We start from the raw sequence: 288,013 nt of genomic DNA on the forward strand, positions 1-288,013 counted from the left end.
TAGGGATGAAATATTAAAATAGATGAAATTGGTTTGAGCTTGGTATTATCACTCCAAGCATTTGAGCCATGGCTTGGCCTCAGACTGCCTGGTTTCATCACTTAACATCTAGCATTAACAGGAAACGAAGAACAGAATAAATAGAGGTCCTGTACGCTCCTTGTAGTGGCTGTTTTTCCAATTTAAAATATGAGCTAAAGATCTTTCCCTTAGCATGTGCATTTTCTGTCAGTCTGCAACTCAGAAATAACTGTTTATTGAAGAAAATTTGCCTTGAAGCTGAATGTCTGAAGTTGGCAATATACTAAATTCCTGAAAGCAGAGAGAAATTTTTTTTTAATATGAATCCCCATACAGTAGGCATGCTGGAATATAATCATAGCTAAGTATATGGCACATGTGACAATTTTCTTTCCTTTTTATCTCTAAGTGCCATCATAATGATAGCTGTAGCACTGAAGCTAAATTGCTGCCTGTACATTTTCCTTATTTTAACAACATAATAAAATCTTTAGAAAGCAATTGTCATTGCCTGTCTGCTTAGATACTTACTATTACATTTAAACTAATATTTCTATCTGAGTTTTGCAGAATGTGAAATACCACTGATGATTTTTATATTGCTTTTCATGTATGGCTTGCTGCATTTCTGCATCGTTTTTGCTCACAGATGCATTTAGTGCTTGTTTTGAAAACCATTATGAAAAGAACATTTGATACGGGATTCATTGAGAGAGTTTGTCAAGGTGGTTTAATCTGAAATGTGCTCCACCTTCTTTGCAAAGTCCGTGGACCATAGTTGTTTATGTGCATATTGTTTTCAAAATACCTTGGACTCTCATCTGTTAAAATAAGGATAATCACGTGTCTAGTATGAACATCATAACATGCAGATCAGCAGTAATAAACTGTATTTCATAAAGGGGAAATGCATTCTGAGAAGAAATTGGTCTTCAGATTTCCTGGGGAATGGTTATATATAGTATTTTGATGACTAATGTAGTGTCCTGTTTTGGGCTGATATTTGACCTTTTGGCATCAGTTCAAGATTTCAAAGCTGCTCTTACATTTTTGTCTAGAAAATGGTTTGCTATGTACTATGGCAGTGGTGCAGATGTATCTTTCACAGGTACTTCTCAGGGTCCCACTGCAGAAATATTTGGATATTCTCGTAGGTATCCACAATGTACTTACAGCAGCATTGTGGTTTTATTCCAATTTACAGGCAGCGAGGACTGTACAGTTTGTGCCCTATTCAGTGTTAGAGAGGAAGAATGTAAGAGCAGAAAGCAACCACCCATGATCAGACCGTTAGTCCATGTAGTCCAGTCCTTGGTTTGAAACAAGGCAGAGAAAGCAAGCTCTCCTTCAGGCTTCTGACAGTGGTGCAGTTATTGGGCTTGTTTTGTGTGCAAGTGTGGTTCGTCTGAGACACATTTGGAAACAGTATTGGAAATCTAGTTCTCACAGGACTGGCCAAAAGCAGATAGCTAGAGAACAGGAGAGGAACAGAGCAAGCATAGTTGATAATTCCCAGGGTACTCTTGGGGAATGAATCATTTAAGGACTTAAGGACTTCAAAATTGGGTACTGTTTCCTGTCATTCATCCATTTTCCTGAAACTGTTTCTCTTCATGAACATCCCTGGTCTTCTGTAGAACTTCCATACCTAACAGTGTCTGTGTTATAAACCTCTGTCGTAGTCCTTCCCATGTCATCTCTTTTCTGGTCTGAGAAGGCCTGTTAATTGTTCCTTATAGGTCGTTCATGTCCCTGATCATGCCTGGCTTCTTTGAACCTTTTCTTGTGCTGTATAGTTTTTTTAAGGAGAGGGGGGTATGTGAAGAGATCAGAATTGTATATGCAATGCGCAGAGCTGAAGCAGCAGACAAACCGTGGCTTTAACAGGTGGGAAAAGGGTGTTCTCTGATTTGTTCAGAAACTGAAGCCCAGATTTTCGTACTGCCAAGTAGGCATCCTAAGCACTTAAGCAGTGAGTGCTAATTAGTCAGAAAAGGAAGCAACAGAACAGGTGGCCACATTGCCTAATGACATGTGCATTTCTACTAGTTCGTAATGAGTAAAAAAAGCAATGAGGCCAGGATTGTCTACCGCACCATCATCTTTGTGTTGGCAACAGAGCTGTTTGAAATGCACACAAAATATAGCCACAGAAAGCAAGGCCAAAATGAAGTTAATAAAATCTGGGATCTGGACAGGCCACTGAATGCATTCTGTGTCTGGTTTTGACTACTTCAGTTTCTGAGGACGATCTTCCATACAGGAGAAAAATACTAAGAGAAACACTGAAAATGTGTTGTTGTGTGTAGCTCTGATACTTCTGGAAATATTCCCTAAGATATTTCTTCTGTGGCAGATTATGACACGGAATAGAAAAGTTCCTTCTCTATATTTTAGTAGCAAGAAGTATCATGAGAGGTGGACAGTGCTTTTTCTAACAAAAACTGCACCACAATATTAAACAAAAGAGTTGGAAGTATGCCTGTGGCTTGAACTGAACCTGGAAACAATATAAACTTTACATTTGTTTTGTGTTAGGACCACCTTCATTATCTTAGTTATCACCCAGACACCTGTGTCTTTCTGCACACATTTAGATCAGAGATGCTACTGTGGTTGACAGCACTATGAAAGGCATTAGATTGCTTAACTGTACCACGGAATCATAAAAATGAATTATTATCAAAAAAGCTAACATAAAAAATGTCTTTTAAACCTTACTAGGTATACTCTTTAACCCTTGTTGTTTTCGTTATTTTTTTTCTGAGCTAGGGAGGGGGTGTTACATTTGTGGACGTTGTTTATATAGCTCTCCACTTTATGAAAACAACTTAAAAACATATTTAAAACTCTGTTTTCAGGAAATATTACCTTCCTTTCTGATGTCTAAGAAGCATAATGAAGTTACACCTGGCAGTCAGGAGGAGGGAAAGAATAGTAATAGCTAGAAAAAGAGAAATCACAGCTGCCCTCCTGATCTTGGCTTACATCTATGGAAGAGAAATTACATTCTGAACCCCTGTCCTTTGTACAAAACAACAACATTGAACTCAGCACTTTTTCCAAACCGTTTTGAAGCAGAGAGCTTAAAGATTTTATAGACAAAATGTTTTGAACTTCCTCCCATTCCCTCCACGTTTGTATTTTTATGCAAAACAGGGCTGGAATGAACTACAGAATTGATTTTACTTTCCCAAAAATTTTCTTTTCTCATTTTCGTTGGTTTTTTCTTCTTACTTTTCCTATTCCCCCTTTCTTCTTTTTTCCATTCCCAGGCTACTGGCTTTACACGGACATATCCCATTTCTACAGAAATGAAACATTGTGTACTAGATACCCTTATGGCCTCAGTAAGAGCTTATATTGCACAGTAGTAGCATTTCTCACAAAATTTCTTTCAGTGTCCCGAGTGTGCTTTCCTAAAACCAGCGTAACCCCTGATCAACATTTCAGATTGAAAAGAAGGTACAGGGATTATGTTAGGTGAGCTGTGACAGCAAGCCTCAGACAATATTGTGAATTACTGCCCAAGTTAGACATGTACTAGCAAATATGAATAATGAAAAGAGAACACTCCTTTCTATGCTCATTGCATATTGACATTAGTGCCTGAAGGCACTAAAAAATAAATGTGATGTTTCTTATGCATGTCTTTTTAATATGGTTGTAAGTTATTTTCAGAAGTGAGAAAGGAGTTCCTGTATGCTTGCATTCATCCCTGTAGGCACACTGTGATTTTTAGATAGGATAACCTTTCCAGCATAGCACTAAATGCAACCAACTTTTTTTGCGGGGAATGTTTTCCTTATTTCTCTTTAAAAGTAACCTCCATTTTCTTTGCTACTTTTCTGGATACTTTCTTTTTTAAACTTCTTGAGCAGAGAAAAAGGCAAGAGAAAGAGAGAAAGCAAGCTATTTCTCTTTTAGGTTAAATGGGTTCGTTCATATTCAAAGCGAGCAGTGTGTACTACCCAAAAGCCAAGCATTGATCTTTTTTCAGGATAAAGCTTTGAAGGCAAGCTGTATGAGAAGAAAGCATCTACTGCTTAAAAGTACACCAGATTAATGGTGTACTTTTGCTAACTTCCAATTAAGTTGGCAAAACAACTCAGATCTCTAAAAGTAACTGGTCCTTTAATGGGCAACTATTGATTGCCTATTATTCAGACTTTTGATACCATTTAGCCAAATCTGTTGGTTTGGGCGTTTCAGGTTTTTTTTTCTATTGGAAAAAGAAATTTCAAGCTTTATATATCTATCCTGATTTTAGAAAGCTTACTGTACATGGGGGGAAGTATCCCTGTCACCCTGTTCAAGATGTGCTGTCATTCTGAGAGGTCATCTGGTTTGAGACAAATTTATTTCTGTCTTGTTAAAAAGAAAATTTTAAAAAATCTCTGCAGTATTTGAGAAATGACCTTGTATTTCAAACTAATGAATACTCTGATGAGCTCTGTCATTTTGGTCAGAATTTTTCTGTCAAGCAGATTTTATGACTTCACTGTTTAAAATCAGTGGTGCATATCTCATAAAAATATAAAATAAAGCTTACAAAGAACATGCGGTTCATATTGATTCATGTCATCTCGTCTTAAGCGGTTATAATAAAACACCACATCTCTTAAGACCTTCCACTTCAGTAAAACACTATGACATGAGAATAACATTAAGATTAGACCCACTTGAAACTCCCTTTTGAAACACTTCTCCATCTCATAGTATAAGACTGTTTTCCGTAGAACTCTGCTGTCCCTAAAAGTAACTTTTCAAAGGGACCTGGTGCAAAACCAGCCTTCCAATACCTTTTTGCACTCTGGTTTTGCCATTGCAAATACTTCGCTGCTTATTTAAAAGATAAAATAACACTATTGGCACACTTTGTAATTAAAACAAATAAGCAGGATCTTTTTTTGAAAAAAAAAAAAAAAAATAGGTATTAGTTCTAACTGTTGGCTATTTCTACATTGAAAAAGGTTTACATGAGCTAAAACTCAAATCTCTGCAAGTTGAGGAGTAGGAAGGATATTAAGTATTTTAAATGTATTTTCCTTATGTGGTCACATTTACCAGTTCTTCATTAATAAAGCTGAAGCTCACAAATTCATATGCTTAAAATGGCACTGAGTTCTTGTACATTTAGAGTTGGATTGTGGTTTATTTGCTTTTAGGTAAAACTCGAAGGACCTGTCTTCTGCCCTCAAAATCAGCAAGCGAGCATAGCTTTAAGGACTTCAGCAGAAACCAGCTATCAAATTATCCAACTCTTCCACTGACCAAGTCAATAGAAACTATACAGCAAGGGGAAAAAGAAGGCCGGTTGAGTTGTGCACATCATGCTCTGAAGAGCTCTGTAAAACCTCCAGCTGCTACGGGTCTGAAAAAGAACCGTAGAAGTCTCCCAGTTGCCGTCTGTCGGAGCTATGAAACTCTGGATGGCCCCCAGGGTGTAGACACGTGGCCAAGATCTCACTCTCTGGATGATCTCCAGGGAGAATCCAATACTAATCTACCGGCCGCTAGCAAGGAAGTAGGTTCTTTTCCTCAGGATTCACTGGATATAGCAAAAAAGGCAACTGGCTCTGCCCTGCCACCTCAGTCGCGGGGAGGCAGCTGTATGGTGGATGACTTGATGGCTAAGCAGGGTAAAGGAGCTGCTAGTTCTCAGAAGGGAAGGGCTAAGGAATTGGACTGCTCTGTAATGGAGACTGCAGGTGGAAAGCCTGCTCCGTTCCCCTTGAAAAACTGTGAAGCTCAGCCTGCCTTAGTGATGCATCTTGCAACAAGGACGCCTCTGGAAATACAAAGTAAAGGCTTTCATGACCTCGCACGGGCTGATTATGCTCCAGTCCTCAAGGGAGGTCTAGAAGCTGAGCAGAAAGGCACAAATGAGGCAAGAATGCAACCAAAAAATCCTTCTCAGCCGCCACCTGTCCCTGCCAAAAAATGCCGAGAACGCCTTTCTAATGGATTATATCATCCTCCCGTGTCTGCAAGTGGGAACCACTCAAGTCTAGAAGCACCATGTTTGCCAGTAAAAAAGACCAGCTCATCCACTCCCATTGATTGTCACGGAGTACCTGTCCATAGGACATCTTCTGAACAGGAGCCCAGTACCCCTTCTAGCCCTCTGCCACCCTGGCTGTCAGAGCTCCCAGAGACTGCTAGTGTTCAGCAGCACGTGGTAAAGCTAGGTCCTGCTTCAGCCAGGAAAGTCTCTTGTAGCAGGGGAATGGATCTGGAAATGGTAATAGAAAACAAGTTGCTGTCTGAAGACATTGATCTCACTGAAGAACCATACTCTGACAAGGTCAGTGGAGGACATTGCTTCAAGATTTTTATTCCAGTAGCATTCCAATTCTTTCCAGTGGTAGTCTTGCATTTATTCTATCTGTTGTATTTTTGTGGGTAACTAGCCTAGATAAACCATAAATTGTTGGGACATTGGACATGCTGTAACTATGTTTGTCTTGGCTATCAAGCCTTACGCCTAAAGTAACTCTTGGGTTGTGGGGGGACTGAGAAATCCCGGACTTATTCTGAACCTTCATCTTTTCAGGCCACTCGTACCTGGGTATTACTGGGGATGGAAATGTCTCTTTCTCTGTTTGTGTGGGGAATTAGAGCTGAAAAAGGAAGTCGTGATTAGATTTTGTGCTTCCAAGAAAATCTGAGGTGATGATATTGTGATTAGGACATCTTTTGGGGGAGGAAGGAGTCCTAAGGTCCAGTCCTTCCTTTTTAGGGATTGTTTTCTCAGTTTTCATGGAATCTCAAGGAAAGCTCTTTTTTGTTCCTATCCTGCTTCTCTTTATCTTTGCATTGATTGGTCTGTATTGATACACTTTCTTCATCTATTCTCTCTCCTTTGTGTCTGGCTGGGAACATTCAGCATGGTCGCTGTGGCATTCCTGAGGCTTTGGTGCGGAGGTACTCTGAAGACTTAGACCAGCCTGAAAAGGATGTTGCCACAAACATGGACCAAATCCGGGTAAAACAGCTGAGGAAGCAGCATCGCATGGCAGTGAGTATTTCCATAAACCAGACTTTCTTATTTATGAGCAGACTTTTTAAAAGGACTGACTACTGGTAAAGAAAGATACCTGCAAAGTCCAAGTGCAAAAGTGCTCCCTGCGTTCACCCAGCAGGTACAACGTAGGTAGGGGTACTACAGGGGCAGGAGGCACCTCCTCCTGTCCCAAAGGAGGACAGTTAGTAGTTGAAAGGAAAGCGGATAGCCCTCTCTCTTGACTCAAAAATAGTCTTGACAGTCTAAGCAGACTGCAGGCAGTGGTAACAGAGACTTGCTTACTAAAGGTGGCATGTATTAAATGCTTCTGTACTGAAATCTGAAAGGGTTTACACTCCTTTTTCATTTCTCAAACTATACGATTGTCCACTCCTCCTTAGCAAATGCAGGAGGGAGAAACAGTCAAAAGCTTTCATGGCTTTTTATGTGAGAACTTGGTCTGTCTGAGCAGCTAGTAGGCAAAATTAATATTTGCTTGCCTTACTGAGAAATTAAACAGATCACCATGGAAAGTCTTGTAACTGGGTATTTTTTGCTGATCTCAAACTAACTCAGACTGGCACATGATGGTCACCCAAGCAGCTGGATACTGCCCACTGCATCTGCATTGCCAAAACCGTTGCTCCTGTGCCAAGTGGTCTTAGCCTTTCAACCCACACCACTCTCGTACTGATAAATGTGACGTGAGAGAAGTTGAAACAGCTGCTATGAAATTCTACCAGTTTGGAAGAAAAAACAAAAGAAGACTTGCTGTAAAACAAGCAGTTATGTTTAACATTAAGGGTTCTTTTCTTTTCTCTTTTTTTTTTCCATTACTGTCCAGATTCCAAGTGGAGGGCTGACTGAAATTTGCCGAAAACCTGTATCCCCGGGACTTATCACCTCTGTATCTGACTGGCTGATTTCCATTGGTCTACCTATGTATTCCAGCCTGCTCACAGAAGCAGGATTCAACACACTGAGCAAAGTGCCTTCTCTGTCACAAACTTGCCTTCAAGAAGCTGGCATCACAGAGGAAAGGCACATAAGCAAGCTCCTGGCAGCAGCAAGACTCTTCAAACCTCTTGATCCAGAGGCAATTTAACATGCTCCACAGTGTGGCATTGCCTGGTCGAGAGTTCACTGCTTCTTCCTGCACCAATATTGTTCTAATTACTTCACATAGCTAAAGGGATCAAGGAACCGGCTCCCAAGGACAGGCAGATATCTTCATCAAAGGATATAAAATGTTCCTATTGCTGTCTTTGGCAACTGAAGGAGAAGAGAAGCAACCACCAGGTAACACAGATGTGGTAGTTCCCTCCCCCCTCACTCCCTTGTAAAGTACTCTTATTTCATAAAGTGCACAGGGTTGGCCTGAGAATCGGACAGCTTCACAGAATTAAGGGACCCTTGCACATTTTCCACAAGTTTGTGAAAGTAATACTAATAAATAGGCCCCGTTTCTATGGAGAGCTCCTTAGGTTGGGGGTCTTCTGTACATCTAGGTTCCAAGTACCTGGAGTCAGTCCTAAAGACCAGGTACAAGCCAAGGTGCAAATTTGGAAATGCCTTTTGGTTATTTTAGCAGTCAAGAGCTGAACACAAACCCCCCCGGTCACCTTTGCTGTTGCTTGGTATAGGTCCCCATACGCCACAAAGCCTTTAGCTAGGCCAAAGTCAATGGACTGGAATTAGGTTTCAGTATGGGCCATCTCTGTCACTCCAATGCAACTAACCCACGGAGAGTCAGAAAGCTTCTTTTTATTTGTACAGAGCTGAGGTCATTTTTATAACTGCTTTCTAGCAATCAGCTTTTTATTTGCCTTAAAATAAGCTTTTAAGCAGTTACTTAGTGTTCACTTGCCTGTATTCATGTTTCCCAAGCCTCGTTTCAACCTGTCACCCTTCAGCTGCACTTAGGGCGATTTCCAGCTGAAGTAGCTTCTATAAAATGCCTCATCATAACACCTTCTGTGTTGTAGAGATGTTTTTACAAATGCAGGGTTATGCTAGGTTTCGGTTGTCAGGCTTAACTTCTTGTTCACTACAGTCTGCATTTACTGTTGTTACTAAACTGTTCCAAGATATACTGCCTTGTATATATGTAACTGCTTTTCATTTAATCATATTCTGTGTACTGTGTTATATTGTCAATCATTATGCTGCAGCTTTGACTTGGTATCCTGACCATATCGATTCCAAACAGTGGGTTTCTGCAAATGAAAATTCACTTGTGGGAGATAAAAAGCATCGGAAAAGCAAATTGTGTCCCATAGACATCATCATCAGATCCAGTAATTCCATTGCATGGGTGAAAAAAAAAATCCAATATAGTCTTATCAATTACACTGTGGTTTTACAACAGTTGGTATCCCTTATGACTGTGTTAATGTTACCTCTCACTGGAAGAGAGCGTTGTTCTGGCATATGTGATGAACCATTTTTCCATGATGTAATGATATTTTTCTGACTAAATCCATGTAAAACGTTCCATTCGCATATGTGGCTAATGACAGATTTTATTTTTCTATATGGGTACACGTTTTATATACCAAATACAGATTATCATGAATAGCACATAACTAGCTTTTTGTTTGGGGTCTATATATGTTGTGTCCTTCGGCTTCTTATAGCGCAAATGCTCCATGGAAGACAGAGCAAGCTTACTCTGGCAGATAAAGGGAGATAGTATAGAAACCTGGGCACAGGCCAGGACGTGTGGCTGTTTCCAGTATCAGTTCTGACATCAGCTTACTGTATAAAACCAGACAAGGCACTTGACTTGTTTGGTGCCTCAGTTATCCCAGCCTCATATCAGGCTAATAACACTTTTTCCTGATAAATTGCTCTCAGATTGATGAATAAAAAATTGTGGTTATTCCATGATTCCGTAGTATATATAGTCCTTTCATGGTCACGTTTTAAGTCAGATGAACTATGCATTTTACTACAGATGATAATCCATTTGGCTCCTGGTAGAATTGATAGGTGCTAGGTTTACTTCCCTTGTTTCGTATTTCACCACTGTCTGCTGCACACTGTCATGTGAAGGCAGCTTAGCCACTGACCTGTAACTTGAAATTGTTCTCAAGCAAAGCTCCTCTGGATCTGTTTCTGTAATGTTCTCCTTGGTGTGTGGATGATCAGCATGTTTAATATGACAGCATCAGGAAACATACAGCATAAGTGGTTTGCACAGCTGCTGAATATCTAAAAAGAGGGGGGGGAAAAATTAAGTGTCTTTATAATGACGATGATTTGTCTGTTGTTCCTCTCTGAGGCTTACATGGCGACTATCAGTAAGCAGGAGGTGGAAAGAGTATTGAGACTTCCTGGGATTGCTGGCAGGGGCCGGAACTGAGTAGAAGTAGACAGCAGCTATATTGGAGCAAGGAAAAAGTCCAAGCTGGCTATATGCAATAACAAAGGAAACAAATTTCCTCGTGTTGCAGGGAAGGCAAGTCACATAATAAAGCTCTCCCATATTAACTACTTTCCCTCTCTAACAGAAGGAGAATTATGGGAATAAGCTGAACCTGTGTGCCAAAAACTCTTTGTAAATCCATAATTCTTAAATGATTACGTAGCCCAGGGAAACCAAATCACACCCATCAGGACTAGAGTGAGCAGTTTGGGATTTGTGAGTTTTAAGAGTTGCTTTCTTTTTCTTTTTAAGACTGTGCTCTGTGGTCTTACTTGAATTACAATTTTAGTTTATATTTTAATCTAAAAAAGCCTTAAGCTTCTCAGTGTTTGAGCTTCCCTGCTGTGGTTTCAGTGACCTGTGGCGTCCCCCGAGCAGGTGAGGCGGTGCGGTATGAGAGCCATAACCTCTTACATTTTCTTGCAACCGTTCAGTGCTCTAAGCAAAAGTTTGCTCGTTAATTCTTGGGAAGCACGAAAGAAACCTGCTGCTGGAATCCTAATCTGCTCTGCTCAGGCTAACGATGTTAAGTATCTATCCATTGTACCGTTGTAACTCAAACAGCTATTTAACGATAGAAGCAGCAAGCCCATAATATTACCAAATCCCATCATAACCGTAAGCTTCGATCAATAACCCTCTATTACTACCCAGGTGGCAGTGACGCCCGGAGTTCCCTGTGCTCTCTTATGAGCCTGGCTTTGAATGGAGACTGGGAGCATGATCCGAAGCACTAAACGTTGCATTATTCAAACAGGTCATCATCTCTGAGAGCAGCAATAGTGGTCGATTCACCAAGTCACAGCTGTGCAGTTGTACTGTATTATTTTTAGAATAAATAATACTTTTGGTCCAAGATACTTTTATCTTTAATTGACGCCCTTTGGGGAATCAAAACTGTCAAGCAAGTTATGTAACAACTAACAAAGTTGCACTTTCTGTATATGAAATCAATATTTAAATAACTTATTTTTCTCCATTTGCTGTTCTTAAATGATGTAAGTAGCTGTAATATACCAGTACTCAATATGTCCTGCAGTTTGCTTCAACCCAAGAAAGCTGTGTATTATAAAGAAAAAAAAAAAGGAAAAACAAAATATGAATGTGTAAAGATTATTGTGCTGTTACATTTAGCAAAAAAAAAAAAAATGGTTGACAAAAGGGTTTTCCTGTGTATCAAAACTTGTCTATAATTATATGTCATACTGTTCATAGATAAAAAGTAAATAAATTTCCTTGGTCTCTCTCTCTTTTTTTGGTTGTTTTTAATTTAGCTAACGTATATTCTATTTACTGGTCTGGTAGCAGTGTCCAGCTATTTAATTTCTTTGCTTGTTTCCCAGCCTCTGTCCCTCCAGTTTATCCAGACTGTAGTTCCTCACCTTGTAAGCACTCTCAACACATACCCACAGCAGGAGAAAAAGGTTAAAAAATAAAAAGATTAAAAGCCCTGATAATCCAGGACTAGAAGCAGCCCTCAAAATGTGATTGTGTGGGATGTGAATCATCACTGTCCAAACGTTGTCTCTTACCTCCCATGAATGCCCAGCTGCTGGGCACAGGGGCATGTGTGCGAGAGGTCTCCCAGGTCTCCCCTTGGGGGATTTCCTCTTTGCAATGGGATAATTAAAAATTGATGGAACCAGAGAAAGAGTATATGAGCATAATGCTCTGGAGTTGTAGTTACAGCTCTTGCCTGCAAGAAGGGATTTCAAACCTGGTTTTCAAACGCAGCTCTGCTTTGTTGGGCTGGCGAGGTTCTCCCCTCATTCTGGAGAGGGCGGCTGTGGCTCCCGAGCAGTCAGGTAGTCTCTGCAGTCTGTGATAAGATGCCAGCGTCCAGGTTTTAGGGCAAAGGAGCCTCAGGACATGACTCTTGGCACTTCCTTCGGGCTCACTTGAGTGACTTCTCGCGTAGTGTTGGTCTAGTTAAATTTGCTGTGTAATTAATGGGTATGCTTAGCGTCCTACCAGAGTGCTGGCAGGTCCACGTGGCGGCAGTGCACCATAACTGGAAATTAATCCTGTGTGGATTTAGCCCTAAGTAACAAGGGTGGGCTGTGCCTGCATTAGCTGTTGTTAACCGGAAGCTTAACTCTGGAAATGACATAAAGAGAAAGCAAACAAAAGATCTGTCGTTTGGGTTGGATCCAGACAGCTGAATCTCCGGTTCCGCTCAGGCAACGCTCCCATCAGAACTGTACAACGTGGCAAATGCTTCGTGGGAATGAGGGAGCGTGTCAGATGTGAACTTTTAATTTTTTTTCTTCTATTAATATCTCTGGGTTCAGCTGAGGACCGGGCTGCTGCTGTGGTGTGCAGCAGAGGGCACTGCTCTGCTGGCCGGAGCGGGGCGCTCAGCTCATCCCCGGGGACTGCAGCTGGCTCAAATGCAGGCCGTTTCCAAGAGTCTCTCAAGTAACAAAACAGAAATAAAAACAAAACAAACACTGCACAACATGAAAAAGCCCGAGCGCCTGCCATTTCTGCAGCTGGAAGGGGTATTGCTTCCCTTCCAAGGCTGCTGTGGTCCAGGATTGCTTTGGGAGCAGCTGTAACACAAAGCCCCTGTCTCTTGCTCTCAGCGTTTTGCTGGTGCGTTTGATCCCAGTGTGTGCTAACCACCACGGCCACTGCCAAAACCAAACACCGTCACCCCCCCCACACACATACGTATCCTTACTCTAAAAGTTCTCTTTCCACTGTGAAGTGTTTGCAGCAGAAAAAGAGACGTGGGAGAAACGTGTTAAAATTCTTGCTACTAATACTTACAAAAAGAAACTTCATGCCTGAGCAGAAGGTTCACATGTAAGCCCATGGAGACTTAAAATCTGTGAATGTAACATTACACGTACCGCCAGCGCTACCTCATCAGACTACTAAAGGGTAATCATTTAACATTCAGGAAGTAATATAAAGCAAAAGTCTTATTTGCTCTTAAGCTTGCCTTTCGCAGGCACTGCAGTCTTTCATTGCATGAATGGACATCATTATTTTTTTCCTTCAATGCTGCAACGCAATGAGTTTATGCTGAATTTATGCCTGTGTGACTGTGCTTACAGATGTAAGTGTACTAGCCATGTTCAAGCCCTGACCCCAAAGCTCTGCTGTTACTGAGATTCTGTCATTTCCAGTGGGTTTCAGCCCAGATCCATGCAGGAGAAGAATTTTTACACAGGTAAATGAACTTATAATATTCCACACCAAAAAAAAAAAAAACAAACCAAAACAAAAACCCCCACAAACAAACAAAAAAAGAAACCACTTTAAAAACTTTTCTGGACATTTATGGAATTAGAATGCTTCCAAAAAAGAGTCAGACTAGAACAAAGCCATAGGTCTTATTTCAAGGGAACCTTGTTGCTTAGACAGCTGTGGTTGGAGTTCATAAAAACTCTGGGTGCCTAAGGTCAAACAGAAAGACGCCTGGTGGGATTAGTTGCTTCCAAGACCAGACAGGTTTGAGTAGGAGACAAAGGTGAGTTGAGATTGCAATTTTGCACTTCAAACACCTTTGTTGTTTATTGAATCCAGCCTTTTAACTTCACCATCTCTGAGATGAGTCCTGCATAGCCTTGGAAGTTCTACACTTGGCTCTTCTGAGGCGGATCCCATCCCAGATAGGCAGAGCGCTTTGCATCCCTGGCAACTTGTGCATTCATTATATTGGCATATGATATTCTGAAAGTCCCACGAGTTGTATTTCTCCATTTAGCCACAAAACACATATACAGCTGTGCAAGTTTACAAAAACAAGATCTGTGTTTATGTCCACAAATCCTGCCTTAAAGAGGACACACTTGAGAATTAGACTGTCGATCTGCTACTATTTCTTTTGTTCTTTGGCTCCACCGACTCTTATGATACTGAATATATACTCACCAGGTACTAAAAATGGAAGTTACAATTTTTTTATGTTTTACTGAAGCATGGGTAAGCTGTTACCTAATACTAGTATTCACTAGTTCTGATTTAAGTGGCTCATTTGCAGTTAGCCAAACAAAAAGCCCACCGCCAATTCTCTGCCTCGAAGCGTGAAACTGAATTGCCTCTCTCGCAGGTTCAACCTTGGTTAAAAACAAGACGGAATGCCACCTCAACCATACGGTGAGCCATTCCCGTGCAGCGCTAGCAGTGTTACCATAACCCGCCTTTCGCTCCGGCGGCCGTACACCAGAGTGCCCCCTGGAACTAGCTTGGTACCAAGAGGTGAGGTTAGCTCAGCTTCCAGGTCTGTTCAGGTCTTAGCAACTCTACAGAGCCAAAAAAAGAGAAGAACATGGAAATATTGTGGGCCACCCTACTACACCTTGAGGTGTGAGCAATTTTAATAGGTTACAGTGGCTCCCTGAAAGCAAGATTAGCAATGCTGCTGAGCACACTAAAACGATAGGCAAACACTATATACCTTATTGTTTTAGCAGCCCCTGCCATCCACAGGAGCTGCTGGATGAGGAAGACGGCATTTGCCGATAGTGACGAGCAGGACTGCTCCTCTCCTGCCTCCCACTTCAGGTCTGCTGCTGTTACAGAGCGGCACAGGCTGCACTTCCTTATGAGCATCAAACTATCAGCGTCACAGAAGGTGCTTTGGGTATGGAGCAGTGCAGCTTCTGAAGAGAAGAAGAATGGCTTAGATTAATTCAATTACACAAATAAGCCCTTATGTGCTTAATGAAGTCATCTAACGAAACGAGATGAGAGGCTCTCTCAATTCATTAAACCACTTCCCTTTGAGAGAGACTTTTTTTATCCCCCAAGGGCTGAATTTAGAACATGCCTTGGGACCAATTGCTGCCTCCTCAGTTTTCTTCTCCACAACCTGAAGACAAAGCAGGAGAGGGCTTCAGGCTGCTTTCTAATACACATGCGAGCATGAGTCAAAACTTTGCCTTTTGACACGTAGCAAAACCTCTGGAAGGTGTTCAAAAACTTACTTTTTTTCTTTCTCTTGTATGTATTTTAACAACTTGGTCAGTTGTGTCTTGCTTCAGGAATATGGGAGGCTTCTACCTGGGTCCGTGAGGATTCGCGGCAGTTAACATTAAAAGCAATGGCCCAAGCTCCCATGCAATACCTGTCAGTGTGGAGATTTGTCTGCCCTGGAGCAGACAAGTGTCTGCAACACACAGTGTTTAACTTTGCAGGCAAACTTCCCAACTATAGATGGTTCATGCCTCCAAACACATAAAAGAAACACATCTGTCCATGCTTGTCTGCATAGATAGTAGGCTGAGATTCAGCCTCGCTCCTTGCATCTTTGCAAGCTGCATCCTTCTATGTCCTACTATCATGTTAGTTGTTTGGTCTGTGAGAAGACCAAAACCGAGGTTTTGTCAAGTTCTGGTCTCCAGTGTATCCTTCGGTGCTCACTTAGGTGTGTGCATGAACAAAAGTGGCTCTGTGACCCCTTGTGCAAGCAGCACCAGAGGTGTGAAGTGTCACGGGGAAAATGCAGCTACCACCACACTCATTTGGTAAATACCTCGTCAGGGCCTTACAAAAATCCCACATTCAAATGGGAAACAGAGGTGCAAAAACAAACCAACCAGCTGGAGGCCCTCCAAGCTGGCAACTATTTCTGCTCATTTTTCCAGGTGTGTCTACTTTGCTGAGCACTTGTGTAGAGTTCAGTGAAGTCAACATGCTGTTTGGAGAAGAGAAATTCAGTTCAATCGGGTAATTGAGAGAAGCGCCCAGGCCAGATGCAGTCTTTAATTCTGAGTAACGTTGCTTTTGCCAGGAGCGTTGGTTCCTGAGGCACAAGAAATGAGCGGCCCAGGAGAGCAGGAAGGTAGGGTGGATAACAGCGAGACCCCCACAGACGCCATCTTCTTGATATCAGTGAAGTAAATCTAGATAAATCCTATTTAGAACAAACTGCAAAGGTCTGCCAGGTTGCAACCTGAGGCTTGTGCAAGGCTTGTGCAGTGACAGGGTAGGAAACACTTGATTTCTGTTATTTGTTTTCTACTATTTCCAATGCCATCCCCAATAGCGCTCCTTACCTCAGTTCGATCCTGTGTGTGCAGTGGGAGTAACATTTACGGGCTGTGCCTCTCTTCCTCCTTGGTGCCTGTCAAGGTGTGCCTGAGCCGCCCAAGCACGGCAGTCCCTCCGAGCAGCCCAGCCGAAAAAAAGGGCTTGGGAGGGTTTCTGGCATGTATTTTCTCTGGCTGCATTAGGGGCACAGGGGGAGGGAAAACGGATCAACCAGCTCATGGAACAGCTGAGGTGGTAGTGAGGATTACTGGGAGAGAGGAGGGAAAGAAGGAAGGAAGGGCTGGATGAAGAAACTAGTGGAAAGCCGATGACTGTCATAAAAATAAGAGCAGCATTTCTACCTTCTGGGAACACGGAGGTCTTGCATCTCAGATGAATATTTGGTGTGTATTAGACACGGCTGTGCCATGCATTTAATGAGTTAGTTAAAGATGTTTTTCAAAGAGGAACTACCTAAAAATGTAGAAAGAGAAGGAAAAGAAGAAAGTTCTCATTTATTTCTAAACACTTGTGGGACCTACATGCTGTTTTCCCCCAGAAGAGGCATCTCGTGGCTCAGGACAATTACTACCGGACAAGGCGAGACATCAGGCTCTCAGCATGGGCTCTGTTTTTATGTTGTTCTGAGCAGGCTTTCGCTAACTCCAAATCACAACAGCGTCTGATTCATCCTTTCTCACACAGAGCAGCGGGAACATAAAACAGATTGTTAGTTTTCCCAGACATACAGTTTCTGCTCACTGGCTTGCCATACAAAGAAAGTAGCAGCTACAAGGTTTGTCATCACCATTGAGTCAACTACCTCTAAAACCCAAGGGCTTTTTACAAACCAACCAACCAAAATCCAAATGATGAGAGCGCACTAAATCAGCAACTCCACACTTGTTGCTAATGAGCCAATTAGACAAAAAACAGTGTGAGCGTCTCTGAACCTGCATCCCAAGGCCATTTTTTACCTCTATCAATCCATACTTTTTGAAATCACAAAACTTCAAAAGAAATGGATGAATGAAATAATGAATAAAACCTATGAGGACTTAGAGATGGGAAAGGTTATTTAATATTAGCAAAATATACTTGAATCTCTGTTGATTTGCTGCTTTCCCTTCACTTTGTTGCTTACTGACTTGTCACCCTTTTACACAGAAGGACATGTCCTACCTCTCTTCAGGTAGCCTCGCTGGACTATGGCTTTTCCTGCCTGGAGAGCCCTGGGGTGGGACACAGCTGTGGGATGACGAGGAGCACTTCAGCCATCACTGTGTCACAGTGGCACAGCTAGTGCCAACACCCCCAACCTCCCTTCTGGCACCCCTAAATCCATACCTCCCCCAGCTCCCTGCTCTTGGAGGGAAATATCACCGCCCTCACCCACCCCAAACACTGCTGAAGGCTCTGGTGACCTGAGCAGGTGGGAAAGGTGGGATAGGTGAATAGTGAAGCTATCAACTGAGGGAGCGTCCGCACCAAATCTGATGTGTTCTGTGCGTCTGATGTTGCACTGGCAATCCCAGAAATGGCCCTGGAGCAATGCAAATAAGGGTAAGAGGCACAGACACTCATACAGCTCACAGTCACTGTCTGGAGAGAAGGTCAAACGGAAGGGAGAGGATTCAGGAAGTTCAGTGCAATTTTTTTCTTAAACATAAGAAATGGCTTTACAGCACTCCAAGAGCAACTAAAATTCCAAATGAGTAGACAGCAAAACTTATGTTTTTACCTCCCAAGTCTTCTAAAAATGTCAATGTAGGAGACTATCACAGAATCACAGAATCATAGGGTTGGAAGGGACCTCTGGAGATCATCTAGTCCAACCCCCCTGCCAGAGCAGGGTCACCTAGAGCAGGCTGCACAGGAACGTGTCCAGGCGGGTTTTGAATGTCTCCAGAGACGGAGACTCCACCATCTCTCTGGGCAGCCTGTGCCAGTGCTCTGCCACCCTCAAAGGAAAGAAGTTCCTCCTCCTGTTTAGGTGGAACTTCCTATGCTCAAGTTTGTGCCCATTACCTCTTGTCCTGTCCCCGGGCACCACTGAAAAGATCCTGGCCCCATCCTCCTGACACCCACCCTTTACGTATTTATAAGCATTGGCAAGACCACCTGCCCAGTCATCTTTTTTCCAGACTGAAGAGACCCAAATCCCTCAGCTTTTCTTCATAAGAGAGGTGTTCCAGTCCCCTAATCATGTAACCTATCTTCACTTCTTTGCTAAAACAACCGGCGGCCTTTAAAGACATAAAAATCTTCCCCTTTGCTGAAAGGCACTGCCATTTCCACACACACTTCTCAAATCGTATTTGTTCTGGCGTTGTCTCATGCTGGCCAGCGTTTTAATAAAACACCAGTCAAATGATTCACTTGCATAACGTTCGCAGTCCAAATTTGCACTTAGAATATATAACTAAAGCCCCCACGGACTTGTATACAGAGAAGGCTCTTCACATTATTGACCAAGTACTGGATTGCCATCTACTGGAGAGTAAAGAAATAAAAGCCAATAAACAGAGGGTGCGTAGTAAAGGAACTATGTTGCCTGTGTGGTTTTGCTTTTAACCTTCCCTGCTTCTATACAATTAATCAAAGTCTGCGATGGCCTATAAAATTGTTTCTCTGTTATGGTAAATAACTTCTGGTCTTCACTGTCTTCAAAGTTAGACCGCATAAATACTACTTTTACAGTGAGGCACTTCAAAAATTTTAAAAAAAATTGTCTTCAAAATGAGCATTTGCAGTCCATTTAGAGCTGGAACTACTAGGTACGCAGCCAGAAAAAAAATGTTGCTAAGGACTAAACCTTTCTTAGTCCTGGACTTCTGAATGTACGTGAACTTTGTGGTCTAACAGTTGTAAGAATGGCTACTGGATAGCTAAATAATATTACTACTGAGTGATAAAATTGCTACCAGCAGAATTTATGCCAAAGGCAAATTAAAACAAAATATCTAAAGCTTTCTCCCTCTGCCCATCTCCTTTTGCCTGTGTAATGAATCTGCGTATTTAAGCCTATTAATATACAGTAATCTCTTGCTGCCTTCCAATTATTATTTTTTTTTAAAAAAAGACCATAAAGTCAAATGCTCTTAGAAGATGATAGGAAGCAGAAGAATTAAAGTTGGTGGTACAGCCTCAGCTTACCCTACCAAGAGCTCTACAACTGCCTTTGATGAGCTGCACGTGTTTCCCACAGGATGCTCCTCTCAACCTCTGCAGAACCTGGCTCTGCATTAGGAGACCGTCCAGGTAGCAGATGTAAAAGAAGGGGGAAAAATAATAATCTGTAGGACTGTGGACTGCATTACTGAGCAAGTTTGGAGCAGATATCAGGTAAGGCAGGTATCTACAGTAACAGAAAGGGAGGGTTTGTAGCTGTGTCAGTTGAGGCTGGTTTGAGGCATGCCTGTAACACAGAAAATATGAAAAAAACAGATACCTTTTTAAAAAAAGACAGATGAAGATTATTGAAAGGTTGCCTGTGTTTCAAGAAGAACGTGCTTCAGCCACCACAGCTCTTGAGTCCTTCTGCTCACCTGCGCCCCTGCCTCCTCCCCATCTTTCTTTACGTCCATTTTGTGCCAGCCCCGTATTTTCACTCCCCCTTTTCTCCTCATCACCTCTTCTTGCTTACCCTGCTTACAGGTCATTAGATCACCTGTTGGGATACTTGTTCCAGCCCATTTCTTGCTGCTGACTACCACAGCCTTCAATATTTCTTGCAGGACAACTTTTTCACTCCTTGCTGCCGAGGCTCAGCTGGTGCAGCAGGAGAAGGGATTTTTGGGGAACGTCCCATTCAGATGCTGCAGTGTCATGGCAAATCTGCCGAACAGATTTGCGTGGTGCCCAGTGCGGCCAGCATTAAGACTCGCTTTGAGCTGGACCATTTTCACTGCAAAATAAAATTAAAAAAAAATCTTCTCATCATTTAACTGTTATGTTTTAGCAAGTAAACAAAAATCACAGAGGCGATACGAGATCCAGACTTTGCCAATGTCTGTGATCATAAACCAATGAGGCAGCAAGTGCTCGATAACAAAAGAGGAATAAGTACATTTGAGGTGTTGTTTTTCTATTATTATTATTATTATTATTATTATTATTATTATTATTATTATTATTATTTCTTTCCCCCTTTTTTTTTTCTTTTCTTAAATGTTTGAACTATTTTTCTTAGAGGAGAAAACAAATCAGTCTGCAGCATAGCCAGGGGAGTCCAGCCTCCCAGGGCTGGACACTAATACCTATTAGAATAGTGTTTATCACGTTAATTTAGGTTTCCCTTTTCGGAAGAAAGTACATTTCTATTCATCTCATTTATCCTGAAAACAAAGCACATTGGTTTTCTCTGCCTCTCACACAGGGCGTGCTGTATCTCTCCGAAGAAAATCTACCACACCATCTGACTCTGACCATATTGCACTCTGTAGCAACCCTTAAGACAGAGGCAAATCTCAGTGCTAAGGGTTGTGTCACTGGGAGAAAATAAAAAACAAAAAACCACTTTGCTATTGGTACAGTTATCCTCCAAGCTCCAAGTCAGGAGATCAGTCTATTGGTTCAATTTTCTGTGCAGCAGTTTGGATATTTTTCCATTTTGATGAGACTGTATTTCTCGAAAACAAAGAGCAGAAGCCAACCAGGGTGGGGAGCTGGGGAAGTTTCCAAGCAGAGCTCCGAGAGACGGTGTGCAAGAGGAAGAAACTTCAGAAATAATATTATGTATCTTTTGTCCAATAGATTTTCTGAATGGCATCAAAAGAAAAAAAAAATCCCTGTGGTTTGCTGTCATTCAATAACACTTCATGTAGCTTTTTTCTTTGCATCTTGTAGCTCCTACAAGAACCGATACCTCCATGTTGGCCAGCCATGTACCTCCGAAGTCCCTTGGCCTGTGCCATCTGGGTGCCACTGTGACCCCCCTCCTGCCCGGGTGTCCAGGGGAGGGCAGTGCCACAGCCGGCAGCTCTCCCCCTGCCCACCAGTGCTCGTGGCTCAGCTGGAGCCCTTTTAGCACCCAGGTCTGATGTGCAGATACAGGTTTGGGGAAAGCCCCATGTCTGCTTGAACGCTTCCCTGTGTCCTCGGATCTAGAGATCTGGGCTTAACAGCAAACTATTACTGTCTTGATTTTGCACCTTGCTGCCAGTGGCTACTTTATATTTGCCTGAAAATGGGTGTTCATGTTGTCCTTGCCTCGTCCTTGGCCAGCTCATACCACCACCTGTGGCACAGACAGCAAAGCCTGGAAAGCCAGCTATGTCTTGTAGAAGCTGAAGCCTTTTAGAGAGGCAGTGGAAGAATGAAGAGCCCGTGCACTATTTTTTGCAAAGCCTTTTAATAATCTTATTCAGAGACTGTAGCCAACTTACATGTTATTTCTTTAAGTTCTGTTGCTTTCACTTTATAACAACAAAAAATAGTCCATAATATTCTGCAATATACTTCTAGGGGCTGCCCCGAACTAAGGTCCTTACTTCTGCCCATCTTGATTCATCAAAATGATAAACCAACCTATTGCTGGCCCTGGTGCCATAATGAAATCTAGCATACAGCTTGATATAATCACCCAGGCATGATTTTGTGTATTTATTTATTTATTCTGTGCATCCTTTGCCTTCAATGGTGTGTCTTGAGGACAAAATGCAGACTTTTCCAACCCAAAATATGCATATTCAGCCTTCCTTATCCACAAACATGGTACTTCCCATACGCTGTCCTTGTCTAATTCTTCCAGGGGCTCTAATGACCCTAGCCACTTTCTTTTCTGCTACTATCATTACCCCCTACCTCAGTACTTTCCTTTCACAATATTAACCCTATTTTAGCCTCCACTGTCTTAAAAATTAACCGCCTGAAATTCCTGCCCCTGATGACTGCCCCTCTTCTTCCCCCTCCGTAGCCCTGGTCCTATCAAGCAGGCTGCCCCTGTCTGCCTTGTGCTCTTTAGGGTGGCACGTGTTTTGGGCAAACCTTGCTCTGGGCTAGGGCAAGTCTAGGTGTGCCTTGGCACAGTCGGAAGAGTCCAAGAGGACACTTCTGGACTTGCTGTAAGGCAAATGTGGGTCCCAGTGAAGCAGTGGGGGAACTCTGTTCTTCCAGTGCAGTTATCTGAATTAGTAACCTTTAATTTAATAACTTCCTTCCTAACTGAATAGCTGAGGAGTTTATGTGTTTATCTGTATCTTAACTACTGGATGTCGTTAAGGTCACTTCCAGCTCAGAAAATGGTGTGTTATAGTTATATGCGGTACAGGATGAGGACAGGGATGTTCAGTGCAGCACGGCTTTCATACGAAGAGAGACTAAACAGCTCTGAGGTCTGAAGGTAGAGACCGAGGCAGGAGAGGATGAAGGCCAATGAAATGATGATGGTCAGGGAAATTGTGAGAGGAGAACAGTTTACTCAGGGTCTTCACAACACAGTGAACCATTGATATTAAATCAGCAGGAGAAAATAATTGTTCATGACCGTGTAGTTAAATTGTGGCGTTCCGTACAGTAAGCTGCTTCGGGGGCCACAAGAATTAAGGAACTGGAGAGATTGTGGAACATAGATTCATTTATGGCTGCTAAAAAGCTTATGGTGTGAATGCAGGCTTCACATCAGGGCACACTTAAACAACAGGGAGCTGGGAGAGTGTACGGGGGAAATGGTCTCATACTGCTTCCAGAAGCATAGTTTAGGATGCATCTGAAGAAAAGGTACCAACACGAACAAACCCTTAGTCTGACCTAACACAACTGTTCTTACGTTAACGCATTTGGGAGAATTACTGGTAGACTGGAAGGTGCAGCTTGTGCTTTTCTCCTTGTATCTCATTTTTTCCATGGTCCAGACTAGCGGTAACAACATGGATTTAGCCAGAGTGGTCCAATATGAGATCACTTTTCTTTTGCCTAAGAGCCATCTGCAGTACCTCAACCCCCAGTTTAATTGCCCAGAAGCCTGTGAGAATTAAAATGAAATAGGAAAGGGCCTTCTCATTAAAAACTGAGTAGCTCACTACTGTGTTACTCCACAGGACTTCTCAAACTTCAACTGATGCCAAGAGCAGCAGCAGGGAAATCATCTCTTCTGGCTGACGCTCCATTTTTGTACACAATTTATGGAGCTTAGTGTTAATATATGGCCTTAAACAGATGCTGCTTTTCTCCTTCCATGTGATAATGAATCTTGTGACAAAGCCAGGAGTATCTGATGAGAAGGAAAGGAAGCAGAAGTGATTTCATTGCAAGGGTCACCATGGGGAGACTTTGGTGAATTAAGCAGCTGTGCAGTGGGTGACATAAATGTGGCACGGACACTATCTTTGCCTCTCATCCAGTCCTTACAGCTTTCCATTAACGCCTCGCAAAGTGGGAAGCAGAGAAGCTATCCATCCCATTTAGTCCAGAAAAATTCCAGACATCTACTTTCTCACTGTTATTCCAATTACTAATCTTTCAGGGTCGAAGTGACCACACAAACCAGAAAAGCAACCACTGCCAGACCTCCAGCACCGGTCTTTGGGAGAAGCTGGGGGCTGCCATGGCTGGGGGGTGCCCGGCAGAGCATCCCTGGTGCCGGCAATCACTTCCAGGTGCTCGCTGGCCTGTGCTCCAGCGAGTACTCCCGGCCCACGTTCTTCTGGGCTCCACTTTACTGCTGCTCCCAACAAGTAAACGGCTCTTTGTGACCCACAAAGCTCACGTTCACCACCACGCGTTGAAGTCTGCTCCCTGCCATTGTTTTTCTCCAGGCAAGTGGCTAAAAACCCCTCCGTCGGTGCCATGTTTTTCCACGAATAGGGCCTGTCGTGATTAAGTATGTGCGCATGAGGGAGCTTTCCAAGCTTGAGCAATCCATCTGGCAGCAGTACACAATACTATAAGATTTGTTTCTGCGGGACGGGACCGAGAGCTGATTTAATTGCATTAGTCACCAGCAGCAGAACCGCTGATCTTGGACCCAGGGTGCTGGCTGGCCAGCAAGTCTCATGGTTATTTTAACTTTGTTTGTTTGACCTTTTCAGTGGTCTGGACCCCTCGAGGAGCTGAAGAATGCTTCATCCCCCTGCTGTCGCCTCTGAAGCGCCGAGCGGCGAGGGCCAAGCGTTAGGCTAAGTATCAGGATGCACAGGCTGAGTAATGGTTCATCTTCACGGGGGAAAAGTCTGCCTCTTACTGATTGACTTTAAAGAAACCAGTTTTTAAAAAGTGACTGAATTCGATAGGAAAGAAGGAAATGGAGCTGGCCGCTGTTTATTGCTCTGAGGATCATTAAACATTTCTTTCTTTTATTTATTAGCTGTGAGATTTCTTTATAGGCAAATAAATTCGAAGATCCGTAGAACAGAACCAAAACCTGACATTTAGACCCAAACTCAAGTTTTCCCAAAGTTTGTGGGTGTTTGAATCATGTTATCCACTGATTCAAGCAGGATAAAAAGAAAGAAGCTGAAAAGGTTATGTCCTAAGAGAAAGTTTTCAAAGTCCAGCAGAACTCTCTCTTTCAGGCAGATCATTTAAAGATACGTATTGTGTACATAATACCATTATTTGCTGCAATTCCTATTACTGTCGACAAAACATTGCACAAGTTTAAGTAAGTCTCCAAATGATATTTCTAAAAGGCTGTTTACTGCCAGACTGTTATTTTTTTAACCTCTTGAGCCAAACTCTCTCGCACTGCACAGCATCTGGGGAGGAAATTATTGCTCAAACTGCCAGTGCCAGGACAGCTGCCAGACAAACTCGGTTCCCTAGCAGTGATATCTCGCTCATTGCTGCCTGAACAACACACTCATGTCTTGGAGTCCTGCACTCTCCAGCTTTCAGGAGAGCACTTGTCAAAGTTGAGCTGACGCAGGAATTTGTACATAAGGAACCAAAACACAACTTGCCTTTGACTCCTTTCATCAGCTGGATTGCTTCTCCATGGCTGGTTCAGAAGGAAGGGAAAAGCTAAAAGGAATTTTGCACCAAATAATTTGTAAAACTGTGTGATACTAACAGACAAGTCATATAGGAATAAGGATGAAATATATACAATTTATTATATGATGCCTGATATTATGGAACTCCCTACCCCATGGAGTTTGAAAGACCTCCAGAAAAACCATAAACTTGATAGCCCGAAACAGTCGAATCATAACAAGCTACCACAAGAATCAGATCTCTGTTTGAATAACCTTTACCTCACAAGATCTTGGTAGAATTTGACAATGTATTCTTTTTAAAAGGGCCCACACCACTGAGTTTTGAGGATGACAAAGATGGTGCGTTAATGGGTTATTTGTACTCCAACACTGAGCTTGCAGGTTGATGCTCCCAACGTCAGAATAGTTACTCCTCAGGGCAAGGCTCCGTTTGGCTGGAAATACTTTACTATTTGAAACTTCCTGATTCACACTTCTTGGGATTCTGCAAATAGCTGGGGAGGAAGGCATCTGTGTCCAGATAAAAGACATCCGTGGATTTGCTGTCGGAGGCATGCTGTTCCCAGAGCAGCATTACCAGCCATCCCCAGGAGCCAGAGGAGATGACTGTGAAAACAACACCTATGGTGACACGGAGCGTGAGAGGGACAAATGGACAGCCACAGGCAGGTGCTGGCTCTGGAGGTCAGTTAGGACTCTGGTAGATTAGCCAGTGAAAATATTCACTAGGAAGAAAGATAACATTTAAATTCCTCCAGATATATTTTCGCTCGGTTTTACCCTGACAGGGAGTCAGGCCAAGCAGCTGTGTTTTCAAAATTCACCTTTATGGTGTGAAATTGCTTTACAATCTAAGGAGAGGGGAGGGAGCTGAGGCTTGGTTTTAGCCGAAAGTTAGCATTTCAGACTAAACTTCTTTCAGCCAAGTAAAACATGATAAGCTTTCTTCCTGTACTGCCACATAAACATATATGGTATGGCTCCATCCCAGCTTCTGAGGTTAAGAGCTCCAACTCCAGCTCTACTCTGAAAAGATACTCTGTAAAAAAAAAAAACACGTCTGTATTTATTGGTTCTCAGTCACTCAAACCTCAGATCTGCTCATTTAAAAATAAAAAAGATGTTTTTTCTTGCTGCCGGTGCTTAAGCTGCACCTGGCTCACAAATCATCTCTCATAGACTTCAGCTGCACCTTAACTGCGCCTGCGAGGCATCTCGCTGGGCTGGGGTTGTGGACAAGGCGGTCAGTGCCAGGAAGAACACAGCTTGTCTTTCACAGCCCTCAGAGGGTGTGCGGCGCTGGCAGCCTTATAAAACATCTTTTTTTGCTTATAAGCTGAACACGTTCAATCCGCTGGTCAGCTGAAGCGTTCCAGAAATCACCTGAGGTTGTGCTGAATACCCCGAAAGCAGAGGTGAGAGGCACGTTCATCATGTAGTTAATGGAAAAGGTCACTGTTCTTCCTTTAATGAGGTGGGCCGGCTTCCTCACAACACTTCTGGCTTTCTCTCCAACGCGCCTCTCAGGAGGGACAGTGCAGTTATGTTACATGGACTGCAAAATCCTACCGGAGGGAAGAAATGTTCTGCATGGGTAATTTAAGTGTATTTATTTTATTTTAATGTGGTTTCATAGACTTGTAATTGAGAGTCATCTCAGGAGACAAATTCCTCATAGCTTCCTAGAGGACCAGGAAAGCGCGAGGACCCCGCAGGGCAGCGCGGATCCTGGGGGATCTGCCGAGCCCACGGCTGCGGAGAGGGAGCGAGGGAGGATGGGCTATCGAGGGAGCCACCAGCCCAGCCAAGCCCAAACGCTGCCAACCGCCAGGCCTATCTGCAGGAAACGCTCGGGCTCTGCTGGCAGAGAGGTTGGGGCTGGGGAGACTCTAAAACATCCGTGGGGAACACCAAGCCCCTGCTGGAAGCAGAGGCAGGAGCAGGGAGGGTGATGGCTGAAGCAAGCCCCAGGTGCCAAGCAGAGGGGCAGAAGTACCACTGCACCTGTAGCTAGGCTGGCGAGAAGAAAGGTGGGGGGGGAGGGGGAGAAAAGGAGGGGGATGGCTCATCTGATAATTGCTAATTAGCTCTTGCTGTCAGGGAACTCGGAGGTTCTGTCAGAAGTAGGGAGGGAGCCCTAAGCTGGTTTTGCTAAGGTAAGCTCTGCGCGGGTGTTCCAACCTGCAGCCGAGGGGGGGGTGTCTCTGCTCGGAGGCAGGGGGAGCACTGTAAGGGGGGAAGGCACCTGATGTGACTCAAAAGCAGCCAGGTCTGCGTCATGCTTAATCTTCTTTCCCCAACCAAATGTTCCCCAGGTGTTCACCAACTGCTGTGGCCACAGAAGCAATGGTTATCCGTGCTCAGTTGTATTTCTTGCAGAAACTTTTGTATTTTACCCTTGGCAAAAATGAAATTGTGTTTCGTCAGGAAGCAAAGGGTGAGCTGAGGGAGTGTGTGGGCTGTTGTTTTCTTAATGCACTTGATGTAAGGTGCGCAGCAAGGGGTAACTGATTGCTGGCCCTCCTGCCTGGGGGTGAGTCCTCAACCTGGGTCTCCAGAAGGAGCATTCCTTCCCTTTTTCTCTCTCTTTTATTTTTATAGGTTTCCCTCCCTCCCTGTCCTTTGACTCCTTAATATAATGTACTATCATTCAACTTTAAAGTTTTTTTAGCTTTAGCTAGAATCTTTCGTTGCAATTTAACTCCTTCTGGTTGTCCGAGCAGTGGTGGAGAGCTCTCAGCATGTTTTCCTCTCCCTTTGCAACTTGTTTATCTTTCTCTTGTGTAATTTTTTGAACGACCTCTTCCTCTTGTCTGTGCTTTCTCCTACTAAGTTTCTACCTTCCAGATCTGCTTTCGTCCTTCAGTGGCAGTTTTTCTTTCTCATCTATGTACGTGTGGGCCCGCATATACTAATGATAGGCTTCAGTGCTTTGCAACACAAGGTAATGTTTCTTGCATTACAAACACGCATAAATGTTCCTATTTTGAAGCGGTTTGATCTGTGCTCTTGCTTAGCAGAATGATAAGAAACTATTTTTCTGAGTAACTGCCCATCTATTTTCAAGCACTTCACTTTAAAGAGGAAAAAGGTTGGCAACTGATTCATTTATTAAATCAATGTCAGTACAGCTATGCTTTTAAATGGATGAAGTCTTTTATTGGAGGGGGTGAAATCTGCCTAGTATAGGCCATCAGAGCGTTGTCACAAATTCTTTTTAAGTGGCAAAGCCAACGTAAAGAATTGCTATGTGACTAATAAATGCATTATCATCTTTAAGCTATAAAAACTAAACCATTCCCTCCTCCCATAGGAAAGAAGGTATCATTTATCAACTGCTACAGCGTTAGGGTGTAAGAGTTCAAGATGGTCTACGATGATGTAAGCATACTTTTTGCATAATGTTGAACCTGTAGGGAGTTATCTCATTTTTATTTTGAGGCTAAGAGGCAACTGAACCTTTATCATGGGTCTAAGGAATACATATATATATATTGTTTCTAGTTCACTTAAATCTCAGTAAACAGGGTTATGCTTACACCAATAAAAATAATTTTGGCAGCTATGGCAGAAGGCAAGAGAGACTAGGATAGCTCACAGCACTGAGAAAAAGATAATGCCTTCAAATTAGGACATAGCAGGCAATTAGGATGCAGCTGTGAGGTGGGACCAGCCTCTCAATTACCCTCGACAACAACGGCACAAGGGGAGAAGAGGTTTTGCTCCCACTGACTGCCAGTAGCTAATTCTCTCCTTGATGTGGAAATCAGAGAGAGGGTTTTTTCAAAGGAGAGGGAGGAAATGAATGTCACAAAATGGATGAAGACTACACTACTCATTGGTTTTGCTTTGTGACTGCCGTGGCTCCAGGGAGCACAAGACCATGGGCTTCAGCCGAGCCTGAGCGAGTGGTGGCTGTAATTTCTGCCATCCCTTATCTTAGGAAGATTTACCAGAGCACCATTTCTCTAAGTCACTGCACAGAAGTGGCAGCACTTCTAAACAGATGATGATGAACTACCTGTGGGAATTATTCCTCCTACGTACAGTGCTGTTGGAGGGTAATATCTGCCTGGTAGCAGACAACTGCAGGAATCCAGTGAGAGCAGAGGGACCAGAGAGGTTAATCTTCATCCCGCTCTTCCTGCCCTGCAACAGCTTGACTTTTGGTGGGATAGCTTTGGGGATAGTATAGTAAACATGTGCTGTTTGCACTGGCCATTCCGTGACGTGATTAAATGCCACGCTTGCTGAAACAAGAGGCTGGGACTTAAGAAGGGAATGAAAAGGGGTGGGAGCTCTTGCTCTCTCCTATGCAGAAGTATTGGTGCCGCACGCTCACCCTGTTCCTCTCTGCAACACTGACTGTTATCTCCAAATCTCTCCAGCAAATACGTTCCTCCAATGCTGTCTACGTTTACCTTTTCACAAGAGCATCTGTCACGGTCTGATTAAAACCAGAATATGCTGCTTGACAAGACCTGGTCTAGGATATCAAAGGATCAGTCTGGTAGAGCCAGGATGCTCTCTGGAGATGGTACAGTCCTCTGGGGGTGGAGCTCCATCCAGATTTGACTTCTGCCAGCACCCACAGATGCCATCCCCACCAACAGTCACACCTCACATGTGGTACCGGCTACCTGTGTACATACCTGTGTAGAGAGCACTTCAGCTGCCCCAGAGACAACCCCCTCTCATAGAGTACCGCGTGCCCCATCCTGCCTGCCAGCCCTCTTCAGGATGTGCTCAACAGCGTCAAAGCTGGGAACTCATTTAACGTGTTTAAAGATGATAGTTTTAAAAATAGAAAGGAAAACAGGTTTCCTTTTTTTTATTTTTTTATTTTTTTTTTTATAAAAAAAGTCCCGTCTCCCATATGGGCATGTAAAGAACTGTGCAAAAATGATGCTCTCTTCTTGCCTTGCTTTCAACTCTAACAGACTTGTTCAGAGTATAAGCTGGTCCAAAAAAAGCATATCAAAGGTTTCTTTTCCCACTTCAGGAGAGCACAGTCTCTACTGACAACCACCAAGATCACTCATCTGTCACTTATCATCATGTTTCATGAACTTTTTGACATTTCAAGCGCCTCTTTTTATGGAATGAGGAACAGATCGAATGAATTTTCTGTATCATTCACTGAAGATTTCAGACACACACACTCAGTAAGCCAACACACAGCAGCTTTCACTTATTATTTCTATGAAAGGGTATTGTATTAATTTTCTGTACTGTGAAAAAATGCTTTCATAAGAATACAGAAGACATACTAAGATATGAAATGTACGTGTCTTGGCTTGGATTTTACTGAACTTTATCATATGACTCATGCTTGGTGGGGTTTTGGGGTTGGGGTTTTTTTTTGTTTTTTAAGTGCACACACTAGTAACAAAGGGCATAACACCAAAAAGGACAGACTCCTGTAATATATGTGAGCTAGTCCATATCCATTTGAATAATTAGGTGTTTTCTAGTTCACTTCATGGTCCTCTCCTTCCACCAGGGCCTGACAGAAAAGTGCAAGATGCTGTGCTTGTGCACCATTACGTTACATGTACTATTTCTTAGTGATCTACGAACACAGTTACCTCTACTGCACCCCGAGTAAGAGAGACTGGCATGATGAAAAAGCATGGATAATAGCCTTTTGCACAGGCAGGCATCCAGGAGGCTTTGTTAGGAAGATGGCTGCCACTGAAGTGCAGGTGATGAGCCCTATGGGTAGGCACCCCAGTGCTTAGCCTGGCCCACGGTTGGGGTGCAGAGCTGCAGGGTCTGACCTGAGCTACTGAGTTGTCTCTGTGTCATGCTCCCAAGCCTCTGTGCTGTGCTGGTGAAGTTGCCCAGGACTCTTGCCCAGCGCCTTTCCGAAGCAGAGCAGTGCTGTGGTTGTGGGACAATTGGAGGGAATGACACCATCCACAATTTAGATACGGAAAACCACAGGAATTCAGTCTTTAGGGTGTTGACTGCTACTCTTCTAAAAGTACTGAACTGTCTGTTATGATCACACCAACTTTTCGCCTCGATACCAGACTCATGCCCTCTGGGAATTTATGAATTTTTTAATATATAGGTCAACATATATATACACTAAATAGTGCTGTCATGACCTGTTGCCCAGATTTCACAGGGTAGAACTCAAGCAATGAAATGTCTGCAAGTTACTCGATTTGCACGTCTAATGCATAGTTTCCGTAACGCTTATAGTTGTGCGCTGGATATAATAGAGTTTGATGAATCATATTCACAAGTTAACGACATGTGCAAGATACCATACAGTAGAGCAAACTGAAAAAGAGATTTAATCCGTGATCTTTATCATGTGGTGTACCTGAGCACATGAGTCTAAATGTAGAGACTGAAATGTTAATAGTGATATTTTCAGGCTGATGTTTGCAAGTGTCCACCTTGACCTTTCTCGACCACCAGTTCGACGTTGTAAATGCTGCAAGAATTCCCTTGGGATTCCCACGTGATCCAACATTTGCTGGAGGCCAGTCCTCTCTCCCCCTTACTTGAGTAAATGCTTTACACACTCTGCGAAAGGAGAGGTTCAGAAACAGACTCCCAGCTCAGGGAAAATCCCATATTCGGGTCCCCTGAGAAGAGGTCCTTCATTCCCAGCACTGCTGTATCTAGATAAAGAAAGAATATGGAGCAAATATTGCAATGCAAATCCAGATCACCAGATCCAATATTTGAAAATTAACCTACTCAGATATATTGTTGATTAAGCATGCCCTGGTAAAAAGGCAAAACATCTGCAGAGGATATATCTTTTGGATCAATTAAGGTGAATACCACTGATGTTGCACTGTTTAGTATGCTCTGTCGAAGTAAAGCCAGATTCAAAGCCAAGTTCAGGAGGCCTTCAGTAAAACCAACACAAAACTTGATTGTTGGGTTTGTTTTTCTCCCAGTGTAAAAGCAGATAATGTTTCAGGATAATTAGCAGCGTGCTAGATTTAAGGAAAATAATGCAGGAAAATCTACAAAGTAGGATGACAAATAGAGGTGCTCTGAGTACTGTCTGTCGGCCTGGTTTACATTTAGATCCTTTTCTGAAAAGAATCTGTTTTACTGTGGATGAGCGTTTCTCCCATGCCCATTTAAAACTTGAGGCAGACCTTAAAAAAGAAATAAAAAAAAAAAACCAATGACACATGCAAACAAAAAGCTCACATAAGTGTCGAGCACACTTGTAACTCTAGCAGTTTTTTTCATTAGAAAGGAGATGGTATAATCCAGTATAGAATACGCATATACTATATGCACGCTATACATACGCATTCTTCCACGTAGTTTCGCACACTAAGTTTGGATAACTTTCCATTAGTGACCCAGGCAATTTATCTAAGCTCCACCTCCCCTGTACGCCTTACTGCTTCTTGGTATGTCTTTACATTTTCTTCGTTACTGAAGCTCACAGTATATACTAAAAACATCTGTTGCCAAGAGAAGTAACATTCCTCATGGTGTTTTTAGCAATGAAAATGGTTTTTTAAGACTTAAGTGCTAATGCCAAACTCATTTACAGTTACTTTTGGCATTGTAAGCAACAGGGCTGTGCGCTCCGTTCAGAAAGCATTGACAACTTAGGTTAAGTAAACAAAAAATGCTTTTGCATGCTTTTTTATTAAACCTTCTACATAGGAAGGAGGTAGCCTGCAGAGAAAGTGTTGGACATTAATTTCAAAGGCAGGTTATAGATTTTTGAGGAGAGATCTAGTAAAATCTGGGATGAACGATCTGTCCCAAAGCCAAAACAATTTGAAGGAAAAAAACAGTTGGAAGAAAACGGCAGCTGATTTTGTCAGCTTGAATCAAGCAGAAGAGTGAAACCCAATTTCCTGGGAATTCATGAAAAGAGGTATTTCAAAAAAAGAAATAAAGTAAGGATGCTGTATCCAGATGGTCAAAAATCACACAGTGAAAAACTGTCTTCAGCAGGTGGAGACTGCCAGCCTTTTTAACTGGTGATGTCAACTCTCATCAGCTAAAGAACTGCCCATGCAAGCAGTAGGTGGGCAGGAGGCATCAGTAAAACATGGAAGCACCGTGTTTCTCCCAGTGACTCACTCGATGTCATTTCCCACTCAGGACAGTGCACATGCTCTGTCTCGGGGTTGAAAGGTGCCATTTCCAGAGTGAAACGCTAAAACTGAGCTGCTGACCTCCACAGCAATTCAAGAGAGGTTACTGCCATCTTTGCATAGCTAAGAGTGATGACTTCACTCCCAGCCTTTTTTTTTTTTTTGGTCTTTTTTTTTTTCCTTACGTTTCCAGGAGGACAAAATGCCTTAGAAATTTTGAAAATAATATGGATGTAAATGTCAGCACTGAGAACTCTCTGAGGGTGTCAGAGATTTCTGCCATTTCTGGAACAGGCTGCCCAGAGAGGTGGTGGAGTCTCCGTCTCTGGAGACATTCAAAACCCGCCCGGACACGTTCCTGTGAAATCTGCTCTGGGTGACCCTGCTCTGGCAGGGGGGTTGGACTAGATGATCTCCAGAGGTCCTTTCCAACCCTACCATTCTGTGATTCTGTGAGAGAACAGCAGAGCTAGCTCAGGAGTCCTGTTTCCAACCTTTTCAGGTTCTGGATGCTCTCTGGAGAAAACTGCATGTGGTGCTGCTGTGGGATGAAGCATTGGGAGCCTGGCAGCCAAGGAAGAGGGAATGCTGGCCACAAAATTTCTGGCCATCTAAAGCTTTCCTTCCCTAAAAAGTAAAGGTTTAAGTACAGCTTTTATGGCTGCATTACTGGGTCTTCAGGTATTGGTCTTGACCACTCACGCTGCTGCTGCTGGTTTAAAATTTCAGGTGGCAAATTTTCACTTCTGCATTCTCTCCTTAATCTCCCATCTGGCCCTCTCTTGTATCAATGTGGGGTTTTTTCACATAAAACCTAAACATTTAGCTAGCGTTCTATATTTGTAATTCTGGGTCAATGGCAACAAGATCTTACGCTTGCACTCATCTGCCTAGACTGTTGATGTGAAGACTGAAGTACTTCACCCAGGTGAAGTACTCTGGATGTGGGGTTTTGGTTTCGTAGGGTTTTTCTGCTGTTTTCAAGGGCAAAGTCTGCTTTCTGTCTTCTGTGCATACCATCGTAATTTGGAAAGGAGAGGCACAGCCACAGGGAAGCAATGGGTTAGAGGCTATTTTGACTGATATTGGCTGTATTGAAACCATGGACCAGCTGATTCACGCAAGAGTACTGACTAAATAAACCCTTTTTTAAAAAAATCACCTTTCATTTTGGGGTAGGTGAATTGACTTTCAGCTCCTGACTCTAGAATTTTTTTTCTAGATGGCCTTGAAAAATCGTTGAGCTCGTCACAAATATTCAGAAAAGACTAATTTATGAACATACTTTTGTGAGATTTACTTCTGTTCAGACATACCAAGTACCATCAGTTTGATTGTACAATCAGGCTGATTCAGTGCTCTGAGTGGAACATAAACATATTCTTGTCTTTAAGTATATTTTCTATATTAGCTAACTTAGTGCTAGAATGATCAGCAGTGAAAGAGTTAACAATGTTAACATTTAGTCTGTCATCTTCAGATTTCAGAGTCAGTATTGTATAGGGATGAACAGTTCAGACCAGTTGAAAATTATTCTTTTGATTGTCTTTGGTCTCTTGAAGATAAGACTGCGTCAGTTCTGTTTGATTCGTGTCTTCAAGGATTTCTTCACAGCCATGACTCTCAGGAGCATAATTTTATTTTAAATGGGATGTGAGACTTCAGAGCACCAGCTGATAACAAATTTAATAATGACATAAAGTCGTGTGTGAATGCAGCAAAAGAAATTTCAGAAGCACGAGAATTCAATTGAACATGCCTTCCTTCCTTCCTTCCACCTTCTTGCTTTTTCCGTGTCGTATTTAAGCTCAGATTGGTATTTGTTTACATAGCATGCAGTAAGCTAACGCCAGCTATCATCTCTCCGCTCCTCCTGCCTGATTATTTCCATCTCTGTGAAATATTTATTGCTGTTTCTTAGATTCTTATATCCTGAGGGGTATGGCTTTTGTTTACATCTTAATGGAATTAAGTAGCAGAATGTGTTTGCACAAGCCTTACAGGCATGCTCCTGCTTGGTCCGTTCAGGTATGAATTAAAGCTGCTTGTAAGCGACCTGCAAACTGAAGTTTTGTAAGTAAAGGTCTATGTTTATGGTAAAACAGAAAGTGTTTTACATTACACAACAAGAGAAACGGTGCAGTTTTGGGACCGTTCACCCAGCTGAGCAGTTTATTTCCCTGCAGTAATAAATGTATTTTGTATCTTTCTACTCTTGATGTGATTCATAATTCTGTATGTTTATCCGTGACAAGGCATGGATACAACCGAGTCATTTGGCAGAAGGTTTGCCAGTTTAAAAGCTGTTTGCCTGTCCTTAAATCTACTGCGTAACAATTTCTCATTTGTAGTCAAATTTACAAAAGGACATAGTGGTCTTAACACTGCAACACTTGATTTCGGGCGAGCATGGCCCTCCCATGCAAGGTATAGGAGATGAGTGTTGAGTCTTCCACTTGCCTCAATTTAAACGCGGATCTGACACTTTTCTGCAAATCTCTCTGCTTCGGAGGCTGCTGGTCTCCGCTCCTGGGTCCAGGGAGCTTCAAGTCTTTATGCAAAGTGGAGCACCTTTAAAGAGGGCCAACGTGGGACTGTCGCCCTTGCCCCGTAGGTCCCCGGGTAGGACGCTTACTGGAGGATGAGAGCCCTCGCATCCCATTTTCTCTGTGTGCTGAACAGGCTGATAGAAATCATTAGCGGGAACAAAACCTCTTTGCACGTCTATCTGGCACCTGAGAGCTCTGAGGAAGTTATTGTCAGTCCACTTTTGTGGCAAGAAAATGGCTATTTATTACAATCCAGTTTAAACCGCACCCACAAACTGTGCATACTGTGACATACTTTTCCCCTAGAAGTATTGGGAGGATTATGTGTGTGAAATTGTATTTGCAAGTAAATAACGCTCCTCAGCTGCTTCTGAGCAAGCCTCATGGGGTATGTCTGTACTGCTAAATAAACCATGGCAGGAAGCGATACCTGGCCGAGTGGTGCAAGACGGGTCCTGTGGGTCCTCCCAGTGCCTGGCTCCCCTTTCGCAAGCGGGAAACACGTTGTAGTACAAAGCCTGCTAGAATACTGTCAGGGAGGGAAACAAACTTTGGGCAGCCGTGTCCATATTGCCCTTCGGGAGCAATCCATGCAGTGAAATATTTCCAAAAATGCTCCCAGTCTTTCTCCTGGAGAAGGTTATCAGGTGTAGCCCACGAAACAGGGAACTGGCTAGCAACTGGGCAATAGAACTCACCTGAGCTGTGGTGCTAAGGCTTGCTGCGTGGCCTTTTTTTTTTTTATTTTAATTTAGTGGTAGGGGTATGCTCAATGAATCTCAGCAGAGGCCAGGAGCTACGATTTCTATCCTTGCAGAGGTGAACTGTAATGAAGGAAAACAGACTGCAGGAGGAATTTTGCTTCCCAGCTTCTGTCAGGGATGTTTACTTGAGCCATAGGATGCTATTGGGTTGGGAAAAGAGAAACAGAGATGACTCTTGCAACTTTTAAAAAATATGTACATTTAATATGGTTTTAATGGTGAAGAGAATAAAATACATCTGGGGAATATCTGCCTCAAAAAATCAATTAATAAAACCAAAACAAATTGTAACTGGAGCAGGACATACAAAGAAGGATTAGGAAGTAAACGTACATAAAATATGTAAACATACATTAAAAATAAAACTTTTCTTTCTGCTTTTACATTGTCATTTAGGTCTGGGCCACATTTTCAAAAGCATATTTCAAAAAACTAATCTAATTTCTTCATAGATAACGAAGCTCCTAAATCACTCAGATGTTGCAGAAAGTACTCCGCCCCCCTCCCATTTTCAAATTAACTAATTAGCATTCTGAGAAAAGAAAAGCTTAGTTAAAGAACAGCTTAAGCTAAAGGTTTGCACAGTCTGTCATTTCTTGTAGGGAATAAGAAAGGTTTCCAAAGAAGTGAGAACTATGATTAATAACACTGTATCTGTAAGAGAAAAGAATTTAGAATTCTTTTGTTACATTTCAGGGAAAATGCTAGATGAAAGATTATTGGTTGGTGTCCAACTTTTAGAGATAATTCTCTTAATTAGGACTCTCGCTTCATCGCTTTGCCATTCCCATTGTCTGTGAAAATGAGAAGTTTGGGTCCCAGAGAGCGAAAGGTAGAACCACCTGCCCTGGTCCGAGATCAAACCATTGCACTTACTTACTTTTCAGCAGTACACATAAATATATATGCATACACATATATATGTATACATATATACACACACATACACATTTATATGTACATATACGTATATACGTATAAAAAGGGAATTGAACAACTGAAGAGTCATGGACAGCAGCAGCAGTGAGCGGAGCTTGAGGAAACATGTGACCAGTGACAAAAGTCACAGGAATTTGGTTTGTTTAGCTTGGAGAAAAGGTGACTTAGAAAAATGGTAATAACAATCCCCCAGAAATGCTGAAGACCGCCAGGAAAAAAAGAGAATAAAACTGTTCTCCCTGGCCTCTGTGAATAGGACAAACAACAATGATCTCAAACTGCATCAAGTGAGATGTAGCTGAGACATCACCGCTCAGAATAGCGAAGGACTGGGGTGAGCTGAGGCGGTAGGCTCTTTGTTGTCAGAGGTTTTAAGAACACCTCTTCAGATTTTTAAGTACAAACATCTGTCAGGGTGGTCTAGGCACAGCCAGTTCTACCTTGGGAGAGGTGGATGTCCTAAATGACCTTCCTTGTTGACCTACTCCGATCATTCTACTGCTCTTCAAACAAATCACAGCAGTCTTTAGCTGTACTTTAAAAAAAAAATCCCTTTTTTGTTTTCTAATGCTGTTCTCCCCTGAGGTCACAAATGATATAGAGATCCTCATGCTGTAAGAGTTCCAAGCAATGCTTTAGCCAAATGTTGTCTGAATGCATCATTTCTACCCCTTCCCACTCTCTACGTAGTCCTAGAAAATTGCTTTACATTTGAGGGGGGCAAAAATATTTTGACACTCAATCTTGACCACAGTAACTTGGAAAGAAAGATGTTTTACATGAGCAAAAACATGACTTCCTTTTTGGAAAGTGTTTTTCACGTTTATGATCTTGGCCACAGAAGCAAAAAGTGAATGATATATAGCTGTACCTGCTGCATGCAGGTTTTTTTCACTGAAGGTAATGGCAGAAACCACAACTACAGCACAGCCTTTTTCTGTTACGTCCTTCAGATTCCATAATTGGCTGGGATTGTTTCTGGAGTCAGTCCATGCCACCTTGAAGCTTACTCAAAGGGACGAAAACTTTTCCTACCCCTATAATTAAAGCCATTTGGCCTTTTACGTTGAAGTATATGCGAGAGAAGTTTTTAAAGTAATGAGATGGATATCTAGTCAGCAAAATGTGTACACATGTTTTTTGGAATCCATTTAGTTCTTGATACCTGAGCACACTCAAGTGTGGGCCTTGCTGAATCATAACTATGATGCTGTTAGACTTTGCGGGTTCCAAACTATGGAGCTGAGAAGCGTAGTGCTCCCTGACAAAACTTGAATACCTCCTAAACGTAGAAAAAAATGTGAAAATGCACAGTACAGAGAACAGCAGCTTTATTTTCTTCCAATCTACTTACATGTCTGTAGTCTACACTCTTCTCTCTTTCTAATCCTGCTATGCTTCTTGCAGACTGCCTGCTCCAGCTGACTCAGTCGTTTACTTTTGAAGATCTTCTATTAACCGCTGGTGACTTTCAAATCATCATTCAGCACATCATCTCCTCTGCCATACTGTCCCCTGCTTAATTTTGGTGTCCTTGATTTCCCTCCTTGATTCTATGATTCCTTTTCATTTCAGATCATCTTAGATTAAGATCAAAGCTTTTAAATGTCCTCTCTATCTATCTTAGTCCATAACATATCTACAGCTTGCTTCTGTCCCTTGAAATATCTATCCTGTAGGAAGTGTGCAGATAAGCATCCTTTTTACTTTTGTTATTGTTGCTGGTTTTCACTTATGCCTTTGCTGATCAATTTCTTCATTAATATATATCAGATTCACTCATCTTCTCACACTGTTATACTCTCCAGGGTTTTAAATTTGAAGGTTCAGTAGGATCAGAAAACCCCATGCTGAGGGCAAAAGGACATTTAAAAATGTACCGACTCAGATCTTGGCTACAAAAAGGCATAGATCTCCCAGATGCTCTGCTTGGAAGGTGTGACCAGGAAAGATCAACAGCATTATGCACAAGAGTTCTGGCCAGGGTTAAAAACAGTAAATGGGCCATGAAGCTTGTGAGATGAGCCAACTGTAGTCCACCTGAGCGTTTCATTAGGACTGCTTAATGTTGATGGGACCCTGGGTCTTCACATGGAGCTCTAGCCAAGCAAAGGGAAGTCTCTTGGGGCAGAGTTCTGCTTGCACTATGACTAAAAGTCTAAATATTTTGCTTTAATAGATTTGATTTCTTGTCTTCTTTCCAAAAGTCCTTTCTTTCCTTGTCTCCCACTAGTTTATATTTCCAAAGGGACAAAATGGACTTAACTCCACAGTTAGTGCCCCATTCCATGTTCTGCTTAAGCTGTGATCAGAGAAGGACAGAAAAATAAATATTACCAAAACTGAGATCCAAAATAAGTGCCAGAGCAGTCTAAGCTGAATGAATGGGTAGGCAGAGTAGGTTACAGTGAATTGGGAATGTTTAGATACAGCCTGGTTTGTTGAACCCGGAGGTAACACACAGATGTCAGGGCTGAGAGGTTGGCAGGATGGACAAATCCATGAAGAAGAAAACAGAAACAGAACATGTAGAGCAAGATTGAGTTCTTTTGTTCTTTTTCTACTACTATATTAACAGCTAAAGATCCATGAAGTGAAAGGGAGATGGGCTGCAACATTAGCTTGGGCAGGAGATGGATCTGAAGTCAACCTGCAAGACGGCAAACTGACAATAACTGTGTTTATGTTCATAGTTCATATTGCCCAGAAACAAGGTATGGAGGGAGAAGAGAATGACAGTACCACGGAAAGCTGGGGGCACAGCAAGGCTTCTCCGAAGGAATGGGCAGGAGGGAGAGGAAGGAAGCACAGACGGCTGTGGAAGCCGGGGAGGACCTGGCTTTAGGCAGAGTCAGCAAAGCCCACAGCACCTGACAGGTCGCTGAGGAGGAAGTTCTGCACCCAGCTTTGGATCAAGGAAACGGGCATCTGGACCCTGCCAAGAGCAGCCTGCTTGTTCCGTAAGAAAGAACCTAGGTTTTCTAAACTTTTAAAGGAAGAGTTAGTGTTTCTAAATCACTTTTAACCCCCACAGGAAAGGCCCTATGTCAAAGCTAAGTATTACAGTTTAATCTGCATCCCTGACTAATGTACAAGACAAGTTTGGCTTATCACCTATTAATTTATTCTTTCTTCCTATGTTCAGAAACCTTTTATGTGAGAGGGGTATCTGTAACATCAAAACACCATAGGAACTGTACTCCTGTAAACTGATACATCTTTAATCAGCTGGATTATATTCAACTATCTATGTATTATCTGAAAGATATCTGATTATCTGAAAGATTATCTGAAAGATCTGAAAGAACTGATAATCTAAAAGGGGATAAACAAGCTACCTTTTTGTAGTGTAGAGGGAATTAAAATGCAATGCATAATATTTATATGTCCATCGTGTATAAAACTGGTCTGCTTCCAAAACACTAACTCTGCAACTTGAGTTAGAAAAATCCATCCAGTCATTCAGCTACATTAATATTATACAATGAATAGATGACATAAAACACTATTGTCTTTTCTCTTTGCTTTTTGCTTCTATTACTAATAACAGTAAGAAGTAAGAAAAACTTGTTATGCAAGGTAAGTTGTTTAGTAAGCTAGTTATAATTCATATGGAAAGAGAGTATTGATTTTTACAGAAAGGCTGAAATGAGAAGATATAAAGCATCCTTTTGTCAGATAGGTTTCAGGGGCTAACCACTTCAACCACATTCAGAAACAAAAATGGCGCTTCTAAAAAGAGAAATCTCTTGATAACCAGACTGCAAGACCGTGACACATTTATCTAAGTAAAAAAATTTCTCTGATGGAAATGACAATGGATTAAAAAAAGGAACATTTAAAGCAGGCAGAATGATCCACTGGCAGAAAATAATAGATGCAAGTTTCTAACTTATGTTTTTTCAATGGAAAAATCAATGACCTATGGTGTATAGTAAATTAGTTACTTGTGTAAGATGTCAAACTCTGTAAATGATGTAAGATTTGATTTTTTACAAATCAGTTCTGCCTGTGAGAAGTTTTGCAATAGTAACTACTAGTGATTAAAATGTCAGCATGAGGGACCGCTGCAGATTCTACCCCGTAATAACAGAATGTAATAAAGACATGCTTAGAAAGTCCACATAATAACAAAGTTCAAATTATTTTAAAAAGTGGTTTCAACTGAAAATTAAAAAGCAGCACTGAGGTACAGCAAGGTGGTCTCCATATGTGTCCCTTTTTTTAATCAGAACACACTCTACAGCTGGCTTTGCAGCACATTTACCACCCTGCCAGCCATGTTCGGGGACAGTGTCAGATTGTCTGTGCCTGGCTTTTGCAAAAATTGCACATATTCTGAACACGATGCATTAGCAATTTCTTAAAACACTCTCCTATTCTCAGTTATTTGCATTCTTCATTTCCCAGCGAGCCAAATCCCAACAGGACTTGACAGTTTCAATGACAGCGGTTTCTTCTCACTTACTAGAGCATAACATAAAGAAAACACAACAGGATTCCTATAGGCTTTACCTTACCTCTTAACGTATGACTTGCTTTCAATATAAGATCCAGTCCTTCATTCCTGACAAGTCTAGTACTACTATTTTTAAGTGCAAAAGGAACGTGTGGCTTCACACAGTAGTCAGCTCAAAACTGAACTTTGCAGTGGCAGTTTAGGTTTATCTGATAGGGAACGTCTTCTGTAAAAGATAAAGCGACATTATGTGTATTCCACATTTACCAGAATGCAGACTGTTGGAAAATAGTGGCAATGGAAAATTTTCTGGGGCTTTGAATGTGGCAATTGTCTTACTGTATTTTTGGTTTTGCATTTTTTTCCTTCCTATAGTTTGCTTTCATTCAGCTAGAACTATATCTGCTTGCAAAAATACGGCTTGTCCCATTTTGTTGCTGTGACAGATGTGTTCTGCACACTTCAAGACTTCTGATATTTTTTGCATCTTAACTTCCTTGAAAACTTTTTTTTGAAGCATTGCTGTCCCTAAAGCAACTTCTTTAACAATTCCTTCCAGCTGGACGCACTGCCAAAGCAGGTATGCGATTATTCCTTTTGGAGACCAGGTTATGACGCGTGCTCACAGTGCAAACATCTGGCAGCCTCTCTGAAGCAAAGAGCTGAGTTGTACACGGTATGTTCAGCCTCCCATCACAGCTCCTCGCCACAGACATCCCCAAAGCATTAGCACGTTTTCATATTCACCCAGTAAAGGACAGTTGGAGTTCAAATTAGGAGACACTGGACAAACTTTGGGAATGCTCACCTTGCTATCATCAGCTAATCCTTGCCTTAGCGTGCGGTGCCGCGGGAGGGAGTAGATTTCTGCTCACAGTAGAAGTCACACTATGAGTAATTTCCCTTGAAAAACATAAGACAATGATGTAAATGCTATAAAATGTTTCACAGTCACTCTGCCAAACTTCTTTGGGATCTTCCAGCCCTGCTTTAATTTACAAAAGTTTTGAGCTATGCAGAAAAACAGCACGTGGGGTACTCACGTGCCTTCACCGTTTTCCTTTTAGTAGGTCCCACCATTAAGCAATGTTGTCCAAGCTTTTCTGAAATTATATTGATTTTTTTTTTGCTTCTTAGAGTTTTCCCAGACACAAAACTCCAGTAAATGACTACCTTCACCCCCTCCTAGTTTTTGTTTCTTAGTTATAGGCTTGCTAGAGCAAATCTATTCCGTCTATTAGATGGAAAAGACCTTTAAAGCAGAGCTTGGGGATGAGGAGTAGAGGCATCCTAGGGATTGCAGGTAGCGTGGGGGAATTATTTGGATTTTCATTTTGCCACCTTTCATCTATTGAACAAAACCCAGTGGAAGGAACGTCCACCACAGGAAATATGTGGGACTGTCTTCAGGTGAGGTGTGGCTCTGCCCCAACAGCAAACGGGTTCCCCAAGGAAAGGAAAAGACTGGGGAGAGCAGCCTATAAAGCTCGTAAGCCAGGTTTCATTTTTCTATCGAGTTGTAGGAAGCGGATATCCCTTCAAATATATGCAAACAAAGCAAAGACCTGGAGGCTCATACTATGTGGGCATTTGGTAGCTATTTTTGCAGAGGTTGGACAGACATTTACGTGGGAGTATTAATTAATTAATTGTGCCACCCAAGATTTTGGCTTTCTGTGTATCACCAGGAGACAGGTGTGGTAATTAGGAGAGGAAGGCATGTTGCTTCCTTCCAACCTGAGGGCAACAGGGGTCCTGACTCTCAGTATGCAGGGCAATAAATCTGGGCTTCAGAAGGCAAAAGATACAGGAGCAGGGAGGGATACTGTAAGCTGGAAATATTCCAAAAAGGACCTTTAAAGAGCAAGGAGATCACCAGACCAAATCTCTTACTTAATTGACTCATGCTGTAGATGGCACACTAAACTCATGCACCGAATCCTCAGTATTCCTGGTCTTAGATATATAAAAAGTGATATATAAATAATAATACTTACAGCCTGCTGTTTCAACACTATGGGAAATATCTGGGCTTGTAGTTCTCATGCATCCAAACTGCATGGAAAATGGATTTAGACTTCCATGTCCAGAAGCCCAGAGAAGCTGAAATGTCTCAGCTGTAATATAAGAAGAGTTGCAGTTCCAAGAACCTCAGCTGCCTATTAGTATTAGAAAATTCAAATGATAATGAATAGGTAATAACAGTCTTTTACTCATCTTATATTCCCTTAAGAATTCAGAGAACATCAATGAAAAGCCTTTTTAAAAAGAGAAAATACAGTGAGTTGCAAAAGCGATATAGGAGAGAATGTATCCTCTGTAGTAAGAAATGAATGTTTGTCATTAGTTTAATGAAGGGGCCCCAGAAACCTCCTGCAGCCCCCCATTAGTCTAACAGTTAGTCCATTGTATACATATACAATACACACTCACTTGTCCTTGTGGGGGATCATGTCCGGGGTAAGTCTAAAGGCTAAAAATGAAGCCATTTCCACATTTCCGATGCTTAGACTTAAAGTGTCAGGAATTTTTAAAAAAAAAAAAAAAAGGCAACAAACTTTAGATGTCCCTATTTTTCTAAAATAATATCTCATCACTACAACAAACTTTCTCCTTTGGTTTTGGCTGAGGGCTTGGTCTAATAATGATTTCTTTCCATCTAATATCTATGTTTCCGGTTAAAAGGAGATGAATTTTCAAAGCATTACTGTTTGGTTTTGCACCTACCTCCCCTGGCTTGAACAAGCATAGCAGATTTGTGAAGATAGAGACATTTTGGCCACTTGTGCGAGCAATGCATGCAGTAATGAAGAGTAGGAAAATTTTAGCTTTCCCTCTTGAGAAAAGTTAGAGGTACAAGGCTGTCACTTGGAAGGGGAGTTTTAATGAGGATAAAAGGTGCAGTTTATCCTCTATGTGCTCTGATACATAACTATATGGATGCTGATGGTATAACTCTCAAACAAATAACAATTAAAGTAATTGTTAAAATATCCTCTTGGGGTAAAATTCAACTCTTGCGGAGATCAACAAGCCAATCAAGTCTCTGAATTCAGCAGGAGAATCACACTTTTGACCCTGTATCATAATTTCTTCCGCAGCACTTGCATTTCACACATTTGCAGTACAGTGCTGTAGTTTTTTCCTGACCTGGGATCAGACACATGATCGTAAGAGGAATAATTCTTCATCACGCCACGCTTGGCACGAGGAACCTAGGCTGAGGTCCAGAGGAGTGGAGATGCAGCTGGTGCAATGTGCAGATTTTGGAGAGAAAGCCTTGTCCTGCCACCCTTCTCTTGCTATCTGTCCTCAAGGAAAGAGGGATTTGCATACCACGTGACCTCCGTATGTATTTGGGGGTTTCCATTACGCAATTCGGGGTGAGATTTCCTACCCAGATGCACATCTGTCATCTCCCATCCTTCAGCCAAGATAAGACTCTACAAATGTAAGAAGTCTGTAACTCATCTGAGGGTGTAAGCAGGGACTGTCATACGCAGTCCTTGCAACAGCCTTCTGTCCGTGGATAAATGTGGTTGTGAAATAAAAAGGCAAGGCTGGGGAGAAGGCAATATCACCTTTCTTTTACAGTAAATTAACAAAATTTTTTCATAAAGTTACAAACATACAGCCTTTTTGCTTCATGCTGTTTGAATATGAAAAGGCGACAACACTTTAAGCAGATCTTCAAAAGACATGGTGTAATGTTCTCTTAAATGCAAATGGCATATGGTTGAGCCTGCTTGTGTTAATTTGAGATAAAAAGAGAGGGAAAAAAAGGTGTCATCTTTTGAAAGAGCCTCCCATAAGGGCAATAGGAGCTGCCTTTACAAGGTGTGGTGTTGAAGTCTGGTTTAGCTCAATCAGCAGCACTTGCACAGTCCCGCTGAAACAGTGAAGGTCGCTGTAGCAAGAGGCAGGGAAGTAAAATATAGCAGAGACAAAATAGTGTCAGCAGCAGTAATAGAGTCGATTCTTATTTCATCAAGCAACAGAAATCAGACCAGTTGATTGTAATTGTTGCTCTGGTTTTTAAACTGAAGTCTCTCAATCAGGTTACTCAGTTGAAGGCCCAGTATAATGAGAATACATGCTTTCTTTTTCCACAAGAATTGGAAATAGTATGATCTAAGACTGACAACCCCGGCATCTGGGAGTGCTTAAAGCAATTCATAGTTTTGCTCCAGTCACGTGTCTCTGGACAAAGACTGCAGAAAAATCAAATTGGTCCAGAGGAAGCCTTGATGTTGGGCAAAACTCAATAAATTGAGCAAGGAGCCTTTGATTTATTCGCCTTAATTCATTATAAATGAATGACATTCTTTCTCCTCTTGGAGATGCTTGGCTGCTATTTTTGTGTAAACACTCATGACTATGTTAACCGTGTTGCATCTTTTTATATTTGTTTTATAGATTTTATTACTCTACTTTAGAGGTCCTAAATAAGTGATATATATAGTCCACTTTTTCAACAGACATTTTTGTAGGCATTATCTTCCAGATGTATTTTGTATAGGTTTAAAAGAAACGCTTACTGTATTCCAGAAATACTGTTGCCAAAGAATCTAATTTAAAAGTGGAGGAGAAATAGTTTATGATATGCAGATCTGCTTGCTGCTTTGTGTACTTCACATTTTAATAGCAACATGAAACTGCAAGAGTAACAAGAATGAATTATTTAAATGACAGATACTCTTATTGAATTACAAAATTAAAAGGTTCCATATTTACCACAGTTGTTCTGCAAGCTGACACTGAATAAAACTCCTAATCTGACTGTATAGAATCAAAATGAAATTTGACATACAACTTAGAAACTTTCAGATTTATATGTGCATGTGTCAAGGAAATGATGGGAAGCCAAGGTTATATATGTAGCTGTCTGGGAAATGAGTCAAAACTAAGTTAGAAAAAAAACTCTCTGAGCTGTTGCAGTAAGTTGCCTGAACTAGTGTAAGTCAGCATTTTGCACCTATAGCTACTCGTATATGTGTGTGCATACTTGTATACAGGACAGCGTCTTCATCTTTGGTGCATCACTTTTTTCCGGTCCCTCAGATGAGGGGAGAATTATTGGATATCGTTCTAGCAATTTATTGCTAGGATATTACTCTGTTGGCTTGAGGTTTTTAAATTTTGACCTTCCATTTCAGTTCTCAGAGATGTGTCACCACTCTACAGTTAAAAGTTTGCTGATAAAACCGAGTGCCTAGAAGACCAAGTTACCTACACAGCAAAGGCAAACAGTTCTGAAGGACATTCCCTTTGCTGTAGCTCATGATCAAAGTTTGTATCATCTGAAAAACTGTTTACTTCTAGTTTAGGGTTGGAAGTATCAGGGCACTGGTAGCTGCAGGAAGAGCAAAGGCAATTTCATGCAGCACATGCACTGAGGGGCCACCATTCATGTGGGAGGTTAGGAAATGAAGTGGCCTGATTTATAGACTTTACAGTAAATTTTATCTTGTGGGTCAGTCCCTTTTTTGTACATTGCTTTTTCCAAAATTTGACCTAACAGATGTAATGACATCCCTGTGGCAGATTATACAAAAGGAGCCAACGCATAACTCGTTTTTTGGCTAATACCACTTTGCCAAGTGAGGGATCCATGCTAAAGAGCTTGACATTTGCTGGCTTTTTGATATGTGAACAAACAGTTTTTCTGAAATGCTTCGATTACATGCAATCTGTCTGTGAATAATTCAGTACAGTAACTTTGCCCTTGTGAATTGTTTAATGTATAAGGTCTGAGAAGACCTGAAGAAACATAGGCCCAAATTTACTGAGGGATTTGGACCCCCTGTTGTTCATACAGTTGCTTTTGAAAATCCCACCTGGAGTCTGAGACTGCTAAGGGTTAAATGCACCATATCAGGTGCTGTTTTCCCCACCCCACTAGGAAGGAATTTCCTTCTTCTCCCCTGTAAGTACAAATCACCTCTCTACCTTGCACGCCACACTAAGGTGTAGGATCTTCTCTGTCTTCACCTTTGGTGCACCACTCTTTTCCAGTCCCTCATAGGAATCTGCTTTGCGCTTCTTTTTTTAACTTCTTTTCACTTTCGCTTTGCGCCTTCCTTCTCTTTCACCATCTCCCCTGCAAAAACCCTAAAACCAAAAATCAAACAAGTTGGAGAGTCTTCTCCCACTGGTTGGAGCCCTCAACATGTGGGAAAGAGAGACCGCCGTTGTAGGTCTGTCTTATTTTTTGATAAGACAGCAGTGGTGGCATTACTATTAGAATATTAGGAGTTAGAATATTAATGTTAGGAGGGGTTTCAGAGATGTGGATTAAGTTTTCTTATAGGCTAGACTAGATGGCTTTGTCTGACAAGGTCTGTTTCATCCTCCCATGACATCCCCAGCTGCAACATCAACACACCTCTTGGTGTGTTAGCTTACAAAGTTTTTCTCTATGCTACAGAATGTGATGCACTACGGGGAGCTGTAAAATGGCTCTGGGACTGGCTGGAATAAACCAGTGCCAGGATGGCTCTCTGCCCACCCTGGCTAATCCTGCTGAGAGCCCTGCGCTAACCCGGCTCTGCTGCTCCCTGGTATTACAAGGGCATAGCTCTGCATGGGGCTGCATGCACACACCAGCTACTTTGGAGGTAGCTACATGTTTTTAACATATTTTTGCATTTCCTGGATTTAGACATAAGTGCCTAACTGTCTACTTTAATTAATGCCTAATTAGCACCAGTACTGTATTTTCCCCATGTGACTGTCTCCATCTTTACATGTCTAAATCTGTCCGGTACATCATATGGTGTTACTCAGTTAATTGTCTAAACAAATGTAGCTTTTAATGGGTCTGCTGTCTGAAAACTCATGTTTACACATTGCAACTTCTGCCTTTCTATTAGTAGTTTCTGCAGACAAATGCAGGAATTAGACTGTTATTGGAAAATCAATACAAAGAGGACACAAAGTCAAAGGGAACTCAGTTGGGTGTTTCTGAGTGGATATTTATGAGAGAAAAGGATTGATCATCAAGACTATACATTATATAACATCTTATTGCCCCTTCTGAATGATATGCATGCTGATTAAAAAGGAAAGTGTCCTGGTTGAATTCTCATGTTACCCATTTTCTGAGAAAATTAAGCAAACAAATAAAAACAGCGGTATCAGGAGTTTGGATAGCCCTGTGGGTAGCACTTTGCTGGAGATAGCCAGCAATGCCAAGCAATTAATATAAATACCTTTTGATAAATCCATCACACATAGAACACGTTCATGTAATTCCAAATACCATTTCAATTGCAAATTATAAATACCTCTTCTGAAGTGAACCTGCTCCATCAGAGTGTCACTAAGTTGTATCCATCTGGCACACAAGCTCAGTTCCCTGTCTTCAGATATTTACTGTCATATTTTTCCCAGCAATATATTCCTGAACTTTCCACGAAGGACAGAAATGAATACAACCAGCCAGCACAGGGCTGCAATACCGGTCAGTCAAGGCAGATGAAACTTGCAAGCATTCCATATGCATGAAATGAAAGGGTAAGGTGCAGCCTTATTTGATCTCCATCAAATTATCAACTGTTGCTGAATCAAGCAAAATAAAGTCTGTGCAGTTGCCATCAATTACTCTGTTACAGTCTCAATCCCTTCTGAATCAGAGGCTGCTGGAGGAAACCAAAGCTGCGATCTTTCATGGTTGCTTCTCAGATGACATTACATTTTGTTATTCTGTTATACAAGTGAACCTTTGCTCAGTGAAGCCTTGCATCTAAATTTTTTCTGTCCTTACTGTCTTATGAAAATTAGGGTGCAGGCTATATCTTATCCCTTTCTAGTAGCTTATACCTTTGCAAAGTGTCTATTCTGAAATATCCCCAGCTGGGGAATTTTGCTTAATGAGTATTTATTTAGAGAATTTATTGAGAAAATTTCATCAAATAATGTTCAGATGTTTCTAGGAATAAGGGAAAGATGTTTTGCCTATGTTAGAAACAAAATCCTACCACTGCAAAAATGCGAAACCGTAGTGCGTCTGTTCCTTGGAGCGTTGGCATTTTGTTTTTTAGGTGTGTGGTTTTGCTATTCCCATGGAAGACTAGAGATCCCTGCGTAACCTCAGTTTATGTGGGCTCATTAAGAGAGAGCTGCAGCACCCCAGCAGCCTGGTGCAGACATTCCCAAACTAAATACTAGCGACGTAGACTCAGAATCATGAGTGCACAGCTCAGTTGGCAAGACGTTACACCCAGACTGGCTGAGCAGCAGAACCGACTAACCAGGGGGTGACCCATGCCAACGTGGCCAAACGAGTATCTCTAATGAGAACTGCCAGACGCACAACCTCCACGCGCTTTTTATCTCCCTCACTGAACTTGTTTCTGAATCCATTCATTTGGAGTTGTGAATCAGCTCCGGAATCTCTACCACAGCATCATTATGGACCTGCTTTGAAATTTTCAGCAGCTCTGTTCTCCGCTCCGTTGATTGTACGGAGCATCCTCTTCTAGCCCTGGGGAAAGGCCTCTGTGCTCGCAACGTCCTTCTTGCTGGAAGGAGGGGAAGGGGATTCAGCCTGAGCAAAAGCTGGACCTAGGCTGGGTAGCTTCCTTCATGGAAGGAAACAGATTTGAGCAAAGATCCTGGAGCTGAAACTGGATCTAGGAGAGAAGGAAAAAAAAAAAAGGAGTAGGACAAGGTCAAGGCAGAGGCAGAGGCTGAGGACTGCCGCAGTGAATAGCGCTCTGAAAATGATTGATTCTATGTCTGCTAGCACCACGGCACTCCCGTATGATGTCAAGCAGATTACTTGAACTACAGGTGGCCACCGAGTGCTCTTTTTATGCTGGGTGTTCGGTTTGAGAGCCTGGGGTCTGATTTGTAGAAGTAGTTAGCATTCACGACCGCATCTGAAGTCAAAGGGAGCTATGCTTTGAACATACAAAGTGCTGCATAATGCTAACTATTTCACCAATGCAAACCCCAGTCATCTGAAGGCTGGCAACCAAAATTAATAGATGCATTTAACCTTAATCTCTCTGTGTCTCATTTCGCAATCAGTAAAATGGTGACATGAGCTACATCTCATGAAAGTAATTCATAAGCATTCATCATATGCTCAAGATACTGTAACAATGAATGCTGTAGAAAAGCCTGCTATGACGTTAATAATTCCACACTACAAGCAGGATTTGAATAGCTTTAAATAAAGCCTGAGGACATATGTTGAACAAAGAGATTAAAAATAAACTGAAAAGCTGCACATACAGTGAAGAGAGTCTGTCCCATGCACTGTACGAGGCAGCGGTCCTCTGAGCAAAACAGTATCATCACACAATTAAAGGCTAAATTGTAAGTCATACCCTCTACAAGTCAAACAAGTTTATCGGAAAAAATCTTACCTTTGGATTATCCTAAAGTGTCAACACTTGACGTTTCAACCGTAATATTCCTTTAATGTGGGGTTTGTGTTTTGGATTCTTTGGGGCTTTGTTGTATGAATGGGAATGTAGTAAGTCAAGGATGTATATATGTTTTAAATGCTTTATGCTATGCATGCAAAATCATACTGTTTTCATTAAAGTAGATGAGTAACAGGGGAATTAAAAATAGGAAAACTCTCGTGCTGTATCAAGCTATAGCACAAAGTAAATAGTATTAATTTTCCTGCTTGTTGTCCTAGTCTGATTTTTGGCATTTAAATTGATAGCATAATGTAGGTATGACAGTTCATATATGTGAAAGTAATTAATTTTACAGCTAATTTATACATTTAAGTATATGTTCCAGCAACAAAAATTTCTATTTCTTCTTCCTCCCAAGAGAATTTTTTACCTGTCGATGCTTAGAAATATGACAAGAACTCTCTCAATGGTAGAGTCTTCCCACTTAAATTTTACTCCATTGATTGGCCTGTTTTTCCATCTTTTATTTAAAAAAAAACCAAAACAAATCCTCTTCCTGGAGATCAAAGGCATTCTTTGCAACCAGAAAAATAAAGATTTATTGATTCACCTTACAGGTGTTGTCTGTCTTCTCATCAAAGCATCCATTTTTCTCAAATGTCCAGTGTAAGTGCTTACCTGTTTCTCATGTGCACAGAAACCAGCATCACTAAACAAATCTGCCGTGTGGTCATTACAAACAAGCCAGTGGATATGGAAGTATTCAAAAGAATATAAAACAATGTAAAACATCCATGGCAGCAGTGCAAGACAAAACGTCCATGGCAGCAGCACACGTTAAATAAGCCCCCGATACTTCCTAGGCAACATTAATGAGAATTAAGAAGCGGTAGTTTAACTGTGCAATTACAGCTAGGACTTTATCTGGTGAAAGCTGTTGGATATTTCTGTTTAAAGTGAACTGTAGTCCTAAAGGTTTACCTTTTGCTGTGACTTTTTTTGGTGCTTAAACACTAGCCCGAAGGGGAATTATTTTTTTTGTATCATATTACTTTTCTGTTTTTCACAAGTGAGGTGTCATTCCTAACTTTGTCTTTGCTCCAGGTTCTGTGTAAGATTGCGAAGGATACATGCAGTGATGCTGTAGAACTCTGTGAAACTAAAACCCGAGGGATTCCTCTCCAAACTATCATAGAAGGTCTGCTCTTTCAGCCAGTGTGTGGGTATTTTTTATGAAGGAATGCAGTGGGATTGGTTACTTATTGTCAGATTCTGGCTTTGTGCTCTTGTCCACACCAGCAAGATTAATTTCCATATTTCAGCAGATGCCCTTTGCTGCTGGACGCCAGCAACAAAACGAAGCCAGTAAGTGTAGGTAAGACTCAGGCATTCACCCAAGTCTTTCAGTAAGTGTCAAAACCATCTGAATTCAGTCTCCTGAGCAAAATTTCCAGCTGCAAATGCGCAAAGATTATGAGTCAGCCCCCCTAAATCATGATGCATTTTTTGAAGCCTCAAAAGGAAAAGGGTAATTGCTTTTTAATTTCTGACCTGGCGAGTTGCACTTAGGTCATGATTTCCTACTTTTCTCCCAAACCACGGTGGACAGAACTTGCTATTGCTTAGAAACTAAGAGCCTCGTGTGGCGCCGTGAGCAGGATCTTGGGGAAGCCCCCACCCCACTTCCATCCAGGTCCATAAAACCACACCATGAACTGGCAGAACCACCCCGAGCCCTCCTCCCTCCACTGCTGCGCTGGCAATGCAGCTCCACCAGGGAAGGAAATGTATTTTCTACTCCAGACAATGCCCAAGGACAAGAATGGCTCCAAATAAGCCATAAGGACATATTGGGGACATATGTTGTGTAAAGAGGATGAAGCTATTAAACAGCTCAGTGCGGAGGGAACGCCATTCACCCTCCACACGGTGGGAAGCGGTTCTCTAGGAAAAAACAGCATGATCGAGTAATTAGAGGCTGTATCATAAGCCATATGTGCAAGGGGGTCAAATTAAGGTTGCCTGAGCAATCTTAATTTTGCAATTTCCGTACTTGTCTAAAGCCATGTCCCCAACAGACAACAACCCCCGCTTTAATCATCCCAGCAAAGCCGTGAGGTGAAGAGCCACCCCGCTCTTCCCGCACCAACGAGCATAAAGGTGCGGGGACCTTCATGCTGCCTTAGACTGGTCTAAATCACCATCATATTAAACCTTCCTACTGCCGTCATCCCTGCATGGGGAAAGGAAGGGCAGTCGTGTGTGGGCCATTGGAGCACTGGCGAGATGACCCCCCAGGTCTGGCTCCCGGGGGGGTGTCCCGAGGCCTGCCCCGGGGCCGTGCCCGGTTTTGGGGCAACTCAGCCCCGACGGCTGCTGCCCGTGGCCGGGCACAGCGAGAAGCCCCGTCCCAGCCCCCGCCCCACGGGCACCGGGCCCCGCACCCCGCGCAGCCCCTCACGGCGGTAGGGGCGGGCCGGGGCAGGTGGGTCGGCTCGGCCGGGGCGGGCCGGGCTCCGCCGCAGCCAGGGGGATGGGGCGGCGGCGCCCGGCGGCGCCCGCAGGGGTCGCTGGCGGGGAGGCAACGGGCGCGTCGCGGGGACCGTGGGCCGGGGCGGGCCGGGGCGGGCCGGGGGCGGTGGGGCCGGGCCGGGCGGGGGGTGGCGGGGCCAGGCGGCGCGCACAAGTCGGCCGCGAGTTGCAGGCGGCGGAGCGCTGGCTGTAACTTGACACCGGAGCGAGAGGCCGAGCGGAGAGAGGGAGCGGAGAGCGGCGGAGGAGGAGAGGAGCCCCAGGGAGCGGGATGGTGACCACCTCCTTCCCCTCCCCTTAGCGGCGCTCCGCAGCAGCAGCCGCCGCAGCGCCGGGGACTCTCGCCTTGCCGCGGGGCCGGGGGCAGCCGGCGATGGGGACGGGACGGGTCCCCTGAGCTCCCGGGAACTTTCCCCGCCGCGGGCAGCCGGAGCCGAGCAGGCGGATGGAGGATGCGCTTTCCCGGGCGGGCTGCGTGACCCGGCGGCGGCGAAGGGGAGGATGAAGAAGAAGCAGCAGCACGGCGGCGGGGACTGCCCGGCGCCCCGGCCCCCCGCGACGGCGGCGGCGGCGACGGGAGGGGGCCCGGGCCCGGGCCAGGGCGGGGGCTGGAAGAGGCGGCGGCCCCTCTCGCTGCTGCCCTTCCTCTCGCTGCGCGACTACGGCTTCTGCATGGCCGCCCTGCTGCTCTTCTGCCTGGGCTCCCTCTTCTATCAGCTCAACGGGGGGCCCCCGCACTTTCTGCTGGACCTGCGGCACTATCTGGGTAAGGGCGGCCGGCGGCGGCGACTTGTTGCGGCTCCTCGTCGCCCCCCGTGGCGGCTGGGCTGGGGCCTGCCTCCGCCGCCGGGGGTGGGGGGCGGCCGCGGGGCCCCCCGGCTTCCCGGGCGGCGGGAGCGGGGCCGGGGGCGGTGGGAGGCCGGGGCTGCCCGGCAGGCGTGGGCAGGCGGGCCGGTGAGGTGTGACAGGGAGGCCGGGAAGGGCCGGGGAGCGGAGCGGGGCGGTGGGGGTGCGGCCCTCCCCGAAGTTAATTTGGGCGAAAGGTGGAGCTCCCCCTTGGAGGCTCTTTCTCAGAGCCCAGACGGAGCGGTGGCCGGGGGCGGCTCTTTGTCTGCCCGGTGACCGTGGGGGGAGCGCGGTCGCCCCGCCGCCCCCGGCCAGCAGGTGGGGTGGGGGGGGGAGTGGCGGGGCCGGGGGGCAGCGGTCCTGTCAGCGCCGCCCCGGTGCTCCCGGGACGGAGGGAGGGAGGGAAGGAGGGTGCTGTGCCCGGTGAGGAGGAACGGGGTGACCGGTGGCTCACGGCAAAAGGTGCTGTTGTGAAGAAGAACAAACAACAACAAAAAAACCCAAAGAAACACCCCCAAGCAAACAAAAAACCCGAACACGTGTAACTGGCGAACCAAGCATCCATCCGTGTGCAGCTGGTTGGCTTCTGGGGAGGAAGGTGTGCTGGGAGCAGCGGCGCTCGAAGGCTCGGTCGAGCTCGCTGCGGTGCACTGCCACAGCCTCCGTGAGCCCCAGGGAGGTGTCCCGCTGGAGCGGGTACGAGCTGTGGCCCGTAGCCCTCATCCGCATGATAACCACAAGTTCGCACATGGTTTTTCTTTGTGCCCAGTTTCGACATCGCTGAATGTCGCTTCCCTGCTTTAACAGAGAAGTTGTGAAAACCAGAGTGTATCGTGAGGTCACATAAGTACGTCAAACTGGCAGGACTGTTCAAACGGGGAACAAAAACTAAGGGTTTCTCCCTGTAGGAGGATTACTAGAGAATAATTTGAGGTGTGAGTTTTTACCGTATTAGTTACTCAGCATTACGTGTCTGCGGAGGTAAGCTTGTGGTGGTACACACTGCAGAAGGGCAATCCATAAGAGACAGCGTTAAGTTGCAAAAAAAAAAAAATAAAATACAGTACTTGTATTTCAGAAAAATAAGCCAAAAATCCATATCTCTATGTGCTTATTTGGTGAACATCTTGGGAATACAACTCTGTGTATGTCTGTTGCTTTTCTTTATGGGAAAATTATCCCATGTCTTTAGGTAACTGGTGAGAGCGTATGGAGAAGATACAGCCAGGCTCTTCTGGGAGGTGTGCGGCGGTAGGACAAGAGGCAACAGACAAAAGTGGCAACAAGGAAAATTCCGATGAGATATTGGGGAGAAAATTTTCAGCGTGAGGGTGGTCAAATGTTGGAACAGGCTACCCAGGGAGGTTGGGATGTCCTTGCAGGTATCCAGGACACAACTGGGCATGGCCCTGAGCACCCCAATTCAATTTTTCCCTGCTTTGGGGGAGGCTGGGGGGAATAGGGGATAGGCAGGTGAGCAGAAGTCCTTTCCGGTTCATGTTGTTCTGTGATTCTCCTGTAACTGGAGAAAAACATAAGTGAAAATTCAAGTGAGAACAGGAGAACATATTGCCTTTTAGGCTGGAATTTTAATGACTTTTTTTTTCTTCTTCTTTAATGTTACAGTTAGGAAGGAATTTCTCCATTGAAGAGGAAAAGGACAAATTTCCCACCAAGGTGGATGCAGATTTTGTTACAATTGTTTGACTCCTTAATTGGATCAAGCACAGATCTCTATTTTTCAAAGCAAAGTTGATGTCAATTTTTTTTTTTTTAATTTTAAACTTCATCGGGGGTGAACGTTGCTTGGTTTGTGTGGGAATAGACTGTGAGAAACACTAGGTTATGCAGCCTCTCGCTTTGTGGCCTTTTGACTGTGTTTGAGGGATCTGAGAAATAAAACTAGGATCTGCTACACTAACCGCTCTAGCCAGTAGTTGTGTGTCTGCTGGAAAATCATCTGAGGCCTGCAGATGAAAGGCTTGGAAACCACGGCGTTTTGGTGAACGGGTCGTGATCATTTTTGTGCAAGTGCAGAAGAGCCTTTATTGTGTGTGTCTGAACGTGATGAGCCTCTGGGGAAGGAGTGCAGTCGTCTTTGAAAGTGGTTTGGGGTTTTTTTGAAGTGTTGGCTCCTCTCAGGAGAAAGTAGACAGATCTATTAATATCCGTCCATTAACGAAATTCTGCACTTGTTATATCAATTAGTATAGGAATTTCCTCTCTGTGCCTGGGTCACCTGGGATGTTGAGGGCTTGTCTAGCATCCTGCAGCAGGCCAGTGGCTGAGAGGGAAGCAGAGTCCTTGCGGCTGGAGTCCTAGTACCCACTAAGCAAGTTGGGCCGCTGCCTCTGCAGGGAAGTGGAACCTATTTTGTCTGGATGCTAAGGTGCATGCTTGCATGCTACTTTCTAAAGTTATTTTACATTTCCTTGGTGTACAGTTGCACTTGAGCTGTCAAAGGAGATGCATGTGGGTGACATTGCTAAGGGCTTTTTTTTTTTTTTTTGATACTGAGCGTAGGTTTTGCAAGAATGGTGCTCACTCCTTGGGGTACTCAATTGGCAAGGTTTGCAAACTCAGAACATTTTTTTTGTAAGCAGGTAGTCTGCTTGTTTTCTAGGGGACTAACAGCTATTGGACATCCGGTCCAGTGAACTACCAAAGCCCTACATATTTGCATGTGTGTTCCATACAACAGTTGGACTAGTCAAGTCTCATGACAGTAAAAAAAATAAAACTACTTTTTTCCTCCCCTGAAGCCACAGATCCAGTGTACAAGCAAACTCTTTCCTTCTGGTCCTTCCAACCCACAATTTATGGTGCTAAAATTTAAATCCCCAAGCAGAGAGGAGCAGTTCATTTGCAAACCATGTTTGCAACGTGTGAATTTTGCAACCGCTCTTACTGCATTTAAATTTACAACAACCAAGAAGGACTAGACCAAAGGGAAAATTGATTTCTCTGTTTAATTACTTTGTGGCCTCCACAGTGTGGGGAGGGGTCATCTTCTCTGGCTTTGAGTTTTTTATGTGCAAGTTTCAGTGCATTGCTCGTGGTTAGTTACGTTACTCTGGAGGGAATGCTTGGATGTTTTTTACTTCAGAACTTGAAAGGATTTTCCTAAGTAACAACACAAAACTTCAATAGCGATCAGGCTAGAAATCACACCTGCATCAGGCAGGTGTGCGCATAAAAGAAAATCTAGGCAGAGTGAAAACACTGGGGCTGAGAGACTTTCATTTTTTTCTTAGGCCTGCATCATACAATGTGGAGGAGGAATAAGTTTATTTTCAAAGGAATTAAGTGTGAAGATTTGCTAATTCTATGAACTTTCCTTTGGCGGTGGTGGGGATGAGTGTAATTTTCAGAATATTCAGACTATTAGTAAATTTTTTTTCTCCTGGACTAGTTTCTCTGGTGTCTTGGGCCAGTTTCTGTGGTGTCCTGTGCATATGCGTCTCCCTTTTTGTTTGATTGGCATGCTGATGGGGGACAATCTATTGGAAAAACATGGCAGCTTGTAGGGAAGAAGGTAGCTATATTCAGTATTTCCATTTTGCATTTCCTTCTCTTGTAAAACTCTAGCAGAGTCATATGGAGGAAATGAGTGTAGGTTAGTAGATATGAGGCTGTGCTTTGGTTTTTATCCCATCCTGACTTCAAGTTTATAATAGTTTGGAGGACAGAAAGGTCTGTGGAAAGCTAATGGTTTCTGCTGCCTGTTCTGGCTGTGATTCACAGGGATGCGGCTCAGGTTCCACACTGTGGCTGTCCCATCAGGATAGATCTAGTGCCCTGGTTTTCAGCATGCAATCAGTGGGGGGCATGGGCATTAGTGGGTTATTTCTAAAGAATCTGTGGAAGATACTTAAAAGCACGACTGTTGCCAGTAGGTTTAAATTTGCTGTATGGGGATGCATACCAGTCCTGGACCATCCGTGCGCTCCAAAAAACCAGAAAGTTTAAAAACTGCCAGGCTTTCCAGTAATAAACTGGAGTATTGGGACTTGCACAACATCTATGAGGTCTTGCTTGTTGATTCTGCCAAGGTAATCCTGGCTTGCTAATCAAAACCCAACTCCAGCAGTGGGAGGAAGTGAGAAGAGTCTTCCCTTAGATGAGTAAGACAGAAATCGTAAATCTTGGACAGCTCTGTGGCTTTTGGGGAACACACTGGGGACTCCATTCCCCTGCAACTGCGGTGGTTTTGCATTGCTTTATTCTTCCCTGCTTTGGCTTGTGATGTATACATGCTTCAAAATACAGAAATAAGTATTTCCAAGGGCTGGTAGCAACCCTCTAATGGCCAATAAAAAAAATAATCTTTTGATCTTCAGTATTTGCAGTGCAAACGTGTTGTTGTTCATGTCAATTAAAGCATTTCCCCTATTGGACTTCCCAGAAGCCTGCCAACAACTACCGCTGGTTTGATTTCATGTGGAAGTTGCCTGTGCTGTGGCTTCCTGTGCAAGACAAAAGACTTAAGTGGCCAGTTGTGTTCTTCAGACATCCCTATGCTGCCCCCTACTCTCACTCTTCATGCCACTGGAAGCTCTCAGGTGTTTTGGCCCGATGTGCTCGGTCGTCTCGAAGTCGTCACAACAACAGTTATGTTTATTTTGGACACACAGAGGAATACAACCATAATGTTGTCAAATAGAAGAAGCAGAAAAATTTGAGTATTTGGGGAGGCTGTAACAAAAATCTCCAAAATATTTAAAACTAAACACAAAGTGATTTTTTTTTTTTTTTTTTTTAATTGAGGTAATATGAATTGACTTTATTTCAGTTGGGTGTTTTAGTTTTGTGGCTGGTTGGTTTTTTTTTTTTTTTCCCCCCTTCCCTGAAATGTCTGGCTTTTTCCTCTTAACATGTTAAGAGAGGGACAAAAAAGAGAAACTGGCTATCAAAAGCAAACAATGAAAGTGACTGTCAGTGTTTTGTACACAAACTTTATTCCTGATCTGTAGGAGTGTGTGTGGGGGGAGCAACAGTTATGGGGGGGTTGGGAGGTTGGTTTGGGTGGTTTTTATTCTGGTAATATTGCATTTATATCTAAAGTGATGGAAAGCACAGAATTCCTCAGGGCAAGCTTTTCTAAACAATAAAGGCACCTAGCATGCTGCATTGTAGGTAGACAGTATGCTGCTTTTGTGTCCAAAAAGAGTTGTCTCATCCAGTTTTGTTTTGCCCGTGGATCATGAATCCTTTACGGTTTTGAAGGCCCTCCAGGTGTGTGAGTAGGAGAAACGCAGGCAAGGAAAGACAGTCTGGCCTATGGATGAGGTTTACTGTGTAGTGACACAATACCTGTGTGTATTGAAATGGATATGCTTTTAATAAGGCCCTGGTTATTGACAATTTTTTTCTTATTGTTTTCAAGAACATGTAGTGCTCTCAAAAGAGCTCTTCTGTACTCTAAAGCATTTTGATTTTTCTCTGTCTTTTCAGTGGATTGTTAATTCCATTGCACTTGGAATTTATTACATTTTAAAATTCATTAACATTGTAAAGAAATTAAAGGTCAGTTTAGAAGCTGCTTCCTAAAGCCTTGAAAAGAGATGGTCTGAACCAAAATGAGAAGTCTGTAGCTATATCTTTCTTAATTAACTTTTTTGTCCTCTTTGGACTCCTCATTTTGCTATTGTGAATGTGATATGTGTTATCATTTAAATAAAATACGTTTGGACTACTTCTGTTGCTAAGCTTGCAAGTTATAAGTGAGCTTTTCTGGAAGACAAAACACGTGCCTCATCTCCAAGAAGCTTTTGTTAAAAGCCTGCTTGCTCATCACTCACAGCTTGTCCAATTGTAAGATTAACAAAGCTCTACCTAATGCATGATGCTGTCAAGGAATACTCTATGGAGAAACAGAATACCTCGTTTTATGACCGACTTGAGCCTTTTCCTTTCAAAAAGATGAAGTGGTCACGGGATTACATTATCTTGGCTGGCCGTAAACCACTGTCTACAGTGAAGTCATAGCAAAAAATGTTGAAGACGGTGTGAATGTGTTGTGATGATATTCTAAATATATTTGGAAAATTGGACAGCATTTATTCAGAGATGTATTTTCTGCTTTCAAAATCAGGCGCCAGTCCGGGAATCAGGTATTGCATATGTACAATGTGTACATTTTTCTGTTTCATATTGTCAGCTTTGTTGGGTGTGCTGGTGGACGGCCAGCTTAACATGAGCCAGCAGTGTGCCCAGGCGGCCAAGAAGGCCAACAGCATTCTGGCTTATATCAGGAATAGCGTGGCCAGCAGGAGCAGGGAAGTGATGGTGCCTCTGTACTCGGCACTGGTGAGGCCTCACCTCGAGTACTGTGTTCAGTTCTGGGCCCCTCTGTACAAGAGGGACACTGAAGTGCTGGAGCGTGTCCAGAGGAGAGCTACCAGGCTGGTGAGGGGTCTGGAGACCAGGTCATATGAGGAGAGGCTGAGGGAGCTGGGCATGTTTAGCTTGGAGAAGAGGAGGCTGAGGGGAGACCTCATTGCCCTCTACAACTCCCTGAAAGGAGGTTGGAGAGAGGTGGGTGTTGGCCTCTTCTCCCAAGTGAACAATGACAGGACCAGAGGAAAGGGTCTGAAGTTGCGGCAGGGGAGGTTTAGATTAGATATCAGGAAGAATTACTTTACTGAAAGAGTGGTCAGGCACTGGAACAGCCTGCCCAGGGAGGTGGTTGAGTCACCATCCCTAGAGGTATTTAAGAAATGTCTAGATGTGGCACTTCAGGGCATGTTCTAGTGGCAGAGATTGTAGGGGTTTTTTTGTTGTTGTGTGGGGGGTTTTTTTGTGTGTGTATGGTTGGACTTGATGATCTCAAAGGTCCTTTCCAACCATGAAGATTCCATGATTCTATGACAAGGGATTTAAAGGATTAATTCAGTTCCTGATGAGAGGGAATATTACTACAGCTTTTTCAAAAATTTATGTGGTTTTGGTTTACTTTCAGGTTATGTGACAGTGGGGTGTATAGACATGTGAGAGGACAAGTTTACTGGCTAAATGGGTTGCTCCTCTTGGGCTTGGGGAGATAAGGGGGGCTTCAGTTCCCTGCCCTGACAGACTTCATGTGACGTTGGACAAGTTGTATGTTAATTCTGTCTGCATTTAATCCCCTTTTGTCCAAAGGGCAATTTCAAGATAAATGTACAACAGAATATGATATTCTCAGATATTACAGTAATCATAGCCGTAGAAATCCTTAAAGGAAAAAGATACTTGTGATAACATGAAGGGATTTTGGCCATGTCAAAGAGGTAAGACGGATAGAGAGTGTTAGAAGGGAGCTCCTGCATAGGCTGAGACAAAGTCAGTGGTCCAGCTACTTTTCTTTCAAGGATATTGCCACCGGTCATTAACACAGTCTCTGTGCAGTTTTACTTCAGGAGTTATTGCTATAACACGTTTCTAGAGTGTCATCAAAGGGCATCAATTTTTATGTGTGTCCTCATGTAGAAGACTTTATGTCCAGGGGAATGTAACCAGGTCAGTTATTTCTTGTTTCCGGTGGTGCTGCGTAGACTTGATTTGCAAAAATGAAAGTAAAAATACAGTTTCTTGAAGTGAATGGCAAGTACCTTGTCCTCTATCAGAGAATATTCAACCAAAATGAACTGTGGCTGTCATGGGAAGAAAAAAGTGTTTGATGCGTAGGTTCTCATATTTTCATACGGAATTAGGGAGGAGGAAGATCGCTTTTGCTTAGGGCCTGACAAAGAATGATAAGCATTAAAGGCTGCCAGAAAGGGAGACTCTCTAGCAAAAGTAACTCATACAAACGCTTCAACACTTAATGCTCTGTGGGGAAAATAAAGGCTGTGTAATACTTTTTTTTTTTTTTTTTTTCCTTAACTCGAGTAAAGGATCTGAGACTAACATCTATGCTAGCTCTACTGTACTGATTCATGATAAAACTATTTTGAAATCAATAGCGTGTGTGTCAAAATCAGCAGTGACAATAAGTGGAAGGTTTGCTTTTGTTACTGAAGTGTAGGTCTATATTGTCCAAATTTGTAGAACATATGATGAAGGTGTAATGGAGGGACTTGATTTTGTTGTTATCTTTTGGTGGGAACACTCTGTAAAATGGTCGAACAGGTCAAATAAGATCCTAGGACTGTTCTGACGCAAAAGCTTGAAACAGTAAATAAAATGGGATAAAAAGAACAACACATTTATTTTTCATATATGTTTCCAGTATCCTTTTCTACCCCCTGTGTCTAGCTGGTAACTGATGCTTTCTCCCCCATCCTGTTCTGATCCCATCATTTAAATTCATGTATTAATAACAAGAGAGAATTTCTGATGTCTTTTGCGTCTAGCAAGAAACTGGAATTACTGAAATTGCTTGAGTCTGTTTTGTATGATAATCACCCCATTTTTTTGGACATAAATTTTGGGCACTTAAGAGATCCCTTCTTTCTGGGTTGTTGTCTTAGCCTTGTGTGAAAATACTTGCACATTGTTAGCTTCTGGCTCCTGCAACACATTCAAGCAGAGCACTTATTTCGGTCTCGTAGCTGTCCCTCTGTGCAAAGGCAAGTTTGTAGGTGAGATGTAAGAGTATGTTTTCATCTTGGACCGGAGAAAAAAGTCTGTTTATTGGTTTTGTTGGAAGTTGTGACTTTGCACCTGCTGCTGACCCCCTGCGAGCGCTGTTTTAAATTGCAGCGCTGTGAAAGGAAGCCCTGTGTGCTTCCGCTGTTATGAGTACAGCCAAGGGGGTGAATAGCCACTCTGTGTGCTCATGCGAGTGTGTATCAACACACTTTCCAAAATAAACTACCGCATTGTGATGCAGGGCAGATAGTTTTAAAGGATGCGCGTATAGCCCTTTCTAATTGGATTGTCTTTCCTGAAGAATTGGGTGGATGGGGGAAGTCCCCCTGCCCCGCTTCTGTGCCGTGGTGCTTTTGGAGCAGTAAGTTTTGGAGCCAGGGCTTGCAAGGGTGCAGGGGCTGCTTATTCTTACCATGGGAGCAAGAAAGGGATGAGAATCCTTTTGAAATTGGTGAGAATTAGGTTGCTCTTTGGATCTCACTGTAAGATTCATATCACTCTCAGCTATCTGTCTGTATTTCCTGTCTGATCGCTGGGGGGGGGAGCCACTTCCAGGTAATTACAGTTTATGGTAGATGTATGATGCAAGTAGGATTTGTCCTTTTCGGAGATGTCAGTTGTCCGTATCCTGTTGCCATTAACTTGGAAGGGGACACCAGGCTTGAGTACGCTGCCGCAGCCACTGCTGCCTTTCCCTGGGCAGTGGAGGTACTTGCCCATAAAACCTAATCTGATTGGTGCAGCAGTGGCTCAAAAGCATAAGCTAAAAGCCGGTGTGTTGTTTTGTTTTGTTAACTTTCAGAAGTTAAAAAATGATGGAAAATGATGACACATGACTTTTCGCCAAGGAAAGTTTCCCCATTGTTATTGGTGAGCAGGCAAGTAGATTTTCAAACACAGCTTATGTTTATATAATGAGGCATTTGTTTTTCTTTGTTTTAGAATCTGGGATAGAGGATGTTTGGAGACTGAAGGGGTGGATGGGAAGTGGAAAGCAATTATTTGACTGAAATTTATTTTACTCTCTTACTCTTTAGAGCTGTACAGAGGGAAGAGACCCTCTTTTGTGGAAAATACACCTATGGTTTTGTTTGTAAGCATGGAAGCACAATGATTAGGTTTGTATTACAGTTTCTGAGTGCTAATGCTTTAGAAAAAGACATTTGGATGCTTGCCAAAGCTTTCTTCTTATCACGCTTCATGATTCAGGGTAGAAGTCATTGAGAGACTGGGATGGAGATCATGAAGCCCATGGCAGTTTGAATAAAGAAGCAGTGCATCTCTGCCATACATAAGCAGTATCTTTTAGCACCCCAGAGAATGTTTATTTTAAAAGTCCCTACTGGTCAAGGGCATGGTTGATTCAGTTTAATGTATCTGCCCCAGAGAGAGGATGCCAACATAACCTTGTACCCATACAAGGTCACCAAACTGCTAGCAAGTGACAGATCTGTGAGATAACCTGCCAGCGGCTGGATTAAAAGCTGCTAGTCAAGGGGATTTGACTCATTGTTTCCTTTTTTTTTTTTTTTTTTTCAACTTAGAAAGTTCTGGACATTTGAGGGGAGAAGGTGCTTCCTACAGCTGTGTTTGTAGTTTAATGTTACATGTTTCTAAAATACATACAGCAAATTTGTAATGAAAAAGTGAATGTTTGGTGCCTTTTGCCTCATTGCTGCTAGGGTCTCTTGTGAAGTCTCTGTTGGTGCTCGGCATCGGATCAGAGTGGCTGGTTACTTTGGAAGAAACTGATGATCTCAAAGATTTTTACATGATATTTCAGCCCAAAATTGAAAGCTTACTCATTAAATCTGAATTCCAGCTCTGTGTCTTTTTACCTTGTAAGATCTCTTAAACTTTCTTTGGGAATTCTTGTGCAGATTAGAATTTGCATTGTTTTTCTGAATAGATTGTTGGGGTTTTTTTAATTGTTTATTCAGAATATGGAGTTGTACACTTTTTGGTCCATGGCAGTGACTTGTGTTGAAACAGGCATAAGACCTGAAGGCTTTGAGGCAGATGGGGGGGTGTAAGAAGAAGCCTTATGACGCTTCAGAAAGCGTTTGAAAATTTGTCTCACAGTATACCAGTTTCAGCTTCAATTTCAGATGACACAGTAATTTTGTGAATGCCTGCAGTAATTGATTAGTGTTATTATGACTTTATTTATCTCAAAGCAGTTAGCAGGAGATAATATCAAATATGGCCACTTTTTCCTTTTTTTTTTTTTGGTATCAGAAAGGAGTTAAATACAGTACTGATGCAGTCTGTTTCTTCAGTCTCATCTTCTCTCATCTTATTGCCTTCTAAGATGTGAGCACATGCTTTTCCTTCCACTCGTCTTGTATTTGCAGGTAGTTGCTGAGTCCTCTTGTTAATTTGTTCCTGTACAACACCAGACCATGTTTAGCAGCCGGTGGTTTCCAAACCATGTCTTGCTGGTGGTTCTAATTCCTTCAGCCAGATTCTCTTTCCTCAGCAGCTTGCATTATAAAGCAGGTAGTCTTGTCTCTTTTGTCTGACCTGCATCTAGAGAAGAGCCATCTGAATCTGTGCATTGAAAATCAGAAGTAAGTGGGATCTTAGCAGAAGCGTCCCATGAGTAGCCCACGCTTTTGCATTCTTAAAAGGTAAGGAAAAATGCTAATGAGGTACTTTGAAATACACAGAAAGATCTTGGAGCTGGGAAGTTGGCAGACCAAGTTTGTATAAGTTTGATGAGATTACAGGTAGAAATTGCATTCAGATTCGGTATTACAGTGCCAAGGAGAGATTTTTAAGTGGGAACGAACTAGTGGGGGGAACAGGGGACAGACAGGTGTCTTGATGATCAGAAAAAGTTACGTGATATTTAGACTGTCTGCGTTCCCTCTGAAGTCAGCTGGGAGAGACAGAGGTATCTCCAAAGAGCAACTCAGGCCACTTGTGTCTTTATGGCAGCTGAGCCCCTGACTTGTGAACAGAGAAATGCTTGAAGTTTGGTGAGAAGAACCTGAGTCATCATGGTATTTATTCTTAGAAACATTGGTTGATGACCTGTGTAAGGCTTCCAAAGAGGTGGAGGAGGAGAGGGGAGAGGAGCCTGAAAGTTACACTATCAAGACTTTAGATGGAAAGGTCACTTCATGTCAGTGGGTCTTTGAAACCTGAGTGCTTAGGATGCCTCAAAATAAAGACTACATAAAGTGCTGGAAAAATATCACTGCAGGGAGTATCTATCCCTGCTTGATGAATGGATTTGATGCCATGTTTGTTTCTCCCTAAGTCTTGCAGTTCCATGAGAAGGGTGTGGGACAACAGCTTTGATATAATCTGAAACGTTGCAGTAGGTATTGTAAGGCAAAGGCTGTGAAATTGCTGACTTCTCACTTCCTTTCATATTTACAGCTGATTGTTCTTTCCTAGCAGAACTCCCCATTGAAATGTACAGATTTCTTTTGTGTTGCCTGTTGGGAGATATCACAATAAGTAAATTAGGATGAAAAACAAAATAGCAGGGCCAAAGCCCTACCACCTGTGGTTGAGTTTGGGTTTTTTGTTGTTGTTGTGTTTTCTTTTCTTCTCTTTTTTTTTTCCAGTTGTGTCATTTTGGTTATCATAGCACACAGCATCTGTACAACAGGCAAAGAGAGGTAGCTGTATATATAAGTGAATAGTAGCAAATGTATTGGCTACCATTAGGAACAGGCATGGAGAGACTGAGAGCCGCAATCTGAGGAAGCGTTGCCGCTTACTGTCTGAGGAAATGTTGAAAACGGAAGCAATTTGGGAGGAAAGAGAAGTCTGATGTTTTATGTAAGTCAAAGAGTAGCTGCTGTAGATAAACATCTCCTGATTGTTAAGTATTTCCCAACCAATTTAATTTTCTGGCAGAACTAAATGATTTTCAGCCACCCTCAGAGAATCACAGAGTGGTTGAGCTTGGAAGTGACCTGTGGAGGTCATCTGGTCACAACCCCCTATGCTCAAGCAGGGCCACCTAGGGCTGGTTGCCCAAGACCATGCCCAGATAGCTTTTGAATATTTCAAGGGATGGAGATCCCATAACCTCCATGGGCAATCTGTGCCAGTGCTTGGTCACCCTCACAGTAAAATAGTGTTTCCTGATGTTCAGAGGGAACCTCTGTGTTTCAGTTTGTGCCCATTGCCGCTGGCCCCGTCAGAGGGCACCACTGAAAGGAACCCAGCTCCATCATTTTCTCCCTTCAGGTATTTTTATTCATTGATAAGATCCCTCTGAGCCTTCTCATCTCCAGGCTGAACAGTCCCAGCTCTCTCAGCTTTTCCTCATGTGACGTGCTCCAGTCCCTTTATCATCTTTGCGGCCCTTCACTGGACTATCTCCAGTATGTGCATGTCTCTTGTACTGAGGAGCTCAGAACTGGACACAGAGTACTGCAGGTGCGGCCTCACTTTCTGTACAAGGGAACGTGATTTGAGAATGTGAGAGGGAAGCCCTTTGCAAAGTAGGGGCTTCTTTGGAGGTCTTTCTCAGCACATATATGAAGGGGAGAGGAATCCAAGTAACCCACATACTTGCATATTGTGTTCAGTTGCAGATTTATTTCTTAAATCACTTTTGAGCTGATAGAAGTTCGGGTTAAGAACTGGATAACGTTACTGATGTTACCACTGTCTCGCATGTAAAGTAGCCATTCTCAGAAGTGTGACTAAATGAAAGCTGAAGTAGTAACTACTTCTTTCTCTGAGAGCTCTCTACATTGCCTCGCTAAAAATGAGCAAAACCAATCACTTAATTTCATCCATTCAAAAATATTTTTCTGGCGAATCAGTCAAATTTAGTGTAAGTTATTCAGTCTTCTGATAAACAGCCTTACCCTATTAAGCCTGTTGCATTTCCCCCCCTCCTCTAGTTTTGAATCTGATACTTGTCTCATCAATGAGGCAAGTTTTGGCAGAGCTCTGGGATTCTTTATAGCTCAGCGGTCGTCTGTTTTTTGCACTGTGCTACATGGAAACAGCTGACAGCTTCAATTTTTTTTTTCCCCTGGAACATTTTGGCTATGAATGTTAGAAGCTGAAAGATTTTTAAATATAATGTAGCGTCTTTCACCATCTGACCCCAGCTCAAATACAGCTGAGGTTGACAGTCGCTGGATCGTATTACTATGCTGAGGTGTTCAGTGACTCATGTGCTGTAAGTTCATTGTGTAAGTTGTTGTGATGCCATTGCTGGCACTGCCACTCTCCTCTTCACTCTGCTGGCTCAAGGATATGGCACGTCAGGCCAGCGTGGGAACATGTAGTGGCAGTGGAGGATCCAATGGGTTTGATCTGGTGGGGATCCCAATGGGCTGGTGTTCTTCCCTCCCCGTTTCTGCATGCTGTGGTGCTGGCGCATGCGCTGTCCGTGCTTAGTGCAAGAGGGAAATGCAATTCAGAAAGATGTTACTGTGGGTTATAAAGCTTATGGGGGGCATGGAACCAACTGTACCCAAGGTAAGAGCTGTGCCTGTATAGTGGATTACTTTGTACTACCCTGCTCCATAGTTAGAGGTGTTTGTTTGGAGCTATTGTATCAATGATAAATTTATTCCTTACCAAAAAAAAAACCCAAACCCAAACAAAAAATCCCAAACCCGAGCTTAGAGTTTCCTGCTTAGGTGTCACAGAACAAGAAATCTCAGTCTTCTGCAAAAGAACCTGCTAAGTGTCTTCTTCGCCTCCTCTTCTCTCTCTGTCACTACTGACTGTAGCGTACGACTTCCTGGTTTTTATCCTCATACAGCAATTTCTGTCTAGCAGGTCAAAGAGGAAGGTAAATATTAAAAGGTTGGCTTTTTTTATTTAAAGGGCACAGAGAGGCCACGTGCCTTTCTTGGTGTCATTTAACTGATCAATAGCAGTATCAAGAATAAGGCCATGATTCCCTGCACCCTTAGAAGGGCAGTGGTTTCCCTGGAAACGTGTGCAGTGTGTCCAGCAAAACACTGATGCTCAGCAACACAGAAGCTGCTGCTTGCCCTTATCCCAGCACTTTCCTGCCTCTCCTGGCTGGGGTGATTTGAATTTGTACAGTCTGTGGGGCTCATATCTGTGCAACGTTCCTGAAGAGTAGTGAGGTTATTTTTCTGATGGGGCTTCTGAAGCACAAGATGGTTCAGGGAAGTGTGAAAGCAGGTCTACCAAGCTGTGGAACAGCTTTTACCCAGCAGAGCCTCTGTCCAGCATAGGTAAGGGAAACTCGCATTTTCCTGTCTGTGAGTGGCAACTTTTTAGAGTCTTTCCTCACCTGGTTCCCGTTGGAAGGGAAGTCTGCTACTGCAGAGCTGTACGTCAGGCTTGGGACTCTCAAAATGACAGGGAAGCGTGTGGGAGGGAGTGATAGCTGGGAGAGGAAAAAGTGGGGTGAGAGAAGGACAGGTTGCTGGGTAAAACTTTTCCCATTTAAGCTAGAACAGCATACCTTTTAATGTATTCTGCTTAAAATGAGCCTGCAAGAGACAAGAATAGTACTGGGGGAGCAGATAAGTGATAAACGACATGTTAAGGAGCCTATTCCCACTGAAAAGTATTTCTTGCTTTCTGCAGCTGTCTTCAACACCTCTCTGGAATTTGCTCACCAAAGCCTCTACTGTGGGTGGAAAAAGTTGTATTTGTGACACGAGTAGATGTTAAAACAGCTGCTTTATGTAGCCAACAGAGCGCTTAAAAGCTGTATAGTCAGCTTCAGAAGTGTTTGCTTAACTTATTTATTCTGAAGACAGAAGTGTTTTTAATGCAAAGAGGTTCATAATGTGAGGGAGTCGATGAGAGGCTCGTGCAAATTTTTATCCATCTCTTGGGCCCTCTGGCTATTTTTGGCTAAAATTTTACACCCACAAATTTCCTTAATTCTGAGATAACGGTTGCACTGTATGAGAAAAATGACCAGATAACTCGTTTTCTCATTCTAACAGAATAATTACCGTGTCATGAACACAATATAATTATAAAACTGTAAGGCAGATCAGTTGAACAGCTCTAGCTCTTCACTCTTGCGGCATGATTGTGTTTTGGCTCACGAAATATGAAATTTTTTTCTTTTCAGGCAGAGTACTCTGTATCCTCATTCAGGCTTGAATTTTCATTTCTGTAAGCAATAAATGTGGTAGTCTCAGACTATTCCTTTGTGAATGTGGCCAACATCAAAGAAAATAAGAAGCCCACAGTGATTCAATATATAGTTGAGTTCAAGTTAAAAATGACAGGTTTGGCTATTCAGTCTTAATGTGGCCCTGGTTAAAAATATTTCCTTACTCATACTCTATAAATAACATCAGAAGTATGGTTTACACTTTTTTTTTTTTCTCTGAACACCCATGCTTTGCTTCTGTTCTAGGCCGTTTGCGGTCCTGATCTCTGACTGTGCTGGTCCTGCTCACTGGCCAGGCATCTCTTATTTTCAGTAAATCTCTTTTATTTGTTTTAGTGGCATCCTAGTGCAGGGAATGGTTCATGGATTGCAGAAACAAGGACTTTTAGTTCCTGATGCCGCATGACTAGATTTCTCAGTACATACCTGTATATTGCATTTGGTCATATGGCACAGTGCTGGTCACACTTGTAGTTTGGAAAATGCTCCTGCTCAACTGTGAAAGAAGGTTGGAGGAAAGAACAAGGAAGAGGAAAATTTTAAGCATTCTTTCTCTTTCCTTCATTCGCTGTGCTTTTGGACACTTAGAACAAATTGATGTTAGCACTAATGTGAGACTTAATGTGTTCTGACTCCTACAGCTGTACTTCTTTGTGAAGCACAAAGAACAGTGTATAGAAAGTATAAACTTGTGAAATGTTCTTTTGTGTGCTTTTGAACACATTGCAATTTCTTGGGGGGGGGGGAAGCCTTATCACCTTAAAAGTCCTGGAAAGAAAAGGAGTTTAGAATTGGAAAAGCTTGTATGAGACAACTAAAAAGTCAGAGTTTGCATTAATGGTTATGTGAGTTTTTCCAGCTTCAGTCTGTCTGTGACACAAAAGGTAGGTTCCTGCTGAGAATTACAGTTCAGAAGGGCCTGATGTTTATTTTCTTTAACTAGAAATAACATAGAGTGTGTGACCAAAGTAGGTTTATTATACTGTCATATATTGAAATTTCTTAGAATTTACATTTCATTATTTAATATTATTTTATTTATGCAACTCTATCTTCAGTTTGTTTTATTTGGAGTTCAGTCTGTAGTGCCATATTTTCTTTTTTAGGAGGAAGGTCTGCTAGATCTGTTTCTTCAATAGTACTTTTTTTTTCCCTGCGTGTGTTCTAGTGTAGAGTTGGTGCAAAGCTTAAATGCTGGGTTACAGGACTTTTTCCATTATAGAAATAGGATATAATCTGCTGCTGGAAAAAACAAGGTCAATAATACATGTGTGTGGATATATGTTTGAAAATAGAAAACGTGTTCTAGGTTACACAGAGTTTAATCAACATGAAAAGGATGCTGCTGTTCATGCACAACATAAAGCTGAAGCATGTGAAATATATTGTTTAAACACGTGTTTTCTGCCTTGCCTTGCTACTTGTCAGTATTTGTGTCCTCCCTCTGCATTAAAAAAGAGTAAGGAATGGATATAAAGAATGAAAACATTTACTTGGATGTCCTTTATCCCTGATGTTCAGGTGAGAAATGTTTGATGATGTATCTCCTACATCTGTGGTAATAGATCGCTGGTATTAAGCAAGGATTGAAGTGGTTAGTAAGTTTTGTGTATAAGTAAGTTTTTGTGTATAAGTAGATGGATCCTAAGTACTCTATATTTATCCATTTCATACAAATTCTCAGGATTAAAATGGCCAGGTTGCCTGCAGACGTAGATACCAATGTGCCTATGAAGAAATTGGTCTGAGGTGCAGTTGAAAGTAACTTTGGTTTGTCTGGGTGCTCTCCTCTTGGAATTCAGGAGCTTAGACAGCAATGACTATGTCTTGCTCCTGTAAAAAGTTGGTTTATACTTCAAACTTCTTAAATATTTTCATCAGTTGCTGCACGTGAACTCACTGATGACTTTCTGAGGAGATCCTAAGAGAAGTATAGAGAAACTGTTTGAGCATGCGGGGATGGGGTTGGGAAAGCCAAAGCCCACCTGCAGGTCAGTCTAGCTAAGGATGAGAAGGGGAACAAGAAGGGCTCCTACAGGCATATCAGCAGCAAAAGCAAGAGCAGGGAAAATGGCAGCCTGCTGCTGAATGAGGGTAAATTTAGACTAGATATAAGGAAGAAATTTTACACACCATGCCGCGAGACTGTGCACCTGGAATCTAACCGTGTGTGCTGTCCTTTCAGAAGCTTGGTTGGGAGTAGGATGGAAAAGTCAGCTCTAGGGTGAAGTGCAGAGAAAATGCTTCCTCTCTGGAACTGGGAAATGAAAGGGCACAGAAAAAGCATTCATCATACTAATCTGTATTTCTTGCTGTAGATGAGATCTTGTAAAATTAAGATTTTGAACACTATGAGAAGAGAGTCCGGTCCATGTAACCAGTTTTCACTATGGTATTGTACCTTATGTAGAGTTGTTTAGACTCTATAATGTACGCATGTGGACAAGATAGATATGTTGCTGATAAGTCGCAGGTCTAGGAACAGAGCTTGGGTCCTAGTATCAGCCTCAACCTAAAGGAAATTGATATGTCAAAATTCATTGATACGTCAACATTCATGAATTGCTTTTATGACTTGATTTTTTTTTTTCAAGACTTGTGAAAATTATTTTCTAGGAATTGATTAAATGAACATGAAAGAATGTAATTTTTCTGCTGCAAAGGGAAGGACAGAACTACTTGACTGCTAACTGCTTAACTTTGGACACTGAATCTTACTTACTCATTCTTTTCAGTTGGAAGGTGGAATATGCTACTGCAGACTTTTCTTAGTCATGGTGTTCCTTGCATGGGTTTCTTCTAGTAGTTGTGTGAAATCTATCTGTCGTCTTGCATTGTGTCATTCTCAAAGGTTATAGCTACTGGTTAAAGAGAAGTATAAGTAGTGACTTTGGTAATAAACTTGCATTTATGTTTTACAGGCAGTTAAATATCCAGTTGGGCTTGAGCCTTGGAATCAAAATAAAATAATTTAGACCTACAATTTATTGTAGCTGAAAAAATTTTGGAAGTATTGTTCGATTAGCTTCTGTATGTATTCTACAAAATTAAGTTTTTTCCAGAAAAGAGTCTTAGATAATGTGTGTGTCTGAGAGGGAGGGAGAGAGAATTTATAGGAAATCCAAGAGAGGGTATATGTAAATGATCATGTTGTGAATGGAATGGCCTTAGTGATTCCAGCTATCTTTTACTACTCCTAGTGCAATCGCTCTTTTCCCCTTTTCTTCTTACTTTGTGTGTTTTTCCTCTTGGGTCAGTAGGAGAGCAATTTCTTAGAACAGGGAGGTAGTACAGTAAATCCATTGTGCCTCTAGGACATATTAACTTCAAAAGATGGTGCTTCAGTCTCCTCGCTAAAGTCAGGCAAAATCTAGCCTGCTTGTTTTTGTTTCTCTGACTCCAGTGTGATTCTGTCTTGCAAAGGCATGGTCTGATTTCTTTAAAGTGAAAAATATTGAAGCAGATTTGTTTCAATGAAATTGATACCTCTGGCAAGTTGGATCTAATTCAGATGGCTGTGCCAAGGATGGGAGTTTCAAAGTTTAAGGAGACAAAAGAAAACAAAGAATTTTTTCAATTATAGTTTAATTTTAAAAAAATTATAGCAAGCTTAGCTTAAAATTACATGTGGATTGAGAGTGGAATTGCTGTTGTGTTAATTTATTTACCGAGATGAGCAGTAATATTCTGAGATTTTCCTTCACACACATGACATTCATATTTGGCACTGATAAGCATTCCTATCTGAAAGAATTTTTCTTGTTTGTTGCAGCACTTTTTCTGCTTCTTGGAGTGAAGGAAGAGCAACTTGAGTACTTCTGCATCCCTTTTCCTACAGTCCCCCTGTAATTATGTATGTTAACTAGATCTAGGTAACTGGTTAAGAAATTCTGAGCAAGTTTTAAAGGAAATCTTTAAAGGGTCAAGACAGGAAGGATCAGTGCTGTTTCATCAGGGCAGGCGCTGATATCTTTGCAGAGGTTTGACAAACGCAGTGATCTTGCAAGTTGACGGAGAATTCATTTGAATAATTCAAGCGATAGAATTGAGGTGTATAATTGCATTTCACTGATGCTTTCTTCCTTTTTTTTCCCCACTTTCTTTCCCTCAAATGTCTTAATGCATCATAGAAGTCTCTCTTCTGATGTTCTCTGTTTAAACAGATACCAAGTACTTCCCCCTTTTAAAAGGCTTTGCTTTCTTTATTCTCTGTAGCTCTCCCCACTGGGTTGCCCACAGATTGCCTGAAACTCTGGACGTCTGAGTGAGAGTAGCAGGAAAAGGACAAACCAGCTAACAGTGACATCTCAGCCTTTAACGTGGAGCCTGCTACTGAATCACCCTTGGGTGAGAGGTGAAGGATACTTCCAAAAAAAAAAACCCCAACACCTCAAAACTAGGAAACAAAGGAAAATAAAAAGGATTAAATACTTAAATGATGACTTGTGACCTTTGTGGAAAGGTACCTGTCTGTTAAAATTTTAATTACTCAAGTAGGTAAAACAAGAAGGCAGCAATTCTCAGATAATAGGCCTGTGTAATTGTCCTTTAAAATTGGCAAAGGCTTTGTTACTCTGGGAGTGGGCACGTGCCCTGTTAGTTGCAGGCCATGCAAAGGATCGGTTTCCTTTAGTGTGGTGGGTTGGCTTGTTTAAGAAAGAAATGAAAAGCTTTTCTGCGGTTTCATTGTCAGTTCAGCTGACTCTGGTGTAAACTGGGCTCCGTGACGTTGTTGGTGGGCATGAGCACACAGACTGCAAGCAAGAGCCAGGCGAGAGGGCCTTCTTGAGAGGGAAGGGCGACTGTGGTACTGCACCGCTGACCAGTGCTCGTTTAAAGCTGATGGTTCTCTGCTCTGAGAAAGAAACAGTGGCAATAACGAGAGTTGGGAATACAGATAAGCATTGATACTCTAAAGTGAATATTCAGTCTTGCTTTATTTTGGTAGACTCGTATGCCGTTTTTACAAAGCTACACTTTGTTGCTCTGTGGAACCGTACGTGCTGTTTGTTGCAAGGAACGGGAATTTTCCCTTAAGTGACCTTTGGGGAAGAGTGGTTTCTCATCCCTTTGTGAGATGGCAACTTGAAGGTACGCTGACAGCCAGCATTCCCTCATCCACGGTGTTTGCTCTTCCAGTCTACCTTTTCTTGGAATTGAAGGAGTGTAAGCAATAGCACAGAGAATTTTTTCTGAAGTGGCACTGGAAATAAAAATTTATCTCTTTAAAATACATATAATACTTTACACTTTGACGTAATTCTACTGTTTGGAAAAATGATTATGTGATTTCTTGTTCTTACATGTAGGAGTTTCAAGTTTTTTTTAATTTATTTTTTTTAAGTTGTGCCCCAGTTGGATTGTAATTTCCTTACAAACTGAAGGGAGAACGTTTGAAGTTAAATGTAGGTAATCAGAGAGCGGCTGTAGAAACAGTGCCTATCAGAAACCAACACTAAAAACACAGAATAAATATCTTAAGAATGTTTGAGAGCAGAAAGAGGAAACAGTCGAGGAGACCATGTTCATTATTATTAAATACGAAGTAAACTTCACAAAAACCAAACTTTGACAGACAAGAACTTACAAAGAAGGAACCTTTTATAGCTATAGAGAGGAATGAGAAGTTACTTGAGTTTTAAGCTGTTCTCCGCACCACGTGAACAAATATCTAGAAACAATCAGGAATCAGATGATATTCCAGAAAGTTAACAGTGTTTTAAACTTCAAGGAGGAATGTTTGAAACTGCAGGAATTTCTGTATATCTCTTTTGCTTTTCTCTTAAAGAAAGAATTTGGACATGCATTTGAATCTGGCTTTCTGAAAGTGACTATCAGTATATATTTAGAAATGCATTGTAATTGTCCTCACATAGCTAACATTTACTACTAACATTTAAGAAAACCCCATGATCTAGAGAGAACGAATAACCACTGCTTACTGTTGGACATGCATCAAAACCCTTCTCTCTCTCTCAGAAAAATGCAGCCGGCTGTAGCTGCCAGCTAATGTACAAACAGAACCGAGAGAGGGAACAGCTGCGCTCTGAAAAATAGCATAGCTCAAAGGCAGCAGTGCCCAACTCGGCTCCTCTGGTGTTTGGTTTCAGGCTAGAATTATATATTTTGGGGTAATTTTACATATGGAAGTAGGCTTTTCTAGGTGATCTGTAGGGTTACTGATTTTTTCGACTGGCCGGGGGGGAAATAGTAATGACATGTTGGTTTTAAGACTAACTTCATCCCATTCTTTTCTACCTTTGTGCTTCTGGCATTTCTTATACACTTGTGTGATAGTCACTGTTTGTCGGATAGGGATTGTAGGTCCAGTATTCTGCAATCAGCATCTCTGAAGCTAATTGTTCAGCGCGTGTTGGCCAAAAAGGCCTTATGCCTGGTTCACCTGCATTACGAGGAATATCATCTAGAAATAGGTGGCAGTGGCCTAATAAAATATTCCTACTTGATGGGCTTCTGCATTGCAGGACCCCTTTGTTAAGGAGCAAATAGTGCGTGTCACGTTTCAGTTAAGACTGTAGCTGAATCTGCCCATGGTAGACTTAAAACACGAGAGTAAGTTGTGACTAAAATTAGGGAAACTACACTATCAGAAAAAATTAAAGTGGTGAGTATAAAAAGTGATAACTATGAAGATGTGCGTTCATGCAGCTTTTTGTGTGTATCGTGGTGTGCCAAATATCACTCTGTATCTCACTGAAAAGTATGCAGAGCTTGTCGTATAGAAGGAAGTTTTTTACAAACTAGAAACCCTTGACTAACCATCTTCTAGTGAATATAAATTCAATACAGCCATAAAATCTGACTTGCAAGGACTCCTTTAAGTGATTCCAATTTTTTATATAGTATTATGTACCTCAGTTATTACTGAGAACTGACAGCATTTTGTCTCCATTGCAATTGTGTTTTGTTCCAGATGCCACAGGACACAGTATTTTATTTTCGAACTCCACAAAAATAAGCTTAACGCTTTATTTGCTCCAAGCCAAAAGAGCACATATGTCCTGTTTGTTATATTTTAGCTGATGTGCTGTATTTTAGAAAGGGTGTAACACTGGCATTTTCTAGGTAGCATGAATATAATTTGTCATACAGGAAAAAAATTTTGTAGATTGTCTTAATTTCTGCGGTGGTGACTTGTTTCTGGGTTTGTGTTACAAAGCACTGGTTTACTGAGGGAGTAGGGTTTACTCCTCCCAGGAGCATATGGTGTTTTGTTTTCTGCATATAACCTGGTAATTTTCAAGGGCAAGACAATTGCAACTTGTTTGCTGTTTTTAGAAACCTGGGTGCTGCAGTTGCCAAGCATACAAAGTAATGTTTTACATTGGTTTTTGAATGGACACTACCATGCAGCCAGGATCTGTCTGTCTGCACCTTCCCTGACACTGTGATCCTGGAAAGTCTTTCGTCACTGGGAGGGTGGCAGGCAGAATCTGTCCCCAGCCTCGCTGCCCTGGGGTCTGTCACCTCATCTGGTCACGGGGCACCCTCTGGTCAGAATAGTGGCCCTCATCACTGTGGGTAGTTTTGAGCACAATTTGTCTGACGTACTAATGTAAATGATCCCCAGTAGATGGAGAAATAGTGCTGACATGGCCCTTGGTAACAAATCTTTTAAAGGACATGGCAAGGTAGGCATCTGAATTTAGCATTGGCTTCTGTGAGCACTATGATACATTAATGCACTTAATTAAAAGTGTGTTTCGCCTGATAGTGTCCTAAGTGATTTGTGTGGGGTCACATTAAGTAGTTTGGGACAAAATGAATACTCAAAGTAAACTTATTTTTAATTAACACCATCTTTGGTGGTTGCAATAACGTTTTTGCAGCATCTCACAGTTAAAGAAGAGAGGGGAAAAAAAGCAATAATGGAAGGCATGAAACTATTAATTTGGGTTTAGTTTTATAGCTCATGTGAGATTTGTTCCATAAATACAGAATATGCTTCTCTGAAGAAAGGTGAGTCACTTTTTTCTTCTTTTCTTTTTATTCTGGTCTCCAGGGGGAAAAAAAGAAAAAAGCCTGATGCTGGCCACTTTTAGTTTGTTTTCTGTGAGAAGCATTTAAAAATGTTATAATGGCAAGTGTGATGTTGGTAGTACCCAAGAAAGATTGAAGAAAAGAGAAGAACATTGGCAGTAGAAAGATAAAGCTTTGAAGGTTTTTCAGGAATTGTAGCATTTTAGCTTTATTCATATTTTAGTTCACAGATTTTTATTTTTTTTGTGTTGCTTCAGAGTTCTGGAACTGTAGTAATTTATGCATTTTGTCTGTGCTCGGGTTTTAGCATACACTCAGTTGTTTTCTTCTGACATTCTGGAAGTCTAATGCATCCTGGGATAGGCACATCTTTGACAAATTAAAAAGCTCTTCAGTTTTGTGAAATGGTATCAAGAATGTAATACAGATTTTTGTATTAAAGCTTCTAGTAATACTGAACAGCTGGAAAAAATTACAGATGTTTAAAAACCAAAATAAACAGAGCAGATGCAGGAGGATATTGTTTTGGACATGCCGTAGCTATGTCTTCTCTCAGTTGCAGGCCATGTCCTGGTCATGTTGGCTGGTGAACATCTCCTGTAGAGCTGGAAGGTGGAGTGAAGGGTGCAAAGGAAAGCCAGCTTCCCTCCGGGTATGCCAATGGTGTGTGTTGGGCTGGGGAGGTTGCCCTGCCGGAGACGTGATATTCTGGTAGTGCCAATGACTTACTTAGGAATAGTGTAGTAAGTATTATCTATTAAAATATTGAATTATATTAGCTGAGAAATACTAGTTGGATGAATGCCGAATCATCCATGCTGACCATTGCAGAGTGACAGGAAATGCCATTGTAGGCTGTGTGTAGCTCTTATGCTGTAGAACACTAACATCAACATTGAAAATGGCTTGAAGGTTGTGGGCATAAACACACAAGGCCTTTGTGGCATATTGACCAAAGGGTGTTGATTCAGTCTTACCATCAGGAGACCTGATGGACGTACAAAATCCTTGCCTCCCTCCAGAAAGCATGAGCCCTGCTCTGCAAGGTTCCCAGTCTGCTCTGGGGTCTGACTGAGGGGCTAGGTGGCTAGCCACTACCTTTCGCAATGGCACGGACTGCGTTTGGACCAGTACCCCATAGCTCTAGGTTAGCTTTTTTTGGGGTGTGTTAGAATAAGTTGTCGTGTATTGCAGTGGATCTAGAAGCTGTGGACAAGGCTGTGGGGGTGCGGAGGCTGAAGGAGGTGCTGTCTTGTGCAACACCTGGATGCCTGCACTGGTCCCAAAACACACCCGTGGCGTGTGTCCTCTCCTCCCATCCCAAGCCATGGAGTTACCACTGGTGAACTGATAAACAAACTGAACAAATTCACTGGCTTACTTTGTGAGATATGGAAATAAACTGTGTATTGCCTAAATGAAGAATATGTAAACTATATTTGCTTATGTTTATCCTTAACTTTGTCTTTGGATTTAGATGTAAATGTTGGGAGGCTGCACTTGTGAATTTTCTAAGCAATTAATCACCTGCCTGTCAAAAGGGACACTCTGGCCTTGATTATGATACCAGATCCCATCTGTCTAGCGGATTTCATCATGCTGCTTCAAATTGTGTTAACACTTGAATGGGGAAAGTAAATGTTTGCTTTTTGTGATGGTAATAAAACTGGCAATTGGAAATTCAGGAAATTAGTTGCGTTAAATGACTGAGCCCAGTCTGCAGATCTTGGAGAATGGTATTTACAAAAGCTGGAGCTGATAAACTGGGTTAGATTTTGGAGTAGCAGTAGCTTTGTGGAAACATTTGTAATATAAAGCTAAGACTGAAAACACTGCTCTGTCATGTGCATCTTCCCCAGATGATGAGAACCTTTGCAATACTGTGGTTAAGATGTTTTGTTTCAATATTTTCCTGTATGTTAGAGCTGTTGACATTTTAGGAATTTTTGTGGCAACAGTTCAGCAGAGGAAAACAGATTAGAGGCTTGGGACAGGGGAGGCAACCCACATTCTGTATATGCCTCTACTACTGGATATCTTTGGAATGTTGTTTAAAATAGCTTACCTTTATTTTCCCTTTCGATAAGCATATGGGCTAAGCTGTTTGTTTTTGAATAGTAAGCCACACTGTGGTCGTTCTGGATGTGTAATTACTGGAAAGACTCTGAATATAATCAAACCTACTCTTTTGGCATTGTGTGACCAAAATAAGCAGCTTTTAATAGCACATATCAGCAAACCTGCCTGTTTCAGAGTTGTTGACTTTATCTCTTACACTTCAATTTTAAAATTCAACTGAAACTTCAAGATGATGTGGCATAATTTGCTGAAAACATGAGGGTGGATTTTTTTTCTGTTTGTTAGCTCTTGTTGCGTTGTCAAGAATGGAAAGTTGTAAATAAGCCAAAAAGAAAAAAAAAAATCTGATTTGTATGTTCAGCAGCATAAATGAGGCACCGTGTTTGAAGGGACATTCCACCTTTCTCGTGGGGATGCTGGCCATCAGCAACAGAGTGCGGAAGCTGCTGTTTGCCAGAAGTCCACAGTGAAGAAATTCAGTTCCCCTGTTGAGTGTTTGTGGATTAAGCCCAATTACTAGAAGTGTTCTCTTGTTACAAGTGATTATTTTCTTTTAATGCAGATGACCATACATCATTTGCTACAGATTGAAAAGAACAAAGAGGAAGTGCAAGTTAAAGAGACAAAAAATTGATGGTAAATGTTTTGGAAGTATCTGAAGTAGGTTTTGTTGAAATAAAGACGAGTGTCTCTGGTAGCTGTGGCTCCGCAGTGCATTTCAAAGCGATTGATGCCTCTGTGTATTGATTGAGCTGTAAGGTGAGGGACTGGATTTGTGTGGGGGATGATGTGTGCTGAATCCCCGCTCTGTATGTTTAGACATGTTGCTGGAGCAGTAAGCTGTGAACACAAGTGGCAACAGTAATAGTATTGAAACTTTTGGGTGCAGGTGTTTCATCTTCGATGGTTAGCTGAGGTGAGAACTCTCCCCTCCTTCTTAGCAAGTATTTTTTTTCTAATCATGGATCACTAATTTTTTTTGATGACTGAGCTTACAAATAGGTTTGAAACTGCAGAGGGATGTTTTTAAGGTAATGTACTGAGGCATCCTTAAAGATCCAGCCTTAGGAATGTGAGCTAAGGGATGAGTACCACTCTCGAACATCCTGCTTCAGTGCACTTTCTCCTTCATGTTTTCTGTGTCTCCAGGGTCACTCTGAAAGCTTACCTCCTTTTGGAGAGTTCTCGATCCCAACGTGCATACTCTGGCAACAAAATGAGATTATGGAGGACGTTGGAGGGGATGGGTGTTGCTCAGCAGCTGAAATCCCTGCCCTTGTGTTTTCTTCTAAGAATATGCATTAATCCATAAACAAATAAAGGTTACAGGTTTGTTCATAAATGGCTGTGTTCGAGGACACTTTTATGGACGCCAGCTGTACTGGGGAAAAAACAACCGATAGTATCAGCTAGGTTGTCAGGCTGCCAAACTACGAGGAAAAAATTGTAGACTGCTACCTGAAGAAATCTCTAGTGCTCTTTTCTTTCTCTTGAGCAGAGCTAGAGACTTGTGAGCTATGTAATACAGATATTAGGAAGGACCCTACAATCCAATCCCCTGCCATTGTAAGCAACTACCTCCTAGAATCCATTTAAAAAAATGTTTTAAAACTAGTTAGGTTTGTTTACTTTTGCATTCCTTCTGAAAGCTTGTTACCAAACAACACTGCTCTGATGTTTAGAAAATTCCTCTCATTTCCAGCTGAAACTTTTCACTCTGGCATCTTTATTCATCTTTGTTCTTGTGCCGCAATCTTTTTATAGTTTAAATAGCTCCGGTTCCTCTGAGCCTGCAAAAGCTAATGTAGCCCTTTCACGTGAACAAAAACAGCACTTCTAGTTCCTGGCAGGACTCCCTCCTTTCCTGATGGTGCTAATAACACTTCTTGCACCTGTTACAGGGTGAATTACTCTTTCTGGAACAAAATGGGCAAGAATGGTACTCAGTGTTTTATGTATAGTTTCATGAAAGACTTTGTTGATTGGTGTTACTACTTCCTTTCCTCCACTGAGCATAACTTTCCTGGTGCACACTGCATTCTTGTTTGCCTTTCCTAACATTCACTGTCATCTTTTTGTAGATATGGACATGGTAATCAATATCTGTTGTTTCCAGGTGAAAAGCTCCTGTCCTGTTAGGGACTGTCCTTCAGTGTGTTGTTTTGTACTAGTTTCATCTCATTTCTGTTATTCTAATCCTCAGCATCACTACGGTTCTCCGTAGATCCAAGTTGTAATCCTCCACTGCTGACAGTTTCTTCCAACTTCATGTCACCAGGAAGCTTCATTGTAGCTGTCCTAACCTTTGTCCCAGAGTAATTACCAAAATTATGCCATTCTGATTATAGATTGCAACATGTCCAAAGTCAGGTTTGTGCAACTTTTGGTTCTTATTATACAGTTGCAAACTTACTTTCTCTCTTTCTCGGGTAGAAATAATTAAGTTCAGAGCAGAGGGCCAAATTGTTGTGTTATGGTTTGGTGTTGATCTACAGTCATTATGTGAAACTAACAATTCTGCATTTCTTCAAGTATCGGACTAAGATCAAACAAGCCTTCTCTCTGAATGTGCTATTTCAGTTCCTTATAACTTCAAATGTATTTGTAAAATGTAAACACAATTGGAAATTATGTAAGCCTGAGAAGGATGGTAGCAGGAAACACTCTAAGATTAATTATTAGAACTGGAATACTGTTAGTCTTACTTTTCCCCACTATTTTGTGTGTGTGTTCTGAAGATGCTCTGTGGCAGCATACATGTGAAGTCCAGTGCATTCCTTCCACAACTCTGGCAGAGCTTGCAGGAGACCGAATTCAAGATAAAAGGGTGATATTCATGCATGGGTGATTGTTCTGACTGGATCTTAAAAGACTTGTCAAGTCATTAGTTATTTATTTCTTGAGTAGTAACGTCAAATATTTGGAAATTCCCAACATTGTTATTTTTTTATTGGAAAAATCTAATAAATCACTGAACTACAGGTATTTAATATTTTATCTTATTCAATTTAAAAAATACTAAGGTGATATTTTTGACAAATCTCTGTTGAAGGGAGCTTAGTTTTGTAGTCCGCATTCTTACAATATCATGATAAAGAATAAGATTGCAAAACTAACTTAATGTAAGTAATTCTTTTCTGTCATGGCAGTTTCTGTGTATGTGGTTTGGATTTAGAGTTAGGATTCAAAAGTTTTGTACCGTAGTGTGCTGAAAAGTCATCTTGGTGGTATGGAGCCATTTCAACAGTTGCTATAAGATCTGTGAACTTGTTGATTTATTTTATGAATAAATACCACAAGTAAAATCTTAGTGTGTTAGGTGTGAGCTGCTTACCTTTCCCTTTCCATGTGGCAGATATAATGCATCTGACTGCGTATTATTGGCTGCCTTCAGAAGACTTCATTTTCAGAAAAACATGTGGAGTCGTTTATGTGAGATATCAAAGTATCTTCCTTTCCGTCATTTAAAAATGTGATATACTTCTAACTGTTGACCTATGTCTCCTCCTATATTTTTTGTATGTCTGCTAAAGTAAATGAACTGTCACAATGAGGATAGATGTTTCTACCCTGTAAAACCTGTGAGATCTGTTCTACTGAGCGGAAGAAGGACTGCACAGCTGCAAGAGAAACTTTGTGTAGAGCTTTAACGTATGGGTCGTCTGTTTTCCCTCTTGAAGTTTTCCAAGGTACTTGAGCATTTTCTTGCAAAGGAAAGATTTCTGATGTTTTCTTGTGCTGGAAATAGGTAGCGTTTGCCCCCGAATTTGGAGGTAGAGGGAGAACTATGATAAGTTTCATGCTGGAGCACGACAGCCCTGCTAAAAAGACTTGCAAATAGGTTAGGCAGGACTGGCCTAAATCTCCCTAATCGGGATGTAGCCCTCGAGTGGCTGTATCTGCTCTTACTCCTTCTGTTGAATCAGGCAATTGATAACATGGCAATGGCCTGCTTGGAAGGTAACATCTGCTGTTTGAAAACTTTTTAAAATGCCTTAAGTATATTGGTTTTGCTTTCTTAGAGCAGTTATTTATATCCATTAGACAATAAAAAGGTTGTCTGGATGCTGAGAAGTGCGCTAAGGCTTTTGAAGTACTCAAGCAGTCTGCTCAGTACTGCTGAAACTGAGCTGCAGGTTTGTCTGATCAGGTGCTCCCGCTCTCAGTCCTGAATAGGCGGTTAAACCAGCTGGTAGTGTCTTACCTGATGCAGGGAATTTTGTTAGGAAGGCAGTTTAGGCCATTTTGAAAGTAGTAGCTTACATGAACAATTGGTATTCCTAATGTGATCATGGATATGTAGGAAAGTGAATGTTAGACAGATGTTTTTTGGCAGATACAGAATTCAAGAAGCAACTTCTTTGTGAGACTCTAATTGCAATGGAACCTGTACATACATCCAGTGTGATGGATGGCGCTTGGTGTATTTAGTCCCTGGAAATCCAGTCCTCATTTGCCAGGAGTTTCAGTGAGTGCATTCCTACTGCAGTTCTGTACTGTTCCCCCTCACTGATGAGGGCTGGAGGGGATTTGGGTTTGGTTTTCCTCTGATGCTCTGGGTTTTGATTATGTTGCCTTTGTGTTCTGCCGCTGCCATGCCAGAACTCCCTCTAAGAGGCTGAGTGAAATAAAGCAAGTCCACAAAGTAAAGGGAGGATAGCGTGTATTAATACCATGGCCTGTTTGTTCTCTCTGGTCATCTTCTCAGCTGTCGGTGTATGTGGATAGCCATTGGGCGCCTGCCTTGAACGGAAAGGGTGGCAGATCAAGACTCAAGGTGGAATAGAAATTGGAAGAGTGACACTGCCCTACAGTGAGTTTCCTTAGCATTGGTGGGTTTTGCTGAAACTCATGGGTAGATGTATTTTCAGCTAAAATGGCTTAATATGTAGTTGTCTTTGCTAAGCAATGCAGGAGAGGCCAGCCATCTTGTATCTGAAATTCTTCATTTTATTCGAGCCTGAAACTGATAGAGCCAAGCAAACTGTGAAAAATGACACTGTGCCATACTTCAGACTATTTAATTTGAAGTTGCAGTGAAGTGGAATTGCAATAACTTTCATGATACTTCTCAAAGCTCGGAGCTGAGGGGAGTAAAACTGTTACAGTTCTTCACTAAGAAACCCCACTGACATTTTTGCCGCTCAGTACAGCACTGGAGGACAAGTCAGCTTCTTGCCTCTTCTCCTAACCTTATGAAAAGTATAGTTTATTCCCCAAAAATGTACCTGAGTAATTGGTCTGTTCAGGATTAAGATGCAGTGGGATATCAAGAAATTAAACAGAGGCAGCCCTTTCTCGGGGAGAGTCATGAGGATGCATTGCTCAAAATGTGTGGTAAGGTTAATAGAAAATGGTAACTGGAAAAATATTTGGAAAATTTTTCCTCAGCTAAGTTGGTAAAAACAATGAAGAACCCTGTATTTTCCTTTGTATTTAAATTCTGCTTTGGGGGTTTAAAGGGGAGTGATATGAACCAATTTGTGTTACACAACAGAACTTCAGGACTACGAGACAGTGGAGATGGCTTAAACCATAAGAACCAGGGAGAGTCACTGCTGTACTAATTAACTGGCAGGACAGATGGACGAAAATAGTGGTTTTATTGCATTTAGTTTTGTATCCCAACCCAGAAGTAAGAATGCTAAACTGAAAAAGGTTAGAGAGCAGACAACCCTGTTTGTATGTATCTTTCAGGATGCATCTGAACCTGTTGATCTTTAATGCTTAAGGTTAACAAAAATGACTGAAACAGTAGGAAATTCAGGATAGGATCTTCTGGTTTTTTAGATCTCGTATTATCATGTGTATGCCATAAGATTCAGGTGATTAGATACATCTCAAACTCAACATGTATGGATGGATTTTGAGGAATTGCCAAGACGCCCTTCCTTAGGCAGTGGTGACTGCAGTTTTAGCTCATGGGGAAATGGATAATTTTGTTTTGATTGATGAAGCTGGATGGAAGACTTTTTCCGGTATTTGCAGGTACTGTGGTGTCTAAACTTGCAAGTTCAGACAGAAATATTGTAAAGCTGTGTGGTTCATACCATGTTGCAAGGAAGACTTAGGCATGCAGTGAAAGTGAGAAAAAGTAATAACAAGATCTTGGGTTTTAAGGGTCTCCAAGGGGATCCACTGTTATTCAGGAAAGGGAAAAAACATGGCTGTACTATGGGCAAGTACATTTGTCGTACAAAAAGCTTACTAAAGTGGCAGAATGCTACAATTCTACTGAAGATGAGAAGAATCAGAGAATAATCTGTAGTCTCCTTAAGCTTTCTTTAGTTAATTTAGTAATTCGTGTACTAATCAGGCTAATGAACTCGAACAGAGTACACTGCTAGTGGAATGAGACTGATGCAATATCAGTGTGGCTCGTTTCCAGGACTAGCTGGATGTCTCCTGCAGGACTTCGCTGGGCGGTACAAATGTGACCTAAGAGCTTTCTGCTCGTCTGGCCAGGCTACATCTCAGTTCTGGTGAATGCAGCAATCACCGTGTAGGGAAAAACACTCTTGTGTTTGGTTTGTCCTAGGTACAGTCTGCCTTTCTTTGGCTGTATGTTTGATTTTGCTGGAACGAGCAATATCTTTATCATGGCCATAGTCTGCAAATCCAGCCTTCATGATGGGTAATGGGAGTGGCTCTTTGGGTCTCTCTGACTAATTCATTCGATAAAGGGAATGGTGGAAAGCAGTTGAGTTCTTTTAGCATTTATCCACTGCTTGTCCTTGGAAAGAGCCTTCTCCCTCCCATCAAATAGTTCTCCCTCAGACCAGATAGCACTTCTTGTGCAAAAAAACTTGAAAGGTTTCCATATCTGTATTCATGACATGTACAAATTAATGTTTATCAATTAGTATAGTGGAGTTACTCATATTTGCACGAATTGGTACTCCAGTAGGTAGAGAGCACAGTAGAGATTTAGTCCTCTTTGTAACAATCTTTAAAGTGTCTGAGCGTATGCAACTGCTGCTTTTGCATTCTTGCTTCCTTACATGCGGGGAGAAGGATTTCAACAGCAGGGAATCTGCGTCAGAGGTGTGATGCTTCTGTCAAACAGGTGGAGGCCTCCTCTCTTGAAACAAGATACGTTCTTTTTGAGAGTTGTTATTTCTTCATAATTAGTTTTTCTTGTTTCAAGTGACATGTTTATACCAGAAAATGGGTGGGCTTTGAGTGCAATTACCTTTACTGCTGTTTCTCTGGAAATTATTACTGTATGAAGCAGCAGAAAGCTTTTCTGCTGTTAGCATGGTGGTTGCAGTTGTTTGTGAAGTAGGTCAAAGGGGTTTGAAGATATGCAAAAAGATGAGACACATATGTTGGGCTTTTCATAGTTAGGTGGTTGAGTAAGACAGTTACAATAGCAACAAAGAAGCAATAAACTGTGCTGCATGCTGGAATCTCCAGGCTGCAGGATTTCATGCATGTGCTTGGAGATCTTACTGTTGATTCAAATAACTTGCCTAAAACATCCTTCGTTATTATACAATCCCTATATTACTTCAGTTAATGTTTCCTAGAAGGAAAAATAATTTGGATCCTTTATTTAGGGAATGCCTGTCTCAATAATAACGCTGTCAAACTCTTGTATTCAGGAGGCGGAGGGAAGAAGGGGTTGAATTGGCTTTTGGGGGAGAGAGCTCACACAGATGTGGAAGGAGATGCCAGGAGACCGAGCAGTGGAGAATGTGATACTTGCAGTTGTGGCAGGCCCTCCTGGGGGGTGTAATACCTTCCTTCCCTTCCCACACCTCCTGCCTACGCTCTGTTTACACAAGTAATTTTATTCACAGTGACAGAGTTTGAGGGCTGCGGTGGTGGTTATCTCATGGCCACTGCTCTGCTAGAGGTACTTGCTGGGGAAGCATGGGAGTGTTTTTAGCCATTGGAAATGGTTAGGAATAGTTATAAAACAGGGACTTTCTGTTTGGAGGGATCGAAAAGGAGATGGTAGTTAATAACCTGAGAAACAGAGAGGGAAGAGAAGCCTTTATGCTTGTCCCGTCCTTTCTTGTATAAACCAAAAGACGAGAGAAGAGAAATGATCAGTTGAAGTCAAGAAATAAATGACCTTTTGAACTTTATTATTTTGCCATCTTCACAAATGAAAAAAAAAATCTTGGAAAAGTGATTGGTAGGTTTGCAAATGAAGACAAGTTGAGCCTTTTGATATTTTCACCATAGGTATCTCAAGTCTCTTGTCTGGGGGATGCTGAGAGTTTTCTGCGTGCACTCCAGTCAGCTCTGCAGGCAGTGAGAGCCTCTCGATGCAGGCTGGAAAATGCTGTGGTGAGCAAGAGCTGGGTACGTTTTTCACCCTGGCTTCTGGTTACGGCCTTTGAGTTGCTTGTCTTGTTAAAGATATGCCTTTGCAGTTTCTTTAAAAGGATACGCATGTTTGTAACAGTTAGAAAAGGGTGCTCGGGGTTGTAACACAGATTTAGATACTGCTTGGTTTTAAGTTTTACTTTATGTGCTAGATGCTTCATGTGTACACACGTTCTTGTTAGACTTCAGAGATGGAATGCTTATATTAAAAAATAAAAATGCAAATGCGTAAGTATTGACTTTATTATTGTTTGCAAATCCAAAAAGTTAGTGTGTCTCATGTCTTGTACTGTCTTAACTGTGGATGCTGTATCAGAGAGGGTCGCCCTGAAAATGAAAGGGGTGAAATCCATAGTGCTCTACTGAGTATTGATGTCAGGTAGAAGCCATGTGTTTGTGCATCGGTGGCACTTCTGCCATGTTCAGGCAGAAGTACTGGAACTGTTCTGGGTTCAAGTGGTGAAAAATGTGTTCCATTTCTGCCATAGGACTGATGAAGCTGAGCATTATGGAAAGAGGGCTAAGGTTTGTTCTTATTTAGACAACGGGTACAACTTCGGGGGGGCGGGAAATGAACTTCTGTGTTTAAAAAAAAAAAAAAAAAACAACCCCAACCCAAAACCAACGAAACAAAAAAACCCCAAAATAACCCAAACCAAAAAAACAGTGTTTGCTAGCTGAGATGACTAGTTTGTGAGAGCAGGATTTCTTATTAGCTCTTCAGATGTACTCAATATTTCTCTTCTCCAGTATCTCAAACATCCTGTTTTCTTTTCTGTGCAGCTTGTACATACCCCCCTGCTATTTAACCCACAGGGTCAGTAGGGTACCACACTAAACAGTATTTTCTGGCTTGCTCTCATGAAGTGTGCGTACACCTCAGTAAGGTTTATGCCACCTACCACTGGCAGTTCTTCACAACGAGATAAAACAAGTACTTTCTCCCTCAGGTAGTCATTAATTGCTATTGCTTGGGTATTTGGTAAGAGAAGACTTCCTTTTTGCATGTGTCAGGTGTTACTTCCTGAAAGCCTACAGCACAAGACAAAGGTTTGATATGTAAAATGCCAGTCGACATGATCAAAGATCTTTCAGTTTCTAAGCAAGTGGGAATGGGACCTGAGGACAGGAGGTGAGTGCTGCCGTTGGTCGTAGGTGCAGTTCACCACCTGTCCCCAGCTGCTGTCACTGCGAGGCTGAGGGAGACCAGCTGAAGGCCATGTGGCAGCCTCCTCCGGTCAGACCCAAGCGGTGGTACAAGGCCACACCTGCAGTGCTGGGACACCACGGAGCACACAGAGATGTCCATGTCTGGCAAGGGCAGGTATTGCCCGCATGTGGGACCGTGGCAGCAGGAACGTGTCACTGGACAAGGCTGTCGCATTGGCAATGCAGCACGCCCTGGTGCACTCCAGCTCTATAGCGTTTTAGTGCCAGTGCCCGCCTGCCGTTGAGGTGATATGCTCTATCTGTTCCCAGGTGTGGCTTTGCTGTCTGTACCACCCACTGTGGGTCACAGAGGTGTCCTCAGTTTCCTGCTTTCATATTGTCATCAGTGCGTATTTTGGCAAAATCTAGAAATGAATATGTTTAAGTGTTTTCTTGCTTTCCACCAGCTTTATGGCCAGCTCTAATGATGCTCATCATTTGTTATGAGAGCAACGTGTCAACAAGAGGGTGGTTCAACAGATGCAGGAAAAAAATGCTGTTCTAGAGGAAGAACTTCTAATGGAAATGGAATGTGAAAAAGAACTAATGGAAACCTCTGGAAAAAATGTTTTTCTTGTTTCTGGTTGAAGCAGAGCTGCAAGATTTAAAGGTCTGCCAGCAGATCAGTGAGGAATTGGTGCTTGCAGAGGCATATGCTAATATTTGGGGAGATGTAGATGTGAAATTGCTAGTTCAGTCCACTTGATCTGTATTTAAGAATAATCCGAAATATAAAATCTGTGATACTTAAATACAAAGGGGGAACCCAAAGACCTAAAAACCTTCTAAAAATTCTCTGGGCATCGTCTTTGTTGTTTATGTGTTGAAAGGGCAGATGCTAAGTATTTGTATTTCTTGCATCGTTTTAAAGGCTAAGTCCAGGCAGGAAGTGCCTGTGCACTTCTGTGTACATCTGTCTAAATCATCACGATAGCATAGGAAATTGACTCTACTTATGGAAAAAAACAGGGGAAAAATCTACAGAATGCTCAAAAAAAATTAAAGACAACAAAGAATGTCTTTTTGGCAATGTCCAGTCAAATATTTCTTCCACGAGAAAGGAAGACTCTTCAAAAATAGTGAAAATATATTCTGCAGAAACATATGTATGTATATACACACACACACATATATATGGATGAGGAGGGAAGACACATTGTCATCCAGTCCTTCTGTAAAATATTGTTTTCATGTAAAACGTGACCAAAGATAACGGATTTCATTACAAAGACACACTTTGACTTCTGCTCCTGTAGACTTAATTTTTGGAATGCAAGATGTGCTATTTGGCTTTGGAAATACTTAATGACAGGGACCGACATTTGGTATGGTTCAATGGCTATTGACAAAATAGCAGTTTTAAGTTATAGCTATTATTAACTTGCTACAGACATACGTTGCTGGTGTCTATTTAGAATCAGTCAGTACTTGCTGTCTTTTTGACTAAAATATTTGATGTACTGTGTCTGTCACCAAATGGAAGTTAGTCCCAATCCATAGGTCGAAGGCAGAATTTTTAAAGACTAATTCTGAAAATGAGTTGGACAAGTAATACTTGTAAACTCTAATAAACGGTGTTGTCCTCGCTGCTGTTCTAGTTTTTCTTGGCTATTAGTATTGCCGGTATCTAGTCATTTTAGGAGTAAAACTTGTTTTAGTTGTTAAAATCTGAAAAGTCCTCTCAGTCTTGCAGAGATAGGCTGGTATTTTATATATTTAAATACCTGTTCGTTTTGGCCTAAGCAGCAGTCGCTACATCACTAGTATAGTGTTTGTGCCATCCAGATTTAGAATCCTTGCAAATACTTAAATACATAAAATTACTCACTTGTGTAGGTCAATATTCAAGTTTAAGCTTGTGTTATATGTAATTTTCTGTTTCCTATATATCAATATGCCCTTCAGACTGAAGCTGTGGTAATAAAGGAATAGAACAGTGAGATGACACTTATCTCATAGTCTTGTAGTATAGTCTTGAACAGCCATGTTTTTTAGGAGGAAAAAATAAACTGGAGAGTGTACCAGAAAAAAACAGAAAACAAAAAACCACCGACAACAAAAACCAAAGAAAACGCCACAAAAATTATTTGAGGGCTGGAAAAAATACCTTGCAGGTGAAACTTGGTATAGGTTTAGCATAAAGAAGTCTGGGGCATAACTTGATCACAGTGGTCAAGTACCTTTGCAGGGAGAAAATATCAAGGAAATTACAGTACGTGAGAAAGTCATAACAGGAAGCAATAGCTGGAAGCTGCAGTCAGATAAATTTGAACTGGAAATAGCAACAATAATGAGATTATGTGGAGAACTGGGACAATCATAAGATATGTGAAGAGAAAAATCTGTTGTAGAGAATCTGTCTGTAACAAGGTCAGTATCAGTAGCAAGTTCTTCATTAAAAGTTACATTATGAGAAACATTTTGGCTTTCCTGTGCTGTTTGTGTAGAAGCTATGTAAAAAAACCCCACATTTTTTAATTAGGGGAGGAGAAAAATGTTCTGGGAGGTTATAAAAAACATAGGACAAAAACATTTCTTGTGGCAAGGACTCAAAGATATGTCTTTTCTGGAAAAAAAAATAAAAAATGTCCTGCTGATTTCTTCAGTGAATGCTAGAGTTGTAATACTCAGCACTCCAAAAATAAGTTAGTGTTTTACAACTTCATTGTGGCACTTCAGTTCTGAAATAAAACTGGCTGTAACAGTCTTTGACAAAGTGGACTGTTGAGCTGTTTTGAGTGGTATCAACTGCTTTGCTTCTGCCTTCAAAAATGGCAGCTCTCACTGAAAGCAGGCAAACTCTGTAAATACTTTGCAAATACTCTACGGATGGAAGAACTGGGCAGTAATTGAGGGGTACAGGACCATGACATGAGAATAACCTCTCCTGGCCTTTGGGAGGGGAGAGAAGGAAGATGCTTTCTGATTTCAGGAAAGAATCTGAACTTTATGTGGGATTTTTGGCTGTGTTTGTTCACTATACGTACTTTGCCCAAGGGTTAAATTCTCTGTGCTTGAGCTGGGTACTTGTCCCTTTACAAAATGCAGGCGCTGCAACGCTTGATATTATAAACAACTGTGGATAATAGTTTACTCGTGACATGGCCTTGAAAAAGCAGCTTGTGTGGGAGCCAGAGAGAGGAGAACTCCTGGGTCACCAGCAGACCTACAAAGCTGTCATGGAAAGGAGTTCCCCGTGAGCTCTCTGAACAAGCTCTGTAAGTTTTCACCGAGCAAGTGTTTCAACAAGAACGGTTTCCTATCTGTTTTTTCTCCCACGTGATCCCCCTTTAGGATCATCATCCGTTTTGACTGCAAGGGAAGAAGAGAGGTTGCGGGCGCAACGTGGCTTGGGAGACACGGGGGCAAGGGAGAATGCTTCATTGAGACACAACCTGATGGAGCCGGGTTGCGTTTTGCAGATACAGGCAGAGAGAAGGGAACAGGGGAGGAGGCAAGGAGAGCCAGGGAGGCTGGCAGAGGCGCTGCAGAGCACGGCCAGCAAGTGAGGGCTGCCTTCAGCCACACCAGCCGGCCAGGTCTCGCAGCTGACAGCGGCAATGGAGCAGGACTGTCCCAGAAGCAGAGCCAAGCGACCAGTGAAACAATCGTAGCTGCTCCTGGGAAGTTTTCCTACATGCCAGGAGAATGCTGTGCTTGTGCTTTTCTTGGATCTCTGTCTTGAGCTTTTCGTAGAAAACAGCAAGAGGGTTAGCATCAGACTGAATTTGGAGTTTGACCTCCTGGAAAAGTGTAGTTGGAAATCAAAAAGCAAAGCATGTGAATTCTTGTGGTTTAAGAGCAGATGTCCAGTTTAATATTATATACCTCCCCAAAACACTGCATGTTTCCAGACGGTTCTAAACCAGTGCCAGATATCAACATCAGTGTTAGTACCCTGTATCTGCATTGGCCTTGCAATACTTCTGATCTCTTCAAATGGATGGCAGCCAGTCTTTTCTCCTAATGTTAGCTGAGCCTTTTATACTGCCGTTCTTAATGTTTTGAACCTCAGGACTAAAAATGCTGAGTCTTTCCACCTATATTCCTTAGTGTAACATAGCAGGAAAAGTAGGAGACTAGCCCCCTGTTGTAACTGAATAATCCCAGCTGTTCTTCCTCGGTGTTGCCGTTAGTCCTGGGCTTTCACATGTCAGGAGTACCGGTGTTAGCTGTGAGCTGGTAATTTGCTTGAAGGCAGACTAGAAGAGTGCTTTTGCTTGGGATCACCACCAAAATGTCACTAAACAAGCTAATTGTGTATGTAGAATGGTTTTAGAAAAACAAACATACTTGTTCTTGTGAATGTGCTCTTAGGTCAGATGTGTTAGGTAACAATTTGGAAATAAATGTTTTGTCATTGGAAACCATGTGACCTGAGGCACAGAAATTATTTTTATGAACTTAGAGATGACAGTTGCTTCTCACCAAACGTCCCAAAAGACATGGTATTGCGTCTCTTCTCAGCTTTACATGGAAGTTAATGATGTTCTGTAGTGCTCGATCGTCTCATTCGAATGTGCATGCCTTTGTTACAGAGCATGAGCTAGTTTCTCAAATTTTGAATCTGCTTATTTTGAAACCAACATTTGCTACTTTGGAGAAAAAATAACGCCCTAAAATTAGGGTTGGGTTTACCATGGCTGATGGGTATTGTGATATTGTGTGGTTTGAGTATTTTTTTTTTTTTTGTAGGCTTTGTGATACGTTTACAACTTCACAGAGGATTCACAGGTCACAAGATACGCATCCCCACCCTTGTAATAAGCCAGCCTTTTGTTGCCATAAAGCTGGAGATCTAATAGGACGACCAGTTTATTAATCCAGGGAAACTTGCCATGTTAAAGCTGGAGGAGAGGCGTAAATGCCTGCATTTAAATAATGGGTACTACAAATGAGGCTGGATTTAGTTACTTTTATTGGACAGTGTAGAGACAACAAAAGAAGCTAATGGGCTCAAGCTGTGCAAAGGAAAGTATTCACGTGGACAGTGCTGGAAGGCTTCTTGCTCTCACCCTCTGCTTGCTGAGATCTGTACTTCAGTCTCAGCTCTTGTTTTTGAACAAACGTTTCTGGAAAAGATGTTGGATCTGGTGCAAACATCTTTTGGTATATTTTTGTCAGAAAGGAGAATGGTGATTTTCTTAATTATTTTTTTTCCTTTTTGTAAGAAAAGTAAAGTCATGGCTCCTGTGCAAGGAACAACAGCCCGAGGTATCTCAGAATGTACAGCCTCTGGAAAAGGAAAGATTTCATGATGCAAAATCTTAAGTACCACGTCAGCCAGGGTAGCACCCCTAAAGAGGCTGGGAAAATAGTCTGTTGTCATCTGTTAGCAAACTAATCAGTGTCGGAAAACGTCTGAAATGGATATTTTATCTGTATTGGATGGCTTGACTGTGTCAGCAGCTAAAATCCCCCCCTCTGCCCTCCCCAAACTACTTCTCTCTCTCAGTGGTAGTAGCAGCCTGCCTCCATTTTAATATCTTTTAGCAAGACTGTTCCATCACCCTCCCATGTGCTGTATCTAATACTACTGTGGCTTTTTGTGGGTGTTCAGCATTTCATGGCTTTCAGTGCATGTTCTCGCAGGCCTCATAGACCACTCTGCTCCTCAGCGTCTTTTAACAGCAACACTCTGTCCCAGGTGGGATTGGGATCCCTCGGGATCGTGGCAGGTTTTGGAGGGGGAGTTGTGTAACTTTTGGTGGTCATTCACACCTTTTAAAGGAAGGCAGGGTCCTTTGGTCTTTGTTCCTGTTGGTCAAGTCCATCCTATAGGTTGCTCATGAGACATACTTCAAATAAAAATAGAGGAGTTGATGCCAGGGCTGTGCTTCCAGAGAAATCCAAATTGTTCATCAGTGACAGCAGAAAGAAGCTACTGACTATTTTTGTGTTGTTGCATCAGAACTTTGTGTATCAATCTCCACCTATCAGGTGCAAAACAATATCTGGAAATGTTAGGCAAAAAAAAATTCTTAATTACATGCATTTTTCAAGTTTATTGATTTGAGTGGCCTTTATATTACCAGGACTAAAAAGAACCTTAATCTATCTTCTGAAGAAAAGTCATTAAAATGAGACAGTTGGGAACAAATTAGCACATCATCTGCATGCTCAAGACTTTGAGGATAAACAACTACCGAAATTCAGAATGTATGAATTAGTAATGGCATGACTGTTGCATATATCACTGCAGTATTTCAATGAGATCACATTCCATGTTTATTGTGCACACAACTTTTCCTAAGGAGCTATTCAAAACTTGGATTACACTTTTACCGTCCCGTGATCCTGACATTCGGCAATAATGAGTTCACATAGTTAAATTTTCAGTACTTAAAATAACAAAACAAAACCACTAAAAAAAAAAAATATGCAACCCCCAAAACAAAACTTCTGTGAATTGAATTCAGATGTCTTGTCTGGAGAACACTCAATTAAACACAAAAATAGGATACTTTTTGGTTCAGCAAAAAGGGGGTTTTTTTATGTTTTGTTTCTTGTTTTATAATTTTGTTTCTTACATGTACTGAAAACTGGGTATCTCAGTATCAAGCTTTTGTCTTGCTTTCCTTTTTTCCTGCTCAGTAAAAAAAAAAAGAGGTGGTGTTTCCAGCTGTAATTTCTGTGTCTAGCTTGAGAGTCTGTTTCAAAATAGATGTTCACTGTTTTTATGAGTCTTTGTAAATTATAAGACTTCAGAAGGAAAACGTTTAAAGTTGTTCACACATTCTGCAGTCTTTAGATTGCAGAAAATCACGTCATCTTTAAAAATTCACATTAACCTTGTTTTCAACATGACTTGATGCCAGAAATTATATCATATTATGAAAATAATGATTTGGCTGGGGGAAGAAGGCAAGTAAAAGTGAACATGTTTAGTTGTAACAGTGCCATGTGAAGCTGCAGACATCTGATAGTTAAAATATTGGTGATGTTTCCCTCACCATTTTCATGAAAAGTAGTTACCCTTCTTAATTAGTTCTTCTGTTGTCAACCTGGGAAGGTCAACAAGAGCAGGAGATCTCCTGTGGCCACCAGGCAGTCACTGGGCAGCGTGGTGTGCCGTCAGGACCGCTGCCAAGGACGGAAAATCGGGTGGCAGCATATATTGAAAGTGTCGGTGATAGGTGCCAAGGAGCATAAGTAGAGAAGCCGGAGAATAGGTGCAGGACTCTGTGTTGCGTCAGTGATGCAGGGAGGCAGGCTGCCCTCGGCTTCATCAGGTGCCAGCGTAAGACTGGTCCCAAATGAGGCAGAAAATGGCAGCGTGGGAGAGGAAAACCTCCCACTAGAGGCTGGCATTTGTTGTCTCTGCAGCGGGTGCTCCAGTGGCCAGCTCGGTTTGGTGAACATGTTTGCAGGTGATTGCAAACTGAGTATTCCTTGTCTTCTGGACACCAAGAGGAAAATGTTTCAGTCAGATTTCTGGAAGCTTTAGGTGTGTGAATGGTACGGCTGCGGTTCAGGCAGGATGATTCTCTGCCCTGTGCGTGGGGAGATTGTTTAATGGACTGCTCCACAGCTCCAGCAGCTGCTGTGTACACGTGTACAAGCATTACATGCTTGCGAGTGCTCTTCAGTGGCATGTGTAGCTTGGCCTGTCCTACTAGCAAGAGGGCTTTTTGCCCTGAAGAGCCTTCCTCAGATTAATTACTCCTGTGGCTGCCCTGTGTGGCCGTGTCAAACTCACCGTGGCCACAGGTCTGAGAGTTACTGTAGGACTGCGGTGCCTCTGTGTGAGGCAGAAATTCCTGCCGGGTGCCTGTGGGCGTGGGGAACATGAGGTTTTCCATGGTGGCCTTGCACACGGGTCCCTCACGGCCAAGCTTGCAAAACGCTGCTGTGGGGCTGAGAGATGGGGCCCTGCGGGGTTTGGCTCTCCCAGGAGCCGGTGGGGAAGCTGTAACAGGCCCTTGGGAGGAGAGAGAGCGTGATGGCTTGGCTCAGCCGAGGACTTCAGGTTGCAGTCTCAGCCGAGTCCCCTCAACTCAGCCGGGTACTCAGCACAGTTTGTGTTGAGCAGGGTGGCAGCCGAAGTGCTGGTGGGACTGTAAGGCTGAATCCATGCCCACCTGGCTTGGCCTGTACGCTTGCCATGACTTGTGGCAAGAGGCTGTCAGGAGGTTTAGTTTGATTCATATCGCAAGTGAAGGGCATCTGTAGCGCTTGAGCAAAAGCTGTCATTCTTGTATGCTTGGGGTTGTGGTTCAGGGCCTGCCTTTGTTGTCGTTGCCTTAAAACAGCATTCCTAGCAGTTGAAGAAGGTGCAGGATTGTCATGGTTAAAATGTTTACAGGAAATGTAAACATATGATGGAGTATATTGGAAGAGTAATTTAGCTGGCCTTCTGTTTAATTTGGCAAAATCTCAAATATCATTGAGTGGTAGTGGGTTATTCAGCCGTGGCTTTGAATGCTTTTTTTCTCTGTACTTTTTTGCCCTGTTGTTGCTGATCAGATGAATGACCAAATCGGGAGGAGTTCAGGAAGAAGCGGATCAGCAGCAGTAGCACAGCTTTCCCACTGTTCCATACGGGATGCTCTCGTTGCACCAGAAGTAATTTTTATTTTTTAAGTATTTTGGAGAGTGGGGATTTTTGCTAAAGTAAAAGCAAGAGATTAAAAGAAAGTGTCAATGTACTTGAGTTTTTTCTAAAAGCAGCAATAGGAAGATAAAGCAAACAGGTTTCAGTTTCCATAGAAACAGAGGAATATCTCAAAACAGCTTGTAATTCTTGTGTCTCCTTTGTTGCTTTAACACTTAACCAGAAGTCTCCAAAGTAACCAGCACGTTGGGAGTCCTACTTCCAAAATATGTGGTTTCAATTAAGGGCTGCTAGGAATGAAAATAGAGTAAAGAATTGTATCTCAATGAATAATTTCACATGTGCCACATTGTAGTTTTGGAGCAAAGCTGCATTTGCAGATTCAGTCATAAACTAATTCAAAACACCATCGTGTGTAGTGTCACACAGTTTGCTATCAGCCAGAAGAATGTTGCTGTTCAAGCGCTTTACACAATACCTGGAGAAGCCGGAGGGCGGCTGCTGCGTGGTGGGAGCAACAGTCTCACCGCAGTGGTTCAGCGCTTGGAGGTCGTGTTGAAAGCCTCTCACGGAGTGGGTGGTGTCACACTTCCCGGTCCCCCTCGGAAGGGACAGTGGCACCACAGAGGTGCAGCTCGGGTCTGGCCACCACGGCTGGGTGAGGTGGAGGGAGGCTGACGCCGGAGGGCACTGGGGGCTCAGTGATGCAGGTGCCACATTTGTGCCCAGGTACAGCTCAGGGTAGGTTTGCAGAAGGCAGAGGGATGAACATGTGCTGGTCGCCACAGTCTCTTGCAGTGCTGAGGGTGCTGCTGGTTTGGAATAAGGTCTGGTTGCTACATGTGGTTGTGTATCATTTAGGGTGTCCTATAGTGCAACACTGCAATTATAATCAGAAACCTGATAATATTTTATAGAAGCAAATTTTCTTTACTTCACTTAACCTGCATTCTCCATTAGCACATACTCTTTATTGATGAGAATAATAGTAATGAGTAAAATATATTTCATATACCATGGTGCTAGGCTATAATGGCAGGTACATATTTAAGGAAGGCGTCTACTAAGGATCGGTACTCTGGTTTTGTGCAACGTCTGCTTTAATGCTTAGGAAGTGGGGAGTTAACATTTTGATTATATTTGCAGATGATTCTGCAATAAAGATATTGTAAAAGCCAGTAAGGGCAGAGATACATTTCAGAACAATCTAGAAAAATTATGTTGACAGTAAATAACAGGTCAGTTGTGGAAAAATATGGAACGGGCATAATTGCAGAAAAACAGTTAAAATGCCAAAATTGCATAATGTTCTAAGTACTAAATAGCGTACTAACAACGGAAGTCAAGTTAAAAACAAGTTGCATGCCAGATTGCAAAGAAATAACTATAATTTCAGCTGTGTGAAGACAGTGTTATGTTAGATGTGAAGATATTCTTCCATTTGTAATGGCAGAATTTTTCTAATCATCGAAGACATAGTAATTGGGTTTCTGACATTTCTGTGCTGCCTTTATGAGTTTCCTGAAAAGTGTGAACTGCCTTTGCTTATTTCAGTGCTGAAAACAAATTCTGAAACTGTGAAGTGCCTGTTCCTGTGTGATCGTTTTAACAGAAACCATAGCTCCTCCAGGATATTGGTCAGCGTCTGGGAGAAGTAGAACTGCTTTCCCCTTTGTGATCTTTGAATGACTAAATTATTCCTAGATCTTAGGTATACTATGCAATCGCATTTCCCAACCTATCCGAACTACTTCTGACATACAGTGCTGTCCTGTTCTGTCTGGGTGAAGCCGTTGCTGACTAGCAATGTGTCATATAGAGTAATATAAACATGTTAAAGTTCTTGAAGCTTCAGAGTCGCTTTTTATTTGCGTGTTGTGCGCTTATGGATGCATGTATGCTTTCGAAAAGGGTGCCTTGACTGTCTGGTATTTTTATGTTAATATTGTCAGAATATTGCATGGAAAGTGAAGTGTCAGAAATGTCCACCTTATAACAGCTCAGGCCTGTGCAGGAAATCCCTCTTTCCTTCAGGGGAGAAACCATTCTGTGTAACCAAAACTTAGGTAGCTGGAAGTTTTTCCACTGACTTCAGCACGGGCTTCCAACAGAAATAATTTTAAAAATTCATTTGGGTTCTCATGACCCAACTATGTGTTCTGCAAAATGGTTGAGAAATGAACATTGGGAGTCTTTACGTAAATGGTGGATTTGTTTTGTTTTGTCTTTTTAGGTTTTTTCTTGTCATTTGTGGCTAGAGCACCATTATCTAATGTGAAGATATAACCTGTGTGCTTCTCGTGCATCATCTGCCTTAGCCCCAGCAATGGTCCTCATCTCAGTCAATGTGTATAGTCGGCTCTGTTGAATCCTCAAATTGGAGAAACAACTACATAAGTCCAAAAACTCCTTAACAACTGTTCAGCTTACTAATATTTGTTTTCCAGTTCATTTTTGGTAAAAGAGGAGAGGAATCCACCTGATGCTGTAATGTTTCACTCCACGTTTCTTGGGACTCATCCACACTGCCCTTTTTCTGTGTTTGCTACCACAGTAACTTTGAATGTGTTTACATTCAAATGTGTCCAAATTACATGTCCAAAGAAGAGCAATGAAGCTGGTGAAGGGTCTACGGAACAAATCTTATGAGGAGTGGCTGAAGGAACTGGTGTTGTTTAGCCTAGAAAAAGGAGACTGAGGGGAGACCTTATCACAGTCTACAACTACCTGAAAGGAGGCTGTAACGAGGTGGCTGTCAGTCTCTTCTCCCATATAACAAGCATTAGGACAAGAAGAAGTTGCCTCGGTTTACACCAGGGAATATTTAGATTGGACATTAGGAAAAAATTCTTCACTGAAAGGGTTGTCAAGCCCTGGAACAGGCTGCCCAGGGAAGTGGTTGAGTCACCATCCCTGGAGGTTTTTAAAAGACATGTAGATGTGGCATTTAGGGACATGGTTTAGTGGTGGTTTTGTCAGTGTTAGGTTAACGGTTGGACTTGATGATCTTAAAGGTCTTTTCCAACCTAACAGATTGTATAATTCTACAGTATAAACCAAGACTTGTGATTCCCAGGAGCTGTGGATGTTGGCAGTTGTGAACATTGTCTCTCAGACTCTGTAGAATTTTAACTTAAAAGAAGTGGTCCCGCTGTTGCTGGTAGCGCTCCCAGATTCAGCAGTGATGATGGAGGAGGTTGAGGACACGGCCCAATCCCCTGAAGCAAGGCTGTCATTTGGCAGTGGGGTCTGGGCTTCTCCTTGGGTCCGTGTACCTGCAGCAGCCCAGCTGCCAGAGCAGCCCAGGAGGCTGCAGCATGGGGCTGAGGCTTTGCAATGTCAGTGACAAGGTGCTGATATCCGTGTTTCTGTTTGTTTGTTTTTTTCTTTTCCCGGGGAATTCATAAGGGATGACTTCTCATAGTTAATAGCTTTCAGTCGTAGTACTTAAAATTTGACTAAACATTCAGCAAGTGCCATGAGAATAAGTGGTGAAATTGTATCCTGTCATTCGGCTGCATTATGAAAAAGGAGAATATCATCAGAGCTACGGTTTGTTGAGTGCTAGAAAGAAGCAGTAGGCCTTGAAATCTTTTCCTTGATGGAAGGTAGTGGAAGAGGGTATGCTGAGCCTGCTGGCATCCTTCCCAGCGCAAGCAGAAATATAGTAGCTTAATATGACATGATAAATTGAGTGCAAAGTTGCTTTTCTTCCGATGGAGATTATATGTAGAATAATCTACGATTGCATTACAATAAAGACACGCTTCTAAAATAGTGTGTGAAGGGGGAAGAGAGAAGCAATAAACAAATCAAAACTAAAAAAGATACATGAGGGCAAAGCTGGCCTTCCTGGTTCTGCTGTCAAGCTTTAGGCTTTTTGGTTTTATTTTGGGGGGTGGGGAGATGAGTGCACTGGTTTCCTGCTGTGATTCATGTTGTAGGCCATTTGTTTTAAAAAAAAAAAAATACAAAAGCAATTCAACTACCCTGGTTTCCACCTAGGGTGGTATATGGGAGTCTCTGTCTTGCTGTAAAAATTGGTAATTTTTTATGAGCCTCATATAGCTGCCTGCGCAAAATCCTGTTAATGCTCATTGGCTGCATGTTCCAGCTGATGACATCGTATTTATGCCTCTTCCTTTAAGTTTCCATGAACTAAAATGGCAGTGTATGTCAGGGTTTCTTAGCAGCTAAATGCAAAACTTGTTTACATTTAAGAGTAAGATGCTAAGACAGAGTACACTAAGACAGAGTACAAAGTGTAAGAGAGTGTAAAATCATAAATGAATAAGAAACTCTTGGGGGCGTTGGAAACTTGATGTGTTTTAGTTAATTGTGAGGTTAGTGAGTGCTGGGCCCTACATGAGCATGTCAGAAGGCTGCATCCTCTTTCCAAAGCGGTGCTAATCTGAAGGCTCAATCCTGCAAGCATTACTGGTGTAAAATTTATTTCATCAGTTGCTCTTATGGGTTTCCAATAACTGCCGTACTAAAGTAACCCTTTGCAGGGCTTTTAGATCTGTTTATTTCTGTAACGTCTCTTACAAAATATATCAAACAATGATTTGGATTTTAAGATGAATCTGAAGGAAAAAATATTTGTGATGTTTGAGGTGACACTGTTTTGTCTTACTTTAAGGAAGAATTGGAAAGCAGTGAGGAGAACTGCCTGGCATGGGAGTAGGAGTTCTAGGCCCTGTTGAGTCATTTGAAGCACTTTATTGCTTGTGCCTTGGCTGCGACCTCACATCTCAGCCTGAATAAATACACTGGTGTCTTCTGAAATACGAGTATTGGTAATCCCAGTGCCATGGCATTTTGTCAAAGTTTCTACCCCAGTTTTACCTCCCTAAGGTCCCATTTTCAGCTTCCTAATTTTCAGCAGGTTGGGCTGGTATATTTTCAGTGCCAGAAGTCTGTTTCAGGCTGACTTTTTTTTTTTTTTTTTTCTTAACTAGTTGTTGTACTATTTTTGAGAAGGCAACTAGGGGAATTACATTGTTTCTTAGTGTTTGACAAAAATAAGATCTGGAGGGCTCTTGATTGGTAAATAATGTAATACAGTGGAAACTGCTGTGGGAAACGAGAAGAAAACAGTGGAGACCTCTTAAACAGCTTGTGTGAAGTTGCAGTGGCAGCAGAGAGGAGGTATTTTCACAGCTGTATTTTGTTTGGAGTTAGGGGAGCTGAGGAGCTGACACTCTGGCTGACCATAGCATGAGAGCTGCTCATAGTGGATCCATAAGGATGTCAAGATCTGTAACAAAATGACTTGTGGTAGGAAGTCTGAGATGAATTTTTGAGGGCTAGAGAGGAAAATAACATCACAGAAGTCCTGACGTGTCCCAAAGCCTAGAGTCCTGCAGGGTAAAGACACTGAAGCCCTGAGCAATCTGCTATAACCATTGCCGAAAGGTTATTTCCCCTTCATCACAGGGTAGCAAATTGAGCATGCCTGCTGTGTAGTGCAGTCGAATGCACTCCCTTAAAATGTGAAGGCTGCATTCAGATTGAAACAAACTTGGTGTTGGCATTATATGGATTTTTGGATATTGTTTGAAATAGAATCCCTTTCCCACAAGAGTCCATTTGAAGGACAGTTCGGTATTCATCAGAGAGTACCCCTCTGTCTTTGGATCAGAGGTCAGGACAATCCACGGAAGTGGTAAATTCTCCATGAGTAACTTACATCGGTACTGCAGGCACCATCCATGTAATTGTCTGTCTGTCCTGATGATTTTTACACTGCAGGCCATTGTTTCTGTGTCTGAAGATGTTAGGTTCCTTAATTTTTAGGTACCTGGCTTCAGAAAAATTGGAGCATTTAACCTCTGAAAATGGATTCTTTCAAGATGCGAGGTATCTAGTCTGTTAGATGGCTTTAAAACATAAGCATCCAGAAAAAAAAAAAAGGCAACACCAAAAACAAAGCAAAACGTGTGAGCAGTGAACACTTCTGTACATGGAATGAGATTTGATTTTTTGTTTCTGTGATGCTTGTATGAACACATCATTACACGTCTCCTGAGTAAAGACTGCCAGTCATGCTAAATGGGGCTCACGTAGGAAAAGTGTGTTTTGCAATACGTTGCTGACTGGAGAACTCAATAATTTAACTTCAAAATTACTGTACTTAGAGAACCTCTGCTGTGAACGGACAGAAATCCAACATGAAGAAAGACAAAGCCATAAGAAAATCAATGAGCGACATCTGGGTGGTCTTGCCTTGTAAGAATGTTTTCACTTAAGGAAGCATATAGCGCATAAAAGTAAACCGAGCTATAATTGTATGTAAGTTAGTATTTAAGCTTCCAGTACACAGAAAACCACAGCGGTACACACTTTTTAATATTCTTGCTTTCTCAGGTATAAGAAAATGAGAAGGACCCATGTTTAGTAGTTAATCATGAACTTTTCATAAAATTCTATTAACAAGTGCTACTGTTGGCAGTTAGATAACATTAAACAGTAGTCTGGCTTAGCTCTAGAGAGTCTTCAGGCTTTCTTTTACGTAAAATAATAAATAATTATCTAGATTAGATTTCTTTAGGTAGATTTCTCTATCACGATTGGTGACCAAATGTCATCTTTCTGAGAAACGTAGAATCTAATACAGAATAAAGAACGAAGAATTGCATTTTTCGTGTATCTGAACGTTGATTTCAGTATGCTGCAATTTCTTTACTCTGTATCTCAGCCAAGCTCAATGGAAATTTGTAGAAATGAAATACTGTCGCTGAAATGACCCTGTGAAATGTTGTAGTATTACACCACTCTGCCTGCTATACGATTAGAACAAAAAGCCTATTCTTGCCTTTCAGCAAAAGTTTAAAAGTACTGCCATAAAGCCGTGGCATTAAAGAAGCATTATTACTCTTACAAAGAAGGCTGACAGTCACGTCGTAAAAATAATACACCACCTAGTAGTATAATGCAATAATACATCTAAGTTATACTGTCCTGTAGTATGTGCCAATATGAATTGCTTTGTTTTAACTTTTTTAAACAACTAATTTCATATTGGTTAGGAGTCTCACAGCCATTCAGGTAAAGCAGAGATTGTTGCTGATATATATTTAGAGTAAAAAAATTCTCTTAATGCATGTGTACACTGAGAAGCTGAATTTAGACAATGGCTACTATATTGCGATAGTCTACAAGGCACAGATGTTTTTCATATATTTTAAGATGTCTCTTGTAAGAAGCATGGTCTGCAGGAGGGCTGGTGAGTGGCAGTTAGAGACATATTAAACTACCGCATCTTGGTGGGGACATCCTGATGTGGTTCTCCAAGCTAAATAAAACACAGGAAAATGATATAAAAAGAAAGAGCACGCCTAGGTAATTGTTACCAGTAGTGAGTGTTTGCATCTCAGAGTTCATAAGTGCGGTCAAAGCACCCAAGAGCAGTCCTAAATAAACAGTTATCCAAATGAGTCGAAATGCATTTTAGACCTTCTTGGTAACTTCATTGAGTTGAATTCTTCGCCAGTTAGTTAGATTAGTAGTATATATAAAAATGCAAATCTTTCTGGGACAGGCAGAGAGCATGAGAGAAATAATGCCAATTTGAAGACTTCTGCTAAGGTTGATGAAACTTGGACTGCTTGTGTGGTTGTATGACACTGCATCCAGTCTATTTACCTTTTTATCATAAAGATGTTAATGCCGAGCCTGTCATTGCTGACGTTTTTGAGACACTCTTTTAGTCGTTGGAGAGAGCTTAAGGTTGCAAGAAGTAATCAATACAGCTGAAGACTCTTCATGTGTCTGTTGCCTTCCAAATGTTTTTATTCAAACTGTTGAAAATTGAAAGCATACTAAATGCCTGCTAATTGATATCCCGATCTTCGCTGTTTACAATCTGGGAAAAACTGTCAGTACGTATTTGTATTTACTGCTGGATAAATTTATGAGTTGATGAAAGTCACGAGGGTTGTGTTGTCTCTTTTGTACAGGGAAGCCTTGTGTATGTGTTGTGGGTCTTGGGCTTCAGTAATAAGGACAGCATTAGATTTTGAACAGCAAAAGTTTTTATAACAATACGTTCAGTTATTTTTTCATAGGGCATCCAATGTTTACGAATCAATCTAACAAATCATGCGGTCATACAAAAATGGGGTACGAATCTTGTTCAAAATCGTGAGAAATGAGGCAGAAGGCAGGAAAAGTCATCTTTCTAGAAATTACAGTGTTTGTGCTGGGCACTTGCAGTGCGTTGTAGAAGATGATTCTTTTAGAAACATTGGATTTTAAGTTACCTATTCCATGTACTAAAATTAATCTTTTCTCAGTAAAGGCTGAAATCTGAAGTAGAAGATATGTATTGCAAGGGGTCGGAATGACAGGAACGGGGTTAATCGCATCCTTTTCCCATTGCAGGAGATACAAAGGTACTGAAATGGAAAGGCAGGTTTAAGCCAAGTCCCAACACTCCGTGGTTGCTAAATCTTGCCTCTTATTTTTAAACATGCTATTTCTATATAGGCGTTCCTAAAATACAGAATGCTTGCACTGAGGAGTCTTTTCATCGCTCAAATGCATCTGCTTAAGACAGGGCAGAAAGGAGTTAAAAGGAGTTCATGAACAGAAGCCAGTAGCTGGATAGTGTGAAAATTGAGCAGTTTGGCCAAAGCATTTATAGTAATGGAAAATATTTGTATTAAATCATATTGAAGTCTAGAAAACCATCTCAAGCTTTAGTATTTTTTTGTAATAGAGATTAATAAAACTATGTTAATGTGTCATAAAGAAGAAATAGCTCATTTAGGTACAGTATGTTCCTTATCTGACCTACTTAATATATTCTGTTTTGCAGTTACCGGCTTCTAACTTAGCTTGGCAAGAAATGCTACTTCCAATTTTGTGCCTGTTAAGCCTTTTGAGGATTGGAAGCTAATAATGGTTAAAGAATTTGTAATTTTTTTAAAATTTTATCTTCAGAAAAGAAAGCAATACAAAGATAGCCACTTCTTACATATACTGCTCTTGCTTTTCAAAGGTATATAAATATATGGAAGAGTTTAACAATGATTCCCGTGTGGCACAAAAACGGTAGAGGGGAGGAAAAGGAGACAGACTTGTAAAAAGGCTCTGTTTTTGTTTTCAGTCATACTTTTTGAGATCAGATAGAAAGAGAACCTGAGCTGTGAAGAAAGTGGAAACTGTACAGACATACAGCTTGATCCTGCAGGCTACCTTGTATGGGGGGTCCATTATCCTAAACGCAGCTGCCTTTGTAAAGAAGTGTGACAAAATCATAGCAACCCTATGACTCGAGAGATGTAGTGAAAAGCACACGCAAGGAAAACTCATTTGGCTTTAGCACGATAAAAATATGAATAATTCTTTCGAGCTTTATGTAACCAATTGTCTGGGAAGCGTGTTCTTTTCTTCTCCGCTAGGAAGGTGGCGCTGGGGTCAGACCACAGACCTATGCAGCTTCTCGGAAATGTGCCTCCAGGGACACAAACTTCAAACTAAACGCCCAACAAACAAGCCATTCTGGACAGCATTTGGAGTGTAGTACTTAATAATACCAATAATAGTAATAAAAGTCTTCCTTGAATAACTGGGGACTTGCCAGCTGGGTGTTTTCCAAAATTCATTGACTTGCTGTTCTCCAAGATTGCCTGTGCAGGGGGAAGAGAGGTATATTTGAAAATATCTGCATAAATGTAATGGACAGGAATAAAGCTTGCAAGTTGGGTGTTAAGTTTAAATAATAAAATCCTTGTCTCTGGAAAAACGTCACGCGAAAGAACAGAGCTGATGTCTGGCATTGGTGTAATAGGAAACTCCTGAGACTGGTATCATCTGAGAAGGTATCTGGTTAGATACAGAGTCCCTGGAGCTTCTAGCCTGAATGGCAGAGTGAAGTGAGACTAAGAGGCCTCACACGTGACAGGGTCTTCATTGAAGCCTCATCATTATGTCCTTTGTCCAGCCCTCAACCCCACCTTTAAATTGTCGTCACTTTGGTAAGGGGAGCCTTGGAGAGAAAAGGTTTGTCTGTGGAGTTGCAGTCCTGTACTTCAGATGTGCAGGGGGAAGTCTCCTGTGTTTGGTGGGCTGCTCTCCATGCAGGGGAGAGCGTGCGTGTTGAGAGGGGGAGTGCCACCGCCCTGCCACCATCTTTTGTCCCACAGAGCTTCTTCCTATGCGTCACGCATTCTGCAGGGGAGAGGTAAAAAAGTTTTCTCTGATGAAGGCAAATGGCCTGCAAATATTCTTGCACCTGTCTATCACTCAGGAGGAAAAGGAGGAAATGGAGTAACCTTAACTTCTTCATATGACAATCAATTAAACAGGCTTCTTGCTATACTAGTGAAACTATCACTGAACATTCAGCTGGAGTGGAAAGATCTTCCTGAAAAATTATCATGGAGTGCTCAAAGAGATCCAAAGGAAGTGAATTGGTATTCACATCCCATCATCTCTCCCCATGCTCTTTTCTGCAATTTCACCTTTGTTTCCATTCTGCTTTTATGAAGATGTTGCTCTTATGCAAGTTGAAATTTTTATGCTTTTTTTTTTTACTGAATTGCATCTTGTGTTTTCAGACCATTTCTTTAACTGATCAGTATCTTTCTGTGTTCGCCCCGGAGTTTCAGCAGAGGTCAAATCCCTTCATTTGGTATTGTTACCAAATTTAATACCAGTGCTCTTTAATGCATTTTTTCAAGTCATTAATGAGTGATAAGATCAAGAGGGGGAAGTTTGCTTGATTTAAAAAAAAAAACCCCAACAAAAACCAAAACAACCACCAAAACAAAACCAAACAAACCAAAACCAACTATTAAACAGAAATAGGGCTGGAATTGGAGCTGGTTTAATTTGCCTGTCAGTTCTAAAGCAGTGTGGCAACACCTGGGTCGTTCCTGGCAGATGTCTGCCTAATCTGCTCTTGGAGACCTCCAGTGGTGGCCAGTCTGCCTCCCCCTCGCTTACTGCAGAATTTTTCTATTTCCAATCTAAGAGTGTTGGGTTTTGATAAATACTTTCAGAGTATGGTCTTTCAGACAGATTTTAACTCATTCATTCTCTGTTAATTCTCGAAGATAGTTGTTAATGCAGCCTGCCACAGGCAGTTTCCTAGGTATGCTACCTGAGTGTCATTAATTCTAGCTCATGTCCAAATGTCACATGTTTCTAACTACTCTCTAACTTGCTAGTGTCTGTGCTGCACTGATCCTTTTTGTATGCAGCCATAGTAATTTGACAGTTTCCACTATTCTTCTCATGTTAGCCAGTTAGGAAATGAAGTAGGAGACGAGTCTTTGTGTGATTTCAGTGGGTGGCAGTTTAGCTGACAAACTGTGACCTTTTCCCAACTTGTCCCTTAAATTTTGAACAGCTTTGTTTGTAGTTGCCTAGCTTTAAGTATTGCTTGACCACATGTTTTGGGAGGAGAATTTTTCCCAGGGATACCCCAAAAGGCACCAAGAAACATAGTACTGTGTATATTTATAGAACTGACTCTGCATTTTTGTTAAGGAAATTAAGAAAAGAAGAAAAGAATGCAAGTCATTATAAAATATCTGGCACACTTTGTGACAGCAGGTCGGATAAAAATCTTCTTTGGGGGAAAACAAAAAAAAGGCTCCATATTTAATCAGTGTCTACTTGCTATGTGATACCGGAACAGAATTTGAGAACCAGCGGAAAAGTAGAGTGAAGATGAAGAACAGATTAATGAGGCTTTGAAGTGCTTTTAGTAAAGAACTATCTGGCCGCAGAGATAGGTCACAGTCTTTGTTCTCATAGCAAAATGCATTCAAATAAAATTGAAATTGTTTAGCTTAATTACACCTTACTTTTTTGGTCATTAGTTTTTTTTCCTGCACTGTCTTGATAGAGAGCTACATATCTGCTTTTCCTTTGAGTGCAGGAAAATACCTGTTGGGACTGGGTTTATTACCTGATTTGATTTTATTTTTCCCTCTCCCTGCCCCCAGTAGTAATAAAGCAGTTTATTGACAAAACAAACAATAAAATGAACGCTTGTCTGTACATCATGAAAAGCTTGTTACCTTTCCGTATTAGGTGTGCTGAAGCAAGGCTTAACCACACAGTTCGGAGGGGAGTTGTGATTTTGGAGTAGCTTTGCCTTCTGGGGTCTCCTCTTTGCAGGAGGAGGGCCATGCCTGACACGCACCGTCCCCTGTCCCGCCCGCATCTCTACTGCATATGCTGAAGCCAGGAGGACATCAGTCTCAGCCTCTCAACTAGGGGTAGCTGGACAGGTGGTGCACTGCTGTCAGGTGCAAAAAGGATGATTGAACCTGCAGAGATCTCAGAGAAGGCTCCTCAGAGGAGTAGAAAGGGGCTGAGAACCAGCAATGCAGAGGATGAGACTGCTGTTTGTAGGTATTTTGGGCTGGGGCAGGTATATGCTGGGCTATGAAGTCTCCTGGGTGCTAAAGGCCAGTACAAGGAAAAAGTTGGTGTGAAATGGTCATATAAGACTTCCAGAGTGAAGATTAGGTACAGGTGTCTAACAGCTGGGGGTTAGGAAAATCTCCCAGTAAGAGTCTTGGAGCAGAATACTCAACTGTTTGATATTTATATAGGACAAATACACAATGTGGGTGCTTGTAGTAGGAAACTTAAGAACTTTCTGATGTTGGAAAGTCTGTCTTTGTGAGTTTGTAAGATGGAGGGATTTTTCTCCTTGTTTGAGAGCAGTTTTAGCCAAGAATTTTCATTATTGAATATTCAGATTCAGTTTCATCTTGCCAACGTTTCTAAACGTTCATTGAAATGGGTCTTTCATCTTGCAGAGTTATAGGCTGGAAAGTCTGTCATTAGAGGGTAGAAGCGAAAGCAAAAAGCACCAGGAAATACCACCAATAAACGCAATGTCTGCGATATTTCCATCGTAGTGCTTGCTGTAGATCACATAATTTGGATAGATGGGGTCATATCATAACTTTGACTATTATTTTTTTTATTTGAGCTTAACCACTGAAAGTTTTGAATTTCTTATTGATGAATTATAATTATACATTTTAGTAAGTCTGAATGTAACAAATACAGTTAATGTGGACATTGTTCCATAGATCAGTTTCTTAGGAAAAAGTTATCACTGTAGTTTTGAGTATGTTAAAAGGCAAGTGTATTAATGTAAACACTAATAGATTTGGACAAACTGATGCGTATACAGGAAGTCAGTATTCTTTGTTTTCGTAAAGGTATTTTTCGTCATTTAGAATCTTTCTCTGATGTATACTCTGCATTGGTTTAGAACCTGTTATCCAAACCTGTATCTGTGTTCCAGTGATACTTTTATACATACATTACACATGCAGAATTACCAGTAAGTTTTCAGAAACTGTGCTTATGTGTGTCAGTTTCTCTCCTAATTGTGTTAGAAGTATAAAACTGGTAGGTAAACAAATCTGAATTATATCTTAACGAAGTTTCCCAGGTTCAGTTGACTGGGTAATAAAGCCAAATAGGTTTTCTTTTACCGTGTTCCAGGTTCTTTGCTTCATTGCGTGCAGCGATGTAGACTGAATTAAATGTATGGGTTTGGGGTTGGGATTTTTTGTTATTTATAATTCTAAAAATGAGGAATAACCAAAATGTTTTGAAAGGCAAGAAAGGAAGCAGAAAAATCCATTTCAGAATGTTTTTTAAAAAAATAATGCTTACTCTACATTTTTTTTCATGGTCAAAATGAAAATTTCAACAGGATGTTAGTCTTGCACAGAGGAAACCAATTGTAGGTACAGAGCCTTTTACGTATGATGGAAGAAATTGCAATAAGTCATTTTGTATTCCAGTGCAGACTGGTCAGTGGGGTTTTGCTGTTTTGCTATGTTAATCTTCTCTGCACACCTCTGAAAAAGTTCCCTCTGTTAAAGCTGGTATGGCTCTGCTGACCTCAGCAATAGCAGAGTTTTCCTTTTAGGTTGGATTTGACCTGGGCAACATCGTCCTGCTGAGCTGGTGGTTTTCAAGTTGTAGTCCCTAGCCCCCTTCCTTCAGGGGCTCCATGACACGATGACTAAGAATATCTTATTATGTCGGATGTGTAAAAATCTATGAGATTTCTAAGGATGTCTACTGCTCCATTAAGAAGAAAAAAAAAATAAGGAAGAAAAAAAAAAGACACCTATAAAACGTAGGAGGTTGAGAATAAACCGCAGAAACTAGCCCCCATCTATTGTTTCTGGCAGTTCTGTCTGGCCTGGGTGTGTGCTGCTGGCCATGGGCATCCTGTTCGAGTTAACGCTCCGGCTGGTGGAGCCTACCCAGTATTTTCTCTACCGGGAAATTTTTCATGGTGGAAAGAAAAGAGCGAGGAAATTTCATAGAATAGAATGATAACTGGGACTGGGGATTTTACTCACTGTCACTCTTCATTTATTTTGAAGGTGCAGTTCCTAATGATTAGGAGTGCCTGGGGGGGGAGTTGTTCTTCAAAGTCTTGATTTCCAGACCAGAAGACTCATCAGGCAACTATTAAACAGTTCCTTTCCTTTAGATGTCAGATGATCTAAGGGATGGTATGCCAGTAAAGGTTGTATTGGCGCCTGGAATTTTGAGACGGTGACCAAGTGAAAAGAACAAAGCAGGATTTTCACAAGACACGTTAAATTTGGCGGTAGCTGGATCCCAGCTCCCTTAGACTGCTGCTTGTGATTCCCAACAAGGGAAAACCCTGCTCCAAGAAAATAGTCAAAACTCCACATTTTCCATGTTGGCTTTCTCCCTTCATCTCTACTCAATTCTTTCCGCATGATATCTAAGTTGTTCAAATTGTCCTGTTTCAGTTGTTATCGAAGGGTCTTCAGTTCATACATAAGCCCATTCACTGCCTCTTCCCTTACTCCCCGGTCATTTTTTTGAAAGGTTTTTTCCAGGGTTGCAGTTATTCTTGTTTTCTGTTATTCTGGGCTGGACACAGTAATATTTGACCTTAATCCTGGTGACTGACCATCTTTCTCTGTATAAACTTGGCTTGCTTCAAGCAAAACCCCCACACTTCGGTGATTCCAAGAAAAAAGGAACATAACCACAAGGTTTCCCTGTAGATTTTGCATACGCTGATTCACTTAACCTCAAAGATAATAAATTATGGAAAAATTTGGACTGCTTCTGCATATTCACCATGTTCTGTAATAAAGCCGAGGTTTTTTTATTTTTTTTTTTTCTGACGGACACTGGAGGAGACTGTGTTCCATCAGCTCAAGCGTGCTGTTGAGCATATTTGTGGAATGCATAATCCCACTGTTTTGAGACTTGATTATTCTGTCTGACTTGTTTCTAATGCCTTATACTTTCACGCTATTACAGGAAGGCAGAATATATTGTAAGGCAGAAAAAATTGGTTTTGAAGAAGACTCTTCTCCAGGCAAAAAAAAATTTCTACAAATGTCTCATTGGGCAACAGACAAGAGCAATGATGTTTTTAGTAAAGCTTTATTAAAGGACTTCAGAGAAGTCATCCTAATAATTTAGTGACATGGGTTGCTTTGGGACAATGGACTAGATTCTTAATGAGGAAAGATGACCTCCTCTTTTATCACTCTGTCATTTCCACCATAGAAAGTCTCTTCTCTTCTTGTTGCACTTAACGCATGCTGTCTCTGCTAGAGCATATAAAAGCTGCATAATAATGTTCTCCATGTTAGATAAGCTTGTCGTGTTGATGTAGTTACAGTAAACACTTGAGATTATGAACAGTGGTTTCAGTGTTGATGGTATTCATTACCATGTCCCTGATTTTTACTGTGCAGTTCTCCTTTTTGTACTACTTTGTCGGCTCTTAGTAGAAGATATGTCATAGATCGGCTTTACTTGGTATTTCTCCATTGTTGCAATATTTATAATGCTGAATTTTTCTTTTGTTTTTAAGCTAACCTGGTCTGATGTGTATTCTCTGAAAAGCGGCCATACATATGAAAGCAGCATCCTGTCTTAAGTTCATAAAATTTGTAAATATCCAACTCTGGAGTCATGCTTAATATGCTTTTCATGGCCTCTTCTCATGTTAGAAAGTCATCGTCTTTCCTGCAGGTTTTCTGCAGAAATACTCTGATCTAGGTGCGTATTTTTCAGGATATTTCTGCCAGCATCAAGGCTCCTGTAGTGTGGCCCCTGTTTGGCAAGCAGAATGGCAGCAAGCCCAATTCTATGATAGGATGATCAATTGAGAGCACGTGCAGGGCTTTGCGGGGTTAACAAACTGGCTGGTGAACCCCAGAGCCTGCCCGCTCCACTCCCCTGCGGCTGGATTTGTGGCATTATTTTAGTGCTTTTTACTTAGGCTATGGTATGAATCATACAGCAAAAGGTTTCGCTTTTATTACTGAAAACAAATACTCGTTTTAAACTCGAACCCAAAAGAATTCAGACTATTGAATTGCTGTCGCATGCTGTGGATGCTGAGGTTGGCTCTGGTTCATGTGCCTGAGGAGCAGAAACAGGAGATGGGGCAGGGGAAGGGAACTGGCTCAGCACGTGGCGCTTGGGGCAGCATGAGGGAGTGGGGAACGTCTACAGTTTTCCTTTCTCTGCTCTTCGTTTGTAAGCTATTCCAACAAGGTTTCAGATCAGTACTGTTAATTTCCTTGATCATTTATGTTTGTCTGGCAATTAGTTTCTATTGCTGTTCGTTGCTTCTAGATTTGAGCAAGCAACTGCCATGAAAAAGACCTTTATAAAATGGGCCAAAATTGCACTGTCGTCTTTTAAGTGGATATAGTAGTAGCTAGACTGTGCTGTAAAAAAAAAATAAAAAATCATTAAAATTACAAAGAAAGGTAAATGCAGCATGCACACTAAGAACATAGATTACTGACACAGAAAGGTGAAATTAGTTGCTATTGGCGCCTTAATTTTAAAGAATATATCAAAAAGATTTCCATAATATAGCTCAGACACTCTTGACACTACTTCATAAGATACTGTATAAACTATGGCTGTAATGATCTGTTCTCTCAAGAGAAGGTGGTAATTCAAATCCTTCCCTACAGCAAAATGGGCCGTGATAGGGGATTGCTGAAGATATAGTTAATATATATGTCGTTAATATTCCTTTTTATTTGGGTAAGCATAGACTGCCTATGTTTTGTGGAGACAAGAAATATATATGTCTATTGATGTGTCTTTCCTAATATCAATTATAAAACTCAAAGTTTTGTTACTCTTTTTAAAAAATCAGTAGTTTTCATATGTTTGTGGCATTTCTAATGTGTTAACTTGTTTAGAGAACAAAAATGCTTTTTAGCAAACAACACTTGTTTTAGCATGGATCAAGACGAAACGATTTTCCTGACACAATGAGAAAAACATAAGTTATTTTTGTCCACAGTGTCAGTCTTTCAGGTTAATTCATTGCGAAGAGGAGAAGGTTGGTATGACCTACATGGTAACAGCCTGATCCTATAGAAAACTTAAATCCTGAATGAGTGTGAAAGAGAGGCACTAACAGAGCTTTGTTTGCTCCCCTTCCAGGGGGATTTCCCTGAAATGCTTCTTCTCAAGTCCATCCCTCTGTGTATGGAGTAGCTATTTTATTGGAAAACCATATACACCTCTGTTAGCAGTCTGCGAACTGAATTACTTCCCTGGCAATTAGAATTGTATCGGAGGACTGGATAGTAGAAATTATCCCAAATATAGGGAATCAGCCATATTATCTATGGCATTAAAATAATCAGTTGGGTTGTTTGAAGGATGTGTATTTGTGTCACATGTATAGAAAGATGAATTTCTGATATGGTTCAGAAGATGATTCATGATTTCAGATGACCATCAAAAAGTTACTGTTCAGGCTTTAGTAGTTGTGTGAATTCTTGTAAGATCAAGGTACATACATCTGTAAAAGAAAGAGTTTGGGGTATTGGGACTTACCTTTAGATGAGTTGGAGCCTTTTGACTCAAGTTTTCATTACTTCATAACCTGTGCTAGAAAAGCATAGAAGAAACAGGAAGCAAAATACTTCTGCAAAGTAATCCTGACTTTTTATTGTACGTGGAAATTCATCACACTCACTCACACACAAACAACTTCTTCCTGCCTGTGGGTGTCTGTGGGAGGGTATATTTTATATATCAGTATATTTGTAAGTAATGGTAAAACGTCTGAAATTGTTGCTTTTTATTGTTGCTAACTAAGAAAGGAACACTTAAAAATCTTAGAAGTTGAGGGTTTTTTTCTGAAGCTTTTAATCTGAATTGAAAGAGCATCTTGAAAGGGCAGGTGTAATTACATCAGAATACAGTTGCCATTCAATCGATACTGTTCAGGAACAAAAAAAGTAGCTTGGAGGTTGGGGAAAATCCCTGTTAGAATAGAGATAGTGCATGCTTGTCAACTCCGTCAGACCAAAGTCTGATGAAGGCCTTTGATACTTTATTATGTAAGAAATCTTTTTGAGGTTAACTGTGCTCACTTGCTTAAAATGTACAAGGGTGCATCTGACAGTTTTTATCATGCAAATAATTGAATGCTGTGATTATTTAATTAAAGCTACCTTGGCCTATTTAGTTTTTTCCTAAAATGACAATATGCATCTAATCTTTTATCACAGATGTAGCCAAAAGAAACTAGTTTTGGGTTTATTTCTTGTTAATCAAAAATTAAGGCAGAGGGTATTTATTTTCCTTTAATTATTTGACGCCACAGAACCAGTGGGATAGAACCGTTGGTTCCGTGAATTGGCAAGTTTTGAAGTTGCGTTGGATGACTTTTGTTTATCTTCATCCTTCTTCTTTTTGTAGGAAATTCCACTTATTTGGATGACCACGGACCACCCCCTCAAAAGGTGAGCTGCTGTTATTTTTCATTTGCTTTCTTCTTGCTTTTTTGGTTTTGGGTTTTAACTAATTGTATATTTACTTGTGTGCAAAGCAACTCTGCTGAGTTTACGTCAACAACACTTCCCCCCCCCCCCCCCCCAAGTGTTTTCAGGCATTTGTAAGTAACTTGTGTTAAGTCTCTGTGTGAGTAAACTAACAGACTTTTTCTCAGTGAATAAAGGGGAGGCAGGGTTTCAGTGGTGTTTTGTCCGTCAGCACATTCATGCGAAAACAAGGCACTGCAGTTGGAGCTAATAAGGCAAGTGAGGATGGCTTTTTGCTGGCAGCAGTTCCTAGAACATGAGCTCTGCTGCAGGTGCAATGTTTTCAAGCGGAGCAGTAGGATACATTTAATGAATGTGTAATGAGTCCTTTTATAGGGATAGGGTACACTGTTCCCGTCACACATAACTGTGCAGCATTGAGTTTTTCCCTGTGACATCATGGTGCCCTGTGACGTTTCAGGTAAGGACCAGCATTGTGATGGTTTCTTGAAGAGGAAAAAGTGGAAGCAGGCATTTAGGGTCTCTTGTTTTCTTTTCTTTTTTTTTACCCTGTGTTGGTTTATTCTCTAAAATGCATTTTGGGTACTGTCTTCTGTCTGTCTTTCGAGACAAGAAGGCTATTATAACTCCTTTTCTATAGTAGCTATTAAAAAAAAAAAGTTAACAGTTCTCTTGCCAAGTTCTAATTTCTCCAGATTCACTTTATTTCGGTAGGTACAGTGTTGTATATTATTGAGGTAAAGGCAGAGAGGGGGTGGAGGTAAAGAGCCACTAATCTCTGATAGTAGTCCTCACTCCTCCCTGTTCAAACTGACCATGAAATCACATCCTGAGCCACCAGGCTTTGAGTTTAAATGCTCAGCCACATGAGTGCATCAGTGTGGTGAAACAGTTTTTAGTCAGTGGAAGGAGGGTAATGTGGAAGGCAATTTGACTTAGTTATCAGTGAAAGCAAACTCCAGTAATCTGCGTTTCTTCACCTTTTTGCTGCAAACTCTGTGGGCAGATAGGATCTGGAATTTTCAGCTGATGTGTGGAAATTTGTTACACTCTTAAAGTTCAGACAGCTCACTTAGAGGGATGATGTGCATCTGATTTTCTTCCTCTCAACAAAAATTACGCAGTTTTTCTGCATGCACAGTTACAAAAACAAATGGATGTAGACAGAAGTGACAAAATCAACTGTTAAGTTCATCATCGCTAACTGAGATGGAATGGGGGGAATCTAAGGCTAAACAAATGTTTCACACTTAAAATTTATTTATTACCCTCTTGTGCTCTTGAAAGATTTATTTGATTTTATTTTTTTAATTTGGGTACCATCTGCTTCTCTTGCCCAGAAGTACAGCAGCTTGCATGGGTAAAGCATTATGCTTTCAGGTCTCCACAGAGAGCACTGAGCTCAGCAGGGTAAAGCAATGCTTATTCTGGACCTGTATTTTCCATGCTTGCGTTAGCATTCAGAAATGTCTTGCTGTGCCAGTATGGAAAAGGCTGTAATCTAGGTAAGAGCTTTATTCAGATTTTGGTCCTTTCACTTCAGGAATTTTGCATTACTAATTAATGGTGCTGTGGGTGGGAACTATACTCCAGTGGGCAGTAGCAGTTGGACAGATTTATCCAACCCAGACCCTTTCCTGTTTACATCATGAAAATTACTTTTTCCTATCTAAACATGTAATTTTGGGCTGTGTTCAGACAGCTTCATCCAGCTGCAGCTCAGCCGTCTGTAGAAAGGCCAGCCGATTAGATACCTACACAATGGACTGATTGGTTGGGTAGGTACTCTTTGATTAGCTGCTTACAATCGGTAAAGTTTTTGGGCTTCCTCTGTAATCATCCTCACTCCCAAAAGCTTGTTGAATAGCTCAGTGGAATAACAGGCTCTGTAGCCTTCTGTAAGTTACAGGTATTTTGCTTTTTGAAGTACCTGCCTGTGTTTAGAAACATTGATGAGTGGACACATTTTGATCATCCCTTGAACAACACGTGGGCAAGCCTCCTTGTTCTTGGGTGGATTTTTGTTTTGTTTTTCATTCTTCTAATCAAAACATGGAGGGGGATTGGTAGATAATTCCTGGTATTTGCTTAGGGTCATGTTTTGCACGAAGATGCTCTTGCTTTGTAAGTCTCATGCATTGCATTATTGGCTAAGTGCAATTATTTACTGTCCTACAGCTTCAGCTCTGAATTCTGAACTCTGCCTGCGTGAGTGAAACTAAATTCACTGTAATCGTCATTATCTTTCAGGTAGCCTCTATTCATATGACATTTAAACAAATAGATGATTAAGGTCAATGAATGGTTTAATTTGACATTTAAAAAGGTGTCAGAAGACGTTAATCCTGAATCCAACACTGAAAATATTTCATTACAAATAGTATTTTCAGTTGTGGTCCTCACAAAGCAGAGATAACATGAGGCATCTTTCTTTAGTAGCACGTGTAATGCACAGATGAAAAAGCCCTCGATTTGTTTCTTTCAATCCTGGGAGTCACTTAACCCTGGAAAGCGTACTTGTGTCCTGCTGCATTTAACCGTGGCCAGTCCTTCATGGCACTACTACGTGAAGCTCTCTGGCGTTTTCCTAATGCCTGCCGTATTCATCAGAGGGAATTACAGCATGCCCTGGATGAAATGAAAACATGAGAGGGGGATTTGGTAGGTTTAGGAAGTAAGTTTTGGAGTCAAAAGGATTCTAATTTTATATGTTTGCTTAAAAACGCTCAAAACCTAGAAATTGAGATAATGAACAACAGTCCGTTGCCGGGGGTTGAAATGAGTGATAGCTAATATCAGCAGTATATAGTTAGCTGTAGTGGAAGGCCACCAACAGTTGATATGCACCGGACTGTAGCTATTTTGCAGAGTACATTCCAGTGTTTCGTTGGAAATTGTATTAGTTTTGGCTTTTCGTCATGGCTAGGTGCCAAAAGTTTGGGTTTTTTAAATACTATGTGGAGTTTTTTTTCCCAGTGGAAGAACTGAAAATAGCACTTTGTTCTCTGAATAAGGAATAACATCATCATGTTTCAGGAGATCGGGGTACTGGGCTGTTTTTTCAAATGAAGGTGGCAGCGGCAATTTTCTCAGCACAAGCAGAGAAGGAAAGCTTTGCTTACTGCTGTACATGAACATTGCTGGTGTGGTTCTGGTTCTCCCTTTAAGGCCAGTTCGGCCAGCTTTTCAAGTCTTCCCGCTGTAAAGGGTTTACTTGACTGTTAAAGATTAGCAGTGGTTACCCTTAGCAGTGGTATGCATGTTACCATGTCAGTGGTATGAAGGTAATGTGTCTGGCATAGGTCACTCTTCTTTGGTCCTTAGACACCAAAGACTTGACCAGAGATTGACTAATCCTAGATTTTCACGAGTTCTGTGTGTGCTTCTCTGCAGGTAGGTGCAACCCCCAGAAGTGCTAGCACACCTCTGGTCTTGCTGGTGTTAGTATGTGACACATAAAAAGGGAATGTAGTTGAGCCAAATGTGACGTCCTACTCTGTCAGTAAAAATTAACTCTTCGAGTTAAAGTACTTGAATTTCCTAGTTCAAATCTCTGTCTTGCTACCTCCTGGGGTTCTTTATATGCATCTGAAAACTCAATTTTAAAGTTTTTGCAAAGTGAACATTTGTTTATCCTTTCTCTGTAGGTTGTAGTCTGTGATGCCTATAGATGATGCTAGCTTTTTAAAAAAACACCTGTGAAATTGGTGTTCATTAGTGACTGATGGTGTTCAGTTGATATATTTCATGTCTGAGCATTTTAGTGAATAAACCGGGTGTATTTTGTTCCAGTATTTGGGTTAGCCATTTCCTTAGCAAAACTTCCTGAGATTTTTTTCCTCCATCCAAGGTGGTGAAGCTGACCTTTGAGGGCAAATGATGTGATCTTTATCAAACCTATTGTTGTTATTGATTGAAAGCTTTTCCCCTGAGAACTTGGCAAGAGCATCAGGATATGTCCCTCTTTTGGTGCAACCGATATATATGGGTAAAGGACCTTTGCACATAGATGACAGATAAATTACATTCAAATACTCTATTCTCCTTTTCTTGATGGTTTTCCCATGGGATGCCTGTCATGGACCCAGTGTCTTTTGGCAGCTGTTTAGGTGTCAGCAAAGCCCTATGCTTAGCACACGTGTGACAGTGCTTCAAAGCTTTTAAGTGAAGCAAAAATGCATGTGGGTCAGGATGAGGTCAAAATGAAAAGAAAGAAAATGCATACGCAAAATAAGTTTGAACTGATTTTATTGGTTTGAAGCTGGAAAGTGGTTAAATTCCCTTTTCACCATTCTTTCAGTTGTTACCTAGTACTTATGTGATAATCGTTCATGTTTTCCTTATGGATCAAGACTATGGGAAAATACAGCAGAAACAATGAGTGGCCTGTGGTATGTATGTACTGTACATAGTCCTTGTCACCCTCCATTGTCAAGTAGATTTTTTTTTTTATTTTATTTGACTTTAGATCTTACTAAAAGTTGATGTCAGCATTTCCCCAGTTATATTGAGTTTTTGTGTTCATCCAGTTTGTGTCAGATTTATTTTTTCCAACTCTTTTGATAACAGTACTAAGATAACAGCCAAGAACTATGCATTTTTCTTTTAGTTTTGATTATTATTGTTTTTTTAGTGGATACTTCCTGTTTCATTTGAACTTGTGTTTTTTAGTTCTAGCCATCTTTTTTGAGAACATTGTTATACCCCTTCAGCGCTCTACAGTCTTAAGTAATCGATTTGTTAGGGATGAAGTACTTGATTAAAAAAAAAACAAAACAGAACAAACAAAAAAAAACCACAAACCAATAAGCAAGCAAAATTTGTTTCCTTTTAGGTATATGCCTATAAGGGATTTTAGGAGCATGAATAGTAGTAGTGTGTATGTTTTTGATAGAGCTGAAATTCTGTTTAGCTGTTCTAAAAGAAACGGTGGGTAATCTTTGAAGCAATCCATCCAGGGCGGGGTGGGAGGAGATTTCAGTGATCAAAAAAGCCTTATCCTGCTCTAATGAAGAGTTATTTATGAGATGATTGTGCAGTGTGAAAGTTTTCAGTTAGCAAAAATTGTCAGAATTTAGAAATGCTAGAATAGAGTAATTAACTTCCTGTGGTTACCAGACTCGATACCTGGCTGATAAAATCAAAATATTAAGAGAGAATTCAGTAAGTGCCTTAACCACAAAGATCCCCTTTATAGTCTGAAGTACTGTTTTGCTGTATAACTGAACTTTTGAGCCTAACACAGTAATAGAATACTGCAATTTTCAAAAACATAAAATATTTCTCCACTTCCCTCAGTTCATTAAAGACAGTGTAAAATAACTGTAGAAATATTGGGAATATTTATTTTATGTTCTTTTTAAATTGTGTTCTCCTTTCTTATAAATTACAGTATCTCAAGGGAAGAAAAATACGATTTTTCCAGATTTCCACATTGTCTGTTATTTATAATTGGTTGGAATCCTGCTAAAGTTACAGGTGGTGAATGATATAGCACATTAGTATTACGGAGATATTGCCAAAAGGTAGAATTGAATATGTACTATTAAGTGTGAATTGGGTCATAAAAATATTTGAATAGTACTGGCGTACTAATTTCTGTTTGTTTTGTTCATATTCATTTATTGATCAAGAGTCTTCAGGACAAGAAATTATTTTATTCTTTTATTTACCAAAATAGAGAAGATGATTCCTTATTTTTGAATACTTCCGTTTATAATATATCAGAAAGGTGCTAATATGGGGAGGCTGACTGATAGTAAATGGACAGTACAAAGAGACTTGGGAAATGAAAGCCAGTTTGCCTGTCACAAGAAGATATATCCATGAGGGATACTGTGTGTGCTGACATCCTGCAAAAGTTTCAGCAGCAGTGAATTGGCTTTTTACTAAACCTGACATTTTCAGCCTTTCAATTTTGAAGGACTTTGAGAGACAACAGGGATGCAGGTTTTGTGAATGACGGTAGTCCATAGTTTTCATCCATCTAATTTCAATGATGCTTGGGAATTATTTCATCTTTTGGTTTCCTCTCTCATTGTCAGGCTGTGTGCATAGTTAAAGGTGAATTTTGCTTGCTTCTGGCATTAACGCAGCAGCCTACCGACTGTTACACAAAACAGAGAAATTCTGATATCACCAATTTTGCAACCTGGAGCTTTTATTCTACGTCACATACCATAGCTAAAGAACTACCCAAGGCATTAGCGTCCCCACATCTGAAGCTAGCAGAGCTCTGTTTTCCCTAAAATTTAGTGCGTAATCCATACTGAGTTGATTTTTGTTCACCTGCAAAGCATCTGTGCAGATTATTTCACAGTATATAAATATCTTTTACAGATTACGGTTTTAAATTTCCTGCTGTCCAATACATTCCCCTCTTCTTCCCCTTCTTTCTGTGATAGGAAGGTATTCATAAACTAACATAGCACAGGAGGAGGCCATAACCACTCATTCATATCCATTCAGTCATGGCCACCTTGTTTATCTTTCCATTAGGAAGTGCTTTATTATAATACTGAAGTCCAGTTACAGCTGTGTCTTGGTGACCTAAACCTTCAGTGGAAAAATAAAAATCTGCCATTCTGGATAGAGGTAGCACGACAGGGTGTCTTTTGAAAGTGACAAACTGATTTGGTTGATGTTGCTAAGCCTTGTGACTCAGTTGAGTAACGCTCGTGGTTTTACCACAAGTCTTGTGTTTGTTGATGCTGTTCTTAAATCCTAAACTGCTACCTTTAAATAGTTATGAAAGAATCTCAATTGGCTTGCAAAAAAGGGGGTGTTTTCTAGCTACGATGTTTGGAAAAAAAAAAAAAAAAAAAAGCACACCAAGTTTAAAACCTGGAACTTGGGATGCTGTGAAGGCTTGCAAAACTGAAAAAAAACTCCATCACCCAAAAAAACCAAATAAGAATTCTAGTATTATTGTGAAAGCCTCATGATTTTGAAGATGAGGGGGTAGGTCCTGGCAGTCTTCTACTTGGGCTTTACAAAACTATAAAGTATAGTTCAGGAAATAGTAAATAGTTAATAAGGGCCATGAGCTTTAATGAAAAATGAGATTGTGAACTCGCCTAGTGGTCAACAGTAGAATCAAGACATCAGGCAAAGAGGACAGCGTGTCTTGACTGCACCGAAGGGCTCTGTGTGAGAGTGGCGGTATCGTTGTAATTCAGGGGAAGGAGGAGTTTGGGCGAGTAATCTAAGGACAGGGCAGGTGAGTATGAATAGGTAGTTCTTAGGACAGCACCCATGACACCCCCCCCATGACACCCCGGTGCCCTAGGGGAGTGTGGAGGCCTTTGCTGCTGGCACTTGGGGATTTTGAGTAGCTGCAGGGAGAAGCTCCCTCCATTGAAATGGAAGAGTCCCTCCATTGAAATGGAAATAGAATTGGTCAGCAAGAATGACGTTTCATTTGCCTGAGCAAACCAGATTAATCATTTCAGATTGCAGAAGGGTGAAATGGGAGTGCTTGATGCTGGGCCTTGTCCATTATTGCCTCCAGCATGTGGCATCTCCGACACCACAGGATCCCCTTGTGCCTCAGACATGGACCGTGATCAGCTGGGGAAGGTATTCTGGGTCTTTGGGTAATTTTAGGTGACACTGGGATTTCTGCTATGTTCTGGCTCTGCTGGAAGAGTTGGCCAGCAGCGTGTTGACCTTCCTGTAGTTGCTTCTTGGTGTTGCTCCTTTCAGGTGGTGACATTGTCATAAACTAGATTTGAATCTGTTGCCTGCAGAAGCTATGTTGGAAATACAGTCCCTTTGAGTTCCTCTGAGCATGCAGAGCGAGAGCACCTCGGAGCCAGCTCATCAGTAACGAGCGTGTGGGTTACAGTCCAGCAGAACTGGCCTGTTTTACAAATTAAAATCCAGTTACGGCTATAAACAACCTTTATTTCATACTGCAATTGACTTATAAAGTGCCTGCGCAAAGTGCAGTGGAAAAGACAAGCATGCTGGAGACATTAAAATAAAATGTGAAACTGCTGAAGGGAGCCTAAAGTAAAGTGCAGGAGGGCAAACTGAAACACAGTGTGACAGATCCTTGGCAATGGTGAAACTGTAAGTTGTTGCACTGGCTGCAGCAGAATAGATAGGCAACCACAACAGGTACAAAAGGGTTAAACCTTAATGTGCGGAAAGACAAGTTGCATACAGAGGAATAAATTATTTAGTCTACCTCTCGCCACATTCAAATCCAATATTATTGGTTCCCGGGGTGAATTCGTGAATATTGCATTGGAAGGATAGAAACTACTATAAGGTTACTTAAGGGAACACCAGTGCCGTGATGTAGTATAAAAAGTTTTAAAACCAGGCTTAGCTACTTAATATCTCTCATTTTCTGAGTATCCAATATAAACATGTGGGATGGATGTGATAGGATTTATTACTTAAACAGAGAATAACTGTGCCAGTGTGTTCTGAGCACATCCCAGTGTACAAACCCCTGGGCTCAGGAGGAAAACCAGCAGTTTTAAACTTTGCTGTTTCAAGATACATAGACATATAATGTGAAGCTGCTCTGGAGTTAAATCTGGCTTGCACAAATTCTGCAGCTTAAGGGGTTTTTGGTATTACGTGGAAAACCTTCCAGTGGAAAACTGTGTAATTAAAGTGACACCAGAATTCTTAATCTACCTGAACTCATGCTAGTTCACTCAACAAGTACCAGCGTCAGTGAACCACATCCTTGCATCATTTATCTCCTTTATCTTGTTATGAGGTAGGTGCATACCAGTAAAACGATTTCCACAATGTGATGAACTTTAGAAGTAAGAGATGAAAATACTTCTTTTTGCAAGAAAACTAATGAGGGTCTTCCTGTTTTTTTCCTGTTGTGATCTGCATGCGCTTATATAGGGTAAAGAAGAAAAAGAATGATTGGCTTTACGTTCTGCACCCCTCTCTATACCAGCGACCATATGCTTTGATTCTTCTAAATGTCATCCTGAGATGTTTTAAAAAGGGATGTCTGCAAGGTATGAAGGATAACTGTTCAGTTCTCTCTGGCACTAGGGTGATGATACAGCACTATATCTAATTTTGGTTCCAGAAGAGGTGAACAAGTTGCAAACTGCAGAGGAAAGGAAGAAGAATGAAGAGGAGGTTGAAAAGCATGCTATGTTAAGAAAAGGTGTGGGGGGGAAGATTTGGTTAATCTAGCAGGTGTTGGTTGTGCCCCGTCCCTAAGCAATTATCTGTTTGGTAGGGTGGTTCCCTCTCACCTCCTTCATCCCTGAGAGGAGCCAGAGCTGCCATCGCTGGCGTACAGCGAGTGTTGCTGAATTATTAGAGCCAGGAGTCCTGCTTTCAGCTCCAGAGGCTGCCTAACATCAGTGACCACCTGAAACCACTAGGTGAACAGAGCATCTGCTCTTTACCAACCAGTTTGACTCTTTGTATACATGTGCTGAATTTGAACGTTGTTGTAACTTCACATACCTAAAATAAACCTGGTTCTGGGCTCTCTTTTGCAGGGAATCCTGTGCAGCAGATTGCAGAAGTAGAGGCTTTGCTCACCTGTGAGCTGCCGTTGTAGGAAGGTAAATCAGGTATACAATATAAAAGGAGCAAAATGAAATGTGTTGACAGGACGCAACCAAAACTTTGAAAACCTGAGCTTTGACCTTTTCTTTGTAATTTTCCCAGGTTGCTATTCATGTTATCATAGTTTCATTTTATAGCCATAGTATCATGTAATAGGACATGATCTGAGACTCAACACAGAGATTTTACTATGCTTTGGACTGAGCTCTTTTTAGATTTGTAAGGTGCAGTACTTCGTAGAAAAATTATTGGAAGTTTTGATATTGGTTATACAGATCAGTTTTGGGGACACATCAGGAACCATGAGCTTTGGCAGACATTTAATAGTTATGCTTTTCTTAAGTCTTTGTAAGTTTGAGGACTGTGTCTACACCAGTCCCCTTTTGCTACTTGTGCTCCATGCTTATGTTTTCAATTTATTTTGGTACTTAGGGATGTTGAATCATTAGAGAACACATTTTAACTTATTCTTCCAAATACGTCAGCTGCAAAACAGATGAAATGCATTGCTTAGGGCCGGGGCAGGGGGGGGAAGTCAAGTCATCTTTTTTCAATTAAATTAGTTGCTTCATGAAAATGCAACAGAAGAATCTTCTCTTTCTTCTTCTGCCTTATTTTCAGTGCTCTACTACAGCTATGTGACTTTCAAACTTCAAAACCAAACAAACTTCACCCTTACCTTTCTTGTGGTTTCTAGTGTGTTTTCGGTGACCCATAGAGAGGATGATGCTGTCTGCTCTGCTTTAGAGTTGGTTAATTCCAAAAGCTTGTCTCAGTCCAGAGGCATTACACTCTACAGGTGGATCTTGACATAACTGGATCTGTGTGGTTTAGCTGGGGAAGAAGGAGGCTAGCTAGTAATTTATTTATTTTTTCTCTTTTTCATCTTTCAGTCATGTTTTCTGCTGACATATCTTTGTATTAGCAATTCTTTGTTGTAATTGCTTTAAAAGTGAGTAAGAATAAGTTGATACTTGTTTGGAATGAGATTTTGTGCAGCAATTAATGAAGTTAGGTTTGGAACATGTTGTCTCTTAGTGGCCTTAGAGTTTGTCTTTAAATAGGCCGTGTCAGGCTTGTGACAAACCTCAATTAAAAGTAGAGGCATCCAGTGGATCTAAGAAGATCTCAAAGCTGGTGACTGAATACCTGATCTATCTTCGTGAAACTCACAGTGTGAGAATGGATATTCTCTGGAAATGGTAGAAGATGAGATAAAAATTAAATGCACGACAAGTAACAAAATTCTGGAATTTGTTGGTATAGCAGGTGGTGTAAGAAATTCTTCAGGCAACAGGCAAGGATGTGCCTTCTAACATCCCATGTGCAATCTTTGGGAGCACTGAAGGAGGAGAGACACCGGAGGGAAGTGGACTGTTGACAGTGCTGAGGTTTGCAGGTGCCTAACGAGCATCTTCCAGCACTAACGAGCCAAACGGGCCATTGCTTTGACCCAGTAAGCCATTTTTTAAATTCTTATAATTCTGTGTGAGTTGGACAGGGGAAAAATGAAGAAGTTGCACTGGGAAGACGTGATGCTATATAGAGATGTGTGACATCAGCAAATGTTTCATTGCTTTCACAATCTTACCAGTTTTGTCTGTTGGTTGGCCTCATTCATGTGATAAACATGGAGCGCTACGTGACCACAGGTTAGTGTCTGCTCAGAAAGGAGAAGCCAGTTCTGGCACCCACTTCTGGTCCCTCTCATGAGTAAGGACAGGGATCACTTACTTGCAGAGTTGTGAAGATAATGGATTGCTTCCTGGGAATGTGTATTTCTGACATGAGTTATTAGTCTGGGCAAATTGTACCTGGGCTGGGAAATTTTTGGCAAGTGGGCAAAATTATACTGGATCTGGCTTAGTAAAAGTAGAGTAATTCAGGTCTTTGAGTGGATCCCTAAATTGCTGACACTGCAAGTAATTATCCAGCCTAATCCTTTTTAAATGGTGCAAAGGTTTACCTGGAGACAAAGCCACCACTGAAGATGGAAGCCTGGGCTTTTGTCAGACTATCTGAACGTTTGCTCTCCTCCTGAGACTGGCAGACCTAGCCTGCAGAGCTGCTTGAGAGTCCTCATCTGTAATGCAAATTCATTTTGGGTTAAACTTGCTTTTCCTTCTCCTCGGTTTCATTCGCAATGGTTCTTGACATCTTATTTAACTGTGGAACAAAAGAAAAAAAACCCTCAGTTTGAACTGACAAGTAAATTGTTATAAAAGTTTCCAAACCCTTGGAGAGAGCTATTTTAATTATACTGTGGGTTTTACTTTTTTTGTAGTCCTAAGTACTAATTAATATAAATCCAAAATGAATTACATGTTTGAATTGTTTATATTACCTCTGGGCTTTGATGCAGTGCTCAATAAAGTCACTCTGTAATTATTTTTAAGTTGCGTATATTGTTACATGAATATCATGTTGCCAGAGCATCACCTCAGCAGTTAGTCAGTCTACATGATACATACTCTCATTGTAAAATAACATGTAATCCAATTAGCATTTTGTAAACCTCCAACTGCTGTTTTCCAGCTTGTTTCTGCTAATATAATAGGAGCCTTCTTTTCAAGTGCCGTCTCTGCCACCATCTCTTACAGTGTTGGAGTCTGTTGTGAGTATCGTGAGGGGGGAAAAGAAAGAAGTTCCTCTCTGGAAAAAGTTTTCAATTTCTTGCATTTCTAGATCTGCCTGGTAGAAACTCAGGTTCCTGGAAGAAGTATTTCTTCTTCTAAGAAATTCATCATTTTCTAAAATGCAGAAAGCAGATTTGCAGTGTCCTAAGGGAAGTGGTCACATCAAACAAATACTTGCTTATATACCAAAAGCCTGTGTATTGCATGTCTTCGTGTACTGGGCACACCTTCTGGTGCATTTAGGTGTGGGAGTGCAGTGGTGACGTAAACAGATGAAACGCGAGCAAAGCTTCAGCAGTGAATCCCTAAAGCTGGCCACGTTCAGCAGTGCTGCAAGTCAAGTTTCGATTACTGGTAAGGACTGTGCTCTTTTGAAGTGAGCTTTGAGCTGTAGCACTTATCTTGAATCTTGTCTGATTTTACCCAAGTGTATTCAGATTTTACTGAATCAAGGCATTGATATATCGGCCTCCTCTAACCCAAACAGTTGTCTGAAAATAATAGCCCTTTATTTCAGTTTTCTCTATCTGCAGTGAGTATTTGCTTATGTTTTCTTTTTGGGGGTTGCCGTGGTTATCGTCTGTGTGCAGAACAGAATTGTGCTACGTAGGAAGGTGAGTTTCAGAAACAATGGTGAGAACTGGCCGAACTTGGTAGCAGCTGTCACTTTTTTAGCTCGTAAAGTTGTTTGCACTTAGAATAGAGACTTTACAAAGGCCTGCTTTAATTTTACTTCATTTTTAAAGGATGCTATTAATAAGATTCACACAAAGTTACTGGCTAATCATCAGGGATTTAGTTATAACTTGAATGTAATCTGGGTGCAGCAAAATTCCGCTTGAAATGAGTGAAGTACTAATGAAGAAAAAATTTTGCTCGCTATGTTGCAAAGTGCAACTCTGCTATGAAAATCAAAGCAGTAAATAATTATGAAGCATTTTTAACTGTTTCCATAGGCCTAGAAACTCATCATTTCTCACATTTCCAGGACGCTAGGCAAGCACACGCTGCATGTGCTCTTGCTACTTCACTGGCACTTGTCAGCATCTACTTAACATTTCTCTTGAAGACTTTCACATACTTGCACAGCAAAGTGTGCCAAAAGTGTAGGTCTGAGCAGAGGAGAAACTCCCATTCCACAAGTTAGAGTGGTGGCGTGTGGATAGTGCTGCGGGGCAGTGGCAAATACCTATGCTGGCTTTTGTTACGCAAATAAATGAATCAAAAAGGGGACAATCCCAGAATATGGTTCCTGTTCTTGCATAAGAAAAACTTGCATTGTGGTGACCCTGGTGTTACAATCAACATAATAAAATGTGTTCAAATGTTAACCTTTCTGACATCATTAGCAGTTGTTTTGTAAAAGTTTAGCTACGGCTGTAACATAGAGATGTTAAATTCATCACCTTTGGAGTTCCCTCATCATTGAGGCTGGGATTTTGCATTTCACAGGAAGCAAGGCTTCTAAGGAGTAAGGGGCTAGGTTTCTCATTGAAAACTTTAGATAAACATTACAAAATAGTAAGGTTTGGCATGTTATGTGGGTTTTATATGAGCCTCGGGAGGCCCATGTTTACTTGCTGAATTGGCGGATGCGATGTCCTGGAACTTGGAAAGCTTAACTGAGGCCATGAATACCAAATACCTACCCCTTCCCCAGGTAAAGTGGAGAATGACAGCTTCCATATTTATGTTGCAGTGAAGGATATCCTAAACATTGCAACCAGTAAAAACAGTTATGTTCTTTTGGTCATGGAGTGTAATGTTGATAGCAAAGTGCCAGTGTGTTCCCATTGTGTATAAGGGAATCCAGATTTTTTTCTTTCATTTTTTTGTTCCAGTTTGCAGTCCTTTTTGAAAGTAATCTGAAGGGTTGCCTGAGGAATCATTTTGCTTCCCTGATGAAGATCTATTAGCTGTTCAGATACTGAGAGAAGTGCCAGAAGTCCATATGCCTCATCTGACTGCTTTTATGTTAGAAATACTCCTCCTGGGAGAACATGATTGCATCAGCAGCATAAGTAACTATAGGTTGAGATACACCATCACTTTGGCACGTGAGCCATTCCTTGTGCTGAACACATGTCACCTGGAACCAGGGTGCAGACCCCATGTCGGGAAACATTTTGTGCAGTCATTTTAATAGAAAAATGAGCTTTTCATAAGTGAGTGCCATATATGCACTGCTGTGGATAGAACTGTGAGCTCCTGACTATGTTAGGCAATTTAAAAGGCTTGAAAACAGATGCTTCTTGGCCTGTATTATCAGATGTTGCTGCTATATGCTATACGCCAAATGCTGTCTATGGCAATAGTGTGACTTCAGAATGCCTTTTACTGAAAGAATTGCCCTTGGACATCATCCAGGAACAGAACAAGCCTGCATCCAGTGTACTTCAGGACAGTGAGTTACTACTCGTTTGTTCTGGTTTCCTGAGAAGGAGAGCATGGTGCAAGAATTCGTGTGGGATGGAGACTGTTCCCAGTGGGCAGGTTGCATGTGACTGTTCTGTTTTGAGGTTTAGTGAATGTTACCTGTACACTGGTGATTAGATTATGCCAGTTGGCCTCCAGGTCACCTGTGGCTGCAGCGTAGTTTATTCCACAAGTACATACCTAGCCAGTGACATGATTTCTTCTCTGAGTCTCTTTGGAAGATTCATGTTTATATATGAAATTGAAACAGTTGGTTAATTTTAGCTCTATACAACTGGTGGTTGGTTGGGTTTTTTTTTCTTTTCAAGCTGAAGTTTTGCAATTCCAGCATTCCTCTTGTGTTATGTCAACTTCATTTTGAGTTGCCAAACTGTTGTGCAAATTCACTTCTGTTCTTTGTATGGGAGGCAGTCAACTAAAGCTGACTATTTGCAATGAGGTTACAAGCAGCAAGCTTAAGTCCATCATCATCTTCACTAGAAGACATCAGCAGTGGCTAAGTGTTTCTGGACTAGCTACCAATCTGCACTTTTACATTAAACTGGATCACGAGGGGAAAATCTTGGCTTGCCACCTCCTGAGCCATGCGTTTCTATTCTAAATCGCTTCTAGCTTGCTCATGGAAGTGAATGCTTCTGACCTGGGCAGGGCCCTAGAAATTCTCCTGTATGTATCTGTTGGCTTACAGTCAAAACATGGTGTGATTCAGAGGTACACAGAAACAAAAATACTGACTCCATTTTTTTTTTCAATCTTTATTTAGGTACTTCCTTTCCCCAGCCAGGTGGTCTACAACAGAGTTGGAAAGTGTGGGAGTCGAACTGTGGTTTTACTTTTGAGAATTTTATCAGAGAAACATGGATTCAACCTGGTTACTTCTGACATCCATAACAAAACAAGACTGACCAAAAATGAACAGGTAAGTTACTCCTGTTCATCTTAGATCCTGTTTTCGTATTATGTTCGTGAAACTGAGAAACGAAGGCATATGCTAGCAAGAATCGTATTGAAAAGGTGTACTACTACTTTGACCTGAGTAATCAGCCAGAATTCATCATCCCCTGAGTGGCTTCAGTTAATAGGAGAAATGGGTAGTAGAGCCAAGAGCAACATGATGTGGAAGCTAACCAGAAAAACTGACTTACAGTGAGCCAGCTGTTGAATTCAGTCAGCACAGCAGTTAGCACGGCAGTGAGAAGGGTTAGTACAAATGAAGTTAGGTGCTAACAGCTTCTGGGACCTGTATTAATGTATCTGCAGGGCACAGCCATTTATCGTGTAAGCAGGCCAGCTTGTTCAAACCTAGCTTGGGTCTCCTTAAGCAGAGCAGGAGTACTTAATAGGCAACGGGGAGGGGGGGATTGCTCACTTTCTTAATTCACTTCTAGTGATCACTTGCTTCAGAAAGTTGTTTCCCAGGACCGTATTAACCCATGTTGCTATGATCTGACATGTCCTTGATCCTATCTCAGCCTCTTGCTCATACGTCTTTTTCACGGTATTGCATAACCCTCACTAAGGCAAGTGAAAATACCACATGAAACTTTTTTACCCGGACGCCCCTTTTCATGTTCCCTTAAAGTTATAGAGGGCATCGTTTTGCAGCTTTGATTCCACAAAAGAACCAGTTATTTAAATTCCCTTGTATGTAGGGTAACCATGTGCCCTCTGTGAGTATCACTGCCATCACTAGATACTGATGCAAGTAATACAAAAAACCTCAGACTCCCAAGCGTACAGATGTAGTCAGATGCTGTACACACGACTGTTGCACACACTGCCCACAGCTGCTATTTTGATCTGCTGATCAGGTAAATGCTGCAATAACTGCCTGCGTCACTCCTAGGAATAGCAGCCTGCAAACCACAAAAGGATGTGCACGATGATCAAAATACGCATGTGGGCCTGCCAGTGGCATTGTGCTGTGATTGGGGATAACTTATTTGTAGTCTGTTTATGAGCATAAGTTTGTGATTTTTAGATACAGCAGTTCATTCCAAATGGAAATTTGGGAGCAGATGTTGCTCCCGCAGGTCCCACCTTCCTCCCTTCCAAGGTGGCCGTCGGGGTCCCACCAGCAGCTGGCTTACCTAACCCCACATGGTGCTCAAACCAGCCCAAGGTGGGGACCAGCTTGCCAGGGCTGCAGCAAAGCCCAAAGGCTTCTGTGCATGGCTGGGTGCAAACCCCCAGTGGAAGGCTGTGCGGGAGGCCAGTGTACCCACTCCCACTGCCCCCGCCTGTGGTCGGGGGAAGGGGCAGAGCCCCGGGCTGCAGCTACTGCAGCATTCTTGTCTGTATCCCACCAGCAGCACCACAGAGCCTGGGGAGTTCGCAAAACGGTCCCATCAGGTCAGGGTCAAACTATTCTATGCTACAGAGCCTGCCTGGGTAGTTTTTCTGCTTAACTGTAGGACATGGGATAGGGGATTTCCATGGGTATGACTGCTTTTGTGTTTTGGGTTGTTTGGGTTTTGTTTTGACTATGTACTTCATTGAGTTTCATCGCTGATTGGAAGATGCATCATAAAACCTAAAAACCTTTCAGGTATTAATAATAACCAGCTTTCACCCTCACCAGCTACTTGGTTTAAGTTCTCTTCTGCCTTTCTCTGGTAGGCGGATTGTCCTTTGTTAAACGTGATGGAAGATCACATCTCAACAGTCTTCTGTGCTTTAGTCCAGCATGTGGAGATTCCAGAGAGGTGCACGCTAATTTTTGATGCAACCAATACACAGCCAGAAGATAGATACCTGCATTGCTTCTTGCACTCCAGAGGCTGTTAGGTTACTAGACAGCGAATGTACTGGAACACCGATGGTGCTGGATGTATTGCTACAGAGCTGATGATTTACTCTATGGATTGCTCTACTATAACTTGAGTCTCTTTATTTTAATTTATGGCTTATTTACATAGTTACAATAGGTTCATAATTTAATGAGTACTTTTGCTGAAAAGTACCTTAGATGGCCAGGAAACATGCCTGGAGACAGTAACTGTTCTGTTGTTCAGGGTATTTTTAGTTGTCTTCTAATTTTTTTATGAGCAGAATATGAAAACATAAATTATTTCTCCCACCTTTAATGTGGTGTACACAAGAGGAAGTTAAGAGAATGGATGGTCTCAGGCTCCAGGCATTGGAACAAGAGAAAAGACGGCTGGGCTGTAGGCTCCCAGCGTGAGCATGGGCTTCTCGCTGGAGATGATACATCTCTCTTCCTTCTGTCATTTGTCTGTCCTGTGTTTGGTTAAAGCCCTGATCCAGCTAAGACTTTTCTGTAAATATTTAGCTTATGCAGTCTGCTGTTGTTAAATAAATTTAAGCACGTAGGTGTTCTTAATGACTGTGGAGATTGCATGTAACTGGAATCCATATTCTCATTGCCTCTTCCAGTTTCCTTCCTACTAAGAAATTTTCCCAAATTATGTGTGCCTGCCAGCAATTAGAAGTGTAGCCTTTGAACATCTATGGGCATAAGGGAGTGAGTTCTGGAAACAGATGAGTTAATCTGTGCCTTACCATTTGCTATAATGTTTCCAAGTAAATTAAATACAGAAAATAACATGTAGTATTCATGTATACAAAATCAATCTAATTGATGTGGCTTCAAAATGACACAAGAACTGTTGCTAAATGAATTCTTCCCCTTCCCTGGCTTCTTCCCCCACCCCCATTTTTTTGCATTTGGAAAAGTAAGAATGAGTATGCTTGTAGATATACAAATACCAATCAATCACACGCAAGAGTAATTGATAGTTTGCCCTCACGTTGTTTCCTTCTGCCACCTATCCTTTTGGCCGTGCAGCCAGCCTTATATATAATTCCACACTAAAAATCCATCACTAGCTTTTCTTAAATGCTTTTAAAGACAGAAAATTGGTCATAGCAGCTCGGGGAGATGAAGAAATTCTTGAAACCAATCCAAATTTTTGAGAGTTGAAAATGAAGATCTAGTCTCATTCCTGTGAGTTGTTTATGGAAATGAATACCGAGATGAAAGTGATATACCAAATACCTGTAGATACTTGTGCTTCCTGGACCCTATCTGCCTTCAATAGAGACTGAAAACAGTAGAAGAAGGTAAAGAACTCACAAGAAAGACAGATACACAGAGATATTTTTTTTTTTTTGTCCTATTTGGTAGTGGAGACCATAGTGTTACCCAGCTGACCCCACCTGGAAAATCCCAATTGCCTCAGCATACATTTTGACCTTGGATTCTCCCAGTGAAATTCATCAGCTTAAAAAAAGTAATAACATTTTGGCTGTTGCCTGGGCAGGATTATTATCTGATTATTTCTTCTTGTTCCCAGTAGAATTTACCTATTGCAAATCTAGAACTAAATGGGACTGCTCTGAGCAGCCAGTGCATGGAGATGGCCATTTCCAGAAGAAGGAAAAAAGGTGTCCTCTCTCGCAAGCCTGAGTTGAGTTTTTGTGTGGGAACAATGCTGTGGCTGGAGCAAAGCCATCCTCCACGTTTCTCCCCTTTCCGGGAGGGCCCCATCCAGTCTCTCCAGTGTCATTTCACTGTGCCATCTGCTGGATTGTTATTTACAATGCAGCAACAGCTGAGTACAAATACACGGATGATGCTGAGCCACTGCGGTTTGATTGGTTCAGTATGGCCAACTAAGATCCTACAGTGGTAGTGTAGGACAGTAGACAAGGAAAAACCTTTCCCCTTGGAGTATTGCCTCTTGGTGTTCTTACTCAGATGGGCTTTAAGATTCAAAAATAGCTTGAGATTTACAGGATTGCCTCTGTTTCTGGGTCTGCTCTTCTTTAAAGATCCTGTTTAAAAGTCAGTGCAGAAAATGAGTTTTGGAGAAAAATTTTGAGTAGAAGCCTAAGCAAGGAGTCACAGTGGTAGAGAGCAAATCAGCATTTAGGCTAAAGACTCCTTCCAATTAATTGGAGTTTGTGGCAGAGGGGTGGAATTGACAGCAAATGTGTGTTGACCACACCACAGGGGTCTTTGCAAGTGCTTCCTGTGGTTTAGCATCTCTGCGGACTCCTGCCGTGCGGTGTGCATGCTCCCTTCTGCTGGGGGAGCACAGAGCACCCAGTGCTTTTGGTTCGCTTTTGCCCAGCAGTCGAGCTGCGCTGATGAGGCTGGGCCGTGCCGTGGGCTCTGCTGGAGGATGTGAGCACAGGGCACGGCGTGCCACCACCTGCCTCTGCCCACACACTCATCGTGTCCTGGCACTTCCCTCCCCCTGGGTCCTTGTTCAGCAGCAGTATCTCTGGTGCGATTTACTTAATTTCAAAAGCAAATTACTATCTTTTCAGCACTGTTTCACTGAAACAGCCTAACCCCTGCAGAACTCGGGGCAGCAGCACGCAAAAGGAATGGCTCTTTATGGGCCCTTATCCTAGCAGGCATGTGCTCCTTTCAGGCTTCCTCCGGGTATTTTTACAGTTTCTCCCTCCAAACATGGATGTATTCTGGTTCATCTCTCCCCTAACGGTGTTTGCCAGTGAGGTTTATCTTCTGCTGCTTGTGCCTTTTAATCTCTTTTCAAACTTAGGTCGGTTGAAGACAATCTCCTAGATCATCTGTGCATGTATGTCTCTCTCTCCTTCATCACTCATTCCATCCAAAGGTACTTGCTTTCCTCACCTCTCATCCTCTGCTCACTTTTACTCTCTGCCTGCCCTCTACACTAACCATCTTATACCAAAACAAAACAAAACAAAAAAATACACTAGAGACCTTACTCTTCTGGGAGACATTGGAAGATTTTGCTTTGCTTTGCTTTTTTTTTTCCTGTAACATCCTCTTAAAAGGAAGAGCGGATCACTAGGTATTCCTGAGCAACACGTTTGGTTTGTTAGACTGAAATCAGTTCAGCACAGTGGGATCAGAGAGGCCCAAGAGAAATATGGCCACAATTTGCATGTGGCCATGAGCCATTACAGTTATTTATTTTTCCCTCCTGACATCTGCATGTTGTTTCTGTTGAGCTTTGCTTACCCTTTTGGCTGGGTTTTTGAAAGAATGTTTTTTGCTTGTTTGTTCATATGCACATTGCAGCTTTATCCACATCTGCTTACATGTCCAGTGGATCATTAAGCATCTAGATATGAAGGTACTTTAAGTCAAAACAAAATTCTCCATCTCCTTTGGAGTAAGCTATTATCATAGCTCAAGAGACTGAGTTTGGTAGCAAGAGATTTTAAAAAAAAAAAAAAAAAAAAAAAAAAAAAAGCCGGGAGCCAGATGCTGTCCTGCTCCCTGTGCATCTTTCCAGACTCCCTTTGCTCCTGAGGCAGACGTGCCTCCGCTAGTCCAGCAGCAGGTCGACACCAGCCTGACACTGACATGGAGCGAAGCGCAATGGGAAACGCAGGGGTGGTGGTGTGTGAACCCACCCGGCACTAGCAAATTGGTACCAACCCCAGGGGTCGTACTTTGTAACACTGACATATGCAGCCCCCTGCCCATGTTTATCTAGCGGTATTGGATTAAAGCTGCCTGTCTTTTTGAACTTCGTGGGATTACTTTGTATGGGTATACTATCTTTACATCTCCATATTTATACTCTAATGATGGTGTTTCGTTTATTCTAAAATGGAATTACAGTGGTGACAGCAGTGGCATGAATCAAGTTTTTATCCCGTATCAGTAACTTCCTTCTGCCATCTTCCTTCCGTCATTTATGCAGCTAAAGTAACGCAGGTAAAATGCCAATATATCATAAAGCTTCATACAGTTCTGAGAAATTCACTTCTCCTGTAACTTCTAACAAAAATAGAAGCCAATTGAGACATTGGATACCCAGCCTCTAGAGTATCCCTTTGTTTCATACTGCAAGGTGAATTAATATAATTTTTTGGCAGAGTTACTGGTCCTGTAGAAATGTCAGCTTGGTTTGCGAGGAAAGCCTTTGTCTCTTCAGAGCATTAACAAACAATACTCAATTACTTTGTGCCAATTATTGCAAAGTTTTCTGGGCTTTCTAATTCTGGTCTGGGCAAGCTCTGCTCTTCAGGTTTATTAATTTCTTGCTCATAGCATTTATATTGTACTGAAGGAGCTATATGAAGACCTGTTTGTACTTGAATCAAACAGTCCAGAGTCCAGATATGACTAATTAAAGCAGGGGGGCTATTCCCTTCCGCTGCTTTTTTCTTTTTTTCTGCTTTTTACACACACCTCTGTTTTCTCTTGTTTCTCTTTTCCTTTCATATTGTCTTTCTTTTGGTGGTCTCCTCTTCTTTTTGTTCCGTTCCCTTGGGTTTACAGCCTTTCTCAGACCTAGTATACCTTGATATACAAGGTCTGTACCTACTATGCCTTCATGTACTCAGACTAGTTTGACAGGAAAAGGCCCGTCCTGAGGTGATGGACAAACTGAACTGTCTGCTTCAGTGCTCATCGTACATGTATGCGTATAAAAGTGTTAAGTGTTGAAGGCAGAGCAAAAGTAGGGAAAAGCGCATTAGTGTGTGCACTTCTGTATTTGGTCCTGGAAGTTAAAGTGCATATGAACAAACAGCTTGTGTTGTCTGAAAGAAGGCAGGTTATGTGTCCTAGTTAAAAATGGAGAATGAAAGATGGATGAGAAGCAGTACAATGTGACACACAGTGTAAAAAACCATGGCAAAATATCAGTATATCAAAACTGGGATATAGAAGGAAAAAAACTGACAATTGCTGTCCCTTAAATGTAGTTCCATATTTGTTATGTCATAGACATGATTTTCTGCCATGCTTTTGGGGCTTTTAGTGCCTCATACCTATAATTTCAAATGCATTTGTGTTCAGTGTCCATTATATAGCCTGCATTTGAGCACAGAACAGAAAATCTGAAAATAAATCCTAGGAAATTAATAGTAAGGAGGCAAAATATGCGAGGATGTCTCGACTCTCTAGCATGATGCTCCACTAGACATTTTCAGTTTCCTCTAGATCATAGCTAGAGCTCAGTTTACACAGCATTGATATTATATCTGTGGTGTGCGGTCTTCAATATATGCTGGTTATATTATTCCATTTTAATGATCTGAAAATTTAAATAATTTCTTTTTTTAAAAAAAATTAAAATGTTGTGAACATGCCTGAACTAGAACTTAGCCTCATCTTTCTAAAAGTTCCCGTTTAATTTGTACTCTTAATTTGCTATAATAGTAAAAGGAACAGCAAGTGCTGATTTCTGTATTGAAACAGGTGAATCAATCAGTGTTTCGGCAACGTTGGTGGGTTTTATTGTTACATGAAAATGGTCATTGGCTCAGCTCTCACTTTCTGTGACAGTTTCAGGCGTTTTCCATTTTGGCATTCTGGTGAATAGAGCCAGTGTCTTCAGAGGGCAGCTGCCACTTGCAAAGCTCTGGTGCAAATTTAGGCAGGGTTTAGATTTTTCCTTTAGTTTACGCCTTTCCTTAAACTGATACTCCCTTTTGGATAAGCTGCATAATAGCAGGATGGTGTCGGCAGCTTAACCTCTCTTGCTTGGACGTGATATAGTAGCCGTGCTATCTTGATGACAGTGTTCGGGAGGGATAGTGGGGAAGGAGTTCCTGAGTAATTCACACTTGAAAATTACATCATCATATGTTGTTTGAGAGTTAGATTTGTCTCAAAACATGCATTGATGTAACATGGAAAATTTGATTTGTTAATTCTTTTTAGATGGAATTGATTAAAAACATAAGCACTGCGGAGCAGCCCTATTTATTCACTAGACATGTTCATTTCCTCAACTTCTCAAGGTAAGGCATTTTTTCAGTTAAAAGTCTTTTGCATTGATTTCTATTAATTGTAATACATAAACCATTTTCGCCTCCTTTTTTACATATAAACAATATGATGTACTCTTTTTTTCCCCCCTCCTTTCTGGCGCTGGAAGTCACATTCAGAAGTTGAGGGTTTTTTTTTTCCTGCGCTCTCCTTGCTACAGAATAGTTCTGTACGGCATGTTTGTGAAAAGCCAGGATGTTATTGCATGCCTTTACCTCCGAGATGATCTTGATTTACAATGTTCCCAGCCGACACGCATGAGGTGGTAATTTGGGTCTTCAAACTGTGCACTGATGTTTTAAAAGTGGCGGCACACTGTTGTGAATGTTTCATCTCTGTGTAGCCAGATACTCATACAAGACTGAAAACTCCACTGAGTTCATTAATTTGGTACCTGGAATGACCCTTCGCCAATTTAACCGATTTAATTTTGTTCTGACAAAATAGTTCCAGTTCCACAAGATAGGGAAGTATTTATGAACCATGGCAGAGAGATTATGCTCTGTATCATGGGAGTGCAGTCCCTTCTGGCAGCCATTTAAAAGCATGCAGCAAGACTTTAGAGACATTTATAGTATGGAATGTGAAGAAAATTGAATTTGGATGAAACTTCTGAGGAATTTTTGGAAGGATGCGAATGAGTGATGCCAGTGAGCATTTAGCCAGGACACAGAGGTTGAAGCTGACTGCAGATGGTTATTGCCCAGGCTGTAAATTTAATTTGGAAATTATATTGGGGAATCATGCCATCTGTGCCACTAGGTTGGACTTCGCACATTTAGATAGAACAAATTTGTAAAGTGTGAGTTTTCTGCAGATCTTTGCAAGATCTTGCCTAACTTCACAGCGTTTTCTTTACATGGTAATGTTCAATGCATGTCCTTTGAATGTATGGCTTCAGGCGTGGGTAGAAAGTGTAGTAAGAAATTACACAATTGGAGGGAGGCAGGGGCTGTTGTTTTGGTTTGTTTTTTTAGAAAATAAAACATTCTGAGCAATTGGAAATTCACTTGCTATATAACTTAACTATGGCCATGATTTTGTTACGTGAAAACAGCAGGCGTTAAAGAAAATTTTGATCTGTGTTCTCTATTCTGATTACATGAGAGTTCCATTTCTAATGTATTATTTTTAAAGAATAAAACTCATTAGAATAGGACTTCACATATTTCATAAATGATCTCTTCTCTCTGCTGAAATGCAAGATAAAACAAGTAGCAACTCCTGACAGTCAGAGATGTTTCTTATTTAAATTGATTTTTCAGAGATGGTACACAACGTTAGGTAAATGAGAAAAAGGTGAACATGGTAACCTCTTCCTCCTCCCAAGATCCCATTTTCTATACATACGGTTTATCCTTGACACATAGGTAACATCTTTCTTCTGTAGTGTATCCTTGAGATAAAATCTCCCTACATTTTTCTTCCAATACAAATTTGTGAAAATATATAAAAATTATATAAGATGTATAAAAGTATTTGCAGCTTCCTTTTTGGCTGTTTCTTGCAAACACGAAAAATTTATTTTTTGATTTATTGAAGGACACTTGGTTTAACTAGTAGCTGTAGAGTAGTGAATAGGCCGATGAGTCTTTAAAGAGAGACACCATTGAAGTGCATCAACATTGCTTACTATTGGTTTAGCATTTCCTAGTGTTTTCTGATAAATAAAACGTTTTTGAGAGTTTGTCTTTTGTTTCAAAATTTATTGGCGGTGTTATGACTGACAGTGAAGTACCATGTTGAATATTTTCTCTGTTCCTTAATTCTAGGGTGATTTTTTTAAAAAATGAATTTCATTGGGAACTGGAGTGTCAAGTACCTGATTTTGCAGAAATTTCAAGAGTGTGATTTAAATACACATTATAAATATTACAATATTGTGAAAGCATTTTAGTTTTGCTTGATTTTTTTTTTTTTGCAACTGTTCCTTTGTAGACCATCTCTAGATGATTAGCTGAACTCAAATTGTGTATGGAATACGGTTCTTCTCGTTTGCCCCAGCTTTTCTGCCAACTCCACATAAAAGTCATGTTATACCCCAGAAACTAAAAGAATGAGGGTCAAAGTATCGATGCGGTGTTTCCTGGCTGACAGCTGAAGACCTTAGACAGCAGCTCACCGTGAGCAGCCAGCACAGTGGGGTGCAGGATGGATGCACAGGGACGGGTAGGAGACAGCCGACTCCTGGCCGCAGGCTTAGGGCAGCTTCAGATCTGTGAAAGGCTCAAAAAACAGCTTGAAGATTGAAGTACCCTGCTTTGGTGAAACCCCTTGCTCCTTCCCAAGGAAAGGGATGAGGTTTTCTACATGCCATTGTAGCAGAGCTGTTACTGGAAATCATGAATTTTTGCAAGGGCAGCTATCCTGGGCATTATTAGTCCAGTGACCAAACTTGCTTCTCGTTTGGCGTTTTATACCTTTTGAAACCAAGCTTTTGTTTGCAGGAAGGGATAAGGAAGGCTTTATTCTCCTTCCTCCTGCATGTATCGAGCTGGCAGACAGGTAGGAGATAGAAGGCATGTTATCTTTGCTGCCCTTTTGGTAAGCTCGAAGGTCACCGTTGGGAAAAAAGGACTCTCTTCCACTTGCCCGGCACTTCTCTGCTTGAGGGCTTTCAAGATCTGTAGGGATTGCATTAAGCCGTTTAAAGCATATCAACCAAGGTACTAGGGAAACAGAGAAAATGTAAGCAGAGTCATGCAAAATGTGAGTCTGCTTTGCTTTTGCTTATTGGTACTTCTCAGCTTCCCAAACAGTAGTAAGAAAAATAAACTTGACTTTTGTTTAACATCACTGATGTGAATAGCCGCAAGGACAAATCACTTGGATTTTTACCCTTTGCACCCCGCACCTGCTTATAAACCTGTCAGCACTTAAAGCTCTCTGATGATTCAGAAAAGCATCACGGGATTTACTTATGATGGTTTCCAACTGAAAAAAAAGGGGCTATATCTTCTTTCCAGAAGAAATCTCTAGTGGAAGTGAGCTAAGCCTTCAGTGGTGAATTTGAGCTCATGCATGTTTCTGAGGCACCATTAGTTTTGCTGAACAAAGTTCTGAAAACTTGAAAACCTCATCCTGACCTCAGTGCTTGCCAGGGACATTTTCCCCTCATTTTTGAACAGTGTTTTGGGAGTGCCTGCTGGTTCAGCTGAGTAAATGAATCCTCATTTTACTCTCCTACATCTTTATCTTTTAGTTCAGTACCATCTTTTCTCAATCCAAACTAGTGCAAAGAGGTAGACAAAAAGGCAAATCTTAAAAGGATGCATTAAATCTTCTCTGAATTTTTACAGACATAAATCTAATTAATTGCAGCTTCAAAGAGAAGATAAAAAACTAAGTTTCTCGCTCTTCTTTGATGTGAGTGAATTTCTACATAGCGCTTGTCACAGGAGAAGCTTTGTTTCCAGTGGTTTGCAGGTTCTATTCCCAGTCTCTCCAGTGCAGCTAGGGCTAGCTTTAGGAGATGGCCCAGTGCGCTGGGAGGTTGGCTACTCCATCCAGTTCATCTTGGGACTGTTTCTTGTGGTGCTGTTTATTGAATTCTGCTTTACTTGTGGGTGAGGCTTTTCATTATGACTCTGGGGTCATTGTCCTGCTCATTTCATCCGAAATGCTGGACTGACCTCTCCATACCTGGCTTTCTTTTAATAACCCCACTTGGAAATGTTCTTATATGCAGAGGTAAATGTTTCGGTGCTTTTTCATTTCATACTGGCTGTTGCTACTGGGGCTAGCCCAGCATGGGATTTTCTTGCTCTTGATTGGAAAAAGAATGTATTTCTCAGAAGTATTCCATGAAAGCGTCCAGGCTGCATTTGAGGGCATTGAGTTACACCGCTTCTGACACTTCCTCGGGCACTTGGTTCCAGTTGTCTATCAACTTTGCTGTCAAATTATTGTGGCTAATTTCTAATGTGAACTTCTCTGGCTTTTGCTGCTTATTGCATGAAATGCTTTTTTTGTTTCCTGATGTTTCTCCCCATGAATCTATCTGCTGCTGCTGTCTCCACACACCTTTCGCTCTTCCAGCAGGTGTTTTCCTCATCCATTTAATAACTCTGTGACTCTTCTCTGAAATTTCTCCAGTAGCTCCATAGTCTTTATTAAGTGGAAGCATCAGAACTGTACTCTGGACCTGGATCAGCTTCACTAATGCTTTATATGGTAGACTAAAACCCCACTTTGTAGTCACCATGCAAAAGCTGTGGTTGCGCCAGAGCAATCTGGGCTTCCAGGGCAAATTGTTTTTCCAGTGTCTTTCCTAGATCCTTTCCTAGTCACTGTTTACCAGGCTGCCATTTCCCATTCTGTAGGAAAGGCCTTTATTCCTTATTCTTAAGTGTATTAACCAAGGGGAAAGAAATGGGTGACATGAAGTGTGCAAAATTACCAGCTGCTGTCCTGCTGCAGTGTATGTCGTGAAGCAGAAAATACTTTGAATAAAAAAAGGAAATCTCACTTGATATGTATGTGTTTTCTCAGAACGCTGAGATCTGTTGTCCTATGTTAAAAAAAAGAAAAAGCAACTTTTTTCTCACATGCCCAAGGAGCTCTAGAAGTTGTCAATCATAACTGCACTGTGGTCTGTAGCGCATGGGGCAGAGGCACCCACCTCCACTTGTGCAGAACTCAGGAATTCAGGAGTTTGCCTCCACGCAGGGATGTGCGCCCGAAAAGGGCGCATTGCAGGACCAGGATGACAGCTATCATTTACCTCTGTCATATTCCATTTACTTTTCAAAGTCAATGTGCATGTATTTAAAAAGATTTGTAGGAGCCATTAAATTAGTAAAAATAGTGATAAATTTTTTTGTCTCTTTCTGAATTGAAGTTTATATATTAATGTTGGTGGGAAAAGCATCCAAAACGTTAATCAGAAGTAAATATTAAAGAATGTCTCTACTCTAAACAGGTAAAGAATTACATGCTGATACATTTGCTGAGACTGCAAGTCTTGTTGGTAGATCCAAGCAGTACAGTGAATAACCTGCAGAGAGACAAAAAGCTATTTCAGGGTAGCTGCAGGTTTTTTGCTGTGTTTCATCATATATGCCACTTGTCATCTATTTATTTAGCCTGAGAAAAAATGAAGCAGGAAGAAGCTTCACGTTCATGGAAAAGCCCCACTTGACCTCCTAGTAATCTACTGCTGAATTAAGTGACTGTAACGTTCTTTGGGCAGCTACTCAAGATGCTCAGCGTGTGCTCCAAGTGTAAAAGGTTTCAGAGAGGCAGAAAGAATGTTTGCAGGAACGCACTGGGGGTGGTGGGGCCATGGGTTTGGGTCAGGATGAGTCAGGGATGGGGAGAATTGTGCAACTCCTGTTTTGGACACAGGAAGGCAGCTTTCCTCCCTCCCCAAACTGTTCTCTTCAGAGCATGCGCTCGTGGACACCAGTTTGGGCAGAGCAGAAAGCTTGGTCACTCCCTTCTGTCTTGGGGTAAAAGAATGTTACTGGGGAATGCGTAAAAGCCTAAAGATGCGCCTCTGTCATTGACTGGTAAGTGGCTTTTGCTTGTTTAAAGGCTGGCTGATTAGGTCAGGGTAAATTCATACGAGGGAGAAGCATTAAAAAGACCACCCAGAGAGAGAAACAGGCTCTTTCATGTCTCACTGGAGCCATGAATTCTTTCATTTCTGCAGTAGTCATAGGCCACTGGGGAATGATCTCCTTTAAAATTTCCTATGATGTGGTAGGGAGATGCAGAGATAAAGCATGGACTCAATTTAATCTTACATTTTAATTAGCCCTTATAATTCAGTTCATTATATCTTATTTGTTTGAAGCCAGGATGAATTATCACCCAGCATTAGCATGTGAGGAGTCGCGGTGCTGTCGGGCTGCTGCCCTCTTCTTCCTTGCAGCTGCAGTTTAATATCTGCGGTGTGTATTTAGGATGTGCTCGAGGGGAGGGGACAACGCTTTCCTTTTAGCATAATTTTCTAAGGAAGTAAGACTCGTACAGCAGCTCCAGCTGTTCCGTGTGTCTTTCCAGTTTCCTCTCACACCTAACTCCTAAATAATTTCTGAACCTGTGGGCCAGTTTCAAACCAAATTTGGAAGGCTGGTAGGAGACCCGGAGGCAACCACAGTGCTGCAGGTACATCTGCTGAGGAGAAAGCCAAGCAAAACAGAGCTGCTGGACCTTCTGCTGGGCCACAGCCAGCAGCCACCTCCCTGTGCCCTGCTTGGGTGCCAGCCCCAGCTCTGCCGTGTTCCTCCTGCTTGGTGCATTGAGGGATGTGGGAGGACAGGTTTTGGGGGAGGAGGGAAAGATATGTTGGGTCTTCTGCTTGGGAAGGTCCTTGCCTTTAGTCCCTGGAATCAACAGAAGAAATATTTCTGGTTTTCTGTTATTCATTAGCAGAGTTAATGTGTAAAGTTCTTGTTTTTCTTGAAAAACGTTTTTGGTAGACAGTCTGTATCAGCATTACTGATTTTTATTTTTTTTTAATATTACTTTTTTAAACAGACACAATGGCCAACATTAGCTAATAAAAATAAGTAAATCGGGCTGCGATAGCAGCAGACAGTGTCACATGCTGTAGTGCTGATCAGTTTGGACGCTTTCCTTCAACTCTGATCTGAATTCTGATTTACGGGTAGCAGTAAATCACATGCTTTATGAAGGCAGAGATAGACAGAGATTCAGTCTGGATAAGCCCAAAACTAAACTTAGTTTCTGAATATTGTTCAGGGCTTTTTGTTACTTCTCAGTTTTGTGTTTTTTCTGATGCAGAGGCAGCTCTAAAAATTACAGTTTAACACAGTACTTTGACATTACAGCATTCCCTGTTCTTAGGCTCTGTAAAATGTGTCCAACAAACAAAAAGGAGGTAAATCTTTAAGATTGTGAATAAGCTGCGTATTTGAAAGCAGAAGCACATTCTGTGCTGACAGTATGGTGTTTGAAAGCCGTGCATGTTAGCTTGTTGATCGTTTGTAAGGGTTGGATGATAAATTTGCAATTTTTTATGGAAAATAAATATCTTGCTTTACCATGACTTAACCTGTGTATGCGTCTTTGGTCCATTGATTTGGAAATAGAATTTCACTTTTAATTTTTTTTTATAGACTGGGAAGAGGTCAGTAAAACCAGGGTGATTCTGTGATGCTGTTTTTATTGACTTAAAACACAGTCATGGGATATTTGTCACAACACTCAGATTTATTAATAACTTGAGCATTCTTGTTTCTCCCTTTCTCTGGAACAAGTAATACCACACAGAGTGTAGATGTTTTGCAGGACGTGCCTATTATGTGTTTTAACCGTGCTCCACTAGCTTTTGAAAATAGTGTGCTGGGCAAATGCGTGGAGCTGGGATAACAAGATGCTGAATGCCCATGACCCTTTGAATGCAGAGTCAAGTGTACTTTGTATGGCAGTGGTTCAGTCATCGCGCACTGATTCTGTACAGCTCAGCTGTGGGAGGGATTGGGCTCTTTGAATGCCTTCTTGAATCAACATCTTGAAACAATGATCACAGCCTCAGATTATCTACTAAAGTAGTTTCATGTTGTGGATTTTTTCTCCTTAAAAAAAACCAAAAAAACAAACCCTACACACCTAGGAAATGTCATTGAAAATATGGTAACAAGAAAATTATTACGTTCTGGGTAAGCTCTTAAAAGTAGGGAAATGTCAGCTAAACTTATGTGCATGGCCTTAACACTGTGTCTTTATGTGTGTTCATTATAATCTATATTTTTTGCTAACACATCATGAAACACTTTCTACCATCATGTGAGGTCTGCCTTGTAAAGTACACATTTCATGAATGGCCACATGGTGCTGTAATCCCTCCTACATCTTTTTTCCTTTTTTATACTACATTTTTTTAATGATGTGAGTGTGTAATGATGTTTTTTAACTGTGACTTGAGGAAAGGCTAAGCACAAATCTAACGTGCAGTTTGACCTTTGTATGGTCTAAGGATTTTTTTCGCGTTTATTTTTTTAAAAAACATTGCTCTATGGTGATTTTTTCCACAGTTTTTAAGATTATCTTATTTAAAATCTATTTCTCAAGATTTCCCATGTTCTTTGCATGATAAACTTTTTAGCTTTCATTCAGCTGGTAATACGATATTCTCAGAATGGACATCATTGACTGAAATTTAATTACCGAAGATGGGATCAGGCATAACACCTAAATTATCCTATTTTTACTGTTGTTTGGTTTCTGTGCACACGTTCACACTGTAGATTATGTTACCAGTTCAGGAATAACTTAATTTAAGAAAGGTGTTGATTACTCTGAAAGAGTCCAGAAGAGAATAAAGAGAATGATCAGAGATATAAAAAATTGACCTGTGGGGAAAGACTGAAAGGGCAGAGAAAAGAAAAAAAATAGAGAAGACTGGGAAAGGGGGGATTGTGATAACACTTTAGAATTTTATATTAAAAGGTTCTGCAGAGATAAAGGGACTATATGGCTCTTTATGAGTAACGGTAGCAGAAGTGGTGGTCTTAAATTGCATTAACAGAGTTCTAGATCAGATATTTAGGAAAAGGCTTGAAAAACAAGGGCAATGAAGCAACAGAATAGATTATACTTGAGTATTTTGGAGCTGGTAGTGGCAATTGCGTAGCTGATCCTGCCTTCAGGCAAAAAGATGGATTGTGGCAGTCCCAAGTCATTTCTTGTCTTTCTCACCCTTGTGTAATGCACAATACAGACTATTTAGGTTTGAACCCAAAACCTTCATCTTTCAAGAAGGAAATTTTAAGTCTTGATTCCAAATCACCAGTAATGGAACATTTGCTGCCTTTGGCAAATTCTTCCAATACTGCATTGTTCTCTCGGGTTGTAAATAGTGACAAATAGTGAGATTTTTCTGAGAAATCCAATTGACTCCTTTTCCTTGGAACTCAAAGTACATTTTTGCCCACTATGTAAAGATTCCTTCTATCAATTTTTTTTTCCCTATGTAAATTCTAATGGGTAATTTCTTACACACTGTGGTGTAGTCACCTCTCGGTCTTCTCTGTGTTTTTCTTCCCTTCTCATTTTCTTTTCAAGCTGAAGATTTTCAGCTTCTTGACATTTTTCCATTGCAAGGCATTTGTCTTCATCCTTGTGACTCTGCAGCGAACTTTGTGCGTGCTTTGCTTAAAATGGACTCTCTTCGTGGTCACATCAGTGCTGTGACGGGTGTTTGCTCTTCTCTGCTCCCGCTTCTCGGCAAAAAGGGAAACTAGGGCTATTCTGGCCTGTAAGGTCTCACACGCTGCTGATAATCTGTAGAGGCGTGCAAGCCCTTGCCAGATGTTGTGGTTTAGGCAACAGGATACCTCAAACCAGGACACCAGAACTGCTCCTTCCCTGTGAGCATCCTCTGCTTTTGGTTCTAGATGCGTTGGGGTTTATTTGCCGTGCTGCAGTGCATGATGTTTGCTTGTCTGTCTTGCCCTGTGGCTCAAGTGGCTCCCTATCAGCAAACCACTCCTTTCATTATTCTCACCTTTTGCAACTTTGTTATCTGAAAATGTTATCGGTAGTTTTGCACTTATCTTCTGAATCATGCATTATCGTGTACGTTCAAAGCCTCAAGCATGATGATATCCACAGTTCCCTCTATTTTGTGGTGATTATGTAGAATTTCACACCTGCGACAGGGCAGCCATATTTTCACTTTCAGTTACATTGATTTTTATATTCTATACATTTTATACATGATATATACCACCAAGTTACAGTGATTTTTTTATTATACCGAATTTACTGTATTTTGTTTTCCTTACAGCCATTTCTAGCATTATCTTGAGTAGCTCTCTGTGACAGCCATTTGCATAGGGCAGCTGGAATCATTTGTGACACTCTTGATAAATGTATTCGTAAAAGAAGTTGAATATGCAGTACCGAGTGCACTGCAACATCCTTTGCATTATAACTTTCCTAAGAAGTCGAGCCCCAAGACTTTATGTGAGCATAACTATCTCAGACAAATCTGTGGTTTCATCCAATTTTGATGATATATCTTTTCTACATACCATGTTTGTTGATGTAATACTTTCCAAAGAACTGTATCAGCTGTTCTGCTATTGCTGGGAATTTATTGTAATCATTTGTAATTAGTTTTTCTGCTCCTCTACATAATGTGCAACATTTGCATCTCTGAATTATAATGAAATGTTAATCAGAGGTCCAGAGAGATCCTGAGCCAGACATTTGGGAAGTCTTGAATACAAGGTATCTGGAATTAAGTGATTTTTAAATAATGCAGAGTTTGACTATAGCTGCTGTGGAGACTTAATGTTTTCTCTCTTACTTGTTTCTAGCTGTAACTTTGCATTACATAAATGAAAACGCAATTAGTATTTCCTTCTCAAGTGTTGTCTTTACTTGGGTTGGGCAACACAGACCCAGACAGGATTTGTATCAGCGTTGGTGCTGTTCATTATGAATTTATATATTAAACTACTTTGATATCCTCAGCATAATGAAAGGCGTAGGAAAAAAAAAACCCTCATTGTTTAGCATGCGTGAATGTAAAAAGCTGACAGAAATACAACATTATATCCTCTAGGATATTTACAGGATAGTGAAATAGAGAAATAGAAGGCTTTCTAGTGTAATCTTTTAGCTATTCACTGGTCTGATGCAGTTTACTAAGCAATTCCCAGAGGACTCAGTTGTGACTTTTACAATGACATTATCCAGACACATCACTTCAGAAGCTGAAATTTTTACTATTGAAATCACAGCTCCAGAAAAGGTAATTAACGAGTGGAGTGTTGCCAGTTTGCACTATTTTACTGTTAACCTTGAGCCACTGGGAATTTTGGATCCCCGCACACGTGTCTCATTCAAGGCCAGGCCAGCCGAAGGTGCAGTTTTGAAACGAAAAGATTTGTCTCAACTCACTTTCCTCTTTCCCCCCCTCCTAATTCCAAAGAAAAGCTTGAAAACGTGGCCACAGCATAGAGTGAAGGCGCAAAAGCTGTAAGCAAGGCACTACAGACAATAGCAAGAAGATAAATTCCTTGATTTTGTAGGCTGACGATACTATGTAGTCCTAGGGAGGCAGAACTTCAGCCCGCTCCTCTGGGAATCTTTGCAGAAAGCGTAGCAGCTAGTCGTTGTCAATGATTCTTGGAGCATCCGAGATGTTCCTGCTGCCTTGTGTGCAGAATAGGGTTGTTTTGCCACAAGTGCATGCTAATATAAGACTTTTTAATAACTTTTGATTTCAAGATACCTTTTTCAGAAGATAGATTTTGATGTAACTGCATCATATTTTAAGTCCTAAAAAGGTGAAAGTTGTACATTAGTGTTTTTACGTGATGTCCCCGCAAAGCCATATGAAGCCATAAGAATTGATGTGTAAAGCTTGCTGGGCCGTTCTGCCCGCAGCCTGTGATTCTCAGTTCCATGAAGCTGTAAAAGGAAACCGTGCTTCCTTTCTAAGAAGGACACAGTATGCCTGTCCCTATTAATATTAGGTGACTGTGTGTTCTTGATTACCTCCGTGATATTGAACTTCTAGCAACCAACTCATTTGTTTAAGGGGAGACATTTTACATTAGAAGAGTAAGAGGCAGCCAAAGTCCTTACGGAGAATAAGTAGGGAGTCTTCTTTTCCTGGAGGAATGTGGTTTGCCTGCAGGGATGAAGCAGCCTGCTTCTGCTTGTGCAGAGAGTTTTGTGCTGAACGGAAACGCAGCTGCCTTCTGAAGTGAAGTGACAGGACTACCTTTATATTTTACGTTTCTTAAAAGTAATTGAAATGAAAAATAATAGGTGCTGAGAGATCCTCCATTTTACAGCCAAGCAAATCACTTTGGCAGATTTTTTTTTTAATTTCTTGTATTGTTTGGGGTTTTTTTAACTCATCTTATAAAGGGTTTGTAAACGGTTTTGAACAAAGATTTTGCTCTTGTAAATAATAAAATTGGAATTCATCAGAAACATTCTTCTAAGGGGCAGACTTGCAACACCTGGCATACCTCTCAGGCCTTTTTTTTCCCTTTTATTAAAAAAAGGATGGGGGAAAATATTATTAATGAACCTAAATATCATTGATTGAAGCCTGCAAATATGCCAGTTATTTTGATGAGGACTCCAAAAACATACCTGTCACAACACAGCAGTTAAAACTAATGGGATTTAATAATAGACACTAAATAAATCAGGAAGAGCACTGCAGAGGATCGGTGTGTACATTTTCAGCGCGCTGCTGGAGTGGTGGTGTCGTGGCCCACTCCACCCAGTTGCAGTGGTGTGCTGGACATGAGAATGATCAAGTACCTTTATCCTGCAGGATCCAATCTTGATCACGCTCAGAGAAAGCAAGCCTTCTGCTCAGGCCTACAAAAATATGACTGTGTCCCTTTTTGCATCTTTCACAATAGATACTTGAGTATAAATAAGATGACATGATGTATAATGAGAGCACAATGTGTTATTGTTTGCAAGAGCATTTTCATGTGGGTGTTGTTAATTTGAAAAGTTTCACTCTGAAGAGCTAAGCAATATTTAATATGTAGTGATTGATGGGTACCTAAAAATATGCAGCGCATACTTGAACAAATGGAGTATTGATTTCCCTTCTTTTCCTCTAAATAGCTTAAGGTTATTGATTTTTAACCAGTAGGATTTTTTGTGTGATGTTGAGTGCTGCATAGCTTCTGTAAAAGAGTCTCAGTATGGACCATAGAAACAAATGGTTGGAATTTGAAGCATTATGAACTATGTTTAAAAAAAAAATGCAGATTTGAATAAGAGCCAGAACAGACTTAATTTTTCTAAAAGTTCTCTGCTTGTTGCCTGGTGGAGCAAGTGCAGCTGGGTGTAGACCAGGCTGGTTACGGTGTGTAGGAAAGCAGAAATTTGAGCTGTTGTGTATTTGGGGGGGAGTGAGGGGGACACAGTCTCCATTTCAGAAATGAGAAGTTCCTCTGGAGGTCTTTGTGAAAGAGTGACCTCCCATCTCAGCTGTCCTCTTGGGACAGACAAGTTTGCATGCGCCTCTTCTCCCAGAGCTATTGGTACTAAATTTACAGTTCACGTGTTCAGGGAGATGACCTTACCAGCAAAAGGATGGGCTTTGACACTTTGGTGGATTAGTTACGCAATCCGGCCCCTCCTTTTACTTCAGAAAAGATAATATGTGTTGAATATTTCCATCTAGATAACTAATAGCTGCCTGCTTTTGATTTTTCTCTCTTCTGTGGGGCGTTTCAGTTTAGCGTCCTCTACAAAACCCGGGCAGGATAACCCTGCTCTCTTGCTTCTTGGAATCTTGTAATCTTTCTGTCTCTATCTTAAGACAACTTGCTGCTGCTGTCATTGCTTCTTGCTGTCTTCATTGCTTCCCCTTTTCTTTGATCTTCTCCGTTCCCTTCTGTCTTTAGATTGCTGCTGATCTGCATCACGGAGCAGGAAAATAACGTGTTCAGTAATTTGGGTGCAACCTCCTCTTGCCAGCAATTTTGTTTGAAAAATGTAGTTTTCATGGCCACCAGCCATTGCATTCACCAAAAGCTTTCTGTTTGAATAAATATTGTCAAAGCTTAATGCTCTCCTTGTCCTATGGTATTTGCAGGAATGCCTTTTTTTAATGTAGGTTTTATTTCTGTGTAAGGACAAGCTCAGAGAAGAATTCAGGATACTGAATTTGGGATACTTCCCTTGCATACCCATGTCCAAACTGGGCTGTGCACTAATCAGGAAGCAAGGAGCATCTGCCTTTTAATTGGACTGTTTTAAAATTTTATGCTGTCTGTGCAATTTCAAATTATGGCAGTGATCCTACAACACTGAGGTCAATGAGATTACTGATATGCATAGTTATTCATGAGACAAGCCTTTGCAGACTGTATTTAGTGGTCTGGGGAATCATGCAGAATAAAAATCAGGTTGAAATTGTATGGGATTTTTCTCTTGTCCTTTACTAGAATTCATATTTTTAAACAATTTGGCTGGCTATTTAATATTTATGAGGAGCCCTGATCTTTTATTATACATAGTCAATTATTCATCTGACTTAAAATATGAAGAGAAGCTGACATGATTTTTTTTTTTAATCTAAAGGGTGTCTTCAGTTTTCTCTCTTCTAATCTAATATTTTACATTTTAAAAGAAAATATATAAATTGTGACTCATAAAATCATCAGAACGGCATTTAAATACTTAAATATGGCTATATCATCAAGCTCCCAAAAATAAAACATAAGCTAGTGCTTCAGTAAGAGTTGTTCTCCTAAATTGTGGAAACAGAAGGGAGAAAGACAATTTGTGTTCTTAGATCACGTAAATTCCCAGTTGAATTTATCCTATGAACTTCTCAATCCAAAAAGGTTTTATTTTATTCTTTATCTCACAGCATTTGTAGACGGTAAGTCTGTTCTGTAGCATAAATGTCCATTCTTCAATTTTGTCCACAGAAGAGTGTAAACTACTTTAGTTTTTACATTCTTCCAGTTAGGCCTGTTCTCCTGATGCAGTGTATTGATGTAAAATGGCCAGTCAATACTGTGAAAATAATCACAGACCCCTCAAGCTCCCTTTTCCCCTTTACTCTTTTCGTATCCCACCTATTAAACTGAGGATGTTTGTTGTTAACACCAGGCGGAGGCATACAAGAGGGTAAATTGGAGCTGACGAGGCTATTCTGGTTTATCTGCTTGTCTTTAAGTTGCAGGTACCTGTGATGCATTTTGGTTTTGTGCAGGGCCTGGTCACAGCTGGTGTTACCCTTTCCTTTTCCTTGGGCTTGTGTGTACTTGAAATTGATACTTAATTTCCTTTTTGAAGCTGCTTTTTTTGAAAAGATCTTCATGAAGTGCAGTACAAGGATAAGGCATTGCATAACCACGAAATAACCTCAGATGCAGCCGGAGCCAGCGGTGCAGGCTGAGGGTGAGGGAGGAAGATCTGCACAAGTTCCGGCAAATATAAAGGTGGAAATACCATTCATATCTGTTCATCCAAAGGAAAGAGTTTGAAAAATGCTTGAATGTTGCAAAATCCTGTGCAGGCTACTACGCTTACTGTACAGGTGAAGGTGGTGCAAGGTGCAGTTAGTGTTAGGTGGTGCCTGCTCTCACATGACTTCCCTAGGTGGGAAATGTGTGTTGAGAAGAAGAAAATGCTCATCCTCGGATTCAGCTGCAGAAGGTTCTTCATCTGAAAACAGCAAGGACAAATCTCAAGAAGCAAAACTACTGACACAGTGGAAAAAAATGGTCTTAAACTAAAATGTTTGTAGTACGCGTGTAGCTTTTAACGAGATACCATATTTACCATTCAGCCTACAGAGATCTTACATGCTTTTACAAAGTTTTGGGAACTACTTGTGAGCTTCTTAGTTTCACTCTTAACCTTGTAAAAGCTCTGAACTTCTGTAGAGGGTAATTTGAAAACATTCAAATGAAAGATGTGCCTGTGTGGAACCTTCTGATGAGATTCACCCATTTTTCTTCCCACCAGGTTTGGAGGAGACCAGCCAGTGTACATCAATATTATTAGAGATCCTGTCAATCGATTTTTATCCAATTATTTTTTTCGACGTTTTGGAGACTGGAGAGGAGAACAGAATCACATGATCCGTACCCCCAGCATGAGGCAGGAGGAAAGATATCTGGTATGTTTAAATAAAAGGCTCTGGTTACCTACTTCCCAGCATGAGTAGGTAATGCTGATGTTCGAACTGGATGCTTGAAAAGTGGGAGACTGAGGCGTCTTCTGTCTTGTGTTTTTTCCTCTGTCTTTGTCTTGCCTGGTCCTTACTTCGGTCAGCTTTAGTATGTAGAGTGTTGCTGATGAATTCAGTGATCCAGTTTGATCTTGTATAAGATGACAGAAAGTCCCCGATCGCCACCGTTGAATTATGGTCCTTTCCCTGAGTTAGATTTGCAGTGTATAGTGGTTAGGCATAATAATTTTGCCTGTATTTATCACTGTGAATATTCAGACAGATTTTTAGGTTGGAACTATGTCTATAACTGCGCAGCCCCAGAGGAAAATTGGGAAACGGAGCAATTCAGTGAGTGCAAGCCCCTAATGTTCTTGCTGGTAAGTTGTGCAGAGTGTTCTTTATACCAGGGCTCTGATCTCAGTTCTTGGTTTGGTGTTGTTGCCTTCTTTTGGATTAAGAAGGTGGCAATAATGCTGGATAAGCTGTAATAATTTTTAATTTTGCACAACTGCTGAACTGTCATAACGCCTGTCAGCCTTGCTCACAGACCAAGGTCCCATGGCAGTAGTTGTTCTATGAGAATGAGAAATACAGGAGCTAGGAAGGTGGTCGGTTTGCTTCTTAGTGATCTCTGCATGCACACTGGCACCTCCGTAAGAAGACAAAAAGGTCAAATTAATTCTTACTCTCTCTATAAAGGAGATAGAGTTTGATTGGACTCCGCCTTCAGCCACACTTGAACCTGAAGAAGGTTCAGTGACACGGTGGTGACAGGACAGCTTGATAGTGTTCTATGAGAAGTAGCAGGCCAGACCTAACTTCAAAACAAGAGAGGGCTGTGGCTTCTGGAGAGCAGAGAGGATGTTTTGTGGATGTTTTGGAGGGGCAGTGGAGTACAGGATGTGGAGGAGCCATGAAGAGCATGGCTCTGAATGACTGCCACACAACACGTTTCAGTCCTAGCTGATGTCAGGTGGATTCAAGAAGGGCCAGAGTTTTTTCTGGATGACAGGGCTGTGCTGATTTCTTTTGTACTTTACTACTATTGTTTGTCATGTAAAGCCCTGTGAACAGATAAGCCTATAAATTATGAATGAACGAAGGGGGGGGGAGTATCAATGTAACCATGTATAGCCTTAAACTTCAGTGACATCTGCTGTACAGATGTAAACTCATTTCAGTAACGTTGCAAAGAGTTTCCTGTTTGCTATATGGCTAGAGATACCAAAGAGGTCCCTGCATCATCTGAGCAGGTTTTGGCCTCCTGGTGTGCAGAGCTGGAAGGCAGTCCCAACAGCTTTGCATGCTGCGCGCATGGAGTTTTCCTGGGTCCCCGCCGGCGAATGGGAAGGGGCGTTTGCAGAAATGAATGAGGGGTGGGTTTTTTAATACATTATTATTTTCTTAGCGCTGTCGTGTTTTCTTTTCTGAAAATGTTAAAAATGAGCGGTACAGTCTGTACTTCACTCTGAGTGCCTAGGCTTCTCATTTGAAGTGGAACATGCAAGGATTGGCACCTCTCATGACTGACTGACTGACTCTGTAAAAGCTGGTATTAATTCAGTACTGCCTGTGCAGTTTAAGATGTGATATGTACAGCCAGTGAAAGTTTACTTCAAGCAGAACTGAAATGAATAGATCTAATTCCTGTTGTTTGTGTTGGTTTAAAAGCTAATAGAAAGAAATCACCTTGCATTTTCGTTTGTGTTGGGATGTTCTTTGAGAAATTAATTATTTATGAGCACACGCACATGAGTACACATATACAGATCAGTACAAAAGCTGTAATGAAAAGGAAATAAAAAATGGCCATCTGAGGTCAGTAGTCATTTTTTTCAAAAGGCAGTTTGTCGGTCTGAGGCACCATCAGCATCCTTCATAACAACTATTCATGCTTTTTTGTTTTGATCTTCTCTGTTGGTAATTCAGTGTTAGAAGCCTGGAAACATTTTTGGAGTCTGTCCTCCATCCCTCCTTGGCAGACTTTGGCTGTCACTTGCGCCGCTCTAAGAGGACGGTTGCTCCTGTCACAGTAACATATAGGCCACCCGCCAGTGAAATTCATTTTAACAAAAGCCACTCATTCAGAATGTTAAGCATTTTTAAGACTTGGGCTATCCAACCACATAATATATTGCATGACTGCATTTTAATCTTTTCCTCAGTGGTGCAAGGAAATCTGCTGGCATATGTTTTAAAACTCAGGTTGATGGATTTTGTGGAATGGTAGCTTCAGAAGTCTGCTAAATCAATTGCCTGATCTAGCTGTGAAGAAAGCGAGCAGCCGGTTTTACCTCTGAGCATGAGCCGGTGTGGCCCTTTAGCTGATGGCTGGCAGGATTGCTGGCCTCAGACCTTTTGCAATTCTTCCCTCATATTTTTTTCTTTTATTTTAATTGAAAACTCATCATAAAGCATTGCTTTTTTACAGGGGACTATTTGAAGGATAAGCTTAGATGTAGCATACAAAATAGTTTCTCTATTGATGACAGTATTAAACCCAAGTCATTTGGGATGAGGTGTGCCTGACTGCGAGCAGATACGTGAAAGTGGAGGGGAGGATACGAGAAGCTTTTATTTTTCTTCTTCCATCATGCCTCAGATCATAAGCTAGGAAAACACAAAACTGCTGAATGCTCCACAAGGTTGAGCTCATTGCTGAAGAGTGTGAGAAAGCTTTGGGTTGACAGTAGTTATAGATTTACGAAATGGACTAGAAAAGCTGTAAATGTAACTCCTCTCTCTTACCAGGAGAGACAGGTTTGCCTGAGGAAAGGTGTCTTTTGAAACTGGGGTATTAGGGGCTAATTGTGCTTTTCTCAACCATGATGTTCCTGGCTTCCTATCTCTTGGAAAGTGTTGCGGGCTACTGGGAACCTTTCCAGGCCATCCTGGCATCTTGGTCAATAGCTGCCAGCACTGACCTCCTCCCTTGAAAAGCTGAAGGCAGTGTGCGTTTTCTCTTAGAAACTGCTGTGTAAAAGAGTGGGAGCTCCGCACCTCTATACAGCGGGCTCTGAAGGGAGAAAGAGCATTTTAAAATCATGTTTTGTATCTGATGAAGTCCTGCTTGGCCATCGGGTTGTAATATCCTTAGTGGAGGCATTCCCCCCCCCCCAGTTCTGATCCTTAAGAAAAAAAGGGGGGTGAAGTCTCTGGGTGCTGTTTTTTTTAACTTTGAAAATCTGAACTGCTGACATCGCAAAGATGAGAAACGGAGACAGAAATTTTCACCGTTCGCTGATCATTTGAAATTTTCTCTGAAGGGAGCTTCAGGCTTTGACTCTTGTTCCAGAGAAAACAACCATTCATTCAGGAGTCAGGTAAATTGTTTTAAATGTCCGTGTTTGCCAAAATTTAGTTGAAAGCCAGGATGGAAAACAAGCCCTTTATTCAGGAGTCAGATATGGCAGAGCTGCTGCAATGTGAGGCTTTCCACCCACATCAGCTACCTCCTGGCCCTGGCCCACCGCTTTCTCTGCTGGCGTGAGTTACTGTCAGTGACCTGCAGAGATCAGTGCCAAGCTTCCCCAAAATAAATAGTGGCAACGCGTTAGTGTGGAATATGTCAGAGAGGTAATGGTCTGAAATGGCGGCGAGCACCTTGGGTCGAGTCTCAAGCACACACTCATGTGAGAGTCACCCTACCCTATGGTCCTGTCAGATGAGATAAATTCACAAAAGTGAACTTAAATCCAACATAGCGAATGTGTTTCAGGGTGAACTAGAGTTCTTAGAGTCAGTACGCTTCAATAAAGCAAGTAACCCCTTATCGGTGCAGCCGTGAGTGCTGCTGGTACCAAGCAAAAGAAGAATATGCACCAGATGATTTAGTTTAAGGCCTGAGAGTGCAGAAGGTAGGAAGCGTACCTGATAAAGAGAGAGGACGACCATAAATATTTCAAAGCTTTGTATTAAAATTGTCATTTCTAGAAGGTTTGTTAGTAATTACCTGGTATTTATTACAACTGCAACGTGAGACATCAAATATGAAAGGTACGTATGGGTCTTCCATCTTTCCTTAATACTTGCTAAAACAAGTATTGCTTGTTTTAGCAACAAAACTTGCTAAACAAATACTTCCTAAGACAGCTACGGCCAAAATGAGTGTGTGAAGCAGTCCAGGCTGTGTATTGTTGACTAAATTGCAGGAAATCTGGTTATATGCAATTCTGATCCCTGTTAGGCTCACAAATAGCATGGCTCCTAACTCACTCAAGTACAAGACCTAAACACCTTTGAGCTAATTTTTCAGAAGAGAGAGGTTTTGTGTAAAAAAGATTGTTTCAGTAAATTAAGAACTTGTCACCTTCCTATAGGGTGTTTCAGATTTTCATTATAATTAGCGGTTAAGTTTGCACCGCATCTCTGTCAGCCTCAGCATAGTCTTTCAACTTCATCTCTGAAAATAAATACGCTTTTCTCAGCAAAAAGTAAAAATATTCTAACAATATTCAGCCTCAGTTATGCTAAAGATTACTCATGCAAGTAATCCCATAAAGGAGCATCTGTCTCTTTGTGTTTTAAATTAAATGTTTAAGTATTTGTAAGAAGTATGTTAGGATTACTGCAAAGGAGGGAAGTAAAATTCAGAGGAAGTCAGGAAACTTCAAAGTCAGATTTCTTAAAATAGGGACCTCTCCTGTGACAAAGATTGGCTTTTCTTGCCAAATATTTAAATCAATGTTGTTTAGGTTATTTCATAAAGTTCTGACAAAATTATAGAAAAAGCTGAACAGTTAAACTCCATAGAATAATTTTTTGTATTCATGAATTTTGAGAATTTCCTGTTATGACTATGTAGTTTTTCATTAACGTAAGAATATTTGCCAAATACATTTAGCCAGTTTTATTATTTATATCCCCAAATCTCTATCTACAATGAAAAATATTCTTTTACCAGTTGCCTTGGTTTTCTGACAGCAGCTAGCTGTTTTAGTTACTGTCTTTATCTGGATAATAGAAGTATTTAGCCATGGCTAGTTGTATTGTGGATTGTCAGCAGTAGTAACACATGGAACTTTCTCCTTCGTGACTTTAGATATGTTTCTTGAAGCTTTTCAGTCTGGCAGGGACATGGCCACAAAGGAGAGACCACGGTGTGGAGCCCATGCCTCCACCTTCTGACTGTCACTCTCATGAGTGTGTTTCTGTATAAAAAAGGCAGTGGGAGAGTTGCCTGTCTGCAGGTTTGGTGGAGGGGGGTTAATTTCTATATGGGATTTTTCTGCTGAGGACCTCATAAGGGGCTACACCTCTCCGCTGATGGAACCTTGGAACTTTTGGGGAGGGTCTGGTGAACTTGGTTAACGTTGTTTAGGTTGGAAATCTGAGGCATGCAGGGGTTAAAATGATTTGCCCAAGTCTGTCCGGTGCATATCAGGCGTTAGGGAGTTTAATATATAAATAAAAAAGTACACTTTTCAGTTACTGGGTTCTGAGCTGTAGTTAAGTGACTAAACGTTTTAAGCACCTTCAGTGTTTTCCCTAACCTACCCCCATACGTACAGTAGTCATTTTTGCTCCTGTGTCACATATCGGTGCTGAGATGGTTTGAATCGGTCATTGGAGGTCCTGAGCTGCAGCGCAGCTTTGCAGCTGTAGGTCTGGTTCCAGGATCACACAGTAGCATCAATCTCTGCGGCTGGGACTGGGCTGCCGGGAGGGCTCTGCTGAAGCGCGGCCACCTGTCAGCTGACCCAATTAGAACAGTTTGCTGCTTCTTCCCTCTAATGAGTGCTTTTAATAGTCTCCAGCTGTTCCCTTTTACTGCATTAACTCTTCACAGCGAAATTTCTAGACCGTTTTTGTAACTCTTCGTCTGTTGTGTATGCTCTAAAGCACCATCTTTCCCTTAGATTCTCCCATTTTGTATTAATAATTCATTGAACCACGAAGTTAATGATAATTCAGGCGTCAGATGGATGATGGACTGGTGAAACAATTTATAAAATGGAATATTAAAGGAAATGTTTTCACGGATGACATCTACTTTTCAGTGACTTTAATTTACAAACCAATATTTTTTAATGTTCCCCTGCGGAGTTTGCATTCCAAACATTGCAGCATTATGCAATTATACGAGAGCAGGAAAATGTGCCGCCTTAATCTGTTTTCATTTACTACTCTGAGTCAATTGCATGTAGTAAATAAGCAGTATACTATTGATTAGGATTGCAGCACTAAAATATTTTATGTAATTCATAGTACATACTTACATTAACAGCAAAAGTAAAAAGATTTGAATTTTATTAGTACCATGCTTTTATTTTAATGATACCATTCTGTATTGTGTTCCTTTTTGTGGAGGCAGGATATAGGATAACCACAATATTTTGCTTCAGAATGTAAAAACGTGAGGTATTTTTTTCATGCATTGTTGTACTAGTCTGAAAATTTCTGGCTGTTGCTCATGTTAAGAAACTACACAAGAAACAAGAAGCCAAGTAGCAGAAGAGTCCCAAGTGCTAAGTACCCACAATCTTGTTTAAACTTAACATTATTACAGGGTCTAAGCATCACCAATAAGCAGTATATGGTATTTAAGACACTTGTATATATAGTAATTTATGTTCTTTTATTTAAGGACCTAGCTGTATTAAGTTGAGAATGACAAATCTTTATTTTTATGGCGATTTTGACAAGTTTGTTATGTGTGCCTTTCTGAACATGACCACCAGATAGCTCTTGATGTTCTCTTTTGTGTTCTTTTTTGGGTTTTGTGTCTTGTTGTAGCCTGGGGAACTAGTTTTCTACAGCTTCTCTATAGGAAGCTATTGTTTGTAGAGTGGAAAATCCCAAACACAGAATAAGGAGTCTAATGTATTGATGCTGGCCTTCTACAGCCGTATAAACTGTATAAGAGAAGAGGGTATGTCCCTGTTGTATTTTCAGGAGATGTATTTTTGGTGGTTGAAACAGAAAGGAGCATTCTTGTGTAGCCCGGGGATAAAAGCCAGACTTGCCTTCAGCGAAGGCAGAAAGGCAGTTTGCTGGGGATAATCCTTATTTCACATAGAAAACACTGGATTCTCAACGGACTGTTACCAGTCAGAAATGAGATTGTGTGGTGGATCGTTCTACTATAGCATCAGCTCGGTTCTCAGTAGCAGTCAAAAAAAGGCAAATCAAAAGCAACAGAGAATAAAACAGAGAACTTCATTGTGTATAAATCTGTAGTATGGTTGCATTCGACTTCCTTCATTTGACATTTGTGACCACCAGTTCCCAAAATGGGTTTGGAAGAACTAGAAAATACTCAGAAATGGGTAGGAGCAATGATGAAAGGATGGAATAATTTCCAGACGAGTAATGATGAAGATTAGGACTCTTCAGGTGAGGAAGTAGTAGACAAGTGGAAAGATATGAGAAGACAAATTTGCAGGAGGCATGGAAAAGTTGTGTCAAGGATGATTGCTTGTGGGCTGTTTCAGTGTGATACCTAGAAGATCCCAGCTGGAAAGGGCAGTTGCCAGATCCAGTTGTGGATCTGGCAAAGAGCAGACGGATGTGATGGTTTGCACAACATACGATTAAGCCATGGAAGTCGTTGCTGGACATTGTTGTGGATAACAGAAGATTATATGTGTTTAAAAAGGAAACATTTTAGGAAACATTTCTTTACAGAGGGGGTGCTAAAACACTGGAACAAGCTTCCTAGAGCGATAGTCGATGCCTCAAACGTGTCAGTGTTTAAGAGGCATTTGGACAATGCCTTTAATAACGTGCTTTAACTTGGTCAGCCCTGAATTGTTCAGGCAGTTGTAGATGATCGTCGTAGGTTCATTCCAACTGAAATAGTCTCTTCTACCCCACTCTGTTCTATCCTACTCTACTCTATTCTGTTCAGTTTAAAAAGAGTAAATATGTAGCCCTCAAGGGCTATTAATTACCAAGGCAAGATCTCTTCATCAGAAAATCTCTGATAAGTACATAGCCAGAAACTCAGGGGTACCCAGAAAAGGGTCCTGGGCATACTGTAGATGTTCCTCATAGCCTATACTGATTTTCTGAAATTAGTGACTGCTCTGGGTAACTCAAAAGCAAATTTCGTAATTACATGCTTGCAAATGAATTCTACTACTAGGTGATTTATGTAAGATAGTTGCCATTATAGGCATCTCCAGTTAAATATGTTGTATCTTGACTTCAAGGCGATTGAGTGTTCTTGGGTTTATGCCACAGTGGTTAAGGTTTTGTTGTCTTACAGCTCTGCCGATCAAATGAATTTTTGTAATTTCCAAACTGGCACTGAAGCTCTTAATTGTTAACGCTCTCATGACTATTTTTAAATTTATCTTAAAAAGCTAAGATACGAATACATTTAAAGTATGAAATGCATCCATAACCATTATACATTGTCATTAGTAAGGGTACCAAACCAGAAGATGTGAAAATCATGAAGATAGTGGGTATAAACATGTTTTTTTCAGTGCATGCATTCCAGAAAGTAGAAGTCTCTTAGTTTTGATGTGCAGTAATTTTATGATGGAGTAGTTTCAGGTGTTTTGATAATTTTTGTAAGTCTCGATTTGAGTATTCATGTTTTCAGTTCTCATGTATTTTGTTAATGTGAAAGCACCAGGAAGATTCATCTAAGGAGGCAACGCTTAAACGGTTCCCAGTAAGTGATGACTTGGCAATAATTAGCTGCAAGTAACCATTGCAGGTGAATGGAAAACAAGAGAATCTCTGTGTGTTATGAATGTTATGTTCAGTGCATAGTCTCACATTTTGTGCATTGTGAAGGTGAAGAGTAGTCTTTAGTAGTCATCAATTAAAGCTAATTATTGATTGATATTTTGTTTGAACTTGGAACAGAAGGATTTTTAGAACTGCAGTGTTTTATCATCCAGAAGAAAAGAGTGCGTCCAATTTCCATTTCTGTTAGTATAGATTTTAAAATTAATCCTTTTAAAGGATTATACATGGCCTAAGTAACAGAGATGGGGCACTGACCACCAAATAGTCTGTTCTTTAAAAGACGATGTAATCATATATATGTGTGTGTGTGTATTTAGAAGTCTGACTTTTTTAAATGTTTGGTACTATATTCATGTTTAATTAAAAAATGTTTTGAAGTCTTGTCTAATGAAATCATGGTAGCCTTCCCTAGAAAAACTACTAAATACTCTCCTAAGTACGCTCCTTGCTTGGAGTAGACCTGTTGCCTTTTTCTGGTTGCTTTACACTCTCACCACCTTAAATGAAAACTGTTTTATTGGCAGTGTGGTGGGGAAGGAAACTGCAGAACCTCTTAGTCCTCTTGATAGAGGAAAGGCAGAGAGAGACAGCCCTCCCCTTACTGCCAATGCATTGAACGTGTTCAGGCTGTGGTGTGATAATGTAATTTCAAGCAGTCAGATATTCACTTCACTCTGTAGGTGTCAAAACCTGCAGGAACTGACAACCCCTGAGAATAAAACTGAATTTATTAGCCCATTTTATTCCTTGTCTGTCATTCTCCTTCCTCTTTCCTTTTTGTGGTTCATACATAAGTTTTCTGGCTGTCAGCACTGCCAGCGAAGTGAAATAAACTGAAATCCGGATCTCTAAAACTTATTAGCTAAAGCAAAGCTGAAGCTCTGAGGTGGTGGATGGCAGGGAGAATTCCCGGTGGTGGGGTTACGAGCAGTGCCTGGCTGTGGTTCGTGGCTGACGTGGTGAGGGATAGCGGTGTTTTTATAAAAGCATCCAAGTCTGTCCTGGGCTTAGGTGTCGTCAACAAAATATTTTCCTATCATGTAATTTTGTTGTTGGTGGTGTGGACTCTTCTGTTGACTGCAGAATGACTGGGTCACACTTGTGAATTCTGTATTTTTAAGACTCTGAAGTAGTTTATGCTGAAACCACATGGAAGCAGAGATGGCATGTTGCAGGAAAAAAAGGGGAATTCAGTGCCCAGGCATACTCAAGACTTAGTTTATCCTAGTTCTTCTGAAGTCTGTAGGGTTCATTCTAGGCTACAGACTAAAATCCTGTGCCTGCCCGCATGGACCCCGGGGCCTGTTGGAGCACAGGGTGCTCCTTTCTGGTCAGCATCCAGGCTCACGTCCCTGGAGCTGGGGCGCACGTGGGGTCCCTGAATGTCTCTTGGGACACAGCTGGGGTGAATGTCCACGCCGAGGGTGAATGTCCACTGGGCAGAGCCTGATGAACCTCCACAGCTTCTTGCCTTGCTGCCTTCCCCAGTGACTGCTCAGTGTCTCAGCTGCCTCCGCACACAACCTCACAGCAAGTACTGGTGCTGAAGGGTCACTGCTGAGTTTTCTTTCAGGTGGTAAAGCATCTGAAAGTTAACGATATTGTGGACTCAATATTGTGTCAAATGCTAAAGCATCTAAAGTTCACAATACTGTCAACACAACGCGTTGCATGCTGGGTAGTGTCTCTTTTTTCTTTCCATTTAAAAATGAAAATGACTGTAATTCTTCACCAACCAAACACACATAAATAAAGGAAAGAGCCTTTCACAGAATGAACAGGTACAAACTGGGGAATAGTTTTCCCAAAAAAATAGGTGTTGGCTGTTTAGTCTTGCTATGTTTGCTTCAGTATGCTCCTGTGAAGTAGAAATATGCATTTGTGTCTCTACAAAACAGCAACCAAATGCCATAGGTTTTTGTTGGCAACTGGATTGGGATGTTCTCTCCGGTTGCTTGGCCCTGCCTGGCAAGTGGCTGGTGTGCTTTCCCACAGGATTGCTCTTCAGGTGTAAGATATTCCAGAAATTAGATTTTCCATCTTGGCATAAAAGGTATTGCTGCAGATGCTTTTCATTTTGGTTTTTTTTTTTTAGAGAGTTTTTTTTTCCAAGAGTATAAGTTGTGTTATGAGATTATCAGCACACTAGTAGCTTCAGTTAAATGAACTTTTTAGTATGGAGGCTACAGACTCATATTAGGTGTCCTCCCTTCTCATTTTTTTTCCCCAAAGGGATATGAAAGGATGAGGGGCTTCAGACGGTGAGGATGAGGAGACAGATTGATGACTTTGCTGGACTGATAAGCAATTGCAATCAGAAGAGCAGTTGGCAAGTTTTGCTGCTTACTGCAGTAATTTTGGGAAGACTAATGGTTTCTGTGCCCTGATACGAGGACTGATTCAAACCACATGCTCTAAGGCACCTTGGCACCATAATGAAATGGAAACTCAATGGAAATAAACCCAGGCACCTGAAGGATACTGATGGTTACAGGGAGTCCTTCAGAAAGCTATGCGCACCCTGATTCCTTCAGCCTTTTTGTTGTGAATTTTACCTGAATTCAAAAGAAAAAATAAAAGCAGTTGTTCATAACGTGGTGAGATGATGTTGTCAGAAGAAAACGTGAGGGAACAGACCGTGACAAACTGCAAACCTGTATTTGTTGACGTTGAGTTGGGGTTTGGGGCATTGGTCATTGTTTTCTTATAGTCAGTCAAGTAAGGCAGGGTATGGGACTGCCAGGAAATCGTTCATTTATTTTTTTTCTTTCTTATAATTCCACCTTATTTAAAGAAAGAAATCAGAAAACAAGAATGAGGTGTCAGCTGTTTCAAATGAGCTTTTTTTTGTTTTCCTAAGATGACTATTTAATGTCAAATAACCTTATTCAGAAATTCACGTGTCCCTCACCAGTTGGCTGATGATGTTGCATGGTCGTGAGCTATCCCAGGGATGGTGGGGGCCTGTCTGGAATGAAAAGGTAATTCCATCTTTCAGAATAAGCAGCGGACCTTCCATGTTAGTTGAGAAAATATGTTGCCCATGAACAAGGCAGGGAAATGCGCCTTTGAAATAAAAGCAGGGTTCGCTTTTTCTGTTCTTTATTTTAAGTGTTCTTTTCTTTTTTTTTTTCTTGTTGACTAGTATTTTCAAAGCTCCTCTATCCCTTGTAACTATAGTTGCTTTACGTAAAATCAAAACCAAGACACCAAAGAATCCCCAGCAGAGGGGTGTTTAGCTGATTATATGTTGTTCCGGGCTCTGGAAAATGGAGTGCCATTGTTTCAGCAAAGCTGCCTACTGCACAGTGAATTATTGCAATGCAGTCTAGTCAGGTTGCCTTGAACACAGCTTTTTCCTACGAACTCTGATCCAAGCAAAGCCAGCCACTATTCATAACTGAGCTTGTCAAAAGTAATTTCCTTTTTCTTGGGGAAAAATCCACTAACTGGTGGCAAATAGGAAACTTTCCGTGGTGAATATGGGTTGCTAAATGAGATAAATTTTTTTTTAGAAATTAATTTTCTGTTCTCTTTAAAAAGAAAAAACAAAAATAAACTACCCATCAATGGTTGAAGGAAAAAAAAAAATTTTCTTCAGAATGTAATCCAAAGAGATGTTGTCTTTGACAAATGGGAAGAAAAAAAAAGCAAATTTTACACTTTTCCCCTCCTTCCAACAGACATCTTAACCTCTGTGATTTTAGAGTTGATCTTGTTACTTGCTTTACATTTTGCAGCCGTAGCACCTGAAATGAGGGATTGAGAGTTTCTGGGTTTCCATGTGGGGCGGAGGGAAGCATGGTTTTGTTTTTCATAGTTGTAGTAAAGAGCTTCAGCAGATGACTCAAGGTTCAAAAATAAAAAGGGGGCAAATAGGAACATTTATTATGCCTCCAAATCTTGTAATTTTAGGAGCTTTAAAATACTTGGTGTTATCAATACAGTGAATAGTCTTGTCAAACTGAGAAGTGGAATCAATATGTTTGTTCTGGTTTGTGGCTGCAGTTCGAAATGGCAGTGCTACGAATGATGCAACGTATTAGTAATTTTCCAGTAAAGCATTAAAGCTGTTCAGCAGGGGGAAGATTATTAATAGGGAAATGAGATAGGGGCAGCAGAGCAGACACCACCCCCAGTTGCAGCAGCAGGGAAGCCAGATGCAGCAGCAGCGTGTTATTCGTCCCTCCTCTGCAGCTCCTTTTGCACCTCAGCCCTGAGAGATGAAGGGAGAGTTTCAAAGTCAGTCAACGCTGGGCAGAAGACTGATAAGAAAGCAGAATTAGCGCACAACTCACACTTCTAGTGCTTTTCTCACCATTCGGGAGGCTTGCGGGAGAGTGCCACCACAGGTGTGGTAGGTCCAGGGGACATTAAAGACATTTAGACCTTGGTGCTATGAGGAACCTGGTTATTTTTTCTTAGAAGTCAGTACTGTGCTGTTAAGATTTATCATCTAGCTTAAGAAAATGGGCAAAAAAAATCTGTAATCTGTACTGTATGATGATCATCATATATTTTCTCTTTTTTAATGGAGAGGTCAGCAACAGGATTGTGGTTTGTTTTTTTTCTTTTTTGCTAGGCAGTGTACTTGATGTGACTGGATTATTTCAGGTGCACATCATGAGCTGTTGGATGCAGTCCCTCTCCCTTTAGCATCAGTGAAAGGGAATTGTATCGCTGGAATTCACAACAGCAGATAGTCTAAGCTGTAACTGAGTAGTGTGCTGAAATAAAACTTTTAAGATGCATCAGCTAGCCAGGGAAAATTTTGCTACATCTGCAGATGAAAGAAACTTAATTAAAAGAAATACTGCTTTCCTGAAGCCTTCAATAGTTTTCTTAAATATATTGTGGCATGTCTTTCCTTCTCCATGTATACACTCTTTTATTTTGGAGATATATATTGAAGAAAGCAAGCATTTTCCTCCCTAATTCTTGTCACGTGAAGTTCTGTAAAAAATATATGGTAATGGAATAATCTCTCTTGCTTGTTCTGCCTCTGTCTTGATGGGATGTACGAAATCAATAATATTCAATGCTCATTATCAGTGAAATTAATTTCCTTTTGGCTTGTGGATTGCTTCTCTTTGATAAAATCTTTAACATTTGGAACTCTGATGTTTATTTTAATAAGCCTCTTTTAAACTTTCATACTTTTAAAACTATTTTTGTGGGCCTCTACTAAAAACAGTGTAATGCTAGCTTCAAGATGTTGTGACATTCATAGAACTTAAATGTGTTTCTGTTAATATATGCGTTTTTGAGATTTGGGCTAAAATCTGCTAAGCGTAATTTCTGTGCATGCAGTCATGCTTTAAAGGAATGAGAACATTTGAGCTGGGAAAGAAGGCATGGGAAAAAATGTGAAACTCTAGAAATGTCTCGCTATTAAAATAGATTTTCCTGTATTGTAGCAAGGAAGCAATATTTTGAAACATGTAAATTGCGTGGTATCTGTCTAAGCGATACTGTGTCATATGTAAAGGTGTGGACTTTCTGCATTAAGGCCTTCTTGAGACGTGAGCACCATCCAGCCCAGCCAAGGAAGACAGTACAAGCTGGGGAGAGGCTAAAGAGTTGCTTCACCTCCGATGTCTTCCCAGCCTCTGATGTTCTTCAGCTTACCAATATCCTGAGCCAGACATTGCTTCCATATCTGTGTTTACTAGCCCTTGATAGACCTTTCTTCTTTGAATATATATATTATTATTATTTGTTTCTTGGTTTTTTTTAAACCCAGTTACATCTTTGTCTTCCAGAGTATCCTGTTGCAAGGACCTGTGCATTTACCAGCACTGAATTTATCCCAGCATTTTATTGCCTAATCAGCGTTATGGGCTCCTTCTATAACTCCTTGAGGTTGGCGTTCTTACCTGCTTTCATTAGTATTCCCTGAAAAATGTGCTACTTTGCTGTTAACCGTTCTTTGCTATGCACGAGAGATGTCTCAGCGCAGATGCTGCGCGGCCCTACTCTGTGTCTTGTTTCACTAAGAAAACTAGTCATTTTATTCCTGTCCTTAGCGTCCTGTCCTTTATCAGCTCCTTTTCTATGTTTTTTTTTCCCCTGAGAACTTAGGAACACAGGACTGCCTTTATCATGTCTTTAGTGACTGAATCAAAGACCTGTTACAAGTTGGAGAGGCACAGCTTTCTCTGCTGATGTTGATTCTTCCCCTTGCTGGTTGTGTTCTTCGTTATACTGTCTTCTAATACTAGCTGGTTCTGGCAATCTTCTGTTCATTTTATCTATTTTTTTTTAAAGCATCTTTGACTGTCACTTCAGTTTGAGACTGTTTTTTTTTTTCCTGACTTACGCCCTCTCTAGAGGGCCCTTTTCTGTGTGTGAAAGCATCCCAGATCTCCTATGGTATTTTTTGTGACACGATTTTTCATTCTGAGCAATCTGTAACGCATATCGCTGCTCAGTTGTGGACAGGACTTGCTCTCAATCCAGGACACACTGAGTCTTAAAGTTATAATGTGCTTGGCTGGACAGCAAGGCTTTTGACATTAACAGAGTGGTATGTTGGAGAGGTGATGATGTGCAGCGTATACAATGATTTTCTCCGTATCTTCTCCAATTAGTTTTTTAAAAAATATGTTGCACGAATGGTTTCTAGAATCCAGCATTTCAAGTCAAACAGAAGATGTTGGGTTCCAGGAGCCAGAGACATGAAATTATTCATTAATTTTCTCCCTGGCGCTCTCTAGTTCAGATAGGAATTCACGTAAGGTACCAGCAGGGTCTTTTCTGGTTTACTTGGAGCTGAAAAAGCCCAAGTTAAAAGTGTTCTGGTTTAGGACTTCTAAGAAATTGAAGAGAGTCCAGAAGTTGGGCTTAAAAAGGAGATACTGTAGGAAAATATAAATCTTCAGATGAATAAAAATGTGCTGTGAAGCCGATATCCTGCTGTTACTCCTTGTGTTCATCAAGATCAAGACAAAAAGGAGTTTCCCTAAATTACATTGCGGTGTTTTCGTATCAGATGCCAGTAAAGGTTTTCTGACAGTAGGAGCAGTAAAGCACTGTTATGAGTTAGAGTGGATGTGAACATATTTATGAACAGATTGGACAAATGACAGCCCTAGTTCAGATAAACTTGGTTTTGCCTTAGCAAAGGATGGAGTGAAATGCTTCTCAACACCTTGGGTCTTCTGTAGCAGCCTTTCTTGCTGGGACGGGCAGCAGCCAGGGCTGCGCTGCATCCCCAGGTACGGTGAGACCTGGCCAGGAGGACCCTCACCCACCAGCTGCATCTCTGTCTGCTTGCAGCCCACTGACTTCAGCCCTGCAGTCAGCTCCAGGCTGAGGCTGTCGTCTATCAAAAAATAACTTTGTCTGTGCTCCGGAACTACCTTTTGTGAGCGTAAATTGCTGGAGGTATCTGTTGACTTGCTGCTTTTCTCACAGGCATCTGTTGGGTAGGGTCCAGCAGCGCTGCATTAGGGAGGGCTGAGAAATCCTTGAGTTGGGGGGTATTTCCTGCTCAGCCTTTGCAGAATTGAATATATGCCCTCCCTAATTGACTTTATTAAGGGTCATCATCTGAGCAGGCTAATTTTCCAGGTTCTTTTATGAAGAGGTGTTAGTAAACAGAATTAACAGATGTACTGTCTCCCTGCTGTTAGTTGCCACTGGGATTCATTCTTGATTGCAGTATAATGGTCTGTATTTTTGGTCTTCCCTGGATCTGTGCCCTCTGTAACAGGGTGGTTATTTAATGCTTATACACTTCTTCCAGCTGGCAGGCGCTCTCCCATTTTTTGCCATATTTTTTTCTATTTTTTTTTCACGTATTTCCCTTACTAAGACAGTTTGAAGTGAAAAATACAAAAGCAATGGAAAAAAAAGATATGAGAAGGTGCCTACTTACAACTATGAAGTGATGCCATTCTAATTGGTAAAACTGGTCTTTGACAAATTGTTAATGTGGTTTCTGATAACAGGAAAGAGAGAAATATATCCACCTACATATTTTCTAAATGTTGTACGTCATTATGAGGTAGAAAATTGGCATCTGCAAATGTGTTTAATGTTTGTTACATCTAAATAGTAGCGTTGTGGGCATCGTTCATCGGCTCTGCTATGTTAATGCCAGCAAAAGTTTGTATGTGATAGAATAATTTATGCCTGCACTAAATGAAAATATAGAGGGCTAGCAGAAGACACTGTTTTGTTAGCTGCTGCTTCACTTGCTAAGATGTCAGGAAGAAGAGCTGAATACATTGTTGGCAGAAAAGACAGGCAAATTAGGCCAGCCAAGAGTCCATAAAACAAAAAAAAAAGGTGGGAATTAAACTTGGCAGCCTATTTGCTTATGTGGTCTGGGGGAGAAAATGAAAAACACGTATTTTGCCAGAAAAAAGTGGAAAGTCAATTCAAAGAAAATCCAGAGTCATCCAAAAAAGAAGAAAATCAAGGAAATCTATGCTGATGTAATGACAGCACAAATTGAATCTAAGCAAGCCATAGGTTACCCTAGGCTAGCTTTAAAAAGTCACGTTTCCTCATTAGAGCACAATTAAAAGAAGACTTCACTGAATCAGCCTTCATATCCTAACATTTGAAAATACTTCTGTCTTTTTCTCTAGATTTTCATAGTAGAATTTTCTCTTGAATAATTGTGCTCTTACAGTACAGGTGTTTTTAATTAAAGTAAAATATCTCATACTATGAAACAAAATGAAGTTTCATTAACTTGCAAGTATAAATGTCTAGCCTGCCGATGCAGTTACTCAGGAAAAGTATCAAGCTTTGAGGAGAGGAATAGAAGATGTATATATTCTTTGCTATATTATCGCTTGCTGATATTTAGGTTTGATCTCAAGTCATCAATAGTTGCCAAGGGTTCTGTAAGCTTCCCATGCCCTCTCGCAAATGCAGCATTAAAGTGCTACCTGGGAGCGTGTGAAATAGAAATATTTAGTGTAAGTCTGTAAGCTGTCCTTGGAACCATAGGTGAAGAAGGCTTAGCAGAAAGCTCTAGGGAGTTAACGGCGTTGCTGGGCTCAGTGGTGCAGTGCGCTGGTGTGCTTTGCACGTCCCAAAGAAATGGGGCAGCGAGGAGGTGGCCATACGTGTTGTCTAGATTAAAGCCATTTTTGTCTGTGAGAACAGCGGAATACTACACATAGATAACAGCAGACATATCCACTCAGACCTTTAAGTTTGGATGCTGCTTTGGGTATGGAGGTAAGTTCAGTTTCGATCTATACATGTCAATTAGTAAAAACTCATTCCCTGGATATGAAACTGCAAAAAGAAACAAAACAAAAAAACAGCTGTTCCCAGGCTTTCCAGGGTTTTATCACAAGTACCAGAAATACTTTTAAATTTTATTTTCTCAAGTCAACTAAGCACTTGCAGGCAGCTCCCTCCACCCAAGATGGCTGGTGGACTTCCGCCTGCCTGGAGGGAAGGAGAACTGTCTGGCCTGTCTTCTCCAGCCATCAGGTCTCTGAGCTGGAGACTCAGAAGAGGAAAGTGTAGCAGTCCTGATCATGAGAGAGTGTGCCATGCTAGAGAAAGAACAAAAATGCTTCTTTTCCTTTAATTTTATTTAGGTTAGATGTTGGAGAACTACGGATTATTTTTTTCAAGTTTCTAAAGTGCATTGTTCTTTAAAGAAAGATTTTTCAAAGCAGAGACCTTTATGTTCCCCACTTTTTAAAATTTTTTTTTTTTTTTTTTTAATACATGGTTGACTGGCTTCAAGCCAACATATTGGTGTGACTTACTACCCAAACCAGTAGTGCCAGAGAGGGAGCTCGTTCTCAGAGAGGGAGCAAAATGTCTTTGGAGCCCTTTGGCTTGCAGTAGCCCAGCTAGACGGCTGATACGGAGAAGAGCTGAAGTGGGGGCACTTGAAGACTGCCTCTGTCCGTAGCTGTCTGTTGTTTCACCAGGACAACTGTGTATGTGGTAATGTTTCGTAAGAGTCCTTTCAGAACCACCCCAGTGAATAATCAGGAGAACCTAGCAGGGTCCAGTCCTCCCAGTTGTCCTCATTGTTTCCCGGAGACTCTCCGGGGGCTTTCTGCAAGAGGCTGGGTTGGCCTTGGTAGCCCCTGGCTACTGACAGCATGCTGCCACCGCCCCTCTTTCCCCGGGACTTCTGTCTGCCTGTTGGAAAGCCAGTCATCTGCAAGAGAGAGACTTTCTTGTAGCTCTTAGGTAAACACCCCCACGTGTCAAAGCGAGTGGTTGACTAATGACGTGCTGACAGAAGTGTTGGTTATAGGAAGCATCTGAAGAACTGGAAAAGAGGAGAAGGGAAGAGAGCCTGTTTCCAGATAATAATAAGTGAAAAATTATTTGGTGGGGAGAACCCAATACGTTTGTAAGAGCACATCACTTTGTTTTACAGGACAGCCTCTGTGTTGAACTAACCTTTAAACAAGATGGCTGGAGGACAGCAGCTTGAAACAAATGAGCTGGCTCTATGGGGTGCTTTTTCTCATCCAACACACTGCTGCTAGGAGTCCTTGAGACTTTCTAAAGGATATTCTTCTGATCTCCTGCGCAGGCTGTTGCACTGCCTCCTTCTCTAGCAGCGCACTGGGCCTTACAGAAGTACAGGTGATAAGAGGGCTTTTTTCTTTTCTTCATTCTCCAGTTGCTTTTGCTGCTGCTTTTTATCAAATATATGATTTAGCTAAAGGCAAAAGCAGTTTGTTGAAGAAATGATAATGAGGGTTTTCTGGGAATTAAAGAGATCAAGGATTATTTTTAAAAAAAAAACAAACGTATTTCAACTCCTGACAAATATGTGGAGGAAAGGAACCTGAATACCTGCAAAGGTGTGAAATGTCTGTGAAGCCTTTCAAGTACTGTACAAAAGCATTCAGAAGTGTATGTCTTCAAAACCAGATGTGCCAAGCAAGAGTTGAAAGGAATGTTATCCGTGACTGAAGACTAGTTTTAAAATGCAAACCGTAGCTCAGCTTTCAAATGTACTATTTGTCAAAGATAAAGTGACATACATCTTGAACTTTAAGCAGGAAAGCGGTGGTTAAAGCCAACGAGAAGTCGTCTTTGGGGATTACAGCCCAAGCTGTTTGGTACCCTGGGCCCTTAGCATAGACAAGGAACGATGCCTTCAGAATCTGAAAGAAACAGGTCATCTTTCTGCTGTGTGGCTCTAGTTATCCAAATACTTGGTTGAGATTGAATAGCAACATGAAATATCACCCAATGAAGTAAAAACCTCTCTAATTAGGGTTAAAAATGTGTTGCATTGTAATTTATTTTCTATTAAAATCTGTAAATAACTTGTGCTCCTAAATAAGATTTAGTAAGTCATGTGACATTTATATTTGAAAACCTTCATGCCAACTATACCTTGACTTTTCACTGTCGTTCTGCAGCCTTACAAAGTAGGAAGTTGTGCTTTTCCTTCTTTCGTTTCATGGTTATACTCACGAGCCCTTTTCTGAGCTGTCATGTTCACATTTTTTTTCACCATCACTCTGCAGCCACCCAGACCTCCCTAGCTGGGGTCAGAGAAAGCAGCAGATTATTTATTTATTTATTTATTTTTTAGCGTGGTTGTACTTCGTTCGTATGATGCAACATTGTCCTCAGGATGGAACGGTCAGTTTGACCTCTTTATAAACACCAAGCAAATGTGTGAGAGAATGTTTTACAAGCCGCAAGAGGATTCTTGGGGGCTCTCAGCAGAGCAGAACAATTTTCCTTGGCCGGCCATGGTGAGGACTCGACTGCACCGCTGACTGCAGCGGCGTATGAAGAACAAACAACCTTGTAAGCAGGAGAGGTCACCGTAGACTGGGCTCACTCACTGGTTTTCCACATCGTTCTATTTCGCTTCCTTTTATGGAAACTTGAAAGGTATTTATTTAGGTCACTGCTTCCTCTGTAGTCTTCGTGACACACCTCAACTTCACATCGGCAACCTTCAGACTTCAGTAAGGAGCGTGCACTGGGGCTGGGCTGTAAGCAGGGCCTCCTGCTTTCACAGAAGTTGCCGTATCCCACAAGGGCAGGGCATGGAAAGACCATCATATTTTTTGTTTTGATTTTGAGAAAAGGAAAGGCCATTTCTTTGGCTTCCCATAGATTAATGGATGATTAATGGGAAAATATTTGCAAGGCATGTGTGTATTTTAGTTATGATTCCTCATTTAATATTCTTAGGGATACTAAGAATTGCTGTACATCCATGGCAGAATCTCGTGTTTCTGTAATTTTTGGTTGAGACACTGAGGATCAAGTAAAAGGGAATGCTTTGAAGCCCACTAATTATTTATTTAAAGAAAAAACAAAAACGTAGGTGTTCCTTCTACTGGACAAAAAAAGTTATTATTTCCCCCAGTACTCTTAGGATTTTATATTAGAAGGAAAAAAAAAATCAAACTCTCGAATCTACAGTCACATCTTTTTGTATCTAGTACAGTATTTGCAATGAGTTAAAGACATTAAGTAAATTCTTAATTGTTCTAAAAAAAAAAAACTTTAAAGTTTGCTCTTTTGTGATAGCATTAAAATGCCCAAAGGAATTTTGTATCCTTGAAATACTTTTAATCATGTGCTGACTTGTTCCTATGACCTGTATGAACTCACTATGGCAAATAAAACAGTTTGTTTATTATTAAATTCAAAAATACATTAATAACACAGCTTCGATATATTTCTGATAGATCAGTGGTCGAGGTCATTGACTGATTAGGTCGCAGTGTGATTTTCATACGAAAGACAATTTTACAGAAGAAGGAAGTAGACATTACCAATTTACCATTTCAGCCAAAATTGTAACAATAGAGAAATATGGTACTATTAAAAAGAAAGATGGTTTCTGTTGTTACTTGCAGCCCCAGGGCTGGTTCCTGGGCGTCCCCCTGCCCTGCTGGAGACAGAAGCCCAGCGGGACATGAGCAGTGTGGATTGTAGCCAGGAGCTGAGGAATAAAATAAAATTCCTCTTTCTTTATTGTGGAGGTGTGTGATCAAAGTAGCTCTGTTTTTCTTTCTATATCTTTCTTGGCTGTGTTTGAATAATTTTATTTACAAGGCTCCTCCAGTGATTTAAATGAGCAAGGCTGTCATCTGTCACCTTGCCATTTTTTGTCTCACATAAAAACCTTTCTGCCCTGAAAGATCTGTGTCCTGCTGGGAGAACATGCTCGCACTGGGAAATGTGGCATTAATGTTGCTTGGGCTAACAGAGTAACATTGCCTAGAATAATGTAATTTCACCTTAGCTTTTGTGCTCAGAAAAAAAATAGAAATGCCTGTAAGTCCTGCCAGCAACCGAGGAGCAGCTTCCTTCAGCTGTGTTGAACTTTCATACTGACTAGCACACCTCAGGCCAAGCTTTTTTTTGCCCCACCTCTTTCTTAAAAACTCTGATTTCACATCTCATGGAGCTGCATAATTATCATCAAGTAAAATCTCCTTTGAGGGGACGGATGGTGGCTGGTGATTTATTTCCCAAATGGCGAATACATTAAAATAGGAAAGGCGAGCAGGTGTTGCAAATGCGGCGGGACGCTCCAGGAGCTGTATTGCTGAGCACAGAGCTGGTGGTAAACAGAGACTGGAAAGGGGCAATGCTCTTATCATGGAGTAAACCAGATGCTTCCGATGTCAGGAAAGCGAAATGTGTGCCGTTGTGTGGCAAAAATATAGTAGGTTCCTATGAAAGCATGCCTGGCCTTTATCTTAAACCTTGAGTGCATCAATGAGGAGGGGGAAGATTTTTCTCTCTCATCCTTTTGCATTCCTTCCACAAATCAAATTTGAAGGGAATTGCCCTCGATAGTGCAGGATTTTCCACATGAATTTACATTGCTTTTATTTTCTGGATGTTTCTCCAGCCATATTAATCAAATATTGCTTTCAGAAGGACAAGAAGGTCCCTGTTACACTTCTGGATCAGGGTATTGATACTTATTTATCTCACAATCTCACTGTGTTCCTTGTTCTTGCAAAGAAACAATAAGGTTCTTTGTTGTGAGTTAATGTCCCTTCACCTTTGTATGGGAGCGAGAAAGGAGGAATAGTTCTTGGTTGAGTGATACTAATGGTTTTTAAATCTTACCTAATAATGCAAACACATAATCTTTTTCTGTCTTATAGTTAATCGATTAATTGAGTGGAAGCCAGCTTGGATAAAATTTCAAGTATTGTCAGGATAGTATTTCCAATTTTTTAAATCCAAGCAATTCATGAATTCGTTGCAGATCTCTGCAGGTTCTTAGGAAAACTGAAAATATGTATCCCTGAAAACATCTCTGGTTGTGTCTGGTGGAGCACAGTAAACCTTTTAAGAACTGCAATTTTTAATTCATGTTAAAAACAACCAACTATTGGGATGATAGGAGGGACACACTGTCTGTGCCGTCACTAGATTTCTTAGTAATATTTGTAGCATTGAGAATGGGGGGCTGATTAGCTTCAGCTCGGAGCCTTGAATGTCAAAATTCAGGTCTTGACCATAAATCTTCTGGTTAAATCTTGCCTTATGAAAGGCAAGCCCTTCTCAGTATGCTTGAATACACTGCGGGGAGCAGGGGAGACGGGTTGTTTGTATTCCAATTGGGAATTTTTATGTTGTTTTATTTGATGGTTCCTCACCCTGTGATTTACTTCCCAGCCCAGCATCTTCTGATGTGCCTATAAAGTCAGATTTACATAAACGTAAGACAGAGGAGAAAACAGGAATGTACTTTAAAAATCTTACGGACCCAAATATGACACTAACAAAGTTATGCATGAGGGCTGAAGTTCTGGGAAGAGCTTTTCTGCGCTGAGGTGCCAGAAGCAGATGCTGCAGCCAGAGGCCTGTACCCCACGCTGCCTCGGGAGATCAGGGGATGGTCTCCATGTCTCCCACGCTGCTGAGCACTTCTGTCTTGCAGAGGACACATTGCCCACTGAAGCGTTTTCTATCGCATTTTATTTACTTGACGAAGTATGGATTCGATTAGTCATTGGTTTGATATTGATGTGTATCAAGTCTATTGCATTATAAAAGCACGTGTGTTTAAAGACGAATGAAGATTGAGTTTGCAAAGATGAGATCCTTTCGTCTTTGCTTGTGTTGTCTTGCACTAGGGTTTTTTTGCCCTGTACACCTCTTTGGAGTCAGTGGGTCTGCTTGCAGAATAAGGGTCTATTAGACTACATAAGGATAGTGGAATTCAATCGCACTTGCAGGTGTGTTTATTATTGCACTACAGTAAAGCTAGAAATGGAATACTGTTCCTCAGGGTTCAGTAGCTATCCCTAGTCTTTAAAAAATGGTAAACAGCTCCTAATTAGATGAACAATAAATCAGGAAAATTATAAATATTTTCCAATAAGCCCTTTACTCAGTGAAAGTTTACACAAGAGGCTCAGTTCCGAACAAATGAGGAACGTACAGAATTGTAATCAAAAGTGATGTATGTTTTTATATCAAGAGGAAGCTGTGCGAGTTACAGCTTACGTTTATTCATTCCAGTTATTAAATGAAGCAGAATAAAAAAAATAATAAAGAAAATAATTGTTGTCTCAATTTGATTTATTCTGACTACTTCAGGTTTCCCCCCAGGGTGTATTTAGAAGAAAGAAGAGTCTGAAAATAATCTCCTGAATATTTTAAATATAACTCAATATGAAAGTTGATCCACGTGTCCCGCTTTGAATCATGCAGTAATCTTAATATAATAATTGTGTTATTTGCAGCAAGAAGAAGAATGTGAGTTTTGCATTCTAGAACAAAATCACTTTTTTTTTCCCCCTCCTGAAACTTTCTCATGCTATTTAGAATTAGATAAATTGACCGGTCGATGACTTTTATGGTATTTGGTATAGCCTCAGCACAATTCTTTGACTCTGAAATGACCATATAAAGTGTGACATAAAGAAAACGCTTGTTAATAGAGAAAGGAAAATGTAGTGTTTAACCCTTTTCTTGTCTTTCCTCCCCCACAGGACATTAATGTATGTATCCTTGAAAACTACCCTGAATGTTCCAATCCCAGGTTATTTTACATCATACCGTATTTCTGTGGACAACATCCAAGATGCAGGTAAATATATGCAAGGTATCCCAATTTGGTCAGCAATAGCTATTGCCAACGTTTTGTCAGAAGCTGCTAATAACGAGGCAACAGGTATTTGAAATACAAGAGAAAAGCGTTAAGTACAGTGTGGTGCCGTTCATGGTAACCATGCACATATCTTTTGGAGGGTAATAAAAATGGACTACTACTCTTCTTTCTTGATGTAATACTTGAATAATTCATCAAATCTGGATGTATTTGTGTGGATTTTTCTTTTCTGGTTTGGCAAGGTGATAATAGCAGTGACCGGATGTGCTCTTTACTCATTTTACCTGCGCTGTAATTTTGTAATACGTATTTTAGCTCTGCTCAGGTGCTCATATTAGGTCTATATCTCAGGTTTCTGTGTCCATGTAAGAAATAGTAATCATGCTTAAAACTATGTAAAGTACAGCCTTCTACTGTTCTCATTGAGCTAGCTCATTTTTAGTGTGTCTATTTATGTTATTCTCATATTGCTGTATAATTGATACTGCTTAGTAAACTTTTATGCAATAATATATGAACAATTTTAAATACCTTCTTGTTTTCAAATACTTTTGTATTGTTGGTCACAGCATGTTCTTTATTTGTGTTTTTTTCAACTTCAAGGTATTCCGTTTATGTATTGTCACCGCTTCTCCATAATGGAACAACTGCACAAGTCATCAAAAATGTCTTTCAAAAGCCGTACCTTTTTGTAGCAGTAATAACAAGTGAAAGTGTGTTAATTTTTATGTCTCAGTTTTTAAGTATCTTTGCTGTAAAATATTGCTTTAGTTTTTTGGCATAATCAAAGGTATGATTAACAAACAAAACAATTCATGACTTAATTTTCATTACGCCTCTTTTTTTTTTTTATTGAATTTATTTCGGCCTCATTTGCAAATGCTTATCTTTGCACACTTAACTTGTACATATGAGTAATCCCATGAGCAACAGTGATATGCCTGAATACTTTCACAGCATATCTCTATGAGATTCCCAGGTAGTATATTGAAATACTGCTTTGTAGCTTATTATAGATCTGTCTCCTATCGTCCTCGTGCACTTCCTTCAGCTACTTCCTAGTCTCACAAGGAGCTGCAAGAAGGAGGATAGTAGTATTTATTAGGACACTCTGCTCTTCCAGAACACGGACCAATGCGAAGAAGGTGGTAGGGAATGAAAAACCTTCTCCAGGTCTGCTCTAGTGGGAATGTAGTGCAATGAGCTTTTCTGTGTGTCATGAGGAGAGCTTCTGACAAATGTTGGAAGTTCGCTATTACATAGAATGTGCACTAGGCTAATGGACTCGGGGAAGAGGTGTGATCTCCAGCCCCTGTGAGGTAGCCTGTGTGACTCAAGATGTTCATCATACTGTCTGGACCCTGGGAAAAAGCTGATTTCCTTTAGTTTAGGACACTGGCATTATATCCCTAATCAATATGAATGCTGACTGCTGTTCCCAGGATATAAATTAATACGAGTTCATCCAAGGGACTTAAGTTTCCTATGCTTATCGAACCTAACTGTGCTTCCATGAAGCTATGAGACAAGCTACTGGTGCCCTGCCAGCTTCTCCCGGTGGGGAAAAAGATAGGGTAACCCTAAAGTGATCTTCAAAACCAGTATCAGTCAGAGCAAACAAAAGCAAATTCTGTGACAGAGCTGCGGGGCAGTCGGGGATAATGGCAGGGAAAGGGAAGCTCCTGGAGCCTTTGGCAGGAGTTAAAATGAAGGACAGGGTGTGAAACAGGCCGGTGGCCTCCTGTGCAGTATTCACTGGGTAACAGCAGGCAGTGGTCACTCACAGCCGTTCTCCTGATGTGGCTTAGGGACCCCGCCACACCTTAGCACCCTTCGTCACCCAGGGAAGTCGTTCTTCTTGTGAGATGGACCATGATTCTGAGTCAAAATATTGAAATATTCAGAAGTGTGAGCTTTTAAACAACTTGGTGAAAGATGTCTATTGAACCAAGTACTTCCATGGAGTGATTAACCTCCTTTTAACGTGATCGTGTTTTTACATGCCAAACAAAGTCTAGCTGTTGTGCAGAAAGGCTCGGTAAACCGCTCAAGTTTGATGGGGTTTTTTTTAATGCTCTGTTGGAAGTACAACACTGAATATTTTTTTTAATTCAGTTGTGTTCTTGGCTTGAATTTCTGAAGTAAATGCATATTTAAACTCTTTTTTTTTTTTTTTTTTTTTCCCCCCTCTCCTCTTTTTCCCTGCTTAATTTCATACAGGGAGCCTGGTGAATGGGCCCTTGAAAGAGCAAAGCTGAATGTTAATGAAAATTTTCTGCTTGTGGGCATTCTGGAGGAGTTGGAGGATGTGCTGCTTTTATTAGAAAGATTCTTACCTCATTATTTCAAGGATGTGCTTAGCATCTACAAAAACCCAGGTAACTTTTTCCATTAAAAAGCTATTCGTATAGAAACTTTGGCAAAACCTGCATGGCTGCTGAAAGGTAAGTGTTTATGTCTTACCGAGTCAATAAAGAGATTTATCTCCCTTTTAGGGAGCAGATTTGATTGATGGGAAAGGGTACATATTCTGCTTTTATTCTTAGTGTTACTGTGTGGTTTTCATTCCTGGGCAAGCACTTGGTGCGCCAGTGATCTTGCCACATGCCAGAAAGCTTCCCGTTTACCACTGGAGTGGCTTTTTCTTCTTTTAGTTCTGTCGTGCTCAGCTCTCAAATAATATTGTCAAAATACTCTCAAAATGGTGTCAGCAATATCTACCTAAGTAAACTTTCAAGAAATGGTTTGGGGTGCTGTACACTTTGGGGGATTCTCCAGTACCAGGATATTTATTTTCCCTCAACCTTGACTAAGAGTTCCTGTGAATATTAACAAATTACAATGAAATGAATCCTCCAGTTAAAGTGAGTTTAGGTAAAGTACAAATAAGAACGCGTATTTATAGCACTTAAAGTACAAAGCGTGCTCAGGAGAAAGACTTAGGTGGACTTGAGTAGAGAAGTTAAAACAGAGAGCACTTAATCTAGGCCTTAATTTGCAGCCCCCAGTCACTCTGAAAGGGTTCTCTCTTCTCTGTGTCAGTCCATCCCTCACAATGCTTATATATTGCTGACCTCTTTAGAAGACAGTCTCGCGTGCTATGCCTAAACCAAGAAATACGATGCTTCTGTGGGGCTGTGCATGTCGTTCCAGCAGAACTGATTTCCTGCTTACATTTGGCTGGGCCATCAATATCGTATCAACCAAGGAGGGGTAAAACTTCCCTTCTTGCTTGTTGACTCGTTTGCATTCGTGTCAGTGTGAAATGCCTACAGTCACTGAAATGAGTGTTTTATACCAAGTTGTATATCAAAAACACATGGGTCAAAGATCCAATTTTGTTTGTAATCCATGCAGCTGATGACTGGCTTTTGACTGGGAGCAGCTATCACAGTAATCAGTCACTTTGGAGAAATTATGGGTTTCTGTCCATAACCAGGAATTATGGGTGACTGTCCACCAATCCCTGTTTCCAGGATGCATCTTTGAAAATTTTGTATTTAGCAATGATACAGCTATTGCAAGGAAAGTGTGGCATTCCTCCTCTGAACGTGATTTCAGTGGGTCTTTATCTGTTTGCAGCCGTAGAGTTATTTTGCTCAATAACAGACATAAAGAGAGCATGGTATGGTATTGACATGAAAGCAGTGCCCAGTTTTGGACCAGTTATTTCTCTTTTCTTTGTAAATTAAAAAATAAAAAGATCTATGTTTGTAGTATGTGGAAATCTTCTTAAAGGTTTGCACACTTCAGTCTCCAAGGTTTTCCCATGGGGATGTTAGACAAGAGGGGGGCGGAGGATCAATAGAAGGATGCTCTCTTTGCAATGATCAGACTTTTCTTTGGGAATCGATAGGATTTCCTCAGCTGTTCTGAGCACCACAGATTTTCACTTCTCTTACAATGGGGGAAGCTAACAAAGAGCGCACAGGGTCTCGATTTTCATCAGGGTGCCTTAGAAATCGTCACATGTGAAATAAGCAATCTCCCAGAATCATTAAGTGCTGGATAAACTTTCTCTTCTCTGTGTATATTCCAGTATCTGGGGGAGATTTGATCCCCTATTTCAGGACAGTGATTTCCTTTGGGATTTCATGCATAAGACTGGTTTTGTGTCATGTCTGATGTTTCATTTCTTCAGTATTCCCCATGCAGATTACACTTTTGGCTTATTTTTCCCATTCTCTTACTGACAAGGAACAATAGAAAGGAAACAGTTTCCTTGTGTTAACTCTCTCTTCCTCTTTTCATACATGCATGTGTTTGGGGTTTTTTTCCAGTCATAATTATTTTCAGGTTATTTCTGAGTTGGTGCTAATGCTTACAAGAAACTTAACAGAATCAGCCAGAAAGGAAGAAAGGAAAAAATAATAATAATAATAAAAAAAAATAATCTAAGTGCTATGTAAGAAATCCTACATCGTTCTCCTCAGGGCACCTTAGACCTGATCTGCAACACCCTCTGCTGTTGCATCATGAAGTCCTGGGAAGAAGAGATGTTATTCTGCCTGGCTGTGTGGTGATCCCACAAAGCAGCAGATACTCTGGGCCAAAAGTGACTTTTTTGTTGCATCTAACACTTATGCAATTTATAGTTTTCTGTGCTCACCTGCTGCTCCACCTGAGATACTCTTATGGCAGTCTTTCCTCTTTTTTGTATAAAGAAAGTAAAGCTTTTCCAGAACTTATCTTTTGTCAGTTGAATATATTGAGACAAGAAAAACACAGTGAAGGACCATGTACAGAAAGGTGATTCGCTTCCAGGTCAGTGAATCTCTGCACCAGAGTCCACTGCAATAAGTGGTTCTGGATTAGACACAATTCAAAAATTGGATTTGTAGAGCTGCTTGGAAGCAGAAAGTAACTGAAGGAAAGCAATTTCCATCCAACACTAAAGCATTGCTTTAGTGGATTACATAGATTGGAAAGCAGAGTAGGAAATTGGTGATTGCTGTCCCACCAACATCATAATATAAACCAAATTAAAAGCACCTAAACTCTTCCTGTAGGAAGCAAACTGTTGGATGTTATCAAACCCATAAAGTCACGTGTGCATTTAAGATATGTCTGCGAGAGTTCTGGGTTAAAACCCTTATTCTTCCCAAAGTTGGGACCCTCCTCCCTTGTTACAGATGCTTTGAGCAGGCACCAGTTCACTACAGCTCCCATCCAAGCAACCAGCTTCTTATCGGGAACCTTCAGTGTACATTGATGCTAACAGAAATCAGGAAATCTGGAAACTTTTCCTCACCTCTATTTCTTGGAACCATGCAAGCCATATTCAAGCTTCTTTGTTTCTTCTGTGTCTGTAGTAAAATTTCTCATCAGAGACACTGTGTAACAACATTTATTAAGGAACTGTCACTCAGTGTCTTTCTCCTAGGTGGACAACAAAGCCTGTAGCCGTTTTACCTTCAAAAATACTTTGCTGCTGTTGCTCTGAAGCGGAAGATCAGTAAAACTTTGGCTCTACTGATCAGATAGATAGTGGGTCGTTTACATCAGAGAGCACAGAAGCGTGAGTGCGGGTGTCTGTCTCTATATGTAATGACACGGATAACTGCTTAATGCAGTATGACTTGAGTGCTGTTGTCGGTGATCCTAATGATCTGCTTCACATAAGCTGGCAGAATGAAACTGCGAAGAAAGGAAAAATATAAAAAATTTAAATGAATTAAATGCAGTTGACTTGTTCAGACGTTATCGCTAATAGTTGGTTATTGAGATTTTTAATATCTTTTGCTTGCCAGCTGCTGTGTATTTGTTCTGCGCTGACTTCTCTTTTTGACAATGTCACATTTTGAAGTGCGCACGAATTTTTCTCAAATTTTGTGAGTTTAAAAAAGTTGGCAATTCTGCATTACAGGAAATTATAGTGTCAGAGGACAGTAGGAGGATAATTTTTTCTCATTAAACTTTATTTTTATTCATAAAAAATGTTGCCTTCAGCTAATCCATACGTCAGATATTTTGACTTACTTGTTTCATAGCAATGTGCAACAAAATGTGAAAGCTTGTTGTGGTGCTAAAGTTTTCATTGGAACCAGTCTGGTTTTATCATGTAGAATACTTTAGAGCTGCAGGCTTCCTGTTTTTCTCCTTTTCCACTCTCTCCTTGAAATTAAGTGTTTTCTTAATGTTGGTATCAAGTCAAGAATTGCGAAAGGGCTCTCTTTTTTGCTGCCTGTCTTGTCCAAATGACAAACTCTTCCTGCCTTGACAGCCAGAACTGCCTTTGACAAGAGATCGGGGCAGAAGGGGTGGAGGCTGGGGCAGATTATTGGATAGACAGATGGATTAATAGATGGGTAGAATAAATAAATAAATAAATAAATAAATAAATAAATAGTGCGTTTATTAGATTTCTTTGCTAACACAGTAAAATTTGCTCAGAATTTTGTCTTTCTTTTTTCCCCCAGCATTGAAGCAGATAGGGTCCAGTTGCAGAGCCTTGGATTATATTTACTTCAAAACTTGGAAGTATTCCTTAACTCTTTGAAAGGCCTGAAATAGTTACAGCATAACTTTACGTGTAAAATCTGTCCTCACTCTCGGGAGCTCAACTGAAGGAAAAACAATTGGTCAGTGCTGTTCATTTTTGCTGGCTGTACCTCACTTGCCTAGCCTGGCTGGTAGCCAGAAAGTGGAAAATAATTACCGTTTCTTTTGAAATGGGCACGTGTGGGTTTTGTATCTTTGGCGTTTTTAAGAGGCAGAAAACAGACGCTATACACAGCAAAACATAGAATTTTCTTCTGCCCTGTCAACTTCTGTGACATGGGGTAGAAGTTAACAGCATCTAATGTAAAAGAATAGGCAATAAAATAGTTTTTATCACCTCAGAAATAGCCCGTATCCTCTCACCTTTCTGCAGGAGTTCATAAATTTTCTTTGGCACCAGAAGCCGTATAAAAACACTTCTTCCCAATACCAAAAAAACCCCGTTGTTTCTTGAATATTATATTTTGCATGGAGAATGTATAGATCTTACTCTAAAGCAAGTACTTACTCAAGACTGACTTAAGCTTTTCAAACAGTGAATTTTATTAAGTGCAATGAAATCACTCATGCTGTCAGCTGGAAGAAAATATATTGTTCAGGTAAACTGTAAAATGTGGTTTTTTTGAAAAAGCAATACAAATGTGATTCTCCTTAAGAATCGCATTTTCAGGGGGTGTTTTTAACAGTAGTGGTAGTATTATCCAGGGTAATATAAACTTGCTGATTTTCTAAATCCATCTTGTTCATGAATACTGGTGACACAGTCTTGACACTTTCTATTTATGAGCTTCCCCTTCTCTTTAAACCCAGTAAGGAGGGAGATGCTGCCATTTGTCGTTATTGCAAGGCTGGGGTCTTGTAAGGCAGACGATAAAGCCGCCTTTGATGGAGTTAGGAAAAGGGTGGGAAACCTTTGCACCGTGTTGAAGATTGCTCCTGTGCAAGGGCAGCACTGAAGGTGGCGTATGCCTTCAGATGATTCCTGCGATGGAAGCGGAAAAGAGCATTTTCCCGCTCCTTGTCAAAATGAAACTCTTTGCAAGTGGAGAAGGTTGGGAGAGGTTTTTCTTTCTTTACTTATTCCCCCTTCCCAGCCCATCACTTTCTTCGCAGTGCTCCCCATAGTCTGACTGATACCTTTAGTACCAAATTCTTGTGGCAGCCTTTCTCCCACCCTGTTCTTGGGCTGCTCTGGCAAGACGTGGATGCTATGCATTGGGAAATGTTCAGGAACTGAGAGCCATTGCTGGAAAAGTTGCTGTGATATGAAGAAAGCAAAGGGAGGACGGGAAGATCCTACTGTTCTTTTTTCGCTCTGAGAAACTGGAATGGAAGTCTTTGCAGGCACAATCTCCAAGAGCAAACACTCTGGGTAAGAAATGTTGAAAGAAGTCTGATGGAAGGAGACAGCGCGTTTTGTGCAGTGTCCTTAAATAGCGATCATCTTGTATTCTGCCTTTGTTCAGCACAAAATGAAAGGAAAGAAAAAATATTAGGATGAGTGATCAGCAGCTTCTAATAGTCTGCCTGCTTCGCCTGAGCTCTGCTTTCCGGAGAGGGTTGTGACTGATCTGTGGAAAGGGAATATCTTGGCTCATCTCTGGTGCACAAATGTACAACCTTTCGCATTCCTACAAGCATCTGCACTCTTGATGTGAGAATAAAAGCAGCTTGGATTAGATTCAGTTTAAATGCTGGGACTTTTTTGCATCACTTCTTTGCATCTGTTACTTTCTTAAAACAGAATTTGGGAAACCTTTGAACACATTCAAATGTTCAAAAACTTTGGGGACTCCAAACATGCTATCTTTTTTTTTTTTTTTTTGCCTCACACTCTAAAAACAGCTTTGTGCTTTCCCTAGATAATACTCTCAAGAGAAATCACTGTTTATGAAAGTCTTCTACAGAAGAGGAAAATTCAAAATTTCATGTGGAGGTAAAACATGAGGCTGGACTTGGGAAGTAACTTAACTGCATAACACTTTCCATGGCACGTTCCCATCCGTTATGTGAAGCGAGCTGTATGTGCGACTTAAAAATTTGTCCAGAAGGTGGTGTAATCTCCCTGCTTTTTCAGGGCTTTCAGAGGACTTGAACATCGTGCCAGTGGTAATAGCACATGTGAATTTACATTCTGCCTGGGTGGCGTTTTCTTCTTTATCACCCAACATCCTGTTCTGAAAATAGAAAATAAAAATAGGAAATGTGAACAAACCATTCCTTTCTTCTCTCTCTGAAGTCTAAACTTCCAAAATTACATAGAAGAATGCTCTAAAAGAATGTGTATGCTAAAATAGGCAGTTGAAGCTCTAGGAAGAGTGTTAATTGTGGTTTTGTTTCTTGTAAAACAAATTCCCAGTTCTCTGTGTGCAAGAAAGGCAGGGAAAGAGGGAGAGCCACAGCGCGTATCCCCGAAGACATTTGTTCCCAATTAGGTTGAAAGCATCTGGGACATTCTGCACAACTTATCTGCTCCTTAGTTTGTTTTATAAAGCTAAAGGTAGCGTCAAAAGCTGTAGATACGTTATTTAGCTTTTCAGCCATGAAAGTACAAGGTTTGGAGAGCAGGGACAAAACCGGACTCCTGATCTGGGATGCCTTGAAGTTAATGGATGCAGCAATCAGTGATAAGCACAATCAGTGGAAATACCCTGTCTTTATCCAATTTCGTAAAAGGAAAATATGCTGTTTTCTGTCTTTCAGAGTTTTCAAATCCCATTGTGACTAAACTAAGCAGTTTTAAGAATAGGAGCTCTTGGAAGGATTTGAGCACTTCTGGACTTTCTCATGACTCTGTGTTTTTCAAAAGGTCCGCTAGGTCTTTGGAAGATTTGTCTCAGAAGCTGAACTTCTCTGTGGCCGCAAAGATTGGCAGCTCGTAACAGCTGCAGTTCTTGTTCTGCTGAGGAAGGTGAAACCACTCCAGACTACGAGTGTGTTGCATGAGAGACATTAACTGTGGCACCAAAAGATTTATCCAAGATAGTATCAGTCTCATTGCTAAAATTCAAGCAACAGTAAAGGTGCGGCAAGAGAGTTTGGCTTGGCTTTCCAAGCCCACATGGAGCTTGTATGCATCCAGGCTCAAGGCTGCTGTATTTAGTGTTCCCTGCTAGCGTGTAGGTGTTAGATGGGAGTTAGCACGTACGTGCGTGGTTACACAGCAGAGCGTTTGCCTATAAATACATCTTGTGGCCCAAAGTGAATGGCACATTTTGAGACACAAAGCGAGGTAGCTGACAGCCTGACATGACAATGATATTCACTCCAGGCAAACCTGCTCCCTGAGCTTACGGTGCAGGGAAATGCGATTTACAGGTCCATCTGACAAACGTATCACTATGATTCTGCTTTCTCCCAGAGTCAAGATGAGTGGTTGACTTTGTAAGTACAGCAGCACCAACTGTAGTCACTTAGATCAGGTGAGAAATCGATGCATTTCATATCGGCAGGTTGGGATGGTGGGCATGGTTCATCAGCTGGAGGAATGAGGAGGGACAGTGTGGATCCACAGCACCCCTGCCCAGAGCTTATGGCATTCGAGGCGGTTGGCTGCCTTCCAGGTCTCACCAGTGAATATGGCAAAGAAGAATATGGTTTCTCTGCTTGCCACTTACAGTGCAGATCTTTAAATCCGCATTTTAGGCTTGGATTTCCGTGGGAGTTGAATTTGTAAAGGCTCTGCTCAGAATGAGCTGTAGAGGAAGGTGAAGTCCATGTTCCCTTAAGTCATCCTTTGAAAAACCTAAATCAAATGTTTCTCTTCTACTGAAGTTTCTGGACATGTGAGCTCATAGACCAGCTCTAACAGCCTACAATGTATTGTAGAGATAGGCTAAGTATTTTTTCTGATTACTGAATTTTCTGATTACTGAATCTTTCCTTTTTTTGTGCTAAAATGCACGTATATACAGAGCGTGTGTTCTGCAGTCTGCCACTTTTTCCTGTTCTTCTCCACCACCTTTTTCATATTGCTCTTTCCCATCATCTGGCAAGGTCTTTACCTGAAGCCAACACACACTTTATTATTTGCATGCTCTTGTCTGAACCTCTCTGTCACGAGCAGAGTTTCTCGTCCCTAAACTTTCTGTATAATGTGTTTATACCTATAGGGTTATGAAGGCTGAGACCACCTACAGCATCATCTTTGTCTTTTAGTGCAGTTCCAAAGACTTCAGCTTCCAGATTTTGCATTTCATCCCACAGCTTCACGATGCTTGCATTGTTTCAATTTCCTTTCATCACATCTATTGATGGGCTGTCTGGTTTTGGACTAAACCCACACAGATGTAATTTCATACTTTGTTGCAGTAAAAACAAAACTTATTTGTGGTCTAAATCCCGAGGGGTCAGTCAGCCAAACCCTTGCATCCCACGTATCAAGAATTCATGCGTATTTTTTGTGTGTGTCGCAAGATCATTTTGAAGGGTTGGTGCTGGTATCTTTCAAGCAACTGTCGTGTTTATCTAATGAGCATATCAGTCACTAGAGATGTTATGGTTTATAACAGTGCTCCTGCTCTTTATCTGAGTTTGATTCCCTGATGCATCTTTTGAACGTTTCCTGTTCCTAGGATTACAAACTGAAAAACCCAGGGACAAGCAGCTTCGTTAAAGCTCTGGCACAGAGACAAAGCTGCATTCAGATATAGCATTAGCGATATCTCATAAATAATCCGGGGTCACTGATGACAAAACACCACAAACTTTTTAACGACTGACAATTAAAGCTTGCAACAACAGTTCATTCCTTCTTGACTAACTTACTAAATAAAATCGTAATGCTATTTTAATCAGTAACATTCCAGCTAAACCTCTTGTTACTGCTTCTGCTTTATAAATAGCATTTGAATAAGAAGTATAGCAGTAACAGGTTATGCAAATTGCTTCTTTGACAACTTTGACCTCTGATTCAGGCGACAGAAGGCATAGAGGAGGAGGCGGACGGCCATTAAATCCCATTTAATCTGCCTACTTCTGTTCCCAGCTGCAGCTCCAGTGCATTTGCATAGGTCTTCATTTCACCTATATGGAAACAAGCAAGTTGCATGAGGTGTCTGAGGCTGGAATTTGAAAAACTTTTATTAATAAAATAGGACAAAAGAAACTGAGAATTTCGCTCGATTATCATTGTGTCCCATGGTATGTTTTCAGGGTCAGTGTTTGGGGAAAAACATCTTTTAACCGAGCATATTTGGCATTGAAGGCACAGGAACACTATGGAGCAGATCTCAGAGCTGACTATTCACTTTGCTTTTATAATCGTATTTTCAGTCTTCAAAGAAGGCTACTTCGTTTTTCCCTAGACCAATGGTAAGTCCTGCCCATTGTATCAGTGATAGAATAGGCTACAGGTTAAACTGATCATGCTTACCCCTGAGGCATCTTTCAGGAGCCATGCGAGTACCATGAGACAGTATCTTCAGTGGCTCAGAAATGTTTTGAAAAATATTAAAGGTAAAATAATGACAGAAATGAAATTTAATTATAAAAAAGCTCTTACCTGTAATTTTTGTACAGTAGAGACAAGCAGCCATTCCTAAGGAATCACTTGGGTTTTCACATAAACATTGCAATTTGAAATCAAGTTTTTACAGTGATACAAATGAGCTGCTATAATAATTAAAATGCTGTAATAATTAAAATAAGGAAAACGTGAAAGAGTATAAAGTCTGACAAGTTAGGTGTGGAATTACAGCAAGGCGCTTTCTGGCATGCAGCTTGCTAAAGGCATTAAAGTTAATACCGAAAGGTTTTTTTCGACCACGTCAGAACTAGGTGGCCCACCAGAGAGTTGGGGAGAGGGAGAGAGTGGTGGGTGGTGGCACGGAGGCAGTCTCAGGGAAGAGACATCCCCAGAGTACATCTGTAAATAGACCGGTGACTCCCAGAGAACACAATGCATTGTGCTCTCAGTCATCTTGAGACCACTGTTATTATTATTAGAAAAGAAGGGGAAAAATTAGTAGAATAAATTCCAGCAAAGTGCAAGAGTTGGCCCTTGATTACAAAGTTATAAGAATTAAAACGAAGGAAATAGATTAGCAGTGTAGCTCTCAGCTGCTACATAGGAGTCCTTCTGGTACGTCTCCCAGCCATCACTCCCGAGGGGAAACCTGCTCACTTGATGCACAGCCTCACACCATGCCTGTGCTCCTTCTGATGAGCCCCTTTGCTTTACCTGCCCTGGGGGCAGTTTGTGGTGCTGGAGGGCTGACCCCTTGCTCTTCCAAGAGTGAGTCTTTCTTGGAGTTTATGTTCCGTACTTCCTTTCCCAGTTGGAATTTCCCAGCCTTTTTATCTGTCCCTCATGAAAGCTTGCTCTCCAAGAAGCTATAGCAAGAGAAGAGGTTTTTGACTAAATATGGCTAGGAAGATTCCTTTTTTCTTGTTTTTTTTCTGTTCTTGGAGTGGAATCACAAATTTACAAATGTAGTAAGAAAGAGCATCCTCCCCTCCGCTGCTCTCTAGGCTCATCTTCCATCTCCTCCCTTTCTTACAAATTGCATTCCCATTGTGTTCTTTAATTAGTATCTTCTTTCCAGTTGGGCTGCTTTTTCTATCTCCAACATTTGCACAATTGTTACTGCACTTTATGAATCTCCTCTTTTGAGTTGTGCTTGTGCTGTTTGGACTCAATTTGAATAATTTTTCAGTTACTTGCAGATGCCATCTATAATACAGATAGCAGATTTGGTGTTAGGGTGTGGCCTTTTTTTCTCCTCAGCTACCTTTCCTCCTTGGCAGTGTCAGAGGAGTGCTGCTGTCAGAGCTAGTACTCACCAAGGATCTTTTTGGATCTGAAATTGCCAACTCTGCTGTTCAATCAGCAGCTGTTTTGGAAGAACGGAAGGCAGTTAACGTGACCCCAAGCTTTTAAAGGGGTGCATTGGTCACCTGGACAGCAGCAGATGAAAGAATCCAATTTACGTACCGATAGGAACTATAATAAAGAATGGGTTTAATAGACACTTGGGAAAAGTCAGTTTGTAGAGCCTCACAAATCAACCAGTTCCTTGAAGGAGTCAGCAAGCACAGGGATGTGAGATGGTACAGGTGTGATTTTCAGCGGGATCTCTGTCCAAAAGCTCTTCAAGAAAGTAAGTTGTCAGGATATGAGAGAACATTCTCCTGCAGGATAAAATTGGTTAAAGAGGTATGCATTAATTGTTTGGTAGTCTCCCCTTACTTCAAACAAGCCGGAGAGTCCCGCAGGGACTGTGCACCAGCCTGGGATAATTGTTCTTTTAAAAAGATGAGACTGAGGTGAGAGAGGGCACTGCCGATATGAAATTGCCAGGAAGCAACAAGAACAGCACTGAAGTGTTTTAGTAATCGTAACAAAGCAATGCATTAAAATGCAGCTTACGTGCAGTTCAGGAGGTCTGTCCTCAGCACTCAGGACTGCAGTCTGCTGATGCTCCGGGTCCTGGTCTGTGTCCAGGTTGGTAGGAAAGTGCACAGATTGTCAGATGGGTGGGTATTTTTTTAATGCGTGGGAAAGCAGATCGCCCTCACCACTGGGCAGCAGCATTTCTATGGCAAAGACATTTTTATGCAAAGCTAGATCAAGCCATGGCTCCGTTTTTCCAGATGGCAGAAAATGATGACGCAGGACAGAAAGGCTAAATCCTGGCTAAATCTCAAGAGCAGCTGAAGGAAAGACATTCACATTTGAGGTGCTGCCCCTGCTACAAAGCAGGGAGTTCATACAGCTGTGGTTCTGATCTACATTTAGTTGTAGGGTGGTATGGAGCATCGGCCCCTGCTCTTGCTCTGATTGATCCTTTCTCTTTCAAATCCATGTTCTGGGTAGCCAAAGGTGGCAAGGATGATAGTGAAGCCAAACAAAGGTAATTTTTCTGTAGAAACAGCAGGCCTCATTTGCCAGCTAGACTTACCAGAAGAAGAAAGAAACTGTTGAGTTGGTCTCTGGTTTTGTAGCAGCGAGCAGCAGCTGTTTTGGTAGCAGTAGCAGCAGCTCATATAACAAATGTTTCATGATGAATGCAAACAAAAGCCAGCCCTGAAATTCCAGCTCCACTATGTACGCATAAAATATAAACCCAGTTCAAAATAACATAACTACTCAACTTAAGGGATTTTTCCCCCCTCTAAATAAATTCCATATGAGCATTAGTGTTTGGTCTGCTTGGTTCTCCAGGGCTCACCCAGAAAACATTTTTATTGAGGGCAAAAAGTAAACATAAAAACAGACCAAGAAAAAAATATTTTTAAAAAAAGTGCACTTGCAAAGAGGTGTGTGGTTTGGGGGAAGGTTTTGAGAATACTGGATTGAAATTACTGCTGATGTTTGTGAGTTGGCTGAATTCACTTGCTTCCAAAATAGGTCTTGGAGGAATTCTTCGTGCACCTCTGTGCAATTTGGTTTCTGAAGATGACTTGTGGTTGTCAAGGCATCTACATGTTAGGAGAGTGTTATGCCCTCTAGCATGAATCTCTTCCCAGATAGCTAGTGGGAGGACTTTTGGGGAATCCAAGTTGCTGATGAGTGCATACTCGGGGGAAATGAGGGTATTGAAGAGAAAGAAAAAAATCATAAATGGAGACTCGGGAGAAATAGCAGCACTATCCAGGGGGCAGTGCCTTAAATTGTCATCTTCCTCCAATTGCTCAAGTTAAAACAACAAGTAAACCCCAGCATTTACCCGTCCCTCCCTGCTTTGCTGCTTGCTGAAAGCCTGGAGCAGCATCTGTTGTCTGCCCACGCAAGTGCTCCCGCTCTGTTCTCAGGCCCTGAAATACTCTCTCTCCACAACCCATTTGCTTCCCCGTGGCTTTCTTTGACTCCTCTGGTCTGGCTTCCCTGTAGCTATGGGATTAATCAGTTCTGGGCACCCACCATAGGAAGAAGCCTTATTTCTTGTGTTCTGCCATATCAATGATAAAACAGTATACCCTATTCTGGTGCCTTTTGCAGCATGATTCCATCTAATACTTTTTCTGTGGTGAAAATCTTAAATGAGGTAATTGTAGTGGTCTGTCTTCTTCCATAGTGTTTCTTTCAATTGAGTTTCGGAGGGTCTGTGCAGTTGTGTTGCTGTGCGATGTATTGCTGTGCTGAGGGTACATGCGTACCTGTAAGTCATTATGAGCGTTACATTTTTGGTATTACAAAGCATGCAAACACAGGGCTTAGAACGAAATCTGTATACTTGTTTTGGTCTTTGCGCCTTCTGCTGCTTGACTGCTTTGATTCGTTTCCAGTCAGCCAGCTACGTTATTTGATTTCTTGCTTTCTGTGGAGCGGAAGGGAGAAAAGGAGATGGATAAAGTGCACCGTCGGACCTAGCAAAAAAAGAGGGGGCTGGGGGTGTTTCATTGTTTGCTTGTTTCTAGTCATAAAGAAGTGCAACACAAGTTACTGGGAGAGCCCGGTGGTGGGTTGTGTTGAGGGAAGACGTGGAGCGCGCTGGTTTTGCTGCAGCAGAGCATTTGGTGCTTGCCTGCCTTGCAAGGAGCACCTGTGGGCCAGAGCCTCCAGCGCTTTGCGGAGCTGCACTCTCGGGGCTTTTGGGATGTTAGGAAGTTTGGAGGTTTACTGCTTGGGCAAGAACATGTGCTTTTTCTGTTACATAAAATGAGAGTGTGGGATTAATGTGTGGCTGTTATATAATATACATCTCCTAAAAGCTGGTGGAAATTGGACATGACAGGAATGAGAGCGTAGCCAAAGCAAATGTATTTAAAATGTTGAATGAAAATATTCACAGAAAACTCTGTTTTAACCTAAAGACCACTAAATATTTTGCTGGGCATTGAAGTCTTATTTTTATTTTTCAAGTTTTCTTCCGCTCTCCACTGTCCTTGTAAGAGCTCTGCCAATTTCACAGTAGCTGTGACTGATCTTTGAAGGGTCTTCAGGCAGCTGACAAACCTGGTTTACTTCGCTGGGTATTGACATTACTTAATGTCAGGTGCTTAAATTATGTACCAGGGAAACTGAACTCTCAGCATGATCAGCAAAGAGAGGTGAATGGCTGTTTATCTCTCTCGGGGTTGGTTTGGTGCCCTGAGCAGCTGCCTGGAGTTCAGCAGCAGGAATATTTCTCACTCGTGCTGTATACTGGTGTACAGTTGGGTAGAGATGGATGTTGGCAAGGAGTTGGCACGCAATAGCGTTTGTAGGAGCAAGGATGAAGTATGCATATAAAAACAAAGTTTATATCATGCCGCCTTAGTGCTCTCCTTGTCTATCTAGTAGATAGATCTGTGCATCATTGAGTGCTATTTGAGCTAAGCTTTTGGTGGAATTGTTGGGGTGGTTTTGTGGGGTTCATTTGGGTTTTTTAGCACCCTTGGTAGTATCTTTTCCTGCAGTGTTTCCAGGAGCAATGTCTGTGACCTGGTTCCCTGTGGGGCAAAGAAACACAGCAGAAGCCCAGGACTTCCTTGCCAAGAGCAAAGGAGATGAATGAAGCAGAAGATCTATTCTAGTCAACTCTCGAGAAACCCCTGTGTGGTGACCAAAGCAGCTGCCAGGAAGAGTGCTTAGCATGAATGAACTGCAGAAGACAGGGAACCTGGGGAAGGAGTTTGGATAGTAAAACTATGAAGGCATCTTGAAGAGGGTGAAGCATGGCAGGATCAGCTGGATTAAGGGACGATGGTCAAACCAAGCTGCTCAGGTACTTGGCAGCGAGATAATTTCACTGTTTGCTTCCTCCATGTTCTCTCCAAGGTTTTTTGGATGCAGCACATGTGAGATGTGTCTCTGGTCTTGCACTGTCCACAGCTTATGTTTCAGTGTTTGAGAAGTCCTCGATCTGTTTTTCTGCACTGAATCCTGGTTCACAGGGACTAGTGTTTGTCCAGTTTCACCATAGAGGTATCAGGTAATAATGTTTTCCATGTCTTCCTTAGGGTTATTATTTCAATATTTGTGGATCCTTCAGGTGTGGGGGTTTCTTCCCTCTAGATTCTTATCCTGTCCATTCCCATTCTTAATTTAGTTTAGTAAGTTGTAAATTCAGTGGTAAATTTTGAGTGCCTGTGATGGCAATTAAAAGGCATTAGGGACAGGGTGTAATCTGGGAATCCTGGATGCTAGATAGCACTTTGAAGAGGTCATGGGCTTTCCTGGTTTTGGGTGCTTAGTTTAGCCCATGATTTTGTGTGTTAAACCAGTCAATTTTCTTTAACAACCAGGTGAGATGCTTAGTGTGGAGGATGTATATCCTTTTTAAGAACAATGAAACAGATTTCTGTTGTTAAGATTATTTTGGTCTGTTTGCAAATGGCAAGTTTTCTTTCCAGTCGTCATGGCGAAAAAGGGTGAGATGAGTGCTGTTGGTGTCCAGACCCTTGGGAAAAAGACATTATCCTGATAGGCATATAGATGTATGCACATATGTACAGACATCCTGATATATGTATATATTCTGATATACCAAGAATAGCTCCCATGGGACTGCAAACCCTTTTCAAAATCAACCATTTTCAGCTCTTAGTAGCTGAAAATAAGAGGAACAAATTGCAGCTCATACAACTTCGCCTGTTTGGTGCAGCTATACCAATGCAGGTGGCTAATAGCAAGAAACCTCAGTCTGTTGTCATACTTTAGCCAACAGCTTACCAAAAACGTCAGTCTGGTTCATCTAGAACTCTTACTAACAGAAGAGCGGTGAAGTTACAAAGCATGTTTGTGTGTATATTGAATTTCAGCATTTACTTGTTTCAGCATTTACTTATTTTAGAAGCGCTGTCTTCTGCTGCTGGTGCAATATGGCATCTGGTCCCTGGTAGGCTCCGGTCCTTTGTGCAGTTGTGGAACACACTATTTAGCCTATTTTAAGGGCAGACTCACCACTTAGCCGAAGGTTCTGCTTTGAATTGCTGAAAATAATTTTCCTTGGTGCATGTTTTTGCAAGCTACTTGTAGAAATCAATGGTTTGAGTTCCTGCTTAATTCAGCTATTCAGTTCACAGGCTGCTTCTGTTATCCTTCCAGACCACATCTTGGTGTACATCCCACTTGTTCAACAGGTTTTGTTTTAACAGAAATAAAGTTAGTGCATAGACATTTTGTATCTCATGTGCAGAAAGGGAAAAATTCCAAGTCCCACACATCTTTTCATATTGTATACACATGTGTGAGTAATTTTGTGAAGAAATGGCATATGATACATTGGTATATTTTATTAGCAATTGGCAATGCCAGACCAACATTTTGATTTCAAAGTAGTGGCAGAACTTACATAGATTGCCACTAAAATCAAAGGCTGAATCTTGCATCGCATCCCTGTTTCTAAGTCTTAGCAGACGGACTGGATAATCAAAGGCAAAAGAGATACAACAAAAGTATTTTAATAAACAGATGTCACCCACTTTAAAGTGTTGAATCTCAGTTTAATTTTTCCCATGCTACATAAATAGTCCCTTCACTTCCTTCAGCCTTGTGGTTTTTCATTTCCCACTGTTATTCAGACCAAATGAAAAAAATTTTAAAAAAAGCAGTTATATTTATGAAGACTCTATATTTGCTCAGTTTAGGGGCTTTCGTTTCTTCATTAAATGTACTTAAGAAAATTAAATGCTCTGTGAATGTGCCAGAAATGCTGTCAAGCAGTGTGGCAAGCAGAGGGATGAAGCGTCAGCTGAACGTGATGTGCCGGGGTTACCGTGTTTGTTTAGAAACTGATGACCATAGTCACTGGCCACACCAGAGTAGCCTGTGAGGAACGTATTTTTAAAGAGCTCAGAGTCACAATTTCGTATTCCCAGCACCCGCGGGCTTACAGGAGAACTTGGCCTCCATCTAGACGCTGAACTGGGTTCTGTGACCCATATACTCAGCACTAAGACCAAACCTGGTTACATGCGTTGGTCTCCCAATGAGCGCTGAGCCTAGGACAAAACATGTGCCGTGTGCAAGTGCATATACACATCCAACGTGATAAGTGTCCCTTCTATGAAAACGTACGCCAAGCCTCCCAGAGATGAATTTTTTATTTTTTTGGACAGGCCTTTGCGAAGCTCCCTTGACTTTAACTTTTTTTTTCTCGTTGTTTTTGTTACTATGGAAACCCTGAATGTACCATTCTCTCAGATAACTTTTTCATCACGTTTTCCACAGAACTTTGTTAAAATATTCTGTTTAAAAATATATATACATATTCAGTGGTGCATTCTGTCTGTAGATTTTAAAAAGCTGAACATTTATGGTTTCAGGATTTCTTTGAAGTGTTGGGCAGGAGTGAAATGTAAGCATTTATTCTTCTGGTAAGCTAGGCAAATTGAATAGGATTTCATAGATTCAGAATCAGATTTGTTGTTTTGAGGAATTTCTGTTGAAATTGGGCACTAAAATTTTAACTCTTGGTTCTTAATGATATTTTCTGTTACTTTACCATGCAAGTTAAATTTACGTATAGGTTTCCCTCGTGCTCTTAGAATTAGCCTATGAAGTTGAAGAAATCTCTTGCCCTTTTTTTTGTTAAAGAAGTATTCTCAACCTGTTCTTTGGAACAAGCAACATTTCAAATCTGTGGTAAAGGCACATAGGGTATAATTTACTTCTGATTCTTAAATATGAAAAAGTTAAAATTAGTTATGTTTTATGGCTTTTTAACCACAAATTGCAGTGTTTTCCATTAATTATTTGTATTTCTAATTACACCACCTCAAAAAGGATCTAACAGATTTAGAAAAGGTACAAAGCAGGAGCGAGGGAGATGGTCAGGGACATGGCATGGCTTTCACAGGAAAACAAATTTAATAGACAGACCTCTGAGTTTGGAAAAGGGACAACCGAAGTGGGAAGTGCTAGAAACAAAAAATGAACTGTGCAAAGAGATTGAATGCAGAATGATTAGTCTTGATTTCTTAGGGAGAATCAGTTTTTAAAAGTTTAAAACAGATATGGAATCACTTAGGTTGGAAAAGACCTTTAAGGTCATCAAGTCCAACCATTAACCTAACACTGCCAAGTCCACCACTAAACCATGTCCCTAAATGCCACATCTACACGTCTTTTAAAAACCTCCAGGCATGGTGATTCAACCACTTCCCTGGGCAGCCTGTTCCAATGTTTGATAACCCTTTCAGTGAAGAAATTTTTCCTAAGATCCATTCTAAACCTCCCTGGTGCAACTTGAGGCCATTTCCTCTCGTCCTATCGCTTGTTACTTGGGAGAAGAGACCAACCCTCACCTCACAGGTAGTCCAGAGAGCGACAAGATCTCCCCTCAGCTTCCTTTTCTCCAGGCTGAACAAGCCAGCAGCAGAAGCTGCGAGACAGCACTGGGGGAAGACACGGTCTGTGCCTCTGCCACTCGTCCTGCAAGCATCCACTGCTAGTCACCACTCATTTGAATTAATTTGAACTCACTATAGTGACTAAGTGGGTACTTCAGCTGATCCGTTGTGCCTGCTATATGCATTAGGTATGTATTTTGTGTGTATTTTAAATTTCCTCAGTGTGCCAGGTTTGCCCACACCTGACAGCAGCCATTTTTACTCTGCTGGCTCTGAATGGGTTCGAGCTAACTTTCTTGATAGCAGCCCAGATAGTGCTGTGCTTTGGATCTGTGGTATTTTGGCTGCTGTTGAGCAGAGCTCACACGGCGTCAAGGCCTGCTCTGCTTCTCGCTCTGCCCCCTCGGTCAGTAGGCTGGGGGTGGGCAAGAGGCTGGGAGGGGAAGACAGCCAGGACAACTGACCCAAATTGGTCAAAGGGCTAGTCCATAACATATAATGCCATGCTCAGCAATAAAAGCAGGGGCGGAGGAGGAAGAAGGGGAGGTTTTGGCTTCCAAGGTGGCCATTGCTCAGAGACTGGCTGGGCATTGGTCTGTCTGTGGGAGGTGGTGAGGGATTTCCTTTGCATCGCTTTTTTTTTTCCCCGCCTGTTAAACTGTCCTTATCTCTACCCACAAGTTTGCTCGCTTTCATTCTTCCTGTTCTCTTCCTCATCCCATTGTAGGGATGGTGGGGGTTGGAGCAAGTGGCCACGTGGGTTCTTGGGGGCTGGCTGGGGTCAACCCACCACAACAGGGTTTCTCTCTTTATCTTGATACAACTCTTAACGCATGTCTCGTGAATAATGTTGGGGGCCTTTATTTTGCCACTCCTGATGATCACAATGTATAAAATGTCAATATTCTTCAACAAAAGCCTGGTTTGTTGCAGGTTTAGGGCTCTTTTTAGTAACCTTGCTTCCTTCCAAAATTGCTTTTTCTTGAAGAGTTCTTCCTAATTCCTGTTCCATTTTATCCTCATTCAGAGGTGTTAATGTTTACATGTGCCCATAAATACCAGAACGGAAAAAGACAGCAGGTCATTTTATCTCCTGTTTTCTTAAGCACAAGGGAAAGTTTTGTGCAGTATAACCTTGAAGCGCGGTAGTCATTAAGTCAGGGCTAGTATTGTCATTAAATCAAAACAGTGCAGCCATCCTGAAAACTTTGATACTAGCCAGTCTCTCTAAGACTGGAATGAAATTACTGATTGAAACACTGCAGACATAAGACAATTTACAGGACCAAGTGCAGGAGTAGTGGATTTTCGTACCCTGTAAATCTCCTGTTCTGATTCATAGTTGTTTTCACAGTACTCAGCTAATTCCTTTAACCTGCAATAGAGTTAAGGCTACTGGGAATATATGTCCTGTAAACAAGGTGATAGATGGCAGAATGATGTCTCTCTTCCCTGTCAGCACAGTAATGCTAAATGTGAGTTGAATTAAAAAGGATCGTTGAGCAAATACTGTTTCCTCAATGGGTTGCTCTTGGCACTGACACACGAGCGGGAACAGTCAAGGTGTGCTGGAGCTGGTCACATAAATCATTGAAGACAGATGAGAGGTACTCCAGGGGGGCTGTCTTTGCTACTGGCTGGTGCAGATGCACAGGGTGCGAAGGGAGGCCTTCATCTGCAAAGATCTCGGTCTTATGTGTCAGAAATGCCATTTCCCCCCTTCTTCAGGAGGAAAATCTATTGCCTGGACTACAGAGCGAGCACGTGCAGGTGTACATGTCTGTGGTATTTGAACAGCATCTAAATACGTCCTGTATTCATTTATATTAACCCGAGCAGATTGAAATCACACTTCTCCTTGAATTGGGGCCTGCTTCTGAAAACTCTCAGACATATAAATAATTGCTAGGGGAAGTCTGCCACAGCTCATGTGAGTCACTACGTCCTGTGATACAGCCTCTGAGGTAGCTCACCCACCCAGGCGCCCTGGCCCTCAGAATCAAATGGGTCACGCCAGACCTAGGGATTTTCTGCTACCTTTTTCAAGTCCTCGTCCCTCACCTGTGGCTGCACTGATAAAGAAGTGCTGAGATTGGCACGAAGAGCCACCACGTGCGTCTCTGTGTAACTTCTGCAACAGCATCTGCCTGGGAGGTTTCAGGGAGGGCCACAACCTCTCGACTTGCAGCGAACTCCAAGTGTTCCAAGCTCCCCATCTCAGAGCAGAGCTGCAGGCTCTCTTACAGAGACGGCAAAAAGCCCAGGTGTGAATTCACCTTGACTTGGCTTTAATGACTTTGTGAAATCCAGAGGAGCATCAGTCACTGTGAAGTCCTGAGATGGCTAAACGTTTGGCTTATTTATCTGTCTTCAAGGTCTGCAAGGTCTTTTTATGAGTGAGGACACTCACCCTTCACGTGAGCTTATTAGTGCAGGCATGGAGGGGAGCAGTGCATCGCCTGGGGGTTCCTGGAAGGAGGGAAAGATGCATTCTTGTTTCTGGTTCATTGTAACCTTGGGGGACGTGAAGACCCTGGCAGCCTTAGAGCTTTAGCCCTGTTGAGACATTTTACTTTGCCTTCTAGCCTGAACGGTAGAGGATCAAGACATTCCCTCTGCAGGAAAAGCATGGGGTGGGAATTGCATTAGCCACACCAGGAGATTACTCTCCTCTCCCAGGACTTCCAGTTAATATAATTCCCTTTCTTTTTAGTTTTTTTTTTCTCTTGCTGAAACAAGTCTGCCTGTGTTAAACAACGGACCCTTTTCCTCGGTTTTGGCCAGAGGAGGAAGCCTTTGTCCTGATAGCCTGGCGGCTGGCCAAGGCAGTCGGGCTGTGGGCCAGGAGGGGGTGAACTTGAAAGGAACAGTGTGTTGTTTCTGCTCTGGTAGCATTCTTCCTTCTTCACCAGTGCCTCAGCCCCTGGCTGCCTTCAGTCGCTCATTATACACAAAAGAACCTAAGGGCAAAAGAGAGAATTTTCTCTTGACCGCCTGTAACTTGCAATAATAAGAAATAGAGCAATTTCGGGGCTTTCAGCTGTCTGTGTACAGACATAGTTGGGAGAAAATCTTCTTAGAACTGGCAACTTTCTCACAAGGGAGAAGAGAACTGATATCTTTTTCTTTTTTCCTCCATTTTAATAGCAGCTTTAAAAGCGTTAATTTTGTACAGTAATGTGCATCTTCCAGTCCTGTATACCTTATCAGTAGTGGGTTTACCTTGGCAGTGCATAAATTTTATTATTGGCCATTACTTTAGTCCTAGTTAGTATTTTTGCTTTTGTTTCTCATTTCAGTAGTTATTGTTATATAAAGCAATAAGCAGTCATATGTATGCTCTAGGAAGACAGGAAGAGGCAGCACTTAGAAATAATAATTTTAAGGCCGTATTCTCAAACTTTTTTAAAAAAAAATGTAGTGTTAATTCACATTCCTGCAAGGCCTGATGCTGCAGGGTGGTGACCGCTAGGTTTGAACAGCCAGCGACTGGAAAAGGTAGCAAATTAGGTGTTCAGACATCTTCCAAAAATGACATTCACAGTGAGGTATCTCAAAGGCACTGACAAAAAGGTTTCCACAGGTGATGCTCCAGACTTGGAAGCTGACACGTGCAAGACGTTCGGAACTTGCATCTCTGAAAGACTTAAATGGACCATGGGGTTGTTCAATTTGGCTTCCTGTGTGCTACAAGTCATGTAGTTTCTCTTCCTTCTGCACAGAGATCAGTAACTGGAGTTGGTTAAGTTATCCAGCGTTGATGTAAAAATATCAAGTGATAGCAAAACAACTTTTTTTGGTTTGTTCTTGTGATTAATCACCTTCACCGCTTTAAAAAGCTGTGCCTTGCTTCCAGTCCACATTTCTCCGGTTTCTGCTTCCAACCCTTCAGTATCCATAGTTCTCGCCATGAAAATATGCAGATGCTGTAAACAAGTCACCTCTCCATCTTCTTTTTTTTGGTAAGCTGACCAGAATGAATTTATCATCTTTCTCTAAAGTGTCCCTTCCAACCCCAGTATTCATTCTGAGGCTGTTTTCATACCCTATCTGATTTAGGATGTGGTTACCAAACTGGATGCTGTATGCCAGTGTTGCACTTGTCAATACTATATATGGAAATAAAGGCACCTCCACCTCCTTCCATCCCTCTTAGACATCTTAAGCTTGCACAGCACGTCTCTTCTATTGCTTCCTTTTTGTGGACAAAAATCACAGATAGCAGCCTACTGTGACTCAAAGCACAAAGGCAAGATGCCTGCTCTAGGTTCTTAAGTCCCAGGCTATACCTCTGCAGATTTTCTGCATAACATACCTGTGGTGAAGCTTTTCCTGCTCGTGACCACTGCTGAAATTCATCTCAATCACTGCAACTTTCTCTGGAAAAAGAAGTCATAATGCTGGTATCTGCATAACCTACTATGCAACACTGTTCACAAGCGATCTGTAAGAACCTATTTTTAAATTGTGGTTTTGTCAGATCCAGATTTGACTGAATCCATTCAATAATACTTACACGGCTATAAAAGATACATTAGGAATTGCGTATGAACTGCAAACATAGCAATTCTTTCAGGAACTCGAACTAGAGAATCCTGGCATTTCCTCTGCAGATGACTTTGGTTTTGGCACCTCCGATTCTGTCTAGTTAAACTTAGAAGTTGCTTAACAGCAATAAAAGTACCTGACCACATTATCATAAGAATCTGCCTTTTCGCTCTACCAGTGGGCGTTAATTTTCAGCTTTTTTTTTTCCTTCTGTGTTAACTTACCTTAACTGGGAATGCAACATTAAAGTGCACCAAATAAAGGTGTCTCTTAGAAGATCCTGTTGAGATCTGTTATCTGATCATGTGTGAGATACAGCACATTTCCAGGCCAGGGCAGCAGCAGTGGTAGTGTGTGGTACAGGAGGGTTGGCTGAGGTGTCCCATGCAGCTGGAAATGTGCATTGTTGGATCCCCAGCTCTGAACTGGTAGGAGCAAAGGCATAATACCGTGAAGTTTCCAAGAGGAGAGTTGGAGATTTCATGGTAAATACTTTGTGGCTGGAGAAGAGAGCTCAGAGAGTGGTAGCTGTTTACAAAGTATGGAGGAAGTTATATGTTTGCACTGCTGAGTGTGTTGTAAGGCAAGTGTTTCATAATGGTGATATAATGCGTTTAATAGCTTAAGTAGTATTTCAGAGCACTGTTGGATGCATATCACTCTTACAGTTGACAGCCAGACCAGTGCACTGATGACCTCTGCGCTATATTCCCAATATGTGTTACTTGCATACAGTAGGACGGTGTTTCTTTTGTTATTTTCAGCCTTATTGGCCCGCAGTACCTTTTGCATTTATCACTAACATTTTTCTTTCTTTTTTTTTTTTTCTTTTTTTTTCATGCTTCTTCCTTGTTCTGATTTTGTGCCATGCCTCCTCAGCATTTACATCCTGGAGCATTAGTAGTTGTTTGATTATGTGTCTTTTGGATTATCTTTGTGAGCTCTTCCTGGCTAATCTCTGTTTTGGCATCCCTCTGTTTTCCTCTGCCAGGTTATCATTCTCTGAGCTCCCTGCATTTTGTCCATGGTAATGTCAATAATGAAATTGTATTAGGTTAAAAGTGACGTTATTCTTCCCTCTGGTTTCCTTATTCATTATAGTGGTAAGAAAGAAGAAAGCATTGCTGTAACTGTCTCACGCATTTCAGTCTTTGTCATTGGCAGCCATCGTTTTGCAGTGTCTGTGCTAATTACAGTCTGGTGTATTTGCTCCCAAGATCCCTGTTTGATAAATAGGACATCCAATTTGCCTAGGATTTGTCTCTGGAATTCTGGGTGTTTCTGTGCCCCCTGGAAGGCTGTCCTTTCAGAGAGATCCATATCTGACCTTTAGGAGATGGGACATTGCTCTGTGCCAGTGGGCTAGAGTTCTCCTAATCCCCTAGGGTTAGGAGTTGTTCCATGTCATCAAAGCAACACAATAATTCAGGACAGAAACGCTAAAACAAAGCAAACATTGCTAGTGAGCCTAGCTTAACTGTCCTCAGTATGCACGAGTGTCTCATCTTTATTTACATGTTGTTAAAAATTACACCTTATTTTGTTGATGTGAATAACTGAGAAGACAGTAAACTAGCAGTAAGGAGGTTAATAATTGGGATTTGTAGTATTTCAGACAAAGCTAGTAGATGCTATGGGAAAAATTACAGCCTACTTTTTCATCAGCTTTGGGTTTTAATACACTTCTTCCTGGTTGGTGACTCTGTTAGGTTTTCTCCACCATCCCTGCTTTCCTTTAGCTAACATGAGCCTACACAAGGCGCTTGGTCACACAGTATGGCCGTGGTGCACCACATCCCTCCTCCAGACCTGGGATCTGGGACCGGCCCGTGAGCCAAGCACATCGGCGTCTCATCTGTTCTCCCAAAACCACCTTTTCCCAGATATCCGGCAAGAGCCCAGCTAAAAATTTCGAGTTTGAAAAGTGGATGAGTTGTGACAGAAAATTTTCTGCTGAGCTGCAGTTAGATATTCCAGGGGAGAGATCATTTCTAGCATAGCCATCAGAGCCCTGTTTTAGCGCCGCAGCGATCGTTTGAGTGGCATATCAAGCAGAGGCCCTCGCCGATCCATACGTCACATCTAACCACAGTGACATACATGTATTTCCATTTAAAACTGTGGAAAAGTAGGTATGTGCCGCAGCTCAGCTGCGTACGATTGAAACGCGGGGCCTCCCCGTGTAGTTGCAGGAAATGAATTTACTCTCTCTGTGACAGCCGTCGTGTTCCCACAGCCTTACAGCAGCACAGCTCGGCGTGGGGTTTTTCCACCACAAATGTTAGCCAGGCGAGTCGCCTGCAGCCCTCCTGCGCTGGCTCCAGCCTGGCTCAGCTCCAGCCTGGCTCACCTCTCCCCGACAGGTCCCCCAGGGCCCTGGGCTCCCTGCGGCTTCACCCAGGAGCAGCGCCGGGGGACAAGCTTCTGCCCTCACACCCGCCGAAATGATGGGGGGCTGGAGAGAGCATCACCCTGAAATTCTCTTTTGAGGTGGAGAATGCCTTCAGGATCATTTTGCCTAAATATGGCAATCCAAGGGGTTTTGAGCCACAAAGTATAAAAAACCACTTTTCCCTATGGTGTGGATCGCTGCAGTGCCTAACGCTGATTTCTTAGTTTAAAAAAAAAAAAATGAGAGTGGGGCAAGTAATAGTAAATATTCATCACCTGTAACCCAAAAGAGTTTAATTTTCTTCCTCCGTATCTACATACCAATTTAGTCTTAGTTCAAGGCATGAGCAGGCTGCAGTGGGAGGCTGGGTTACTGCATAGTACATTCTTTTTAGTAATTTAAAAGAATGCCAAAGTAAACACAGTTTAAAAAAAATAACCCTAAAAAGTAAATGGTGTAGTTTGTTGCCCTCCATATGGTTAGCTGTCTCAAAGGTCATAAAATAGGGGTCCTTTGGTGGGACAGCTGGGTTTATGCAGCATATGCAGATTGTTATTTTGGCTTTAAGCCAGATCTGCCTAATTTTTCCATTTTGCTTCTATGATGAGGAAAGGTGGTTAAGGTGACTTCAAGGGGCAGTTCTGTGATTTCATTCATGTTTGTATTAAAGAGCCTTTTAAGAGTATTTAAGATTAGAAACCAGTCTAAATAAAATTCAAGTGCAAAAAAAAAGAGAAAAAAAAAAAAGCGAAGTTCACTTGTTTTATCAAAAGGCTGAGCCTGGAGCCAGGCACAGCCCCAACTTTCGCCATCTGACAACCAGCACCTCACAGCTATTTATGCACTGCAGTTACTGATGATTATACTGTGAAGCAAACCAGCAGAAGCCAGAAAAACTACCAGAAAAGCCTTCCAGAGTGCAAGTGTTTCTATCAGAACGTATGTATGCATCTATAGACGTAGGTGCGTGCACAGAGCAAAGAATAATTGCATGCATCCAGGAGTCCTCTCTGCCGTGACTACTGCAAATTCAGAGGAGGGGTGTATTTTGCTGCGAGGGTGGGATGCAGCACCTGGCTGCTTCAGCAGAGCGGGTGCCGACGGGCTGCTCCCTGCCTAGCACACCACCAGTAAATTCCCCTTTGGCTGGTCCTGCCCCGCACTGACTGACCCTCCAGGGAAGCAGTCCGGCGCTTTTCACCTTGTCATCGTTGGCAGCGCTCCTGGGCCGAGCACAAGTGGCCCTCTCTGCTGGGAGGAGCAGCCACCAAGGGCAGCTGGAGCTGTAAGAAGCGGCTTTTCCCGCTTAGAGTCCTGAAGGGACTGTATAAGTAAAGAGCTTTTTCCAGCGAGGTAAATGGAGGTTTCTGTAACAGAAATAACCTATGTAAAATAAAAATGAAGTTGGCAAGCAGTATAAAGGCTTAGGCTTAATAAATGCAATATTTAGTAGTGTATATTTGCTGCTGAGTTTGTAAAGAAAACCAGACGGCAAAGCTGGCGGGAGCTACCAGCTAAGCACCGGAGAGGGGAATGTCTTGAAGTGCTCAGTAAGCATAAGGCAGCAGTTGCCTTCTCACCCCAGGAGAGACTGAGTACAGTGTCCTGCCTGGAGGGTATTCACCTAATACCCCTCAATGGCAACTTGAACAACTGACTGAGAATTTTAAAAGAAGAGACATTTGTTCATCTGTTCCGGCCTATGGGCAAAGGCGGGGTAGAAGAGAATAAGCTCTTGGGGAAGCCAAATGTTTTCACCAAAAATATTTCCCACCATTCGCTAGCTACAGGTAGTGCTCTTATGCTAACGTCTGTTTTAAATGCAAGGATTTCATGATCCTTCTTCTACACATTTTCTTAGTTAGACAGCTCGTTGAAAATCACTTCTTTAATTTTAAATCAGTTTGTGTATATTTTAATCATTTTACTCCTATCTAAATAAAACTATGCAAATTGATAAACTGTGAACAGTCAGTAAGTATAGCGCATATATCACCATATATTGCTGTAATTAAAGAACAAAGAACTCTTTGTACTGAGTTGTTTAATTACTTAGATATATGAGTAGAGACAGAGATTTCAGCGTAAAGAACTGCAAACTTTGGTTTAAAAATGCCATTTAATTACAGAACGGCATGTTTTAATTGTTACCAACTAATGAAAACCATTCTTCCTTTAGAGAAGGAATTAAAAGTACAAATGTAAAATAGAATGCATGCTTTAAATATTATTTTTTTTGTAATTTAGAACAGCCTTATGTTTGGTAAGCTAGTCAACTTATTCTCTCTTTCTGTCATGTTCTTCCTACATTTCAAATTACTCTGTTGTAATTGGTAAGCAAAACTGAGACGGAAAATACCTCTTTCAGATATAATTATTTTCTTCTGCACCAGATGTGTGTGATGCAATGAAGTGAAATGAATATGAGAACGTCCAGCCCAGCAGCACTTGCTGTCTCATGTAGTGTTATTAAAATGAACAGTTCTCAGTTGTTTTTCTTTAATTCCTTTACTCTGAAATAGGAAAGTATGTGTCCGTTGTCTGAAAATTAAAATGCGTTTGTCGGTGTGGATACCCTAAGCTGTATGAACATTGATCATTTAAAATGTAAAGAAAGCAGTTCATGTTCACATGGCTGTGCTCTTTTTTGTCTAAAGATCATTGCTGTTGTGTTTGCTAGCTGGACTTACTCATCTTTTATTACCTCCTGAAATAAATGAGTTTGCTTTTGCTTAAAATTCTTCTCTTCCCGAAAAAGTTATTCTTGATTATTTCTCTTGGCTGAATGTATTGCTTGTGGAATCCCAGGAACAGCTCACTTTTCCTACCAGGAACCGTTGATCCATCCCTTAGCCTTACGTGTTGGCGATTGTGAAAACGTGTTTTGATTTGATTTTGATTGAGGGGCTCCCTCTGGAAGGGAGGGTGGTCGCTGCCGCTGGGACTAGGTTGGAATCATCAAACGTTGTTTGTTGTCACCTTCCTCCGTTTAAATTTTTTCTTTGCCATGTTTCGTGGCCCGACCCTCTTGAATTCCTCCAACTTGCAGAACTGCTGTTACAATAAGAATTAGGTTTTCGTATCAAAATCCAGCTCTTCTTCACTGCAACAGTTTATCTATGTAGTCATGTAGAATATGGGGGTTTCTGTTTGGCCTTTGAGGCAGCGCAAATAGAGAATATAAAGGAAAGAATGAGCAGCAGAAGCCAAGGCACTATCCTGGAACAAAAAAAAGAAAGGAGCTCTCATGCAGACCTTGCTGTTGTAGCAAAAAGCAAGGAAATGGAGTAAGGATTGACAAGACTAAAATTAATCTATTGGGTTTAGAGTCATGGAGAATTGCCTTAAGTTGTCCCCTAGTCAAGTGGCTTTCCTCAGGAGAGAATCAATTAATCTGCTCTTACAGTCTTTCAGAGGTACAGCTTTTGTAACTTGTGTGCCCTACTGCACTGCCTAACTATCCTTGCCATCAAAAGGGCTTTTTACTAATGTCTGACTTGTCATGTCCTTGCTTCTGTGCAAGCCCATTCATCTTGCCGTGTTTGGACCCGGGTGTATTCTGAGGCCATTACGGTCATTTCCGTGGGCATCTCTCAGAGTAACACATGAGGCTTACTGTATTGGAGCACTGAGCTTTCAGAAAACCTAATTATAGAAGCTAGTGCTTCATCATATTGAAGAGGACTGGGTCAGTACTGGGTCCAGTCCTCTTCAATATATTCATCAATGACCTGGACGAGGGGATAGAGTGCACCCTCAGCAAGTTCACTGATGACACAAAGCTGGGGGGGTGGCTGACACACCGGAAGGCTGAGAGACCTGGACAGGTTGGAGATCTGGGCAAAGAGGAACCTTATGAAATTCAATAAGGGCAAGTGTCGGGTGCTGCACCTGGGGAGGAACAACCCCCTGCACCAGGACAGGTTGGGGGCTGAGCTGCTGGAGAGCAGCTCAGCTGAAAGAGAGCTGGGAGTCCTGGTGGACAACAGGATGACCATGAGCCAGCAATGTGCCCTCGTGGCCAAAAAGGCCAATGGCATCCTGGGGTGCGTCAAGAAGAGTGTGGCCAGCAGGTCGAGGGAGGTCATCCTCCCCCTCTACTCCGCCTTGGTGAGGCCGCACCTGGAGTACTGTGTCCAGTTCTGGGCTCCCCGGTTCAAGAGGGACAGGGAACTGCTGGAGAGGGTGCAGCAAAGGGCTACCAAGATGATTAGGGGACTGGAACACCTCTCCTGTGAAGAAACCTGAGGGATTTGGGTCTCTTCAGTCTGGAAAAAAGATGACTGAGGGGGGACCTTATCAACACTTATAAATCCTTAAAGGGTGTGTGTCAGGAGGACGGGGCCAGGCTCTTTTCAGTGGTGCCCAGCGACAGGACAAGAGGTAACGGGCACAAACTTGAGCATAGGAAGTTCCACCTAAACAGGAGGAGGAACTTCTTTCCTTTGAGGGTGGCAGAGCACTGGCACAGGCTGCCCAGAGAGATGGTGGAGTCTCCGTCTCTGGAGACATTCAAAACCCGCCTGGACACGTTCCTGTGCAACCTGCTCTAGGTGACCCTGCTCTGGCAGGGGGGTTGGACTAGATGGTCTCCGGAGGTCCCTTCCAACCCTATGATTCTATGATCAGTGTAACATTCGTCTCCACTTTTCCTGAAGAAAGTCGCAGTTGTTAGGGGGGATACGGTGATGTGACAGGTCAGTACTTCCAGCTTTTTCTGTTCTCCTCTTCACAGTTGACTTTCCATTACGTTTCTGTCTTGGAGAAGAAGGAAATAGTTAGGATACTCTGGCAGCCTGTTGCTATCTGGTAGAAAACAGCAAAACGATTGCCTTAGGAGTTTGCTTTACACCTTGTTCAAATACATTAATCTCCAATGGTAGAATAATTTACTGAGAGAGGAGGCAAAGAGGCAATTCAGTATTTTTGCTAGTAATTCTAATTCTTTGTCAACAATAGAGGTGTTTTATTTCAGTTTACCAACGCAGAAGTTGTCAGGTAAAGAAAAACATACTGAAATCTTCCAGTCCCAGGGCACAACAGGAAGATGAGTCTAGTTTAATTAGCAGGTGTAACAGGATGAGAAAGTCAACAGGCACATATGGTCTTGAGGCGTCACGTGGTAGCCTGAGATGGATTCAGGTTGATAAATATCTGTTTAGATTTGATGAAGCACAACTGAGACATGACATAGTATGCCACATAGGAAATAATTGATTAGTTCATCTCAGCTGTATGCTGGATGTATAATCCACATGCATCAGGCAAAATTTCCAAAGCTAGGCAAAATTATGGGTTTCTCTACGTCTAGTTTTTGCTGATAATTGGTATGATTTGCATTTTCAGATAACTATTGCCAATTGAGATGCTCGTTGACTACACGCAATGCCAAATGCTGTGCGTGAGCTAGCCATATTTAAACATGCAAGTCTAACTTCAGACATCTATATTTTTTATCTCTTGTTAAAAGTAAATCCATTATTAAGGAGACAGATTGAGCTCATTTGTATCAGTAATGCAGTCGGGCCATGCCATAATCTTTAAAAAAAAAGTTTAGGTCTGGTCTTATTAATCAGCACCCACCATGTTGCTTGTTTGGCTTTTTTTACAGAACATAGGAAACTTGGCAATCTGACTGTGACAGTGAAGAAGACCGTCCCCTCTCCAGAAGCAATACAGATCCTCTACCAACGCATGAGATATGAATATGAGTTTTATTACTATGTCAAAGAACAGTTTCACCTGCTGAAGCGCAAGTTTGGACTGAAATCTCATAGCAGGAAACCACGTCCCAGACCCGAGTTCTTCATTCCTTCTCCCCTGGAAACAGAGGAACCGATAGACGATGAGGAAGAAGATGATGAAAAGTGGCTAGAGGATATCTATAAAAGGTGATGGATGGAAGAACTATCCTTTCTCTTCTGGTGACCCCTTCAGCTTTCTTAAGATTTTTTTAATTATTGTTAAAAGTAATTCCTTGAGGAACTGAGTTAACGCGCAGCAGCATTTGAAACAGAACGGAAGAGACCATTCCCACATGCTGGGGCCATCGGGAGATACCTGGTTTTGCAGGTTTGGTTCATTATACGGTGTTGGCTCTATAGCATCCTTGCTGTGACATAGTTCAAGAGAGAAGTATCTATTGTCTATCACAAAATAACTTTTGGAGCATATGATAGTCCTCTGAGAACCTGCAAAACATAAAAGAATAGATTAGGCGGTCTTGAAAAGTAAATTTTACAGACTCTTATCTCTCTCTTTCTCCAGAAACAAGTCTTCGTTGCATAACACTGCGGCATTAACTACCGGCAATGTGAACTACGGGCAATGAGCCGTTTGGGAAGAGTGCCTCTTTCTGCCCAGAGCACACGTACCCAGTGGTACGGCCAGAGTCATTGCCACGTGTGTGCACATCCAAGGATAACAGGCACAGAAAGGGGCTAGATAACAGCTTCTGAATTACCCTGTGTGGGAGGAGCAAGGCTGCTATTCTGGCAAATTAATACTAGTGGACGTAAGGCAAGTTAAAGAAACCAGGTGGTTTTGGTAAACCCTTCTAGTTCATAGAGTGGAAAAAGTTACCAGGTCAGTGAACGGCAATAGCAGATGAAAAGTGTAAGGCAGGGTTACCTAAACAGTGGAGTTTTGTTCCTGCAGTTGAGTACATTTCTATGAGACTCTGAAGGAAAAGGTGCAGCATACAGTTTTTATGTTCAGAAAAGGTATTAGTAAGTTTTTATTATTGTTATGGGTCACAAATCCAAAGAGATACAGAAAAAGTCGCTTATTAAAAAACTTAGGTGATCTGGAACTCCTATTAAGCATGACTGGTGTTTCTGTGATTGCAGAATTTAGTTGTTCACGTCTGAAGGTGAGCGCAGCTGCCCCATCAGCGCAAACACCAGACGCCTGCTTTTAGCATGGGTAGAAGTAAAATTAACAATACGGACATACACAACTTCTCTAGTTGAAATATTTCGGAATGATAAAAGAGACAAAAGAAGGTACGCTCTGTGAAACCAAAGCCAATTCAGTGATACGTTGTTAAGAGAGTCACTGTGAAAGTTGCCCTTTTTATCACTACAAGTATTATCAGCAAACACTAGAAAGGGGATGGGTGGAAGCTGGGGGAGAAAGGGGAGTAGCTCCAATATGTGACGTGCTCCTGTCTTTAATGTGGGTGTCCCCAGGATTCCCTGTGACCTGTGGGCTTGCCGGCTATTTGACAGCCTGCCAGGACCGGTGGTGCAGAAGTGACAGACCTGCAGGCAGCAGTGGGCAGAGCCATTTGGCCATCTGCTCCATAGCAGCATAGGGGGGATTTGGGGGTCTTGATGAGGCCTTGGCCTCTTGTGCACCGTCGTTGCCGGAGGAAGCTGGACTAGTAGAGGATAACAGCAATAAATTCCTGTCCTAGATCACAGGAAGGAAGTAGGGCTGAGGACTTGCAGCGCCCTGCCAGGATGAGTCCCAGTAACACTCCAGGGGCAACACACCTCTTGTCTCTCTCACGTCCTTTCTCAAACATCTGCCTGGAAATTTTTGCTTCCTGTTCTGCGGCTGCCTCAGCAGCGTGTCTGCCGTCTGCAAGGTTGTACGTCGGTTTGCAATAACAAGCAAAAGTTATTTTGTGATGGACGAGGCATATAAACTCGGGCTAAGCTCGAATGTGCTTTCCAAGGGTTTCCTCTTCCATGAGCCTGCTGAGAGCCAATAAACTCTGTCTTCATCACCAGTCGGTCTTCACTGTACCTACACACAGAGAACAAAAATAAAGAAGTGTAATCGTGTTAAGACAAGATGCTAACTTACAGAAATATTACGTAGAAGATTCTGTTCTCGTCATTAACATCCCGGGTTGGTGGTGGCAATGCACTACCGTGGGGGAGCACATTAAAGAAAGCTGAAAATGGCACAGATAACAACTAACGTATTAGCTAAAATATGAATCTGCTGCATTGTATATTTTAAGTGGTTTCTATGAAATTACATTGAGAGAGTAATGATTAGTTTACACACTGTGGAGTTGTTGTATTTTGGAAAGAAAACCAATGTTCTCACCTTTCTGAAATTCTGTTTGAATTCTTCTTGCCAACGTTGTAACAGAATAATCAGTCACTTAACACATTCACCCTTCCTGCAAGTTCACTGCCGCTTACCTTAAGGTCTATTTTTATCTGTTTATTTAATGGTATCTTCAGCCATCACTACTTATAACCTAAATACAAAACCTGTTTAATGATTTACTCGCTAGGTTTTAATGTTGTTGTATTTTTCATAACAATCAACCTGGCCTCTCCTCCTTGAATGGTACTTCATAAATTTATCTGGCACATAGCATCTGAGGTTCCTGGTCGTACGGCCTGTGTCTGTCATGAAATATATTTTACTTAATTGTTAAAAGGTACGTTTTAAGCTGGTTAATCTTTGACTTATTTATTGAAACTTTTCAGCACATTCCAAATTCTAAGTTGCTCAGGAAGAAGTTGATTTAAATGATTTTATTTTGGTCTGATGAATATTTCGTATTCCAAAAAAAAAAAAATAATCATTGTTTGTAAGCCTTTAGCCCACGACAGCTTTGTAGGAAGTGCCATGCATGTACTTGTAAATCTTTGTGGGGGGAAAAAGGTGGGTGCTTGACATTTATGAAAAAAAGAAAACATATGTGTACATTAGCTTAGCTATAAATGAAAGCAACGTATGTTTTGGGATGAATATTCTTTAACTTATTCACTACCATCTCCTGAATTATAAATAAGCCATATGACTCTTTATTTTTCAGTCCAGTGATGTTTAAAAATAAAACTTGTACATTTCTTCCTAGCGTCGTAGTCCACTTGCTTACGCTGGTTTTCTTGCCTGGGTACAGCGGCGGTGGGTGAGATGTTGGAGTTGCACATGGCAGAACAACACTGGATACGGCACAGTTTATCATCTGAAAGTCATACTTTAGCAGCGAGACTGGGGCAGGTTGGTCCTGGGCTATTCTGTGTCCTGAACTGCCTGGAGGTGTGAGGGTGAAGGCAGAATTATTTTATTCACCTGAGATGTGCAGTAAGTACCCCGAAGTACATTATCTCATCGTGCTTTGTGGCTGCTAAGTAGAAAGAAGTTTTATCCAGGAGAGAAACAGCTGCATTTTACTAGATGTGATATTTGATGGGCAGGCGTAAAAGCTCCAATAGTCCAGTGTGATGTTGTAATATAAGTGAAACATCAGTGCTTTCACACTAAAGAGAGAATCAACTGTTGTTAAAGTGCAGCATTCTGGAAAAAATAAATTTTAGTCTCAAGTTTCAAGTGACAGTGAGAAATGGTGCGGGTTTTTCTTCCTGTTTAATTTACTTCTCTTCTGTACAAATTGTGCTGATGATGCAAGGCTAAGTCTGAAATGTTCTCTACTTACGCGTAGCGAAGTAGCTCAGCAGAACTGAAGGTATGTGAAACTGATGGTGTATTTGAAACATTTCAATTTCTTTGCCATTCTTTATCATTGGACTTTTGATGAATTGTTTGAATGTTATAATATAGAATGGTACGTAGTATCATAAAGACACAAACAAAACCACAAATTTTAAACACCGAAGAACAGATCCGTGGATTCCAGCCATTGAATTCTTCCTCCTTTCGATACTTGATGTAATAAAAATATTTAATGTAAAGGTAGATTTTTTGACTAACAAAGGAAACGACACTGCATGCCAACTTGGGTCCCCTTATCAAATGGCAAAACATCATCATCCACGAAAGAATGGAACTCTACATCCTCTTAAAAAATAAAAGTCTGTAATTCCCAGTTAAAGGTAATGGTGCTCTGATCTTTCCCTCCATTTTAAGAAAGGGAACTTCTGTGACATTAGGCCATAGCCTAAAAGAACACAGCAACATTTTTGAGAGCTAGAATACTGTAATACAATACCACAGCATTCCTTCTGTTTTATTTTTAAGGAATCTGCCTTTATTGCAGAGTTCAACAAACATCTAAAGCACTGTTGATCAGTCTGCTTGCATGAGCCAAGACCAGAGAAAAGAACTGAACGTTGTTACATATAGACCTCCGTACACAGACTCCATGAGAAGAACAGGAAACCTAGCCTTGGAAGTCCCTGTCCAGTGGCGATGCAATCACCAGGACCACTTTTGCAGGGTCTGTCCCAAGGGAGTGTTTGCGAGGTCAGGCTCTGCTTACGTGCCCACAGGTATGGTGGGAAGCATGCTGGAAGGCAGCTCCGTGAGAAACAGCCATTGAGGGGGTGAAAAAATCCCCTGTGAAATGTTAGAAGTGGATGGAAGTGATCTCACTTTGAAAGTTGAAAGTTAAATCTCAACCAGCATAAATTAGTTGCTGATGTCTCACAACTAAAAAACTCATCCATTTTCTTCGGTTTGCCCAGAAATGGCATTGCATGCCAAGCTGCAGCACAAAGCGAACTTCAAAGCTCAGTTGTAAGCTTTTGAAAGTAGGTGTGTGTGTGTAATGGAAGCACCGGCACACCGTAACGGTTGTGTCCCAGCACCGATGTCTGATACTGTCACATTGGAAGAGCCTTGAGGTGAGGTGGGAGGTTGTTCTGGCGGCAACAGGGGATGGGGAAGGGGGGAGGTTTTCTGCAAGCACATATTTGGCCTTTCAGACGCCATTAAGATGGTAAGATTTGACCAGTGGTATACTTGAATGTGGATTTTGAATATAAACTTGTGGATTTCCTTTTCTGAGTATGTAAAGGAAGAATGTAAGTCTGGTTTTGTATTTTAACTGATTGTGGCTGAAAGGGTAAGTTAAGAACACTGCTGTCAGACAGGCATGGTAGGAGTGTGCTTTATGCAAACTTTTGCTATCCTTCTGTTCCCTTCTTTGGATCTGATGGGCAAAAAGGGCAATAGCAAAACGTTCTGCCACACTGCGAGGGAATTGGTCCTGTGAAAAGTAGACATTAGCAGGAATATATGAAGGCGATGCTATTCAGGGTTAAGAATAATGGTCTAAACACGAGGATGGAGCACCTAGCAGAAGTGTTACACACACTCCTCGCTCTCTTTATGGCTTTGACTCATCTCAAAAATGTGAGACCATGCTCCAAAATCAAATGCTTCTTCAGATTTGTGATTTGTATTAAGTAAGTAAGTTAGCTTTTTTTTTTCTTTTTTTGTTTATTCCATGCACTTCCGAATTGCCACTCTACCTCAGACACCTGGCAGAGTATAAGCACACAGCCTATCCCGGTGTCTGATGTGCAGGAGCTGATCAGAGACATAGATGTGATCCTTCAGCAAACCTCTCTCTAGGTTGAGTGCAAGTAATGAGCGGAGTGAAACACATCCTTCTCAGCACAGTGGTGCTGCTAGTGAGCAGAGAAATATTTAGTTACTGTGCCACGAGGGAAAGTATTCCTGCAGTTTTCCGGATTTTACCGGGCTTTACCAGGCTAGGATGATATGGGAGTCTTTAGATAACCTCAGGGCTGCCAGGATCATTGTCAAGTAGCAAAGGGGAATTGCATCTCCCAGTTTTGAACTCGTGATCATCTCCAGTTTGGGTGCAGCAAAAAAACAGAGGCTGTTACAGTCCGTGGCAGACACAAGAGGGACAGTCCAGGCTATGGCTTCCCATGGCACACGGGAATTTCTCTTCTAGGAGCCTCCAATCCAGATTGTATAAACTGAGGGAGGGGAAATCAACTGCAGTTGTTAGTCTCAGGTTCCCCAAAGAAGACAAGGTTGCCAAGATCGTGCTGGAGAGCTGTGCTAGAAGCAGCAGCAATGAGGCACCTGCACCCCACCGAAGAGCTGTGAGCCCTTTCCATTTTCACTTTCTCCATTTGTTTGTATTTGAACAAACCATAGGCTGTATTTGGTGTATTTCCAAAGGTCAGTCTGTGTAGGGTATTTCTGCATTAAGCCTGTCTGAGCATCTTGGAAAATGATTAATATCTTTATCCTTTTGATCCACAGTGGAGGTAAAGACGTGCTGTTATCCCCATTTCATACACTGGGAATGGATACAGCAAGTAAGTGATATTCTTAATGTCACACAGGAAGGCTGTGAAAAAGCACTGATTATAATGTAGCCAAGTATCTTAATCCCTGAATTTTCTTTCCTGCTCTAAAATCAATCCTAGATTTCAGAAGGCAAAACAAGCACTATGGAAAATTTTAGTTACATGGAGTTGTCTCACCTTATCTTTTCCTTAAAACGCTGCAAACTTTTCAGGTAACTGCCTAAATATGAATGACTTTTTAGCCTTCAGTAGACCATTTATGTCCTTTTGGTACAAAGATTAATCCCTAGTCTTATCTATTTAGTTGCATAACGAACATCTGCAGAAATTAAATGGCTGTAAGGTAGCTTTATGTTGGGGAAGGGTGATCCTGTAGCAGTAAGAGCAAATAAGCAGACAGATAGGTGGCTGAAGTCACATCCTGCAAATTTAGCTGTTTGCAAGAATACGGTCATGTTTTCTCCTGAAATATGTGGCGCCTGTAGCCTACCTGAAAAGTCATCAGGCCTGTCTTTGTGTATGTAGTCTAAGTTGTGTTTTCCTTTGGTTTTCCACAGTATTTAGAAACCCAGTACACGAAGCGACGGCTTACTGTTCAGCAACGAACACCAACATGGAGTGAAAAGACAGTTCTCACTCAGCTCAGCGAGTAGTTGGTTTTGTCTGGTGTATCCATAAACCAGAAAGCATCTCCAGCTATCAGACAGGGGTATATGCTTCTCAGCTGAGAGATCTGGTGCTTCAGCTCATCTCCTCCCGGTCCCTCCCTTACCTGGACAGTACACATCGTTAAAGCTTTTGCCTACGTCTTCTGGGGAGCATCTTGAGGAAGCGTGAGCAATCGGGGACGTAATACAAACTCTTCTGTCCACGTGCCCATACTTTGTGGAGGAGCATGAGCTGCTGAGCCTTGCTCTAAACTTTGATACTGGGAGAAGGCGGCCCTTGAGGTTGAGCCCACCTTGTAGGTGTCAGCTTCATTCCTGCTCCAGATCTAGTTTCTGCTCCAAGTATTAGGGCGAGTCCTGGCCTGTCCCTGTTGAAATAACTGAGGCTTAGCAATGCCAAACCCATCCCCTTTGGCTTCGGGCCGGGAAGCTGAAATGCGCTGGCAGGTGAGCGCATCAGGGTGCAAAGAAGTCTCCGCCGTGTCAGTCCTGCGACGTGAGCAGAGACACTCGGTGTCGGCGGCAGCCCTGCAGGCTGGCGTTTGAGCGGGGAGAGGGAAACGGAGCCAGTTTCTCAGTCGTAGCTAGCTGGTGGGCATTTCTGCCAAATCTCCCTTGGACAAGTTAGCGCTAGTCCTGTCAGCACTTGCTGTGGGGAAAACCTTTCTTCCTGCACTTCTTGGGACAGAAAGCTGGCAAGGAGAGCCCGGCAGCGCCTCTCTTCCAAGGAGCCTGCAGGGATCCTGGGGAGATGTGAGGGTGCAGGGGAGGGAGGGCAGCAGCCTCCTGCCTGCCCGCCCCACGGGGGGCTGAACTCCAGGTTGTTTCTCACCAGACTGGGGCAGCACGGTGCTGATAGAGGACAGTGTTTGCTCCTTGAAGCATGAAAACCCGGCTCCTCACAATGGGGGTTCTTGTCAGAAACTCTGCTGTGAAAACTCCCTGGAGTCTCCGCGTAATTGTAGCTTTCCAGCAGGTTTAGCCCCAAAGAACGTGATTTGGCCCATCAGCATTGGCTGGAAACTGAGCTTTCTAGTGACTCCACAATCCAGCCCTTGTCAGTCACGCCACTTGGGTCCGTGCATGGGGCTCTTTGTGATAAACCTCACTGGAATTTGGAAACCGTTCAGCAAATTTGACCTCTACTTTGTCTTATAAATATCACAGTGTCAAGCAGCATCGCGCATGTCTTATCACTCCAAAACTGGGAGAAGGAGATGGAATTATTATGTGGTCAGCTCTGAGTTTCCAAAACAGTATCCTTTGAGTCAAAGGAAAAAGCTTTTTGCTTCTCAGAAAGAAAAGAGAATGTCCTCTTTTTTGCCTGGGGGAAGGGGGCTCTTCTCAAACTTGCTCTGATCCCTGGTGAGCGTGTACTGGTCACCGCAAAGGAGCCTCAAGCATTTTCGCCTTTTGTACGTAGAGCACCGTGGCAGCCAGCTCCTGCGAGGAAGGTGAGACGAGACCCAACCCGTTTCTCTGTTTTCACCACGGGAAAGGGAACGGAGGCGGTGGCAAAACCTTGGCCAAGAGCAGCTCTGAGCAAAGTTAAGAGCTTCTCACTTCTCTGCAAAATAGATAGAAAAGGTCAAAATAGATAGCAAAGCTTACAGTGCCGCAATCCAGGGCAAACAGGGAAAATGCGTTTGGCCACAGGTCAGCATCTTATAAGAAAGCTGCTGCTCCTCGCTAACATGAGAAAGGTCAGGCCCTTCCTTTCCTTAAAAAATGTATGTGGTCCCAGGGTGCCCCCTCCCCGTCCCATCCCCCATGGCAGCGGCGGCTGTGCCGGTGCTGTCGCAGGAGGGGATGCAGCGGCCCGGCCGCTTTGGGAGCCCCGCACAGCTGGCGGCCCGGCTTGCAGCCGAATCGCTGTGTGGCCTGGCCTAATTGCTTAAAGCTTTCCTTTCCCCCTCGCCGCGAAGGCTGGAGTGCGGTATTTATCTACTCTGCAAAACTTTTTATGAGAATTGGTACGGTTTTGTAGAATTCCTGAATAACAGGGATCACAATAGCTGCGGTGGAGCCAGACTTCGCGAACCCCGACGCCTGCGCCGTTTGCCTTCTCTGCGCGCAGCCTCTGCAGGCGGGAATCGTGCTCCTCTGCCTCCCGCCGATCCCGGCGGCAAGTGCCCCACACCCCTCAAAATCCAGCTGAGGTGCCACTGCCCAGCGAGCCCCAGGCGCTCCGGCCTCCGCTTGCCTCCTCCTCCATCAGTCCCGGGATGGGAAAGGAGCCCGGGCGCCACTGGAAGGCAGCTGAATGGAGCTCTCTCAACCACTCGGCGACTTTGCCCTGATTTATATTCCTCCGGAAATAAAAAGGAGGCACTGAGAATTTCCCTGGGGAAATTTTCCATGGGGGGGAAAAAACCTCCTCATTTTCCTGCCAGATAGTGAGGTGGGAAAAGTAATTGGAAAGAGGACCGGTAATCCCCACCTCCCCCCAAATATCCCTTCACGTTTTGTCCAGCCCTTACGTACTGTGAAGCCAGCAGTGTCACATCATATCCTTGAAGATGCCTCTTACAGGCAACATTTAGGATCAAATAGTAATAGTAATGATTGATAATAATACTGGGCTTACCTCACAGTGTTAATGTTCAACTGAACAGTAGTTGTTGCAAATTGAAAATGACCAAAAAACCGCTTGGTGCGCAGAGGAAGCCTTATGCAGGAGGTGGCTGAGTGCAGGTTAAACTGCAGGAGCCTCTTGCTGAGGGGGCCTGGACTGCAGTGCTCGATGCCTGGGGCATAGATAGCTTTTCCTTCCCCCCTCCCCACCCCCTGCCTCTGTGCATGCCAGTCATTTCAGTTTAGATGAAACAGCCTTTTAGAAAAAACTAGCAAGCCAAGCCAAACCCAAATGTCCATTGTTTTCTCCAGCTTGTCCCTCCAACGGTTTGCTTTAGTCTGGTGAGTCAAAAGGTATTGCTCTCTTTCTTACTCATCGTTACCATTTGCATTTCTCAAGAGGAGACCTGGCAGAGAAATGGTGTGGACAAGCCCTGAAGACTGCACTGGGACCCTGCAGCTCATTCTCAGGGAAGCGCCACATTAGCTGTTGGGACTGCAGGCTTGGAGACTGTCTAAATGGTTGTGGTTACTTGCTCGGGGCCAATGGAGCCTGCGTGAAGGTGCCACCCTAAAGGGAACCGCAATCTGAAATAACCAAGTGGAGCAAAACCGGGCTGGCACACGCAGCAACGGCAGGTACCCACTGTAGCACTGCAGTTAGGTGGTTAGCATGTGTCAGGTTTCTGCACTTTATAGGAACATAAGCAGGTATATGTGTATAGCTTCAACACACTAGCTATAGCCCTCTGGAGCTCCACGGGGTTTGTTGTTTTTTTTAAATGAAAGACAATAGTGTTTTGCTTCTGTAAAGTTTGAAAGAAGCTTGGAGACCAGAGCAGAGAAACCAGAAAAGAGGTGAGATGTGTGGTGAGGTGTAAGGAGCAGAACCCTGTACAAGGAGAGACAAGGAAAGATACCCCAGTGCCGGTATTAAGCAGCTGGATGTGCATAAGGGAGCTGGCAGAAAGGCCAGTCACAGCCTCTCTGGCTCCACTCTTCCTGCCCCTGCTGCTGAGGGCATAGTTTGTGAAACGCCCACACCTGATGGAAGACAAGAACACATGGTAACAAGGAAAGGATTCAGCCTGGGTCCAGGTGTAACTGCTTAATTACCCTGGAAGTCACTGGCTTTCAGGTGCTAGACCCAATCCAAGAGGAAGCGAGTAGAGACAGGATCCGTTCTTCCTTTTGGTTGCCATCAGTGAAGGCTGCTGCTGGTGCAAATTGACTAATACTGCACATTTATAAAAGGAAGCAAGGCTGCCTATAATACTGTTCCAAGCTTTCTTCTAGCAACCGGCCAATATCAGCTTTGTTTAAAGGTTTTCTTCACATCTCAATCTCAATTTTGTGCCCTCTGCTTCTCAAAAAAAAAAAAAAAAAAAAAAGTGCTAAAGTCAAGGGAGGCTCTGGGCTGACTCATTTTTCGCAGAGGAAGGGTTTTTCCTCCTGCTGCCGCTGTCCCTTGTTCCCACACCTCATGGGTCTCTGCATTTCAATGAAGAGCCTGTGCTCCGCAAAAATGCGCTCAGAGCTTTCAAAGAATGCATCTGTTTATATTACCTCTCCCTGGCCCAACGTCCTGTTTTGGGAAAAATAGCTTCTATAATGAGAAGCTGAGGCGGAGGGGTGGGGGGGGAAGCGAACAAATTATTCTTCATGCAGGCCGTGGCGGTCTTCCTTTCCCCCTTAGCTGCTGCTTCTATTTTGGGGGTGGACTCAATTCTTTTTTTATCCCCCACCCCGCACCCCCGAACAGTAATAGCCTGGAGAAAACAGCGGATAAACCCAGCAATCCTCGGTGCCCTCTGCCTCCGGAGCTGCCGCCCGAAAGAAGGAAGGCCAGGCTGTCATCCCGCCGCTCGGAGGAGCTGCCCGGGCAGCGGCGGGGGCTGCGGCCGGGCCTTTTCCCCCCGCCCGGCGCTAGAGGGAGCGCGGCCGCAGCCCTGCCCGCCCCGCCGCCGGCCCCCGGGCGGGGGGAGCAGCAGCGGCGCCGGCTCCCGAGCGCAAAACAAACCCCGAAAGTTGCCATCCGAGCTGGCTCCGTGGTTTCGCTTTGGGTCCTCACTGGCTGCGGCACCCCCGGCTCGCTTCGCTGCTCCCCCACGGCTCCATCTGCCGGGCCGCGGGTACCTGCGGGCCCTCGGCGAGGAGGAGGAGGAGGAGGAGAACTGGCTTTTTGGGAATAGAAGGGAGCTGCGAGAGAGAGAGCCTGAGCGGAGCCAGGGCTGCCAAACGGTTCTGGAAGGCAGTGAGCGTCCAGGCACCGAGAAAAGCAAGAGATTACAGCCGGGGGGTGGTGTGGAACGCGGCGGGATATTAGAAGAGGAAAACCGGGGAGCGGCCACATCTCTGGGGAGCACAGCAAGGACAGGCTCGCTCGAGGAGAAAGGAAGCGCCTTGCTGCCTGCTGAAATGATAATATATGGCTTACTTTCAAGAGCCAACCAAAGAAACCAACTGTGTGAAAAGTCCTTTCCAGGCAGGGGCTATAACAATCTTTGCTGAACAAACGTAAAACCTGCAAAAGCATACTCCCGTTGACTTTTGGCAGTAGGAAGACGAAGTTAAACTTCTGCACGGATGGTACCTTTCTTCTGGCAAAATCAAAGCCCAGAAAAGATGAATAGTCTAAACTTTATCGCTCTCAAGAGAGAGAGATACAATCTGGTACAATCCCGGCTTCGCAGGGCACATTTAGAAGCACGTAGCTCACCCAGTCTCGCGCTTCAGGGAAGGGAGCCTCGGTCTCTTCCTACCACCTCGCTTTAAACAGGAGCCTTCCCTCCCCCCATACCTTCCCACTACCTCTTCTCCAGCAGCACCACACGGGGCATGGGCAATTATCATTAGGTGAACTCACCCGTGGTTCCTTGTTAGCTATTTTGGTCCGGACGGAACATAGATCCTGGGACACGGGCACAGAGAGAGATTAGGTGGTTTAAATCTTATGCCTCGGGCCCCTCTCCAAGGAAAAGCTGTTGCTAACTTACAGCTGTCTCGTGCTCTCTGTGGAATGAGAGGGAAGTCCATTCAGTCTGGTGAAAATAAACCCACCATCATAGCTGGCATTCTCGTTGGTAGTCTCAGCGCAGAGGCCAAGGATTTGAGGGCTATGACACATGAGGCAGCTCGCTCCTAAAGAGCTTGATCTGGGTTGAAACGTGTCATCAGAAAAGCATGAGGAGCCTTGTGCTCCCGCTGTCAATACAGTACTTGCCCTCTTCACACAGACCGGCTTTCCTTTTCTGTCCTGCCAGTCTGGCACACAGCATGGGGACCGTTTACTGTACATTCACTTTAAAGGAGAAAGACACCCAGTTTCCTCTCACTAAGCTCAAGGGCTCAACCATCAATCCCACAGCTTGCTATCCATTTTGCCGTCACCGTTTGCCGCTCTCTCCTCCTGAATAAAGGGTTGTGTCCTGTCCTGCCTGCTACCTGGCAGGCACCCTTTCTCCTCTGCCTGTTCACCCCCCTCTCTTGTTCCCCGGCTCCTCCTTCCTGGGCATGAAGCTGAGTGCCCAGGCACTACCTGGGTGGAGTGACACACAGCTGGGCAGACTCTCAAGCACATGAGCAGGGAGAAATGGGCTGTTTCACGGAGATTGTTCTGCCAGCGTCCTGACGAGGAGGAACTGGGAGTCCCTGCAGACACAACTGCACCATGCTGCACCCCAGGGAAAGCCAGAGGTCCCGGGCAGCAGCCATGATTTTTGTCAAGGGACTTGAGAAACTCCTTTTGAGTTTGCCAGCCCAGCAACATCAGCTCTTTGAGCATCCTCTAGCAGTTGGACTTCCATGAAGAAAAGTCCCTCTGCTTTGTGAAGCACTGTTGGCTGGAGGGTCACGAGAATGGTGCTCATGTGTTTTATTTGTCACTCTTCACGTCACTTAAAATGAAGTTACTACAAGACGTTGCAAAGGGGGGCGTTAAACAGGGGAATTGAATCTCGGCAAAGAATTGTTCGTCTCACTGACTCGCCACAGGTGCAGCACTAAGAATAAAGCAGTTGTCAGGATCTCTTCCAGGAGCATGGCAGCGTTGTAGCTGCGTACATGCTCTGCCCTTGTCAGCCTTCCCCTCCAGTTTAGGACCAAGAGCAAGTCTAGGGCTGTGCAAAAGGCTATCGCAGGCAAGAAGTGTTAACTTTAATAAGGCTATTTATCATACAATAAGAGAAAGCAGAAGCTTTCATCATAGAGGCCTGGAGTCTTTTTCTTTGCTATTTTATCAACAGGTCTGAGAGTTTATACAGGCTCCTCCTAAGGCGTGAAATCTCTGTTGAAGTGGGTTTCGTCATCTTCCCAGCTGAATTCATTTAATAGGGTAAACGTAAGCATAGGAGACAGCAAATAGGCCAGAACAACGCTGAGACAAGAAGGTACAGTGAGCAAGACAGACGTGGTGGGGGGATACACCACCAGCAGAAACCAAAAGGCAAAGAAAAGCCTTCTAGAAGAGTCATCACCCATCAAAACTGATTTGCTACCTTACATTGCCACTGTAATGGTCTCACATTTCACAAGCTTTTCCTCATGGAGCCTAGTCTAACGGCCACTGACTCTGTGGGTAAAATTAAGGAGGTGAATCACCCTGAAGATGACCTGTGGGCTTTTCAAATGAAAGAACAATTAAAAAAAAAAAAAGGCAAAGACAAAAAAAAGCTTAAAAAAAAAATCTGTCCTAAGTCTCCAAGCTTTCCCAGGCAATTCTGGGTGGCCTGGCTTGATCTCTTCCCTGCCATCACTGACATAGGTGTTTTCTTGACACAACTTCCACATACTCACTCTGAGTCCTCCTCAGAGCTCAGTGTGTTATGTGCTCATTCTCCAACTTAAAAAAAAAAACTAAACCCAAACCAAAAAAGGCTGGAAAAATGTAAGCGAGGGGTGCTCCATCGAGGCCGTGTGGACAGCTCTGCAGCCTCTGCAGCGCCCGGCTCCTCCACACCTTCCTCTGAAGGCTATGGAGAGGGTTTTAAATTATTTGGTGCCAAGAGAAAGGGAGGCCTGCAGCTGGTTTTAGTCCTGGGGTGAGGAAGTTAAAAGAATCAAAGAATTAGAGGCAGTTCTTTCACGTAGGTGATTAGTGCAAAGGAATGTCAGATTCGGCAAAGAAAGTTTGCTTATCAAGCTGCAGATTTATTAAATGCGTTCCAGACCTGCATTGCTTCATTCAAGTTTAACAGAGCTGTAATACTTAATATGCCCTTTAGCAATTTAATACTCTCTTGTACAAATCATTGGAAAATTTAAAATAGAAAAATATGTCCAGGCTTAACTGTAAGAAGAAGGGGAACTCTGTACAAAAACAGAGGAGAAAGAATGCATGGGTAAAGCTGAATATTACTGAATATCTTACCACATGTATTATTCTGCTGAGTTATTAGTACGTGCACTCTCGTCTGCAGGCTAAAGGAAGAACTAGCAGTAATAAGTTACAGAACAACAATTTTGAGCATCAAGGCTTGAGACTGGCATCACATCATGCCCAGAAATTACGCCTCACAAAACACGTTTTATACATTTTTTTGCTTTCAGAGAGCACAAATGTGGGTTTCTTCTTTAAGGAAATTAAAATCAGTTGTTGGTGCTGCTTATAACAGACAGGAAACATTGCTGTCAAACATTTTACAATTGCCTTCCCAATAAAACGGGATGTAAACATTGAACTGGTACATCACTGAAACATTAAAGACAATCTTTGTCGGAGACAGAGGGAGGACAAGCCTGTAAAATGCCTCGCTGCTGAATAATTACGTGTGACTATAAACACATCCATATAAACATATTTCTGCATTTTGTGTCCCATACCCTGTGTGAGAAAGCTCCTTTGAGGCTCTATATGCCCAAGGTGTGCAGGGCTCTCTCTCAGTTTGGACAGGAGGATGTTATTTAATATTGGACAGGCACGTGGGAAAGGAGGCAAGGGCTTTATTTTGTGGTAGTCTATTAGACTGCTTGACTTTTTTGTTTTTTTAAAGGAGTAAAGGCTCTTAAAGCAGCCTTCCCAACCAATTACCTGCATTATACAAGCATACTCCTGACTCTCTAAGTGTCCTGCAGAGGGTTGGACCAGAAGATGCGATAGTGCCTGTTGCATACTACAAGGAGACATTCCCAGGACAGAATCGGGATGCAGGAAAGGGATAGTTATGTACGTGACAAGTACATCCATCTCCATCGAGGTGCAACTGACACAAAACTGTACATAGTGCAACACGCTATACTGGCCACTTCTAATGACACTGAGTCATTCTGTCAGTCAGTCAGTGTGTTGCTGCTGACCCAGACTGGCTGCCAGTAGCCAGCATGAGTCAAGGATACACACAGATCACAGGGCCTTACAGAGGCTAGGAAGAGCCTTCGCTCCCAGGGGACAAACTTACTCGGAACACAAAGGACAGCAGGATTAAAGATTTGCAAAAACTCACGAATTGTGTTAAGCAACAGCTGGGACCAGACTCTTCCCCACTCCTGCCCTAGTCACACACTACCAGGCCCTGAGCCGTTTTTAACAATTATCCTTGCCTTCTACTGGCAACCTCAGACTAACTCTTTCCATGCTATTTAAGGGCTGCAGGACTGGAAGTGACCTCCTGAATCACCAATCCCAGTGCCTCCTAATTGGAGGCAACCACATCATATGAGCCTAGTCAGAAATGCCTCAAAGTGAGCGGGGTGGTGGGACGTGTGATGATTTCATCCTTCCAAATTCCAGAGGCAACACCCAAGCAGTTGTGGCAGTGATTTTTCTCTTGCTCAGACATTACGGGAAGACTACGGTTGCCTGTTAACAAAAGGAATTTGTGCTGAAAGGTGTTTTGTTTTGCTTTGTAATTTTCCTGACGTGGCTATGGAAATGCAAGTGAGGTGGGATCTGAGCAGAGCAGCCACTCGTTTCTCCCACCATGCTAAGTAGCAATGGCACCGAGTACTAAAAAGCAACTTGCCAGCATCTGAGACACTAGGGGAGTTTCCTAGACCTCAGAAAGGCCTATTGAAGCAGAAGCTGGTACAACATATTGAATATCAGCAAGATCTGGTGCATGGTAGTGAGGCCTAATTCAGGCATGAATGTGTTGTCAATGTCTGCCTTTGAAAGGCACATAGTGCATGGCCTCTGGGATACACAGAATTTATTTCCTGAGCAGGGGGAGAGGGCTTTGATTCTCTTTCTCCGTTAGCCTCCACCTCCCACTTCTCTGCTGTGGCTTTGGCGTGTGGCAGCCTGTCTCTGCGCCTGCAGGAACGACAGTGGGGAGGACCTGGGCAGACGGTGGTTCTGCCTCTGCAGGGCACAGGTCTTAGAGAGAATTTTTTTTTTAAATTTCTTGTCATCTGGTCCACTTGGAGGAAGGGATGCCCTGTGGGATCAGCTTGCTCTCGCTGAGGAACGCACCCTGCAAAGCACTTCTCCTACCAGTCCTTTCAGAAGCCATGAGCTAGGGAGCGGCGTGGAAACAGCTTGATGTCCCTGAGATGGGGATTAGTGACTACCAGAAAGAGAGGAGTGAGCAGGATTGCTTAGATTTTGAAGGTGAGATAGAGAAACAACTAAAATAAGAGGTGTAGGGCTGTCACACCAGCCCCTCTACAGACCTTAGAGGCAGCTGGGTGTCTGGTCCCATGGATGCTGCTTAAAAAGTGCTGTTGGGCATAGGCAATGTATGAGGGAGTCTGAATATGGCCCAGAAGCACCATCCAAAGGGATGGAAAGGACTTTAGAAAGAAGGGAGTGGATGCTTGCAGCGACTCCTGGATAGAAAGCCAGAGCTCCTAGCAAGTGTCAGATTCACCCAGGCATGGCAAGGCCCAATAACACCTTCCACCATGGCATGGCAGAAAGAAGCAGCAGGAACTCCGGACTTCAGGCCTTCCACAGAAACAAGCCTCGTGTGCTGGTGTCCAAAGAAGCTGCCAAAGTACATTGGCAAAGAGCTATGTGTTAAAGGACAAAGGCCCCTAAAATATCAAACAGTGTTTTAATTTGCTCCAAAATGCAGGGATGAAACTGAGTTTCGTGTCACCACTGACCTGTGACAAGCTACTAACAATACCTACTTTGGAGAAGCTGGCATGGTTTCCATAGCTGATATCCAAAGGCTACATAGAATTATCCACCGCAACAAAGTGAGGGTAACAAGCAAATGAGTTCTGTTGTCAGGAGCAGGAAAGGGGAACCACATAGCTCAGATGCACTGAGGCAGATGATCCAAATAGCTCAGGTTTGGTTTTCAGTCTCATCTTCAACAAAAACCTAACAGAAGAACTCAGTAAAGCTGCTTTCTCTGGAAGCAGGAGACAGATGAATTCTATGCAGTGTGTGTGTACACTCATTCACATACCATTAATAAGCTGCTAATATAACGTTAACTCAAATACAGCTTATTTCACTTAAATTTAAATTTTTAAATTTAAAAGTAACACTCTTGTGAGTCCTGCTATTTAGGATACAGTAAATTACTGTAGGCTAGGAGTCAAGATTTGGGATTTGGGTTGGAAAGAAGTAGTTTTAACCCTTGCAGGAAAATAGTGCAGTCCTGCACCTAGAGGCTCAAGAGGTCGGTCATTCACAGCAAGTGGGACGTAACTGACAGGTATGGAGAAATTCAGCACATTCCCAAGGATTTAAAGCCATCATTCACCGTGAGGAGCTACAGTGGCCAGGGGCTTGGGCATTCTCGACGCATCAGAGTGTGCCCACAGGCAGCGAACATATTCTGAGCATTAATCTCTTTTCATAAGATGCTGGTATACCTCTGGGCATTAAGGTCAGGCAAAATCTTTCAAGACACTAAAAAATATACAGAAAGCTTCATCCATTTTGCTGGAGATTTATCTGGTTATTTCTACATGTGGTTGTGTGAAATTTCTTGGCAAAGTTCAGCTTCTAGGAAGGATGTTATACAATAGAGATTGTGCTGCATCAGCATTGTGTGAAGAGATATTAAAAATAGACATAAATAGGAATGGCAGGTGTTGGTAGCATCAGTCTTTAAATCAATTGCATGTGTTTTCCATAAAGTCCTTTCCTTATGAAAATCAGTGCTAAGAAAATACGATGACTTCTGCACCTACTCTGGAAAAAAAGAGTCCACTGTGCAGGACCTGAGGAAGAGACCTCCCCATGTGAAAATGATGCAGCATGCTGGCGGCTCCCGTTGCTCTCCCCTGTGCCCTCAGCCCACTGCTAACCCTGGCACAGGAGCAGTGGTACAGCAGCATTCCATCTCACCTGAACAATTCTCCACTTGCGGCTACTTTTACAGTGTGCTTCCAGAAGCAGAAGGGTAAAATTCTGGCCTCGCTGATGTGATCCCACAATGGCCCCTTCAGAAAAGGCAGGATTTGTGCCTAGTTAGAAGGAAGACACAAAGTCCTTCCTTCCACCAAGCTGCACGCTCCAGGTAATCCAGGAGCCAGGATGTCAGCTCCTGCTGATCATCCTTACCTTGCCATGATTTCTGCCAAAGCTGATGAAAAAATACATGGTGTGACCACAGGCTTGGGTGGGGGTGATAAGGAGGACTTAAAGAGAAAAAAATTCACGTCAGAACCAATTCGACATGTGGCCAGCTGGAGGGGTAGTGGCTGGCAGTGGAGTGACAAAGCCGTTCGGTACCTGTGGCAGGTCAGTTCTTAAAGCCCATAAGGTGCTGTGGTAAACGGCCAGTTTTTCCTAGTAGTTTATGTTGCTACACGGACAAATCGAAGCTACCTCTGCAGCTCAGAACATCCGTACTCATCGCAGGCTGACAGACCCAGATGTCTCTCTCAGGCTTCAGGTTCACAAGCACATCTCTCTGACAAGAGCAGTAGGTTCAGGGCACTGCAGGCCTCTCCCTCCTCCCCGGATCTCTCCAGAACAAATGGTCTGCTAGCACTGGGACAAGATGAGCTTTCACCCGTGCCTGGGAAGCTCTGGTCAGGAGGTGGCACTACACCAGACTGTAGAAAGGCCACCCAAGGTAAAGGTGGATTACAGGAGTCCAGCCTCTGGGATGTTAGAGAGCGAAGACTTTCCAAATCTTTAACAGGGAATTTTTCACTACTCTAAGGAAAATCCTGAGCCTATATTGCCAAGAAAATATTAGCAATCCAGAAAGACCTTCACTGTCACAATGGGTCTATTACAGCTGTGGAAAAAGGTTCCCCCATCTAAATCAGAGACTCACTAAGCCTTCCCACTCTGAGAATACTGATAGAGATATCAGAAGGTGACTGTGGACTGCCACTTTCCTAAGGAATTGTTTCATTTATTACAGTATATGAAATGTAAGATCCTGAGATAATGGCTTAAGGATTGCTCAAGAGGATAGGATGCAACCTCTCTGAAAAGCCTCTTTCTGCTCTGTTGTTGGTAAGATAGCTAATAAACATCTTCTGAAATGGGGCTCTGGTGCACATTGCCAAAATTCAGTCTGTGCGTTTGTTCCCCTGAGGCAGAGATGTTGAGTGACGAAAACCAAATTGCCAGTGTCAGCTGGGTAAAACCAGTTAATATTCTGCAGCCTGGAATAAAGTTCCTGTACCTGCATTCCTCCTAGGTGCAGTTCACAGGCATTTCAAATATCCATTGAGTGAATACTTTGGGGTTTGGAGGTCAGCAGTGGTTAAACCAGAAGTGCCGGAAGGCTACTTTGCAGAACAAGCTCTTTGGCTGGAGAAAATGAGATATAAACCAGCACTTTTTCCTGGGGCATGAAAGAGAGAGGATAACTCAAGAGGTTGAACAGTTTGCCTTCTGTTAAAATCGACACACTTCTGTTAGGTGGCTCAGTGGCCAGGGTTCAGCAGCGTGCCCTAGCAAGTGAGCTCCCCAGCACAGAACACCTACAATTTACAGCAGCATAGAAGAGGTCTTCATCTATTGCACTGTGCACCTCACAGTAGCAACAGTGGTACCACTACTACAAGACAGAAATAGCTAATGACAGGATAACCGATCTTGACCAGTAGGTTAGTCACAGTTAAGTCCTTTGGGGAGTTTTTAACATTCTGAACCTAAGCATAGTTAAAGGGTGCTTCTTCAGTTTAGTGTTTCCATATGAGAACTAATGCTTTTTTTTTAGCTGTGGATCCATGCGCGTGTGAGTACATGAATGTGTCCACTGAACACAAAGGTTTAACCTGGACATTCTATATTTTGAGGTTGCTTTGGGTGAGACTGCATACCCCCTCTGGATACGAAACACCATACCTCTGGCTTTGTCTCTAGGATCGTGGAACCTTTTCATTCAGGTGCTGCATGTCAGGGCTTCCACTTGATAGCTCAGCCAAAAGTTCCAGCTGGCACCGACACAGTCATCAGTAGGTGCAAATGCAAAGGAGACGGAGGCTCTATTGGCATCCTGTTCCACTGATCACCCTTGGATTTTGCTGATATGGACAAGACTTTGTCCCTCAGACCAGAATGCTCCCCAGCCTCCTGAGTGGAGTGCAGGCAAATCCACTTGGATTGTTGGACTGTGCCATGGATTGTTAAAAAGCCTTTCAGATCTGCTTGTAACAAAAAGCTACTTGAGACAGGTAGCAAAAAAATTGTAGAGGAGCAAAGAATGACATTTGCAAAGCCTGCTGTTTTAACTCAGAGGTGACAGTGGTACTAACATGACTTGTGAGCTTCTTCTCTTTGTAAAGAGTTGATTTCTGGGAGTCTCTTGATGGGACATTTGGATCCATCACAAACCATCCAGATAGATGTGTTTGCTACAGAACTTCTTCAAGAAAGATGGGAGGAAGGTTGAGAGGATGAGGATGGCAGATTTCCGGCCTCCTCTTGCCTTGATCCAGTGTGTTTTTCTCTGCTGAAAAATGAAAGCATCTCCCTTCTGAATACCTGAACATTCCAGTGAGACAGTAACTACTGAGATGGGGACCACTATTATGAACTTACAGAGCAAATACTACCCAGAGGAAGGAGCTAATGCTGCCAGGGCACCTGCCTGTTTGTGACCATCACTTTCAGTAAGCAGCCTCTGGCCTGGCAGCTGAAGGATGGTGGAGACTCAGTCATACCAGGGCCTGGCAGTCACCCGTGCAGCTCCATGCAGTCCCCGGTGTTACAAACCATCGACAATGTGTCATCAGGAGCAAAGTCAGTCCCATGCTTTCTTGTACTAAAATCTTGAGGAGAAGAGATCCACAACAGGCAGGCTAAGGGGAATCAACCATAGGTCAGGTAGATCAGTGGGTCTTTCCACAGGAAAGAGGTTTTTCTGTGGGTCCTCCCCAAAAGCCACAAGAAAACTGTAGCATGAAATGGATATCTCAGTCAGAGATGACAACTTTCAGCGTATGAACTTGACAACCCAAGCTGACATGAGGTACTATGGAAGGCACATGTCAGTTTTAACTAGTTCAGGGTTAGCAGGCTGAAACCCTGCCTAGCCATCTGCCTGTTTCCACTCCAAGTTCCTTTGCACAGCACAGCAGCAAGGGGAGAGCCGTGGTACTCACCAAACCGGGGGAAAACAGCAGGGCATTTGACCTGCAGCATAGAGATATTGGTCCCAGTAAGCTCTCTCCCTGCTCTGCAAATTGGTTTTGAACTCACAAGAGGCTTGATAAGTGATACAGAAGTGGCATGGAAAGTTGAAGCATTCAAAAGCAAAAGGAAATAACGCACAGTAAGTACCTCTCCTGCAAAGCCTGAAGCTTGCCTGGCTTTTATCCTTACCCCATCACTGTTAGAAATACTCCAAGCTCCCCCTTCCTCTTCTTTCAAATGATTAAACCCTGACCGTGCTCTGGGGAGGAGAAGGTGGCTCAAACCATAAATAAAGATGTGAGTCTAAAGGTCAGGCAAGCCAAACTGATGTTTCACTTCCCAGTTCATACTGGGCTGTACACTCAGTTGGCCTCTGCGTCCAGTAGATATTTATAAAAATTTACCTTAATTAGTCTCGTTAGCCCTGTTTTGTAGCTGGGCTTCAGAGTCAGTGAGAAGGAGCCCAGGTAAGAACTAACGCTCCACCCATGGTGCAGTGTTCTCCAATTTGTCAGAGGTTACTGGGGCCATTGCGGAAGGTCGCAGCAAGGTTATGATGGGCAAGCATGCGGTCAGATGAAAGAATTTTGTTTCCTTAATTCATGGTCAGCTCTCCAATGATCACTGGAAGCAGGAGGGGATAAATGCAGATGCAGAAACCAAAGTACTTGCAATTTTGTGCTGAAGCAAGCTTGCATCTCAGGGGTTTGTTTTCAAGGGTAGGCGTCACACTCACTGAGTTGAGCACAAAGTGTCTGTCTCTAGGTTTGAATCTGTCCTGTGGGATTAGAGTCACTGGATTTGAAGCCAACCAGCCTGTTATTTGGGGAGGGTGAGGAGGTGGCTGTGACTGAGCTGCCCACCCGATCTTGCCAACACTTCAGTGACCTTTCTCTTGAAGCGGAGAGCTGGAGTCCAGTGGGAGCACAACCATCACTTTAGAAAGGAAAGAAGTGGAGGCAGCTTCTGATTTTGGCAGCGTAAGCCCACCTGTTTCAGGGATGCAGCAGCTTCAGACCTCACACCAGTGAATCTGAGCCGGGAATGTGGTTTCCCCTTCTCAGTGAAAACAAATTTGTGCCGGCTCAATAAGTATCTAAGGAGATGCGTATGTATGTCTTTAATTGCTGGAGAGCTATGGCCTAGAATGCCAACGTGCTCAAGCACCCTGCTCCCTTAATCATTTAAAGTGCTGTGCATGCTGCTTGGATACCTCCTAACACTGTTTGCTAGATCAGATATCAAACAGGAATGTTAAACTTTGAAAGCGGGGCAGCGGTATGCCTTCGTAATTGCCCTTCTCTCTGAATAATGGAAGCCTGCTGGACAGGACAGTGATTTATTAACATTACCTCTCCTGCCTTCTCACTTCTCCATGCACCATCTCAAGCAATTAAGTCAATAATTTTTTATTGCTGTATTTTATCGTGGCATGCTTATCCTAGAAGACTAACAAATTTATGCTTCTAGAAAACTCATATTCTCATAGTTGTTCCTTGAATCCAAAATATTTTTCTACCATTGTTGTGTGAACATTTTTCTCATTCTCAGAGCCACAATGGTTTGTGTTGCTGCTCTGGATCCTATTCCCTTTGCTTCCATCAGTAACAAGAAATTGCTGGAAGTCAGAAGCAGTCCTAGGGCTCGAATCTGGCCTGTGAGCTCTTCGCTGCTGTGATGGTTAGGACATATCGTACATGCCAGTAAACCAGGTGTGACAGAGCGGGATTTGGACAGGAGCCCTCCAAACGCTATCCAAATTGCAGAATCTGCTACGGCCAAGGGCTGCTTTCTACCCCACAGACACTACTGCTTGCGTTTCATTTCTAGCTAGTCTAGGACATTCATCATATTTCACCTGCTCATTGGCTTTGTTTGCTGAGCTGTTAAATTAGTATCAGGAAAAAAAAATCTCACTGTGCACATTGGTTGAAAGCCAACTTCTAACGACTGGCGAAGCTTTTCCCTCCATTGCTCCAGGGACTCTATTTGCCCGCCAGCACCATGTTTAGCTCAGAAAAACCCAATTAGCAGAGGAGACAGACTGATACCGGCCCATGGTCATCTGCAGCTGATCTCTCTGCTGAGCAGATGGAGGTGTGTGTCCCCTCCTGGCATGTGTGGTGCACCCTTTTCTCGCTCATGCTCCAGTGCCTGCAACCCCCTTGCCTCTGGAGCCCCGTGGGTGCAGGTGGCCTGCTCTGCCTGCCCAACCTACGCTGCTCCCACCGCATGCCGCTGATTGATGCTCCAGACTAGCACACACTTGCTGTCTCCTCAAAGCTATTATCTCAGAACCTGGAAATAATAGCCCAGTAGGGCTTCTTGGGCATGCCTGCAAGACTGAGCGACAGAACTGCTTCTAAGAATCATGAAAATTGCTGCTCTTTGTAACAGGGCAAATTTAGCCCCTTCTGTGCTGCCAATGGCACTTAGAAGGCCTTATTCACACAACTGCCACTCTTCTCAAGAGAGTGCAATAAAACTTCTCAGACTGGAATGGAAGCAATTGACATTTGCCAAGTTCCTGTGTAAATGATCGGTTTTTTTGTAGCGAGCCAAATAAGCCACTGGAGCAAGCTATCCAAAGAAAGTTTTCAGAAATAGCTGACTCCTGATGAAGCAGGTCAAATCTATCTCTTTCAACTTGAAATTACGGTGAATCACAGGAAAGCACTCAAATAGCCCTTCTTTCACTGCAAACAAGATACACAAGATACACAACCACTGTCAGTCTTACTGTTAATATACACCAGTTAAATCTCCCATCTCCTTAAAGCCTTCCCCTTGTTGCTCCCTGATGGACAACATGACTGCACTAATCTTGAAAAGAGATTTTTAAGTTTGTTTTTTTTCCAAGTGATGACTGAGCCGTGGGAAGCAAACTGTGTCAGAACCAACCCCTACGTTGGATAGATACATCTTTAGCAACTTACTGAAAACATGATAGATGTGCCCCTATAAAAATTGTTACCAAGAAAAACTCAGTTCATGTTTGCAAAGCAGTGTCCCTTGCTTTGGCCAAAACGTCATCTTTTTGCACATACTTTGCTAATAAGAATTAGTATTTTATCCTTAAACGGGAGACAAATGTATTTTTCACTCCTTTACAGTGCAAGCATCTTTCCCTCCTTGTGGATGGTAGCTTGCAGGTGGACCATGTTCCCCCAGGAATGGCTGGATTTGGCCTGTGAGCCAGGGGATTCATAGGCAGTTTGGGATTCAGCCACAGTAGACATGGGAGGAGGCTGACGTGATGCCTGTGGGGCAGCGTCTCCAGTGCAGGTCCCGTCCATGTGCCCAGTATGGGACTGTCTCTACAAGCACAGCCGGGGCTCGCTGGCTCACCCACACAAGGTGGAAGTAAACAAGGCTAATACTGAAAGTGGTCATGTTGCCTCCCTTTACAGGTAGCCTAGATATAGCCACGTGCCCGTCACCATGTTTCTTCTTTCCATGCATGTCTTGGCCAGCGATTATTTACACTCAGCTGAGGGACTGGCCAAATTAAAGCACCAAGGAAAAGTGTGTCTGTGTGCCTGCCCATCTTTCTCCCTCCCTATTCAATGGGCAAAATCATGCCCAAAGTGCAGCAGGGAGAGGTCTTCTCACCAGGGTCTAGGGACCCCCCTTAGGACCACCCCGTGACTGGGATCTAAGAGAGCAGCTTCATGTGAAATGAGGAGACAGAGTTGTTGTTCCCACATTGACTTTGCTTCAGGATGCGACGAAGAGGTTTATATTGAGAAAAGCATATCAACATTAATGGCACCAGTCGTTCCAGTGTTGTTTATGCTTATTGTGCCTTCATAAATATTTTTTAAAAGCAGCCTGTGTCGATGGAAAACAGCTCCCTTGTATCAGGAGGCCTCAACTCAATTGTTTTTGTGGAGCTAGGCATTCAGTCCAGTCACTTGTGCAGAACAACTCAGCAGAAAATATGGTATCACGTCAAAAAGTCATTTCCTGGTAACGTGGCATCTTCTTTGGCAAAAGCTTCTTAAAACAAACAAAAAAAGGCACAACAGATAAATTTCTCAATTCCAGGCTTGGTTTAGACCATATCTGCCAGACAGCAAGCACTGTTGGTCACACAGTAAGTGACTTTCCCTTCCTTCCTTATTCCTGCTCCGAGGCCCTGCACACACTCTATGTGTGTTTTCGGATACAGCTCTGTGATTACTTTGGAAGTGCAAAATACTTGGCGTAAGGGACTGTGACAGAGTTTCCTTGGCTCTGACAAGTCTCCTCAGTGCCTTTAGCTTTGGCTAGCCCAAAACAAAATCTTTGCTTCAAAATACCATTCAGTATTTCAGCAATAAAACAGCCATCTCAGATGGCACACTCTAGTGACACTAGTCGCCTGACCATCCGACCTGCTGCCTTTGGGATTTAGGAAGGAGGCTGGGGGAAGAACGCAAATGTATCTCTGGAATTGGCATTGGGATTCCTGGCTTTGATTGCTCCTTTGTGGAGTCCTGTCAACGAGCCAGTTGTCTGTCTGGGTGTGAGTGTTTGAGTGGCCTTCCCCGGCCATTTCAGTGTGAACCGTTAATCAGCAAGTGTGTGGGATACAGCCCGCTCCGTTAGAGGTGACCTCGTGCTAGGATTTAAGGTTATTTGTTGCTTTGTATGTTTTGCACTGCCTCCCTTCCCTTTTCTACTACCTACCCTTTCCTGCTTCTTCTGGCTCCAGCTAAACCTGTGTGGGATGACTCAAGCTTATGCTTGTTACTGAGCTCAGGACCGCTCAGGGCTTTTGCAAGAGAACCACACGATGTGTGCATGGCGTTGGTGAATGAAGAGTTTTGTATTGGAACATTAATTACCAAGGGGCCTGGTGCAGAACAGGAAATACAAGTCCTTTTCTTAAATAAACATTTTCAGTTTGGGTTGGCTGAATATCTGGATACCAATTCTCTATGGGTTGGGATCCTTTAGGTTTATTTATCCAGTTGTGTTCCTGTTTTCAAATTTAATGACTCCCTAACTATCATCACCATGGTAGAAAAAATATTGATACACAAGGTACAGGAGACAATTTTATGTTCAATTTCAACAGAAGTAAGGAAACTATTCAGCCTGAGGCATCACTGAACAGCTCTGTCTATTCACACAAGAAATGGATAAACTAGATTTGTCATTTCTTGCCATCAAACAGCATTTTCTATTTCTTCTGCTTTCCAGAATGGGGACTTAAAACTCAGACACAAGTAAACAGCAACTTTTTTTTCAGTTCTCCCCATTCTGATAAGAATGTTTTGTTATGGGAAAAACAAAACCAAAAACCCTACGCATAAGGAAATCAGGGGGGTGGTGGGTGGTGGTGGTGTTATAATCCGAATACTGCATCCCACATGGTGTCTAATTGCACAAATATCAGAGATTTGTACAATGGAAGAAATATTGTCAACACTGAAAATAGCCTAAGCAATACTGCTTCAAGTTTTTAATAACATGGAGTCTCAAATAAACAGGGTTCAGGGTAAATACATGTTAATTAGTTAATTACGTCTCATTAAGTAGAAAATAGGCAGAGGCATTCCAGAGATTAAAATAAAGTATACTGTTTAATACAGTGGAAATAGATTAAGTTTGAGAAGAATGTCCATGAAGTTCACTGATTTGTCTGCCCTCAGTTAGCCTTACTCTGTCTGTCTGCCTCTACTCCTCCTCCCATTTTGCTCTCGTTTCCAGCACAAGGCCACATGGAGGCTTTGGAAGGCTGGGGAGGAGATATGTCTATCTATCTGCTTTATTTTTAACAACATTCAGAAGAGAAAAGATTCCCTTACAAGATAATCCTTGTCTGAAAAGAATTTCTAACAAAAGGGTATTGTGCCCATAGAGGTAAATCTTTTGCTTTTCTTTATACTAGATAAAGATAATTAGTTACTGGACTGAAACTTGATCGTAGGCTGCCTGTAGCAGCATGACAGTCAGTAGGGGCAAATGGAAGACACTGCTGACAAGTCATAGATGTATTTTCATAAAAACAGTTTCCTGGAACTGGGAGAAGTTGGGAGAAAAAAAGCAGGTAGAAGAATAATGATTATTAAGTTAGAGACAAACATATTCAACAGTCGTATAAAACTGATGTAGTAAGCTTGAATTAAAAGGAAGGAAAATGGGACCAAAAGCTGATCTGAAGTGATCCACACAGTTGCAACACTCACCCTCATTCAAGTTTTCAAAATTTAGTGAAATTCAGAGCACATCACAAAAGAGCTTGAATTGCCTGCTGAAGGAAGTAGATTCTCCTAGAGAATGACCCAGATGGCAAAACTTCAGACTGTGTGAATATTTTAGTGTCTCTCAGAAAATTGTTTCCAGTCATAAGGAGCAATATTAAAGTGAAATTAACTATGTATTAATAAGAGAGAGAGAAAAGTTTGGAGCTTTAGTAACTTGGAAGATGTAAAAAGCAGCTGAAGACAGGTAAGAATGGGGCAGCTATATTTGTGTCCGAAGAACGATATGACTACTTTGACACAAGGGATACTACAAGAGGGAAATGGCCCCTTGATAGATAAAAATGATAAAATGGTCAATGGTAATATAGAAAAGATAGACTTACTCCATTCTTATCTGTATTTGGAAGCCAGAAAGCTAGCGAACATAAATGCCTTCTTTCCACTCATAAAAGAGGACTATATTAAATGACACTGACTCAGAATGAATATTCTGAAAATCAGCAGACCTAGGAAACTTGCAGTCAGGAGACCTACAGAGATGATGGAGAAGATCCTGGCCTAGAAATACTCATTTTTAGTGAATCTTGAAACACCAGAAGGACACTAGAACAATGCAGAGTGTTCAGCCAACGTCACAGTAGGTCACCACCACACTTGACAGCACTGCAGCTTAGTTTGCCTGACAAGGGATCCCAGGCAGCAGAAAAATGAATTGTTAATGAAATTAGATGGGAAAACAGTCACTAGAAGTCTACACTGTTTTACAACATAGCATTCTTGTAAGAAACTAATGATATACAATGTCTGTGTGGGTTCTTCCAAAGGGATTAACATACGGCTTGAAGCCACTCCAAAGAGTTCATTAGCTGGTTCCCTTCAGATGGCCATCCGTATGCAGAAGGTTATTCAGTGCTGCTTAGATATGACCAGACTGAACTAACAAGCGGTTTGCCCAAAGCGCCTCAGTCATCAGCTGCGGGTCACAGGTAAGACCAAAGCAGAATCGATCTTGCCACATTGGCAAAGAACTTGTCAGGCAAGAGATGCATGACTGATCTTTGCTGTAAAAAGAGGTGAAAACTTCACAAAGGCCCTTGATGATTTTACCTTTCAAAGCCAAGTCAGGTGATCAATATGACTTTGAGCATGTAAGCAAAAGACACCAGCAAAGCACCTAAGGGAGTGGGACCTCATTAGTGACTGGAATCCAGGTCAGCTTCTGATAGCGACTGAAAAAAATCACCTCGGAATAAGAAACTGAAAATTTTACTACCCCAATCCAGTTTGAGCAGGGATGTGCTTTTATCCCTGTGTATAGTATTGGGGAGATTGTTTCAACGCCCACAGTTTTAGAAGGTTGTTGAAATATTGGAGTGGGTGCAGAAAACAGCCACAAAAATTACGCAAGGTCTAGAGAAAAAAGCCATAGCAAAGACTTGGAGAACTCAGTCTTTTGAGTTTAATAAAGACTTGTAAAAAATGAGGGACGACTCGATTACAGGGGATGGTTCCCTCCTGGGGAAAAATGTCATGGACTAAAGAGCTCTTAATCTAGCAGACAAATGTGCAACAAAGGCCAATAGCTGAAAGTGGAAGCCTGGCAAATTCAAATGAGAAAATAATCAGAAATGTTTAGCAGTGAGAGTACGCATTAAAACAAATTGCCAAAGAAAGTGGTTGGTTCTTCATGTCGAGCTATCGTCACATCAAAGCTCCAGGCCTTTCTAAATGACGAGTTTCTGTTAGACAAGCCATTGGGCTTCTTATGAGAATGACTGGCCAAAACCTAATGGCCCATCCCAAGGGCTGAAACTTAACTGGCTTCAGGAGGCTCAGATCAGATGAGTTATTGACCTCTCTAGCCCTCATTCTGTGGGTCTAAGAGAATGGTATATGTCATTTTAAATTTTTTAACTCTTATCTACCAGCCGTATTTGTCATCTCTCTTGTAAACAAAGACTTCCTGCAGCTTTTGCCTGTCTGGACTCTATGGACGAGCAAAGAACTGTCTCTGCATCTCTGGAGACGCAAACCCTCTGCTAAGTGAATCTCTCCTTGTAGCTAAGTAACCTGCAATAGCAGGGGCTTTTCTTTTCTCAGACTTTTCCATTTTTCCTGGAAAAAGGGCAGTTTCTCTCTATCCATCTCTCTCTTTCTCTCTTTATCCATCTCAAGCCACAATTGCCAAGTCTCCTGGAAAATATTTTCTAGCTTCTGGAATGGATTAGTATCCCTGCTCGGTGCAGATCTTCTGTACTGTATTTCTCTGGGTGGTTTTCAGAGCCTCTTGGGGCCCACTACTTCCCATGGTCTGGCAAAATCCCTGACCACCACTTGGGACCTCGGTTTGTTTATTTTAACATTTATAGTGCAAAAAAACTGAAACCAATTGATGCCAACCACTGGTACATAACAAAAAAAGTAATATAGACCAAATACATTTCTATCCACTAAAGAAAGATGTAGAATAAAGGCCTCACCCAGTGTCGAATTAAATAAAGGCCAGAGTTAAAAGTTTTGTCTTGCGACATGTTCTACAACTGTCCAAACTGCGTGGCAAGAAGCAATAAATACTGGAGCCAAGGGCTTGGGGGACGAGTCCTCCTGCCTGGTCCCAGCAGCTCAGGCCCAGAGACAGACAGCATGAGCATTCTGGTTCATTTCAACTATTGTAAAAATTTAACAGCCCCAGGGCAGATCCCAGCTCCTGTTGGAGACGACAAGGCTGACAAGCTCTAGGAAAGCTGGTGTCTTAAATAAGCACACGTGGCAGAGGCCTCAGAGGAGCCCTTGCCTCTCACCTAGGGCCCTACTCTTCTGACACTCCTGTTTTCTTACTTCTCTCCTGCTCTGCGCAGGAGGTGGGCTGTGGGACTGACTTACTCCATGGTCTTTACTTCAATCTTTGCACCTCTCCCCACAGTCTTCCCAGTTTGGGGGATTTCTCTGCTCTGTTAAAAGAAAAAAGGAGGTGAAGGAATTAAGTATCATTGAGACATCTGGAAAAAGCTGTCTTACACTTTTTCGTGGCATGCATGCCCAGGTTGAAAATGACGATCTGCCTCTACTCCCTTTCCTAGGTCCCTGGCGTTGCTGCTCACCCCAGTAGGGCTCCTGAGTTTCCAGCCCTTAGTTCCTTGGCTCAGATAGTGCCAAAGCCATTGTTTTTTGTGCTGGAGCTATGTGGTTTCTATGCCAGAATTATAAGTAAACCATGAAAAAATATTAACATTTTTCTGTAGACTTATGCAACTTTTTCCATGAAGACCCTAAAAAATGGCTAAAGTCTTGCCTTGTCATTAGGGATAGGGAAGTGCACGGTGCATTTGTGTCTGAAAGGAGCAATAGTTTGTCCAGAAAGAGCATGCTTGCAGACCAGAGATGTTCTGAAGGACATCACTTATACAACCCCAACGAAAAGGCCTCTGCAAAGGCCCAGATGAGCAGATGGATATGAAATCTGCTCTCCAGCCAAACTTCAGTCTACAAGCACAGTTGCTATTGCTCTTGAGCAGGCACAAAGCATGGCTACAGTGTCAATTATGTTGGGGACAAAGTCCTACAAAAAGACCCAGCATCCCCTAGGTTCCAACATGGCACCACAACCAGCAGTGGTTATCTTTTTCCATCCTGGGGTGAGAATGGTAGTCATCACCATCACCATCATGTGTGCATACTTGGGCCTGCTGGCTTCACCACTGCCTTTCACCTAGGGTGCCAGCAATGTTCCCTTGGTCTTCTACCAGGAAACACTACTGTACGTGACATCCCAAACACTTTATAAAGTGCTTTCAGCCTTAACATGCATATCAGCAGTTTGTAAAACACACAGGGGTGGAAACATGCATGCCAAATTCTTCGAGCAGTGAGACTGATTAGTGGTTCAAAGATTGTCCAGAGAAAATGCTTGTAAAATGGCGGACTCATGTTTGAGCAGCCTTCATTGCTCGGGAGCTCAGATACATCCTATGAAATCTGCACGTTTTTGAGGTTGGTGGGTGGACATATGCCCATTACAAAGACTAGCTATACAGATGCTCAACAATCAAGCTGTTAGTGGACTCCTACACACTTGTAAGGTACACAGGGCTCATGGAGTGCCTGCCAAGTTCCTCAAGTAGTAACAGTTCATGACACTCTTGAGATATCTGCCAAATGCCGACACAGTGTTCCGAAGTTGCGATTTCAGGGCATAATTTTAAAAATACTTCTAGCTCAGGATTTAGATGCAGAAAAGCATTTGTGTATGAATTGTAATGTAACCCATTAAACCCAACAGGAAACATCAGAGCCTTCTCCTTTTGTAGATACAATGTGACTAAGGAACATTAGGAAAACGTTCCTTTATTGGCAAGAAAACAAATACATTTTACTGTCCCATATGTGCAAAATGAAACAACCAATTAACATATATCTGGCAAAGAAAGAATATTTTTACCTTCCAGCATTGCCCACACATCCCAAATTGTGTATGGATTGCGACATTTATGAGTACTGCACGGGAGGCAGATGGTGAACACTCTACTAAGCACCGAGCTTGGCTGAGAAGGAGGCACTGAATCAGCAATTCAGCTCAGCCTGAATTTGCTCACGTTTCTGGAGCTCACACTGGGAATGCTCAGTGGCCTAGCAAAAGCTTTCACATGGTCACTTTCATATCATCAGCAGGCCGGCATAATCACTCTCATAGTACCAATACGATTCTTGTCCTTTCCGTAGATGCCAAATTTAATTGCAACAGAAAAGCAGTCCCAAGAAAAGACACTTGTCTGCTTTGCCTGACATAAGATCTACATTTGTAGATATAAGTTCAACAAAGAGGGAGCGCATGTGTATGTTGTGTGTATGTTTTCAGCACATCGGCCCTTTGAACCTTACTTCTTTTTCTTTTTTTTTTTCTCAATTAACATTCAGGCGGGTATGAGGAAGTCTTAGAGCTAACAAGATGCTAGCCCTGTTTTTCCCAGTATGTTTTTACAGGGGAAATGCAAAGACAGCAACAACAACAGTGTGAACAACGGAATGCAAGTCCCACCTCTGCGGCGAGCCATCCTCAGTGCACGCTTTTAGCCTGGCCACACCGGCCTCTGGATAAGAATAAAATACGCATTTGTTATTTCCAATATTGTTACTGGGCCTTTGTAACTGCTAAGTAGATTGAAATATCCCATCCCACCATTTTGAGCCACTCCCCATTTTCTTTATCAAGTTTGTCTATGTCAGGCCCTTGATTGCACTAATAAGCCTTAATGGCCTTGATCAGCCTCAACTGGGGCTTCCACCCACACCCATGGGCCCAGGAGCTCTATTTCAGCTCAGCCCAGGGACTGATAACCCTGGTCTGGGCTGAGCTGTGTTGGATGAGCGTTGCTCTCCAGCTTGTCTGTATCTGCATCTTTGTTCTGCTAGAGGCCTCCAGACCTCAACCTGCAGATTGACATCCTGGCTAGACCTCAGCCTAGCCTTGTTGTTGCAGACCTTTCCAGCCATTGCTAGATCTAATCTTAACCGTGACCTACAGATGGAATTTCCAGCTTGACCTCAGACCTGTCTTATTGCTATGGTATTGCCTTATGATTTGGACTGTCAGCTGGTTCTGCCCGTCATCTCCAGGTTTGTCCTGCTCACCGCATTCGGTTACTGTGGATGGGCTCTGGTTGGGGAGGTTGGGCCCTGATGGCCCTGGGTTCCCATCACCTCCTGGCTCACCTTGTTTTAGGGAACAGCTGGCCTAGGGGGTGCTGTGACAGCGGGACCTGCATTTAGGTTTATAGGAGCATAAAAATGGCCAAAAGGGTCTGAAGAAGAGTCCCCCAGTGCAGTATCCCTGTTGCACAGTAGCTGGTAGGCAATGCTTATGAAAGAGTGTAAGTGGCCTATGCTGCCAAATTTTGTTAGTTGGTGGCCGAGGAACCTCATGCGCCAGAGGTGATGATACCTGTATGCTAAAGCTCACAGTCTAGGCACACCAGTCCTTGCCACTGTTGACCTTTATGGTCAGTCTGTGGTCTGGTGACCAGCTCTGCCAGGAGTCCTTGGGCTCGCTACTGGCAATAACCTGGATCATCTTGGAAGCTCCGCAGTTTCCTCACATTGTTGCTAAAACTTACTTCCCAGTGTGTATCCACTGATAACTGTTGGCCTTGATGTTGTCAGCAGCAGTCCCTTTGTATTGCCCTCTCATTCCTTTTTCACCGTGCTACTTTCAGAGGCCCGGTGCTCATCAGGAAAGGCAAATATCCCTTAGGCAGATTTCTAGAGCGATTCTGGTTTGCAAATGAGGCCCACCGTGTGGATAGTTTGGGTTGGACAATGCAGTATGATGGGGTGAAGAACTGCAGCTTGGGCTATTTGGGCTGGTTAAAAGTATATTAAGGCCAAGCCTCTGTATCAGTGTCGTTACACATATAGGTCTGGCTTTGGAAATCAGTCCCATTTCTAAGACGTTGAAATGCAATATGAGCGATAGCTTTGAATCCTTTCTACTGAAAGCTTTGGACCTCATAAAAGCAATTCCCCGGTCTTGTGTAGCATGTTAGTATACTCCATGCTGATCCATAAGAGGTATAAGTAGGGAGCTCTGGTTTTCCATGTATCTGCATTCCCTGTCTCCTATGGTCTCCACCAAAATAATCCCATCTTCTTCTTGGTCTCTTAAGGCTTCCCCATAACAATATCCCCAGGCTCTTCCCACGTCCCCATAACTATTCCTTCTCTGTTTCTCTTAAGCCTCTGCTTCATCCCATGTCCTCAGCGTTTTCCCTTACAGTGATAACTCCACTTCATCCTGCTCCTCAACTCAAATATTTCCTCCTGTTTTCACCAGCTACCATTTTTGCCTGGTAGGTGAGCAAGAGGCAGCGTGTGTGAGGACAAGGCTAGAGCCGAGTGCCCACCAAAGCCACAGGTAATGGCTGGTTTCTACTTGCCTTTCCCTTGGGAAGGGCACTAGTTTGAGCATCTCTCTCTCCGCCCTTCCTCTTCCCTCATGGATTTCTGTGAAATATGAGATTAGTTTTAAGAGGCTGCTGCCCTCTCAAACATGATTGAATCTGGCCACCGGGTTCAAGAGTACCTGGGAAAGGGCTGATAGACAGATGGGCTTTGCATAAGCCCTCATTCCTCTGAACTCTTGCACTATTAGGTGAGAATAAAGTGCTCAGGGAGTGGAGTTATTTTGCCTCCCTCATTGTTTAGTTCAAATTAATCCAACAACTGTAATAGCATAGTGTTTTTAAAAATATTTTAAAACAACAGTTTTCTACCTTCTGCATTCAGAACTGCTGTGCAAGATCAGCATTTTACACTGGCTTGTGATAAGAAAGGGCTTTCAAACAGCCATTATGCTGCACAGTATGTGGGGAACTGCTCATCATTAATTTAGAACAGAGGGAACTTTGCAATTCTGGAAGAAAGACTAGTAAGTGTAGTTTAAGTGTGCCTCTCTCCTTTTCTCTTTTCACTGTTCCCTTACCAGCCTGATGTGTAACCAGATAGTTTTCCAAGAGCTCTGTTAGCAAGCACAGTTTAGTGTGCAGGCACCAATCCTAATATTATGGGAGCTTAGAGGCCTTTGAGTGTGGAACAAATTGGTTTTAAAAGCAATAGCAATTGCTAAAAGGATCGTTTTACAATAATAGATTTGAAAGCTTATAGTGTGAGCAATGCGGCAGATGAGAGACGATGATATGGATGAAGTACTTTGTGAGCTTCTGGGAGGAAAGCAGGTCCAGATTATTGCAATGACAGAGGTGGGTTGTGAGGGCAGCTGGCACCTCATTAATGTCAGGGGTTTCAATCCATCCATGACTACCGTGGGACTTGGGAAGGGTACGGGAGCAGCACTATCAGTCACGGGCCCGATGAGGGGAGAAGGAGAGTCTGTATCTGTATATTCAGTAGAGCTCTGCACTGACTAACCTAAATGCTGCTGCGATAAACATAATAGTAATTAACTCTAATAGGAAATGAAGAAGGAAAAAAAAAAAAAAAAAGAAAAAGGGGAGCCTGAGTAAAGGGAACTCTAAAGAGATCTGCATTACCCTGACAGAAGACACCAAGGCCCAGACCCCCAAAGCTCGAATAAGAGTCAGGTGGCTGAAAAACTTTTAAGATCTCGGCCACGGTCTGGAGAGACAGAAAAGGAGCTGGCAGTCTACTAAGCTGCTTCGGGACAGACTGCTTTTCATCCACTTTGGAAGGAAGCATGAAAGGCCGAGCTGTCAATATTTTTCAGAATGTTCATGCCATTGAGAATTTCTCATGCTTTTATTTACTGTATCGTAATATTTGCACTCAGGTTTACATGTGGCATATGTATCAGAAGTAACTTGAAATTCTAGAGTTTTCTTTGTCTGGCTGCCTAAATACAGTGACATCTTGTTTGGCAGACTGAAGAAAAGATCAAAAGTGTTTTTGCTATAACTCCCTGCCATGGTCAAATCAAGACCTTGATTTCCTCAAACACAAACTCCTCGTTAGGACCACACTTTAGCAGCAATGGTTTATGTCTCTAAAATAGAACAGTTATTATTAGCTAAAGCCAAAACATATTCAGTCAATCAGATTCTGGTTTGGGTATGCTATGGATGGCATGTAAAATGAAGTACTAATGACTGACAAAATAGCACAGCAATGAAATTCTATTCATAAATTCATGCCCACTAGTTTCCAAACTATTGTTAATGGCAACTTCTTTCTGGATGTCAACAAGGCAGGAATGGGAAGGCAGAAAACCAAGAATCACTAAACTAAACTTCAGTGTGTGTACACATACAAGCATATGTGCATGCACATACATATAGACACGTGTGTTTATTCTTACAAGTGAGATGCTATGCCCATTCTAAGTGTTGCTTTTCCGCTGTTCCATCTGTACAAAGGGTTCTTAAAGCAATTATAAAGAGATACAGAAGACGAAGGGAGGAGCAAGAGAGTATATGACCCAAGAGAAGCATACAAATCATGTGGACACATACTGTGTGGGCAGTTTGAGCTGGCTCACAGACAGCACAAGATGAGTCTGTCTCACTGAGGATGCTACTTTGTGCTCTGTCCCCTGGCTTTAATATTTTACAAACATCCTGCTGGCCCTCAAATGGCTGTTAAGGATGGTTCTGAAGATATAAGCCAAAGATAAGCAATACAAAGGTGTCCACAGGCTGGTGGTGAAGATCTTCAAAGATCTGAACTTTTCCCATTCATCTTAATGGCATGTTATTGCTTAAGCTGTGCAGCAATATACAGTTTAGTATTGTTAACGATTTCATTGCTGGGTAAAGCTTGCCAGGAAAAACTAGAATGACGAGTAATAGGAAGATATACACTAGTCACTCTCACTGGCATCTCATTTTGGCCTCACATCACAGTAACATCTCTATCTGAGCTTCATATTTGCATTATAAAGGATAGAGATGAAACTATTTGCTCTTGAATAGGCTGATATTCTGACTGTTCTGCTGTTTACTTTACAACCTGCCTTTACATCACAATTTGGCACTACTGTGACCGTGAGATGATAAATTTTAAGCTCCAAAGGAAAGGAAGGAAGGCAGGGTAATAAACCTGGATTTAAAGAGAGCAGATTCCATCTTCTTCAGGATACCATGGGAGGCTGCCATGGAGCAGTGTGAAGGAGGTTCACATGTGTTTGATCTTCAAGAAGAGTCTCCTTGGAGCACCAGAGTGGTCCATTGCAGTGTGATGGGATTCCAAGTTGACTAGTACGTTGAGGCAGATCTGCCTAACTTTTTTCCTTAAGTTGAGCCCTCCCAAGACTGCAAAAGAGCTTTTAAACTCAAACCCAAGTTTTATTTTAAGAGAAACTCGATCCTGTAGCTTTTAAAACAGATAAAACTTAAGAGCAAGACAAAACAGAAATGAAAGTGTTTGGAAACTGAATTCCTTCTTGCCCACTATGCCCTGGCAGGAAGGGTCCTTTTTTCAGGCTTCCTCACAGTTCAGCAGCTCAGGAACTTTCTGTATTGCAACAAAATCTCCTCTGAGAAGCTCTTCTTTGAAACTCCGGGAATTATCTTTCACCCCATCACTGAGGCCTGGCTGTGTGCCTGCTCTTCTGAGAAGTTTGCCAGCCTCTGCTCTGTGCTTTCTGAGTTCTCCTCACACCCTCAACATAGGTTCTTACATTTTTTACTCAGTGATAGAGTGTTATAATTTGATTGCTATTTAATTGGATTCTTAAATTGTATGGTATCTTAAAAAAATCACCCAAAAAATTGAAGAGGCTGATAAGAGAAGAGCTATCTGGTGGGGGTGGGGAAGAGGTTGGAGGATATAAACTGTCGAAGGTATTTTATTTTAAGACCAGCTTGGCACTGAACATATATGGTGAAAGAACACCATGTAAAGAGATGTCTCTGGCTGCACTTTAAGGGTTGGTTTCTGCATTGTGTTTTTTTTCTTTAGCTGTAATCCTTAATAGTATATAAATTGCACATGGCATGATTGGAAGAATTGGCCCACAGAGGAGATTGCTGTGGTTGTCAGAGAAGGACAGAATAATGAAGATCTTCAGAAAGCGCTATAGGAGACAAGGTAAGAAACGCTACAAGAGGTAGAGAAGCATCAAGCACTGTCAGAAAGAGAAACTGAAATGGAGAGATGATTTTACCGTATGATAAAATGTTGTATTGTAGTAATATTGTAAATACCGTAAGACATTTCAATCTATGTTGTACATAGACTCTTTTAGAAAGGCAAGTTGCATGTAGGAAAAAAATTACCTGGTAAATATACGTTAAATGAGAAAGTAGCTTTGCTCACAGGCATTTTTTCTTTTTAATGGAATACTGCAAGAGGCATACAAGTGCTTTTCAAAAACTTAGTTCATTCAGTTTAATGCCATGTAATACCACTGGTTGGCATAAGGCTGTTCTAGCCCCTAGTTTTGGCTCTTGTGAAATTAAACTATCAAAGAGTCTAACAGTACCTATTTAAAGCCATGGTTCCCAGATGAACAGAGAGAGAGAACACTGTACAAATACCTTTCATTTCTTTGGCTTTTAGAAGGGCTGAATGCATAGAAAATGGTGTAGATATCTGGGTCATTCCACTCTGAGACACGGACAGCCATGCAAAGGAGAACCCAGGCTCATCCCTGAGTCCACTAGCAATAACAGCTGTGTGGCCATGCAGCTGGCCAGAATAGGTGCCACAGCACCAGTGGCTCTGGTGGCAAGACAAAGACCTGGTCAGGATAGGGAGATGGTGGGTTCCTGGCAGTTCATACCGGGAGGAAGGTCTGGGTGTGAGGGGAAAGCACTAGTCACAGCGGCGGGCTGGAGTCCCAGGAAGGGCAATGTCAGGCAGCAGGTATGCACGTGGGAAGCTCAGAGAGCTATTCCTTAATGGGTCTGCAGCACGCCAGTCTTTAGGTTGGCATGAGTCAACCATTTAGTTTTAATCTCTTCCTCTGCATGCATAGTGACTATTCATGAGAGGCTTACTATGAAGTGCCCTGAAACTAAACGGCATGTTTAGGAATCTCGTGGCTACATGAATAAAAGTCACAGGCAAGCTTGGATAGCACAAGCAAGATGCAGCCTTGTTCCCATTCTCCAAAAAGAAACTTAAAAGATCTAACTACTCAGTGTCACACTCTTACTCACATTTATCCAAACTTGTAATACAGCATCAGCTCTAAAATTCGACTGCTGTTGCCAGTAAGTAAATTAAATACCTCAAATGGGTGTCACCTCTTCAGGATCACCTCGTTCTTACTGCTCAAGAAGTCAAGCAATGGGAGCAGGTGATCACATCAGCTGAGAAAGTAGACAAGCCAGTATCTTCTGCAGATGTAATTTTTTAAAATGTTCTAAACAAGCATGTGCCTGCCTGGATTTACCCCGTAAAACAATATAATACCCAGCTGTGTAACTACAGGGTTACTGCTTGCCAAAATAAGACTCCTGTAAAGATGAAGTTTTATGTAGATCCAGGTAATTCCGGCTCACCCCCATCTCCAGAGCACATTTTGCAATGCTTCACGGTTACAGTTACACACATATGCTCAGCAAAACAAGATCCCTTCCACTAGGGGTGAGTGGAACAGGGGCATGGCAGCTAACTACCAGCCTAAACAAAGAGGAAAATGAGTCACAGTCATTAAATAGGTCACTTCCACTTTGTGTAAAAGTGATCTTCTAGCAGCCAGGTTAGCCTCTGAAATAAGGAACTGTCTGGGCTCAAGTTTCCTTCTGTGCTTGCTGTTTCTGCTCCAGATAAGTTGGGAAAAGGAAGGAAAAAAATCCCTGTATAAAAACTGGTGTTTTCAGCTGATGAATGTATGATTGTGGATTCTAGTGAAATTATTCTAACTCCCACTGATTGAACATGTGGTTTAGTTTTGTTTCATGCATCTATGTAGCTTCTTTAAAAAAAAAAAACCCTCTGTAGCAGCTGCATTGGCTTCTGCTAATATTTGCTTCCCTTACAGAAAAACCTAACCAGTTCAGCAAAAGATGAAAACACTTTCTTTATTTTTATTTCAAATCATGTCTTTGAAATATGAGTTTCTGCTGGAAGATGGAACACAAGCTTATCTGTAGTGAGGGGGAGGTTGTAGCATTAGGTCTTCTTTCAGGAAGCCTCTTTGACCCCAAACAGGGAGTCAAAGCGTTTTGGTCATCAAACCCCCCAGACAAGGGGTTTTACGGCACTGGAAGATTTAGAGATAACAACGTTATTTTAAAAAAAATTCTCAAACAAGAGGAAGGGGTATTACTGTTTTTGTTATTTTGTTGTAGCAGATAGACCGCTATCTGGAGACACTCTCCTTGATGGAAAATTGATTACGGTTCAGTTTTGAAAGGTGGGTGTTTCCTCTGCTTTTAGCTACCATATTAGGTTTTCATAAGAAAAAAAAAAAACCAAACAAAAAAAAAAACAAACCAAAAAACAGCCTCACTTCTCATGTTCCTGTTACTTCCCTGAGAGCTCTGTGTCACAACGACTTAGTGAACGTGAAGCAAGCTGCTGCAGCTTTTTTTTTTTCCCTCCCCCTCTAGGAAACAGTTGCTTTAGGACTGATTCTGGTAACCTGATACCACTTGATGTATTTTTGCTGGAATATGGAGCCTACATAAATTGCACCATAAGCAAATTTCTCTATAATGGAAGGATCGGGAAGCTGCAGCTTGGCAGGCCGTTTCATTGGTGTGGTTTTTTTAAGGTGGATTTTCCAGACGCTTTTTAACAGATGATATTGGAGTCTTTTGCAAAAGGCATTAGGAATATGCAGTTGTCACTGTTTGTAGAGCATCCCACCTGTAGACAAAATGCTATGCTTTTGGAAAAGATGCTACCTGCCTGAAGATACCACTCTACAACCTGAAAGAAAAACTGCTGTTATTTGCCCTTCACTGTGTGCCTAATTATTTATTATTGGTGTTACATGAGCCCAGAGGCTCCTGCTGAAATCAAGTCTAATTTCTGCACAGCCTCAAACACAGATGAAAAGTTAGTCATCCCCCCCCCCCCACAGTGGTGAGCTGACAAAAAAATCTGCAGAGAGTAATAAAAACTTATGCATTCATTAAACCAAAACATCATTCCTTTCTGGCAGGGACACAGTAGGTGACACAGGGACTTTTTAAGATACAAGCTGGGCAGATGTAAGTGACTGCAGTGTGGCGTGATGAAGGCAGGGGCTCTTCCAGTGCCGTCACGCAAAGTAGCTGGAACAGAGCTTCAAGCAGGAGAGTTTCCTCCCAGCGGAGCAAAAGCTCCTGTAGGTTATGGCCAGAGTGAGATCAACCAAGCGGGTGCATGCAGAGTGCATCCCGCGACTTCACTTCCATTTGAGCATGTTGTTCCTCCCCAGTAAGCTGAGCCCGCACTCCAAAACTTTTTCTTTTAAATTGTTTGCGTTGGAAGTAACGTTTACTAAAGGAGCCACAGGGAGACTGAAATTCTTTGGGCATCCCCAGGGCATGTGTAGCAAGCGTAGCTGTGAGCGAAGCTTCCCCAGACTGCCCTGCCAGCGGATATTTGGGTCTTGCAGGGCTTCACCTCTGAGGGAAAAGTAGTAAAGTTTCAAGGTGCCTTTATTTCCTTATTTCCCCTCGGGACACTGTGAACAAGGGTGCCAAGTGAACCAGACAGGTGCTGATAACACTAAAGCCATAACTGCTAACGAAATTCACCCAGGTGACAAGGCAGCGTCCTGGCCATGGGTCCCCATGGTCACGGGCTGTGCTTCAGCTGGTGACAGCCTTCCTGTCCTCTTACTGGTGTCCTGAGGCACTCGGCCCCCAGCACCTCCTGCACCATGAGGGGCTGGCACTGTCTGTCTGAACACTTAGCAGCAGCAATGGCCTTTGCCCCAGGCCTTTCCAGGGCACCACGCTGCTGATGCCTTTGCTAGGATTTCCTGATAGCTTTGAGAAAAACAATTCCTCATAAGGCCAAGATTTATTCCTGCTATCAGTGGGAGCTGCCATCCCTTCCTGCATTCAAACAGTAGAACAGGAAACCCTGGCTGGTGACTTTGACATGGGAAGCACTTTCCAGAGAGTTTAAAACTTGCGTTGTTTGCCTGGCACAGGCCGAGGTACTGGGGAATGCTCTGAACTATGCGGGCCATGCAACCTCTGTCACCACATCATCCCAACGGGAGAGCTCGGTTACAACCCATTAGAGCTCCCAGACCATTCAGACTTGATCACGGTTGTCATTAGAGTATTATCTGTCCCCAGGATACTGCAGAGCAGTGCACCTTCCCCCAGCTCGTCCTCCTGCGGCAGAGCGCAAAGGCTGAGCCGCAGCAAAGTGCATGCAGCTGAGCCGTTTGTCCGTCTGTGCCCCATGGCAATTTCTCCTGATAAGGTAAACCCTCACGCTCTGCCTTCAAATGGAGCCTGGCCCTCCAGAAAGAAGGAAAGAAAGAAGGGAGATACCCACTTTATTCCTTTCACTGGAAAGAATGCTGCCCAGTGATCAGATTGAAGTAAACATGAGATAGGAGGCTGGAATGCAACGCTTGCCTTATCAGCTCCTGGCCCCTGCCTCAGGAACCCTTTGTCATCCCAGAGCATTTATTATGGGTTTACCAACCACCAGAAAGGCTTCTGGGTTTTGGGCTTCTGCTGCTAAATAACTTGTCTGATGATGAATGAGTACTTAAAACTTACAGCACATTGCTTCATTCATCTCCAGAACTCTTAACAGGAATTTCACTGGGCTCCCTGGAAAGATAACGTTCATAAATTGCTTTAAGAGCCTTTCCTGAAAGGCTGTAACGACACAAAACATATCTCCTTGTTATGTGCAAATAGTGTAATAACCCTAACTCCAGATTATAACTCCACAGCCAAGTGGTAAAGACCAGCTCAAATTCACACTGCTCGGCATTTATCTGCCCTGGAGCAGGGTGCCTGCATCCACGCTGAGCTAATTTCATTCACCCAGGTTTCCTTTAGGTCCAGTGTAGCACAATTGTGGCTGTGAAACTTAGCTTTTCTTTTAGGGGTAACCTTTTTGAGGTCAAAGTCTCTAAAATAATCTGATCTCCTGATAACTTCCCCACTGAGGAAGTCCTTCAGAAAGAGTCTCAGAGGCTCCTGTTCAAATAAATGGTTACAAGAAACTAAGCCATGCATCATTACATAATAATTATGATAATTAGGTCCTATCCCTATGCTTTAACTATTCAAAAAAGAGGGCATAGCCTTTAAAAAGCCCTTTTAAAAATATATGTTTAGAATATGTGGCAACCCGGTTTCCCTAAGATCATCTGTGCTGCTTGCTAACTGCTAAGGAGGAGCTGGTCTGTGCCTGCAGGAGGGATTTCCCCAAAACTCAGCACCTGGGGATCCCAGCCCTCAGACACTGACGCTTTGCATACACCTCCAGCTCTGGGGGGTGTCCCGCATCATTTCAGCTAGAAGGTATGCATAGTCACCAGTTCTGGGATTTTTATCTTTTTTTAATCTCATTTGTATTTTAATAACGTGTAATAAAGAGAGAGGTGGTTTTTGAAACCAGTTTTCCAGATCATGCTTATTTGTTTCCCCAACTTCTTAAGTACTAGCTACTGAGATGACACTTCTTCCCTCACAGGGGTCTTATGCTTTACAAGGACCAAAAACTAGACATGAGGCAAGAGGTGTAACTGAGGGGTGAAGTAAATTTTTTCTTTGTGTGAAGAATTCTGAATAAGACTTGTTACCCCACAGGGACACACAAAGGAAAGACAAGGACAGAATGAAACTAGGAAGAGTGCTTTGCTAGAAAACATGGTATATCTAACAGAAAACTGGTCATGTGGGATTTTTCTGGTGAAGACCTTCCAAACAAGGCTCAGCCGCAAGCTGAAATTGTAACCTAAGGGTGCTATGAGATTTATGTGCTGATGATAGCCTGTGGGGAAAGCATTCAAATGGGGTGAAGTCTATGCCCAGTACTTCAACTGGTCAGTTCCCAATGAATAAATGATTATTGTTCTTGTTGGACATTACATGGAACAGGTATCCAGCACTGACGTTTTCAAAATACAGAATAAAAAGCAGATCATCATGATATAGATCTCATAACTCTAAGATGATGTTAAAAATTGTACATTATTTGCCTATGATAACACGTCCAAGTCTTACCTGTTCCAGATGGAAAACTCACTGAGCAATGTTAATCAGAATGTACCAGACATTTTCTGTCCTATCAATAAAATATCAGTACAGATATTCAAACAATAGGTTACTTCCCAGACAGAATAAACAGAAGGTGTCCATAGTAGAGCTTGTAATGTGCTGTGCAGTCTATACTGCTACAAAACAAAGCAGTTCCTTCTGGTTTGGGGATGGCAGTGAGAGGTCAGCACAGCTTTGTTAGCAAAGGGGGGACTACGTTGTTCAAACAGAGTGAGAAAGAATTAAAAGACAAGATGCACGCATGCATACATCAGAAATGCATGTAATATTTGTTTTTTCCCATGCCCTATATTCAAGTTTAACTCTTTCCTGTACAGAGTGCACTGGAAGGTGAGGGTAAAGTGGCAGATGAAATTCAGTGGTGACAAATACAAACCGGGGGACGCAGGGAACAAGAGAAATCAAGCTACTTATGCAGAATGCAGGGTACTAAATTACTTCCTGCTGCTTAGGAAGGGGACCTTGGAGTCACTGTGGCTAAATCTCTGAAAAGGAATTAGACCCAGAAAGAGTCAAAAAGGCTCTAAGAAAGGAAAGGAGAGCGAAACAGAAAATATCATTGTTTCACTGGGTAACTTTATTGTCCAGATACACTGGTTATTGCAGGCAGTTGTGTTCTCAGAAAGAGCTGGTCAAATGAGAGAAGAGGTGGGATGCTCAGAGGTATGCAATGTGAGAGCAAACTAAAGAGGTTGCAATTTTTTGGCCTGAAAAAATGAGATAATTGTGGGGAGATATGATAGCTATAAAACAAAGGTAGCAAGGGACAAGATATATAGGAAGCGTTTATTCATTACGTCTCATATCAGAAAAGCTAGGTGTCACCTGAAAGAATCATCAGGCATCAGCTTGAAATCAATACACACAAAGCATGATTATGCTGTGGAGTTCATTCCCACAGGATGCCATGGCAACCAAAAGAATAAATAAATTAATAAGAAAATATTATGCAATTTATAGGGAATAGCTTTATCAGGACCTATTAATGCAGCAATCCAGATGCCGTCTCCTGCTCTGGAAATCCCCTACTTGCTCATTGCTGATTACTGGAAGGGTGTATCAGAGAAAAGATCACCCCATCCACGCTATTTCTACTCTGTCTCTGGGCATTCTCTATGGTCCACGATAAGAAATAGGATACTGGATCAAACCGACTGGTACAGATACTCATACAGTCCAAGCCTGCACTGATTATGTGAGCTAAGTAACGCTCCACAATGCAATCAGAAAGTGAACATTATTTGTAAGAATGAAGTTTTCCAAAGGCCTTAACATTGCGTTAAGTTGACCAGCAGTGTCAGGAATAATAAAATTAAACACAGAAGCACAGGTCATGTTTTTTAAAATCTTTAGAAATAATAGTAACCTCATTCAATCAACAGAAGAGTAATTCATTGGATATCTGTTTTCCTTACCAGGTTCTTTTTTTCCTTTGGGGATGCAGGACAAATATTAGAAACTAATCATCAGGGTCCTTAATTTACACCCAAATTACAATGACATTATTTATAACAAGGAAAAGTTCCCACTCAAAGTGGGAACGTGAAAGGTTTTAAAGCTGGTGACCTATCACACTTCGGGAGCGAAAGCACCGCTGGAACAGAGCAGAGGCTGGGCTGCTGGGTGGCCCTCACTGGGGTTTGCTGCAAGAAAAGCTCCTCAGCAAAGGAGGCTGAGGCACTTTCAGAAACAGAGTGAAAAAAACAGCAGCTTTTGTTTCAATGGAGCATTTCCTATTTCCATTTCAAGACAGATAAACTTCTAACAAATAACAACGTTTCTGGGCTCTGTACACCCCTGGATAGCCATAGTGCTAGTGCCTGTCAGGTGCTGTCTTTCCAGATACTTTGCTTCAGAGCAAGGGCAGTGAATGTCAGCACCTGAGAGGGTCATGATATTTTTCTAAGGCCATGAAACAGTTAAGTGCATATAGGTATTTGTAGACCGATAAGAATGCATGGACACACATTTATCTGTTCAATATTATCAAATAGGTAGCAATTTTTTAGCAGAAATTGTGCAACTGGACCTGTGGGACAGTATTAAAAATTATTAATTTTCGAGGTTTCTTCAACATTACCGTCATTTTTATTAAATATTTTAAAGAGTCCTCTTTGAATTCCTATCAAATGTTGGCATTTGCTGAAAATTATTTGTTTCGGTAAATGAACATATCTGTCAATCAAGTGAAATTAACTATGGTGGTGTAGAAACTTTTGTGTCTCTGATGGTCAGTTTTCTGCCTGGATAAAAAAAAAAAAAAAAGAGGCATTTTCTGCTGGAAAAGACTTCTCATATACAAATTTTTTAGTAACTTTGATAAAAAGTCAAAGGAAAGAAAACATTCAGGTCTCTTGGCTTGTGCCAGCTCCTGATATATTTTTTTACAGTTTATTCCCTTATTTTTATTATTACCGACCATTTATTAATACCGTCATGGTGCCCAGAGCCTCCCCGCAACGATCACAACTATGCTTCGCAGCCTGATTTGCAAACAGATGAGCTGATACCATTTCTCCCACCAAGACCTTGCGTTCCCAGCACACAGTCAACCCACCTGGAGCCAGGAAGAGCCGTACCATGAAATCACATCCAGGCTTTGGGGAAAATGTTACCAGGGAGGATTTTGAACAGCTGCAGGCAGAGAGAGTTTGGGGGACTGAGGTCTGCATGCCATGGACACCGGTATATCCATCCTTCTTAGAAGAGGAAGGGGCATTCCTCAGACAAAATAAAAAAGGCTTTTTTTCATCCTCCAGAAATGGCCAGTAACTGGATTTTGGAGAAGGTTTATCCTGTACCTTCAGACTGCGGGTCTAGGGTGTGTGAGCAGTTCCCCAGCTGGGCACACAGTTTGGGGCCTGGCAGCTGCAGGTGCTGAGTTTGGTGGCCACCCGACAGCGTGTCACCCCCTCTCCAGGGAGAGGGCTCTCAGCTGGCAGAACAAGGTACAGCTGCCATGCTGGGAGCCTGGGTGCACTTCTTCCCGACTGAGGGCTTCAGCAGGAGTCACCAAGAGGGGGGAGCACAAGACCCTTGATAAGGGAGAGGGTTTGTGAAGGCAAGAACTCATCTGGATTTGAAGCCGAAACACAAAAAAAACCAGAGAGGGGTTAGATAACCCATTACGGCAGTGGTTAAAGTTTGGTAGGATTTGGGAGGGCTTTGAGAAGGAGAGAAGTGTTTGGTCTTGTACCGTTTTGAGAGTGCAGAGGGATTGAGAGAGGACTGATAAAATTTAGGGAAAGGAAGGAAGACATCAAGTCATCTGAGGCTGGGAAAAGCTATTTCCTCACCTACTCGATCCTTCCGTGTGAGACAGACTAGTCACTCAGAGATAAAATCACCTCAGATGATAGTATGCCAGAAATTAAATCTGTGGGTTTTTTAAATACGCAAAGGTTGGGAGAAAGGTATTAAGGGGCTGCAGACACCCGCTATTAGAAGACAGTCGCTAAAATGTTATAAAGTTGTCAAGTGGAAGGAATGCAGGTGGAATCCTTGAGGACTGAGTAGCACAGAGGGGATCAATGACTTTGCAGTAAAAGATGTGCTGGGCAGGACTGGGAGGGCTCAGCTGGTAGCACCTGAACCAACAATAAGGGGAGGAAGCCAGAAATAAGCCTGAAGTAGGAGAAAATGAAGGAGTAAAGAGTCTAAGGCTGCTGGGGCACTGGAGTGAGACGTCTGTCAGGATGCGGCAGGAAGGTAGAGCTCACTAAGCCCGGCCGTCTCCTGCTATAAATAAAAGTAATTCCCTTGAAGCTAATAGACTTGGCTTGACATTCATTAGGTGAGGACAGTGAGGGGATGAAAGAAGACGATGATGATGATGCAAAAGAGAGCTTTGGAACATAATTCATCTCTAAACCTGCTGGATAATGTCTGGCTTGGGCAGGGCCCTGCAGTCAGAGATACCAACAGCAGGAGAATAACTCTGTGCCTGACACAGTGGTGAGGCTGAAGGGAATTATGTGAATTATTAACTGTAGTTTTATGTCAACAATGGCATAACATTAATCCTGTAACGAGCTAAACTGATAATAACTCGTAAGAACTGTTTATGGCTTATTCAACCTAAATTAAGCCAACAATGAGTAAAACATAATCAGATAGGCAATAAATGTTAATTAACAAATTGGAGACATGGAGACAATCATTGGCAAGCAAGATTATAAATGTTTAAATAATGCAGTAGTTGCAGAGCAAGACATAAGTTAAATGGATAGTCTCAGTGACAGAGAAGATATGTTTAACAGATAATAAAATCAGCAAGCAAAAACATATTCTGCAGTGGACTCAGAGGATAATACAGGGACTAGGAGAGCAGTATTGCATTGCCATATATCAGATGTTTTGTTTATAACATAACCATGATTTCTGCCTCTTTACGAGAAAAATTAAAAATGAAACATCCATGTTCAGTTTGTGAAATAAACCATATCTGCGAAATTCACCAAGGTGAGTCTGAAAGAGCATGGAAAGTTATCATTCTTTTTGATTCGATAATCTGGAGATACTTGCCTTGGGAAGGTATTAAATACATTATTTGCAACAACTATTAATATTATATTAAGGATGAAATAGCTCAGCAACTTACTGCAAGCAAGGGTAAGTTGGTATGTTAAACCTATAGTTTGCTTGCAGTGTTTATATTAGCAGCCTCATACCGTGAAAAATGCAATTTGTTGGAATACATTTTGTTATGGTGTGTTTCTTTTGGCTGTTGGGAATTGTCCTGTAACTCAGATCATGCCGCTAAAGAAAAAAGACTCTACCTGAAGTATTGCTGGTGTCACATGGTATTCGTGCTGCTGATAAACAGGAAAACGTTTGCTCAGCCTCTTGTTGTAAGGCTGTCGTGAAGCAACAAGTGGTTTCTGAAACGGAACTAAGTTGCTGTAAGCCTGTATTTTAAGGCTAAAATCGTAAAAATCGTGTGTGAGAGGAGTCTTTGTGTTCACTCTCTCATCCGCTCCTGGCAGGACCAAGCTTCTGTGTGGGAGCTACGATGCCAAAGTCTGGAGCTTCATACTTATCCCTCTCTTCTGGCTGGGGAGAGCTGTACCCTCTCACCACCCGACTGAGACAGGTTTTCATGTGGCCCCTGCAAATCTATTGTCTTTCTGCTTTCTGCCATACCCAAATATTAAATTTCTAGATTATACACTCATGGGACATCAGTCAGGGTCTTTTTTAAAAACTCCCAAAAGAAAGGAGAAAGAGTTCTCTTCCTTCCATAGAACATGGCGTATTCATTTTCCAGAATAAGCTCTTTCTGTGTATAGTTTTGTTAAAAAGAAAAAAATCTCTTCTGAAGACAGAATTAGTTAAGGTTCCTGGTTTGAAAAATGCATTTTGTATTCTCTGGTTTTGGAGAGATTTTTATTGTTCTTTTTTCCTGTTTGATTGTTTTATTTTTGTTAGTGGAGAAGAATTCAAGGGAAGGAAATTAAGCCTATGAACTAGTACCAGTAATCACGTTAAACGGGAGAACTGAACTAGCAATTTCCCCCAGCTGTAGGCAGTTTGTGAACTGCCAGACAGTAAATCCACTGCCATCTACCACAGAAAGAACTGTTGCCTGGTTTCCCTTCCCTCCGCCTTGGGATTTACTTTGCTTTCAGTAGATTGTTTCAAATCCTTGCCTGCATTCGTTCGAAGGCTGCGGTCCAAGAGCAGCCGAGGGCTTCCTCCTTTGCAGTTGCTGACCAGGGCCAGGCCTTTCAGTATTAAACATGCTTCAGGGGACAGGCACAAAGAAGCGATCAGGTGCTGGGGAGCCTCTTGTGCTGCAGAACTCAGAAAATAGGTCAGCTGTCCTACAGCTGCCTTTTAAAAAAAAAAAAAAAAAAAAAAACTGAAAAAAAAAAAAAAGGGCCAGGGGGGAAGGAATAGGGAATAAACTTGTTTTGCTTTTCTTCCTATCAAAGTTGTTCCAAACACAGAGGGGGGGAAAATCCATCTCCTACAAGCTGCACAACTGTTGATGTTCAGATTGTTGGTTGTTTCACCTTTTCTCCACTGCGAGTTCTCCGCTCCTTGGGCTGTTAAGGGATGTGGGTGCCTGAGCCGTGCCGTGGCAAGCAGGGATGCTCCCAAGGCAGATCTCCTCCTGCTCATCTCTCGGAGCACGATGGTGTCAGGGCACTGCAGTGCTCTGCTCCTACCTCCTTTCTAAGCAGAATCACAGCTCTGTAGAAAGACCTCCTTTCTCTACCCTGGCTTTAATTTCCTCACTAATCCTGCAAAGAGAGTGGGTTTTTTTTTTTCTTTTCTTCCCCACCCTGTACAAAGAAAAACCTCTCTATGAAAAAGAGGGCTTGTACTTGGCATGTAGCATGGTAACACGAGCATAATAAACAAGAGTGGCTGTCCCCATAAATAATAAAAGGAATGTTTCTCCTCACATGGCAGCTTTTCAGAGGAGAAAAGGCAGGGAATAGGTAGTCCTGCTCTAATGCGCACGTCGAAGCTCTAATCCCCACTTCTGTTGTTTTCTTTGGCAAGCCACCAGCCGGTGAAGCGGGGGGTACCTCTCTGCTCTGCATTCCCCTGTAACTTTTATTTTGTTTCTTATCTCTTGTGCCTTGTGCCTGCTGGAAACTAGCAGGCTCCTTAAAAAAGCCTGCTGTATTTCTTCGCTTTGTCAGCGCGGCGTTTTGCATTCTCACAGCGATGGAGCCACGCTCTGCTGGTGATGAACTTGGAACCATAACACCAGCTCGGAGGTGAAAATAGACCATTCCCGGCTTCACATCCTCCTGATTTATGTTACTGCAGCGAAGGTGATGAGCTTTTGATACAAGTGAATAACTGTATCATTGGAGAATGTTTCTGATGTTGTTTCAGCTGCTTACGTAAAAATGTTAAGCTTTCTCACTCTTAGGGACATGGTTTACTGGCATGTCAAAATTTCCTTTTTCTGGCCACTCATTTCAAACTTTGAATATATTGTAGTTGGCTTCGGTCTTCAGAGCCATGTGTGAGCTACTGCAGTAGCTGCAAACACATGCAAATTATCCTTTTATTCTGGCTGAGATTACAACATTAAAACAACAACAACAGAGAAAGGCCTGTGCAGAGAGTATCATAAATAATTTAGCTTAAGTGAATGCTGAAATTAGTCAAGGCACCGCATTGCTTGGCTCCAAGCAGTCTATTTGCAGCCAGATATGTAGAGTACCCTCTGGCCAAAGCCTAGCCTTTCAAAAATGGAAAGCAGGAAAAACAATATGATCTTCTTTTAAAGAAGCATGTTGGAATGATCGGCGGGTTTAAATATACCTAGACAGTCCTCCGTGCCACAGCTCCAGTGATCCCGGGAGAAAACAGACCGTTTATAAAGAGCCCTGAGCTGGGGAAGGAGATAATGAAATGTGCTGGTGTATTATTGGCAAGTGCCCTGAATGGTACAGGCGAGCTAAGTGCATACAGTATTATCTTGCATAATTATTGGGTCACTGTACTGTAAACTAAGTGGTTACTATACTTAGCCATACTACCGCGCTCGCTGCCTGATTAAGGACTAGATCCAGCTCTCGCTCAAACCGGGCTCTATTTACACTGAGCTCAAAGGACTGAATCAGCGCCTGGCGATTCTTCTTGGGGTGGCCTTCTTTTCTGAATAGCTGAGATGAACGTGGTGACAAAAGAGTGAGGGGCATTTCTAATCATAGCAGTAATGATGCTCCCACTGCGGGGGTGTCTGGGGAGCTCCCAGGGTTTGGGAGCTGGTTGTGGTGCGGCCTTTCCCAGGGAATCCAGGGCTTGAAGACACAGTGAGACGGCAGGTGGACAAACCCAAAGAGACGGCTTGGAGGATTTCAAAGAGAGGGAGAAAACTGATGTGAACTATGAACTAGACTGTTTTGCGGCTACTGCTTAGTCTGCATGGATCAGGAACCCCAGATAATCTCAGCTGGGGACAAGGGTGTGTTTCTCATATGCTCCTGTGCATGTGGGTATCATGTGCAGGTAGCATTTGAGGAGAAACTTCTACCAGCATCGTACAGGAGATCAGAGAGCAGGCTTTCTGGACACTCACAGATTCAAAGACAGCTCTGAGAGACAAAAACTGTATTCTGTGGAAGGGGAAAAGCTGAAGGAGTTTTTTATTATGGGCACTTTCAGACCAGCCTCCTTAGCAGATTTAAGAGTCCCAAAGTGACTGCGCAGTTGAATCAGTCATGAAGAATGGGGGAGACCCCCAGGATAGCCCAAGGCAATTAGTTAAGCAATGAAGTGTGTGTGTGTGTCCTCATGCAAAACCACACAGCTACCAAGAGTTTAGGAGGCTATTTGTAGTGCCACAGGACTGCACTAACGTCAAGAAGAGAGGCTGTGAAAACAAGGGGTGAGAGAAGGAAAAGAAGACAAGATTACAGACCGAGACGAGTCAGAAGCAAAGGCCAGGAACTGAGATACAGAAATAGGAAGTAGAAAATGCAGCAGCAAGAAATGAATTTGTGAACAGAAGACAAATGGAGAGAGAATAAAAAATGAAAAGAAAATGAACATTTCTGTTGGTTAAAGAAAGAATAAACAGCTTGAGCCTTGGGAAATATATCAGGTGAGAGAATAAATGAAACAGAAATCTTATGTAAAGAAAGTAGCGCGAGAAATCACTGAACAACACTAACATGGCAAAGGAGACGAGAAATCTGTCCCAAAATGCTAGTGGTAGCATTTTCTCTTAGCTGACAGGTGAAAAATGGGTTAGATTTTGTATTCTTATTACCCTTAACCAATGCTGCCACTTTTTCTAAGTGGGTGTGCTGCACTGTGGCAGGCCCCTGCCAGTCCTTACTCTGAAAAGTTTGCAGTATGAGAATGAACATAGAGATAAGTAAAAGTGTAGGATTTGTTTCTATATCTGCATTGCCTGATGTATTGCTAATGCTTTTCAAGTCCCACAGAAACACTTTGAATTACTAGATCATAAGGTCAACTTAAAAAGGCTCCTGACAACTGGGGCTTCTTCTGGTTCTGATTTCATGGGAAAATGTAATGACAAACCTTAAACGCTAAGGATTTCTTGTGCACACAGCCATCCTCCCCAAGGCAATCACTGGGTGTGTTGCATCCAGTGGCTGCTGTAACAGAGAATTTCCTCTGCCAGTCACGTCTGCCCTGCCAATGATGTCCGCCATCCAAACAACTGGATTTGAGGAAGGAATGGTACTGCTCTCCTTGGAGATAGAGGAGATCATTAATGTGCTTTAGGTAGTAGATAAAGGATCTTTAACACCTCTTCACATCTAATGCATCCCCAATGCCACTTTCACAGAGGGAAGAAAAGGCAAAGAGCCTGCTTTTACCAGTTCCATGTGAAAAGAGTCTTCTAACCATGTGTGTTTTAAGCTCTATTAAAATATCTTTTCCAAAGTTTTAATTCTGTTTGTAAACAACATAAAAAAAAAATAATAAAAAAAAAAAGGCAAGATCTGACCTTAGAAAAACTTCATTAAGACATTATTCAGCCTTCATATGACCTGAAGAGTGGCAGTGGAAATAGAGGCTTAGCCCATTGACCTTCCTTCCTATGCAAGCTGGGACAGGGCTCGCTGCAGGAGAAGCAGCTGGCCCAGCCACGGGCATGCACATGGGGAAGCGGCCTTTGCTGCGTGACAATGCAGAGCACGCTACAGCTCACCCCCTTATCATCGGGCTTGGACTGGCTATGAACCTTGCGTATGGATATGGTGTTGTGAAATACTGTGGTAAGGGTGCTTCTATTTCTTCCTTTCTCTCTCTCTCTTTTTTTTTTTTTTTAAGCTGAAGACTGCTGGTGTAGTCCTTGGGAGCCTCAAAGTATATCATTTTTATGGCACTAAAATTCATCTTTCAACTAGAGTGAACCGGTCCACTTATGGTAACTGGCAGGTGGTTTTAATTCCTTGGATGTGTTTACCTGCTTCAGAGATGGCTAGTTATGAAAAAAGTAGCTTGGTTTTTGAGACTGAGAGGTGTGGATTTGTGACACTGTAAGTGATGCCTGAGATACACAAGCAAAAAGCATTTCCAAAGCAACTCTTTCATGGCAGCTGTTTGGTTTTTTCACTTTTAAAGACATGAAGTCTGCCTTACATATTTAAGATTAGTAAAAAAACCTTACCTTAGGGCACAGGACTATTTGCCTTATTAAGTCATTTTCACCCCACACATATAATCAGAGCACTGAACAAGATGCCATTAGGGCTAGGTATGGTTGTTAGAAACCGTGTGGCATGGTTACGTATGATTAGGTATCGTTATTAGAAAATCTCACAAGAAGATGAACTAGTTGTTTCTCGTCAGCAATCTTCACATTTTTCCTTGTGGATGGGTCAGAATGCACAGGAGCCCCTCTTGAACATTCAGGTGAGGACTACATGAATGTTCCAACAAACAGAAATAATTTTTGGAAGTTTTTGGTCTTCAGTAAGCTCACACATCAAAAAAGTTGCCATGACTCAATAATCTTTTTTTCTGAATCGTTACAGGGTTGGTTTGGTGTGGTTTGTTTTGAGGGGATTAAATTATGCTTGCGATTTAAACCTGCAGTGTAACATGCAAGGTAGAAGGAGGTTGCTCGGAGGGAAAGGGTTATACATTCAGTAACCTTTGTATATTTATTTGTTCAGCATGCTAGCTCTTGTGCTATTTGCTGGGAAGGAATGCCTGCACAAAAACGCTACGAGGTGGCTCAAATAAAAAAGCCTAGAATGTTTTGAAAGCCTCCCCCTTGACTTCTGATTGAAGGGATCTGTAGAGGTTTTGGCACATTATAAATCTGTGTTTACTGAAAAGAAAAAAAAGGCAACCCAGCAGCCCCACTCCAATTCTGGGTTTATGTCTGTGAAAGTCTATGCCAGCCCCAATTTATAGAATGTCAAGTGCTAATAAGTCAGAATAGATCCAAGACAAAAGAAGACTCTAACTACATTTTGGGTCAAAACATGTACAGTATTAAAGTCTAAAAATACTGTGCAATTCGATCTTAAGGGAACAAGAAGATCCAAGCTTACTCCACATTGTTCCAACTCTTCTCCTAGAAACTTGAATGTAAACTTTGTGTTTAAATATAAACCCACCTCTGGATTTGGCCTATTCTCTTTATTTATTTTATTTGCCATGCTGCTGAAAAGGTCATGTGCACAAAAAGAATGCCCTTCTCCTAATCTTTTTAAGCTATTGATGGTGTAGCTCATGCAAACCACTTAGTTTCGTTGTGCCTCAAGAAATGAAAAGCAAACTCTTTCTAATTCCTAAGTCCCTTTTTTTTCCTCACTGCTGGATGCTTTTTTTCTCTCTTAAATACCCATTCCGGCCTTTGGTTAGACACACACATTCAGTGTGGGATATAGATATGTTTCACAGTTTATAATGTGAATTGGAGCTCTGAAGATGAAATCTAGCACTCAGGCACGTTGAGTTTGTCTCATTTTCTGCACGGTGCCTTCTCATTTTTCCTGAACTTCTGTCTTCTGAATTTTCTTGGACATTTTCAGATCTCACCTTGCATATGTGTCTGTCCCTCATCACTTGCACCCTGGAAAAGGTAGAGCTGTCTGCTTATAATAGTGATGTTTGGCTACACTGTGGTGAACACCTTTTGTGAGGAACTGGATGAATTAAGAGGTTCAGCCCTTTGCTTTCACACCCACCCCAGCCACCCCCAATTTTAAAAACTCATGTTTGATCAGTCAAATTAAGAGCAGAAAATGTAACGAACAGAAGCTTTACTACATAAGCATAGGGGCTGAATAAATCGTTTAGAGCTAGCTTTTCTTACAGTTTCAGGAAGGTTTCTCTTGCAAAGGGGAAGGTTTTCCACCAAATGTCAGCATCAGAATACAACTACTGTGATGGATTTCAGAGGCAGAAGAAATCTCTCAGACAGAGAGGTTTATTGGCATTACAAATGATGATGATTTCTTTCACTGACTCCCAGAAGCTTATAAGCAGTCAGCGGTAAGCAGAGGTGCTATGTCTGAGATGTCTGCCCTCCCTGCGGCATCTCGATGTGTTCTGCTCGCATTGATGCCTCTATGCCAACGGTTACACCAAAGTCCCAAGGACAGGCTTAAAATGACCTGCGAGGTTTCTGCGCTTGTTGCTAGTTACTAATTTAGCTGTGGGTCAGAACTGAAGTATCACATTCCTCTTTGGAAGAGCTGAGTTTAGAGTATCCACTAGGGACTGGAGTGCAGCACTTGTGGCATGACCTCTGGCTAAAATCCCCACTGAGTCCACAGCAATGAATGACCTGCAAGGCAGGAGAAGCCAGAGTGATGCTACCACTTTCCACCTCACCTCTCTTCTGCACTTCCCAGACTAGGTAAAACTGCTACTCCTTTGGAACAGTACTGCATACAAAAAGAAAAATCTAAAATACCACTGAAGTGGAAATTAATGAGCCATCCGCAAAACACACCTTGCTTTTTAGCACCTGAGGAGCCCTAGGCATTTCTAGTTTTCTGTACACCCTTGAGTTCTGCTGCCCCCTGCTCAGGACAGCTGCCCCTTGGCGCAGCTGAGCATCTCCACTGCTGCTTCCACCTAACCTTACCCTGAATTCACAGAGTGGGTATCCCTGGCCACCTGAGGACCTTGTTTTCATAAGGTTACACTGAATTCAGCACACCACTGCCGTGGTCAGCTTTCCTTGTGGATCTTATGGTCTGTGGCCAGGAATGTGTCTAGTACAGTGCTAAAACTGACCTCTACCAGGAATGAAAGACTGTGAGAAGTCTCCTTCATGAAAGCAACAGCCCTGGAAATCTTTCTCATGTATGTTAGAGCATGTCTGCCCTGCTGATGCTGCATTTAAATCCTTTGGACTCTCATCCCCTGTTCTAATGTGACCAGACAACTGGGAAAAGAAGGGGACCATAAAGCCTTGTTATCTCAGGCAATATCGGGAAAGGAATGCCCAGCTGGTTCATTAAATTGACTTCCCAGAGCATTACAGAGAGGGAGCAAGTAATGCCAGTGGCCACCTTGTAGCGAGGTGAATGGAGGTCTTTCTCTCTTTGTTTCTTTTTAGACACAATTTTTTTTGAAGCAGATGGAGCTATTTACAGGCGATAAACTGAGATGTGTTGTATTTTGTGAGGAAACATCCAGAAAGCTGATTCTGCATACAGCATCAGGAACATGGCATGCGTTAAGGAAGGGGAGGGCAGGGGGAGGAATGGAGATTGCAGGCCTGTAAATGAGCATAAAGATAGTAACAAAAATTTCCAGATTTAGAAGTTTGGGAGCTTCACTGATAACCAGAGCTTTACAAAGTTGCTTAAACAGAAAGCTTATGAGCTGCTAGCGGAATACAGAGGGTTATTTTGTACTTGCTGGACTTTTTTATACATTTATTTTGTGTGGATGAAGCAAAGGAAACGCTCAAAGGAAGAGCAGGATTAAATCTTTAAAGCATGCTACAATGTTTTGTTTACTCCTGTACTTTAAAGACTCCACAGTTGCTCTACTCTCAGCACTGCCTGATGACAGGAGATTTGTGAAAATGCCTCTGTGCAAAAGAGAAGAGGGTGGACAGAAACCAACTTTTCACAGTGACCTAGAATTATCTCACTGGTAACTTTAGAGAGAAACAGCTTTTTAAAAGCTCCTGCTGCCTTTGGAACAAACTGTGAGGGGTGGAAAGAGTATTCATTCACATCGTGAAGTGTTCATTTTTAAACAGAGAGGAAGAAAGAGGTATTTAAGGGAGGAGGGGGGTGGAATCATGTGTTTTTCATAGCAACATTTCACTTTCTACCAGTAGTTCTAGAATTTCCATTAGGCAGAAAAACAAAAAACAAGGCTGCCAACCACAGAGATGAAAGAAGAAGCCAATGGAGAGAAACAGATTTTTACAAATAGTGCAGCAATGACAAAATACCAAGGGTCATTGACAGCATTGTCAAAGCTTAAAATTATAGTTAATGATACAGTAGTGGCTCTCTGACATTTTAAAACGCCATGGCACATGGATTTCTCACTGTATTTGTGGTTTCCTCCTTCTCTAGAGAGCAACAAACTTAAACTGATCCTGCTGCTAGGTGATAACAGACAGTGTAAAACAATTATTTTCTTGGGCTATAGCATAAATTGCATCAGGCGCTCCTCTGTACACTTTGTTATCAGCCTGCTGGGAGCAAATATAGCACTGTAGTATCAAGAGTCGTTAGTTCAAGTCAGGACTTGGGTGACTGAGCAGGTGGAAGTTTTACATGTCAGATGGAGGAAGCTTACTGCAATATTGAGTAGCAGTTACATAAACGCTGCGAGGGTGTTACCGCTCCTTTACAGACAGGCGAGCCGCAGAAGTTAGGGAGTTTAAAGTGGTTAGTGAAGTCAGGTAGTCCACAGCCATAAAGCTTCTTTTTAATTTCTTGTTGGACTCAGGTTTTATCAGCAAATTGTTGATAAAGAAGTAACTTTGCAAGCACTGAAGTGCTTCCATTTGGTTTAAAGTGGAATTTAGGTGCCTAACCGTAGCCATGCGACTTGCAAAACACCCAGACAGCTTCCTTACCTGCTTCTCCATCTGGAGGCAGGTTTCTCTCTCCCACACCATCCGTAGGCACTGAGATGTGAACGAGGCACAGGATTTCCCATTCGCCCAGGCTGATTTTGTTGTCAGTCTTACGTTGGAGCACCCACCTCCCTGCAGCTGATGCATGGAGAGCTGGTATGGACAGCCAGTGTATGGACAACCACCTCCGAGCGAAACGCACTAACAGCCTGGGAACTACACCTCAGGTGTCACATCCGTCCAAAACCCTGACACTGGGCTGTAGACACAAGCTTTTTCTTCCTCCTTCCACTTTTGGCCGCAGGAAGTTTTTTTTTTATTTGAACTGTGGAGTAACTTGGGCTAACAGATGGGATGCCGGAGGCCCTACGTGAGAATCAACCTGTAGTGAGTGGGTGAGCAGAACGTGCATGTAGGAATGACTTGGACCCTCTCTGGTCAAGGAGGGCTCCACATCCTAGCTGCCTCCTTTCTGGTGAGTGTGTGGGCTACCGCGCAAAATGTAGCTCATGAGAATATTGACTGGTGTCCTCTGGTTTAAATAAGTGCTGATAACCAACATATGAGGAAAGAGAGAGCATGGAAACAAGTAAAAGAAATGAAGCTATAAGTAAAAAATGGTATTGCCTCTAAGTTACTGAGGAATACACAGTTTCAGGAGAAGGGTGTTTAACACCGAGAAATGGAAATGAGCACACCTGAGATGGCAGCAAAGTTGAAAGACCTGCATGTGCTCTTTTGAACGGCGGGACAGAGATAATACATTAAAATAACCAACATATTGAAAGAAATAGCATGTGAAATGGAATCCAGAAGTAAAGATTTTGAATAAATAGCTGACGCTTGGTCAGATAGTAAGGAAAGGACATAAATAACAAAGACTGTGCCTATGATTAAGATGAAGATAGACTATAACATAAGCAGCTGGGTCCATTGATCGTATCTCAATCCTATGCAAGGCTTGTAAATATTGAAGGAAATAGAACTGAAAATATTGGGGAAGAATTAAAAATAAGATAAACCACAACATATTCTTTAGAAGTAGATTATGATATGCTGATGAGGTACACATCTTTACCAACTGATCTTCTTGCTGACAAGGAAGCATTGGATCCAGTCCATCCAGGTGTCAAAGAAACACATCAAGGAAAATAAAAGTTAAATTAGCAAAGATGAAAATTAGTAGGAGAAAATGAAGGGTGGCTAAGGGTGAAAGGTGGCTAAAGAAGAGAGGAGAAAGTAGAGGAGAAAATGAAAGATGCCTAAAGAAGAGACAAAAAAACCCCAACCTAAAAATAAAAAAAGAGGGCAGGATTGTTGTCATGGGGGAGAGAAAGGAGATATTTAAGGTAAACATCAATGGTGGCACTGTGAAGTGCTGGCAAGAGTGAAGCAGTATAAACTGTCCTAACTAAACTTACGTTGAAAACTTAAGAAGTTTTGAAACATCAGAGGACAGAGGTCTGGAACAGCCACCCAGTCAGTATAATGGAAGCAGCGTTTTAAGACAGACCTTTGCAAACAAATTGAAGCTTGATAAATAACAGGCTGCAGGGCTGACTCTGATAACAGGGACCTGGGCTTGATGACCCAGGAGATCCTTTCCAGTTCTTTGTATATAAATTGGAATACAGGAGCTGGAATACTTGTGGACCAGTCTTCTTACTGATAATGCATGAGATGAGAATTTCTAATACCATTCTAATAGCATTAAAGAATAAAACGACTTGTTCCTTTGTCACCTGTTAGTCTGAGGGGAGAGGTAAAGAAGAGAGGTATACCCTTTTGTGAACTGTAAGACTTTGTAAAAATGCAGATCTTTTTCTGTTTACATTGAACAACATTTTCTTGCATGTATCTAACATGGTAGTGTTTTACATTGATAAAGTTTATCACGACAGTAAAAAACTGTGATAAGCTAACAAAAATGTTTACGTCTTAATTACAAATTTTTATTGTATAACCAGAATTGTGTATAATAGAAATAGGCCTGCGGAGAGATTTAAAGAAGTAATTTAATCCATCCCCTGTGGGATCAACTATACCTACAGCATTCCTGACAGATGCTAACCTGCTCGTAGAAATCTCCAAAGATGGAACTGTGTGAATTCCCCAATGCTTTTGTTGCACTCAGTCTTTAGAAAGGTTCACTTAAGGTCTAGGCAGAAACCTTACAGCAACTGAAACCCTTTTCTTTTTTTTTTTAAGCAACTGTTCCGTATTTGAAGATTGTTATTTTATCTGCCTTCAACCTTTTCTTCTCCTGATCAAACAGCACCAGTCCTTTCAATCTTTTCCTCATAGGTTGCATTTTTCTGACTTCTAATCCTTCCCTGTTGCTCTTCTCTGGTTTCAATAAAACAGATCTAAGGCCATACCGAACTCTGAAAGCCAGTTCTGAGTAGGGCAAGATTACTTTCTGTATCTTGCTGACTTCAATCTTGTTTATAAAGCCTAATATGACATTGTTTACTCGGAAGTTCTTCCTGTTTTAAAAATGGATCATTTCATGAAGGTGAGAACACGTGTCAGCCAGGCACTTTCAAAAAAAAAGAACTGAAACAAACTAATGTGAATGATGACCAAGAACCGGCCTTGTGTAGAAATGTTTTTAATAAGTTGTGAAGAAGATAAAAAAAAAAAAAGCCCTGCACAATTAAACAGCATAGGTTTTGAGTTTTAAAAGGAAACACAGAAGCACAAATAACAAGGAGAGTTGCTTGTTCATAAGTTTAAATCTAAGGATTGTATATCTTTGCTAAGGGAGATTACACTAGTAGAAATGAACCAGTAAACATCAGTAGAAATTTTAATTTCTTTTGGTTTAAGCATGTTGGAAACTAAAGGAATTCTAATAATGGTTAGAATTTAATCTAATACAAGGCAGAAATGTTACGTAGAGAGTATCATGAAAGAGAAAAAATGTTCATATAACGGAACTGTTTTGTAGTTTGAAATAATTCAGTGATGCATTTGACCTATTTCCCAGTTTTTCCTGTTGTTGGGGTGAGGGGTTTCTGTGTCTTCAGGTTGTTTTGTGTTGTATGCATGCCACATGCCAGTGACTCCACGCTCCCAGTGTGCCTCCATTCAGCCTGGGTTTCCTGCCTGTGTGCCAAGGAACCTGGTCTGCACTAGGGGGAAGGACCCATCCTTTGCCCAGGTAATTCTGCTGCCCTTTCTGGTACTGGAGACGTTTTTCTACATGTACATTTGTTTGTTACAACTCTGTTGCCATGCTGTCTTATGTGCTTTCCTTTTAATTAAGACATTTGTAATGTCTCCAGAGTTAGGTGAACGGCACATTATTTATATTTTTTTCTTACCACAAAAAGAAATAAATATTTTACAGGTGAGCATCTTCCTACAGAATTAAAATGTTAGGAATTATAGTGCTCAACAAACATCTTTATTAACAGTGTTTCAGGCATTACTCCTGGCAGGAGCCTCTTGCTCACTTCTTATTCTCTTTCCCATCAAAACAAGACAACAACATTACCTTTTCCCCCAACATGCAACCCTTTAAGTTTGCCAGAGCAGCAATATAAACAATACTTGTTTTAGATCACATGCAAGCAATTGCTCTGTATTATGCAATGTGATTAAAAGACACACTGTACTGTTTTCCATATGTGTTGATTAAGCACTCTTAAGCAGGGTATTTTTAAGGCATGTGTTGCCACCATGGTCCAGGTACTGTGTGTCAAGCAGTGACATGAGAGAACTCTGCTCATAAAATTATCTTGATTAATAAGGGGTCTATTTCGAGATGGGCTGCAGAGCCAGCTGGGGTTGTAGCTGTGCACCACAAACCGCTGCCTGGTACTTCCTGCAGCCTCCTGTTCCTGCCTCCACTTCTGCATAGGTTGTTATAAGCCAGATGGGAGAGTTTCTGCTCGCACAGGGTGATTTGACGCAGTATGCATTGCTGCCGGTACGATGCTCCGAACAGTTTTGCCTAATACTACCTGGAGTTATGCCACAAACACAGGACATCATGACAATCTACACCAGTCAGCTCCACAAGGTCAATGACCAAAAGCCTTCAGGTTTACATTTGAAATGTTCTCCTAGCTAGTACTAAACCAGGAATTAATGCTCACAGCACCATAGACTTCGTGGAGTTTAAAATCTTTATTATTTGTACCAAAAACACAGTAATGAGGCCTCTTAAAATACATAACTGATTTGTTAAACAAGTTCTTTTAAACTACTGATTTTTTCCTTAAATTCAAAGATTAAAAGCTGTGTTAACTTAATGCTTGGCCAGGTAACCGGAACAGAAAGTATCTCTGCTAGCTACATTACGGCGACACTGGAGCTGTGCTCAGCAAAATGTTTTAAGTGTACATTTGAACACTCTGATTATCCGACCTGCATACATAAAGGCAGGGCACTGGATTATCTCAAGACGACATAAACTGATACACGGATACTGCAACTCTCCTATACTTCAATAGCTATTTTCAGCCTAATTTCAGTGCCTAGAAGTGGTACCACCACAATACTGCTAGAAGTACTTCCTAAAGTAATATACACATTTTTTATTAAAAGTTGTATCCAATTATTGCTGTTTCAAAATTATCTACTTTTTACTGTTTCTCTAAGATGGTTAGAGCAACTTCTAGGAATTGTTACAAATCAATACGAATAAAAGGGAATGTTTGCCCCAAAACATCCACAAAAGACTTCATTTTAGTGAGACAACTGCAATATGAGACACTTTCCAAGAAACGTAGGTGTACTATCTGCAAGCCAACTCCTTTATTGCAATGCACTGTGTTTTAATATTGTACACTATTATTTTATTGCATCACCTATGACAGTGTGTCCTTTCATTTCAGCAGAAAATTACACAATGTGCTGCAACTTTTTTTTCCCTCCCTTTAACAACGTTTCTATTTGATTCCAGTCTGAAATGATAGCAGGTACTGCTTTTTCATTGCTACATTGCTTCAGGGTGACTACATATATATAATTTTCCTGTACAACTCATCATACCTCTAAAAGAAACAGCAAGCGCTTGCAGTTACATTGCCCAGTTACACGGCCACACGGTCCGTGTCATTCCTCTTTTGAAGTTGCATTATCTAAGCTGCAAACGACAAATTTACTTATGCTACAGGTATGAGAAATAAAGGCTGTAGATTGAAGTAGGTGGAATTGTGACTCAAAATGAATGGCTTATACATTCTTAAAGTAAAAGTTGGAGGGATTAAATTAATGATTTCTTACCTGTTACTTAGCGCATCTTAACTTAGACACTTTAAAAATCACTTCTGTCCTCCTGCCGTGCAGCATGCTGTGTTATTTGTTCTTTATACGGGTACCTTATGAGTCTCAGCTGCAGCAGCGTAATATCGTGTCTTAATTGTTTTCCACATCTTTTTTTCTTTCATCATGATATTTTTTTTTTTCCAAGGGTAGGATAACTATAATTGAAATAATAACCAAAACCTAACTTTCTTTTCTGGATCCTTTATTGTATGTTATTTGGGGTTTTTTTCTCTCCTATGTAAACTGATGGGTAGAAGCCAGTTTAGATGTAAAAGTACTGATTTGTAACCCCAGTTCCTAAGAAGACTAATCATACTTGAAACACGCTTACTACTTGAATATTTATTGTCTTGGGAATGTAGAGATGCTTTTGTAATTTAATATATGCATTGCCTTTGTAGACCTCCATTTGGAACAAAAATTTTTGCATAGTACTGTAGCGAGATTTTTGGATAAAAATATCACTCCAAAAATAAAACTGAAACTCTCTAAATTAAAAACAAAGTCTGTTTATGCTGTTGGGCATCAGGTATTTACAAGTGAGCTGACAAGTGATTTATTATTAAAAAAACCCAGTTACTAACAGTGGTTTAAATATTCTGTTTTTCTGAGGGTGATGGTCTCATTAAAATAAATAGTCAGTGACAATTATTTCAATCGGTAACAGTTCAATGCATGTACAAATTTCAGATGACTACCAGGTATTGAATTTTGGTAGCTAGGAAATTGAATGGGATGAGACCTCTATAGTTCACTGAACATAGCTAAATGAAGTTCAATTGAACACAGTTCAATGAAGCTGCAATAATACATTTTTATTCCATTTCAAAACTGGTTTTCACTCCCCATTACTGTAGCAAGACTATTTCAGAACTTAATTTCTATGATTAGAAACTTGTTTTTAATTTACACTTTAACTGCAGCCTGTTACCCAGTACCAGGACTGACTCTGACAAAGATTAACTGGAATGGGTAGGAGTTTTGCTTGGAGAAGGGCTGATGATTAAGCTTTAAAATATGTAGTACGTTAGGAAAAAGCTCCCAAACTGGAGAGCTCAACCTGGTGGGAGTTTTTATGGTTCCATTACTACAGCTGTTTCAAAACACAGCACTGAGTTAACTGTTGGTGATACTGAACTGTCATTCTGGCCATCTCATGTCTTAGCCTGGTGTATGGGGCTGGTTTCTGCGTACAGGTTAGCACATCCTGCTTAGCTGGACAGCTTGACGTAGCCCCAACCTTGCTGCTATTGCCAATAAATCAAACTTTCCTTTCTGCCACACTTCTGGTCCATGTGCAGGTGAGTGTTAAGGCTTCTTTGCAGCACTGTCTCGACACAAAACGTGCAGCACAACACAATTTCAATTTGTGCTCAGGTGTCCTGCCCGTCAGCAGAAGATGACAGGCATACGATGGAAGTGGGACGTGACTGGTATGTGCTATGGGTTCCACAGTGCTTATTTTTCCAGCTGAACAGGTAGCACAGTGGTTCACTAGAAGTCTGCAATTTTAAAAATGATTAAAAACTTTAACTTCATTAATGGTATCTGTACGAATCACTGCCATTACTGTAGAAATCAAAATGGGACCTCAGAAGTGGCAGTAAAGGGGTAAATTTTGAAGAAAAGGCAACCTCTGAAAGCAGGAAGAAGAACAGATTTATTTTTTTTGACAAACCCTGCTAATTAGAGTTCCATAAGTGTCCATAAGGATTACCAGAGAGAACATTCTCTTGGAACCATTTTTCTTCCCATCTGTGATCTCAGAAGTTTTATGCAGTCAATAAATTTCCTGTTTAATGTTTGTTTGTACTGTAGGGCATTGGGACCCTGAACAGGTCTTCACTGAGCAGTGGACTGTGCAAATAAGATACAAAAAGAGGACCGAGGATCCCAGTGAAATCAGGAATTTGGTAAAGTGGAGTCATGAAACCTCTTTTTTCTGTGTCTCAAAGCTGGGGTTTCCAGTGGAATCTCTCATGTGACATAAGGATGAGGGAAGACCCATCATTATTCTTCCCTTTTGCAGGGACAGTACTGTCTCTCCTTGCACCCCAGACACTTATTTTCTGAAAAACTTGAGAATTACAAATGTGTCTGTCTGGAACTGTCCCATGGGCTCAGAGGCTGTGGCTGGGAGTGAGGGATGAGCACAAAGACCTACAGGCTGCGTACTCAGCGGCCTTATCCCCTTCGGAAAATTGGCTGTAAGGAGAGGGCTACTAAAGATGGGAGAAAAAGCTAACTCAAAAACAAACGATTGTGTCTTGTCTTTTGAATGAAAGATTTTCCTCTTGAAAAAGCAGAAAATACAATGCACATGCGTTGCCTGGTGATTCAGGTGTGATGTAACGCTAAAAGACTAAATGATGCTGTTACTGTGAAACAGTTTGACACGTTTTCTGTGTAAGGCTATTAGTGAGAGGGCTGCCCATTGGTACAGCTCCGCTGCTACTGGGAAGAGGCAACGCGCTCGTGCAGAGTAAGCTGCTGTGACCACTGGCATCTTGATACAGAGATGTTCTGAACAGGGCCAGATAGCACTCCACTTGAAACACCAAAGGAACTACATCTACACCAGAATTCATACTTTGCCGCACTGTTGTTAGCAACAGAAAGTTTCTGCTGGAAAGAATAAAATTAATATAGACATAGTCTAGTAGAATTGTATCCATTCTGGTTTTGCAAATGATGTAAGTTCTCCTTAAATGCTAGATGTACAATACCAAATATTTAGAGAGGTTCTTAGCGTTAAAAATAAATGCACATCAGTGCACAATGCATACAAGAGAATTAGTCAGCTCACATTTATTGCATCTATGCAATTATATACAAGTATATACACTCAAATGAGCAAATTCAGGTGCGTGTGTGTCAAGACGCTCAGTGTTTAAAAAGCTTGGCCTCCTGTCTGTCCTCTTCTCCAGGGAATGCAATGGTATCTCTGGAACAGCCAGGCTGTTACTAAACAGTGGGAAAATTGCTTTTGAAGCTTGTGCTTGCAAAACAGTTTTTTTCCTTGATGCGTACATCAATTTGCTTTTGGGGACGCAAGGATGCAAAAAAATGTTTTTCATCAAATTAAGAAAAGGTGCTTCTGTAGCAGACTAATTAGATAGCTATCTAAAAGAAATGTTTTGTTTAACGCCTGATTTCTTCTTTAAATATATAAATACCAGCTAGTGTTTTAAAGCTTCTGTAGCTGTGAATGGCTCTGCTGTCCCTCACTGCAAGCTACGTTTTTATTACTTCTTCCCAATAAATTTATTTTGCTGACATGGGCCCTAATCCAGCAAAGTGTTAGAACATATTCTTAATTTTAAGCGTGTGAGTAAAGCTGATATAGAACTTTCCTATGCCTAAATTTAAGCGCAAATTTGTGTTTGGCTTAGCTGGGGTTATAGTTTCTGTGGGTTATATTCTGGAGGATTGTGTGTATTTTGCAGAATGGGTGCCCTCCTGATGGAAGAACAGACTTAAGCTATTTTGTTATTTAACAGAAGATCTTGAGAAGAAAAAAGTACCAACAATACATATGTTCATTATGCAACTCCTAACAAACTTCCCACAATTTGCTCTTCTACCTCTGCGTAATATTGTAGTAGCTGAAAACAGCTGAGATACTAGCTGGTTGTTTTCATGAATGACCACCATATTTTCTGTATCGGTTTTCCTAGTTGTATTGAGCATTTTAGCTTAGAGACGAGATGATCTTTCTTACTTCCGGTGAGCTGATGGGCTAGAAGTTCAGGATTTCTTAATATTTGATTCTGTGATACTGAAACATTTTTAACTGTGGGCATATGCAAGTGATCTTTTCCTACAGAAAAGGTAAAACCTTGAGAAATGATGACTGAAACATAGCTCAACTTGGAACTTGAAAGTCACACAGGTGGAACAGGAACTTGGTGATTTTGACACAGTAGCTAGAGAGTAGCTGCTTACATAGTGAAATGTATTGCTGCGATTTCCGTTCCTGCTGGCAATCTCAGACAGACCTCGGACAGAGTGGACCTGGAATCTGAACCGCCTTCTCCAACAAGGGCTTGCATGAGATCCAGGAGGAAACAAACCAGTAGAGTGCTTACATAAGCTTACAGGATTAATTCTGTTTGGTTACACCAGTAAGTTTTCTACAGAAATAAAGAATCTGGTATCGCTTTTCATCAAAATTTACTGTTTCTAGTACATATCAGCATTAGAAAGCTCCGAGTTACTTTTTTTTTTTTAATATGGGATGGTTTAAAGGCTTTATGTGTTTCATTTGTACCATGCAAGCTGTCAAGCACCACAGATGACGAGAAGAAAAAATGCAGAGAATCTGTACTAAGCTCTAATTTTACTTAATAGCAGGCACAGGATTTGTTCAGAGTTTTATTATTAAGTGAGGAGTTAAGGTAATTACAGCAGTGGGGCAGAAGGCCAGAAGATGATGGAGAAATCTAATACCATGAACCATTTAGGTTTAGAGGGTACTTTGAGTTATTTTTTAAAATATGCTAGCCACCTACCAGTAACATCCTCCACATTTGGGGGAATTTAAACACAATATAATTACTGTACCTTGTGTGTTAACATATATAATAAGATTAAGTATATTGCAGTTTGCACTCTCACTCTCACATTTACAAAGTGTGTAAAGGAAGGGGGTTTGGCTGCAGTCAATGAGAGAGAAGAAGTTAAAATCAGTAGCTGGAAAATCAAAGAGCTGTAAGACATTCTGCAAGGGTTTTTACTATGAAAACAGTCATGCCTGATTTGCATCTGGAACAGGAAAGTCATTTGTTTGGACTTCAAGGTATGTTTCCTGTCTCAAATCAGCAAGTTATACCTGTGCAGAAAAACACTTAAGCCCATTCTTTGCCTCAGGTTTCAACACAGCATAAAGTTTAAGGAAGTGGTTGAAAGGTACCCTGAAGAAAGACGGACCTTAGCAAGAGACTAGGTGTTTTGCTGAAGACCCTAAAGACACGCAGTGACTATATAACAGTATTATATAAATCTTAAGAAAAGCGGACTTTTTTTTATCATTACTTTCTACTGAATTTTCCACAAAGCATAGGAAAGAGTAGATTTGGGAAGAAACAGAACCAGTATTTTTTCTGAAGTATCTGGGAGCCTCAGATGGTCTTGGCTTTCTATATTTTATGTCACGAATTATCAAAAAATAATTTCATAAAAGAGACATATGGTAGCATTAAATAAGATTAAATTTGTCTCCCTAGTAGGTATGGACTCATGTACGTCATGTGAACATATATTCATACATTTTTAATTCTCTTATTCAGAGCACTGAAAGATCTGTAAATTGTTGATGCTATCAAGGACGCACTTTTTCCAACTTAGTCAAAAAATTGATTTAATATGGCAGTCTTTCCCAGTTTTAAAACAATTATTTAAAAAACTTCAGAATTGCTTTGGCTAGACTAAGATATTTTCCTTCAAGTGTAAACGTTCTTCTAAGACACTCATGATCAATATAAATGAATAGGTTTTTTAATAGGTTATTGAAAAGAAAAAAAAAAAGTCTTACCAAGTCTCCAAAGACGTATTATTTCAGGATATAAGATCAATACATAGCCTACAATAATGCTCCACTGTAACACAGCTCACTATGCTTTTAAAATTTAAATGCCAGGGTGGGCTGTCGCTCTCAATGGATTTCTGTTATGGAAAGGCCTTATCCAAATCTTGCAAGGCTGCTAGAACTCATGAACCACTAAGGCACCTCTTATTCATATCCTTATCTCAAATGTCATGTTTGCTCTCTACTCCTAAATAGACGAGCTGTTAGGAAGTAAAAAAGCTGGTGCTATCTTGAAGAAAGGAAGGGAACAACCTGGAAAACCAGGGGAGTCTCAACACTGATAGCGGAGCTGTTTGTGTTCTGTGGATTGAAAAGAAAAACATCAGGGCACAACAGCTTTTCGTAACTGCACTCATGTGCAAGCTAAGCAACCCGAGTTCACTATAGTCTTTGAAGAATTTGACCTGAAACTCATTTTGTTACCAATATATTTTCTTCTACTTGAATGATTATACTTGTTTGTTATTTTAGGATTGTTCATAAATTCTGAGCTCCCAGAGCTGATGTTTCTGATTAAAGAAGAGTGTTTTGGGTTCGGTTTGTTTTTTAAACCAGACTTGGAGTTACGCTGGCATTTAAAACAGAAGGAAAAGATAGTAAACTAGAATATTGACACTACAGTTTCCAACACGCTCCTCCAAATAAACATCAATAGCCGGACTACTATACTGGAAACAAAAAGGGTTTTTTTAAAGCTATTACATAGTATAAGCACTCATAGCGGTGTGGGGGACACAAGTGCTGAGAACCTTCACTTGAGCAAAGCCATGTAGTGTACTGATCACAGCTTTGGCTTTATGCTGAGGCTCTGCAGTGGAATTTACTTCCAAATCCAGCATTGTCCACCTCTTTACATCTGGCTGCTGAAATTATTGTACTATGGCACACAGCTGATAACTTTGAGAAAGAACAGGAAAAGTACAATGCATGAAGCTCGTGAAATAAGGTGAATTTCTGTATTTCCTTGTCACATTATTAATCTAAATTCTAATTGTTTTTATAGGAAAAGCTATGGGTGTAAGCTCAGACTGGGAGCTCCCAAGGACTGTCCTTTGGCCAGTGAATGCTACCTCTGTTTTTGCCAACCTGAAGACTGACAGACCTTCTGTCTAGAAAAATAAAAAAGAAATTGCCAGGTGAATGTTTTATGGAAAAGTGGTGTTTTTAAAGCTGCCGATGCCACCGTTTTCCCCTGCGGAAAATTGATTTTAAACTCAATTTCAGAAATAATTATGCCAGCTGTTGTGGATTGGTTTTAACTGGACTTGATCTCTTATCTTTTCTAAAAAGCATTCTCAGGAAATTTCAGCATCAGAAACGTCAGTACCAAGCTGACAAAATCGACTGCCCTTTGCAGAAATGATTTTCCTGTACAATATGTTTAGAATAATCCCCCATTCCTATTTATAATTTCACGTTCTAGCAGTGAAGAATATAAACAGTCTGATGAAGGTTTTAAAACACGAACTCATACCTTGTATGGCCAAAATAATGGGTAATATCTAAATCACGGGGAAAGGGGCAAGGCTCTGACTCGACCAGACCGCCGGGTGCCCCGCTGGTGACTGAAGCCTTGATTTGCACTGCGGTAAGACGTACACCCAGATTTTAATATTAGATAGATCCTCCTAGTTCTTGTTACAGATACATAGGAGTTCTTTTCTGAACCTCAGTACACAGAACTATTTTCCTAAATACATCGCTCTTCGATTTCGGGCAGGTGTTAAAAAATTATTCCAAATTGGCTGCTATAGAGGAGAGATGAGTAACTTTGACAACGGACAGACATAGACATAGAGGCAGCGTGGAGAGTCTGGGAGAGGGGGGAAAGGATCGTGCAGCTCCCTCACATGATCCCAGCACTTAAGCACTGCAGTAAATACTGCTGATGGAGCCACCGGAGATGGTCTTTCACTTTCCTGTGACAAATCCCTGTTTTAGCAACTGTAGGCAAAAGGGTCAAATATTTAACTTGGTATTAAACTTAGCAAAATAAACTCAGTTTCTAGTGCACAAAATGTATTCATGTAAGTATACCATCCTGTCTGTCTGAAAGGTCACGTATGGCTTAGCAAAGTTTGAAACAGTTGTGCCGGAGGAGTTGAACAGCATTGTGCTTGAGCGGACGACTGAGCACATCATGAATTGTCTACAGCACAGGTCGCAAAAGAGAACGGTTTGATTAATGTACCTGAACAATTACAGTGGAGCAATTACTGGATGGAGGGACTGTCCGTTGTTAGACAGCACCTGCTCACTGTAGGGAGGAAGAATCCAAGAGATGCAGGAAGAAAGGAAATGCAGGAAGAGTGAGAAAGAGTATCACACTCCCCAAACCAATTGATTTACCAGGTGATTTTACTCATCTAAAAAGCTGTCTTTTCGTTTAAGATGAAACTTCCTGAATTATGGAAATGCAAAGACCGACTTGAACACCCCACTAAAATCAAGGATGCCTGTCTATCGTAGGAGGAATCGGATCCCTATTTTCAAGTCTGCACGTTAGGACCCACGGTGAGTCCCGCCTGGCTGGCAAGGCTCCCCTCCTACAGATGACGGCCCGGCTGGCCCTGCAGGCTGGGTCGGGGGTGCCTTCTGCAGGTGCCGGTGGCTGCTTCAGCGGCCAGCGTACGGGCCCCCGCCCGCCTGCCGGCAGCTTGGAAACCAAATTAGGCCGAGCCGTACCTCAGAGGGATGATGGAAATCACGTACTCTGTGCAAAGCATGAAGAAAGCTAGGGAGAGCACCACCATTTCTTACAGAAAGTGCCTGGCAATCGCCTCTCAGAACAACTGTTTCGGATATAGGGGTGGTTTTTTTTTAATTAATCCTGCTTTTCCTAGTTTCTCTTTCCCCTTGCTGATGCTACCCTCTGCGATAGCTGACCTCCCTCCCTCCCTCCTCCCTCAGCTCCCTCACACCCCGCTGCGTTTCCCGCCGGCCTCCCCTTTCCCAGGCAGGCAGGCGGGCGGG

At 41.9% G+C, this 288,013-nt stretch overlaps 2 protein-coding genes across 10 annotated transcripts in view; both read left to right on the forward strand.

The window, feature by feature from the left end:
• SASH1 (SAM and SH3 domain containing 1) overlaps positions 1–11,707 on the forward strand; it is a 570,737-nt gene extending 559,030 nt beyond the window's left edge. For all 8 annotated transcript variants that reach the window (XM_054194898.1, XM_054194899.1, XM_054194901.1 and 5 more), the window contains 3 exons: positions 5,190–6,328; positions 6,911–7,042; positions 7,872–11,707. In XM_054194898.1, the coding sequence (XP_054050873.1) occupies positions 5,190–6,328; positions 6,911–7,042; positions 7,872–8,132 (1,532 nt within the window). In that variant the 3' untranslated portion in view covers positions 8,133–11,707. The remainder of the gene's footprint in view (positions 1–5,189; positions 6,329–6,910; positions 7,043–7,871) is intronic.
• Positions 11,708–54,253: 42,546 nt separating this feature from the next.
• UST (uronyl 2-sulfotransferase) lies at positions 54,254–217,934 on the forward strand. Of its 2 annotated transcripts, XM_054195680.1 has the most exons (9): positions 54,254–54,854; positions 117,520–117,563; positions 132,999–133,154; positions 140,877–140,956; positions 156,429–156,582; positions 181,281–181,378; positions 183,620–183,777; positions 214,669–214,948; positions 215,325–217,932. In XM_054195680.1, exons 1-9 carry the CDS (start codon positions 54,590–54,592, stop codon positions 215,386–215,388), a joined length of 1,299 nt encoding a protein of 432 aa, XP_054051655.1. In that variant the 5' UTR covers positions 54,254–54,589; the 3' UTR covers positions 215,389–217,932. The 2 variants fall into 2 exon arrangements, with proteins under 2 accessions (XP_054051655.1, XP_054051656.1); XM_054195681.1 differs by having other exon boundaries at positions 214,669–217,934.
• The last annotated feature ends 70,079 nt before the right edge of the window (positions 217,935–288,013 follow it).

The sequence above is a fragment of the Rissa tridactyla genome, chromosome 3 (assembly GCF_028500815.1).
Source record: "Rissa tridactyla isolate bRisTri1 chromosome 3, bRisTri1.patW.cur.20221130, whole genome shotgun sequence".
NCBI lineage: Eukaryota > Metazoa > Chordata > Aves > Charadriiformes > Laridae > Rissa > Rissa tridactyla.

Bases quoted from the DNA above. Each gene is read 5' to 3' on its own strand.
- UST (XM_054195680.1), top strand. From the start codon at position 54,590: ATGAAGAAGAAGCAGCAGCACGGCGGCGGGGACTGCCCGGCGCCCCGG. The intron at 156,583-181,280 runs GTATGTTTAAAT...CCTCCCCCACAG, and splicing joins GGCAGGAGGAAAGATATCTG to GACATTAATGTATGTATCCT. The intron at 183,778-214,668 runs GTAACTTTTTCC...CTTTTTTTACAG, and splicing joins TAGCATCTACAAAAACCCAG to AACATAGGAAACTTGGCAAT.